This window comes from Miniopterus schreibersii, assembly GCF_964146895.1.
Source record: "Miniopterus schreibersii genome assembly, chromosome: 2".
Classification (NCBI taxonomy): Eukaryota; Metazoa; Chordata; class Mammalia; order Chiroptera; family Miniopteridae; genus Miniopterus; species Miniopterus schreibersii.
Window position 1 is genome coordinate 105,866,787 of NC_138102.1, and position 288,358 is coordinate 106,155,144.

The following is a 288,358-nucleotide window of genomic DNA, read 5'->3' on the forward strand; positions in this document are numbered from 1 at the left end:
GGTAAAAGATAGGGCTAACTTTTCTTAAAAATTTTATGAATATTCCAGTAGAGATCCTTGACTTTTACATACTAAAATTCAGGCCTGGATCTGAGATCTTATACTGTTACATAGGAAGTGTTTAATATAAATACACATTAGAAACAGAATTTAAGAGTTGAAAGGATCTTAGAAATCATCTTTTTTGACAGCTTTGCTTTTCACAAAGAAGAATATGGGATCCAGAGAAGTTCAGTGACTTGCCTAAGAACACACAGTGATTCAGCACACACAGGAACCCAGTTCATCTGGTGTCCACTGTAGGTTTTTCTCACTGTCAGCATTAAGAGATCTCATTGCTGGCTTCCTCAGTACCCTACAACAATTTGTGCCTCCTACATAGTAAGACACCCCTAGGGCCTCATTGTAGTCTCCCATTCCACTATCACTTTCTGAGTGACTCTGAGTGTTTTATAGTTTCAAGCATGTTCTAAAAAATTCTTCCCAAGAGGCAGTTTCCCTAAAATTGTCCCTTGAACATCACACTGTAAAAGTCACCCTTAGTAGTAAAGGGAAATAAGAACCGTTCCCATCTAGATTGAAGAGCCTCCGTGCAGGTATAGTTTCAGTATTGCAGCCAAACGTCAGAAGCACGCTTCACTATAGCTTAACTTTCCAGGTATGTTTCTCACAGGCATGCGTTTTGTGATTTTTATATCCCCATAGTGTTGAACATATTATCCTTGCAGTATGGGCCTCAGCTGTTACCTCTCAAGTGGGAATTAGATTGAAAGACATGATCTAGAAGACTGGACATAGTTGTGATAATTAGAACTCCAGATTCTCTTTCTGCTTATATTCTAGAACAAAAGTCAGCAGACTGTGACCTGTGGGGCCAAATCTGGCCCACTGTTTTTGTAAATAAAGTTTTATTGGACACAGCCACATTCATTTGTTTATGTATTTTCTACAGCTGCTTCACGCTACAATAGCAGAGTTGAGGACAGTAGTTGCGACAGAAATCATATAGCTCATAAAGCTATTTTTTCTGGTCCTTTGCAGAAAAAATTTGCTGATGCCTGGTCCAGAGTCATAGCAGATAAACCACTTTCCAAATCCTGATTGCTATTTACTTCCAAGTGATGCCTATGAGGTGGGAAAAGGTCCAAATCCAGAAAGATCTTGCCAAACCAAAACCATTACCATAGCAAATTACAGCTTTTTCCTTTTAAAACCAATGTGCTTATCAATAGGGAATATATATATGTACATATATATATATATATATATATATATATATATATGTATATGTATACGGATATATATATATGTACGTATAATTATCTAAAGGGTGATCAGGATTGTCACAGCAGGAATGCAAAAAGAAAGAAATAGTTGACATTTGCTTCTGACATCTTGTTTTCTAGCAAGACAATATTTTTCGGTAGTCCTGTTTTGTTGAGAAAGGATTTTCTAAATTTCTTTATTTCTTCTTGAAATTATTATCATAGTGTTCCTCACAAGGCACACCCTAATCAAACAGTAAGAGAAAGAAGACAAAGTCCACCTTTTCTGACCCTAGATTGTGGGGATTATGGGAAGAAGGAAAGCAGGAATCCAAACGTGTCTCAATCCCTCCTTTCTGAGCCAAAATGATGGATAAGAGTGTGGACCCGAGTCGGAGTGCCTGGGCAATGTTAAGCTGTGTTTCTGTTTCCCGATCTGTAAAGCAGAGTAATAGTATTACCTACATTGCAGAATTGTTATGAGAACTAAGTAAGTGAGCTGTACTAAAGTGCTTAGAATAGTGCTTATTACGAAGTGGCACTGTTCTGGGGGATGGGAGTGGTGGGCATTGCTGGTGGATTTTGAAGGAATGCTGAGAGCAGGCTCAACATCTCTCTTCCACTTTGGAGTCTGGAAGATCGACTCAAAGGCTGCCCCTGCACCAACCTGGAACAGCCACATCAAAGAAAACTCTTTACCAGAAGTGGGGCTGAGCTCGACTTTCTCAGCAGTTCTCAGTCCCCATGTACCTTAAGAGAAATAGGAGGATTAGCCGAGGGTCTGATAGGAGAGTTTTCAGAGGGGATTACCTGAGAGGGTGGGCCACTGGGATGGGAGCACATCTCAGGATGGTCCACATCACCATGGGAGCCAACATAGGGCAGAGTCAACAAGGGAGCCCCCTGGGTCCTTAAGAGCAAACAGAGAATGTATATTGAGTTATCCTGGCCACAGACATCAGCCACCAAGGCCAGCAGAAGACCCAGGAGCAGGCTGAGCCTCTCCTTAGCACTCCTCAATTCAGAGGCAGCCCAGCCCTGCCCAGCAGCTCCACAGCAGAAACTTCCAGAGATGGACAGGCCACAGGGTACATCCGAGAGCCATCACCTCTCCATCACCAAGCATACATAAAACACACCCCTCTTCTGGGCACCTAGATGCCATCTTTGGGGGAGATGGGTGGAAATCTGAAAGACTGACCATTCTATTGAAACGGAACTGTTTACCACTTAAGTTAGTTTAGACTGAAATATAGTCCATCCCTCCTCTCACCACTTGTCCGGTAGGGTGGGGATTTATAAAAACATTATATCACTTAATAGATATAAAGAAATTTCCTCTCTTTTTACATTTGAATGTGGTGAGAGTAAATGTGTGACTTCGCTCCTCTTCCGCCCACCTTTAAAGTCTGAATTGGGTGACTCCCCTCCAACACCGCCCCCCTCGTGACCTCAGGGACGTGCCCCTATCCACACAGACACAAGCTGCTGTCTAAAACCAGCTTCAGGAACAAGCCACAAGAATTTGAGGCTCTGAGGTAAACAACCGAAAGAACACCTTTCCAAAACAACCTCACTTCTGGTAACTTTCTTTTAAAAGCAGGGACAATGCAACTACTTGCATGAACAGTTTGAAGGTATAACTTTCCCCTGCTCTCTTTCTGGCTAATCACGGAAGAAAATGAGAGCATCGGCCTCCCTGCCAATAACAATGTGCTGTTTATTTACTTTGTAGAAAAAGGCTTATGCTTTGGGGCCTATTAGGTAAACTACAATTAAAAAAAATTTTTTTTTTTGAGATAGAGGGAACATAAGAAAGAACAACAGAAGTCCCTAGGCCTGAGTCTTGGGAATACGCTGGAGGCCACCCGTACTCAGGAACCCTACTCGGCTCCACCATTGTGAAGTCAGATAGTATCCTCAAGCTGTTTTTCAAGTTCCTAGCTCAAAGCAGGCTGGGTGACCTCGGATGGCTCCCCTGGGACTGGAGGAGCATTGGGGCCACTGGAGAAAATGATGCTGTCACTCCAATTCAAAAGGCCACCTATCCATGTGCCACATGCCACCGTTGGAGTGCTGTGGTCGCTCGCTCTCGCTCTCGCTCTCGCTCTCGCTCTCGCTCTCCCTCTCCCTCTCTTGCACGTGTCTGCGTGCGTACACTTCTCCCAGGGGCTGAGGCCAGGCCAGGCATCCCACATCGGGTGGATGAATAGCAGGTCTGTCCTGCCAGCTGCGTGCTCTCTCCCACCCAAAGGAAGCAGTGGAGACTCAGACAGCAAAGCCTGGAGTAGCCCACGCAGTCTGTCCCGGGCACTGAAAAGACACTTGGGGGAAGCAAGATGGAATCAGAGACAGAAACCATCGACCTTCAAGTAAGTTCTCTCTGAGAGAGAGGAGAGTGGAGACGGGAGCTGGGGTGAAGTTGGGGGAAGAAAGGATTAATATATTGGTCACTTGATATTCTCCCCCCTTTCCCAGTTCTCTTTTTTACTTCCCTTCTCCAAATGCTCTATCTCCGTATTTTCTCTTTCTCTCCGTTTCCCTGCCTGGTTCTTCACTTGTTTTTAAATATGTGAGAAACGGATTGTTTAAATCTCTCTGGGCCTCTGCTTCCTTTTGTCAGTCAAGGAGCTAATTAGATTCATGTTACCAGAAAATGATTTCACATTCTGTGCGGCGCTTTTCCCCAAACCCCGGGACAGCAGAGAGTTATTTGAGAGCTACCAGGCAGTTCTCTGCAGACAAGGAAAGATATGAGTTTTGGGATTAGGAAGAAAGGCAGCTGGCCAGCTTTGCATTTTACAGGTTGGAAAAAAACCGGAGTCATTTCTTGGCTCTCTCCACAAAGCTCTGCTGTGTAGGACAGAGTCTCAATCGGACAGTGCAGGGAAAGAACATCAGTATAGTCTACTAGGAGGAGGCAGAGGCATGTGTCCCTCCCTCCCTGGGATAGGCTTGTGGGGCATCAGAGGTTCCAGTCTATCACCGTAGGGGAGGGAATGGGGTGCTCTGGTGAGAGGAGAGGAGGGTCGCAGGAGTCAGCACTCTCCTACTCTGTTTATGGAATAGATCTGAGCCAACCCTTCTTGAGTGATCAACAGTAGTTGTATGATAAATTCTCATAGTGTCTGACAATTAGAGTGTGGAAAGACAATTGAGATCAAGAATTTTTGGTCACGGAGTATATTCTTTAAGCAAAATCTTAAGCAGCACCCTAGTATATGCTTCAGATTCAGGAGGAGCAGCTGTGTGCTGGGCAGAGTGGGAGCCTGGCAGAGCCTCTGCCCCTGACCTCCCCCCAACCCCTGAGACACAACCAGGGAAGTTCTAGCATTACTTGGAATTCTGTGTCAAAACCATTGATCTAGTGCAACCACATGCCAGTGTCATTTTCCTTGATTGTCATCTAGCCCCAAACGTGGACCCACCTCAGGGCTTGCTGGTCCTTCTGCCTGGAATCCTCTGTTCTTTTTCTCCCAGTACATTCAGGTCTTGGCTCAAATGTTACTGCCTCGAGGAGACTCTCCCCGCACCCTCTCTATAGGAATCCTCCTCTCAATTTGACTTTAGCATTTACTTTATTTCTCCCCCAGCACTGCTCACTTTTTGAAGTTACATTGTTTGATGATTGATTACTTATTATAATCTCACTAGAACAGGAACTCCGCTAGAGCAGGATCTCCTCTGTTTTATTCATTGCTGTATCTCTAGTGCCCAAGGCTAGTGCTTGGTATGCAGTAACTGCTCAGAAAATATTTGTTTAATGAATGAGTTAAGGAAACCCTGAGTTAGCTAGATCACGGGTAGACATAAGGTCACTCAACCGGAACAGGACAGAGTCAGGACTCCAGCCCAGGTCTTCTGATGCTTCATCTAGCTCTTGCTTCCATTGCATCCATAGCAGCTAAGGGAACAGTATTGCTCATTTTCAGTCTCTGAAGAACAAGTTTCTCATGTGCTGATGGACTGAACAATCCTGAGTTACAGGGTAAGGGCTCAGCATTTGAAAGGTTCAGAAAGAAAGAGGAAGGTAGGGCTAAGGACAATGAAATTACTGGCCAGGCCTTGACAAATGTCTTTCTCTCTGGCAGGTAACTAAAGTGTTGGGGTACCTTTCTCCTTTTAATTAGAATTATTCTCTCTGTCCCGACATACTCTTTTCTTCTGGTATCTCAGTCATACTTTCGTTTGACCATTTATATGTTTGGTTGATCAGAGCTTATCCATTGGTTTCTACAACTTCCCCTTCAGTTCTGGATCAAATTAGGTCTTGAATCCTCTTTGAAAAGTGAGTCACTGTGATCTTCTGAGAGGAAGGTGAGCTTTGGTTACAGACAGGTCAAGGTGTCTGTCCCTAGGAGCATGATCCTATCTTCTCCTCATGCAGCAGTTGTTGCATGAAATCCAGAGGAAAGGAATAGAAAAGGCCCTAGAACATTATGTGCTAAATAAAGTTCAGTTCTTTCTCTGTTTGTTTTTTTTTTTAATGGTTTCCCAGGGGTGGTAAGAATCTATTGACTGTAGCTAAGTCATTTCATCCATTCATTCAACTAAGAGTTACCGATTAATGATTATGCCACTCTATGCTAGTTATTGAAAAGTTATCTTAGTTAATGAGGTCATTATAGTGGGTTGAATTTTTGCATAAGCTAAATAATGTTGCTCTGTTTTATAGCCCCAAGACAAATTCTTAAACTTGTAAATGTGTTATCTATTCCTGAACACCTTAAAGCCCAAATCCAAACAATAATGGCACAGTATTTAAACCAGGGAAACTTTCTTTATCATATAATTATAGTTCTCTCCTTTATAATCTTGATCTTAGAGACTTCATTTTGTCAAGTACAATGATTAACCCCTATTGATCACTATTCCATCACTAAAACAAAACAAATATTTACTGAGCTTCAACACTGTACTAAGTAGCAAATAAACCATGATACCTGACCTTTGAAGACTCATCATTAAGTGGAAGAAATATACACAATTATATAAAGAAACCGTGTAGTTAAAATACTGTTTCCCAAAAATATGATTCAATTATCACCAACGGACAATAAAAGCATTACCAATGGCTGACAATTTTTAATTGTAATGGTAATCTTTATAGTTTTCATTTGTATTACAAAACCACAGCTAATCAATCAAACCTGTGATTTCAAAAATTATATTGCTTACAATGAGGCTAAAGGAAGTTGTACGATATGTTTTAACACCTTATACAGACCTAGTGAGAGATGTGGGCACACCCCAAATATTTTAATAATTGTATCTATCTTCACTGTTCAGACCCGTGGCTGGTTTGGATGCTGTGAGTCACAGGTGTATGTGTCTGTGCATATTGCTGCTTTATTCTCACTACATTGAAATCACAAACAGGGCACAACTGAAATCTGAGAAACTCCAATCTAAAAATCATTAATTTAAGCCTCTATAATCAGTGTTCCGGGTGTTTCCCTAGGTCAAAACCTATGATATTGGGATGGTTAGTAGTGGTACATTTGGGTGTAAAAAAGATTGACACACAGTACTCAAAGCAAGTGTTCTCTACCAGGTGAATGCCTGAAACTGCCCCTCTCCTGTGACCTCCAAGCTTCTGTCTTTCCCCTGCCCTGCCAGGGAACTAAGGCTTCTCCTCTTCCAAACTCTAGACTTGAATAGTTTTCCATCTTTTCCCAGCTCCCAGAGTCTGAATGTCTGAAGGGTTGAGGAAAGTCCCTTGCTTCCCCTTCAACTAGTGTTGCAACCCTACCCCTAAGTATGGAGTTCAAGGCCATTCGACTTGCTCCTTCCCAAAAGGGAGCTCCTCTTCTGCTTACTGTTTGCCAAAATAGATCCAGTCCTCTGTCCCCTTTTTCTACCTGTGCTGAATGTTGAGGGAGAGGTGAAGATGGTCAGATATGGTCTCCTAGTGGAGGAACTACAACTTGTACATACTGAATGCAAATTCACTGTAGAAGGGGTTAAGTACAGCAAGAAAGAAATGGAATGCAACTAGAGGTAAACATTATTTATGAATAAAAGAAGAATTGTAGATAAAGTATTCTAGAAGTATTTTCAAATGGAAGTTCCAAAAACCAATTTGGTAGTATGTAACAAGAGACTTCAAAATGACCCAGTATTCCCTCTTCCAGAATCAGCCTAAGAAAATAAGCAGAGATGTATTCAGTTATGCAAGGATGTTTATTGGAATACTATTCATAGCAAAAAAAAAAGTGAAGTGTCCAACATAAAGGAATGGTTAAGTAAGTTTTGGTAATCTGTAAACAGATATCATGAAATAATTTTTTTCAGTGTTTGGGAAGAATATTTAAAGGAATGCCAAAATACTAATTATATGTTAAGTCGAAAAAGTAGGATATATAAATGTATAAACACTTGATCCAAATTTCTTTTAAAAAGCATATACAGTAAATACATGTAAGAAAACTATTCACAAGAAATACAGTAAAATGTTAATACTGGTTATTTCTGGATTATGAATGACTTTTTTTTTCTTATTTTACTTTTATTTTTACTTTTTATTTCCTCTACACATTTTCTACCAGCCCATATATTATATTTAGAATAGAAAAGAAAACCTGTAGTTTAAAAAAGAAAGTTAGAGAAGCAGATGTGCTATATGCAAATGAATATAGTTCTGAAATGAGCCCTAGAGGCATATATACACACATGTATACTTATTCCCTGTCTACGATTGCCATAGAAAATAAACAGCTGATGAATCTTTTTTTTATTATTGATTTTAGAGAAAGGGAGGAGGGGGAGAGAAAGAGAGAGAGGTTGAGAGAGAGAGACATTAATTGGTTGCTTCCAGAACTGGGGATCGAACCCGCCACCTTTTGGTGTACTGGACAGTGCCCCAACCAACTGAGCCACTCCAGCCAGGGCTGATGAATCTTTTTTTAAGTAGGCACTCCTTTTAAGTGGTTGTTTCATATCTGAAATGCTCCAAGAATAAACTTTAGAAATGTGACACCCTGGGACAAAACTGCAGACCACTGAGTTTCTATATAGCCCCTTCAGAGGTACAATATCAGACACAAGTAGAAGGGGGTGAGGTGGTTGCATCCCTGATTTAATTAGATCTTATATGTTACAACTTCAGTAGCATGTCTTACTATCACCTAAAGAAAAATACAAAAAGCATTTGTATTGAATAGATAGATACATAAGATGATAGTTAGCCAGCTAGACAGACAGACAGATGATAGGGGGATTTGGGATAACTTCTTGGAGGAGATAGGCACCGAGTAAACTTGGAAGGATGGAAGGATGAGAAGGACTTGGACTCGCAGAAGTATTTTAGTGGTGAGTATAGTGTGAACAAAGGCTGGAAGCAGGAGGACATGGCATATTTGGGAAAGGACTAATCGTCCAATTTGTTTAGATTATAAGGGGAATGGAGTAGAGACAGTGGGAAATATGATTATAGAGGTAGGTTGGAACCAGATCATGATGGTCCTTGAAGGCCAAGTTACTCTCCCCAGGGTTGAACTGACCAATGACTGCTCTGCAGAAGTGCTTGGGCTTTCAGGTGGAGGTCCTGGAAAGAGGTGGGCAAGTAATAAAACATTTGGCTGTGCCTCCCAAGACCTAACGCCCATCCCAGATTTGGGACCTGGAGCCCTAACCAGTTTGGCTCAGTGGATAGAGCGTCGGCCCGCAGACTGAAAGGTCCTGGGTTCGATTCTGTCCAAGGTCATATACCTCAGTTGTAGGCTCGATACCCAGCCCCAGTCGGAAGCATGTGTGGGAGGCAACCAATCAATATCTCTCTCTCTCTCTCCTCCCTCCCTCTCCCTCCTTCCCTGAAAAGCAATGGAAAAAATATCCTTGGGTGAGGATTTAAAAATAATAATAAAATAAATGGGACCTGGAGGGGTCATTAGTCTCATAGACCAAAGGCCTTTTTGGCCTGGCCGGGCATGGCTCAGCGGCTGAGCATCAACTTAGGATCCAGGAGATCACTGATTCGTATTCTGGGTCAAGGCACGTGCCCAGGTTGCAGGCTGGATCCCCAGTCTGGGGCATGGAGGAGGCAGCGAATCAGTGACTCTCTCATCATTGATGTTTCAACTCTCTCTCTCCCTCTCCCTTCCTCTCTCTGAAATCAATAAAGATATATATATATATATATATACATATTTTTAAAGGCCTATTTGGTAGAGGAGAAAACTGAGGTCCAGAGATGTGTGATGTTTAATTGGGCTTTAGAATCTCATATGAACTGCCCAAAGTCAGTCACAGCATTGAGCAGGGTATCAAATGGGCAACAGACAAGCTACTCAATAAATACTGTATTTGTTGACAAGTTCATATATTTAGTTTGCCATGCACAGTGAAAGTGTCTCTCAAATACAAGATGTAATCTAATCCTCCCAACTACCCAGTGGTCATTACTCCACCTCTAATGGATGAGGAACTGAAGCTCTGAGAGATCAAGTATAAGATCACAGAGCAGAAAAGTGGCAGGGCTAGAACTCAAACCTAGATTTTCTTTCTGCTATACTCTAGCTCAGAGGTTTCCAAATGTGGTCCCTGGAGCATCAGTAGCTCATCACGTGGGAACTTGTTAGAAAAGCAAATTCTCAGTCCCTACTCTAGACCTCCTGAATCAGAAACCCTGGGGGCACGGCCCAGCAACCTGTATTTTAACAAGTCCCCTGGTGATTCTGACACTCACTAAAGTTTCAGAACCACTGCTTAGATACATGGCTGATTGATGCAGGGGGATATGGAGGCTCCAAGACCGGCCTTCTTTCTCCTAGTGAATCCTAGGTAAGCCAAGAAATAGCATTTATACGAGACCTAGAGTAATGTAGACTCCCATACCCCCAGGACCAGGCAGGGATGTTGGCTTTACGGTAGAAATTAGCTGACCACCACATTCTACAACATAGTCCTGGCATAGGCCTCATCCAGAGGAGCTGCCAGGCACTTTTTGAGAGTACAAAGGGTCTAAGCCTCACAAATCTAAACTTGCTTCAAGGTGAGGTACTACCATAGCCCCTGCTACTACATGCGTGTGATTTACACCCACTCTGATGAGAGATGGTTGGGATTACTCCAGCCTGGGAAAGAGGTGTATTAGACAGGCCTACCCCACTGGAGACATTAAGCATAATGAAGGACACAGGTGAAGATGGATGTCTCTCCCCATTCACCCAGCCCTGCCTCTGATGGGAGGGAGGGGAGCACCTACAGGCAAGAGTGGGACTTTGCCACGGGGCACAGGGGCACAGACACCCGGGGTGGGGGGCACTCCCTTTCTGCAGAGGTAGAGAAGACCAGAGGGGTATAGTATTCCCAAAGAGTCTGCCCAGGGCCTTGAGGACAAGAGTCAGGAGGGAAGGGGACAGTGCTGAAACATGAGCCAGTGGGAGAGAGCTGTATCTGTAGTCTGGAGGATCTCTACAAAAGGGCTGCCAGTGTCCTGAAACAGCGAGCCTCTGAGCTGCAAGTTCACCAGGCTCCATGGCAAGAGAATGGAAACACTCCCCACACCCCCCACAACCCCGCCCCGTTCCCCCTCCCAGCCTCTCCAGAGGTGAACTCCCTGTTTCCATAACCCCTCTCCAGGGAACCGGAGTTATTGACCCCCAGGTAGGAGGGTCAGGCTTTGGTCTTTGTTTTTGTGTGTTTGCCTTGTGCCCTGGGCACAGAGTCCAGGGACTGATGTCTGCCCGGATACACATTTTCAGTCCTAATCTGTACACAACCAGGCTGGTCCCATTCACACAGCCAGGACCTTTCCCCTTCAGCTGCACTTTCCTAGAAGTGTGACCGCCCAGTGTTGTGATTCAAACATGGCTCAGTCCCTAGGGATAGATAGCAGGGCTGGGCTGGGTTGGCAGTGTTGTACCTTTAATGCCACGCCCTGTCTCTGTCTCTCTGGTTTTCACAGTAATATACATAATTTAATGCCCATCCATACCTCTTGTTGTGAACTACCTTCAAGAGGGTTAGGGGTGAGGGTGAGGAACAGAAATCTTGAACAACCTGTGACTTGTCCTGGTTGCCACAACAGACTCTCTGTTAACCAGATCCTGGGCTACTCCAGGCAATCACTGGAAGCCAGCACCTTCCTAGCCCCACAGAGCATCCAAGCTACAGGTCTCTGTGCTTTCAGGCCATTGAGGAGCAGTCAACAGAACAGAAGCTCCAAATCCTCTGCTGAGATTCCTCCTCTCCTCGCAGCTGTAGGGGTGGCTTGAAGAAGAGGCAGGATGGGACGGAGGGGAGCAAATGGTAGACAAGCTTTCTGCTCCATAAAATTTCCACTGATGTTACCAACCCCCAAGAGTTCAGTATTGCCTGTGAGTGCTTTTCGTAGTAATAGTAGCCAGCAGGGGGCTATAAGTGTGAGATAGATAGAAAGAAGAGAGAAGAGAGGGGAGAGGAAAGAGGGGAAAGGAGAGAGGGGAGAGGGGAAAGGGGAGAGGGGAGAAGGGAGAGAGGAGAGGAGAGAATATGCATATGAGAAAGAGACAGAGACAGAGAACACCCCTGTTATTTTGGTTTCCATTCTCCATGAGATGGGCAGTAGTTTTCCTCCTCCCTTAAAAAGTCAGCCTCCTTGCCTACCATCCTTATGTGACCTACTTATCTACTCCCTTTAAAGGGAGGTACCTTGGAAGGCATCCCAGTCCAGGGCGGATCTGTCTGAGTCTCAAAGAGACAAGCTCTGTAGTAAGTGAAATCTAGAAGCTGTAAAATTGTGGGGCAAGGTAGTAGGGAAGTTAGGCAAGATTGGTAAAGAAGGGAAATGGAGGTTGGAGCCCCGAGGAGAGTGTTCAGTGGGGTGCTCTTGGACATCAGGACTCTTCATGCTGTGACTACGGGGAACAGGCTTTGGACCCAGCAAACAGTAGTGGAAGCAGCCGATGTTGACTCCTGGAGAGAGTGTACAAACAGAATAAATATCAAATCCCAGTTCTTGCAAGCTTCCTGCTTTCGGCTCCTAGTTCACTAAGCTATCTCATCTCTGAGCCCCAGTTTCCTTGTCTGCATAATGGGGACAATAATTTCTGCCTCAGAGGATTGATGAAAAGATTAAATGATTTACTCCACCCTCTGTTCCCTCCTAAACAAAACTCAGATCAATGGCACATATAACAACTACCATTTATATGTATCTACTTTGTGGGAGGCACTGTATTTAGAGTTTATCTCAATTCTGTGAGGAATGTATTTATGACCGTTTTACCAATAAGGAATCTGAGACTCAAAGAAGTTAAATCACTTACGCAAACTGACACAACTAGCAAGTAGCAGAGCTAAGGTTGGCACTCATGGCTGTCTGACTCAAGGCATGCGCTCTTAAATACCTCCCCTAGACTGTCACATCATTGGCCTTAATGACAAAGGAGTTGGCAAAACCCTCGTTCCCAATTATTAATTTCGAATGCTGAGTCAGATTGGGCTCCTGAGAAATCAAAGAATAATTGGGTTCTTTAATGCTATGATTTTATGTTAATCTTGGCAAGGAGGAGAGATTGTCTTACAGTCTGGAATACTATAAACACCTTACAGTCTGGAATACTATAAACACCTATCTGGTCTCTAGCCTCTGGGCCTTCAGTCTGGCCTCCCTCCAATCCATTCTCCTCACTGTAGCCACAGAGAACATTTTCCTGCTTCTATCACTGGTTCCCAGCTGCCCTCAGGATTACATCCAAACCCAATGTGGCCAGGCCCTGTCCTATCCTTGATAGACCCTAGGCTTGAAAGACCCTACCCTATTTTTTTTTAATCAAATGAATTAAAATATACCTATATCACTCACCAAATGTGAATTTTTTAATGTAAAAATTTTGGAAGTCTTTTTCATTATTTGAAGTTTGGAATGATTAATTCAAATGTTTAGTTTTCATATGTAGGTGCCAATAATTTTTTTCAGGTCTTAAATATTTGGGGCCTTTGGAAAGCTCATAGTCCTAAGGACTATGCATATTGTGCCTAATGAATGAAACAGCTTCTATCAGGCTTTTGTAAATAGTTTCCTCTGCCAAGAATTTTGTTTCTCCTTCTACAGCAGTGCCCTGCTCATACCATTCTCCCCTCCCTCACTGCCCAGAAATTTATTTATTTTGACCTAAGTTCATAGATGACCATCCTCTCAGTTTCTTTGTGTGTAAAAGAGCGATAGCAGTAATCGTAGTACCTACTTCATATTAAGATAAAAAGTTAGTACACCAGTCTTGCTACACAAAGTATGATTCATGCACTATCACCTGGGAGCTTGTCAGGCCCTACCCCAGACACACTGAATCAGAATCTGCAGGTTAACAAGACCCACAGATGATTCAAATGCCCATTTAAGTTTGAAGAGCACAACACTAAAGCATGTAAAACAGCGATTTTCAACATTTTTCCATCTCACGGTACACATACCTAATTACTAAAATTCTGCAGCACACCAAAAAGTATAGTTTTTGCCGATCTGACAAAAAGAATAAGTATAATTTTGATTGATTTACCAAAAAAGGTAATTACCTACATTTTTTGTTCCAAAGTGACTTTTTAAAAAATCAGCTGCCTTTACTAGTAAATAAGGATTTCTGGTACCAAGAATTAACCAATCAGATGCAACCTTATTGTGCCATGTGACCAATAAAATGCAACTCTATTATATGACTTACATATTTATGGTTCAAGACAGGGCATTCACACCAGCTGGTTACTGTTGTGTTGGCTGTTGTCATTTTTTTTATTTGACGATCTAAGGAAAAAGAGGTCAGTGCCCCTAAGTAGTCAGGTATTGCATGTTTTAAAAATTCTTACAGCACACTGGTTTAAAATCTCTGACTTAGAACAATGCCTGTTACATAATAAACACTCAAAAAATGATAGCTGTTGCTACTGTCACAATTGTTAAAGGTCAGGTTTTTAACATTCCCCCGTTTTCCTTCAAAAAAATTTTCTTTTAAATCCTCACCGGAGGATATTTTTTCCATTGCTTTTCAGCGAGTAGAAGGGACACACACACACACACACACGTCGATGTGAGAGGGACACATGGATTGGGTTGCCTCCCATACAGGCCCCCCCCCGAGGCCAGGGATCAATCCTGCAAAGGCAGTACATGCCCTTGACTGTAATCGAACCAGGGACCGACCCTTCAGTCCACAGGCCGAGGCTCTAACCACTGAGCCACCCAGCTAAGGGCTTCCTTCAAACTTCAAAACTCTACTTCAGTGGTTTACACATAGAGTTCCTGGGGAACACTGGCATCCTGGGCTAGTGTCAAGACAGGGTTCCTGCACTCAGGTAGCTCCCTTTCATCTAGACTCTAGACAGATGAGGAAATAGGCAACTGCAAAATGTGGTGTGGCAAGGGCTACCAAAAAAGGATGTATACAAAGTCCTGTAGGAGGCGGCTGACCCAGGCTTGTGGGTCAAAGAAAGTGCTATTTAGTCACCGACCTGAAAGATGTTTTGGTAACTCAAGATTCCCCCCCAAACTGACAGAGTGATCTCTACTTAAGCAGTGGACTTACTGCATCCAGACGGGAGATGGCCTGGGAAGGCCTTTATCTTTGCTCAAGGAAGCATCTACTGCCCTTGCTGCCTGCTCTCAAAGCAAACAAGGGAGCCCTAGGGGGTTGGGTCTAAACACTACTTGGTGTCCAGGTACAAGCCCCCTCACTTGGAGAAAACTTTGGCCTCATTGAAACCAGACCCTCGGTAGCTGTAACATTCTTAATCTCTCAGAGCCTCAGTTTCCTCATTTCCAGAACTAGAACGCCTCTCTACAGGGTTCCTGTGAGGACTGAGGGGACAAAAGTGAAGCTCCAGACACAGAGAAGAGGCAGAATCCCGTGTCCCTTCTCTCCTCCCTTTCCTGGTTCGCGCTGGGTGGATTTAGGCCTGAGGGCTGGAGCTTCTACGCTGCAAAACATTTCTTCTTACAAGTCCCACCCTTCCTTCCCTCCCCCGGCCTGGGCTGGGAGGCTAAGATACGCGACGATCGCATCCGTGAGCAACCTGGAAGGGACGGGGTCAGTTAGGGTAAGAGTGGGGTGGGTTTGGAGGGAAGAAAAGGCCACTGTTTCCCGGAGCCCTAAACGGCACTTGATGGATGTTCGGAAAGCTCCTGAACAGGCCCGGCACAGTGCGGCCGGCACGGAGGGCCGCGGCGGACGTCGGGCAGCCTGCCCGTCCTTAAGCGGTGCGCTCCCCGCCAGAGGCCTCCGCGGATGTGTGAATATTCTTCTCATAAGGCGAAGGCTGTTCTCCGAGGGGATACTCGGGGGAGCTGCCGGCCCTCTTCCCGCCCTGACCCGGGAGAGGCGGGCGGGAGCGCAGGGCTAGAGGCCCAGCGGGGCGGCGGCGGCTGATTGGCTGGGAGGGGGCCGGGACCACCCCGCGGGGCGAGCGGGGGCCCGGGGCGGGGCGAGCGGGGCCCGGGGGCGGGGCGAGCGGGGCAGGGGGCGGGGCGAGCGGGGCCGCGGGCGCGCTGTGGCGGGAGGGCGGGGCCCTGGAGCACTCAGTCAGCTGACCCTGGCGCGCCGGCTGCTGAGGGGGAAGCAGCCCGAGGATACCCTCCCCCACCGGCCCTGGGGCCCGTCCTGCGCTGGGCCTGGAGTTTTTGTAATGTGGCTTTATCTCTTCCTTCCCCCAGCTGAAGATCGTGCGCTGTCTTCACTCTTTCCTAAAACAAAGCACCCCCCTCCCACCTACCAGCTCAGCCCGGCCTTTGTCTCGGGCGGTGCCGGCGGGCGGGCTAGGCCGGGGCTGGGGGAGGGCGCGAGCCTCTTCCTGCCCCCCCCCCGGAGCGGACTTGCTGGCGGGGTGGGTGGAGCCCAGGCGGGACTATTTCGGTTCCTTCTTCGCTGAAGAGCCTTTGGTTTTCTGCATAGTTTCCCCTAGGCTTTCCTTGTCTTATTAATAATAATAGCTACCACTTTCCGAGCACTTGCTTTGTATCAAGTAGGCACTTTACATATATTTTTTTCCCCCGGTATTTCAGGGCACCTGTGTATCATTAACCCCATTTTACAGATGAGAAAACTTGAAGTTCAGAAAAGCCAATTTGCTGAATGTCAGAGCTATTGTAAGGGTTCGGCTGGGATTCAGGGCCGAGGCTGGCTGACTCTGACCGAACACTTTAACCCCGCCATGCTCTGGGTGAGGCCTGTGCCCGGTCTGTGCTGGACAACGTGGCGGTCAGCTCAACTCTACCCTAAAGCCACATTGTTTTCTGTTAAAGAACAAAAATTCAATCGAGTAAACTTGAAGACATAATTGGCTTAATTGAGTGATTCATGAATGGGGTAGCATGCCATCCAGCAAGTAGAGCTGAACATACAATATGTAAGGTTTTTATAGGCAGAAGTTGGGTGGGGACAAGAAAGTTATTTAAAAAAAAAAAAAGAAAGTTATTATGATCAGGGGAATGCACGTTAAGGCCACGGTGATATATCACCTCACACCTGTTAAAATAAATCCAACAGCAAGTGTTGGCGAGGATGTGGAGAAGGGGAAGCCTTGATGCCCTGTTGGTGGGAATGTGGATTAGTGCAGCCACTGTGGAGGGTCCTCAAAAAATTAAAAATAGGACTGCCTTGTGACCCAAGGATTCCACTTCTGGGTATATATATATTTTAAAAACACCCAAAATGCTAATTAAAAAGAATGTGTGCACACCTACATTCGTTGCAGCATTGTTTACAATAGGGAAGATATGGAAGCAGCCCAATTCCCCAAAAGACAAGTGGATAAAAAAGTAGTGGTACATATATACAATGGAATATTACTTGGCCATAAAAAATGAAATCTTACCATTTGTGACAGCATGGATGGACCTAAAGAGCATTATGCTAAGTGAAATAAGTGAGTCAGAGAAAGACAAATACTACATGATTTCCCTTACATGTGGAATCTAAAGAATGAAATAAATGAACAAACAAAATTGAAACAGATTCATAGAGAACAGACTGGTTGCCAGAGGGGAGGGGGTTTGGCTAACTGGGTGAAAAAGGTAAAGAGATTAAGAAGTACAAATTGGTAGTCACAAAATTGTCATTGGGACGTAAAGCACAGCATAGGAAATATAATAAAAAATATTGTAATAATTATTTATGGTGCCAGGTAGGTACTGAAAATATCGGGGGGGGGGGGGGTATTTTGTAAAGTATATGATTGTCTAACCACTATGCTATATACCTGAAATACAAAATAATATTGAATGTAAACTGTAATTGAAAAATAAAATTAAAAAAAGAAGGAGTTGTTTCATTACTCTCCCTTATGGGAAAGGGGCATGTCTCATCTGGCAGATTGTCTCAGTTTCCTTGAGGGGCGGGGTTGAGAGGGACCGTACAACAGATTACACCCTTGGTACTGACCAGAAAGTTCCAGATTGACAGAATAAGATTACATTCCTGGAGAAGGTTAAAACTGCAATTAAGTCAGGTACTACATCTAGGTTGTGTCATAGGCTTTTGCACAAGTGACTTCATTTTGAGCCTGTAGTTTTCTCTTTGAACATATCAAAGACATTTTGGGAGACCAGACTAGGAAACAACCTAACTCTAGGGCAATATTATAAAAGATTTCCCCTAGAGCCTGTGTCTTTAGCACAGAGATCTAAGCAAAGTTAGTGATCTCGAATTCTTTCCTGACTTCTGTGAGGAGCGTCCTAGCTTGGGGCACATTCCTCCTTCCATCCTCCTGACCCTTTGCCATCCTCTAGGTTTATCCATGGTGTTGCAAATGGTAAGATTTCAAATGGTGAACCTTGCAGAGAAAAAACAAGGCATTCTATTTGTGCAAGGCCTCACCAATCAGAATTAGCCTGCAAATCAGTCATAAACATCATCAGTCTAGAGAAGGGGAAAGTAAGACATGGGGAGCAATTCAGTGCAATTACTTTCACGTGTTCAGGGTGCGTGAGCAGGACATCAGTCTCCCAGTTCCTAACTTACGTGCTCCCACAGAATAGACACATCCCATGTCCCCAGAACAACCCCTTGTCAGTGAGTGGGTAGGACTGTTTAAGAAGGTATAAGTGGTAGCTTTGAAAACCAGAGAGCATTATACACATAGAAGACAGGATTTTTGTTTTGATGGGACAATAAGTAAGGCAATGTCTATAATAATTATGGTGCCAGGTAGGTACTGAAAGTATCAGGGTGGGGGGGCATTTTGTAAAGTATATGATTATCTAACCATTATGCTTTATACCTGAAATACAAAATAACATTGAATGTAAACTGTAATTGAAAAATAAAATTAAAAAAAGAAAGGGATCGAGCCCACAACCCAGGCATGTGCCCTGACCGAGAATCGAACCCCAATCGCCTGGATCCTAGGTCGATGCTCAACCACTGAGCCATGCCCAGCTGAGCTAAAAAATTTTTAAATTACTATTAAAAAGGGAAGAGGAATAGAAGTTATGAAGCCCTTGGGATTAGCTAATGACTAGTTGAGCGCTGAAAGTTCTGAAGCCTTTGAAAGAGAGGTCTCAGCAGGTACAGTGCTGTTTGTCCAGGTTATGTTGTATTAGAAGAAATACACTTTAACTTTATGTGTGTGTGTGTGTGTGTGTGTGTGTGTGTGTGTATGTTTTTATTGATTTCAGAGAGAGGAATGGAGAGGGAGAGAAAGACAGAAACATCAATGATGAGAGAGTCATTGATTGGCTGCCTCCTGCAAACCCCCTACTGGGGATTGAGCCCACAACCTGGGATGTGTCCTGACTGGAAATCGAACTGGGATCTCCTGGTTTATGCTCAGCCACTGAGCTGTGTCAGCCAGGCTACACTTTAACTTTTGTCAGGCCAGAAGCCCTGATATTTACCCTGTTTTAAAACTTCACTTTCCACATTTGTAAGGTAAGGAAGTTGGATTTGATGGCTCCTAGGCTGCCCCCAAATTAGGAAACTCCTGATTCTGCAATGCCCAGATATTTTCATTAAGTGATGCTCAACTCTTCCATCTCAATAATGTGTTAATCATCTGACTGACTGCTCAGCTTTCCTGCTTCATGAGATCATCACTGCCAGTTCCAAGTGCATTTGGCTGCCAGAGAGCAAACATTCCATGTGTGAACTAGAGATACATATTCTGTGACAATAGGTCTTGCAAATTTAAAGCATACTGATTTAATCAGGAACAGCACTAAATGTGGTGTAGTTTCCAACACAGTATTGGAGACCCGGGCCTGGGGCAAAGCCTCTGAGTTTTCTTTAGGGCAGCATCAATCTTAATGCCTCAGGGCTTTGAGGAGCCAAGAATCAGAGTCTTAGAAACCTACCAAGGATCCTCAGAAAGTTACCAGGTCCACTCCACCTTCAAGTATGTAAGATTCATTACACCTGGACCATTAAGCTGAGACTCTGCTTGATATGATCCACAGTTGGGGCTAAAACCATTCTCAGGGGGCACTTGGGGAAATCTATGTATATCACATGACTAAATAAAGTCATGGCAAATGGTCATGATCTCAAAGTGACGACCCATACATAGTTTCCAGAAAGCAGCAGTATCTCCTTATAGGTACCTCAAACCTTCAAATCCATAGATGAAGGAATAGGTTAGGGTGAGGAATGGAATTTTTTTTCTTTTTAATTCTTGCACAATTTTTTGAGTGCCATCATTGAGGTATACGAAAGATGTAGAAACACAGAGAAGGGAGGAGAGTGGTAGGGAAAGGGTCACATTTGTTGAACAACATCAGCATAGGGGTTAAGAATACAGTCCTGGGGGATAGGTGAAGGTGGGCAAAGGGAAGGAGAGTGGGGGCTGAAAGAGACTGCTTGGGACAATGGGCGCATGATGTAGTGTGCAGATAATGTTGTGCTGAGTTGTACACTTGAAGCCTGTATGGTTTTGTGAACCAATGTCGCCCCAATAAATTCAATTTTAAAAAAGGAAAGAATACAGGCACTGGAGCTAGATTGCTTCGGCTTGAATCCTGGGTCTTCCACTTCCTAGCTGTACAGTCTAACCAAAGGCAAATTATTTAATCTCTCTGTGCCTCAGTTTCCTATAAGACTATTATGAGGGTGAAACATTAATTTATGTAAAGCACTGAGAACAATGCTTGCCCCCATATAAGTGCTATAAGTGTGATTTATTGTGGCAAGTCTAATGCTAACTGCTTTACATTTATTATTTGTTAAATATTAACAATTCCTTTTGAAAAGAAAAATACAGGAAATTACTGAGTTCTCCTATATTGGTTATAATGATGTCTGTGACCAGGGATATGTATGAGGAAAGAAATATACAGATATATATACATATATATACCAAGCCCTTGTTTCTTCTACTAATCCCTTCTACATAAAGTGTTTCATACTGTGCCTGATTGCTTTTTGTTTTTTGACACCATAATATGAATTGGAAATTCCTCCATGTCAGAATATGTAGCTCCACCTCATTCTTTCAACTGCCACATAGAATTACATAATATGAATTTGCAGTAGATTCTTCACACACCCCTATAGTTATTGTGTACAATACAGGATGTGGGGGGAAATAGAGGTGGCAAAGCAGCATAGAACATGGTTCCCCAAGAAGCTTGTAACTTTGTGGGGAAATTTGGAACTTAGATGAAATAATCAGAGACCAGTACAAGAAAGTATGTAATAAAATAGTCAATTGAATTTAAAACTAAGTGTCAATGCTAGTGATTTAATAGGAAATAATGCATTGTATATAACAATGGAACCGAGGGCCTCCCTCCTAGAAGGCCTGGCTGGGACAGAGAACAAATTTACCCATTAGTTCTTCCAGTCTCTTGAAAAATTACTCAAGACAAGAAGGGCAAGTCTACACTCCCTTAACAAGCTGCAACACAGCAGCACGCTGGTGTCTCAGCTGGAGGTGGAATGCAGCAGGCCTAGGTGTTCCCCTGCATCTTGCTGGGCATGTGGGCAGCACCTTCCTTCTAAAGCAGTGCAGGAGATTGTTCTCACCTCCATCTTCTGGTAAAGGCTCCTGTTGTTCTCTTTAAATCCCAAGTGGTGCAGAAATCTCAAGGCACAGTGACTCTGCTCAAGGAGCCAGAATAGGTACTCCCTTTTTCAAGGTCCGCAGACCATTGTTTGGCCTTGCTTCCTTGGGAAGAATTCACAGGGTTGTGAGAACAGTTGCACCATAGGGCCAAGCTGGGGACATTCTGTGCTTGGGTATTCATAAGCTTTTGCCAAGGCTGTATTTCTTTTACTCCACACCTAAGCCCTAATCATCACCTAAGTCAGTAACACCTGGTTGCCACAGAGAATTAGATTGTGTCAAAGCCCACACTTGACATTCCTTCTGCAAGGCCCTACCCAGCAGCATTTTAATACCTTAGTTAGGGTAAACCTTTTGACCCCATCCTTGACTCCTTATACTTTTATACATGCCTTTCTCTCTAGACTGATGGGATGGTCAATAATAAAAAAATATTTACTGGACGCTTATTATGTACTTAGCACTGTATAAAGCATGGGGTTGGGGATGTTGGGAGAGGGAGGGTTATAAGAAAAGTGACACATGGCCCTGCCTTCGGGGCCTTAAAACCTTGATAAACACAAGAACACAACACAGTAGATCCTGATGTGATCAAGGTAGGTGGCCTAGACAGTACCGTCACCCAAATCACCTCCCAAATAATCACCTCAGCTCCTTCTGGCAACCCTGGGGCATGAGTCCAGTAAAACAGGATGATCCAAGGGGGCCAACAGATCAGCATTTTTCTCAGTCACAGAAAGTCATTGTTTCCCTGACCACTTGGGAACCAAAGTGATGATTCTATTTCCCCCTCTAACTTTTGTTTTCCAGTACAGAAGAGCACAAAGACTAGTACAATGAATGTTTTTAAAGTCTTCGCCTACATTTCTCCATATTGCCCTTTTTACTGTATCTTTTTCTGTATCACACATTCCCACCCCATCCAACTCATTTGAAAGTCAATTGTAGACATCATCCCTAAATACTTGAACATGTCTTCTAAAAGAGTTTGTCTCCTACATAACCCCGATACCAGTATCACTCCAAAGAGATTTAACATTAATGTATAGTTTATATTCACTTTTCCCAATTATCTACACAGCAGTGCTCTCTATAGCTCTTCTCCTTTTTAAAAATTAAAATAAAGTCAAGGATTAGTCACTGTCTTTGGCTGTCCTGTCTCTTAAGTCTCTTTTAATCTATAACAGTACCCTAATCTCCCTTTTTGTCCTTCCCTCATCTTGACACTTTTGAAAGCTGCAGATCAGCCATTTTGGAGAATGACCCACAATTTGGATTTGTCTGATTATTTCCTCATGATTGGATTCAGATTCTCTTTCTTTTTTTTCCTTTTTTAAAATTATTGTGGTAAACTATCTGTACCACAGAATTTACCATTTTAACCATGTTTAAGTATAAAATTTAGTGGCATTAAGTACATCAATAATATTGTGCAATCATCACTACTACCATTATCTATTTCCATCCAGAGTGTTTCCACCATCTCAAACAGAAATCCCATATCCATTAAACACTAACTCCCCATTTCAACCCCCCGCCAGCTCCTGGCAACCATCATTCTACTTTCTGTCTATGAATTTGCCTATTGTAGGCACCTCATAGAAGTAGAATTTGTTGTTTTGTGTCTGGCCTTTTTCAGTCAATATAATGTTTTCAAGTTTCATCCACATTGCAGCATATATCAACATTTTCCTCCTTTTTAAGGCTGAATAATATTTTCTTGCATGTATATACAACATTTTGCTTATCCATTCATGTGTTGATGGACATTTGAGTTGTCTTTAACTTTTGGCTCTTGTGAATACTGTTGCTATGAACACTGGTGTATAAGTATCTGTTTAAGTCCCTGCTTTCAGTTCTCTTAGGTATATACATAGGAGTGGAATTGCTGGATCACATGATAACTCTAATCTTTTTTTACTTTAATGTACACATTTATTATATTAAAAAGAAATTATAATTTATTTATATATATACCCAAATGCTTTTTTTTTTTCCCAAACAAGTAGTCAAAAAAATTATTTGTAAATTCCATGAGGATAATTGGTTGGAAAAAAATTAAAGTCCAGATAGAAAATTTTTCTTTAGATGTTTCAATGTGCATATCTCTCAATAGTGCCTAGATGTTGAGCAGAGAATCCTTTGTTGAATTATAGCTCTTCACCTTGCTGAAATTTCAGAGGGAGAGACCCAGGGGATCTCTCTCCCTGTCATTCCTCTGACGTTACCTAACTCTTACAGCTTCCAATTCTTTTTTTGTTTTCGATCCTCACCGGAGGTAGGATGTGTTTAGAGAGAGGGAGAGAGAGAGGCATCAATGTGAGAGAGAAACATCAATTGGTTGCCTTCCGTATGCGCCCTGACCAGGGACAGAACCTGAAATTTCTGGTGCACAGGGTGATGTTCCAACCAACGGAGCCACCCAACCAGGACCCAGCTTCTAATTCTAATGAGGCTTCCAATTTCTCTACATCTTTGCCAACACTTTTTCTTTCTTTCTTTTTTTTTTTACAATAATCATTCTAATGGGCAAGAGGTGGTATGTCATTGTGGTTTTCATTTGCATTTCCTTAATGACTAATAATGTTGAGTATCCTTTCATGTGCTTATTGACCATATCTTTTTTGGAGAAATGTCTATTCAAGTTGTTTGTCCATTTTTGAATTGGGTTCTTCATTTTTGTTTATTTGTGTGTGTGTTTTTTTAATTATAGCAGTTCTTTTTATGTTCTGGATATTAATCCCTTATCAGATATATGATTTGCATATATTGTCTCCCATTCTGTGGATTGTCTTTTCACTCTCTTATAGTTTCCTTTGATGCACAAAAGTTTTTAATTTTGATGAAGTCCAAATTATCTATTTTTTCTTGTATTGTCTGTGCTTTTGGTGTCATATCCTAGAAATCATTGTCAAATCCAATATCATGAAGATTTTTCTTTGCTTTCTTTCTTTTTTGTTGTTGTTTTGTTAATCTTCATCTGAGGATATTTTTCCCATTGCTTTCCAGAGCAAGTGGAAGGGAGGGAGGGAGGGAGGGAGGGAGGGAGGGAGGGAGGGAGGGAGGGAGGGAGGGAGGGAGGGAGGGAGGGAGAGAGAAACATTGATGGTAGAGAGACATATTGATTGGTTGCCTCCTGCATACACCCCCTACCAGGAGCGGGGAGTAAACTCTCAACCTAGGTACATGCCCTTAACCGGAAATCGAACCCATGACCCTTCGGGCGCCAGCTGATACTGTACCACTGAGCCACACTAGCCAGGGATTTCTTTGTTTTCTTCTAAGAATTTTATAGTTTTAACTCTTAAATATAAGCCTCTGAATCACTCTGAGTTAACTTTTGTATATGGTGTAAGGTAAAGGTCCAATTTCATTGTTTTGTGGGTGGGAATATTTAGTTTTTTTCAGCACCATTTGTTGAAAAGACTGCCTTTTCCCCATTGAATGGTCTTGGCATGCTTGTCAAAAATCAATTATTTATGGCTTATTATTTCTGTTCTCTCTTTTCCTTTGGTCTATTGGCTACTATGTTCCATTGTAAGAAGTATATGGTTTTTTTGAACCTCTTTCTCATATGTTTACCCACTCCTTCAAAGAAAAGGAGAAGGAGGAGAAAAGTCTTAAAGGCAAAAGAATTTAATATTTTGGTGCGAAGAAGAGTGCAATGCGAAGAAGAGTGCAACATCCTGGAGGTGCCCAGTTTTCGGATAAGCATTCAAATCGTCAGTGATGAGCAAGCACTTTATTCTGTCTTGAACCCATTCCCTTACTACCTTAGGCACACCATTCTCTACATCTTCCCTGTGTTACCAAAGTTAAAGGAGCCAAATATGCTTGCAAACCATGTTGTTTTGAAATCTCACATGATGGGAATGAGACTGACTTTGTGTGTTTGTTCAGTCTTTAACTCATAGAAGAAGGACTGCAATTAATCAATAGTTATTTATTGAGCACAATTTATATGAGGCACTGTAACATAAAATCCATATACATGGTGGCTTATGGCATAGTTGGGGAGGCTATATATATATATATATATATATATATATATATACACACAATACATCTATCTATCTATCTATCTATCTATCATCTATCTATCTATCTATCTATCTATCTATCTATGTATGACTTGGTAATTACTTGGAGATGGGAGAGAAGAAAATTGAAATGGTTGGCAAAAAATATTCCAAAGATAGGGCCTTTTGGGGATTGTTAAAGAAGAAGAGTAAATTTAAATTCAGAGTTTCGGATGAAGAATACGGGCATTAAAATGCAAAGACAGGAGTGAGTAAGCTCTCTGGGGACAGTGAGAGGGCCAGCCTGACTACTTCGGGGGTATGTGTGGGAGAGCACTGATATGATATGTGGGGTGGGGCTAAATTATGGAGGCTTTTTAAATAACTAGGCAAAGGAATGTGCACTTGATTTAGCAGACAGTAGGACAGCCTTTAAAGTGCTTAAATGACATGGTTATTTTTTTCTAACAGAGGAGTGGAGCATGTTGTAGGTAGGTTGGTCCAGGAGGGGATGTGGAAAAAATTATTAGAGAACAAGAATTGATTCAGTTTTCATAGGACTCCCCTGGAAAGAAAAGCAGATCTTTGCCCCAAGTCCAATACCAGACTGAGGTGTTTCCCAAAGCTTCTTATTGAAATTCACTGTTAGAAAATGCTCTGGACCTAAGATCTTATGAGATTTCACCCAAGTTCAACTCTCCCCACCCTACCTTTTGTGTTAATGGCATAAAATTCCCACTCTTGGCTCTGCTTTGGCTTGGCACTCTATCTAGATTGCCTCACTGTGGTGTGGTGCTTCCAAAGCGTCCAAGCTACAGGCAGGCTATAATTTTAGTTTCCTTATTTTTGCAAAAGGTCAAGTTTTCTAAAGCTGTTAGTGAATCAAATGGAATTGTCTTTGTTGAAAAGGCACATGAACACTGGGAGACATTGCAGTTGACCTTTAGAGCCTTCTCCCCATTTCTCCCTCTCCTCACCTACATGCTGAGCCTCATCAGGACCTAGTACTATCTCTTCATTCAGTGCTTTTCCACAACAGCTGGAAATTACCTGTGATGCGCACAAGTGGTTCAGGATGCTCAGTCCCAGACAAGTTTGCTGAATCTTGCCAGCTGACATAGGAAAAGAGAGGGTAAGCAGTGTCCTGTGGGCTAGAATCAGGGGAGACACAAGACACCCGTGGGCATTCCAGAGCACAGTTTTGGACAATGATGGCATGTGAGGAGCCATTGGGTTCCTTTCCCCTGTGGTCAGAGCTGCCTGCATTTTTACCCTCCCTTCCTGGCTTCAACACTCCCAACACTGGAATTTCTTCAGATGACTACTGTGTTTGATTTTCAACCAGGACAAACAAAAAAAAGAGATTTGTTTCTGTCTGCTTTTGCTGAATGGAATCTCTGATTCTACCTACCGGTCATGCCTTAGACAGCATGAGGCTGGTTGGGATGTTAAACCCTGAGCGCACAGGACTCCTAGCTTTACTGAATCCTTTCCCGTACCCTGAGCCTGAGGACAAACTTCAATCTCCCCCCAAAAGCCCTTCAATCTATGGGTAATTCTGCAGCCAATTCCCAGCCAATATTCTACCCACAAATTGTTATTTCAGCTGCATTTTCCCAAATTTGAGCATCCTTACCAAATATTTTGGGCTTCTTCACACGCTAGTTACCTTCTCATCTGCATGCCTTTCTGATATAATTTTGAAGTGATGAAAAATCTCTTATTTTAAAGGGTGTACAGTAAGCTCAGCCCCCTAAGGGATGTTGCGGAAATCTGCATACCTAATTCCAGCCATGGAGTTTCAGGTAAAATTTCCGAGAAACCTTTGTGCTTTGGTGGGGTTGTTTTCATTTTTGTTTTATCACCTTCTTTTTCCCCTAACTGAAAATCTGGGAGGAGCAAGAAAAGGGATTGTGAATCACAATGATGAAAAACAACACGCACACACCACGCAGGGAGAGGCTTTGCACTTCCTATTACTGATCCAGGGCTCACGAGGTAGAAGCAACTCCAGGTGAGTAAATTCACAGATGCCCCTGCATGTCCGGGACATTCTCCAAAGGTCATTAGACAGTCAAGTGGGGGCGTGGGGGCTAGTCTTCCGGTTTGGTTTTCTTTCAGAACTTTTGTCCAGGGAGCATCCTGTTCTGTTATATGCATACCCACGGCAGTCTTCAAATTGCTAGGTGGAGGACAATACTCAAGTGCCTGGCACTGGGTTAGAAATAGAAATAGGCCTGATCCCAAGGCTATGACGGGGGTTGCTGAGGCCTCCCCCACAAGTCCTTCTGTATTTTCCTCTCCTCCTCCACCCTGCCCAGACCCCCAAAGCTTAACCCTGTCCTCACTCAACAGTTGAAGGCCTTTTTTAATGTTTTCAAATGTACCCTTGATTCTTGCACATATTTAAGACACAGCTCTTTCCCCTCCAGAACATTAGGCATAAAGCAGACCGTCTCCCTTCTCCCTCATGCACTTGGGTCTGGTCGTCTGGGGGTGCTGCTAAGCGAGGGCCTCTTAGAAGGGAGTTTGCAGCCCAGCCTCTGAGTGAGAGACCCCAATGGGGTGGGAGGGCTGCGCTCCTTGGGGATCTGCATTTTGCAGGCTATGTTTAGAAGCAGCTTTCCTGCTTCTAGAAATCAGTGGCCCATTCTGGCTATAATTATGACTACAGAGTCACTTTCTTTCAAAAACTCTATTTTCAGGTGTTTACTATTTTCTTTAAAATGGAACGGGGGGGGGGGGGGGGTGGCCTTGCACACAGGCAGTCCCCAGTGTATCCTGTCTCCTGAGGAAGGAGCCTGGGGGCTGTTTGATAAAATTTCACTCTTCTATCGTGGAGTTACCTGAGGATAGGAACCGAGGTAAGGCCTTAAGGACAGCAGGGACTGAAGAGTCTTGTTTTCATCACCCAGCCAGTCGGTGGAGTCTTGAGTAGGTTCACTGGCAGACAGGATCCCTGGTTGTGTTCCCACTCTCCCCCTTATCAGGCCTCTGCTAGTGCCAGCCGGGTAGCATCACACAGTGGCCAACGGAGCCAGACTGCCTAGGTTCAAATCCCACCTTGCTAGTTATGTGACCTGCTTGCTCTTCGTGTGAACTTGGGCAAGTTCCTGAATAATGGTACCTACCTTGTAGCATTATTGTGAGGATTAAATGAGTTAATACATGCAAAGTGTGTATTAGAATAGGGACTGGCATATATTATAGAAGCATTACTGTGGTTATGTTTTCTCTTTCCTTGTCTGTAAAATGAGGAAATGCCATGAACTATTATGTTGGTGCTTGTGCACTATGGACAGGAAGAGCATCTACTGTGGGCCGAACACTCACTGTATGTGACATTATGAGGAGAAAAAGAGGAAAAGAAAGACCTGGCTCTTACCCCCTGGGGAGGGAAGGGAGACTTCTTGGGGAGATTCCCAGAGAACACGCGAAAAGGACAAGAATTTCACATGCTGCTTTTCCTTCTGGAAAGTGTCATGACACACAGTCTGTCAGAGGTTTGGGGACCCATGGTCACTTCTCCACCAGAGCAGCATATCAGCTCAGCCTGAGGATCAAAGAGAGCTGTGCAGGGATCGTGTAGGCCTCCGACACACTTGGCCTTGATCTTTGGACTGCAGCTCCTTGCCTTAGTGACTGCGTCCCTGTGGCCAATCTTCACACCCCGAGACCTCCAGTTTAGCACAGGGTGTGGAAGGACTTGACTTTGCAGACTGGGATTTTGGCAAGGGTCTCCTGAGCAGCTGATGGGCTCCTGTTCCTGGGCCCCAAATCTGCCCCAGGGGATTCTGGCTCCACCTCTGGGCCTGGCACAACACTTTGAGCCCAGGCTCTGGGCACAGTGGTGTTATCTTTAGTGTGCCTGTGGCATGCTGTGGCTGTGCTCACCAAGTTGCCTCCACCTCTCTTGAGCCCCCAGCTCATTCTAGGCTTTTATAATCAGAGTCCTCCTTGCGTTGTCTTATGCATCCAAATCCTACCCAAACCTATCAGGTCCACTTCAGTCTTGCTCTCTCCATAAAGCCTTCCCTGACTGTCCAGCTCATACCACCAGCCTCACTATCCTAAGTTTCCTAGTTACCTATTTCATTCATTTGGAAATAAGAAATGTACTTAGTTATAGTTCCCCAAAAATATTTGAGTACCTTTTGGCACAAGGGGTGGATGTTGGGGGAATATATAAAAGTAAAGGACAAATCATCTTTTATCAAGAGTAATAATAATAAACAACAATTTTTGGTCCTTGCTATGTGCCAGTACTATACTAAAAACTTTACATAAACTATCTGACCCTTAATAGTACTCCTATAAGGTAAGGCAATTATTAATCCTACTTTACAGATAAAGCAACCAAGATGGAGAAAGTTTCAATATTGCCCCATGTCAGCTAGTGAGAAAGCCAGTATTTGAGCCAGGCAGTCTGACTCCATTGTTTATATCTTAATCATGTGCCATATTGTTCCTGAGTTTCCCCTTTTCTGTTTGAGAGGAGTGAAGCTCTTTGAAGGCAGGCACCTGTCTCATCCTTCCCTGCAGCCCCTGCAGCACTTAGCACACCCTTGTCTTACAGGGCAGGAGGCGTACATAGGTAGCAAGGATTCAATCAATATTCAGGGATACTGTGGTTAACAGGCCCTGCCGCAGAGAGGAGACAGGATCATCCAAGGTTTCTTAGTTCTGGGGCGACAGAATTAGGAAAAGAGACCAGGAATCCAGGGCCCAAATACTGCTGTGTACTGCTGCTTAGCTCACACTGCCTTCTTGCTAGCACAGTTCTTTCTCCAGGCCTAGACCAACGTTACCATGGAGGCATCCAGCTGCTCAGTAGGAAAGCTTCATATAAATATCTCTCCACACCATGGACATTAAGAACAGGCCCAGAAGTCTTAGTGACTTCAGGTTAATGCTTACCAGGACCAGGGAGTCCCAAACATTGCCTGGAATTGCAAATGTCCTGTCTTGAGGACAGACTCCTCTCGTCCCCCAAATCTACCAGGATTTCTCTCCATATCTGCCAAGTTAGAGTGATTGTACATCTGAGAACAGAGGTACTTCAAGCAAGAAAATATCCATCTTCATTCAAGAGGACAGATTATCTGAAGTTTCATGGAAATCTTGAGTTGTAGTTATCCCTCTATTATGTTATCTATTTCTTTCTTTTGATTGTCTACTTAGTATAAGAAGATATGTCAGCACTGAGGGCACACACAGAAAGATTGGTTTCCTGCCCTCCAGCAGCTTATAACCTAATAAAAGAGATGATTCTCCCTCTCTACACACGTATCTACCATGTGAGTCATATGATAATGATTATCATAGCAACCATTTTTTAATTGCTTACTCTTTGCCTCTGTGCTAATAGGTGTTTGAACAGGCTTTATCTCATTTAATTTTTATAACAAATCACATTTTACATATGATGGATAAAGCTCTGAGAAATTCATTTGTAGCAGAGCTATAATTCAAGCCAAGATTTGTTGGACCTCAAAGTCTGCTCCTAATAACTACACTATTCTGCTCCCCTTGAAAGGTCCAAACAGTAAGCACCAATGCAAACAGAGATCTAGGTCACTTGTTGGCTTAGCTGACCAGAAGGAGCTTGGTAGAAGTTTCCTGTAGAAGTCTCCTCCTCCAAATGAGACAACCTGAACCTCTTTAAAAAATGTTTTCCCCAATCCAGCCTCCACAGAACTACCAAAGTAATCTTTCAAAGATACAGCTATGATCATCCTGAACTCACTGCTCAGAAACTTTCAATGATTCCCCCTAAAAATCCCAACTACTCTTAAGCCTAACCTTCAAGGTCCTCCACTGGCCAAGTCCATCCTGGCTTTCCAGCCTTCTCCCTTTCTACTCCCCTTCCCTGTCTTCTGCCAAATAAACTACAGTTGTCCTTTGAACAATATGGGGGTTAGGAGTATGGGCACCCCCGTGGCAGTCAAAAATCCATGTATAACTTTTGATTCCCCAACAACTTAACTACAAATAGCCTACTGTTGACCTTACCAATAAGATAAGCAGTTTATTCACACATATTTTGTATGTAATATGTATTATATGCTGTGTTCTTACAATAAAGTAAACTAGAAAAAGTTATTAAGAAAATCATAAGGAATAGAAAATACAGTTACAGTCTGTATTTATTGAAAAAAATCTACGTATAAGTGGACCCCTGCAGTTCAAACCCGTGTTGTTCAAGGGTCAACTGTATTTGCTGTTCTGCATGTAGACCCACCATTGCTGCTTCCAAGTCTCTTTTCATATCATTCCTTCCACCTAGAATGTCTTTTCCTCACCTTCGGCTCTCCAGCTCTTAACCCATCCTTCAATGTCCAGCTTAAACATTACTAGCTATGTGATAGTTACTAAGCTAGGGGGAAAAAAATAAAAAAATATATACTCATATATTGTAGTTTATTTTTTTCTTTTTTCAATTTTATTTTTCAATTAGAATTTGCATTCAATATTATTTTGTATTATTCAGATGTACAGCATGTACAGCATAGTGGTTAGCTAATCATATACTCTATAAAGTGATCCCCTGATATTTTCAGTACCCACCATACAAAGTTATTACAATATTATTGACTATATTCTCTGTGCTGTACTTTATATCCCCATGATTATTTTGTGACTACTGATTTGTACTTCTTAATCCCTTCACCTTTTTCACCCAGCCCCCCAAGCTCCCTCCCCTCTGGCAACCATCAGTTTGTTCTCTGTGTTTATGAGTTTGTTTCAATTTTGTTTGTTCATTTATTTTGTCTTTAGATTCCACATATAAGTGAAATTATATGGTATTTTATTGTGGCTTATTTATGCATCTTATTTCCTCCATTATACAGCAAGTTCTTGAAAGCAGAATTCAAATCGTATTTATTCTTATATTTTTCCATATCCTGGTACATCTTTATGTTCCCCTATATCCCAGTATCCTAACACGATGAGAGCTCCATGAATATTTATTGGATAAAATAATTTTTAAAATCAAGCAATAATGTTAGTAACCAATATAACCCCAATAAATTTAATTTAAGTAAATAAATAAAAATTTCAAAAAAGAATGACATTAAACTCACCAAAATAAGTAAATAAATAAATAAAATATAAGAATAAAATAATTAGCCCAGCCCAGTGTGGCTCAGTGGTTGAGCATCGACCTAGGATCCAGGAGATCGCGGTCTGATTTCTGGTCAGGGCACATGCTGGGGTTGTGGGCTCGATCCCCAGCTGGGGGCATGCAGGAGGCATGCAGATCAATGACTCTCTCATCATTGATGTTTCTGTCTTTCTCTCTTCCTCTCCCTTCCTCTCTCTGAAATCAATAAAGATATATATTTTTTTAAAAAGAATAAAATAATTAAATGAAAGAATTTGAGTATGTAGCCCCCCCACCCCCCCTCCAATCTTCCTTTGAACTGCTCATACCCTTACACAACCTGTAAAGCTATCTAGACAACTATAGTTTTAGGGTCCTAGAAAGCCAAGATGGAATTGAACCCAGCAGGGTAAGCTTAGAGAGAACAATGAATCATTTGCATAATACATTGTAGAGGAAAAGAATGGAACATAGAGTTCAGGATGGGGGTAGAGGAAGGGCTGTAATAGCAATGAATTTCATTCTTTGAAATATTGCCCAACATCCTGGTATTTGGGGAATTTACCTCCCTTGCCTGGTACAAACTGCAGCCTCCCTAGCCAAGCTTGGCAGACTCTCACTGGTGGATCTGTTGGTTTCCCCCAGACACTCCTCCCCACCGCCCCAGACCTATTTCCCTCTTACTCATCTCAGGGCACATGTTGGATGCAAACTAAATGTAAGGATGGATGCTCTGGGGTCAACTGAGCTTGGGCTCAAGTTGGTAAATAACCACTGGACTTTTAGATACAGAGCTATGCTTTGCGTGCGTGGGAAAAACCTCCCCTGATTTGGGCTCATTCATTCAGGGACTCACAGCATTGAGCAAGCTGAGCAGGCTGTCTCAACAGGAAGATGAGCCCTAAGAAAAGGTATCTTCACACAGGATCTGAAGGTAAAAGGAAAGCTGCCCCGGTGGGTAGGTGGGAGGATGGTGGGAGGACGGGTGGAGCTGGGAGATCCTTCCCAGAGATGAGAGCAGCTTTCCATTTTAAGGACTACAGGTCTGCAGGCCCGCAGTTCTTACGATAGAAACTTACAAAAATAGCACAGTCAGGAGGGACTCTTCACTCTCCAGGGGACTCTGTTCCTAAGCCCCTTTCTTGGTTCCATTCACCTCACACCAGCTACCCAAAGAAGCTAGCCTTGAGGCGGTCGACCTTTGTGATGCTCCCCCTTAGAGCATGCAGACTTTTCTGATCCAATCTTCCAGAATCTAAGGAGCCTATAATAGCATTTGGGTTAGGGGACACTTAAAGATCCCATTAAAAGTCCTGTGGGACTTTTAGAGCTTATATCTATGGAAAACCAAGAGAAGGTAAATTTAAACTTATTGAAAGCAACCCACACAAGAGCAGGATTTCTTAACCTGGGACCCATAAATCCCTAAGCAGGTTTAGGATGAATTCCGGAGCTGCAAACCCATTGAAATTGTGTGTAAAATTATACATGTATGTGTAGGTGTGGCAGCATTTTTTCTGGGACAAGGGTCCCTAACCTTTATCAGGTTCTATTAGACCTCCTGAAAAGTGAAACAAAACGACAAATTTTCCTAGAGGATAAAGGTGGGAACAGGGTCTCAGGGGAATTTAGAGGACATTCCAGTTCCTCCCACTTCCCATGTGTTGCAAACATGTGCGCAGTGGGAAACAATGGCAAATACAGGGAAGTGACAGGTCACTTTTCAAAAAAACCCTCCAAACCGATAGAATCCTGAGGATTTCCCAGATTTCCTTACAAAAGTTGTCTTCCTCTCCTCAAGTCACACTACTCTTTCTTACCTGTCCCTCTTCCTTCCATTTTGTCTTCACTGCTACAGGAGAATCTGTCCTATTAGCTGCTATTCGTTCGATTCGACGGGATTAAGGTTAGAAGCGGAGGGGTGCTTGTCAGTCTGGAATGAGGGGCCAGGGTCCAGGAAAGGTTGAGTATGTCCTTTATGCGATTCAGTAGTTGCCAAACTTTTCATGCTTGTAAAACTTAAAACCTCAAAAACATCTTTGGATTCCTCCAAGAAATTGTAATTATACTTTTAGTATCTGTGAAGGAAACATTGCACGTTGATAAAAAGCTACTGTGCATTAAATAATCCTTTAATATGTATTTTAAAAACTACATGAGCATGGGGGGGGGTGGTGTTTGAAAACGAGCTCAGCACCTACATGTGAGCTGAATTATTTGTTTGGTTGTAGGCAGTGTCTGGTGTACATCTGGATCCAAGGACCCCATGCTGTAACTGAGGACCCTCTCCCCCTCCCACAAAGTGGAAATCACTGGTCTAATTTAAGCTCTTTGCTTTATAGATGAGGAAACTGTGGTCTAGAAAAATGAAGTTCCTGGTGAGGGAGAATGGAACCCATTGCAGAGCCCAGTTCTCCCAATTATCTCCTGGGCTTTTTGCAGGCATCCAAGGCAGCTGGAGACGGCTCAGGGCACCCAGTCTCCCGCTGGCCCTGGAACGGCCTCCTCTCCCACAGCCACACTTCCCACACTCTCCCCTCACTGAGAGGTCTCCGAAGGCACCTGATGGAAGACATGATTATTTAGGGCTTTCCAGATCTGGGAAACAATCAGACAAGAGAGTCAGCTGCAACACCAGGTCTTGGCCATAAACTGAAACACAAAACTATAACAATGGCTGTCACAGGCTGTGGGTGCCAGCCGTGGGTTCACCCAAACCTCATTTAGTTCTTAGAACAACCCTTTGAGTTAAGTACTATTATTATCATCTTCATTTTACAGATGAGGAGACTGAAGCTTTAAGAAGTGAATGACAATGGCATAGAGTTACTAAAGGCTTCAGAGACAGGATTCAAAGCCATGTCTAAATTCAGAACCTGCGAAGGTCACCACTATGCATACAGTATTATGTTATGCAAGGCTGACTAGGCTCAGGATTCCTGAGTTCTCTCTAGGACTCAATTGTTTTGTTACCCTTTAACTCAAGGAATCATCCTAAACCTAGTGCCAGCTTACCAGTAATGCGGAAGCCTCTCTCTTCCAAGAGACTAAAAGAGTCTTTGCCACAGCTTCCAGGGACCCAGGTGGACCCCATGGACAATACTCAATCCTTGAGGGCAGCACTTATTGAAAATTCTGATTCTAGCTCAGAGCTGATGTACAAAGGAGGTTGGAAAGGGTGAGTTCCTATGCCCATTTCTACCTCTGCCCAGGCTGTTCTCCATCCTAAAATGCTCCCTCCCCAGTTCACCCACTAACTGAAGAGTATAGTCTAATGTAAAGATTCCCCTTCTTTGTGAAGCCCTTTAGGACTGTATGAATCCACCCTGATTTTTCTCATTCCTTCTGGAGCATTTTCTCTTTGGCCTTAAACAAAACTTCTGCCTTTTGACTCTTTTGACTCCTATAAGAGTCTTGTATCCCCACCAAGCTCCTTGAAAGCAGGGGCCAAATGTATTCTGTGTCCCCTACCCCAAGTGCCTAGCTTGGGGCTGGACATACCCTACACTGCTAATAAATACTTTGCTGAATTAAATCTGATGGTCCTTAGGACAAATTTTCTCCCTCCTGGACGTTTATTCTGGCTACAGCTTCCCTCCAAAGAAATTGCTGTTCCCCTTCCCCCACTCCCTACCCAATTCCCCATGAGGCTCATGAGCCTTAAAAGTACTGGGATTTGTTTTTGCTGCCTTGTCAGAAACAAGCCTGACCTTTCTGAGACTCTTTTGTCTGTGGGGCCCACGTGGCTCTGCCTGGAAGACGTGAGTCCAGTTTTTCTGCACCTGAGCAGGGCTCTCATAAAGCTCTAAGAAACCATTCAAGGCTTTGGCAGCTCAGCCTTTTAAAACCACCCTAGTCTAGGCGGTGGGTTAAAGGCAAGACTCAGAGAAAGGTGTGTGCACTGTTCTTCAAGCTCTTGTCACTTCCCCAAGGGCTCTTATTAACCAAGTGTGTTTGCCGTTTGCTCCCCTGGGAGGCTGAGAACCTCTTTATCTCTTCAGACTGAGACAGAACGTCTGGGGTAAGAGGCAATTCGTCTCCTGATCCAACACCACTGTCTCCCCAGAGCCCAGTGCTCTGGCATTGTGACTGAGCAGGCCCTCCGGCCACAGTGCTGTCAGGCGGACATTCACTGGGTCAACCTAGACTGCTAACTGAAGCCTGCTGGGAGTCTTGAGCAAGACATGCACCTCTTTGAACCTCAGTTTCCTCATCTGTAAAATGGAGGGGTGAGCACTGATCCCTAAACTCCTTCTTGCACTAATGTTCTAGAGTCCTAAAATAGCACTGCCTTCCCAGCCCTCCCCCCACCCCACCACTGAATCCCACAGGATTTTTAACCACACTACAGTCAGGGTTGAATCTTGGCATTGTCCAGCTAGAAGCTCCTACAGGTTGGGATAGTTTTATTCACAGAACAGGGCTGCCACCATCTGCACCAGAGAAAACTGCCTAAGGGGACAGAAGGGACTTTTATGACATTTGGCATTAAATCAATTAATCAGATTCCCCTCTAGTTGCCTGTGGAAAATGCTTTACCCCTTTCCAACTACCAGAGTACTATTATTCACTGAGTAATTTTAAAAAAAATATTTATTTACTGATTTGAGAGAGAGAGAGGGAGAGAGAGGGAAACATCAATTTGTTTTTCCACTTATTTATGCATTCATTGGTTGCTTCTTGTATGTGTCCTGACTGGAAATTGAACCCACAATGTTGGCATTCCGGGGTGATGCTCTAATCAACTGAGCTACCCAGCCAGGGCCACTGAGTAATTTTAATAACAATAATAAAATCTGAAATTTTTACCTGTTCTTTACAGTTTATAAAATGGTTTTACATCTGCCATTTCATTTTTATTTTTTTAATCTTTACCCAAGGATATGTTTTTATTGATTTGAGGGGGGGGGAGAGAGAGAGACAGAGAGAGAAACATCAATCAGTTGTCTCCCACACAGGCCCTGAATGAAAATTGAACCCGTAGCCTTTTGGTCTGCAGGATGACGCTCCAAACAACGGAGCCACCCAGCCAGGGTTCCTATCTCATTTTTAAATCCTCATGATAACCCCGTGTAGAAGACAGGGATTATTATTCCCATTTTGCAGACCGGATAAATGGGTAACCTAAGTTACCCAACCAGAATGATTAAGCTGAGAAATGTACTGTGTCCTAAATAGAAACCATAGGGACCTAGAAGCCAGGAGCAAACGCATCCCCTTTTAAGGACACTTACTTTACCATGAGAGAACTCAATGTGAGCATTTGAAGGAACATCTCAGTAATATACACATTATATGCAAATAATATGTATGTAGAGTTGGTTCTGGAGTTTTTGAACCAAGAGATTGTTGGTGTTTTGCAAAGGGACACTGTAGTGCTCATTCTGTTCCTTCCCACAAGCAAGAGCCAGAGAAAGCAGAGGCGACTGTGAGGGAAGAGGATCCTGGGCCATTTCCAGCTGGCTTTATTCTTTCTTCTAATCATTTTTGTGTGGGGGAGAGAGAATTTGGAAAGGGAGGTGGGGATCTTTGGCCGGCTAAGGCCTTGGAAAAGAGGAAAAAGCTCCCTATGCATGGCCCCTTCCCCTTCCTCTCTCACCCCCAGCTTCTCCCTGGAGCTGGGCAGGATAAGAGAACCCCCTTGAGATCTGAGTTTCCTTCATGAAGCCAGGCCTCCCACTCTGGAAGGGTGGTGATGAAAGTCTGCAGTGGGAGGAGAGGCTTGGGCTGCAATCTCTCCCACACTCCACAGGTCTGATTAATGAAGGTCATGCCCTGCCGTGACTCGGGCTCCCTTCTAGAAAGGGGCAGAGTGTAACTCTTCTCTCTAGAAAGGAAAAGACTGAAAATGGGGACCACATTACACTATCTCATCCCCCTTAAGTTGGGCAAAGGAAAATGAAGTGATCCTTAAGGCGGTAAAGCAGGAACTTCATACTCATGTTCCTGCCTGGAGAGGTAAATCAATTGAACTCCAGGTACCTCTTCCGTAGCTTCATATACTGTGCCCTGGGCCCAGTCAGAAAGTACAACTAGTCAGAGGCAGGAAAGGCACTGGGTGAGGCAGGAAGAGCTATTTGTTTTGGCTCTCCAAGGAAGACGGCTGATCTGAATCCATCGGGTGACTACAGGGCTACAGTCAACATTTCTTAGAAAAGAAAACCACTTTGATTGCACTTACCAAAGGCCAGGAACTTCAAACAAATTATCTCGTTAATTCTCACAACGTCTCTGTAACAGAGGAACTATTCTGAACCTCGTTTACAGTGGGGTGAAGGTCAAGGTCACACAGTCAGTAGATGGAAGATCTAGGATTGGTGCTCAGGTCTGGCGACCCCAGAGCCTGTACTCCTGGCCAGGACACAGCACTGCCTCCATGTGGGAGCTGGGTATGGATGGAGGTCTCTGGGCATGAGACCTGTGAACAGCAATGCCCAGAGAAAGAGTGACCAGCCAGGTGCAGGGACAGGCTTCAGGGTGCCTTCTGACCACTTGTGAAGTGTAATACTTTCCTGGGAAGAGGGCCCTGGCCCTGCTGCCCTACGTAGTTGCCCAGCCTCTGTGGCTAAACAAAGAGAGCTGAGGTGAGGAAATCAGAACATTCTGGGGAAAGAACAAACAACAGAAAACAGGACAAGCCGACAGATACCATGGGGCCTAGAGGCCTAGGGGCAAGGGCCACCTGTGAGCCTGGCTGAGGACTGTGGCCAGACCCACCGCACTTGGCACTGTGAGCCTCCACCTGCAATAACCTCCCTGGGAGTTCAGGGAACCCTGAGAAAAAGCATAGGGGCCACAGTGGTCCTTTTATCCCAAGGAGCTTGAGAGCTTTACAGATACCCCTTAATTACAAGCCCAGGAAAAAAAGGGAGGTGAATTGTGTTTTGGCCAGGACAATTACCTCATCAGCTATTGTGAAGACTAGTCTGGGAGGCAGAAGGAAGGCTGGGGGGAGGGGGGGAAGGGTGGTAGAGAGGCAGGGGTTAGAGGGCTTCTCAGCACGGGGCCAGGGCTTTTACAGCAAGGGAAAAAAGTCTTTGCAGTGACACTATGCTTTGCCACATCCCCATTTTCTTTCTTCTGTCATCCTCTTAGCATGTTCCAGCCTTCACTACAACCGTGCTCAGGTTAGAGGACTCAGCATAACAGCAGGGGTAACACACTCTTTTCATGAGATGCAGGCAGTTTTAACATTGCAAGTGCCAGAAACTCCTAGTGTTTATTTTGGAAGATGAGTGCCCAGGGATTTTTAATCCTTTGTTGGCATAACTAGGGGTTCTTATCTCCCGAATTAGGTCACATAAGAGGCTACTGTATGGAAAGGTGTTCCTTTTGGGACAAATTTTAAAAGTATGAGAAAGGGGAGCGCAATGCAGTTTCCTTACACCATTCAGAAGTCTAGCTTCTAATCTGTAAATTTAGGTAGACAGACCCATTTCATGGTCAAAAAGTCCCTGTTCTTGGCATCTTGGCCTCCTTCCTAATTGGAGGGAGTGCAGGGGTGAGTTTCCTGGTGAGTGACACTGTCATTGTCACCTCTGGGACCAGAGCAATCACAGTTTTCACTGTAACGAAGAGAGCTCCTACACAGATCATTTTCTGACAATCCACTCCTGAAAACCATGCTGCCACCACCCAAGGATCAAGCCCTCTTTCTATTATAATAGTCTCTATTATAGAGGTTATATCTCTAATAGAGATTATGTATCTATATTTCTATATTTATATTTCTACTCCACAGTAAAATCAGAGAGGATTTTATTCAGAGACCACGGAAATGCAAAATCTCCCTGGAATCCCTGCTTGGCCTCTGTGGGTAGTGTCAGGGATATGAGCTTGTGAGCTAAATGAAGAGGTCAAGACCTCAGGCTTACATCTTTCAAGCTTAGGACCACAGCCTCCCCATGTCAGGCAGCTTCCTTGTCTTTGCATGACAGCTGTTTGTTTTTCATAGGGCGCTGACAATGCATGCCACCCGGCATGTGAAGACATAGTCCTGCCCTCAGGCCTCTGGGAACCTGAGCTAGAGAGATACTCAGCTCTGGGTGCAAACACAGCTCAAAAAACAGGCAAGCTGAGCTCTGAGATGTGGGGCCTTTGTTTCCTTCTTTGAGAAAAAATGAGCTAACTAGATGACTTCTCTGAAGAATGTAGCACTTAGGAGGAGTAACCAAGATGTTCTTTGTTGAGGATAAGAGAGAGGCAGGAATCTTGGAGGGCCCAGGCATTAAAGAATGCTTAGAGATGGAGGAGGGAAGCATGGCCTGAGGCAAGTGGGAAACAGTGGAGGTAGAGAGGAAGGGAGGACAGGCCACTAGAGGAGGAAATGAGAGGGCATGGCTGGGAGAAGAGTGCCATCTGCTGAGCCTCCCACGGGCACCATGGGCACACCACCCCTCCTCTACCACCAGCCCAGCACTGAACTACCCAAATCAAGCCCTGCTGAGCAGGCACCCACAGAAAGTAAAGGTAAAAAGGATTGAAAAGCTTGGTCTTTGGGAGGCAATATGACATCATGTACAAGACACAGACGGGGTTTCAAGCCAGACCAGCCGGATTCCTTTCCTAGTATCATTCCTGCTAGCTGCAGGTCCTGGGCATGTCATGTTACCTGTATTGTGCGCTTATTTTTCCTCAACCTCACCTCACTACTCTGGAAAATGGGTTCTTAGAGGATTTAAATGTAATAGTAGCTGGAAAGTGCCTAACACACACTAGAGGTGCACTCTTTTCTCTTTCCATGGAAGAAAAGCCATTTATTCTTCAAAATACATGGTGAGATTTAGAATTAGAGAGAATGACACAGAAAAAAGAGACAAGAACAATTTTGCACTTTCCCTAGAAGCCACAGAAATGACAGGTTTGACAAAGCTGTCAAAGGGAGTTTGCTCATCAGCATGTGGGAGCTATTCCTGGTGCGTCAGAGCACCCCCCAAAATCAGGCCAGCCAGGGAGGGCAGGGGAAGAGTGAGCCTGGGGCCCAGGGCTAAGGCTCCAGTCCAGGCTCTGCCACTAAGCTGTGTGGCTTTGGGCACATCACTAAACCTCCTTGGCCACACTTTGCCTGATGCCTTTTGCCCCTTTTATCACAGATTTAGAATTTGTGATTCCATGAGGCTTAGCGGCCCTTGCAAAATCCATGGATTGTTCTGCTAACCAATCAGGCAATCAATCTACCTGTTCACTTAGTTCACCTCAGAATCTTCTATCGTTGCAATGATGGAAGGATCTAGTGTGCCAGGGGCTGGGCAGCACGAGTCCTTGGCTTGCAAGGATGCCCAGATCTTTACAAGGATCAGAAGAGACTTAGGCACTTTTGATTACAGATAACAGAAATGAACCTAAAGCATCTAAGACCAAATGGGGTTTTATAAGGTGTTAGGATCTCCTCCAGGAGTCATGTGCAGAGTGATTATGAAGGCCATGCAAAGGCCTGGAGCCAGAACGTAGGAAGCCCATACCAGCCTGGGCAGCTTCTTTCATTCTGTCTCCCTGGGGGTGCCTGGCCTCTCATTTCTGTTTTTTCTTGTGCATCTTGGTTTATGTTGAGTAGCATATCAGTTGAATAGCAATAGTGAATCTCATTTGCAAGTTCATGAAAGAAAGAATCTGAGTAGCTGGCCTTGCTTGATGGAATATCAACCCCTAGTCCACTTGTCATTCATAGACCACTAAATGATCCCTTAAATATAATCTCTCTAGGCTACCTCCTGGGTGAGTAGAGTTGGGGGAGTCTCAGAGAGGGGGAGGTTGTGACTTCCCTGACACCCCAAATGGGGTTGTGTTAGTTAGGATACAGATTTGGCTGCTATAGCAAAACCCCAAATAATAAAGGCTTAGGATGCAAGTTTACTTCTCTCCTGTGTGTAACAGTCTGAGTGCAAACAGTCCAGGGATATTATGGTGGCTCCACGGTGTTAGGGACCCAGGCTCCTTCTAGCTGGTTGTTCTGCTCTTACGATACTTGACTTATCCACGTGGTTGAAGATGGCTCTCCACAATGTCCAAATTCCAATCAAGGCAAGAGGGGGTAGGGAGGGCATGGCCTTCCTTTTAAGGGCTCAATCATTCTTGCTAACTTCTCATTAACCAGAACCTGGTCATGTGGACATTCTGCAAAAGAGATTGGAAAGAATTAACTTTAGCTAGGTGGTCATGAACCCAGTCAAACAGCCTACCACCCTGCAAGAAGGTCAAATAGATATTGGGGGATGACCTCCTAGAATGAGCAATAGTGGCCTTGGTTGCTGGAAATGCACCAAAGTATTTGTCTCTCCTGACTCTAGCTTTGGGAGGAGGTTATTGCCAAGTAAGAGATGTGGCAAAAGCCTGGGAAGAACATCAACATGGAGAAACTTAGGAAGATATGACCAGGAGGAGTTTAGACTAAATAATTTCTAAAATCCTTCTGTACTCTTAACACCACTTCAAGAAAGGCATGGGGTAGATGTGCCTCTTCCTCTATCCTAGAATACAAAAAGGGAAGTTCTTAGGATAGATTGCAGAAGTGAGATTATAACAGTTTTTTATGGAATAGATTTTCAGTACTGTGGTTCTTGTAGGCCTAGCTCAGCTCTACTCAACAAGAGGGAATTGAAGTCATTTCCTTTAGGTGCTAGACACACATATTATGTTCCTGCCTAGCAACCCCATCCTGCAGCTGTGCTGGGCAGAGTAGTTCGGAGCAGCTAATCTACCAGTAAAGCTGTTTTGAGCACCTATTGCATGCAGGGCACTGTGCTGACTTCTGTAGAGGAGCTTGTGGTAGTACAAGGTGTGACTAACAGAAGGTGGTGCTCACTGACCCCTTCCTCTCAGCCACCAGAGTAACCTTATCTTTAGCTGAGGTCTTCCTGTTCACCAGTAATTACTTGGTGGGGCAAGAGGCTTCGGTTCCGACTCAGCGGATAGGGTAATGAGTCACAGTGCATATGGTAACTGTGGCTTCGCTGACAGTGCATTTGCCATCTCAGTGCTGCACTCAGGGCTTTGCGCAAAAAAGGAGGGTTGCCAGAGGGGGGCTGATTTCCAGTCACTTGACAGCAGTGATTCTGTGTGTATGTGTGTGTGTGTGTGTGTATGCACGTGTGTGTTTGACCTTGTCGAGATTGGCAAGGCAGAAGAGTGATACAAAATGACTGGGAAGTTAAGAACTCAAAGTAGACTTTGTAGCTTTTTATCTCAGTGGTGTAAGTTGAGGTGGGACAATTGTGAACAGAAAGAGCCCCCAGCGAGGAGTCAACCTAGGGCTCACACTGTTTGACTACAATTGAATTGAGTGACCTTCCATGTTCAAACATCATTTCCCCCATTTTAAAAAGCAGGGATAATAATTGACCTGCTCAACTCCAAAGGACTCACAAAATGAAAGAGAACTGGACAGTGAGCCTCACAAGGGCAAGGAGTGTATTTTATCATCTCTGTGCCCCTTTGGCTCCTGGAGTGCACTTGTGCACATAGTAACTTCTCAATGAGTGTTGTCTAGATTGAATCACTGGAACCATCTGTGCACTTTACAGATAAGGTAACTGAAACCCAGTGAGGGACAGAGACTTGCGTAAGGTCACACAGGCTAGCTGGGAAGATGAAACATGAAAATCACCCAGCGTCTGACACGTGCTCTGCATTCGATCAGCATCAGGAGCCTTTCTAAATGGCAGTGCCAGGAGTAGAATTTAGATCTTTAACTCTGACACCTCTGCTCTTGCTCCTCACCATATTGCCTCTGAGTTATTTGGCTAAAATCAGATAGCTTGTTAAGGCTGAAATGGGATTCGCTGGCAAGAGAGCTGTTGCTGACCTTGTCCACCAAGGGCATCTGTGCCCTTGGTTTAAGTACAGTGGTTGAAGAACAGGGGCTCTGGAGTCGTACTGCCATTTACTAACGATGTGACCTCGATCTCTTTATGTGTCAGCTCTCTCATCTGTAAAATGGGGGCTGAAATTGTACTTAACCTCACAAGGTTGTGAAGATGAAGTGAGTTAAAGTATGTAAAATGCTCAGGAAGTGCTTGGTACATAGTAAGCACTTATTATTATTATTTAATCTTCATCTGAGAATATTTTTTCCATTGCTTTTCGGAGAAAGTGGAAGGGAGAGAGAGAAACATCAGTGTGAGAGAGACACATCTACTGGTTGCCCCCCACATGCGCCCCAACTGAGGTCAGGGACAGAGCCTGCAACCGGGGCACGTGCCCTTGGCCATTCGAACCTGGGACCCTTCAGTCTGAGGACTGACACTCTAATCACTGAGCAAAACCAGCTAGGGCACATAGTAAGCACATTATTAAGTATTTGCTGCTATTCAAGGTTAATGTTAAGGTTTTATTGCTGTAGTGGTGGCAACAGAGTTGGCAACTATAATCGGCCTCCCCAGAACAGCCATTTGATAATACTGGAGTTTGCTATTTCTGAATAGGATAAGATTCTGATAGTTGTTTTAAAGGACTGGGGACTCGATTGTATAAATTTTTGGAGGGCTGAGGTGCTTCTCCCGAGAAGACGCTCAAGGATTGAGTACAGTGCCATACAACTGGGGGACAATTAGAAAGTAATGACCAATAACTCCTGGGGAAGTGCAGATCTGGGACAACCATACTCAATCCACAGCACACCGAGGGCTGAGATGGGACACTGACTTTCTGCAAGCACATCTTTTTCCTTTGAAATCTTTAAAATCCCAGCTTCTGTCCAAATTTCCTCAGCATTGGACAGTCAAGGGAACCCCCAAGCACAGAGAAGGTGGCTGAATGCCAAAGGACTTAAGCCAGAAAAACTATGAGAGAGGCAACCTAGCTCCTGCCAAGAATGGGATATGATTTCCTACTCAAGCCCCGTAGTAGAGCCCCCAACCTCCTCTCATTCCCATCCCCCTTTCACCCCCAGTCCTGTGGGCCACAGGTTTCTGCCTGAAAAAGCAATTAGGAGCTGCTCACTCAGGATATTTCCTCCTGACCTACTTCCTAAGTGCTGGGGCAGGATGCTTGCTCTGCTGAGAAAGGTAGTATTAGCTTAGCATTCCCCCAGCCAAGCGTCATCCCGGATGCTGAGTGTCTGTCACTCATTCACAGCCAATTGCCACACCTGAGAGGTGGTTTTTCTTAATGGTTTCCCATGTCAACACATGGACTAACCTGACAGGTTCCTGGAATAGAGCTGAAACCTGTTTCCTGGCATAAATGTGCTCTCTGTTTTTTCTGTTCTGTGCCTGTTTTTGTAATTTGGTTCAGAGCTATCATTTGCCATGGTTCCAGAAACCCTTCCTGAGATTGTCATTCCGAAGCTTTCCTAGTTTCATCATCATCTGCAGAATACCTTACAGAGTACCTATTATGTAGTCAGATATTTCACATATTATCTTTAATATACCTGGTACCCAACTTTGCAAGGTAGGTATATTAGGACAGTGCTTCTCAGAATTTTTTTTTAAAGAATTATGGTGTGTTTTTATTTATTTAGTGATTTATGTGTATATATATATATGTATATATATTTATTTATTTCAAAGAGAGAAAGAGAGATAGAAACATCAATGATGAGAGAGTCATTGATTGGCTGCCTCCTGCATGCCCCTGCTGGGGATCGAGCCTGCAACCCTGGCATGTGCTCTGACCAAGAATTGAACCGTGATCTCCTGGTTCATAGGTCAATGTTCAGCCACTGAGCCACGCTGGCTGGGCTTATTTAATGATTTTAGAGAGAGGAGAAGGGAGAGGAAGAGAGAAACAATGATTTGTTGTTTCAGTTATTTATGAATTCATTGGTTGACCCTTGCGTGTGCCCTGACAGGGGATCGAACCCCCAACCTTGGCATATGAGGACAAAGCTCTAGCCAACTGAGCTACCCCACCAAGGCTACTTCTCAGACTTTAATGTGCTTATAAGTCACCTGGGAATCTTGTTAAAATGCAGATGCTGTTGTGTAGGTCTGGGGGAAGCCTGAGATTCTACATTTCTACAAGCTCCCAGGTGATATTGATGCTGCTGATTTGAACTCCTTGAGTAGCAATGAACTTTTGGTTGCAGGTGACTGAAATCCAGTGTGAACTCATTGAGTAAGAAGAGGAATTTATTACAAGGATATTGGGTGTCTCAGAAAGCAAATATGGGATTGAAAATGGGCCTCAGGAAGAGGTGAAGCCAGAGAGGACTCTCGGTCTGTGGACTCTGCTTTCTTCTTGCACTTATCACATTGCTTCATTCTTCCTCTGCCCCTTCCTTTCTTCCTTTCCCCTCTGTGCTGGTTAATGCTAAGGTGTCTCTACCCACAGTCCTGTGGGTTCCGTATCTTCTTTAATTTACCCCCTTGTTTTCATGGTGCATATCTTCCAGTAACTTCCTAAGAAAGTGAGCAAAGGAAGTAAAATTTTTGCTTATGTAACTGAAAGTGTCTTTACACTTGATCAATAGTTTTCCCACGTATAGAATTCTAACTTCCAGAGTGGCTATGTGATACCAATGCCATTTCAATTCTCTGTCTTTTGTATCTCCTGTCTGAAAGCTTTTAGTCTCCTCTCTGACCTCCAGTATTCTGGAAGTTCACAATGATGTGCCCCGGCATGGGTCTTTGTTCATTCATTCTACTGGACACTTGATGAATTATTTTGACCTGGAAAATTATGCCCTGCTGTAGAAAATAAATTGTTGATTATTTGTTATTTATTTACCCCCCTCTCTTTTCTTTGTTCCGTCTTTCTGGAGCTCCTGTTATTAGCATGTTGGCTCTCCTGGCCTGTCCCTTTAATCTTCTTATATTCTGTACCTAATTTTCCACCTCTTTATCTCTTTGTTTTACTTTTTGTGAGATATTACAAACTTCTTTTCTAACTTTTCAAGTTGATTTTTTTTTTTTAACATATCTTTATTGATTTCAGAGAGAGGAAAGGAGGGGGAGAGAGAGAGAGAGAAACATCAGTGATTGAAGAGTCATTGATCGGCTGCAGCCCGCAACCCGGGCATGTGCCCTGACCAGGAATCGAACCCCGATCGCCTGGATCCTAGGTTGATGCTCAGCCGCTGAGCCATGGCCGGCTGGGCTCAAGTTGAGTTTTAAATATATTTTTATTTTATATTTTTAATTTTCAAGAGTTCTCTCTTTTTATTCTCTGAATATTTCTCTTTTTAAGAGGATACTATCCTTATTTTATTTATGTAATAGCTTCTTTTCTGTCTCCAGGATATTATTATTTCTTCCCTTTAAAAAAAAAAAAGTATGTTTCATTGATTTTAGAGAGAGAGGAAGGAGACAGAGAAAGACAGAGAGAAGGAGAGAGAGAGAGAGAGAGAGAGACATCAGTGTGAGAGAGAAACGTCTATTGGCTGCCTCCTGCATGCCCCCTATTGGGGATCAAGCCCACAACCCGGGCATGTGCCCTGACTGGGAATCGAAACAACTGCTGAGCCAACTCAGCAGCACTAGTGCTCCTTTCCTTTTTGAAATTTTCTTCTCTTTACATTTTTTCTCTGTGTTTCTTATTTCTTTATTTTGGTCTCTGTCTTCCACGTAGTCTTTTCATTTATATTAGTGAGGCACTAAGCAGTTGAATGGATAGGGAATTAGGTAGTGACAGATAGAAGACCTTTTCATTGTACCCTTTTGAATCGTTTGAATTCTGAGCCATTTTAGTATAAAGCCTATTTTAAAAAAACACACCAAACTCTTCAAAGCTTGTTTTAAGTTTTGTGTGCATGGGTATAGTTTGTCAGTTGGAGAACTTCACTATAGAGATATAGAGATGGGATGTCAAGCAGATTTTCCTTTGGGGGCCCTTCTAAATGTCAGTCTGGAAGTTTCTCTCTGGGCCATTAAATATTTTCTGATAAGAAACTTCTAGACTCCTATCTGGGGATAGATGTTGGGGGAGGGTATGACAGTTTTTCTGAATGAGAGTGGGATGAAGGCTGGATATTGTACTCTTCAGAATCCAGATTTTCAGTCAGGTGCTTCAACCCTCTTCCAATTATACAAGTATACCTCGTTTAATTATGTTTTACTTTATTGCACTTTGCAAATACTGTGCTTTTTTACAAATTGAAAGTTTGTGGCAACCCTGCATTGAGCAATTCTATGGATGCCACTTTCCCAACAACATTTGCTCACTTCCTGTCTCTGTGTCACATTTTGATAATTCTCACAAAATTTCAAACTTTTTAATTATATCTGTTATAGTGGTCGGCAGTCAGTGCTTTTTGATGTTACTGTTGTAATTGTTTTGGAGCATCATGAACCACACCTGGATAAGATCGTGAACAAGTATGTTCTGACTGTTCCACCAATCAGCTGTCTCTCTCCCTCCCCTCTGGCATCCCTATTCCCTGAGACACAACAATATTGAAATTAGGCCAATTAATAACCCTACAATGCCTCTAAATGTTCAAGTAAAAGGAGGAGTTGAATGTCTCTCACTTTAACTCAAAAGCTAGTAATAATTAAGCTTAGTGAGGAAAACATGTCAAAAGCCAAGATAGGCCAAAAGCTAGGCCTCTTGCACCAAACATTAGCCAAGTTGTGAATGCAAAGGGAAAGTTCTTGAAGGAAAGTAAAAGTGCTACTCCAATGAACTCGAAAGTGATAAGAAAGCGAAATAGCCCGGCTGGGCATGGCTCAGCTTTTAAGCGTCGACCTAGGATCCAGGCGATCAGGGTTCGATTCCCGGTCAGGGCACATGCCCGGGTTGCGGGCTGCAGCCGATCAATGACTTTCTCACCACTGATGTTTCTGTCTCTCTCTCTCTCCCTCTCCTTTCCTCTCTCTGAAATCAATAGAGATATATTTTTAAAAAAAGAAAAACAAGAAAGTGAAACAGCCTTATTGCTGATATGGAGAAAGTTTTAGTGGTTTGGTAGATGATTAAATAAACCACTACATTCTCTTAGGCCAAAGCCTAATCCAGAGAAAGGCCCTAACGCTCTTCCATTTTCGGAAGGATGAGAGAGATGGGGAAGCTGAAGAAGAAAAGTTTGAAGCTAACACAGGTTGGCTCATAAGGTTTAAGTAAAGACGCTGTCTCTGTAACACAGAAGTGCAAGGTGAAGGAGTAAGTGCTGTTGCAGAAGCTGGAGCAAGTTATCCAGATCTAGCCAAGATAATTAATGAAGGTGGCTACACTAAACAGCTGACTTTCAGTGCAGATGAAATAGCCTTATATTGGAAGAGGATGCCATCTAGGACTTTTATAGCTAGAGAGGATAAGTCAATGCCTGCTTTTAAAGCTTCAAAGGACAGGCTGACTCTCTTGTCAGGGGTTAATGCAGCTTGTGAGTTTAAGTTGAAGGCAATGTTCATTTACCATTTCAAAAATCTTAGGGCTCTTAAGAATTATGCTAAATTTACTCTGCTTGTACTCTGTAAGTTGAACAACAAGGCTAGAATGACAGCACATTTGTTTATAACATGGTTTACTGAATATTTTAGGCCCCCTGTTGAGACTTACTACTCAGAGAAAAAAAATTCTTTCAAAATATTACCACTCATTGACAATGCACCTGGTCACCCAAGTGCTCTGATGGAGATGTACAAGATTAATATTGTTTTCATGCCTGTTAATACAACACCCATTCTGTACCCCGTAAATCAAGAAGCAATTTTGACTTTCATATCTTATTATTTGATAAATATATTTCATAAAGCTGTAGCTTACATAGATAGTCATTCATCTGATAGATCTGGGCAAAGTAAATTGAAAACCTTCTGGGAAGGATCCACCATTCTGGATGCCATTGAGAATACTTGTGATTCATGGGAAGAGATCAATATAGCAACATTAACAGAAGTTTGGAAGATGTTGATTTCAACCCTCATGGATGATTTTGAGGGTTTCAAGACTTCAGTTGAGGAAGTAACTGCAGATGTGCTGGAAATAGAAAGAGAAACAGAATTTGAAGTACAGCCTGAGATGTTACTGAATTGTTGAAACCTCATGATAAAACTTTAATGGATGAGGAATTGCTTCTTACGGATACCCAAAGAAATTGGTTTATTTTGATAAAAACTACTCCTGGTGAATATTCTGTGAAGATTGTTGAAATGACAATTGAGGATGTAAGTTATTACATAAATGTAATTAATAAAGTGGTAGCAGGGTTTGAGAGATTGATTCCAATTTTGAAAGAAGTTCTACTTTGGGTAAAATACTATCAAACAGCATCATGCTACAAAGAAATTGTTCATGAAAGAAAGAGCTGTTGGATGTGGCAAACTTCATTGTTGTCTTATTTTAAGAAATTGCCACAGCCACCGCAACCTTCAGCAACCACCACCCTGGTCAGTCAGCAGACATCAACATCAAGGCAAAACCCTCCACCAGCAAAAACATTAGAATTTGCTAAATGTTCAGATAATGGTTAGTATATTTTAGTAATAAAATATTTTTAAATTAAGGTATGTACATGGGGTTTTTTAAACATACTACAGTATAGTGTAACCATAACTTTTATATACACTGGGAAATTGTTACCTATTTTATTACAGTATTTGCTTTATTGCGGTGATCTGGAACAGAACCAGCAGTACCTTCGAGGTCAGCCTGTACATAAAATCAAGCCTGTAAGTCTCTAGAGAATGCTTCTCAAACTACTCATGAAGGACTAGTTTTTAAATTCTCATTCGGTCAGGGACCCACACATAGTTCTACTGCACATGACTAGTACACATGTCCCACCACATGTGACTCACAGTAGAGTTCATACATCCAAACTACTTTATATTCTGTTCAGCAAGAAAAATCCACTGAGAAAATACTTAAATTTGTTAAGGCAATTTCAAAGTTTTATAAAAATTTTAAATACTATTTCTTACTCTCTGTATTTACCATATTGGGACTATAACAAAGTTTGTGAACCTAAAGCAACTCATGAACAACATTGCAAGGGGGTTGCTCTAGTAGAGAACAAATCTCTAGTCTCTTGCCTTGAGGAAGAGCTGTCACTTTTGAGGGAGTGGTGGAGGAAATCTGGAGGGTTAAATTTCTCTGTAAAAAGACTTTAGGCCCAGCTCCTTCTCAGCTCTGTACTTCACTCCCACATTCCTTGATACCTTCTATTTCTAAATCTAGTGCCTTCTTGAACTGCTCATGTCCCATTATTTGTTCTTTTCTGTAGGCATCAGGCCACAGCTTCCACTGCTGGGCCAACTTAATGCCCCTCTTTGTTCTACTGGTTTCTTCTCCCATTCTCTTTGTCCTTGTAGTTTATACTTTTAAAGATCCCTTTACTGTTATTAGGATTGCAATAGTCCCCAGTTGGTCTACAAATTTAATGCAATCCCTATCAAAATCCCAGCTGACTTCTTTGCAGAGTTGATCCTAAAATTCAGATGGAATTTCATGGGACCCAGAGTAGCCAGGATGATCTTGAAAAAGAACAATTTTGGAAGACTCACTTCTCCCAATTTTAAAACTTACTGTAAAGCTACAGTACATATGTAATCAAGTGTGATACTGGCATAAGGATAGATATATAGATCAATGAAATAGAATTGAGAGTCCAGAAATAAACTCACAGATTTATGATCAGTTGATTTTCAACAAGAGTGCCAAAACAGTTCAATAGGAGAAAGAAAAGTCTTTTCAGAAAGTGGTGCTGGGACAACTGGATATCCAAACATAAAAGAATGAAGTTGAACCTCATACCATACACAAAAATCCACTCAAGATGGATCATAGCCATCAATGTAAGAGCTAAAATTTTAAAAGCCTTAGAAGAAAATGTAAGAGTATATCTAAGCACTATTAACAAAGGAAAAAATAAATTGGATTCATGAAAATTAAAAACTTTTGTTTGGAGCTTCCAGTCAAGATGTCAATGGAGGTAAACAAGGTACTCAGGATCTCCCACAACCACATCAAAATTACAACTAAACTACAGAACAACCGTCATTCATAACCATCTGAAATCAAGCTCAACAGAAGTCCTATAACTAAGGATGTAAAGAAGCCATGGCAAAACTGGTAGGAAGGCCCTATCTTGTTTTGCTCAGTGGTTAGAGCATCTGCCTGCAGACTGAAAGGTCTCAGATTTGATTCGGGTCGGGGCACATGCAGGAGGCAACCAATCGATGTGTCTCGCTCACATCGATGTTTCTCTGTCTCTCCCTGTCCTTTTCACTCTCTAAAAAACCAATGGAAAAAATATCCATGGGTGAAGATTTTTTAAAAAATTGTTTATTTTGCTGTTCTGATTGGATGATTTTTATTATTCTGTCTTCCATATCAATAATCTGTTCTTCTGTATTAACTAATCTGCTGTTTGATTTTTTTCTAATGTATTCTTCATTGTAGGTATTGTATTCTTCATCTCTGATCACATTTTCTAACTTTGTTGAAGTGTCCTCTGAGTTCCTCTATTCTACCCTCAGGAGTGTTTAGCATCCTTATGACCATTTCTTTGAATTCTTTATCAGTCAAATTACTTATCTCCATTCTATTAGAGTTTTTTCTCTGATGTTTTTTTTTCTTGTTCTTTCATTTAGGGGCATATTCTTTTATTTCCCATTTTATTTTATTTTCTGTGTTTGTTTCCATGACTTAGATGAAATAGCTATCTCTCCCAATCTTGAAAAAGTGGCCTCTATGTAAACTGTGTGCTGGATGGTTTTGGCAGGCCAATTGTAGTCAGGGAGGCATGTGGGGTGCCTGTTGTGCTGCCTGGCCAGAAGGAGTGGGTTCCAAGGGGGGCAGTCTGGTGTGTGTGCTCTTCCTTGCCCTTCTGCTCTAGGCAAGTCTGCCTGGTGAGGGCTGAGCTGCCATTGTGCATGCAGCCTCTCTGTTGTTTGGAGGGACTGCTCTGAGTTCAGACATTGCAGTGCTCCACTATCTCTGCACTTTCTCCAGGTGGGCAACCCTGCATGCATGCACTGTCACACCTTGCTAGTTCTATACCCTATCTGGGTGGGACAGCCCTGCATGTGGGCACACATGTGTGCACAGGAGTGCCCTACTATCACCACAGCATTTAGGTACCATGGCATTTTGCTGGCTCTACACTCTCTCCAGGTGGGAGAACCCCTTGTGCACATGCAGCCCAGTGGATACACTTAATAGAGTCTTGCTGCACCCATTGGATCAGTTTCTAGGTAAAACGGCCCCATTTATGCACACTATGGTGGACTCCGATTCTTGCTGCATCTAGCTTCTAGAAGGGTGGCTGGGGATGCACTACAGCAGACCTGCAGATCAGCCAAAGAATCTGGATAAAGTGCCTACCTGCTATCCAAGTCCAGGGAAAATGTAAACAATGGCACTCACTGTTTCCTCCAGTCCTGGATCATTTCCTCAGCTCCCAGGGAGTTCTCATGGTTCCCCCAATCTTCTCCATTCAGTCTCTCTCTCTTGCTTGTGCAGATGTTATTCAATTGGTTCTCACTTGTGTCTCAGGGGAAATTGCTCTAAATATAGGGTGTCCCAAAAAAATATACACACACACTTTGAATAATTATAAAGGCAGTGTTTATTAAAACACATTTCATTTTCAAAATTGAGCTACCAGCTGTTAAAGTGTGTATACATTTTTTGGTGACACCCTGTATAGGTGTAGACTTGATTTTCTTTGCAGGGGGTGACTGCAGCATCCTCTTTTGCCATTTTTTAATGTTTAGAAAACCTTTAATCTTTTTTATTGATTTTTTTTTATAGAGAGCAGAAAGGAAGAAGGGAAGGGGGGAGAGAGAGATTTGTTGTTCTATTTATTTATGCATTCATTGGTTGATTCTTGTATGTGCCCTGACCAGGGGGATCAAACCTGCAACCTTGGCATATTGGGACAACACTCTAACCAACTGAGCCAGGGCAAATTTTTTTCATTTAAAAAAATCTCTTCTCCTATTATATTTATAACATCTTTATCAGTTTTACTTTTGTTTATTCGTATTTTCTTTTTGTTTTTTCTTGATTACAATTTCAGGGAATGGTTATTGCACTTTTTTTTTTCCAGAAAAAATCAATCCCAGAGGTTTATTTTCTAAATCTATCACTATTCTGCTTTGTAACTCACAAATTTCCAGAATCATCTTAATTTTATTCCTTATTTCTATTTTCCTTAGGTATGTTTTATTGTTCTTTTCATAACTTTTCTGCAGTGAATTTTAGTTTGTTTATTTTCATCATTTTTTATACTGGCAGCATTTACCTTTTAAAAAAATTTATATTTAGAGAGAGGAAGGGAGAGAGAGAGAGAGAAACATCGATTGGTTGCCTCCCGCAGGCACCCCAGCTGCTACCACAACCTGGATATGTGCCCTGACCAGGAATCGAACCTGCCACCTTTTGGTGTACAAAACGACTCTCCAATTAACTAAGCCACACTGGCCAGGGCCTGACAGCATTTACCTTTAACAGCTTTGACCACATTCCGTAATATGTTCTGATTCTCATAATTAACTAAACAGTCTAATTGATTCTTAAAAACAGCTTTTTTTGGAATACAATTTATATACCATCAAACTCTCCTGTTTAAAGTTCAATTCATTTTAATATATCTAGAGAGTTGTGCAACCACTATCAAGTTCTAATTTTAGAACAGTTTTATTGCTCCTGTTATCAGTTACTTCCCATTCTTCCCTCTTCCCAGTCTTAGTCAGTCACAACCATACTTTCTATTTCTATCAATTTACCTATTCTAGACATTTCATGTAAATGGAATTATATAATATGTGAACTTTTGTGCCTGGCTTCTTTCCCTTAGCGTAATGTTCTCAAGGTTCATCATGTTATAGCATGTATAAGTATACTCCATTCCTTTTTAGCAGAATAACATTCCATTGTAAGGATATACTATATTTATCTATCTCTTCTTTAGCTGGTGAGCATTTGGGTTTATTCTATTACAGCTACTATGAATACAAGGCTGCTATAAATATTCATGTATAAGTTTTCATGCAGACATGTGTTTTCACTTCTCTTTGGTAGATATCTAGGAGTGGAATACCTGGGTCATATGGTTAGTCTATATTTAACCTTTTGAAGAATTGTCAACCTGTTTTCCAAAGTGGCTGCACCATTTTACACTGCCATCAGCAGTGAGAGTTTCACTTTCTTCATTCGCATCTTCATCAATATTTGGTGTTTTCAGTCATTTTTATTATAGCTGCTCTAGGAAGTGTGAAGTTAATTTGCAATAGCAACTTATGATGACTAATTATGTTGACTATTTTCTTATGTGCTTATTGGATGGTCTTGGGGCTTTTTTAGACAATGGTTATTTTAAACTGGGTTACTTGTCTTTTTATTTATTTGTAAGAGTTCTTTATATATTCTGGATATTAACCCCTTTTCAGATACATGATTTGCAGATATTTTCTCCCACTCTCTGATTTTTCTTTTCACTTTCTTGATGGTGTCATTTGAAACATTTCAATGAAGTTCAAATTTTTTTCTTTTAGCACTTATGTTTTTCTTGTCATAATTAAAATATCATTGCCAAACCTAAGGTCGCAAAGATTTATGTCTATACTTTCTTCTAAGGGTTTTATACTTTTAGTTCTTGAATTTGGTTCTATAACCCATTTTAAGTTAATTTTTGTATATAGTGTGAGATCAGGGTCCAGCTTCATCCTTTGCATATAAATATCCAGTTGTCCCTGTGTCATTTGGTAAAAAGATTAATCTTTCCTTATAGAATTGTTTTTGCCCTCTTGTTAAAAGTCAATTGATCAGAAATGTGAGCACTTATTTCTGAACTCTCAATTCTTTTTTATTGACCTAAATGTCTATCTTTTTTCAGTTTTATTTCATTGTGGTCACTTAAGCCTTAATTTGTAGTTTTATTGCACTATGGTAAAAAAAAAAAAAAAGAAAATTTCATAAGGTACAGAACCTAATGTATACTTATATAAGCTTATGAATTATAATATTTATAACTGCCTTGTCCAATACAGTAACCACTAGCCATGTGTGACTAGAATTAAGCAATTCAAAATGTGGCTAATATGACTAACTAAATTTTTAATTTTATTTAACGTTTTCATCACCCTCAAAATATTCCTCGTGCCCACTTACAATCAATCTCCTTTCCTACCCCTACCCCAGGCAACCACTGACCTGCTTTCTGTCTTGGTAAATTTGCTTATTCTGGACATTTCATATAAATGGAGTTATACAATTTGTAGTTTTTTTCCATCTGGCTTCTTTCACTTAACATAATGTTTTTGAGGTTCATCCACGTTGTAGCATGTGTCAGTACCTCATTCCTTTTCATTGCTGAATAGTATTCCAATGTATGAATATATCACATTGCATTTATGCATTCACCAGTTGATGGGCATTTGGATTGTAACAATTTTATTTAATTATAATTAATTTTAATTAAAATATGAAAGCAGGTAAAATATTTTTTCTTTAAGTACAAACTAAATTTCTCTTTAACCTTTGAAAAGTTTAGATATTAGCATATGAATTGAAATGTGCTGTAGTGTAAAATACACACTGAATTTTAAAGACTTAGAATTATGAATAGGCTTAAAGAAATAAAGTAGGAAATTGAAAGGATGAAGAAGAAACAAAGACTATCAAAATAAACTTAAAAGATTAACAAAACAGCAAGTTTCTAGAAATGGGGCAACGACATTAAAAATCCATTCTGAATACCTCCAGCAATGATAGTAACCCCCATGTATTTTTAGCAGGCACTGCGCTGTTTTTCATGTATTATCTCTTTTCATCCTTCCAGCAACCAGACTGTCATTTGTTACCATTTTGCACTTGAGGAAACTAAGACTCAGAGAACCCAGCTTGTCTAAGATCCCTAGCTAGCAAATTGAAAAGCTGGATTTGACTTCATTAATCAAGTTCACCAAGAATGCAAACAAGATATGTGTTTGGCTACAGCCTGGCATTTAGGTTTAAGGAACAGTTGGAGGGATGAGCAGAGCAGGGAGGTAGCAAGGGGATGACTTGGTAAAAATAAGGGGTCTTTTTTCTCAAAATGACAAGTTATTTCACATACTACACCTGCCCACTAAGCAATTCACTCTCTCAGAAGGCTTTCCTGTGAAAATGAGGCCTAGACTCTGCCCCCTCACCGCTGAGAAATACCTCAGGACAAAACCCTTGGCCTTCAGAGGCAGCTCCCACAAAGCTTGGCAACACCCCCAGCCCAGCTACATGATAAGATAAGACACGCCAAGGGACCTGGGGAAAGAAGCTAGCCTGGTGACGCCCCACTGTTCCCCCAGTGACATCTGTCCACAGCAGACACCAAGAGGCCTCTATTTTAACACCAGTTCTATGGAGCTCTGACAGCACTGCCATTCCAGAGGCTTCTGCAATCAGAACCTCTCCCAGCACTCTGACCAAGGTAGCAGACCAGACAGCCTTCAGTTTTCAGCTGGGGAGTCTTAGCAGTGATAACTGAGGAAAGAAAGGATCTTGTGTCAAAAGAGCCAGCAAGCCCAGGTTGTTGACTAGCGTGGGCCTGGGCACTGTGAGAGTGATAGGGCTATTTTTGCCCCAGCAGAGTGCTGTCAGCAAGTGGGAGGTGAGGGGTGATGCCTTAGGCTGTGCCATTTGAATCTTGCTAAAGGCTGGGCTCCAACAGCCTAAGGACCTAAAACTGCCTTCACTGTTGTTTCACAAGAACCACAGGAAGGTGAGGGGCCCTAATGACTCTGACACCCAGAGACAGGAGCCAGGGAACACAAAGATCACCACACCATTTTGAAAAGACGCATCACCCACCGTAATCTTTTGCCTCTCCCATCTCCCTGTAATCATGATCATAATACATGGCTCGCCACCCGCCTGGAAAGTGATACAGTCCCAGGTTATGCTCAGCAGTGAGCATCAGTCAGACAGGACTTTTACCCCTGATAGGCTTCCAAAGGCCCTGGTGCAATGGCCCCAGAAGGCCACTGTAACTGGCACGAGGCAAATAGACACGTGCAGAAGATTGCCAAAGGTGCCCCTCGCTTTACACAAGAGCTGCGTTCCTGGGAAGTTGTTCATTAACTGAATCCTACTGGGGCTGCAACTCTGAGGGCCAGATTCCAGGCTATGAGTGCGCAGGGGTTGCCACCCAACCCAAAACACAGGGTGTCATCCTTTACCCCTCCCTTTCCCACACCCTCAGCATCCAATCATTCACCAAGTCCTGACTGTTCTACTTCCTTAACCTGTCTTTGGGCTGTCCCATTGCCATACCCACTGTCCCTGCTGCGTGTCAGACCCGTCGTGTCACCCTGGAACTCCTGACTCTCCAATATATATATCTTAGAGAGAGGAAGGGAAAGGGAGAGAGAGAGAGACATCAATGAGGAGAGAGTCATTGATCAGCTGCTTCCTGCACACCCCGAACTGGGGATCGAGCCCGCAACCTGGGCATGTGCCCCGACCGGGAATTGAACCTCGATCTCTTGGATCCTAGGTGAATGCTCAACCTCTGAGCCACGCCGGCCAGGCGAGGAAAACTTTTTTACTGCTCTCCACTGCCCTCATGATAAAGTCTAGGCATCTTATCAGCCCTCCTGGTCTGGCCCATCCCCGCACCTCTCCAGCCTCCTACCTTCCATCTGAGGCCGAGCAGTCCCTGAGCTTTGAGCCCCTGCGTTTCCTGAGATTGCTGACGCCTTATCTGCTCATCTCTCAAAGTTCTGTCCCAGCGGCCCCTCCCCTAGCCCGGGAGAACTGAACCCAGGACACACTTCTCTCCTAGCACCTTCCACCCTTGATGGCTCCCACTAGATTTGCCACCTGTTCCTGCCATTAAAGAAGTTCCTTGAAGGCAAGAGCTGTGTTTATCAGTCTTTGTATCCCCAACATCTAGCATCAGTGCCTGGGACTCAGTAGCTATGTAGACCTAGGACATGCTTGCAGATAAATGAATAAACAGGGAGGGCGTTTTGCTCTTTATTTACTTATTAGATATTTAATATTATCTTTATTATGTTTTTCCAGATTATAAAAGGATGTGTTAGTTATCAATAATTCAAACTGGAAAAACATATAACTTAGAAAGGGAAAGTCCTTATTGTGATATAAATTCCTTCCATATTTTTCCCTATGCTTATACTCAAGCATAGTAATATAAGATAGATACCCTGAATGTTTTGTTTAGTTTTTACCAATATAGGATCATATCATATTCATAATGATATTCCTCCCACTAAATACATTTTATATACCTTCCCATATTTATGCATAAGGATTTACCTCATTTTAAGACATATACAGTATTTCATTATGTGGATAAAACGCACTTTGATGAGTATTTTCAATGGGAAAAACTCCTAAAAGTGAATCTATTATGTAAATTGTTAAGATTATTTTAAATTTTACTAGATAATTGCCATATTGTCCTTCAAAAATACTGTAGTAATTTGGATATCTTTGGCAGTAATTTACATTTACATTACCACTAAGTGTGTGAAAATACTTATTTACATTTTCACCAATACTGATTATCAGGCAATTAAATCTTTGCCAGTCTAATAGGAAACACATGCACACACACACACACAAAATAGCCATTCGTGATATTTCTTCAGTGGCTTGTTTGTTCATATTTTCTATTTTTCTATTGGATTCACTTTAAAGACCTCAACGTATATCAAGGAAATCAGTCCTTTGTCCTATGTGTTGCAATTTTTTTCCTCATTTGTTTTTGTCTTCTGACATTTTATGGTGTGTGGCCATGTAGGGAGTGGCCGGAGCACAGAACCTGAAGGCAGACAACGTGATAATCCTGGTTTCGTCTCTAATTCACTAGCTCAATGACCATGGTTTAGCCACCTCTGGTTCCCCACCTATAAACTGAGGAGTAAGAACAGCAATTAACTCATGGGATTATTATGAGAAAGAAATGAGTTAATGTATATAAAGTGTTTGGCGTAGCACTTGGCATGAAATAAGTCTTATAGGGGTATATGCTATTATTATTATCATCATTATGCATTAAAATAGTTTTAATTTTCATGCAGTCAAATTTATTGATCCTTTATGGCTTCTGGATTTCAGGTCATGCTTCTAAGATTAGAAAAATATTCACCAAGGGTGCTGTTTAAAAGAGTCTGTGGGGAATCCATTTGCAATACGGATCTTCCCTCCATCCCTCATTTTGCTGTCATGTAAATTAATTTGGCTGTTCACACACCAGCATGTTTTTAAAGGGGGAGACCTACCTTTGTTTACACCTGTGCAAAGACTAGGTAAGGTTGCCTTTGTGGGTCACTGGTTTGGGAAACGGAGTGTGCTAGCTGTGGTTTCATGTCTAAAGAGTGGGCCTGGGCCGGTCATCTCCTCTCTTCATAAACTAAACTAAACTAAACAACGTCTACTTGTAAGTGCCAGCCTCTCGCCAACATTCCTACACTGATGGAGTTCACAGTCATGAGATGGAAGGTGTCACTGTAGGCCTCATGGTGAAGAAACATCCTTGATGGAGGGAAGAACTCATTGGGCGGATGGCAAGGAGGAGCACAGAGAACATTCCAAACAGTGGGGACAGGATGTGCAGTCACCACTCTACAAATATGAACCTGCCCACAATGCATCAGACCCTCCCACTCCCTCTGCACGAAGGCACAGGCGGGAGGCCAGGGGGAGTGTTGGAAGGAGGTGGTGAGATGCAGAGTAATCAGAAACCAGATCCCAGAGCTTCAGACTAAGACTCATCTCAGTTCTAGGACTTAACTGGTCAGACAGCCTTAAGAAAGCGACTTCGCTCCTCTAGGGCTCACTTTGCCCATCTTTCATATGCAGCCTCAGCTTATGTCCTTAGGCAGCTGTGCAAATTCTATAAGATTACACACACAGAAACATGGTCTTGTACAACTGAAAGATCTGACAGCCTTTTGCAGCTAACTTATCACTGAAGTTGTTCCTGCCTCAGGGACATTCAGCTCGGACTCATTCCTGGGCCCATCCTGAGCCTGCTTCCTGCAGAAGGTACAGCTTCCTGGTGGATCCCAACCTCCATGCTCGCAGTCGGTGCTCCACTCTCAGTCCTGACTCCCGACTCTCCCTAGATTTTTTGTTGATTCAGGTCAGGACTCACTCCAACACTCTTTAACCCTGACAAAGATACTGAGCCTCCTACCCTGACAGGTTGTTAGTAGCAGGATTAGAAATTGGCCCCTGGTACCTACTGTGCCTCTTTCGCCTTGTTTTCCCCAGACATTGGCATGGGCCTATGTCCATCCCTGGCAATTCCACCGCCTGCTCATAAGAAAAGTTTAAAGGTTTAAAGGTGGGGAGGGTACACCACTCCTCTCACATCACTAGAGCCCAGGCATGGCATCCTCCAGTGAGCAGCAGTGGTTCTCTAGAGCAAGCAGGGTCCTGGAGGTCTGAAGACCACTAGTGAGCACAGCCCCACACCCTGGGCCTACAGTCCAGTGCAGGGGGCACTGAAAAAGGCACCTGGCTGTTAGGGAAAGGGTACTCGATGGAAGTTACAGAAACTTGTGTTCTGGTTTCAGCACAGTCTAGTTATGTGACCTTGGACACGTCCCTTGCCCTCTCTGGTTCTATTTCCCCATTTGTAAAATGAGATGGTTGGCCACAGAACAGAAACTGATGCCCTGGAGCAGACAGAAGTGTGCACAGTTTGAAGCGAGATGCCTTTAGGTGGGGCTGGCACTTCCCAGTGAGAAGCATTTCTCACCCCTCCCACCACTTCCACCTCTGAATGCATCTGAGATTGTATTCTTTGCTGCTCCCCCATTCTGGCCCTTGGAGAGTCTCTGGTGTTTTGGGTACCATTATATAAAAGGCAGAACACTCTAACTGGCCACAAAAGGGAATAGTTAAGTACAAAATCTGGCTAGGTTATCTCAGCTTCTGGAGGCCAACCTTGACCCAAGATGCAAACAATGACGCAGTGACTGGGTTTCCCAAGGCTTGTGGTCCTCTTGGCAACAAGAAATCCTAATACTTTCCCCCTGCACTTACTGGTGGCCTGGGCTGACTTCACAGGGCCTGTTCAGATGGGTCCAGCACTGAGAACGGCACCTGCTGGGTTTAATGCTCTGATGTAGCCATCTCGAAATTCTTAATAACTCTGAACTTGGGGCCTCACCTGTTCATTTTGTACTGGTCCTTACAAATTACTGTGGGTTACATTAATACCCATTTGGGAACCTTGTACCAGTGTGTTTACCAGTCTCTCCTGTTACAGTGTTGGTTCCCAAGGCAGGGACTCTGTGATTACCAGGGGAAGAACATTCTGAAGAATTCTTCTTGTCCTTCAAGATCCCTTTGAGATGGCATTGACACCCACCAGGTCTCCACTAAGCTTCCCAGAGGGATGTCCTCCTGCTTTCCCACTTCATTTGTATATCCCACATGACACCCGTCCCTTCCAGCAGTTCCTCACAACCTCCTGTGCCACGCCCTCTGTGCTCTGGCTTGCCTCAAATAGATAGATGCTCATTAAATGTTTGTTGACTGACTGGAAAGCAAACAGAGCTATCTTCTCAGTACAGAGTACAGGGCACTGCACACAGTGGGTATTCAACCAGTACTGCTGAGTCATCCACAGAGCAGGCTAGGTTGTTACACCATAAGGCCATGCCCTTGCCTCAGCCAAGCCGTCACATGGTCGAACACGCTCTCCTCTTCCTGCAGTGAAGGTAGAACTGGTGAGCTCCAGAGGGGTGCTTCTGAACTACAGGGTTTCCTGGTGTGGAGCTGGAAGGAGACTGTTGCTACCCATCCCTGTGGTTCCAAAATGCACTCAGGAAAATTATATTAAGAACCCCTGACACTTGCAAAGCACTTTAAAGTTTGCAAGCCACTTTCATAAACATTATTCTCAAACTGTCCTGTAAGTCAAGACAAATACTTAAATGCCAATTATGTGGTTAACAGTTTTTCTTTTCCTTTTTTTTTTAAATCCCCACCCAAGGATGTTTCTTATTGGTTTTTAGAGAGAAGGGGAAGGGGAGGAACATTGATGTGAGAGAGAAACATCCATCGGTTGAAACATCCATTTGATCGCCCTGACCAGGGATCAAACTGGAAACCTTTCTGGAGCATGGATAATGCTCCATCCAATGGCCATCGGGCCAGGGCTTAACTTTTTTTTTTTTTTTTACTGCACATGATCATTGAGGAAAAAATTAGAAAATACAGATGAAGCAAAAAGGAAAAGAACACTTCAGATCCTAATGCCTAGAGATGACTTAATACCTTAGTCCACATCATCTCAGATATATCTGTGTACATAAATGTATATCTTTAAAAGTAGGCTATTGCTGTCGCTGCTTTTGTGATATTATTCCGTTTGACGAGGTGGCTAACTGAGGACCCAGGTCACACAGCTACTAGGGGCAGTGCTGAAACTGAGCGTCCATATCCCTGAACCAGGCTGCTGCTCCAGCTCCACAGGGGCTGGAGAGACTGATGCTTCCATTTTACGGCTGTGGGAAGGAAGCCCAGCAAAAAAGTGTTTGCTCTGATTGGGCTTAGGGGTCCCACAGTTCCCCATGGGCGAGGCCGGGCCGGGCTGGGCCTGGCTGCTCAGGAGCTCCCACCTCTGCAGAACTGGACTTTGCCTTGTAGTAAACAGTCACAGGGACATAGGGGTCAACTGTCAGGCAGGGGGCCCAGAGGGAGCAGGTGCCAGGTGGCAGGATTGGGCTGTTCAGGACTGACCCCGGAGAGCAACTGGATATCTGTTTAGTGGCCTTGGAGGGTTCATGCTCTTTGTATTTTTAGAAAGGGAGTAAGAACACAGCGGTGACCAACAAGTGCTTTGTTGCCCCAGGGCATTGCCTTAGGCTCTAGAAAAGGTGCTTCCAGTCTGGTTTGGAGCCAGTGGCTGAGGGCAGGACTAGCCTGCCTGCCTTTCTGGTCAGATATTGTGTTAGGCAAGAGGAAAGATTTCCCCAGGGCCCTGACCTTCCAGGAAGATGGTAACGAACAAGAGCTAAACAGGGGCTTGCAAAACAGCACAGTGGTTAAGAGTGTGTGCTCTGGCCTCAGACGGACCTGGGTTCAAATATTGAGTCCCCTATCTCTAGCTGCGTGACTTCAGCAAAGTTACTTAATCTCTGTGAATTTAAGGTTCCCCTTGTGTTGGTGCATGGTAAATACTGAATAAATGCAGTTATTAAAAGAGGCTGTAAATCTGGAAGAATGCTGGAGTGTGCACTAACATATTCAGCGCTCGCTGTAGATTTCGTTCTGGAGTTTGGCACCCTTTCTGTGTATAGACTAGACCATACATTAGCTCCTAGCAGCGAGGGGGGAGAGGTGGTGTCCTCTCACCTTACTAAAGAGGAACCTGAGAAGCACAGAGGCTGCATGACCTGCCGGAGGCACTGGAGGTCACAGAGAGCAGAAATGGGAGCCAGATTTGGCTCAGACCCCTTGATTCCAAGCACAACCATTCACTCAACCTTTATTTTCCCCAGACCCTGGCCCACAACGTCAGAGTTACTGCTCAGAGTGCAGGAGTTGGGGCTGGGAGAACGTGGGATTTTATATGTCCCTGCTGCTTTCAAGTCCTGAGGAAGGAAGGGAGAGCAGGTGTGAGAACCCAGGTGGGATTTGCTGGGCCAGGATGGGGAGAACAGGGGGCTCCTAGGGCTGGGGCTCCGGGGCAAGCCTGGCAGGCTGCTTCTGAGTCCAGGCCTCACTGGATTGGCTAAAGCCAGCTGGGGACATCTGTCGCAGAGCTGGCTGACCCTTGAGGGCTGTTTCCCCCCTGGCTTTGATCTGGGAACTCCTCTGTATCTTGATTTCTCCTGCCCCTGCAGCTGCAGCTGGGCTTCTTCCAATGAGTGTAGCAGCTTCTCTTCCTCATCTGCAGCCTGTCTGTCTATGCCAGGACCCAGACACTGCCAACCACAAGGACAGTAAACACACACGCACACACGCGCTCATGCTGTGCTGAAGTACTGAAGGGAGTTGGGAGTCCACATAATGTCCATGTAAGACAGCCATTTACTGGCACCCCCAGAGGGCTCCATATAAGAGGGCCATGGAGCACAGCTCACCACAGTCCTGCCTCTTAAGCCCCTTCTGAATAAAAACAGGGGGTGACAAATGCATCATTCATTCATTCATTCATTCAGCATGCCAGGCTAAGTGCCAGGCTCTGGGACATAGCAGCGAACAGGACAGATAAAGTCAATGTTCCTATGAAGTTTATCTACTGGGGTAAGATTAACTACCCTATCTCCTGACTTCCCCCTTTATACACTTTGTTCTCTGCTAAGCCTTGTCATTTTAGGGAGTTAGGGGAACAGGGATATAGGGAAGGCAGGGATCTTTGTTGATCCCAGGTGCCTAGCACATGATAGGCACTGAAAACATGTTTGTTGAACTGAACTGAGTAGGAATCTTGGCAGGCTCTCTGCAGGGCTGGGTGGAGTGGGAAATTCACCACCTTCCTTTTTTCCCATCTCAGTGTCAGATACGATCTATTTCATGAGGTCTCCTCACCTGGACTGTAGCCAGAGGTTGTAGACACAGTTCTTATTGCTTCTTATTCTAATTGTATGAAATTCCAAGGAAATAATTCTTGCCTTTTGGAAATGTACAATCTAGTGGGGACATACGAAACTCAATCACACCATTATGTAGAATGTTGATATTTTGCGTTATGATTAATTGTTCTGAAAGTCATTTTTACTTACCTGTGTTTAGGCCTCCTATCTGGATTTAGGTTTCACCACAAGATCTAAGGTTTTATAAAACCAAAAAAGACTCAGTAAATGCTTCTGAATGAAGACATGAGGAAGATCTAAGATAAATGTATCAGACCCTTAGAAGCAGGCCCGTGATCAGCAGCTGGGCAGCAACAGGTACTGGGAGATGAGCTGCTGGAGCAGGCTGGCTGCTGGTACAAAATACTCAGTACTGTTCAGTGGAAAGATCTAGATAGATTTCCTAAACATACTTTAGACTGATGTCCACCTTTGAGTTTACACAGCCTCTGTTTACAGGGACTGTATGGTGAAGTGGTTAAGAATGCAGGCTCCAGAGCCTGCCTGTGTTCAAACCCCAGCTCTAATACTTAACAGCTGGGTGATTCTGGGCAGAATTACTGAATTGTTCTGAGCCTCGATTTTCTCATCTGTAAAATAGGTGTTGTTAGAAGAATTCAATGACAAAATCCGTATGAATGCATCTAGCACTAAGCTTAGAAAATAGTAAGCAGTTTGGCAGAAAGGTGTAGACCAATGGCCCTCAAACTTGAGCTTGCATCAGAACCATGTGGAGGGCTTGTTAAAACATGAATGGCAGGCTCCACCCGAGTTTCTGAATCAGTAGGTCTAGAGTGGAACCTAAGAATTTGCATTTCTAACAAGTTCCCAAATGATGCTGCTGCTTCCGGGACCACATTTTAAGAACTATTTGGTATACAGAAAAAAGAATCTAGGCTTAGGGTTTTGACACTGGGACCATCCCTTAGTATCTGGTGACTTTGGGCAGGTAATCTCTTTGAGCCTCAGTGTCTTCACTTGTAAAATGGGACTATTAATACCCACTTTCATGGGGCGTGCCTGGAATACAGCATTATCATTATTTAGGTACTATTGTTTACATTTTAGCTCGGTCTGCTGGCTCTTGAAAGATGAGTCAGATTACAACGAGCAGAGATGGTCTGGGTAGGCTTAGGGAATGTTGCTGGGAGCCCCAAAGTGGGGCCTAGAGCAAAAGCACCCAGGAGCAAGGTGCTAATTCGGAAAGTACTTTTGTTTAAGGTGTGTATTGGGAGAGAGCAGAAAAATTCTTTGGAAATTTCTATGTAACAAACCCATGACTAACTTTGGACCCTAACAAATGAGTGTTTCCTGAAAGCCACTGACATGGTGATCTCTTGCAGAGGAGGTGGAAAATGCTTCCTAAGGGAGAGCAAGCAAATCCTAGGGGTTCCTATCGCAACCCCTGAGCCTTCCCATCTCTCCTGCATACTGTTTCCGTTTATATGTAGTCCTCTTTTGTTCGAGAGAAACCCTGTCGACTTCCTTGGTTCAGAAAGGGATTCAAGCACTTGGGTTCCTGGCCCTGGCAGGCTGAGTTCACACAGGGCCCCCAGAGCTGTTTCCTGGGGTTCCCCCTGGTGGACGATGGCGGCACTGCAGGCTTTCCCAGAGGCGGCTCCTCCCACGCGCCTCGTCAGGGCTGCGGTCCCGCGAAGCCCGGGTTTGCAGCCTGGGGCAAGGGCTGGAGCTTCACAGCAAGACTGTGCCCAGGGCTCCAAGGAGATTTCTAGGCCGGTTGGGTGTTATAACCAGAATAGCACGCAAAAGGCACCCCACCCAAGGTGGATTAGAGGCTGTTGATTTTTAAAGGCAAGATTCACTGCTCTTGGCACTGGACGGATGCAGTCAGAGCACTTGCCCCAGACAGAGGCCTCAAGGGTCTGGGCCTTTGCAGGTTTTGGCCTGAAGACCAGTGACAACTTCCAGTCTGAGTCATTCATTCCCTGAGGCAGGATACCAGGGGAGAAAGGGCTATCCCTGGGCCAGGGGCTTTTATTTTAAAGGCAAAGATTCACTGTCCAAATCCAACTCCCTTCACCCAAAAGCCATTATGCCTGAAATCCCATCCTTAAAGACCCTTTCTTTAGCCCTTTTTGAGTAATCTCTTTGAAGCAACTCTTTCAAATAAAAAAGTCAATCTTTTATCATGTATTTAATGTGGCAAGTCACTGAGCTAGGCACCGTGGGGACCTGGGAACACGGAAGATGGAGTCCCTGCAGTAAAGCAGGGAGTGAGAGGCCATCTAGAGAGGTCTAAGCAAAGCCCAGGCCAGCAGGGAGCATGGCAGCCTTTGCACAGGGCCTGGGTGGAGCGCAATGGAGACAGGGTCTAGGAGGTAGGGGAGGCTTCCTTGGGGGCAGGAGTAGCATGGGGAAGAGGAGTCTTAAGTCCTGGAGCGAAGGGTGGGGTGTGTTCAGGGAACAGTGAGTAATCTGGTGTGGCCCAGTACTGCCAAGCATCAGGGAACCTGGCACAGGCGGTGCCCCGAGGAGGGTGAGCTCTCCCCCAGCCCCTGTGGGAGGAGGTGGGTGGAGGCAATTGGGAGCATCTGCACTGCCCACTCACAGCACAGAGCGTGAAGACCCGGTGTAGGCTGGCTTGTCCGGGAATTTCCTCTCTGAAACAAGCCTGGTGCAGCTTGAAGGTGAGATTTATGGGGGCAAGAAGAGAGGGTGCCTAATGGAGTAGAGAAGAGGCATTTCAAAGACCATGGGGGTTGCTGAGAAGACAAAAGGTGACTTCGAAATTTGGGCTCGGACAGGCCTTGAATCAGAACGTATTATTTAAAATGCCTCTAGGCCCACAGGTGGGAGTATAATCCTGAGTGTGATTTAATACTTTAGTTTTCAAAGCACATTCATCCACGTTACCTCATTGATCTCTTTAGCAGAGCTTTGTGCTAAACAGGGCAGATATTATTCCCATTTCACAGATAGAGATGGTAAGGCCTGAGCAAGATGAAGTTATAACTTCTGTTTTATTTTAACCTATTTATTTTCACCATTGGCCTTTTGGGGCGCATATTTGTTTCTGTTTTAAATTTATTTTTTTAAGAGAGTTCAAACATTCACATGGTTCAAAATTCAAGATACAGATAAAAGTCTCTCTTATCTCAACTCTGTATTCCCAGGTTACCTCCTACCAGTTTGAACCCAAGCCTTCTGCCTTTGGGTATAGTGCCCTTCCTGGCACAGCAGTGCAGGGGCTGAAGGGCACTGACCCACTGTAAATTCAGGAAAACCTGATGCAAATTCCACTCAGAGGTATTACACCTCCTCTTAGCAAGTGTATATATGTATCCTTATGGGACTATTTAATTGTCTTCTTTCATCTTTAGATTTTTATCTTTAGATCCTAAACTCCTTGGAGCCAGGTAGTATGTCTTCAGCTTCTGGGAGGTAGCAGAGTAAGGGTTAAAATTACAGGCTTGGCACACAGAGAATTGGGATAAAAACTGTGCTGTGTGAACTTGGCAAGGTACTTAGGCTCTCTGAGCTTTTTCAACTATTACTATCATGGCCTCACCAACTTCACAGGGCTGTTGTGAGGACTAGACAATGGCTCTGGCTCTTGCCCCGTCTTTAACCCTATGCCAGGTACAAGGTATATACTTTGTAATTATGGGCCTACTGTATGTGTGCACAGTAGGACAAACCCAGGTACCCATTCAAACTTAATTCTGACAGAGGACTAGGGATCTCAGGCACCTAATTAAAAGCAAAGTGGCACAGTAGGTCACCCAAATCAATACTCTTCCTGGGCTGGATCTGCCCTTTTCCTTTATGGGAAACCAGCCTTTTCAGGTGAGACCTGGCTTTTCGGGATGCTCAGTCATTTTGAGACCAACAGAGGGCCAACAGGCCATTGCCCCTCTGAGCTTACTTTGTAGCCTTGAGTTTGAACTGATACACAGGCAGACTGCCACATGGCTTTTCTTGAGGCTGACAAGAATGACTCATTGGAGGGTCACCAATGTCTTGAAGCAAAGTGACTCACTGGATCTGCCCCTGGGCCTGGCTCTATAGCAGCCTGACCTTTGCCTCTCTCTGAGAAATATTCTCAGCTCCTGATAATACTCCACTCAGAGGAGGGGCTTCCCCATCCTTACATTACTCTTTGTTAGAATGACCCAAGAAATCACTTATCCCAACCCCCCTTATCTCACAGATAAGAAAAGGAGCCCAGTTTGTAGCAGAACCAGGATTTGAACCTGGGCCCAGGGTGCCTTCTGTGATACTCTCCTGGCTGCCACAAATCCCTGTCTCTTGGCTGGATCCTCTCCACAGGGTACTCACTCACTGTGGCCATGGGCTCCAGGTCCTAAACACTCCAAGCATTGGTTTCCATGTTCTTCTGGTAGGACAGTTACCCCTTTGAAATCTTGTTTCCAAGAAATGCAGAATGATACCTCGGAGCTTGTGGTCCTTATTGACCACAATGTCAATAAACAATGTAAAAATTTGTTCACTTTTCTGTTAAAAGATGCATTCCTTCCCAGCCAACAAGTTTTGTAAAGAAACAAAAATAGTATAGGATTAAGGGGTAAATAATCGTCTGGCAGAATAATGGAGCAATCCATGACTTCAGGAGCTGGAATCCATACCAACCTGGGGAGCTGGGACTTGGCAGGAGAGCTGTTACCCAGGGAAGTCTGAGCTGGAACCAGAGGGAAGGGTGAGGAAGAGGGAGGGAAATGGTGGTGTTGGGACAGGCCTGGGAATGGGGCAAACTGGGAATGGGGTGGAGGGTGCCTGACGTGTCCCTAACCCCCTTGCATCACCCTAACCCCATCACTAAACCCAAGTCCTCTTGTTGCCCGGAACCTCCATGTGCTCCAGGAGGGAACTCTGGATCTACTCCCATCTCCCCACACCCGCCCTTGTTCCAACCTCATATCAACCAAAATCCCCCCTCCCTTAGTATTCAGGTGTCATTCATTGGTTGGCAGGATTTGAATAGGTTGCCTTTCTGCAATAGGGACTCTGGGGTCACCTACTGTCCTCCAGTAACAGTGGAGGGATTGGGTGGGGTGTAATGGAATAAGACAGAATATACTGAGAGACAGAGGGTCGTTGAGAAACATATCTCAGAATGGAAAAAAATGAGGAGAGCTTGGAGTTCTGTCTTTCTTTTGGGGGAAGAACAAAGTCTCATTCAGCTTCTCCATAGCCTCCACCCCTCCAGAGGCAGGATTTTCCTCCTGTTTTATAGATGTGAAAACTGAGGCCCCAAGTGCCAAGCCCAGAGGCAGAGCTGGGCCCAGAAGCCAGAAGTCCTTGTCCCTCCAGCCCCTGCTCTGAGGAACCAGAGGAAAGGGGCCAGGAACTAGGGCAGGACAAGTGGGTTTGAGGGGAGGGAGGCCCCAGGAAGCTCTGGCGGAGAGAGCCTGCAGGCTGCTCCAGGCACCTCGGGCACCTCCAGAGCTGCCCCTCAGCTCTGGGAGGGGGCTGGGGCCAGGGGAGGGAGCTGGCCAGACAGCGGGGCCGAGTCCAATGAAATACCAATGACTCACGCTGGGTGGCTCCTCGGCCGACCCAGCCCACATTCCCGGGCCTTTGTTCCCAGCTGCTAGGGCCCAGCCTTAAAGGGCCAGCTCCTAGAGGCAGGACCGAGGGACACCTGGTCCATCCCTGGGCCTGCCACCCCCACCGTCCTCTCCTCACCCCTTGCTGGGTTGCTCCTAACTTCTGGGCAGTGGGTAAAAAGGGTGGCACCCTGTAGGATTTGGGGGTTCATCCAATTGAATCATCAGGCTATAAGGGAGGACCCTCAGGTCATTTCAGCAAGCCCTCTGCCTCAGGGCAGGGCTCAACCTAAACTGGCCACGAAGGATTAAGAAAACAGTTTTCCTCCCTTTCAAAGCAACTTCTTCCAGGGTCTCACCATCAGGTCCCTTCTAACCACAGTCCCTCTTGCAGCAGGTTGTGCTGGTTTCCCACTTAGTTCTGGCCCCAGCTCAGTACTCGTTTATCCTTTAACTCTCATTTGACACACGTTTGGTAGGTTTTAGGTTGGCCTATCCAAACTTGTGAACTGAGATCCCTGTCTTGGGCCTCCAAGGAGTCCAGCTTTCACACCAAGCCCCGCCTGTCAGTGGATTCCTCTTGGGAGAAACACCATCCTGCCAGCGGGGCAGCCTGGGTGCTCAGGTCACTTCTTTGGATGCTGGGCGCCACCGCGTGGACAATCTGGAAAACTGGTGCCTTCAGGAGCTTGGGCGGAGAGGGGGGAAGGGTCCTGCAGAGCCAACCACCACCAAGTTGGACTCTGAAGCAGCATCCTCAGTTATGAAGCAATCCTGAACTGGCACAAATCGAAATTAGAGAGGCCCTAAGATCAATTTAATAACAAAAGCTTAGAAGTTCTCATAAAACTTATAAATAGTATTTTTTGTTGAGGCTTGGGGACATTTCTGTGTCCCCAAGTACCCACCTCTCACACACTATTTGGGTTTAAGGTTTTGTCCACTGTTAATACACAACATTTTGGAGTAGGGCTTTTCTCCCTGAGAGACCCACCCCATCCAGCCATCCAGTTACCCACCCACTCAACAGATATCCTGCTGCGGTCATCTGCTGGTCGCTTTCCTACCCCAGGCTGTAACGTCTCTCAAAGTCCTTCCTTCTTCCCCTTTCTCATCTCCACTTGGGTTAGTTCCTTGTCACCCTAACCCTAAATCAATACCATACCTTTCAACAGGTCTCCTGCTTTTGGACCCTCCTAGGCCAATCATCCCAAGCACCTCTCCTAAATAAATCTCCCTAAGATGTACCCAAGTTCTCCTGAGTGACTGCACAGTGCCTGCAGCACCCAGTCTGGATTTCCTGGCTCAACCCAGAGGTCCAAGCCATGTGCCTGCATTGTGACTCCATCTTTGGAGTTAGTGACTTCTCAAGGATACGAGCTTTGTTTTCTATTTCAATATCATATCAAATGTAAATTATATGTCAGTCAATCCTAGCCAGAAAATAAATTAAGAGATTTTAACATACGTAAGTGCATACAGATGTGTGCTTTGATTTGGCCTGTGATTGAGGGCCAGCTAGTGTGCCTGAGCAGGGCTGTGGCCAGTGCCGAGGGCTAACTGGGATCTGAACTCAGCTCAGGATCCTTTTGCTAAACCGTGCGCCCCACCTTGGTACCACACCATCCTTGGAGAAGAGGTGCCTTTCCTATTCCACCCAAGCCTCCTGCTATTGTTTTCTGAGAGGCTTTCCTCTAAGAGGAAAACAGAGTGACCCTAGGCCAGGCCTGGCCCAGGTAAAATAGCATAAAATGAGTAAGGTACTGTTTTATAAGGAGCTGAGACTCCTCCTGGCTTTCTTCAGATGCATGTGTGGTGTGAGGGAAGGGTGACCCTACCCATTGTGAAATATAAATTACAACATAACATCATTTCAGAGTTCTTTTAGGCCATAAAACTGAGGAGGGTGTTACCTGCCCTCACCTGGTTAGGGGAAAGCTTTAAAACCTCTCTCTTCTTTCCAGTCCCTCAACTGCTTCCGTTCTAGAGCCTCCCAGGTAAGCCTGTGTCTTCTCCCTTACAGCCTGGGAACCCCAACACCGGGAGCCAGCCCATCAACCTGAATCATTATGCCACCAAGAAGAGCGTGGCGGAGAGCATGCTGGATGTGGCTCTCTTCATGTCCAATGCCATGCGGCTGAAAACGGTGCTGGAGCAAGGGCCGTCGTCTCAATACTATGCCACTCTCATCACTCTCATCAGCATCTCTCTGGTCCTGCAGGTCGTCATCGGAATCCTCCTCATGGTCATTGGTGAGCCCAGACCTGGAGTTGGCCTCCGTGGCCCCTAGTGGGAAGATGAGCCCCAAGTGTCCCCCTGTACCACCCTGCATTTGCACATATCAACTTCTCAGCCATACACTAACCTGGAGTTAGGCCTCTGTACCTACAAATGCCCCAGTAACACCTACACAGTGATGCCCAGCGCCCTGCCCTGGCTCTTGGTGTTTCATATAGTGGCCACTCCACAATGCTGCTGGTGTCCTCACTGACTTGTAGGGGAGTTCCACATCACCTCTGTGTGGGAACGTATCTCCACTCAGAAGGCCCAGTGTAAGTTCCCAAACCCCGATTCTCTGAAGCATGGATCCCACACACTGGTCACGAGGGAAGAGGCTCTAGTGCAACGATACCAGCTCCCTTGATTTCTGTCACATGGATCTCTGAGGTGCCAGACTTTCTCTGAACTCCAGTGGGTTTTGTGAGGAAAGTTCCAGGCTGTGGCCACCACCCTGACTTTTACCTCTCACTCTCCACTTCTCCACAGCACGGCTGAACCTGAATGAGGTAGAAAAGCAGTGGCGACTAAACCAGCTCAACAATGCTGCCACCATCTTGGTCTTCATCACTGTTGTCATCAATATTTTCATCACAGCCTTCGGGGCACATAAGACAGGGTTCCTGGCAGCCAGGACCTCAAGGAATCCTCTCTGAGCTCAGCTGGGGACCCAGGTGAGGGCAGATGGGAGGTCCTCAGGCCCAAAGGCTCCCTAGGTGGCCCTTTTCTCACCTCTGGGGGTTTGGGGTAAGAGAGAAATGCTCTCCAAGCAAAAGGAGTAGATCTGGGGCAAGGAGGGGATCTTGGAGAAGTTTGGATGGGGACTCGGAAAGGTCCCTTGTGCTGTTAATGGTGCTATTCCTTCAGTTTAGGCTCAGATTTTTCCACAGAATGAGATGGGTGGGATGCAATGTAGTTAGTGGTTGGCTCTGCCCCTCTGGCAAGATGGAGATATGGGATTTCCCCTGGGCATTGTCCAGCAGTTCTTGCTACTCAAACTGTGGTCCATGAACCAATAGCAACAAAAGCACCTGGAAGCTTGCTGGAAATGCAGAATCTCAGGCCCACTCTGGCTCTACAGAGTGAGCACCTGCATCTTGTAAAGGCTGCCAGGGGAATCGAGGGCACATTGCAATCTGAGAACACTGCCTCACGCCTCTTCTCTGCTTCCCCCACAGCTGCTGGATCTGGAGCTGCTCCTGCCTCTTTCCTCCCTCACCTGTCAGGCTGATGGGCACTTTCCACAGCCCCTGGGAGCTCCTGAAAGGGCAATGTAGATGCCTGCTTCCTACTACAGCACCCGAGTGAAGATGGGATATTTTACTGGTCTAAGTGAATTCCATCTTAGTCTAGAGTCCTGAGCTCAGACTGGGGTAGTGCCAACCTTTCCTCTTGGCAGCACCTGCACCTGACGCATGTCAACTTAAGGCCAAGTCCACCAGCTTAAGGGCTCTCGTTCTGACTCTACTCCATTCCTTCCCTTTGCCCCATCCATCCCCAGGCCTATTTTCCCAGGTAAAATGGAATGATTTCTATCTATAAAGGGATCTGCAAATCCACTGAAGTCAACCTTTATGTCTTTAGTTGCATCTAAGCTGCCCTCTCCATCTGTGTCCTGGCAAGGGCTCAAAGCAGCAAACTCCAAGCCTGGAAGGAGAAAAGGCTTTTACATCACTCCCTCTCCTCTGGGTTGTTCTCTGAGTCAACTTCTCAGGCCCCACATGCCTTGGGCCAATTACCATCTGCTACACCAATGGCAGATTTGTCAGTTCTAGACTGATGTGTGTCTGCACACTCTTCAAAACCTCCCATAAGCCTGTCTGAGCTTTCATGTTCGCACCTTGTCTTAGGCATGTGTTTGAGAAACATAAACTATTTTGATTTATGTTTATGCCAAATATAATTGGGGGGTCAGTCTGTACCTGTAAAGCATCAACAGGGCATCCCCAGCTGAAGCAGAAAAGGTTTTTAGACTGTCTGCTATTTTAGAATAAGCCACACCTCAGCTCCTCTCTACTGTTCACCGAGACGATTCTGGCCCTATTTCTAGCCTCATTCACCCAGGGCGTCCACCAGCCTCGCTTCAGGGAAACCACCAACTCCATTAATCTGCGGAACAGAAAATGCCTGGTCTAACTCTCAGACTGTGAGCTCCTCATACAGGACCAGTGTTATCCTCTTTCTGAGTAAACCACAGCGCAGAGAAGGCTGCCCCACGGCAGGCACCAAACAAATGGTAATGGGTGGAAGGTGGTGTGGAAGGGTCTTTGGCATGTCCTTCAGATGCCTGATGGCCAAAGGACAGAGATGGGAACCCTGGGGCTCCCAACCCAACCCTCTCCCACCATGATGGGCAACAGGAAAATGCAAGAGCCATTCTGTTTTCTACAAAGATGCTGTATTTAATGCTTCCCCTCCCACCATCCCAGTCCCTCCCCCACCCTAGACATTTCCCTACAGAGTAGGACTCCTTGCCAGGTTCTCCCCCTTAAGGCAGATGGTGTGGAGGTAACAAACACAAGGCACTAGCCAGGGCGAGAGGGGGTGGTGGGCAGGGCAAGGGAGGCTGGGCTGGCTCCTGCTATCAGGAGAAGTGAATAAGGAGGGTCCTTTGGACTGGCTCAGCCTCCCAGTGAATGCCCAGTGATGAGTGGCCCCAGAAAGAAACCTAGCACCGCAGCCGGCCAACTGTGGCTCTTGCCTACTCCCTACAGACCTTTCCCAAAGGCAGTGAGCTAGAGCAGGGACCGTAAAGAGCTACAGCCCAGGGGGTAGATACGGACATGGGCATCCATAGGCCACAGAGTCACTGAAAAGTCCTTGTCTTTTGTGATTTCTTAAGACAGAGGAAAGGATGCTCTTCGAGCTCAAGGGTTCTCAACAGGCTCCATTCTCCCCTATGCCAAGTTTATGCTCTTGGTGAATACAGGGCCCAGTAGGTAGGCCCTTCAAATGCTGTGCCTTGGACTGTCACAGCATGGAGCCTGGGTTGGCTGACTGTCCTCAGGGCCCTGCTGCACCCCCATAAGCCCTTCCTCACAGCAGGGAGCCCCGTGCTCGCCTCCCTAAACAGCCACTGGAGCTCAGGATCCAGTGTCCAATGCACCATCGGTAATTCAGCAGCAGCGGCAGAGGCAGCAGCAGTAGAAAAATCCCCACCACAAAGGCACCCGGGGATCCTTAGTGCAAGATAAGTGCGTGATCATCAGGTGACAGAAAGGGTGGCCGAGACTACAGAGGCCAAGGGCTATTTTCCCTGAACTGGCTTCACTTTTCACTTCCTCCTGGCCCCTGCTCCCTTCCACTCGGGGAAGAGATCTCAGACCCATGTCCTCACCTCCCCAAACCTGTCGCCCTGCCACTTCCTACCCTGGTCCCTGTTTTATGGTTCAGTTTCACCCCCACCCCTTCCTCTTCCACTCAAGGCCACCCGGGGCTCTCCCTGCAGGAGGGCACGTCTGGGGGAGCTGGGCTGCGAGGACTCACCACTTTCCACTTCCCTTTTCATCCCTTCCTGCTAGACTCCAACCCCCTCCTCTCATCTAAGTCATGGGTTACTTACACCCACATCCCCTTTCCTCCCCGCCCCTTCCATCTTGCCTGTCCTGCTTGGCCTACATGCCAAACACCGGGGATGAGCCCACTGCCCACCACTTTGTCTCCCAACCCCCCTGTGGCACCAGGAAGAGGGTGCCAGTTCTGTGCTTCTGATGGGTCTGAAGTTAGCGCCACATGGAGGGTAAGGTTAATGCCCTAACCGGTGGCGAGCTGTTCAGTGACTACCTGGGAGAGATGTGCGTGTCTCTGGAAGGCACGAGCCTGGGGTAGAGCGGAGGAAGTGCTCCCCGTGGGGCCAGCTCCTCTGATTATATCAGCTGCCGGGTCACAGACCGAGGGACACAGCTCTACACAGGAGTGGGTCTGAGGTATGCAAGTGGGGACACGCCCTAAAGGCACTACTCCATCCCCCTCATGTAGGGTCAATGCTGGGTCTGGACAGTTACAGTTTTGCTTTTCTGATTGAAAAAACAAAACAATAAAATATGTCCAATAGAAGAGTTTCCTGGTCACTGCTCCTGTAAGGAACACGGGGTGGATGATGGCACGCACCTTGAGGCTTTAGGATGGTGTCACTCAGGCCGGTGTTCCCCTCCCTGACCTAACTGCGCAGCCTCCCAGGAGCTGTTCCACCTCTGTGACCGTGAGCGAGCAGCCCCTCAGGCCGCCCTTCCCAAAGTCCTCCACCTGGCGGCCCAGAGGATGGAGGGAGGGGCCTTGGCAGCTATCTGTGAGGGGGCAGCTCCTGGTGGAGTGGGGGTGTTAGTGCTGAGGCCTCTGGGGCCCAGCCATGGCTTCTGCTCCCCACCTCGCTTCCCCCAGCAGTCAGCAGGGTGCTGGGGGGAGCAGCCGCAAGCCAAGGAGCAGGAAGTGGTCGGTCCAGTGGGCCACCCCTCGGGGTTACAGCATCTTCATCTGGCGGCGGTTCCACATGCCTCGCTTGGAATGGAAGTGATGGAAGAAATTCCTGAGGGAGAGACGCTCCACTTCCAGGCCTGCTTGGAGGATCCTGAGTGGGGGAGGGCAGGGTCAGCCACAGAGGCACAGGAGGCAGCCGGCTCCGCATACAGCAGACCCGGTGCCTGCTTCCTGCTTGGCCCTCCACAGGGCAGGAGCACGGGGTAGTGCAGAGTGTGGGCTCTGGAGCCAGCCTGAGTCTGAATCCCAGCTCCATTCCCCATGAGTCACGTCACCTCTCAGGGCCTGTCTGCTAATCCAGAAAGAGGACAACGACACACACACTGGAGGGTGGGAGTAAAAGCTACAGCAGGTGGGCGTAGGTGCTCGGCCCAGTTCCTAGCACTCAGCCAGCAGGGCACATGTCACAGTGTTTGACAGGCAGAGGCTGGAGCACACCTCGCCCCTGGCCCTCCCCTGTCTAATGCACAGCGCACTGGGAGTCCCTCCACAGAGGCATGTACTCCGGGCACGCGGGGAAGTTACTGGAATGTGAAGCAGTTTCTTTCTCCTTGGGCCTCCGCAGAGGCAGGAGGGTTGAGAACTGAACCAGAGGGCTGCATCTTCCCAGAAGGGCAGGAAGATGGGGGTGGAGGTGATCACTAGCCCAGGCTTCTGTCCACTTTGGGAATCTACTTGGATCTGGCTTTACGAAAGCTGGGCTATCCCATACAAGCTCCCTCAGCCTCCCTCCTTTGCACCTTAAATTCTCTTAGTAGAACTGTCACTTCCTTTCCTTTCTTCCCTCTAGGGAAAATGCCTAAACACTTCCAGTATTTAAGCCTCTGGCACTTAATAGTTGCAAGATTTGGGGCAAGTTATTAACTTCTTAAGACGCAGTTTTTTCATCTGGAAATGGAGATGATTACACCTGCCTCACAGAGGTGTGGGGAGAATTAAATGAGGGAAGGGATGTGAATCACCTGCCAGTATAGACTCCCAATGACAGGTGGCTGCTTCTTGCCCTGTCTCTCAGGAAGAAGCGTATCTCTTCCTTGCCAAGGTCCCCACTGCCCCGGTGCTCCTGACCTCACCCTGTCCACCTCCCCTGGACACTGTTCCAGCAATTACACCCTTTCTTTCTTGGATTTTTCTCCTCTCTCCTTTGCCCCTACCCCTTAAGCTCAACTCTCCAAGTATCATCCTTTTTCCCTTCCCTTCTGTTGGCAGCAAATTTCTTGAAAGAAGAATCTCATCCTAATACAGCCTCCGCGTCCTCACCATGCAGTCCACAGTCCCTTATGACCTGGGGTCCCAGCCCAGCCAGCTCCCTGCTGTGTCCTTCTCTGAGGCTTTTCATACCAGTGACTCTTTCCTGCTCCCTGAAACTCCCTTCTCCCCAGGGACCCAGACCTCCTGGAGAGCTTGTTGCCCTTTAATGGTCCACACGACCTCTTTTGCTGGCTCCAAAGTCCTCCCTGACCCTTTGGCCTGTCTCTTTTATCTATCCCACAACTTCATCTTCCTTCCCAGACGGCTGGGAGGGAAGGGAAGCCCCAACCTGGAGGATGCAGCCATGTGCTCCCACTGCGACTTACTTGCTGCTCAGAACATTATCATTTACACTGGGACAGATCCGTTTTCTTATCCCCTGACAGTTTACCAAGCACTTTCCATGCCAGCCCTGTGAAAGAGACAGAAGCAGTATCCTCTCTTTTCACAGGCAGAGAAACTGAGTCTCAGCAAGGGAAGTAATTGGAGCCCAGTAAGTGGTGCCGCTTCCTCCAAGTACAGTGCCCTCACCTGCTTGTGGGGAGTCTGCAGCCTAGGGGACGGGTCTAGGATGTTCTCGCCCTGTTCCCTCTCCTGATCAGATCCCTCAGATGCCCCCCTTTCCCAGTCACCTGTCCAGCAGCTCCCAGTCTTCCCCACCCCAGCGGTCTCGGAACTCCTTGGTGTTCATGCCCCCGATCCTGTCTAGGTCTGACTTGAAGATGCCAAGCAGTCCAAATCCATTCACCTCCCAGTAGCCTGTGGACAGACAAGAAGCTCCAGGTGAGGTGAGCCAGGGGCCAGGAGGAAGGAATAAAGCAGGCCTCCAGGTGGCATCCCTAGAGCCTTTTCTGAAAGATGGACAATGGGGTGCCTGCAGCTGAAAACTGTCACATCTGGGCAAGTCCCTTGACTGTTTTGGGGGGGAAGCCCCTGAGCCAAGGTTCAGGGTCCAGTGAAAGCAGCAGTCCTACCAGGGAGTAACCAAGGGCTGGTGATAGCCCTACAGTGGGATCTCAGAACAATAGCTACTAAAGGCATAGAGTGTCAGTTTCCTTGGCCATTTCCCTCTCCAGAGGCAGGGGGCCTATCTTTCCATCTTTGTATCCTCACAGGGTACAGAGTCTGGCACGCAGTAAATGCTTAATAAACGTTTGATGAATGAATAAAGGGGAAGATGGGGTGGGCCATGTTCATCATTGCTGTGGCCGTCAGCACAGCCCTGGGGGCACATCTCTGGAATGTCCAGGTGAGCAGAGGAGCAGGAGGGCAGGGAGGGTGATGCTGCTGTTTCCAGCTCTGGGGTTAAGAAACAAGGCCAGAGAGGTCTTTCCTACCCTCCCTAACCCAGGGCAGGGCTCACCCTCAGGCCACTGGGGGGTGGCCCCGCAATGCAGCCTCATCACCATGGGGGCGAAGGCCATCTTGCCCTCCACACAGTGCTTCCGGATAGTATCGATGACTCCTGCTGGGAAGTGGATGTGGAGGTCACAGAGGAAGATGATGCTGTGCGGGTCCTGGGGACAGATGTGGGAGGATCAGCAGACCCTCTGACCAGGGCTAGGAGACCAAGCCACTCTCTAGGACAATCCCCTGGTTCTTTCCACTTGTATGACTGACAAACTTTCACAAAACAAACTATTGGGCAGATTTCCACGGTCCCGGGCATCAGAGCACAGTTCTTACAATCAGAAAGTAAATTCTGACTCCTCCCCCAACTCTGTACAGACTCCAAGGACTCAGGACAAATACTCCACTGTCATTTGTTTAGTCCTACCCTGGCAGCACCTGTCTCCTTCCTCCTTCCTCCCTGAGGAGCTGACCGCCTTACACATCCCAAATGTCCCTCTACCGCTTAACCAATCCTTAATCTCATCTCCCAAGCCCTTCCCAGTCCACTTACCTTCACCAGGTCTATGCCGGCCTGAAGTCCAGCTGAGCGCTCGAAGTTTCCACTTAGCTTCAGGTACTGGTAGCTGCAGGGGAGGAGAGGAGAGGGCCTGAACATTAGGACTTGGCTTGAAGGCCATTAGCAGACACAGAGGAGAGACGATGTGTGCCTGGAAATGGGATTATGCGCAGAGACAGGGAATCAGCAAAGCTGGATGAGACCTCTGGCTCTGCCCCGGACCCACCAATCCCGAGACTTTAGGAAGAGGGTTCAGGCTGCCCGCCAGCCAGGAAACCTCCTCACCTCCGCAGCTTGGACCTTTTTAGGGCCATCTCGACATCCATGTCCTCACTGCTATAGTCAGTGATGATGATGTTGAAGTGAGAGTCGCCGGTGACCTGGAACAGCTTTTCCATGTCTCTGATGAACTGCTGCACCCAGCGCGCCTGGTTCTTCACTACCCAAGTGGGAGGCAGAGAGAAAGAAGCAGAGGTGACACTAAGAAGGCATGTCCACTCCTGGGTCCCGCGTGACGGAGTCCAGTCAGACCTCTGCTCGGGGGTAACGCAGCTATGAAACCAGGAGCAATGCTGCACAACAGAGGCCAGCTCGCCTGAAGGGGCCTCTCCACCCTGCTCCTGCACAGTCTCCTGGGCAGGCCCCCTGAGAAGGCCTTCGGCTGGGACTTGCCTAGAGTCCTCGCATGGTAACCGTCCAGGCTCTAACGCGTAACCCTGGATTCCGTCCATCTTATTACCATCCCTATTTCCTGTCCTACCCCATTGTTACACTTCTGTCTCTTACACAGTCCCCTTTCTCATTATAAAAACCAGCTAACCCATTCTAATAGGTACCCTCTCTGGTTATCTACCCAGACCACTTGTAAGCCCCAATGCAACCCCAGCAGATTATCACACCCAACCCTGAAACCTGGTACCACAGAAAGAGTGCTGGCCTCAGGTCAGTGTCTATGCCCAGCTCCAGTGCTTTCTAGCCATGTAAACTCAGACTAGTGACTTTTCTCTTGTGAGCCTCAGTTCCTTAACTGTAAAGTGGCCATTTTCATAAGCTCCTGTAAGATCGAGTCAGTGAGCAGGGACCTGATTACTATTAGGGTCCCTGCTCCGCTGACAGTGCCCAGGCTCAGCTGGAGGCTCACCAGGCACGATGAAGTGGACCACGGCTCGGTGATTCCAGGAGAAGCCCTGGGGCCAGCACAGCTTGGGCTCTGGGGTCCGGACATTCAAGACTTGTCTCCGGCGGTTGTGTGGGCCGACCAGGCCCTGCAGGTTCCGGGCCTCAGCCTCTTCCCCTCCAGCTGGCTCGATGCCCTGCCAGCCTCGCGCAGACACATACTCAGAGAGCCGCACCAGGCGCTGGCCTTGCTCCAGCAGCTCAAGCTCCAGGAGGTAGCGACCCCCACGTAGCTGGTCCTGACGCTTCTCCACATTCACGATGCGCCGTAACTGGTATCTCCTATGGCAAAAAGGGTGGGGGCTTGAGTAATTCTCTCCCCCACTGTGGGATAGCATGGTGTGGTAAAGCCTGCAAGGCCAATTGTCAAGAGACTCTGGTTTTTGTCCTAGCTTTACCATTCGCTAAGATGCTTATGCAAGATGTTTTTAACCTCTCTAGTGTTCCCTGCTTCCATCTTTATCTTTTACTTGTTTTTGATTGGGGTGTGCGTGTGTATGTGTGGCTCCATCTTTAAAAATGCACCTATTGAGCTGTGATGATCTCTAAACTCTTTTATAGTTCTGAGATTGTATACAATGAATGAGTTTCCTTTAGAAGTTGACCCTAATTAATAAAATACTTTGTTCAATCAACAGTGCCATAATACACAATTAGATAAATGTTGATTGGTTGGCTCAACATCATTCGTCACTAGGGAAATGCCAATCAAAACCACAATGTGATACCATTTCACACACATAAGGATGGTTATTTAAAAAAGGAAAATAACAAGTGTTGGCAAGGATGTAGAGAAATTAGAACCTTCACACACTGCTAATGGGAATGTAAAAAGGTGAAGCTGATTTGGAAAAGAGATTGGCAGGTCCCCAAAATGTTAAACATAGAGTTACCATATGACCCAGCAATTCTACCCTTAGGTGTATACCCAAGAGAACTGAAAACATGTTCACACAAAAACTTAGTACACGAATGTTCATAGTAGCATTGTATTCAAAATAGCCAAAAAGTGGAAACAACCTAAATGTAAATTAACTGATGAGTGGATAAACAATATGTGGTATATCCATACAATGGAATATTATACAGCAATATAAATGACTGAAATACGTAATACATTCTACAACACGGACAAGCCTTGAAAATACTTTGCTAAGTGTCAGAAGACAGACACAAAAGGCCACATATTACATAATTGCATTTATGTGAAATGTCTAGAATAGGTAAATCTATAGTGAGAGAAAGTAGAGTAATGGTTGCCAGGGACTAGGAGGAGGGAGGAATAGGAATTAACTACTATTAGGGAGCCTTTAAAAAGTGATAGAAATGTACACTCTGAAATGTAAGTTAAATGGTATGGAAATTTCATCTCAATTGAAAAAATGTTGATTGGTCAAATGACTGAAACAACAAAGAACTCAGCCATGTTTTCTGCCCTAGCCCTTCTAGCCCATATCGGGTTCCTATTAGTCTCTTTTAGCCTCAGTTTTGCCTGACTGCTTTTTTAAAAAATATGTTTTTATTGATTTCAGAGGGAGGAAGGGAGAGGGAGAGAGACAGACAGAGACATCAATGATGAGAATCATCGATTGGCTGCCTTCTGCAAGCCCCCAACTGGGAATCAAGCCCACAACCCAGGCATGTGCCCTGACAGGGAATCGAACAGTGACCTCCTGGTTCGTGGATCCATGCTCAACCACTGAGTCATACTGGCCAGGCAACCTGATCTGTCTTTTTATTAGTTCCTTCCCTGAGACAGGGGACCACATTTGCCAGGCTCTCCCAGTGCTCTTGGGTCAGAAACCCAGGCATTTTAGCACCTTTCCTGATGGTGGGACAAAGACCTGACTGGTCCAGGTCACCTCCGAGAGCAGGGGCTCCAGGCACTTGTCCTTGTCCAGGAGTCTGCAACAGGGGAACCTGCTCCAGCCCACAGGTCCCTCCCCCCTGGGCCAGCATACGGCCACATGCCTCAGCCCGGGCGCCAGGAGAGCCCTTTACCTTACCCCCGGCTCCTCTGGTTGAGCTTCTTTAAGAAGACCCGTGTGATCTCGAGAGCCTCCTGCTCTGGAAGCAGCAGGTTGCCAGAGGTGTTACAGCTCAGGTCAATCCAGTCAGTCCGCAGGGCTTGGAAGTCAAGGTTCCGTGCACTGAAGGTCTGCTCCCAGTTTACCACTGGGTCAAACATGGGCACATATTCGAACACCTCACTCACATCCTCCTCCTCCTCCTCTTCCTCACCCTCTTCCTCTCCCTCCACCTGTACTTCCTGGCCCGCAGCTGCTACCACCTCCTCCTCCCCAGGCCAACCCTTCCTCGGGGCCAGAGGCTCCATCCTGTCACCTCTCCTCTGCTCTGCAATGTATGACTCAACTTGATTAAGCCACTGGGACTGCCCTAGAGTCTTCCTGGGGCTGTCACCAGTGGGCCTGGGCCTTTTGATTTGAGGCAGGTTCCCCACCAGGTGGCCAGGGAGCCACTTGTCAGAATGAGGTGGATCTTGGCTGGGCTCAGGTCTGGGTTTTCTCTCCCTCTTCTCTGCCTGCTGGCCTGGGATGTTGCTGCTCTTCACTGGGAAGGGAGCTGTAGAGTTCTGCTTGGAAAAAGGGGCCAGCAGCCCCTCCTGGGGTGGAGCCAGGAGTTTCCGCAGGCTTCGGAGGCGGTAGTCAGTGACATCCTGCCCGGCGGTGGAGGTAGGCACTTGTTTTCCCTCTGGCATCCTGGCATTCTGGTCACTGGAGTCAGGGGTCACCTCTGCTGCCTCTCCATACTGGGACTCTTCCAGAAGGCCTTCCTCAAAACCTGTCATTAATAACAACCGTTCCTCATGTCAGAGTTCTCAACCTTTCCCCAAGAAGACATATAAGATGGTTGATGATTATGTGTGATACTCCAAGGGGTTTCAGATGGGATGGCACCTGGGCACTGTCACTTACTGTGTGACCTAGGGCAAGTCATTCAATCTCAGTAACCCCAGTTTCTTCATTTGCATAAAGGGAATAATGATCCATCTTCCACAGCGTTTTGGTGAAGATGGAGAGATATAAAGTGCACAAAGTGCCTAGCAGGGGCCTGGCATGTGGAGGATCCCAACAAACAGCCCTAGCCTGGCCCTAGTGCCTCAGGAAGATAGGCCACAGGAAGAAAGTGCTTCTCTGTAGCAGAACTTCTCAAATGACATGTTAGGACAGTGTGCCCTTGGACAGCCCAAGTAATCTCCAGGGCTCCGAACCTCCTCCGGCTGACCCAGCGGGCTGTTACCAACAGTCATGTTCTTGTACAACACGTGCCTTTCTATGGAAAAAGCTGGGACTACTGCTCTGAACTTTGGGTGTGGTTTGGATTTTAAGCTCCTCTGGGGAAGGGCTGGAATGGTTTGAACTTCTCCTAGAAACAGACCATGGTCACCCCTCCCAGCCTGACCTGGAGGCCTCAGCTCTCACTCTGTACCTGGCTGCTCCGGCCCCTGCTTCTCAGGCTGGTCAATCTTGATGTACTCCTGAAAGCTGAACCTGCAGGAGGAAGGGAGAGGCAGACTGGCACTGGTGCCCTGCAGGCAAAGCATTAGGCTCTGCTGGAAGTCCCAGCAGCTGTCTAAAGTCATGCTCTGGACAAGAGCAGAGGAGGGAGGCTGAGTGAGAGTGCGTGGGAGTCTGTGAGTATGGGAAGAACCCAAGAAGGGCCAAGGGTCCTTGGGCTGGAAGGGCATGTGCAGCCCCTCTGGTCCAGGCAGCTACCCTAGCTCCTGCAGAGCTCCATCTTCTTGCCTCATTCAGTGTTGCTCACCTGTCCTGGTAGAATGTGCTTTCCTGGTAGAAGCATTTGTTATAGGTTTCCATGTGGCTCAGGCGGGTGTAGTCATTGGGGTAAACAAAGGACAGATGAACCTGGAGGTAGAGAAAGAAGCAGCAGGACAAAGAAGGTGGGATCTTGGTAAGAAATCAGCCAACCAGAGTTGAGTGCCCCCCCCCTCAGCACACACCCAGATCCTAGGGACTTGCCCTGGTGGGGAGAGAAGGGCTGCTCTGAGCTCTGAATGAAACATCTGCTTACGCAGACCAGGATTCCACTCCACTCTCTCTCTCTCTTTTTTTTATTCCTCACCTGAGAATATGCTTATTGATTTTAGAGAGAGGGAATGGGAGAGAAAGGAGGGAGAAGGAGAGGGAGAGGGAGAGGGAGAGGGAGAGGGAGAGGGAGAGGGAGAGGGAGAGGGAGAGGGAGAGGGAGAGGGAGAGGGAGAGGGAGAGGGAGAGGGAGAGGGAGAGGGAGAGGGAGAGGGAGAGGGAGAGGGAGAGGGAGAGGGAGAGGGAGAGGGAGAGGGAGAGGGAGAGGGAGAGGGAGAGGGAGGGAGGGAGGGAGAAACATCTATGTGAGAGAACATCGACTGGTTGCCTTTTATATGTGCCCCAACCGGTGATCAAACCTGCAACCCAGGTATATGCCAACAGATTGGAACCTGCAACCCTGTGGTATATGGGTCGACGCTCCAACAGAGCCACACCAGCCAGGGCCCACTCCACTCTTTCTGCCTCCTCTCCGGGCTCTCTGGACCTAACATAACCGCTGATCCAGCTAGCTCCCCAGTGCACGCGTCCCTCATCTCCCAATCCAGCTCATTCTCCCCAGCTGCAGACCCTTCCCTCCTCCTCCTGCCATCTTATCCTCTCCTACAACCTCTACACCTCTACCTGCAACCGCCCACCACCCTGGAACAGCCCCTTTTGTTATTTACTAAACTGCTTTTTGCCTCCCTTAAACATAGCTCCAGGCAATCACCAACCAAAACCTTCTCAATGCCACCCAGGCATCCTGAGTCCTGGCCATTCCCTCTGCCTCCAGCACTCTCGTAATCATCGCTGGATCTGGGAACGGGGTTCTTCTGCCTCTCCAGGTTCCACAGGCTGGAGATTCTCTTTAGTTCCCCTCCATAGTTCATTTCCCCAGTGCCTTGTCTATGAGTTTAATAGACTGGCTGGCTGGCTGGCCGGACTGACCCAGGCAGGACAGGGGTGTATGGCCCATGAAACAGTGTAAGAAGCCTCACGCCAGCCCACCTCACATCATCACTGTGGCAGAAATGGTGTATGGGGCTTCCTGAGGCAGAACTCCACTCTCAGGCTTTGCAGGGCAGTCTGCCTGGGCCAGAAGCAACTTGGAATGCTAGTTCTCCCAGCCTGGGGACCTGTGAGGCCATCCTGTCTGCCGGTATGGATGTGGGGAGGAGGGGAAGTCAGCCTCAACAAGCCCCCATCTCAGCCATAGGCAGCAAGCCCTCTCTCACTCCTGCCCCCCACTGTCCGGGCCCCAGACTTACAAACCGGAGGCCCTGGTAGCGCTGCAGGGGGAGCCCATCCACCAGGTAGCTGGGCTTGTAGGGACAATCAGGCAGGACATGGCGGAGATGCGACTTGGGGATCAGAGGCACTGAGAACAGCAAGGGAAGAGGGGTGAGGATGGGGGCGAAAGCCTGAAACGGGCTGGCTTAGAGCCACAAAGGCTCCTGGCTGAGGGGTGAGGGCTGAGGTCCTCTGCCCCGAGCAGGCACCTATGTATTCACTCGAAGCAGCTGTGGTCAGCGTCTATGGCCACTGGCTGAGGCTGCCAGACGAAGGTTGGCACCATTCTTCTGGCATTCGTGGAGCACCATGGCGGCAGAGGACTCAGACTGTCCCTAGTTCAAGGCACAGTATTGAGTTGGGATCTCTGTACAGGGCTAGCCTCAATCAAGGTTTAGAGAAGTCTCTAGACTTCCAAGAGGCCCCCTAGGCTTCACCCTAGCGCAGTGCAGTAACTGCATTTTTTTAAGAAGCGGGGGAAGGGGGGGTGCAGGACATGAATTTGTTCTCTTTTAAAATGTACACACTCCCTAGAGTTTAAGACTCTAAATATGTTAGTGGGAATATATTTCTCTCACTGGGTGACAAGAGCCAGAATCCAGTAAGAAACTATGGGATTTGTGACTATAGAGGAACCCAGGGGGAACTTCTGGGTTCTAGTTCTTTCTAGTCCTGGGTGGCAGTTACACAAATATGTGCTCTGTGATGATTTTTATAATGTAAAGTTGTACATACATACTTTTGTACTTTTCTGTATGCATGTTATATTTTACACTACAATCTTCTGGGTTTTGAGACACTGTGGTAGAACTGACAGGTCTCCTGAGTCTCCTCCACCCACACCATGGACCTGGCGGTGCATTGTCTCAAGACTGGATGAGTAGTACGCAACCAAGGCCTCACCTCGATAGAGGGTGTCACGGGGGTCAGGCTGAAGCATGTCGGCGAGGGGCTGCTCATCTGTGGGAAGAGAGTCTGGGGAACCTGCATGGCTGGCTGCTGTCTGTGGGATGTGGCCCACCTCATCCATCTTTAGGAACGTCTCATCTGGACCAGGGAGGAAAGAACAGAGGGCAGCTGTGAGCCCTGGAGCAAACCCCACCCAGAAGCCAGGCTCTGCCTCTCTGAGGGGCCAGGAAGAGGCTCAGTCAAGGGTCCTGCATACCCCAGGAACAGTACAGGATGTGCTCAACCCTCTTCCCTCCAGCCCTGCCCCCCATAACTTGTGGTTTCAGCTCTTTATCTCCCTTTGACCCTTTCCACTGGCCCCATGACTAGCACACACCACAATTTTTGTGTGAATTGGAAAAAAGACACATCTTCAAAATGTTTTACTGCTATCTGCTGGAAATCTGTCATTATAAGTATGTTTAATTTACTGAACACACACATATATAGCACTTACTAAATAATAAGCCAGGCATATTCTAAGCATCTTACAAATAACCCATTTAATCTTTGTAACACCGCATGACTTATGTGCTATTATTATTAGTTATTCCTATTTTACAGACAAGGAACTGTGGCAAAGAGACTCTAAGTTATTTGCCTAAGATCACACAACTAATAAGGGGCAAAGTTTGAACCTATGCAATCTAGCCTCAGCCTGCAGGTTATGCTGCCTCTCTGACAGACAGATCAGCAATGCCTACCACAAGCAGGGCACCCCTAGTATTCCCAGCAGCCCTGCTCCCCATCCCTCTGACTTCTGGGTTCATGTGTCTTCTGCCACAAATAGAGCTCTCCTTCTACACTCAACGCTAATTACCTCTGGTCCACCTTACTAGGTTTTTTTGTTTTTTTTAAATTATCTTTATTGTTGAAAGTTTTATAGGCGTCCCATCCCCCCCCATTGACCCCCTCTACCTCCCTCCCACCCCCTCCCCAGGCCTTCACCCCATTATTGTCTGTGTCCATGGATTATGCATATACGCATAAAACTTCTTTGGTTAATCTCTTCCCTCTGAGATACGACCATCTGTTGCATGCTTCAATGTCTCTGGGTCTATTTTGTTTGTCAGATTATTTTGTTCATTAGCTTATTCTTAAAGAAGACCCTTCAACATTTCATGTAATACTGGTCTGGTGGTGATGAACTCCTTTAGCTTTTTCTTATCTGTGAAGATCTTTATGTGACCTTCAGTTCTAAATGATAGCTTTGCTGGGTAGAGCAATCTTGGTTGTAGTTCCATGTTTTTCATCACTTTGAATATTTCTTGCCACTCCTTTCTGGCCTGCAAAGTTTCTGTTGAGAAATCAGCTGACAGTCATATAGGTGCTCCCTTGTAGGTAACTGCTTTTCTCTTGCTGCTTTTAAGATTCTCTCTTCGTCTTTAACCTTTGGCATTTTAATTATGATGTGTCTTGCTGTGGGCCTCTTTGGGTTCCTCTTGTTTAGGATTCTATGTGCTTCCTGGACTTGTAAGTCTATTTCTTTCATCAGGTAGGGAAAGTTTCCTGTCATTATTTTTTCTAAAATGTTTTCAATTTCTGGGTATCTTTCTTCTCCTTCTTACACCCCCATAATGCGAATGTTGGTATGCTTGAAGTTGTCCCAGAGACTCCTTACACTGTCTTCATATTTCTGGATTCTTTTTCTTTTTGCTCTTCTAGTTGAGTGTTTTTTGCTTCCTCATAATCCAAAGTGCTGATTTGATTCTCAGCATCCTCTACTCTACTGTTGGTTCCCTGTAAATTATTCTTCATTTCAGTTTGTGTAGCCTTGCTTTCTAATTGGTACTTTATTATGTCATTGATGGTCTCACTAGTGTCCTTAATAGTCTTACTAAGATCCTTGAGCATCCTTATAATAACCATAATTCTGAACTCTGTATCTAGTAGCTTGCTTGGCTCCATTTCATTTAGTTCTTTTTCCAGAGATTTCTTCTGTTCTTTCCTTTGTGACATGTTTCTTTGCCTCTACAGTTTGGCTGCTTCCTGGTATTTGTATCTATGTATTAGGAAGAGCTGCTATGTCTCCTGGAATTGGTAGAGTAGCTTTGTGTAGAAGGTGTCCTGTAGGGTCCAGTGGCTCAGCCTCCCCAGTCCCCTGAGCTGGGCCTTCTAGGTGCTCCCCTGTGTGGGCTGTGTGCACTGTCTTGTTGTAGTTGAGCCTTAGTTGCTATTGGCATCACTGGGAAGAATTGACCCCCAGGACAATTGCAAAGACCAGCTGCAGCTACAGCTGAAGAGCTGGTATGCTGGAGCAGGATTTACTTCAGTGGAGCTTTGGTGTTCACTGAGTCCGTCTCTTGAGTGTGTCACTCGTGGATGTGGTAGGGTTGTAATCCAGTGTGGTCGAAGCTGACTGCCGGGTGCACTGTCTCTAGGGCCTCCTGGGAGGTGCAAAGTCCCCCTCTGCCTGTGCCTTGCCCAGGGCCACCCAGCATGAGCTACACAGCAAAGAGTAGATGGCTGCTCCTTGTGCTGGACTTGGAGGTGCCCAGGAGAGGCCAAGCTATGAACCAATGCAGGCTGCTGGTAGTGCCAGGCCTGGGGCCACTTATCAAGAGGTATTGGGCACACTGAGGCCAGCTGCTGCTTGTTTGGGAGATTTTAGGAAAGTCCTAAGCATGAGGCTAGAGAGGCTATTTGCATAGAAAAGCCACTGTAAATGGCTTGGATGAGCTTGCAAGTAGGGAGAGGCAGGGTCTCCGGGAATCACCAAGGTAGGGCAAAAGATGTGAGTCAGGTTGCTGGAGATTCAGATATGATGCCTGCCTGCCAGCTCTGTGAGGGGAGGGCTCATCAAAGGAGCAATGGCCTCTGCCAGCTCTTCTGTCTGTGAGAAAGCTGCCCCTCTAGCTCTTGACCCAATTTCAGGCAAGTTAGTTCCTTCTCAAATGTCCCAGGTTCCCTTCAAGCTATTCCCTAGCACTGGAGCTCAGAGGGAGCACATCTGAGTAAGTCCATGTGTGGGCTCTTTAAGGGGAACGCCTGGGGCTCCCGCAGCCTCCGTGTCCCTCAGCCACAATCCTTGCTGGTTTTTACAGCCTGAAGTTGTGGGACTTCTCTTCCCAGCCCTGAAACCTTGGGCTGGGGGACCTGATGTAGGGCTGGGACCCCTCACTCCTCCGGGAAACCTCCACCACTGAAATATCCCTTCTGGTTTTAAACCATGGCACTGGGTGTGGGACCATGGCCACGTCTCCGCAATTCAGCCCCAATTCACCCCATGTCTCCCCCCACACACCGGTTTCAATGTGCTTCTTTAGTTCCCTTGTTGTAGGACATCTGTTCAGTTAGATTTCAGGAGGTTCTAAGTGATGCTTGTTCTATATTTTAGTTGTAATTTTGATGTGGTTGTGGGAGGCAGTGGGTACCATGGTTACCTACGCCACCATCACCCATTTTACTAGTTTCTTACCTGCACTTTGCTATGGGCCTCTCTCTTCTCAGTTCACATTGAATCTATGGATTCCAATTCTCCCCTCTTCCTCTTCCAGCAACCCAGCAACTCACCACCTACTCCTCTGTCTTGACTTTGTTTGTGGGCCTCTTGCTTTGGTCACCAGCAACCTCCTCCCACTCACTATGCCCATTCCACACTGCCACCCTTTCCTGTGAACCCAACCCTTCCCTTTTCTCCCCTTCTCACACACACTTCCCCCTGCCTTCCCAGTCCCCTCTCAGCACCTCCCTTTCCCTTCCTCCCTTAGGTTCTAGCCCTGTCTGCTCTTCATACATCCAGGGTCCACATGGCCCCACCTGCCAGGTGACAATCACTCAGTGGGACCTCCGAATAAGAGTCTTGTTAGGAAATCATAAGCAATGAATAGTATAATAGGAGTTCATTTACTGCCAGTTTAAAGCAGTTGGGAAAGCTTCCTCTCCTCTGCCATGGATTGGAAAGAGCCATGGTTGCCTCATCTGTGAAAGAGGAGATTAGCCTCACTCAGGGTTTCATCTGGAGTGAGCCTCATGGTCCCTGGATGCCCTTGAAATTATACACAAAATACTGTATGTGGGTACACAAGGCAATTTTTCTGAGACGAGGGCTCAAAGAGCTTCCATCAGGTTCTCAAAGGGGTCCCTGACCCGAGTTAAGGACCTCTGACCTTAGGGTTCCTTTAGGTTCTGTTCCTGTCCCTTCAAACCCATGTTTCAAGCACCTCGAGCTTTAGCCTCCACACCACACCCCTTCCCTGACCCACTTCCCCAGGTGGAGTGAGCCTCCCATGTGGACACGGCTGGCTTCTGACTCAAGCTAGGGGCAGGGCCTACTACTCACTTGTGAAGAGAGACAGGGAAGGGGAGTCGATGATGGTGAACTTGGCTCCAGGGTCATTCCGTCGCCACTGGAAGAGGAGAGAAGGTGGACATAGAAGGTTGGAGGTAGCTAGATTTTGAAAAGGGTTCAAGGGCCGAGGGAAGAGGTGAGGCTAAGAGTTGAGCCAGGAGAGGCAGGAACGGCGGGACACTCACCGCAACTTCCACGTGGTCGGTTCCCTCGTCATTCTGCTTGTGCAGCACCTCAAAGTAGTACCTGCGGGAGGCTGACAGGCTGACGGCAGGAGAGAGCAGAGAAACGGAAGGCTGTCTCCCACCCCGTGGCCATCCCTCCGCCCCCCTCTTCCACTGCGCCCACCTGCTCCCACCTCACCCCACCACCCATACTCTCCCTTTTCCTTTTCTCTGTGCTCTTAAGAGTCCCAGGATCTTGCCATTTAACCCCCTGGGTTACAGTCCCCACTCCACAACTTACTAACAGTGTAACCTTCGTTTTCTCTTCTGGAAGATGGTGATGATAATAGTACTTACTTACAGGACAACAGGGAGCATAACAATTTATAATAATTAACCCTTAGAGTTGTTACTGTGTGCTAGGTGCTGTTCTAAGTGCTTTAGATACACGAAGTCCCTTAATCCTTGCTTGTAGATGAGAACACTGAGGCACAGAAATCTTGGGTAATTTTCCAAAGTTGCTGAGGTAATGTGGTGGAGTTGGGATTTGGACCTGGACAACCTTACTTCAGAGTCCATGTCGTGAGCTGAATTACACCACAGAGGCTGGCACACAGCAGTGGACTGTCTTGTTATCAACACAGATATTACCAGGAAGCCAGTGCATGTTCTTGCTTGCATGTGCCAGCCACCAGGTGGCGCTCTGAAGTTGGGCTAAGTACTCGCTGCAGCGTGCAAAAGTGATTCCAGCCACTGTTAGCCAGGAAAGGCCTTTGTTTCCCTCCAGTCTACCAAGGGACCGCTGTGACTACCCCTTTATACAGCACAGGCAGAGCAGCAGTGTTCAGGCTGTATAGCTGTGGACATTTTTGGATATGGAGAAAATGTGAAAAGTAAGGACTGGTAGAAAGAGCTATTTTTGTTTTCCAGTCCTGAGTGTCACCAAATAGCTGTGAGATGTTCATTAAATCATAGCCTCCTCAGGGCCTCAGTTTCTTGATTTGTAAAATGAGGAACAATGAGCCAGATGTTTCTAAGTCAAAGACTTCATTTACCAAAATGCATGGGTGCCCAGCACACTGAACCTTGGGAATAAGGAAGGCTGGAGAGAGGAGGGGACCTGCTGAAGGATGGCTGGAGAGTGGAGGGGGCAGGCTGAAGGATGGCTGGAGAGTGGAGGGGGCAGGCTGAAGGATGGCTGGAGAGTGGAGGGGGCAGGCTGAAGGATGGCTGGAGGGTGGAGAGTGGAGGGGACAGGCTGAAGGATGGCTGGAGAGTGGAGGGGACAGGCTGAAGGATGGCTGGAGAGTGGAGGGGGCAGGCTGAAGGATGGCTGGAGAGTGGAGGGGGCAGGCTGAAGGATGGCTGGAGAGTGGAGGGGGCAGGCTGAAGGATGGCTGGAGAGTGGAGGGGACAGGCTGAAGGATGGCTGGAGAGTGGAGGGGGCAGGCTGAAGGATGGCTGGAGAGTGGAGGGGGCAGGCTGAAGGATGGCTGGAGAGTGGAGAGTGGAGGGGACAGGCTGAAGGAAGGCTGGAGAGTGGAGGGGACAGGCTGAAGGAAGGCTGGAGAGTGGAGGGGACAGGTTGATGGAAGGCTGGAGAGTAAAGGGGACACACTGGGCTCTGACTCGGATTTGACCTCAGCACTTAGGAGAGGTTGGGGTTTCTTTGCTGCTCTTGAGAATGTCATGACACTGCTTACTCACCTCACTGGCTTGGAAATTTGACTTCGAAATTTCCCAAACTCTCCAGGGGCAGTCCACTCCTTTCCAGTCTGGAAGTGTGAGGAGGGAATGAGTGAAAAGTGGAGGAAAGGAGATAAGAAGGACGGGAGGTGGTGAGTGAAGAAAAAGGAAGGAATGAGGAGAAAAGTTGAGAGGGAGAGGGGAGAGAGGAGGAAGATGATGAGTGATGATGGGAGAGAAAACAGAAGGGAGTTAAGGGAGTGACCGAGTGACCCATGCGAGAAGCACCTCCACCCCTTTCCCAGAAGGGCCCCAGCACTCCGTCTCCTTGGGTGAGTCCTTAGCACTGAGCTAAGGACCCTCGAACCAAAATATATATGTTACCCAGGCCCAGCCCAGAGGTGAATTTTCCTCGGGTCTTTTCCCAGCCTCAGACTAACTCTCTCCTCCTCCCCACACCTCTGTGTATCGCTGTGTAAAATGGGATGGGGAAGTAGGATGCTTCTCGTTCCCACCTTCTTCCCTGGCAATCACACCAGACACCAGTGGTAATGAGATGGAGCCTGGGAGTGGGAGTGAGAGTCTACTGACGGAGCCCTCAATGCCTGGCACCTGGGACCAAGGGGAGAGCTCCTGGGCTGAGCTGACCCTACCTTGCCCACACTGGCCAGCAGCTGAAGGCCTGAAACCTGGTCATCATGGCTCAGCCAGAGTTCCGCATTGTCGTCTGCAGCAATGGCAAACTGGATTGTCCCTGGGTGGTGGGGGAGAATCCAGGTGAGAGCAAGAACATCAGTGTCAGGACTGAAGGCCTGTGTTATGTGTAGCAATTAAATTCTCTCGGGAGCTAGGTATGTGGCTTCCCTCTTGTAGAATGGGGTTTCTCCATCCTGGGAGACACTGTAGGGTGGGAAGACTAGAGAGAGAGCTGAGCTAGCTCCAGACTCCGCAAGTCAAGGAGTGAAGACAGCCTGGTGGGGGGGGTGGGGGGACTGGGTGAGACCTCACCTGGACTCAATTTCCCCTCTCCTCAATGATGCACTAACAGGGTCCCAGTGCAGACTTATTTCACAGCTACAGGCTTATGTTCTCTGGACACCCTAAAGAACTCTGCAGCAGGAAGTGGAAGAGTGGGACATTGGGGTTGGCCTCACCATCAGTGAAGGGGTGCAGATAGCCAAAGATGCGGAGACCGTAGTTGGTCCATTTGGGAGACACGGCCAGCTTCCTCAAAGTTGTTCGGATCTATGCCAAGAAAGGGAGAGAAACAGTTACCCGGAAAAGGGAAGAGGAAAGTTAAGAGACTGGTCTTCTCAGGACTGGTGGGAAGACCAGGAGGGAGTGAGAAAGACGGGCCAGGGCATGGCTTAGTGTGGAGTGCAGGCAAGATTTCCGCTCCCACTGGACTGCTTGTCCAGGTGACCTTGCACAATGCACAACTGGACAAGTGCATGCGGTGGCCCTGGGTAAACTATACCATGGGCCACAATGAGAGTGTAAAGCTGAAATGATGGACAGAACAGATACTGTGCAGAGAGGAAAGAAGGGCCCACAAGATAAAGGAAAGAAAGCGAACCAGAAAAAAAGGAAGGATGAGGAAGACAGAAGATGGGGGGAAGAAACAGAAGGGAGCAGAGGGGGAGAGATGGTGTGGAAGGAGAAAGGAGAGGGGGGCCCACAGCACTCACATGGGGGTACAGTGGGAAGTGGAGGTTCCTCCTGAGCTGCTGGATGGAACTGCCACACCAGTCTTCAAACACATGCAGGTTGGCACGGCCCCGGAACTGTGAGGGCAGAGAAGCAGGTGAGAGTGAGCACCCCCAAACCTGCCCCTGCAGCTCCTGTGGCTTGAAGAGGCTGGGTGGAGAGACAGAGCCACGGGCCACTGCAGCCCCAGCTTGAGTGTTCCTCCCATTGTTGAAGGTCATGGCCCATTTCAGTCCCATTCCCGTCCTTGGCACCCAAGGCTTCTTTCAGGAACTTCATCCCCATGGCCTGGCCCTGAGGCTTGGGTCTGTTTTTCTGGCCATGGATATGTACACATGTACACATGTGTGTACACACACACACACACACACACACACACACTCTCAAGGCTCTTTTCTCTTTTCTTTTTTCTTTTCTTCTTTTCTTTTCTTTTCTTTTCTTCTCTTCTCTTCTCTTTTCTTTTTTTTCTTTTCTTTTTTAAATCCTCACCAGAGGATATTTTTCCCATTGCTTTTCAGAGGGAGTGGAAGGAGGAGAGAGAGAAACATTGATGTGAGAGAGACAGATCTATTGGTTGCCTCTCACACACATCCCAACCAGGGCTGGGGATCGAGCCTGCAACCAAGGTATGTGCCCTTGGCCGGAATTGAGCCCAGGACCCTTCAGTCCGCGGACCGATGCTCTAACTACTGAGCCAAACCTGCTAGGGCATTCCCAGCTCTTTCCATGCAGGAAGGGGCTGGTTTGCATTCCCCAGGTGAGGGGGAGTAACAGCCATGACATAGGTGACAGAGGGAACTGGAAGGAAGTGCCAAGCTGGGGTTTCAGCTGAAGACTTGCTCTCCTCCTCTCCCCTTCCCCTAATGCCTAGTAAGAGGAAAGCTCCACAGCTGTCTGCTGGTGAAACCTTATCTACCCAGTGGCCTTCACGCTTGGGGCTCCCCTTGTGGGGAAGCAGCTGGGAAAGCGCTGCAGGAGGTCTCTGGGGACCCTTCTGCAGACCCGGCCTCACACTGCTCTCAGGAACTCAGAGCCTCACTCGGCCCAGGACGGCCTGAATAATGAACCAGGTGCCTGGGGCTTCTGAAGACCCGGGAAGGTGGGAGCAGAAGATGTATTCTCTCTCTCCTTCTCAGCACAGGGTGTGGAGGCCTGGAGCAGAGGGCCCCCTTCAAAAGAAAGCACTAAGGCAGCAGCGAGTACTCTGAGTGGGTGGAGGCCTGTAGCTCGAGAGGGGAGGGGAAGCATGGGGATACTGTCCCAATTTATCCTGACAAAGAGTTTCAGATTACCCCATCTCAGCTCTTTTCTCCTCCCCTCCCCCAGAGTTTAATCTCCAGGTTGTGGGAGGGGGGACCTCAATTACTCTACACAAACAGACCCTGCCCTCCCTCCCCACTGTGGCCCATCAGTTACCAACATCTAAACTGCCCTTAGGAAAACAGAGGAGGAAGGGCCCCCAGACTGGAAGCCTAGATAGAATAAGTGACAAGGTCTCCAGCAAGAGATATCTGGTGGGAGGGAAGGGAGGGGAGGGGAGAGAACATGGGGGTTGGGGAAAACTCCTCAACAGGAATGCCCAAGATCTGAGCAGGGCTGGTGGGGTGGGTACAGGCCCCAGCTTGGGGAAACACTAGCTCACAGCTGGATCCAGAAAAGAGCAAGGAGAGCCTGTCATTCCCATCCCTTCAGCAGCTTAGCACTTCCTGGGTGTGCTGGCCCGCTCAGCGCTAGGAATGTGGGATCTTGGGAAGTGGCCATCAGTCCAGGGAATATGAGTGGGGGGCTGGGATGGGTGGGAGACAGAATGTGGGCTGGGTAGGTGGGGGCGGGTTAAGGCTTCTTGGAAGGAAAGAATGGGTACATTGTGCTACTTCTGGAGAAATTCCTTAAGTCCTGTTTACAAGACTCAGTGTCTCCTGCCAACGGCCTCCTCACTGCCCCTTTCTGGGACTTCCAGAGCAGTGTGCTCAGAACCACAACAAAATGCAGAAGGACTGGGGCAGGGGCGGGGTAGAAGGGGTCAATGGGGAAAAAACGGGGACATCTGTAATACTTTCAACAATAAAAATAAATTTAAAAGTATATATATTTAAAAACTGATAAAATGTTCATGTTTGGAAATATGATCACCAAAATACTGGAGCAATTAAAATTTGAATAATCTTCTAAAAAAAATGTAGAGGGAGGGGATACCACTGGAGAAGCTGCTGTGTTCAGCCAGGAGGCCAGAGGCCACAGTGGGGAAAGGAGGGAAGCAGGAAAGAACAGGGCTGGCTGCCTCCTACCTCCCTCTCAGAGTCTCACCTGAGATGCTGCAGGAAACCACAGGCAGGGGGAGGCAAGAGTACAGAAAGAGTACTACCCATCTCCTTGAAGATCTAGGCCCTCAAACCATGCTTCATCCACCCTTAGGCTATAGATGGGGAGTCTCTCAGGGACCAGGGGGCACCACCTTCCTCCCCAGGCCCAGAATGGCTACCCCACCAGGATTTGTGTCCCTCCAAGTTTTGGAGACTTTGTATCTGGCAGGGATGTGGGACCCCAGCTCATCAGCACCACCATTTGCCCACTTTCCATTGTCCAGCAGTGGCTAAGACCCCGGGAAGGGCAGTGGGGCTCCCATGGCCACAGCACTGCCACCACCAATGACGGACTTAGAACTTCCAGTTACAAGTAGTGGAGAATGTATCTGTTGGAACCCTCTCATTCTAGAGGTGAGAATATTGATGCCCAGAGAGGTAAACTGACTCCCCAAGGACACACAGCAATTATCCTTGTGGAAGTGGGGAGGGTGTCTTGAAGTATGGGTGGAGGAGGGGGAGGCCAGCCTGATGGGTCCTTACACAGGAAGGTCTACTGTCCTCCACCCCCATGACCTGCCTCTGCCAGGCCTCACTGGGCTTGCCAGGCCTGCAGCAGAGCCTCCAACTGAACGAAGTTTCTTCCTCTCTACTAATTCTTCACACTGCCCGCAGAATTGCTGCTCCAGAGGTTCCCAGAGGCTTCAGAACAAAACCTTATCCCGGCACGACTGACCTACTTTCCCAGCCTCACCTCATACCACTCCCTGTCACACACCTTTACTCCACCCACAGCAAACTCCTTCACCTCTCCAGTACCTTGCAAATACTATTTCCTGGTTAGAGGGCCCTTTCCTTTCCTCCCCACCTGCAAACTCCAGCTCATCCTTAAAGGCTCTTCTCAAATCTTTCTCTCTGAGGCCTTCTCCCTCCTCTGTGTTCCCTGCATATCTTAATTATTTGAATAAACAAATGCTTGGAGAAGTTAAGCCCAGAACCATATGTTCCCCCACTTATTCTACAAGCACTGAGTGACTGCTTTGTACCAGTTAAAGGTAAAAAGAGATGTGGTCCTCAAAAGAGGTATGGGATGCAGACGGCAGGAAGGCAGGGGTGTGGGCTCTGCCTCCAGGAGAGGTCAGAAGCCCGTCAAAGGATGTGAGCCTCACTCACTGGCCCTCACTGTGCCGCCTGCTGCTCAGTCAGATTCATACTCACACAACCAGCACAGCTGGCTGCTGGCTCACCTCATGGGGCAGTGAGGACTCACCCAGGAGAAGCACAGGGACTGGACCGCATGACCCCAACACAGCAGGACAGGGAGGCCACTGGTTCCTGTACACCAGACTGCTGTTCCGAGTCTCTAGATGCTCAAGCTACTCTTGATTCCCTCTTCACACCTGTCCTTTGAGAGAGCTCCACCTTGGAATCAAGAGCTCCAGGCTCTGTGAAGGTAAGAGGCGGCTCTGGACACTTGGTGAAACCCTAATGGGTAAATTCCCCATATGAACAGACGACGATTTGCAAATGAACAGAGATGCCACTTGTATCTCACTGAGGTAACCAAAGTGTACAATGACGGCGTTTCTGGGCTCTAAAAAAAAGGAAAGTCTGATCCACACAAAAAACTGTACACAAACGTTCACAGCAGCATTACTCATGATAACAAAAAGCAGAAACAACCTGAATATCCATCTATCGAGGAATGGATAAATAAAATGTGGTACATCTACACAGTAGAATATTATTCAGCCATAAGAAGAAATGGAAGTACTGACATATGTTACACCGTGGGTGAGGCTTGAAAATGTGATGCTCAGTGGAAACAGCCAGATACAAATGGCCACATATTGTATGATTTGATTTATATGAAATGTCCAGAACAGGCAAATCTAGAGAGACAGAAAGTAGATTAGTGTTTTTAATGGGTGAATTATATGGTATATAAATTATATCTCAATAAAACCATAACCAAAAAAGGGGGGAGGGAAGGAAAGCTTGAGAAGAAATGTATACCCCAGCCCTCTCCTCAAGAGACGGTGCCTCTCCAAAGCCCGCACGGCATGACCCACAAAAATTCTGACTTGCTTTGATCTGATTCTCTGTTCACCAAATTTCTTTCATATAACTCCGTTTTCCAGAGGAAGCATCTTGAACAACAGACAATGTTTTGGTCAAAGGACGCATATACTGATGGGTAAATGAATAAACTGGTGCTGAGGTTTAATTAGTGGGGCTTGCTATTTAGTGTCTTATGATTTGGGTTGATATGAATCAGCTTTTGAGGGCGGTTTCCCCATGAAGGCCAGCCCCCCAGCCATCTACTTTGATGGCCTCTCTCCGAAACACCAAGTAGAATGCTCAAGGCTGTTTTGCTTTCAAGGGTAACTTCTGGCCTCAGAGACTGAGCAGCCAGCCAAAGTCTGGGGCAGGGAGACAGTCAAAGAAGAGACTGGTGTCAGTCGCCTTACATTCCTCCTTGCTCCCCTCAGAGCAGGCTGTGTACCAGCTGTGCCACCTTCAGTGAGTGAGTGAGTGAGTGAGTGAGTGAGTGAGTGAGTTAACCCCTCTTGCGTTACCTGAAAATGAGGGATAATAGTACAACTTAACAGCTCCTGGCCGGTAGTAGAAGTTCAATAAATGACATATCATTAACCTGAGCACTCCTTGCTGAAACTATATGTCAAAAGACAGGAGACAGGTAAGGAGATGGGAACAAAGGTCCCATCGACGGGCTGAGAGTTGGAACCACTGTGCAGCTGTGTGCCTGCCTATGTTATTTAACTTCTCAGGCCCTTGTTTTCCTTATTAGTATAATAAGAAAATTGGATCAATGACTTCCTGAAGATCCCTGAAGACTATAATGGGGATTTTCTAAGCTACTTTCCATATTTAAAAAAAACAAAGTCAGCTTGTATACCAAAAGGTTATGGGTTGGATTCCTGGTCACGGCGCATACCGAGGTTGTGGATTCAATCCCCAGTCGAGTGCGTACGAGAGGCAACCAGTCGATGTTTCTCTCTCTCTAAAATCAATAAAAACATAATCCTTGGGTGAGGATAAAAAAAACAAAAACATAGTCAATGGAAATCAGGTATTTACCACCAAAAAGCCATACACTGAAAGATCAACTATTTCTTTAAAAAGTTATTCCTATATTAACCACTATTTACTATTTGTTCACCATTGTCATTTCATACATATCTCCATTCTTGATGGGCCGAAAGAAGTGGGGAAGTTAATGATTAATAAATGCAGAATGTTAGGTAGTTTTAATCTTTCAAAATAATTGGTTCATCAAGAAAAATAATCCAAAAAGAAAAGAAAAATGATCTGGTCACTAAAAACAAACTGCAAAAACATTTATAGCATGTGACCAATAGTTAATATCACTAATTGATAAATAATTTATGAACATTTGATGTAATTTGTGAACTTATATTGCTAACTTATGGACAGAAAATAACCCAATGAAGAATGGGCAAGAGATGCAAATATGCAACCCAAAGAGAAGAAACACAGTAGTCAATAAACATATGAAAAGGAGAATAAAAAAAGATGATCCAAACTGTGCTCAAAGGAGAGAAGGCTGGATCATTGGGCTAATGGTCTTTAAGGCACCTTCTTTTCAAAATACTACCTCTAGGTGGGGTGGGGCATAATTACCTGATGATGTCACCTAGCACAAGTGTACAGTGTTGTAATCCATCTTCTCTCACTCAGGGCTTACACAGAGGCAGTTTCATCAGGTGAATCACCTCATCCTAATATCACATTTAACATGATATTGCCTCCTTCACTCCTGCCCCACCGCAAATGGGTAGACTGCAAGTGAAATCACCCGGGCTGAAGAGATCAATTTGGGATGAGTACGGATAAAGGCAATGGGCTGGCCAGCACCAACCAGCCCAGAAAAGTAAGCTATGTCCACAGGCCTCATGAATAAGAGACACTGGGTTGTGGGCAAGTCGTAAAATATGAAACCCAAATTTAAAATTTTACCCCAAAGCACCATGGTACTATGGAGTCTCGGCATAAGCATTTACTCAGGGTAATTTTGAGCATGTTAATTAACCTCCCTAAACTTCAGTTTCTTGACCAAAAGAAAAAGACTCTGTCAAATTCTATAGAAATAAAAGATATGATGATTAGGACAACTTTCATTCACAGGTTTAAGTGCTTCCTATAAAAATTTTCTAGCCCAGCCGGGCGTGGCTCAGCAGTTGAGCGTCAACCTAGAATCCAGGCGATCAGGGTTGGATTCCCGGTCAGGGCACATGCCCAGGTCATGGGCTCGATCAATGACTCTCTCATCATTGATGTTTCTATCTCTCTCTCTCCCTCTCCTTTCCTCTCTCTGAAATCAATAAAGATATATATTTTTTTTAAATTTCTAAAACAGCATATATTCCTTCAAACACTGTTTTCATAGTGTATGTTCCTTAAAACACTGGTTTCACAGACTATTAATAGATGTTTCATGGGAAAAAGCAATTCAGTAGGCAAATGAGTTTGGTACATGCTGAGCTAAACCAAGTTAAACAGATTACTGCAAAACTTCTCAGAAACTCCCATGTGCTAATGCATATTTCCAAGAAGTGGATGTAGTATATAGCTTCTAAACCTTTTTAAACAATGCACTCCTTTCTTCCTGGACTATCTTACAGGACTTAATGGTTCAAGAAAGACTGTTTGGAAAGCCTGTCTTTAGGATGGGGGATTGGCATGGACATGGAAGTCGTGGCTTCCTTGAGCTTTGTTTTTCTGGCCTATAAAATGAGGACCTTGATACAGTTTTACAGGGTCATAAAGCTGACATGAGATCATACACACAAAGCCTGGCACATGGTGGGCCCACAGCAAATGTTAGTTCTTCTCTAAAGGAAGAAAATCAAATGAGCCTGGAAACCTTTTCTTTTTTTCGAATTAGGTGAAAATTTTTAACGATAACCATAGGAAAAAAATTCCTGTGGTCTGGAATTATCTGTAAAAGCTATTTTTTAACCCTCTAAAGAACAGGGACAGCAGAGAGTCCCTTACCTCTGAGAGCCAGGGGACAGCCTTATTCCACTTCAGGTAGCTGTTGTTACTGCTCCCACCTCGCTCAAAGTCTTGGTCCTGGCAGAAGAGTGAAGAATGAACTTGGTGGGAATATTAGGGTGAGAACAGGATTCGGGGCCCCAGAAAGTGCTTCTGGGGGAGTAGAGATCGGGAGACACAGCCGTGGCCACAGAAAGCTTATTCACTTAAGAGACACTCTATTTCTCATTCATACTATATCCCTCAAGAATAAGCCTCCTTGCAGTTTCATCAATGTATACTCTTGCAGTTCTTTTACTTTCCTGCATTTTTTCAGTCTTCTCATATGGAAATAAACTTTCTTCTAATTAGATCAGGCTCTCCAGAGGGCAAAGACTTTGCCTCCCCTTCCTCTATATCCCTCCAGAACTCTGCCCAGATTTGTCACTCATTTGTCCTAACAAGTGGGAGTCCCTTGGGGACATACCAATTGTTCCCTACTGTGCAAGTCTACAGGTTCAGCTTGGTTCTGGTCCAGTCTTGGGGATCCATATCTGTTCTAGGCTCAACCTCAGGGCTCTGGGCTAAACTGAACTTCCCTAATCTTCCCCCCACTCCCACCCCTGCCGCTGCTCCTGCCTCATTAGGGACCATTTGCCCAAGAAACACTACAAGAAAAATGCTCCATTACATATGTTCCCCAGCTACTTGTGAGGTGGTGGTGGTGGTCCCGTCTGTCTATGGCATCACCTCTGACTCTTAGAAGCAAGGATCTGGGATTGTAAGTAAAGTACCAGCCCAGTCTTCATGCCGGCAAGAGGCAGGACATGCTGGTCCCACCTCAGGCCCTCTATTTCTGCTAGAGATGGCGGCCACATACCTGGAGGGTGAGACATGGGCATCTTGAACTATGTGATGAAGGCTTTGAGGAGCACAGGATGCACATCTCTACCCACCCAGCTAGGAAATCCTCTGATGCCAGGCTGCCATCCCAGGGATTCTTTCTCCTCTGCCTCTCTTACCACAGAAAAGTAGGTTTCCCTTAAGGCTATAAGGGCAGGGGCAGCGAGTCCCATGTTAACTCACTGGGAGGGAAAATGCGCTGGTCCCACCACATACCTTGAGGCCTAGCCTCTGGGGATAGTAGAACTGGAGATTTGGATCCACAGCTGGAATGTTCCTGCTCGCCAGAGCCTTGGCCAGTTCTCTCCAGCTGCCATACCCTATGAAAAGGAGAGAACAGAGGAACAAGGTCAACATCACCTGAAGATCTCATAAAGCTGTAAGAGCTGGGGAAAATACTAGAAGTAATCATCTTTGCTTCTGCTACTCCTCACCCCTCTTCATATGGTGGGTATGAAGTGTGAGTGGTGATGTTGGGAGAAAATTACCACCTTTTCCAAGGTCAATTGGGCAGAGAGAGAGGAAATGAGCTGATATGCCACTAAAACTTGCTGTCTTCCACAAGTCAGACAAGGAGCCAGGCCATGTGAAAGTGGAGCACTGTCCTTCCACTGGTAACCCAGTACAGGCTGATTCTTCCCCAGTTGCCATTCGAGGCAGATTTCTCCCAGAAGCTGCTGTGGGACAATGGTTGTGAAAGGCAGTGAAACTAAGCTCTCCCCTGCACAAGTTCTCTTTCCAGCTCAGTCTCTTTCCTTCAAGCCCAGGGAAACAGCGTGATATCTAGTTGGGGAGACCCCCTCCCCCATGGCACAACATTAATTGCTGGGTTGCTGGATGGAACCAGAGCTGGGGGAGGCAGGAAAGGGTGGGCCTGGGACTTGGTGTGTGTCAAACAAATTTATAAGCATTGAGGCCTAGATATTCCTGGATTGATCTGGAGGCTGTGTGACTACATCCTGACAGCTCTGGAACTGGTTGGCTTACACACATCTGGGAAGGCTAAAAGCCAAACTATGATGGTGAGGGGGTACAGGAAACTGCTGGGTGGGTGGCATGCACGCATTCACAACCAAGCAGCGAGGCAAGGAGCTGCGCTGAGGGTGAGGGCGGAGGAAATCAGAATTCAGTGGTTGCACTGATAGTCACAGGGGGGTCAGAGCCTACTATGTGTCAAGGAGATGGCTTGGGCATGGCTGTTAGACTTTGACTATGTGGAACCAAGCCACTGTTAGCCATAACCAGAATCATAGACTATCAGGGGCTGGAAGGAGCTTTCAAGATCATCTAGTCATTTCTGCCCTACCGGTTTTGCTCAGTGGTTAGTGCATTGGCCTGCAGACCAAAGGGTCCCGGGTTTGATTCCAGCCAAGGGCACACACCTCAGCTGCAGGCTCAATCTCCAGCCCCAGTTGGGGCAAGTGTGCGAGGCAACCAATCAATGCGTGTCTCTCTCACATCGCTCGCTCTCTCTCTCTCTCCCTCCCTTCCTCCCTCCCTCCTTTCTTCCACTCTCTCTGAAAAGCAGTGGGGGGAAAAATATCCTGGGGTGAGGGTTAAAAATTTTAAAAAGATTACCTAGTCATTTCAGATGAGGAAAATGGGACCCTGGCTGGTCAAATGCCTTACCCAGGCTCACTTAGTAAATAGTGACAAGGCTAAGTCTAGAACCCATTCTTCAGATGGATTTTTAATGAGCTGCTGCTTTGCCTCCAACAGCTCCATCAAGATGCTCCCATGATACTGCACACAGGAGCTTTACGAACATCTCTGATCCCCGGGAGCCAATAGCTGGCCACAAGCAGAAGTGTCGCAGGAACCCCTATGCGGGGACCAGGAGAGACACAGACACAGGAAAGAGTAAATCCCACAAATATGGGCCCACAGAAGGTGAACATTGATGTTTTACATTGAGTGTTTATGTAGCTGACTCCAGGAGGAGACAGAGTATGGGGATAGTTTTCTTACACAGTTTGTGTGGCCCTTTAGTGTTTACTAAGAACCTCATAGGCATGATCTCACTAGAGCCTTATAAGAATCTGAAATAGGCCAGGTCTGATTACTCCCATTTAACAGATGGGGAAAGAGAAGCTCAGAGCTTAAAGTCACAGAGTTAGCTGTTTCAAAGCTGGGATCAGAACAGAGAGCCTCTCTGTCTCACAAGCTAGCATGTTCTCATTCCACCTACATTTGTTCCTGTGGGCACTTTTTGGCACAGACTCTGAGGAGTCCTGGGGGCAGAGGCCTCAGGGGTTCTGCACTTTCAGGTCTCTGCATAGACATCAAGCCTCTGCTCATGTTATGTTTACAGGGACTTCTGCAGTTTATCCCTCTGCCATCAAGGTCTCTCCTGTTTCCATGGCTGGCCAGCTGGCAGTCAGAAACAGCAGGTTAGATTAGTTAAAGCAGGGGATGTTCTGGGGAAGCAGGATTCTGGGGCCAGTGAAGTGAGGTGAGGATATGGGAGTGAGGCAGAAAGAGAACAAATGCTCCCAGATTTACACCCTGCATTTCTGGATGAGCTCAGGGGGAAGCTGGTTGTTCATCTGCTAATCCCAACTCAGCCACATCTCATTTAAGAGCCCCATCACTTCCCAAGTCCAAGGAGCTACTGGCTAGTGGCTGGGGCTTCAGGTGACCAAGTGAAAAATAAGTTGCACTGTGGGAGGGGGAGGGCAGGCCCTGCTTGCTTCTGCCTCTGAATGACTGGGTCATCTCCTCCTGGACTTTGCACTTATGACTAAAAACCATCTACTTCAGACAAAGCTATGAGGAAATAATAATAAAAATGCTTTTTGCCCTCTCAGTGGGAGTTACAGGTCTCAGATGCACATTCTTTCTCATAACTAGTTATAAATTCCAGTCAAGTTCTTTTGACTCTTAAAAGTCACGCCAAAAGTGAGACAACTTACCCCAAGGTCAATGAACTATCACTGTGGGTCTTCAGCATGTCCTCTCTTGGCATTTGCTGGGGATTGACAAAGACTTTCTCCTTGCCCAAACCTTAGGCTCCTCTGAGCCCTCTTGCAGACTAGGCTCATCCTTGGGCCCTGTCCTTGGCCTGCCTATCCCAGTTTTTGGGAAGAATCCTGTTAAATCTTTTTAGTAAGAACCCCATAACCCTGATGTCTCCTCTTAGTAATTTTTCATGCACTGACCCACTCACTCTGCTTCTTGGCTATTAATCCCGTTGACTTTGCTGTATTCAGAACTGAGCCCAATTCTATACTGAAGTCTCTCTCCCAGATTGTGATAGTACTGAACAAAATCTGTCTTTATGACCTTTAACTAATGTACAGCTCTATTTCTCTCTCTTTAAAAAAAAAAAAAATTGATTTCATAGAGAGGAAGGGAGAGGGAGAGAGAGATAGAAACATCAATGATGAGAGTGATTGATCAGCTGCCTCCTGCACAGCCCCTCCTGGGCATCGAGGCCGCAACTCGGGCATGTGCCCTGACCGGGAATGGAACCGAGATCTCCTGGATCATAGGTTGATGCTTAACCACTAACTCATGCCAGCCAGGCTCTATTTCTCTTTAAAAGAAGGTAAGAGGTGGCTCTCTCAGTAAACAAGGACAAACCCACTGTGGGGGAAACAGGGATCAGTGAGGTTAAACCTAACCATGCCCTGCCCCTGGGTCACAGGTGAGTCTGGATGGCTTTGAAATACCCGAAAAGGCAACAGCCCAGCCTTCAGTAATTGAAGGAGTAGGAAATTCCCTTTGCAAACTTCACAACATAGTAGAAAGACAAGCAAGGTTTTGAAGTCAGAAAGGTCAAATTGTACACTCACCGCTTACAAACAGTGACCACTTGAACAAGTAATTTAACAAATCTGGCCTTGGTTTCTTCATCTGGATGGTGGGGATAAAAACACCTGCCTCATAGAACTACTGTGAGGACTAAATTATGCATGTCAGACCTAGTGTGGTGTCTGACATACATAGTAAGTACTCAATAAGAATTCCTTTCCCCTAACAATTTCTGACTTTGGGGTTTTGGACTTGGGAGTCAGAAGATGTGAGTTCCAGCCCATTTAAAATTCTATAAACTGCAGTCCTGACCAGTGTGGCTCAGTTGGTTGGGCACTATCCCATGCACCAAAAGGTAGCCAGTTCAATTCCCAGTCAGGGCACATGCCCGAGCTGCAGGCTCGATCCCAGGTCAGGGTGTGTGTGGGAGGCAGCTGATTGATATTTCACTCTCACATCAATGTTTCTCTCTCTCTCTCTCTCTCTCTCCCTTCCCCTTCCTCTCTCTCTAAAAATGAATAAAAAATCTTACAAAATTCTATAAACTGCAAATGGCCAGTAGCTCTCTCACTCTCTTCTCTCCGTGCTTACTGACCAGAGAAGTAAGTGGACTTCAGGCCAGCAGACTCAGTCACTCAGTAACAGAGCAAGATAACACTTCCTGTGTTTCATGGGTACTGCTTTCTGTTCCCTCATCACACATCCATCTGCCCCCCAGCCCCACCCTCCACACACACACACACTTAATACTCAGCATATTAAGTATGAGGTGCTGGGCTGGGCATTTGGTATTTCCTTTTCCCCTGTCTTTTCTTCTGTATTAATCCAGCCAGTGGATACCCAGGCATTGCTTAGCCCCCTTGGGGAACATGGAGCTAAAGAATGTGCTGATTTAACTACTGACACTCGTTGCTTGCCCTCTACTAAGTAAACTCCTCCTGTTCCTGGCCAGACCTCTCCTCCCAGAGTGCCAGCTGCCAGGGCCTGTTTCTCCTGCAACAGGTGTCACATTTGTGCCAGGAGACAGACACCCCAATCTCAGGTGACAGATAAAGAACCACCATGGGCCTCACGTTCTGCCTTCACAAAGCTGGGCTATCAAATTCACCATCAGCGGGAACTTTGCCAACATCCCTCCTCTGTGTGGTATGGACCCTTCAAAGGCCTGAAGATGATCGTCTTGGGCCTTTGGTGAAAATATGACATACGTATATCTCTTGGTGCTTTTTTTCAAAGATTCTCACACATATTATTTTACTGTATCTTCACAACATCCCTGTGAACAGTTGTCATCTCTGTTTTAGAGATGAAGAAACAGAGAGGAGACGACATCAGCCCAAGGTCACAGAGTAAACATGATAACCCATGTAAAGGATTTAGTGCCTGGAACATAAAAAACACTTAACACCCTGCGATTTATCATTTTATTATCAGTTCCAGTGTTGCAGATCCCAAACCTGCATTAATTTCTACTGACCTCCAGTTTGATTCTCTGGTTGATGTGTCATGTGGTCAGGCAGATTCTGGATTTTGAAAGTATAGCTGATAGGACTTGCTGATGTGTTGGATATGGGAAGAGGAATCGAGACTGATTCAAAGAGTTCTGACCTGGGCAGTTCGAAGGCTGCAGTTGCCATTTACTAAGACAGGGAACCTAGGATGGAGAGTCAAGAGTGATGCCTGAGTCCTGGTCGGTTTGGCTCAGTGGTTAGAGTGTTGCAGGTTTGATCTGTCAAGTGCATATATCTAAGTTGCAGGCTTGATCCCTGGCCCCATTCAGGGCATGTGCAGGAGGCTACTAATCAATGTGTTTCTCTCACATTGATGTTTCTTTCTCTCTGTCTCTCCCCCTCCCTTCCACTCTCTCTAAAAAAAAATAAATAGATCTATGAAAAAAGTATCCTCGGGTGATGATTAACAAAACAAAACAAAAAGAGTAATGCCTGAAAGAGAAATGGAAGCATTAGAGGTGGAGGTGTAACATCCAGGAGACAGAGGCAAAGAAACAGTATTTCTGAAGCTCTATCTCCAGCCTTGGAGCAGGGCTCCTGAGATAAAACATGTTGCAAGAGGGGAAGAACTGACCCTGTCAGGGCCATGGGAACATGGGGTTGAAGGAGTGGCCTAGTAGAGCTGGCCCTACAGGCTCTACTAGGTGTAAAGGACCCAAAGATCCAGGTACCAAGAAGCCCAGTATCTGAACAGAGAAAAGGTGATGAAATCCAGAGACGCTGAACAGAGACAGAGCCCTTGTCCCTCTGGGGAACAGAAGGTTGTGCAGGGAACACCCAGACCATGGTTCCATAATGCCAGGACCCGGCACAGAATCCCAAGATACAAAAAACAGGGACTGTGAGGGCCAGTCACACATCCTCAGCAGAACAAAGCTGCTATGATAGATACCAGCAGGGCCTGGACCCCACCAGAAACCTGAGGTGGCACAGACAGCCAGGGAGGAAACCAGGGACTGTCACCTGGGAGGAAGTCTCTAAGGCAAACCCAAAGCTCCAATGGCTGTGGCTTAACTTTTCCTTTCTGGCCAGTAACACACGGAATTATGATGCAAGAGGAATTATTACTAATGTAACCTCAACAGTTAATGTTTATGTGTCAGGCATATGTACACTTATATTAATATTAAATAAAATATAGGTTATTTTATTTAATACAATAACCCTTCAGGAAAACAAGGCTTAGAGGTTAAAATCTTGCTGAAAGTCACAAAGGTACTAAGTGAGAGAGGCCAGTGTATGTGAACTCAGGACAAAAGCCTGTGACTTTAATTCCATTACTCTCTACTGAATACACTTGAGAATTCTGTCCACCTCTACAATATCTGCCATTACTATCTGTGTCAGGTACTCGTTTAGTCACCAGTCTACGTGCTTCCCAACCCTTCGCAATTACCTCCCACTTACCCACCCACACCTGCCGTGCACACACTCCAGATTGCTCCAGTTTGGCCACTGACAAACACTCTCTGAAAAGCCAAAGAAAAGCAAGAGTGAGTATGAAGACCCAAAACAGCTAGAAAACTGGACATGAAACACCTGAGCACAGGCCTGCTACCCTCTTCCTGGTTTCTGCACCTCTTCCTTCCCAACCTTAGGTAACAATCCAGCTGTGTGTGTGTCTGTGGGCAGGGGTTGGCCCAGAGGATTAGAAATGGTTTGGGCAGCTCCGTCTCACTCTCCCTCGTAGGTGTTGAGAGGCGGGGGAGTGAGGAGCAGGAGAGAGGTGGAATTCGGAGGTCCCTGGAACACCTCTTTGATGAGCAGACAGAAATGCGTAGGGCCCTGATGAACCTCTTCCCTGACAACCTCCCCCTTCCCCAAGCTGCTGCTGCTTGAGCCCAGCTCAGGAACTAGAACAGCCAGCTACTCCCCATCTCCCTGCCAAGTCAGCCCCTGAGCTGCTGTACTGGTTGCGGCTGCCGGCAGGTGGGCAGGTCAAGGCTTGTCAGCGGGAGGCAAGGGACTGTACCTGTTGCCCTGATGAATGCCGCCTAAAGGGGACCCAAAAGAGGGCATCGGAGCTATGCCAGCTATGTGCTCACGTTTCAGCCCTGCTGGCAGTGTTTCCTGCCCACCCAAACATCCAGATTCAAGTATAACACTTTAAGGGGGTAGATGAGGAGAGGAGATAGAGGGCAAATGCCCTTTCTAGTCTGCTGTGGCTATGCTGGGAAATAGGGTCTGTCTGTACACTGCCCAGCTCAGGAACTTTCCATTCCCCAAGCGGTAGATTTGACCAGGAGAGGCCCCAGAAGGTTTGGCCAGGCCCTGAGGTACCTCCAGGATATGTCATCATCACCAACATTATTACAAAAGTCAAACAAACAAACAAACAAAATCCCACAACATCTAAGGCCCCATTTACTAGTCAGTAACAGAACACTTACAGCCGCAAACAGTTCTATCCAAGGGCAATTTGGACTGAAGACCCTTGAAGAAATGGGATGGTTTCAGAAATACCTAGCGATAACAGGTCCAGGATTTCTAAAACAGGCCCAAGCCCACTGAAAAGGTTCTTTAATCCTCTGGCTGACCTAGACAAGACCCACTCTGGTATTGAGGATCCCTCTGAGCCCACTAGGCTTGTCGTTTCCAGTCTTCTTTCCAGACTGGGACACAGACAAGCTTCGGAATGTGGAGAAAGATGAAGGCTGATCCTTTCCCTCCTGGAGTCTTTCAAAGAGGGAATTTAGTGGTGGTCAAGAGTATGCAATCAGCAGGTTGGGAGAGAGTAAATAAATGAATCAACCATGAGGCATTTATTGAGCACCTGTTGTACACTTAGTACTCTGCCAACTGCTGTGATACGTACAAACAGAGATGTTCAGCTCCATTCCTAGGTGCAGTTGGGGTAGATGTCGTGGTAAATCAAAGGACCAACATGACTGTGGACTCGTGTGTGCTGTGGCCCTCACATCTGTGCCCACATGCAGGGCCTACACGAGCCAGTTCTGCTTTATGTAAAAGGCAGGCGCACATTAGACAGCGGAGCCAACTGGATGCTAATGATGTGATGTTGCTAGATGATTTTCCAGACTTGTAGGAACCTCAGGCAAAATGCTTGGCAAACATTTTTCTGGGATAAGAGAACTGGTCCTCAGGGTCCCAAAGAGTTCAGGAGAAGCAACATAGATATAACAATACCCTGATTTTTTTTTAATCCTCACTTGAGGATATTTTTCCCATTGCTTTTCAGAAACAGTGGGAGAGAGAGAAACATCAATGTGAGAAAGACACCTCAATTGGTTGCCTCCTGCACAGGCCCTGACTGGGCCAGGGATTGAGCCTGCAACCGAGATACATGACCGTGGCCAGAATCAAACCCAGGACCCTTCAGTCCACAGGCCCGATGCTCTAACCACTGAGCCAAACTGACTAGGTCAAAAACCCTGATTGCTTAAGATGGCAATGGAGTATTTCAGCAGAAACGTCACCAGGACTAACCTGAAGATTTGACGTTGTGCATGGAAGCTCTGGGGGGCTGGAGCCATAGTGGGACAATAGCCTAGTTGCTAGTCAAAAGCCAATGCTCTTTCTTCTGCTGCTTTCCAAGTGGAAGGAGGGAGCACTGGAGGCCCAAGATCCCTGGAACTCTCCTTTTCAACTAGTGGAGGTGGTTCCACCCCAACCTGAGGGAAAGGGGTGGTTTCCATAGTTATACTTCTTGGAGGACATTTAGAGACAGAAGGTGTTATAGAAAGAAAGAATAGGGACTAGAAGGGAAAAAAACAGACTGGAAAAAAGACCAGAAGGGAAAAAGACAAAGTTCGGTGTGGCTTTGAAAAGGAGAAGAGCATCACTTAGCCAGCTACTGAGACAAGGAGGGGAGAAGTGGGAAATACTTGATAACTATGTTAATTATGAAGGTTGTGGGGTGACTACAGTAAAATGTTAAAAGGGTCTTGGGCAGAGAACAGCACTTTACAAAGCCCTCCTCCTGCATTAACTACTTAACTCACTCACAGGTTAGTACCTTGGACATTTAACAGGGGATAACCACAGCAGCTAACATGTGCATTAGCCCAGGCCAGTCAGCATGCTAAGCACCTTACATGCATTATCAATTTAATCTTCATTAACAATCTTTCAGGTAGATACTGATATTACTCCCATTTTACAGGTGAGAAAACTCAGTCCCTGGGCAGTTAGGAGGATACATATCTGCCCAAGACCTCACTACCTCTAGATAACAGAGCAGAACATTTTCAAACCCAGTTTACTGGACTCATTTTTTAAAAATTTCTTAACTATCTGTCACAGACCCATTTATTTGTTAGGAAAAACAACATCATGAAGGAAATCAGGAAGAACTAGGGACCCTGAGGCCAAGAAAGTTTTCTAGGACAACACAGGGCCAGGTCTGGGACCAGAAGCCAGAAGCCAGAAGCCACAGCCTCCCAGCCCTCTCGCCCCATGAGAACAAAGTATCTTATTGAGTCCTTTCTCTTTTCTGCATCAGGCTTGAAAACAAGTAAGATCCACTGTCTGATCTGAAGGGCTGCCAGCTGCCAGATTTGTGAGGTCTGATAAAGGTAACTTGCCAAAGCTAAGCTGAGGTGGTTGTAACCTGTTCTCGGGAAGGAGACGCAATGAATGGGGCGGGAAAGGCATGCTTTCTTCGTCCCCATAAAAGATCACTTTAATGGAACCTCAAGGGTTAGACCACACCAAGGGCAGAGACCTAAGCTCTATGTGAGCCCCCATCCCTGAGTCAACCATCCCACCATGATCCATCTACCTAAGGTTTTTATATCAGAGCTCTTTCATATTCTTGGCCTCATTCTATTTTTCTTTTCTTTTTTATTGATTTTTTTTTTTGAGAGAGAGAGAGAGAGAGAGAGAGAAGCATTAATCTGTTGTTCCACTTATCTGTGAATTCTATATGTTTTCTGAATGTTTTCTGACCAGGGATTAAACCTGCAACCTTGGCATATCTGGACGATGCTCCAACAAACTGAACTACCCGGCCAGGGCAGTCTCATTCTTATTTTTATCCCAATCCCATGAGTTATTTCCATTTTTCTGATGGGGACACAGAGACCCACGGATAAATTAATGGACTTGTCTAATGTCCAAGGAAGCCAGTGTTAATGCCAGGCTAGATCCTAGGCCTTTGATTCTCAACTCAAGGCTCGGTACATCATAGCACAGTGCTCACCTGTGGCTATGGAGTTAAGTGGGCTATAGGGCTGGGGTGTCAGGGGAGAACTCTAACCCCAATCTAGGAGGAAGATGAAAATTAGCAGGAACTAGGTCTTGTTTGTTAATACATTCCCACTGTATAAATCAATTGAAATGAGCAGTTTCAACACATCCCAGCTACAGGGAAGGGTTAAATTATCTGGGCCTGATTTTATATTCCCATTGTATAAATCAGGCACTTGATGTATGTGGAGTGAATGAATGAATGAATGAATGAATGAATGACAAGGAGGGTTCTGGGAGGGGCCTGACATATCTATCATCATAGAACTGATTAGGTATCTTCTGGCCAGAGACTGAATGAATGACAGGCACCAGCCCTAATATTTTGAAAAGCTGACCAGCCAAAGGCTGTCTTTAACACCCTGTGGGCACTCATAATGGCACAGATGTCAAAGTTGCAACCCAAAGGTGCCTCTAAGGAAGCTCCTTCTTTAGGGGACTCTTGCTCTCTTTTAAAAATCTTATTTTCTAGCCCTGGCCAGGTACCTCAGTTGGTTAGAGCATTGTCCCAATACGCCAAGGTTGCAGGTTTGATCCCTGGTCAGGGCACATTCAATAATCTACCAACGAATGCATAAATAAGTAGAACATCAAATCGATGTTTCTCTCTCTCTACCTTCCTCTCTCTCTCTAAAATCAATTAAAAAATTTAATTTCTAGATAAGTGTGTATGTGTGTGTTAAAATATAATAAACACAAAATTTGCCATCTTTACTATTTTTAAGCTCACTGGCATAAGTATATCCATACTGTTGCACAACCACCACTGCAGTCCCTCTCCATAACAAATTGAAACTATACCCATTAAACACTAACTCCCCATTCCTCTCTCCCCTGAGGCCTTAGCAACTTGTGTGCCTGGTTTGGCTTAAAGAACCTTAGTGAACCATCAAATGAACAAGGTCTGGTAGGAACGAAAGAGGAACTCAAGGATAGCCAGAGACGAGCTGATAGAAACTGCTCTCCAAATTGCACAAAACTACTCTAATTCTTACTAAAAATAAAAAATAAAAATAAAAAATAGGAGAAAGTAAAAGACAGAGTGCTTTGGAGAAGGAACCAGTGTACAAGAAAACTCCAAAGATGAAAAGCAAGAGGGAGACTTGCTACCATTGAGCTGCGTGCTGCTAACAGTTTAATATTTCAACCTTTCTGATCTGTGTGACTCTCATTTTACCAGTGTGATACCTAAATGGTTTCAGGAACTCTCTCCTACCAGGAGTAGTTGTGAAGACAAGTGAGGCACAGAGAACTTAGATTATTTTTTGGCTTCCTGGGCATAAACTTTGATATTTAATGACCTGTGATAGCAGTCAGTATCCTAGTAATACATAAAACCCTTGAGGATCTATTAACTGTTTAGCGATCCCAGGTCTTAGGGGAATATGTTTTCCATCTTTCAAAGAGCCTGTTGTAGGCAGTTTGTAGTAAGATACAAATATTCCCTGGAGTGGGCTGAGGCACTGAGCTAGTTTTCCCTGGAGTTCACCACCACACAAAAACAAGTACAGCTTTCTCACAAAGACTGCACAGTCTGTTATTTATTTTGAATTGGCTTTTTGGATCAGTATATTAGATTTCTGATGGTTGCACTAAATGGCTCATAGTGGGAAGGAAGCTTTAAAAAAGGAATTTTAAAGAGGAAACTGCATGAGCCCTAGCCAGTTTGGCTAAGTGGTTAGAGCATCAGCCGAGGACTAAAGGGTCCTGGGTTTGATTCTAACCAAGGGCACGTACCTTGGTTGCAGGCTTGATGCCCCAGTCAGGGTGCATGGGGGAGGCAACCAATTGATGTGTCTCTCTCATATCGATGTTCCTCTCTCTCTTTCTCCCTTTCACTCTCTCTGAAAAGCAATGGAAATAATATCCTCGGGTAAGGATTTTATTTTTTTTTAAAAAGAGGAAGCTGCATGAGCAGTCAATTAATTGTATTTATTGAGCATCTAATATGTTATACATAGCTGCTTTGCCTGGCTCTGGGATGGTAATTGGTCAAGTATTATGTTCAGAATCAGAATCCATTTTCAGCAAGAAATATATAGTACTGAATCCCAGCCGTGCCAATGTCTATCTGTGTGACCCTCAGCAAGCTCCTTAACCTCTCAGAAGCTCAGTTGTCTCATCTCCCCACATCCCCTCATTCAGTTAGAAAGAGTAATTAGGTTCATGAATGAATTAAACTAACATTTGTTCCATGCAGACCGGCAACAGGCAGTTCCTTTAGTATTCATAGTACTAGCTCTTTACTCTTAGCTGGGCATTTTACATTCATTAATTTCCAGGCCACAATAACTCTCCCCATTCTCCTAATAATAAAAGTTAAAGAGTTTACAGGATTTGCTCAAGATCTTGTAAGTGGCCAAAATGGATTTCAAACTACTTCTGTTTGGTTCCAGAGTCCACTGTCTTCCCACTGCTGCCCAGTTAATCCTCTCTGCAACCCTGTGAAGTCAATATTATGGAGACACATTTATGGTAAAGAAATGGAGGCTGCTCTAGACCATGGAGTAGATGATATATATTATGGATTGTGGTTAATTTTGTTAGGTGTGATCATGGTATTGTGGTATTGTTTTAAAATTCTTTTCATATTAGGTACACAAACAGCAGTATTTACAGATGAACTTATTGGGTGTCAGGCATTTGTTTAAAAATTCTGTAGCGGGAGTGAATGACCAGATGAAGCAAAGCTAGCCAACTGCTGAGAACTGTTGAAGCTGGGTGGTCTGTACATGGGTGTTCTGCATACTGTTCTCCCTATTTTTGTGTACATTTGAAAGTTTCTATAATAAACAGTTTTAAAAAAAAGAAATGGAGGTTGTTCTGGCCAGTGTTGCTCAGTGGTTAGAGCATTGGCCCAAGTACCAAAGGGTTGCAGATTTGATTCCCAGTCAAGGGCACGTACCTGGGTTGCAGGTTCAATCTCTGGCCCCAGTGGGGGCACCTGCTGGAGGCAACCAATTGATATGCCTCTCTCACATCGATATTTCTCTCTCTACCCCTCACTCCCTTCCTTCCACTCTCTAAAAATCAGTGGAAAAAATATCTCAGGTGAGAAAGGAAGGAAGGAGGGAGGTAGGTAGGGAGGGAGGCTAAGGAACCAGCCCAGGTCAGGAGAGAAGTCACAGGTGGCAGCCCTGCCATCTGGCTGGATTTTCACACCTAGGTCTATATCCCTCCTGTGCTTTTTCCACTACACAGCTCTGCTTCACGCATGCAGGGTGGGCTTGGTAACATAACATGTGCACAATGAAACCTTAAAAAAGATCCTGGAATTCAGACAGGAGGATCCTGGTGATCAGTGAAGACTTTGTGGTGAAGCAGGTCTAGAGTAGGTATTTTGGGAAGCAGGTGGAGGTGTTGGGTCTGGGAATGGAAGTAAGTAACTGTCCCTATGGAGACCTAGATTGTACAGGGCAACCTGAATTGTTTCTGCTCCACCTGTCTCCTCTAAGATCCACCCAGGCACCTGCCTTGGTTCCCTGACTGGAACCAAAACATATTATGTATAAAAACTATCTTCTCCCCACACATTTTGTCTGTTATGCCTGGCACATGGTAGGCACCTGTTGAATGAATGATGTCACTGTTAACAGTATCCATCTAGTTTCACACAATGGTTAAGATAAAGAACTCAGAGTCAGTGCCATGGTGTCCAGCCATGTAATCTTAATCTCTAAACCTTGGTTTCTTTCTCTAAAATAGTGATATTAGTAGGATTTACCTTATGGGGTTATTATGAAGGTCAAATGAGAGTGACAAAAAGTAAGTGCTCAATAAATATTGGAGGCGATATTAAAAATAATGAGATAATACATTTAGCATTTACTATGTGCCTGGCAGTATGTTAAACATTTTAAAAATATTACCTCATTTAATTCTCATAAAAACCCTTTGAGGTAGGTACTATTATCATCTCCTTTTTGCAAGTGAGGAAATTGAAATTCAGAGATTAAATAACATGCCCAAAGTCATGTAGCTTGTAAGTGGCTGAGCCGTGATCTGAACCCTGGGACTCTGGTTCCAGCATCCGTTCTTGTCCACTATTCTGCTTTGACCACAAACTCTTCCCTATGCATAGTTCCATTTATTTCCTAAAAATTCCAGGCATTCACCACAGCCAGTGAACTACAGACACATACACGGGGTGAGGCAAAAGTAGGTTTACAGTTTTCATATGAAAAATAATACAATAATTAATAATAATACAAGAATAACTCTTGTTTTGAGTACTTATAACCATAAACCTACTTTTGCCCTTGTATAAAGTATATCCTCTCCATCTACCCCTCCCCACCATAACTAATGTTAATAGTTAAGCAGAGTTCCATCTCTTTCCACTTGCTCGCACACTAACAGAATTTATTAGTTGTTTGTTTTAAAAGATAGGTTCATATTATATATATTACTCTGGAACTTGCTTTTCTCACTCACATTATGAACATTTCTCTAGGTCAAAACACAGTTTTTTCTGTAAATATATCTTTATTGATTTCAGAGAGAGTAAAGGAGAGGGAAAGAGGAAGATAGAAACATCAATGATAAGAGAGTCATCATTGATTGGCTACCTCCTACACACCCCCTGCTGGGAATTGAGCCCGCAACCCAGGCATGTGCCCTGATCAGGAATCAAACCGCAATCTCCTGGATCCTAGGTTGATGCTCAACTGCTCAGCCATACCCAGCCGGGCAAAACATAATTTTTTTTTTATTGTTGCAATAATATTCCAATGGTATATCTACAACATAATGTAGCCAACAATTTTCCTATTAATGGACATTCAACTGTTTCTAAACAATACTTCAAGCATGTGTGGCTGCTCTGATTTCTACAGATCAAGTTCTAAGGTGAGATTATGAGGTAAAGTATATATATTTTTAATTTCAGTAATTAACACTTACTTTCCAAAAAGCTTTGAAAACAATTCACATTGTCACCAGCATTATTTAAAAGTGATTGTTTCCAGGCAACTTCAGTAGCAGCACATAATATTTAAATTTTTGCTAATCTGATTGGAGTATATATTTTTAAAACATAGTTGGACTAGTCCTCTGCCATAGGGGGAAATGGCTCAGCACAGGAATCCAGATGGCTGCCCTGAGCTCCAGCTCCCAAGAGAGCACCTCTGGATTCTCCTCCCACAGCTCTAGTCCACTCTGCCCTCCCTCCACCTGAACCCAAGAATTAATCATGGAATTTAAAAGATAGATAAGATTCATTGTCCTGCACCAGAGATCATCCAAAAGAGTGGGAGTCCTAGCAGATCTAACTAACACACAGATACAAATTCAAACAGACAGCCAAAATGGAGAGACAAAATAACAAGCCCCAAATGAAAGAACAAAAGAATGCTCCAGAAGAAGAGCTAAACGAAATGGATATAAGCAATCTATCAGATATAGAGTTCAGAATACTGATCATAAGGATGCTCAACAGCATGAGAAAAGAAATGGAAACTATAAAGAAAATTAAGAATAACAGTAGAAATAAAATTTAAAATAACATTAGAAGGAATAAACAGCAGATTAGCAGAAACTGAAGATCGGATCAGTGAATTAGAAGACAGGGTAGAAAATATCACTCAATCAGAGAACCAAAAGCAAACAACAATTAAAAAACAGGACAGTTTAAGGGAGCTGTGGGACAACATGAAATGTAACAATATTCATATCATAGGAATGCCAGAAGATGTAGAAAGTCAGCAAGGGTTAGAGAACACAGTGGAAGAAATAACAGCAGAAAACTTCCCTAACCTGGTGAAGGAAAAAGTCACACAAGTTCAAGAGGCACAGAGAATCTCAAGTAAGAAAAATACACAAAGAGGCCCATGCCCAGACACATCATAATTAAAATACTAAAAATTCAAGACAAAGAGGGAATCTTTTTTTTTTTTTACTATGTCTTTATTGATTTCAGAGAGAGGAAGGGAGAGGGAGAGAGATAGAGAGATAGAGACATCAATGATGAGAGAGTCATTGATTGTCTCCTGCATGCCCCCCACTGAAGGTCCAGCCCACAACCCAGGCATGTGCCCTGACTGGGAACTGAACCATGATATCCTGGATCATAGGTCAATGCTCAATCACTGAGCCACGCTGGCTGAACCAAAGAGAGAGTCTTAAAGGCAGCAAGAGAAAAACAATCTGTTACCTACAAAGGAGCTCCCATAAGGCTGTCAGATGATTTCTCATCAGAAACTCTACAGGCCAGAAGGGAATGGCATGAAGTCAAGGTAATGGAAAGCAAGGATCTGAAACCAAGACTACTCTATCCAGCAAGGCTATCATTCAAAATAGATGGTGAAAAAATGAGCTTCCCAGACACAAAAAGACTAAAGGAGTTTATCACCACCAAACTAGCATTACAAGAAATGTTAAAGGGACTGCTGTAATAAGAAGTTGAAATAGAGCCCAGCCAGTGTGACTCAGTGGTTGAGCATCGACCTATGAACCAGGATGTCATGGCTCAATTCCTGGTCAGGGCACATACCTGGATTGCAGGCTCAATCCCCAGTAGGAGGCACGCAGGAGACAGTCGATCAATGACTCTCTCATCATTGATGTTTCTATCTCTCTCTCCCTCTCCCTTCTTTTCTGTCTGAAATCAATAAAAATATATTAAAATAAATAAGTAAATAAATAAAAATCAAAAAGCTGAAATAGAGAGAATAAGAAACATAGGCATTTATTTAAAGAAATAAAATGGCAGTAGACAAGTACCTATCAATAATAACTTTAAATATAAATGGATTAAATGCTCCTATCAAAAGACATACAGTAGCTGAATGGATAAGAAAACAAGACCCAAATATATGCTGTTTAACAGCAATAAAGTCACAGTAGGGGACTTTATTGAATAAAATAAAGTCCACTGACTTCACTGAATAGATCTTCCAGACAAAAAGTCAACACAGAAACAGTGACTCTAAATGGCACACTAGATCAGATGGATTTAATCGACATTTTCAGACATTTCACCCTAAAGCTACAGAATATACATTCTCCTCAAGTGCACATGGGACATTCTCAAAGACAGACCACATATTAGGACACAAAACAAGTTTCTACAAGTTCAAGATTGAAATCATATCAAGCATCTCCTCGGACACTTACACCTTCGAATACTATGCAGCTGTAGAAAAGAAGGATCCCTTACTCTTTGAGACAGCATGGTGGGACCTGGAAAGTATTATGCTAAGCAAAAGAAGCCAGTAAGAGAAAGGCAAGTATCACATGATCTTACTCATATGTGGAATCTAATGAACAAAAAATATCTGGAAACATAGAAGCATGGAACAGGCCAACGAATCTCAGAGGGAAAGCGGAGGTGGGTGGGTGGGTGCCTGGGGAGAGATTAAGTTAAGCACTTATATGCACATATGCATAACCCAATAGTGTGGTGAAGACAATAGTGTGGTGAAGGCCTGGAGGGGGTGGTGCAGGGTGGAGGGGATCAATGGAGGAAAAGGTGACATTTGTAATACTTTCAACAATAAAGATAAATTAAAACATTAAAAAAACAAAGAGAATGAGAAACATAGGCATTTATTTAAAGTTGCACTTACACTATACTCATTACCTACAACTTGCTTTATTCCCTCAACAATAATGTCAAGGACGTCTTTTCAATCGTTTAAAACTTTTTATGTTTATGTCATACAATTTAACTGGGACAGTTGATCTACAAGTAAAATGAAGATGACAGTGGTGACCCACCTTAACTGGCAAGAAAAGGTAGAAAGTATTTAAAAACAAGTACAGAATCACTTCACTTCCACTAGGATAACTATCATCAAAATACAGACAACAACAAGTGTTGGTGAGGAGGTGGAAAAAACTGGAACCCTCACACACTGCTGAGAATATGAAATGGTGTGGCCACTTTGTAAAACAGTCTGGTAGTTTCTCAAAAAGGTAAATATATAGTTACCATAATTCTACTCCTTGGTATATGCCCAAGAGAAATGAAAACATCATAGCAGCAATATTCATAACAGTCAACAAGTGGAAACAACCCAAGACCCATTGATAATGACAGGATAAACAAAATAAAGTATTATCCAGCAATAAAATGAAATGAAGTACTGATGATACACATTACCATGTGGATAAGCCTTGAAAACATTGTGTTAAAGAAAAGGAAGCCAGACACAAAAGGCCACATATTGTATGATCCCATTAATAAAAAATGTTTGTAATAGGTAAATCCATAGAGAAAGAAAGTAGATTACAGGTTGCCAGTGCTGGGGGTGACTGCTAAAAGAGTACTGGGTTTCTTTTGGGAATGATTTAAATGTTCTGGAATTAGATAGCATTGATGGTTGCACAACCTTGTGAATATACTAAAACCACTGAATTATACTTTAATGAACAAATAATGCCCCCTTGGCCTCTACTTCACTTTCCACCCCAACATCTGGGTCTCTATTCTCCCTCCTCCAAGCATCTTTACCCCAATTTAATTATCACAATCCCCAGAGAGCAGGCAACAGGTTTCTTTTCAAAGCTACCTAGGTAGGGTTTGTAGATAGCAAGTGCCCCTCCTTCTCAGACCCAACCCCCAGATCCTTTACCTATAAAACCAATTAGATTAAATGACTCACGTTGCACTCTAGGGCATGAAGTGTCTGACTCACTGAAGAGTTTGACTTGCACTTGAAAGGGCCAGCTTCCCTCTCAGCCCAGCTCTCCTTACCAGTCCCTCCCCCTGCCTACCACCCCCCACAAAGCATTTCTCAGATCACACGAAGAAACCTGACCATGGGGGGGTGGTTTGCTACTCCTGCCACAGTGCTTTCTCACCCCCAAGGAACCCACACGCCAACCCCTCGAAGAGTTGACACAATAGTCGTCCTATTTCCATTGCTTACAAAGCCCACAGATAACCAACTCAGCATCCGGGCAAATAAATGCTTGTAGAATTCTCCGTTTTTCAAAGACTTGTCATGTGCAAAATTGCCAGGAGGGTATCTGAAGCCTGTCCTTTGTTACACATTTCAGTCCCACATGGCGGTACCCCACTGATATTCCCCTGGTGTTCCCAACCCTTTCAAAATTTGCCGGAGTTGGACATGTTGGGGATGACATGCAGCTGACTATAGCTGAAGCAACCTGGGCCCATCACTCATCTTACCTAGAAAATATAGGTAAGGGTATAGATGATTTGTGTGGGCTCTAAGAATGGTGATTGTTCAGATCAATAAACACTGACTGAATTCACTGGGTCCTGGAGGGGAACAAAGGTATGTCGAAGAAGGTCTCCATTTTCAGGGAAGACTCAGTCCCTCTAGCAGGGGAAAGGAGGACTGACACCTAAGTGGATAATTTCAGTATAATGCACCAGGGGTGAAAGAGTACCGAGGCTCTCCAGGAGTGTGCAGAGGAGGCTTCCTGGTCTCCTATCCTCCCGGCGCCCACCACCCACCCATAGCACACTTCTCTGTCCTGTCGCCAGGGCAGTGGTGGGGACACACATCAAGGCTGGCAGGAACTTCTCTAGGCCACAACCCTGCTCTCAGCACTCCTTCCAAACACCACCTCAGAGGCATCCCTCCTGACAGCGTGTAATCCAGAAGGGAGGTGTGATTTGAGTCAGATCCTGTCCTGGAGTGGAACCACATCCTCCTGCCACCCCCACCCAGGCATTTCCGCCTTTGTTTATTTATAAGAGTCTCTTAAAATAGGTCCCAGCAAACAAGAGCTCAGACCTGATTTGGGTCCATGCAATCAGCATTTGGGAGAGTAAAGACTCCCTGAGAGCAAAGCTGCTATTTTTTCTCCAGTTCCATATCTGGGTTTCCGTATAACCCAAATCCCCCAGGAAGCTCCCCTTCCCCCTACTTTGTGTTGCTTCCCAAGTTTCTCGTGCCCTGGAAACCTCCCTCACTGCTGTCCCCTCAGTGCAGTCAGTTTCTAAAGCACAGTAGCCCCAGGCAGCCTTCTGATGCTCATTTATTATTAATCAATTGCATTTTGCAAAGTACTTCTAGGCTGCAGCCCTTTTGCTCAGCAAGCCTATCTACTCACCCCTAAAAGGGTCTGAGTTCTAGAAGGGAGGGGCAGCAAAGGTACAGCAAAAGTCAGTAGGTGCTGTGTCCTCGGCCTCCATCAGCCTCAGGACAAGTTGTCCATCATCTTTGAAGTCTTGGCAAGCAGTGTGGTGGGAGTATGTCTGTCTCGAATGCCTGCTGGGACCTGGCAGAGATTCTGTGCCGAGTGAGAAAAACCAGCTGAGTGTAGGTGGTTGTATCTCCACCTTCCTCACATGGAGCTCCCTACCAAGGGCTGGGAGCCTGGTGCCTCTGCCCAGCCAGTCATACAGTCCTGCCAGCCTCACGAGGCTGAATGGGAGCAAAGGACCTTGGCTCTTGGGGTCCTTTCAGAAAAATGACTTATGCTATTTTACAGTGTGGGAAGTCTGCTGGGGGGCTTTGAGGAATGAGACAAAGAGGGTTTTTTATTTCTTCCCTTACTGTGGTTTAAGTCTCCAGTCCTGAAAGGAGCATGTTTGCGATCCCTGGTTGGGAAAGAACTGCTGGAGCTTGATTATAGGGGCCTGTGAAAGGAGAGGTCAAAGGGAAAAGCCAGGGCTGAGTGGTAAACTTGAAACTGAGGGTGGAGGGTAATGTTTAAGAGAGAGGGTTTAAGGCAGATCAGAGTGGATGATTTTTCCAAGGGACACCTGCAGAGAATCAAACCTGAGTTAAATAGGAAAAATTTAAAAATAAAAAAGTTTCAAAACATGCATTGGCCCTTCAGAGGTCACAGAGACAATGGGAAAGATCTGAAAGCTTTCCCTTCATCAACTAATATTAATGGGATGTCCACCCTAGGTCCAGCTGGAGCTGGAGAAGAAGGAAGACATTCTGCCCCCACTGGCTACGGGACTTGGGCTAGGTCATTTTTCACATCTCTTCCAGTTATAATCGATGATCATCAGAAATTCCTTTCACAGGTTAACTATAACACCAACCCTCTACTCAAGCACTCCGGACAGGTGGCCTCCAAGCCAGGGTTAGAAGTGACATGGAATGTTCTGCACATCAAAGTGGTCGGCCCCACAGCTACTGCGCTCTTATCTTTTGCAAGGCCTCCCAGACAAGCCCAAGCCTTTTATAGGAAAGCACTTCAACCTGAGATGTAAACCCTCATACATATGGAGCCATGTGTGGGGAGAGGGGTGAAAGGTGAGGGGTATGGGTGGTAGTGCCAGTAGTACTACAGGCTACTAGGTTTCTTTTTTTTGAGCTCTGTCAGTTCATTTACATTTTAGTTCTCTGCCTCTGATAAGGAGACAGCAGTAGGCCCAGTGACACTTTCAGACAGGGGCTCTCTGCCAAGGGCAGTGTAAATGATGGGGGTAGAACCATCCAGTGGGACACTGAGGAGATCTGAAAAGGTGTGGAAGGCCTCACTCACTAACCGTGTGAGATGTTCAAAACATAGTTACAGTAAAACCTCGATATAACGGACAAATTTGGGCGAAGGGGCGTCCGTTAAAGCTGAAGGTCCATTATCTAATAAAGTAGATTTTCCAAATGCGTATGTCAAAAAATTGACAAATTAGTTAATGTGGTATGATTACGTGCTAATCATTTGCCAAACATCGTTTACAAACGGTGACCCCCGGATTTAAGTATGTAGACTATAGTTGTAGATATGTAGTATTTATTTATGTCGGATAAATTACTAGTCTTTTTCCAACATATGGCATATTCGCTAAAATTTGTTAAAAATAACAGTGAATTAATAACAAAAAATAACCTGTTAATTATAAGCAAATCTTGGTTTAAAGCATTTTAAAATTTACAGGGTGTTAATTTTCACATATGACATATGGACCAGAAATTATGTCTGTTAAATCCTAAGTCTGTTAAATCAAGGTCTGCAAACTTGAGGGTTTACTGTTTGTAAAAAAAGTTGCCATATATATTACAAAAGTGAAGCTATTAAAACAATTTTTTTTAACTGTCACAGCCAAGAGGAGATTAAGGAGATGTGATGAATAAATGTAATATGATATATGTAACTGGTATTCTGGAACAGAAAAAGGATACCAGACAGGAAATCAGAATTAAGTATGGACTTTAGTTAATAATGTGTCAGTCAATATTATTGTGACAAATGTACCACACTTATTGTAATAGAGGAAACTGGGTGTGAGGTAAATAAGAACTCTCGGTACTATCTTTGCAACTTTTTGTAAGTATAAAACTATCCTAAAATAAAAGGTTTATTTTTAAATGTGATTATGTCTATAAATACGGGGATTTATATGTGTACAAGTATCACATAGGCATAGAAAAGGGGAAGGCATATTAAACTTTTTACAGTTCTTCCTTTGGGGTGTCTTCCTCTGGGAAGACACTATATTATATGATTTTGAACTTTAAAAAAAATGTCTTTAAGTAGCAGAAAAGAGATGGGAATGAAAATATAGGAGAATCAAACTTGGAAAAGTGCCATATTCCCCTGTTCCTGTAATAGGCCGAGTGCTGGGCGAGGTGGCAGGAGGTAGGGATCTTGGTCCTTGTTCTCCCACTAGTTTTATGATCCCAGTAACCTTCTCTGACCCTCCATCATGATGACATTTATGGACTGTTCCAAATGTTACCTTCTATGATCTGATGATAAACACATGCAAATGAAAACTTCACATTGCTTTAAATACTAAAGCTCCCCCAATGCATTTAAATATTTCAGTCCCTAAAAAAAAAAAATTCTGAACTGCATAGAACTGTTCAGCGATGTATCTATAGGTATACTGCACCTATGCAGTTTCAGAAGTTAAAAAAATGAGAAAGACAAATTGAGTTAGTCTGATTTATAAGGAAAGTATTGGCTGATGCTTAACTGGCTCAAATCTATGCAAATGAAAGAAGACAAAAAAAGATGGATGGAGTTGCAAATGGCAATGCTCCCACTTGTCACTGATCTAGGGCTCTTCATGGGAGAGGGTTGGAAATCCTTTGCGGGCTCACAGAGCTTTGTTTCTGGCTCCCCATTCACCGCCCCCAACTCCTATCAACTCCAGATACAGGACAATTTGAGAAGCAGACCTATTCAGACCCCTATCTCTCTAAAGATAGCAATCCTGGACCTGGTAATGTGAAACAAGGGTCTTCAGGACACTCTCCACCATGACAATGAAGTGTGTCAGGGAGACAATATCTCATCCAGTGGGAACATTCTGAAAATGGGACAAGGAAGCGTGAGAAAGGCCAGAAACTGCAAAAGCCAAACCCAAGGATAGGGGCAAATTTCTCCCCCAGGCAAGTTTCAGCAAGAGCCAAGTCTTGATTTGGGGTTTATCCAAAGCAATTCTCCAACCCAAGAAGGATGGGGGTGGGGTGGAGAGGGGGTATAGACTGCCTTACTTTCCCTGGCTAGGCTCTTATGAATCCAAGGTTGGAGGCTGCAGTGGGAACAAACAGGAGAGGAACATGTTTTGAGAGCCACTGGTGCTACTGCAATTTCCCTGGGGGAGATGGGCATGGTGGTCACACATCCCCTCTTTATTCTTTCGTCTGATGTTAATTTATTCCAGAAAGAGAGTCAAATCCCAAAGTGTCTCAAGAAAGAGCTACCAAATGTCTAGCTAAGTCACTGGTTACACAGTGCAGGATAGCTATTAAACCTTATGGTTGCTTCTTCATAAAATATATGGGATGCGTATATGCATGTGGGTTTTGGGGGGGAGGTGTGGGGATTGAGGACAGAAGGCTTAAAAAGTACAAGATTTATGAGTTTATCCTAACTTTAAGGAGTTTAACCTCAAATTTGAGAACACTAGACTAATACAAAAGATAAAAATTAGTTTTTTTACAAAAGCGCCAACACATTAAGCTAATATAGTACAAACTAGTAAGTGAACAGAGGACATAGAATAATGGAGACTTAAACAGAGTTACTCTTAGAAGACTGGTGGGGAGTGATATGCTTTTTTTGCTTTTATTTTTTTTTTTTACTTTAATCTTTTATTTTTTAATTACAGTTGACATGCAATATTATATTAATTTCAGGTGTACAATCCAGTGATTAGACATTATATAACTTACTAAGTGATCATTCCAATAAATCTCATACCCATCTGACACCATACATAGTTATTATAATATTATTGACTATATTCCTATGCTGTACTTTATATCCCTGTGATTACTCTGGAACTGCCAATTTGCACTTCTTAATCCCTTCATCTTTTTCACCCATCCCCCAACCCCACCCTCCCATTCTGGCAACTGTCAAAATGTTCTTTGTATCTATGAGTCTGTTTCTGTTCAGTTTGTTAGTTTATTTTGTTTTTTAAATCCAATTGTTGATAGACATGTATTTATTGTCATTTTATTATTCATATTTTTTATGTTTTATTTTCTTCTTCTTAAAAAAGACCCTTTAACATTTCATGTAGTACTAGTTTGGTGGTGATGAACTCCTTTAGCTTTTTCTTGTCTGGGAAGCTCTTTATATGTCCTTCGATTCTAAATGATGGCCTTGCTGGGTAATCTTGGTTGTAGGTCCTTGCTTTTCATCACTTTGAATATTTCTCTTCTGGCCTGCAAAGTTTCTGTTGAGAAATCAGCTGACAGTCCTATGGGTGCTCCCTTGTAGGTAACTAACTGCTTTCCTCTTTCTGCTTTTAAGATTCTCTTTGTCTTTAACTTTTGGCATTTTAATTATGTCTCGGTGTGGGCCTCCTTGGGTTCATCTTGTTTGGGTCTCTCTGTGCTTCCTGGACTTCTATGTCTATTTTCTTCATGAGGTTAGGGCAGTTTTCTGTCATTATTCTTTTAAATAGGTTTTCAATTCCTTGCTCCCTCTCTTCTCCTCCTGGTACCCCCATGATGCAAATGTTGGTATGCTTAAAGTAGTCCCAGATGCTCCTTGTACTACACTCATTTTTTTAAATTCTTTTTTCTTTTTGCTGTACTGACTGGGTGTTTTCTGCTTCTTTATCTTCCAACTTGCTGATTTGATTCTCTGCCTCATCTATTCCACTGCTGATTCCCTATAATGTATTCTTCATTTCAGTTCATGTATTCTTCATTTCTAACTTGTTCTTTTTAGAGTCCCATTTTTATGTTTCCTATCTCTTTGTTAAAGTTGTAAGTTCATCTACCCTTCCCCTAAGTTCACTGAGCATCCTTACAACCAGTGTTTTTAATTCTGCATCTAGTAGATTGCTTGTCTACTTTTTGTGTGTAGTTTTTTTTTTCTGGAGTTTTGTTCTGTTCTTTCATTTGGACATGTTTCTTTGTCTCCTCATTTTGGCAGCCTCCCTGCATTTGCTTCTATGTATTAGGTAGAACTGCTATGTCTCCCAGGATTGGTAGAGTAGCCTGATGTAGTAGGTGTCCTGTAGGGTCCAGTGGCACAGCCTACCTGTTCCCCAAAGATGGGCAATCCAGGTGCAACCCCCCCCCCGCCCCATGTGGACTGTGTACACCTTCCTATTGAACCTTGATTGCTGTTGGCACGTCAATGGGAGAGTTTTACCCTCAGGTTGTTGAGCTGCAAGGACTGGCTGCAAGCACCATGTAGGATCAGCTGTGCAGCGGCCCACCCCACAGAGCAGGGCTTACTTCATCAAGGCTCTGGTGCTGAGTCCACCTCTTGAGCGTGTTGTTTGTGGCAGTGGTTGGGTGATGCTTCAACGTGGTCTGAAGCTGTCTATGAGGGGCACTGGCTCTGAGTCCTCCTTGGAGGTGCAGGCCAAGGTGCCTGGGGCCCCCCAGCAAGAGCTACAGAGCGATCTGCAAATAGTTGCTACTTGTGCTGGGCTTGGAGGTGCCCAGAACAAGCCAGACTGAGAATCAAGGCTGGCTGCCACTAGTGGCAAGTCTGGAGTCACTTAGCAAGAGGTATGGGGCACACTGAGGCCAGATGGTGCTTGTGTGAGAGATCTTAGTAAAGTCTTATGTATGAGGCAAGAGAGGCTATTCTTAAGGGAAAGCCACTGGAAACAGCTTGGGTGGGCCCACAAGTTGGGCGGGACGGAGTCTCAGGTAATCACCAGGGTGGGGCAAACAGTATGAGCCAGGTTGATAGAGACTCAGATACGACACCCGCCTGCCGGCTCTGTTGAGAGAGGGCTCAGAAAAGGAACAATGGCCTCTGCCAGCACTTCTGTCTGGGTGAAAGCTGCCCCTCCAGCTCTCGCCCTGATGCCAGACAATTCAGTTCCTCCCTGTATGTTCCTGGTGCCTTTTCAGCTACTGTAGCTCTGGAGCTCAGAGTGAGTGAGTCAGAGTAAGTCTGTGCACAGTCCCTTTAAGAGGAATGCCAGGGACTCCAGCCGCCCTCCATCTCACTCAGCTACAATCCCCACTGGGTTTTACAGGCAGAAGTTATGGGGACTTCTCTTCCTGGTACTGGAACCCTCAGTTAGGGGGGCCTGGTGTGGGGCTGGGAGCCCTCACTCCTCAGAAGTGACCTCCGAAGCAGAGACATCCCTCCCAATTTTATCTGCCATATGTGGATGTGGGACCAACCCACTCTCTCTGTGACTCCTATCAGTCTTTATGTGGCTTCTTTATATCCTTAATTACAGAACTTCTGTTCAGCTAGATTTCACGTGGTTCTGCATGATGGTTGTTCTGCAGTTTAGCTGTAGTTTTGATGTGGTTGTGGGAGGACGCAAGGAATACATTTCTGGAGTGGTAAACTCTTTATACATACCCAGCCTAGGTCCTCCCTGAGGTGAATGTGTTAACCCTGGCAGTCAAGGCAGATAGAACTTTAGATCTAGAAATCGGACCTAAATTTTCATTCTGTTTATACCACTCACTCATGCTGTCACCTCCAGTGAGCAGTGAGCCAGTTTCTGTTTTAGTTTTATGTCATAGAATAATCACTGCACTTTTCAGGATGTTGCAAAAATCTCTGAAAAAAAGGGGGGGAAATTATATACATAAAATTTGTGCTTTAAGGTCCATGGATGGAATAAGTACTAAAATCAATTCAAACCAGTTCTGCTTGTTAGTTTCCAATATGAAAACAAACCTAACCTAACAGTGGTCTTTGTTATACAGTCTATACTTCATTCTGGCCTGTGCAGATGTCAGTACGAACAATAATTCTACCAGTGACCTATTCACTGCTTATCACACAGTGGGGGAAAGACCAGCTTGGCAGGACATCAGTTCTGCTCCCTGTCTCAACTTGCTTTCCTTTTTAAAAAAAAAAAAAAAATCAATTTTAGAGAGAGAGAAAAGGAGAGAGAAACATCAATTTGTTGTTCCACTTATTTATGGGTTCACTGGATTCTTTTTTTTTTTTTTTTTTACAATTCAATGCTGTTCTTTTTTTAAATTTATCTTTATTGTTGAAAGTATTACAGGTATCCCATTTTTCCCCCCAACTGACCCCTCCACCTCGCTCCCACCCCTTCCCCAGGCCTTCACCCCATTATCGACTGTGTCTATGGGTTATGATTATATGCATATAACTTCTTTGGTTAATTTCTTCGCACCCTCTGCCCTCCTTCCCTCTTTCCTCTGAAATATGATTGTCTGTTGCATGCGTCAATATCTCTGGATCTATTTAGTTCATCAGATTCTTTTGTTCATTAGCTTCTTCTTAAAGAAGACCCTTCAACATTTCCTGTAGTGCTGGTCTGGTGGTGATGAACTCCTTTAACTTTTCCTTGTCTGAGGAGTTCTTTATCTGACCTTCAATTCTAAATGATAGCTTTCCTGGGTAAGCAATCTTTTTTTTTTTTTTTTTTTAAATATATCTTTATTGATTTCAGAGAGAGGAAAGGAGAGGGAGAGAGAGAGATAGAAACATCAATGATGAGAGATTCATTGATCAAGCCCACAACCTGGGCATGTACCCTGACCAGGAATCGAACCCAAATCGCCTGGATCCCAGGTCGACGCTCAACTACTGAGCCACGTCCGGCTGGGCTAGAGCAATCTTGGTTGTAGTTCCATGTTTTTCATCACTTTGAATATTTCTTGCCACTCCTTTCTGGCCTGCAAAGTTTCTGTTGAGAAATCAGCTGACAGTCCTATGGGTGCTCCCTTGTAGGTAACTAACTGCTTTTCTCTTGCTGCTTTTAAGATTCTCTCTTTGTCTTTAACCTTTGGCATTTTAATTATGATGTGTCTTGCTGTGGGCCCTTTGGGTTCCTCTTGTTTGGGACCCTCTGTGCTTCCTGGACTTGTAAGTCTATTTCTTTCCCCAGGTAGGGGAAGTTTTCTGTCATTATTTTTTCAAATAGGTTTTCAATTTCTTGCTCTCTTTCTTCTCCTTCTGACACCCCAATAATATGAATGTTGGGCTCTTGAAGTTGTCCCAGAGGCCCCTTATACTATCTTCACATGTCTGGATTCTTTTTTCTTTTTGCTCTTCTGGTTGGGTGTTTTTTGTTTCCTCATGTTCCAAATTGCTGATTTAATTCTCAGTGTCCTCTACTCTACTGTTAATTCCTTGTAAATTATTCTTCATTTCAGTTCCTGTAACCTTCATTTCAAATTGGTACTTTATTATGTCATCGATTGTCTCTGTTATTTTCGTAAAACTCTTACTAATATGGTTGAACATCCTTATAAACAAAATTCTGAACTCTGTATCTGTTCGCTAGCTTGGATCTATTTCACTTAGCTCCTCTTCTAGAGATTTCTTCTGTTCTTTCCTTTGTGACAAGTTTCTTTGCCTCCACATTTTGGCTGCTTCCAGGTGTTTGTTTCTATGTATTAGGTAGAGCTGCTATATTTCCTGGAATTTGTAGAGTAGCTTTGTGTAGTAGTTGTCCTGTAAGGTCCAGTGGCTCAGCCTGCCCAGTCACCTGAGCTGGGCCTTCTAGGTGCTCCCCTGTGTGGGCTGTGTGCACTGTCCTGATGTAGTTGAGCCTTGGTTGCTGTTGGCATCACTGGGAGGAATTGACCCCCAGGCCAATCGGCTGTGAGGACCTGCTGCAACTACAGCCAAAGAGCTGCTGTGCTGGAGACACCCCTATGGAGCAGGATTTACTTAGTGGAACTTTGGTGTTCACCAAGTGTGCCCCTTGACTGTCACTCGTGGATGTGGTAGGGTTGTAATCCAGTGTGGTTGAGTCTGACCATCACGTGCACTGTCTCTGGGGCTTCCCGGGAGGTGCAAAATCAGCCTCAGCCAGTGCCTTGCCACTGGATGATTCCTGTATGTGCCTTGACAGAGTATCGAACCTGCAACCTTGGCGTATTGGGAAGCTCTAACCAACTGAGCTATCCAGCCAGGACCAGCTTGCTTCCTTATCTTAACAGGGCACCTAGGCCCCTCTTCCTTCTCCCCTAGCACTGCCCATGATTTTATAATTGTGACTGAACAACCCCTTTAATTGCTTCCTTCTCCTCATAAAGTTCATTCACTTCTGGAAGCTTTTTTATTTCAAAGATATTAGAGGTCCAAGGCTGTATAAACAGCCTTCTCTGGAAATCCTCTTCTGTCTGTACTCCTGGTTTTCCTCAGTTCCTTTCTTTCCAGCTCATCCTTTCTTCTCTGGTTGCATTTCTTAAGGTTTTCTTCTTTCCCTGGGGAGGCACAGGAGACTAAGGGGGGGAGGAGGCAAAGAAGGGAGGGAGAGGTGAGGGCATGGAGACATGGTTTTATCTTGTTATCTTTGGCTGTTGTGCAGCAGATTAATTTTACTACACCTTTTCTCTATAACCAACTCTGCATATTGAGCTAGGGGGAATTAAAATCTCATTGTCTAAGGGCTGCCTGCTCAGCTTTGGGTTATGTAACAGGCTCAATTGTCACCTTGGCCAAATATCCTGCGGTACAAAAAAATAGGTTCTCAGACAAAGTGCCAGAGAAAGGGACATGACTGGAGGAATGGGCTCTGGAGTTATACAGACCTGTGTCTGACCTTGGCTTGGCCTATTTTTAGGTATATATCCCTGGACAAATTCTTACCCTCACTGAGCTTTGGTTTTCTCAACTGAAAATTGGAGCTTATAAGATACAGCAGAATGGAATTGAAAGAAAGTTTCAAGTAGAATCACTGAGCCGGGCAGTACTTTTTGAATTGAGGATCACAACCCATCAGTGGTCCATGAAATCAATTTAGTGGGTCACAAGCAGTTTTTGTGTTTTTTTAATGCAAGAAATGGGGAGTATTTGAGATCTCGCTCCCTGACACATATTATCAGTTTGACTCAAATACACTCTAACAAAATTTTTCTTTAAAAAAAGTAATAAAAATTTTTTTAATAAAAAATGAAAGAAACTTATCACAGTCATCTCACATAGTGTAAGTATTGTATTGTTACAATTTTGTTTCAGTTGTATCTACAATGTGTAAGTGTATAGGCTTGTACTGCCAATGTAAAGTCTTCCTTTTTTATGGATCATGGTAAAAAAGTTTGAGTCCTTGACTTGGAAGGATCAGCTGAGGTCTGGGAGGAGATAGCTGGTGAGGTCACATGTGTATCCCACATGGAATATCCTGTCTGAACCTATAAATGTGGGCCTAAAAATTCATTCATTCATTCATTCATTCATTCATTCATTCTTCTCAAACTAACTACCAAGCTCCCATCACCACACATATTCCCTAAAGCTCCCTTCAAGGTGTCTTCCTCTTGTTCCTCTCCCCAAACACTGCAGCTATACTGGGTGGAGCCTGACCTTGTCTCCCCAGTAAAACCATAAGCATCCCAAGGTCAGGCTGGCAGCTTCTTATCCCTTTCTCAATAGCTAGCAGTGTGCGCTCCACACAGTGGGAGCCATTCATCAGCGGGGAGCAGGCCTGGCTTTGTGGAGAGAGAAGGGCAACTGGGTCCCTTTAGACTTTGATTCAACAAGCGCTTGTTGAAGGCTCACACCATGCCAGATGTCATGTTTAATTTCAAAGGAACCCCACAGGATGGCAAGGAGGACATAAATTATTATCTCAACATTAAGGATAAAGAAACAGGTTCACTCAACAAGTAAGCAGCAGAGATTTGAATGCCAGTCCAATATTCTTACTATTGCCTCATTCTTTCATTTGTTCTTTCAACAGATAATTAATGCCTACTGTTTACTAAGCATTGTGCCCAACAGTGAAGACAAGCAGATGAATAGATCCTGAACTCAAATAAGAGTTCACACACATTAATTTGGTAAATGCTTAGAGAAGGGGATGGAGAGAGGGGGCTGGATTTGAGACATATTTCATCATTACGTGGGAGAGGGGAGAGAGAGGGCTAGTGATTGTTATATTTTACTTAAATTCAAGTCTATAGTGTTGGGTTTCCTTTTTCTTTCTTTTTATTTTTAACAATGAATATGCATTACTTTGAAACTGGAAGTAGGTGGTCAACAGTGCCAGACACTACAGAGGTGAGCAGGATGAAGGCTATTCAGAGGGCAATGGCTATGGAACTGAGGTCTACCGAGGTTCACAGACCTCAGGTGACTTGCTATGGTAATCAAGGGCTTTAACTGCATGGTAAACAGTAAGGAGGGCAAAGCAGGATTTGGCCATCAGGAGTGCAGGCAGTGGGTAGGAGAGGGAAAAGCAGCGACCTTTCGTCTGACAAGCTCCAAGTTCCTTAAAGACATAATTCACTGCTCCACATAGCAAGAAGGAGTTAGCAGCAAGCCTGAGGTTCATCTTACAGGTCAGAAATCTGAGAAACTGACAGGAAAAAATGCTTTGTGCAAGAGCTCATGGAGAATTTGACAACTGAGAGCAGAGAAGTCACGGCTCCCAGGAAGTTGGGCTTTGAGAGAGGTGGCAGTCAGAGGGAAAAGGGTGTGTCACCTGCAGCCCAGCCCAGTGGTGAAGAAGCAGAGTTGAAGACATTGGAGACTCTGGGGTGTGGTCACTCAGTAGGTGGTGGACAGGTGTGTAGGTGAGAAAGAAAAGGGAGGCAAGGTGGGGCTGCAAATCAGGGAAGCCTTGTGGTTGTGTGAGTCACTGCAGACACTCCCTACAATTCCCAGGATCTCACTGCTGAGAAAACATCAGTCAGCGGTGGCAAACTCAACAACATCCTACCTGTTGCCTCTGTTGAGCCATTGCATCTGTCTAGGAGTTTCTACTCAGGAATTTGTTTAAATAAAAAGGAAAAAGTGCTCATGGGTATCACTCCTCCTGAAATAATGGCAAGGATGATCACACTCGGCACAATGAACACCACTCACCTCTTCATTTCCTTCCCAGATTTTAACTTTTCTTTCCTTAGGTCTTTGCTGGCCTCTTCCTGAGTCTTTTTCTATCACTTCCTCTTTTCCTCCCAGTGGTTTCTCCTTTCTCCTTCTGATCCCTTTGCATCTATCTGTCTCTTGGCCCTATAGCCCTATGCCATCTTCCTTGTCTTTACCACTCAGAATTAATGCAACAGTAGGAGCAGAACTCCCAAGGCTATGCTACAGTATTTTACCTCCAAGGGAGCCCCTGAGGGCACAGTTATGAGGCACTGAGTGTAGAAGCCTAGTAGAAGAGGTACTCAACAGTGACAGCTGCTGAAAGTCAGAGACTGAGGACAAGAAGGCAGGAAGGTGCTGGAGGCCCAGCTCAGGACACGGGAAGCCCTGTCAACAGGTGGCTTACGCAAGGTCAGCCAACTAGGTTCATGTCCTAAGGGGATGCAATAAGGAAAACACTCATAAACAAGCTAATCTGCCTAGACCAGATCTCCCCTACTGGGAAGGAAACCCAATCCTTACCCCATGTGTCTGGTTTATCCTGAAGCCCAACAAGGTGCTCAGGTTTATTCTCCCCTTGTTCTTTCCTGCTGGCCTTAAGGGAGAGCTCCCACCCAAACTGGTTAAGGAGATGCGTTGGTTCACATTAGCCCATCAGTCAATCCTGTGTACCAAGGTCCTCATAACTCACACAAAGCGTGTGTTTGCACTTACATATGGCGTGCTTCATTTACTTAAGACACCTGATGGAACCCTAAGTTTTTGACCTTCCTGAGCTAAACAAATGAAAGTCACAATGGCCACAGTCAGATAAGCTCAAAGCTTCCTGAAGGAACATCAGTCTCTAGAGGCCTTCCCCACCCTCTAAAAGAGTCCTGTCCTCAGATTCCACATTGTTGGGATCTCTGAGTTCTGACCCAGAACACTCCCACCAGATTTTGTGTCTTCTCACCACAACAAAGCTCCACTGTCGTGTCCTAGATTCATCAACTTGCCATTTAACTGGATTTCCCAATACCACTATCCAGGTGACACCATCACTGAAATCTTTTCAGGGCAGGGCAATGGCCCACTGAATGTCTAGCTTTCTGGAAGAAGCCTCTTCAAGGATGGTCTTGGGAACATTCAAGAAGACCAAGTTATAAATGCCATCTTATCACTGTAAGTTCTCAACTCTGGTGTTTTGGTTCTTCTAACCTAGCCCCATATATCTGCTTTCCTCAGCTTGTTACTCCAATCTAGAAATTCTCTTTCTCTAGTGGTCCCACCCCAGCCATACCTGCCTCTCCCTCCTGCCCAGAGCCTATGATCTCACACATGCCGGAATCCCTGCTTTCTGAGAGCTAATTGAAAATCAACAATGTGCGTGTGGACAAACATACAAGGAATGTGTCAAAAACAAAATAAAATTGGGAAGTCAACAGTAAATGGGGCCACAGATGTAGCTATTGAAATTCATCATGGGTCAGAAAGCACCATTCTAGTGCATGGTAGAGGGCACTGGTTTAGAGAATCCAAAGCCGGCATTATGTGGCCTTGAAGTGACCTATGTGCAGTCTGAAGTGTCTACTCTTTGGGTGGCAACTGAACTTGGGTGGAAAGGGTGGAGTGGAAGCTAGAGAAGGAAGCACCTCATTCAGCAATAAGAAGCATAAGGCAGCCCGGCTGGGCACGGCTCAGCGGTTGAGCATCGACCTAGGATCCAGGAGATCACAGTTTGATTCCCGGTCAGGGCCCCTGCGTGGGTTGTGGGCTTGATCCCCAGTCAGGGGCATGCAGGAGGCAGCCGATCAATGACGACTCTCTCATCATTGATGTTTCTATCTCTCTCTCTCCCTGTCCCTTCCGCTCTCTGAAATCAATAAAGACATATTACAAAAAAAGAAGAAGAAGCATAAGGCAGCATAAAATGGGAAGAGGGAAAACAATGTCTCTTCTGGCCAACTATGGGGCACTGTTAAGGTAGTTACTAAGCCCAGGAGAAAGCACAGAGCCCTTGGTAAATAACCAGGGCACGGGGGAAGGGGCAATAAAACTAGAAGAGCTGAGGCAGGTCCTTTAATTGTTTAGCAATTACACAGGGACCCTGGGGTAGGTGTGGAAGTGGAGAGGTGGAAGTGGGAAGACACTAGGAAACCCAGTGTACAATGCACTCAGGAGGGGACTTAAGGATCACAGTGACTGGAAACAGACTAGGAAGTACTTAGGGTAAGAAATTAAAACTAGAGGATGGCTGCGCCCGGAATAAGAGATAGGATAAAAAGATAGCACAGCTCCAGGAAAACACTGGGTTTGGGAACACTGGTGATGAAAATAAGAAAGTAAAATGTCTACATCCTGACTTGGAGATGAGGCAAAGGTGTAAGAATGGAGGGGAGGCCCTGCCAGGTAGCTCAGTTGGTTGGAGTGTTGTCCCAAAGCGCCAAGGGCACAGGTTTGATCCCCAGTCAGGGCACATACAAGAAGCAAGCAATAAATGCATTAACGAGTGGAGCAACAAACTGATGTCTCTCCCTCTCTCCTCTCTCCCTCGCTTCTTTCCCTCCCTCCCTCCTCCTCTCCCACATTCTTTCTCTAAAAAACAAACAAACAAAAAAACCCTTTTAAAAAAACAATGAATGGAGGGGAGGTCAACCATGGTAGGGAGAAGCCACCACCTGGTTCAGTTCTCAGCAAGAATGAATGAAGGCAGTTCCTCAGAAAGTTGAACTCCTAGGTATATACCCAAAAGCACAGAAAACAGGTATTCAAACAAGTATTTGTACACCAGTGTTCATAGTAACACTATTCACGAGAGCCAAAGGCAGAAGTGACCCACATGTCCATCAACAGATGACAGGATAAACAAAATGTGATATGCCCATACAATCAGCCCTAGAAAGGAATGAAGTACTTAATAACATGCTACAATATGCATGAATCTTGAAAGCATGCTAAATGAAAGAAGCCAGATACCAAAGGTCACATATTATATGAATCCATTTATACAAAATAGACAAAATAGGTAAATCCATAGAGACAGAAAGCAGATTAGAGACTGTCAGGGGCTGGGGGTGAGAGGAATGAAAAGTGGCTCCTTAATAGCTAGTCGACTTTGGGGTTGGGATATTTTGGAACTAGACCAAGGTGACAGTTGTACCACATTGTGGATATACTAAATGCCATTGAATTGTACACTTTAAAAGGTCAATGTTACATGAATTTTGCTTCAATTTAAAAAACGAATAAAGAATAAATGAAGGCATCAAGGGAGTCTAAGGAACAAAGCTGAGAGATACCAGAATAGAAAAGCAGGGACTAGTGATGGGCACGGAGCTGAGTTACTACCACTTGTTCTCTAGTTCCACAGCGTTCAATCTTTTCTGCCATGATCCTTGACAGGTGACATGGCACAGCACATCTATGGGCATATTTAGGTTTCCTCAGAACTCTCAAGGAGCTAACAAATTCCAACTTTTCTCTATCCCTCAAGAAAACATATTGGAATACAAGTGAGGGAGAAGGGTGTGAAACTTCTTTTACATTAATAGATACATATATAAACATAAAATACATACTATCAGTAAAATATATAAATGTATATTTTTAAAATGTAAGTCATGAACATTGATACTTGCGTAATTCTTAGCAACCCAAGTGGCCCCTGTTCCATTATTTCATGGGGATACAATTCTAAGTAAAGATTAAAAAGCTACCCAAGGGCAAGACTTAACCCTCTAGCACAATCAGGGTCATCATTAGACTGTCTGATGCCTTTCTATCCTTCCTCCAGGAATATAGCTTGGTAAATGGAGCTCATGCTAGATATTGGTCCCCATTCACCCCATGGAGGGGGAGCATCTATATAGTATACAACCTGCTCAACTGTACACACAAAAGCCCTGAGCACTGGCCCTGGAAATACAGTAGGTTCTCCCAAATGCAGAAAATAGGAAGAAGCTCAGAGGTAATCACATCTTACCTACGGCGTGTTTGAGGTCTAGATAACTCCTCAGTTTCTCAATTCAGCTGGTACATTTGGAGAAGGGTGCACTGGTCAATGAATTAAAGTTTATAATGAAAGTCAAGGTGACTAAGGGAAAACAGAAAGTCCCAAGAATTCAGGAGGAAATGAGAAATCTTAATGAGGCAACTGGAAGTCCTCCCCCAGTAAGGTAAACCTCTACCTGGGGTAGGGAAGCTTTTTTCTGCAAAGTGCCATTTGGATATTTATAACATCATTTGCAGGCCATACAAAATTATCAACTTTAAAATTGGCTATGAAAAACATTCCTACAATTATTGAATTTCGAGTTCCACCTGCGATTGCCTTGGCAGGGCCAGGCCAAATGATATTCCCCACCCCTGTGCCTAAACCACTTTAAAAAAGCAGTATATTGAGTATATTGAAGTGATTAGGAACATGGGTTCTGAAGTCAGAGCTGGTTTTATTTTTTTTATTTTTTAAAAGTATATCTTTATTGATTTCAGAGAGAGTAAAGGAGAGGGATAGAGAGACAGAAACATCAATGATGAGAGAGTCATTGATCGGCTGCCTCCTGCACGCCCCCTGCTGGGGATCGAGCCCACAACCCAGGCATGTGCCCTGACCGGGAATCGAACCCCTATTGCCTGGATCCTAGGTCAATGCTCAACCGCTGAGCCACGCCTGGGGGGCTGGTTTTAAATCCTGACTCTCTTACAGTGTGAAAGTGTATAACTTTGGGCAAATTATTTAACCATTCTTAAGACTCAGTTTATTTATCTGTAAAAGAAAAATAGTACCTACTTCACAAGGATGCTTTGAAAATTTAAATGAGCTACTGTATGCAAAGTATTTCACATTGTGCCTCGTACATAGAAAGTGCTTCCCTAATACTAGTTATTACTAATATTCCAGCACCATATTTATGGCAGAGCCTGAAGCTAAGTAACTAAAATGCTAGGTCTCCTTTTACACCCCCAATTTCTTAACTTCTAACCAAAGGGGCTAGGTAGGGGCTTTCACAATAATCCCAATAAAACAAGTGAAATCTGAGTCTAAATCCTGAAAACGCTCTGATTAATGGCTCTTGGTTACCATAGAAGGAACACCACACCACCGCATTAGGCCACAGCCTATCTTTCCAGCTTACTCTCCCATCACTGCTCCCAGGAGCCCTGTGTGCTCCAGGTTTTGGTGTTCGGGCCACTCGCTCATCAACATGGCTAGTGACAAGGGGCCCATCTGTGAATCTTCCTGCATACTTGTCCTAATGCCTCTGCTTCCAATACTACTCATGGATGTCTGGGACAGAGAAAACCATATCCCTCAATCCCTCAGGAAGTTCTCCCCATAGAAATTATACCTGGGTGTCGGCTTCAGTGACTTAAACTATGTTCCCTTCCAACCCTGCATGGCTTCTACGGAGTGGTGGAAAATGGGGGAAAGGGGAGGAGAGACTACAGAGCCCAAGGACTTACACTCCTGACCTCTTGACTCCTAAATTCAGGTTGAGAGCTGGTTAAGCAGAATTCAGTTTAATGTAAGGGGTTGACTTCAAAATGCCAGAGACTGCAATGTGAACTTTACATCTTAAAGAATGGACAATAAGGCCCTTTTCTAAAATGACCTGTGCCCGTGAAGATGAGAACTTCAAGGAGGAGATCTCAGGCTAAGTGACCCATGGAGAAGTGTGGTCTGCCTCTCCAACTAATAGTATTCTACTGCTGTTGGGCCATCAGTGCCAGGACATATATAAAACCCACCACTCACCTCTATGGCTACCGTTACTTTTTATTGTTTTTAAAACTACCGCCATTTCTTGAAGATTTGTGTTTAAATTAGATGGAAAATTTAACAGAGGCTATATATAAAAAGCTAGTAGATAAAGTCAGGAAAGTGACAGATATACTAACATAGTTTTTAAAGTCTTGCCAGATATAATGGTGAATTACTGAATGCTTTCCCTCTAAGATCAAAACAACATTGTATTTCAAAACAGTACTGAAGGTCCTAGCCTTCACAATAAGGCAAGAAAAATAAGTAAAAGGCATAATGACTGGAAAGGAAAGAATAAAACTGCATTAACCCTTAACTTAAAGATTATGTACCTAGAAAACCCCAAAATTGACAAACTATTAGAATTAATAAATTAATTAGCAGGATTGTAAGATACAGGGTCAATATATAAAAATCAATTGTATTTACTATATGCTATCAATAAGCAATTAAAAATGAAATTTAAAATACAGTATCATTTACAATAGTATCATAAAACATTAAATATATTGGAATAAATTTTGTGAATGATGGGCAAGGTCTCCACATTGAAAACTACAAACCACTGCTGAGAGAATTTAAAGAAAACCTCCATAAGTGGAGAAATATTCCATTATGTATTAGAAGACTCAATATTACTAAGATGTCCATTCTCCCCCAATTTTATTCCATTCAAAATCCCAGCAGACTTTTTCTAGAATGTATTAAGCTAATTCTAAAATTTTATGGAAGGCTAAAGGACCATAAATAGCCACAACAATCATAAAGAAAAAGAACAAAGTTGGAGAGCTTACACTACAAAATTTTATAACTTACAATAAAGTGACACCAGTTGATAAAATATGATTACATTGGTGTCAAATTTGGACTGTTCAGATAGCCCACTAGAGAATCCAGAAACAGAAACACACACACACACACACTTCATTTTCAATAAGGACTCCAATGCAATTAAATGGGGAAAAGAACATAGAAAAATCTTTCCAAAAGGGTTGGAACATATAGATATTTGTATGGAAAAAAATTAACTATAATCCATCTCATACCATACACAAAAATTAATTCAAAATGGATCACAGGCTTAAACGCAAAAGACAAAACTAAATTTTCTAGAAGAAATATTTCTATAAGATAATATTTTAATAATCTTAGGAGAGGCAAAGATTTATTAGATAGAACATTAAAATTAATTAGAACATAAAAAGCCTAATGATAAAGAAGAAAATTAATTATTTGGATCTCATCAAAGCTATAAAATTCTCATGAAAAGACAAAGAAAATAAAAAGCCTTGCAAGTGGGAAAAACTGTATAAAACATATCTGACAAAGGACTAATATCCATAATATTTTTTTTAACTCCTGGAAATAAATGAGACAATCCAATAAAAAATGAGCTAAAGATTTAAATATTTCATGAAAGAATTTTTAAAAAAAGGTGAATGGCAAGGTCTTCAACCTCACTGGTCATCTAGGAAATGCAAAGTAAAACCATAATGAGATACCATTTCATTATGGTTTACTAAATTACTGAATTACTAAAATTAAAAAGACTGATAAAGCCAAATGTTGTCAATGATGTGGACCAGCTATAATGCTTATTTCTTGCTAGTGACAGTATAAAACAATACAAATACTATGGAAAACAGTTTGGCAGTTTCTTACAGAAATTAAACATATACCTACCCTACGACCCAGCAATTCTACACTTACAGACCCAAGATAAATAAAAGCATATGTCTACAGTGTCTTGTACAAGGAAGTTTATAGTTTACTTATAATAGCCCAAACTGGAAAAAACTCAAATTTCCATCAAGAGAAGAATGGATAAATAGTGGTTTAACCAATATGGAATACCACTTATCAAATTTTTAAAAAAAAGAACTATTACCCGACCAGCGTAGCTTAGTGGTTGGGCATCAGCCTATGAACCAGGAGATCATGGTTCAATTCCTGGTAAGGGCACATACCCAGGTTGTGGGCTCGATTCCCAGTAGGGGGCATGCAGGTGGTAGCCAATCAATTACTTTCATCATTGATGTTTCTATCTCTCCCTCTCCCTTCCTGAACTCTCTGAAGTCAATAAAAACATATAAAAAAATTTTTTAAAAAGAATTATCAGCATAAGCAACACCACAGACAAATCTCAAAACCATTTCTAGTGAAAATACCATACACAAGAGAGTACATACTGTATGACTCCATTCATATATGAAGTTCAAGAACAGGCGAAGCAAATCTGTTAGGGAAACCAGAACAGCAGCTACCCCTGGGAAGAACTGATTGAAAAGAAGCTTTCAGGAATAGTCTGGGGTGGCTGAAACGTTCCATAGCTTGATTTGGGTAATGGGGACATGGGTGTATATGCTGAACTATGTGTGCAATTAAGATCCATGCATACTGCTATATGTAAAAATTATTCCTCAATAAAGAAAAAATATTACAACATATACAGCAATCTTGGAGACAAACAAGTATTTTAACAGGTATAACTAATTGGGAAAACAAGATACAAACACATACATGGGCTTTGTGGAACCCTTGTGGAGACAATTAGGATGTAAGATACATGTAAATCAGATCAGGGTGCCATGAATCCTCAGATCATTATGGGACTGAGTTCCTTGCCACTTAAACTTGTCCAGTTTGTGTGTGTGTCTGCTGCTGTTGTTTGGTTGTTTTGTTTTGTTTTGTTTTGTTTTCAGAAAGAACTACCATACAGATGGTCCTTGACTTACAATGGTTTGACTTAAGATTTTCAACTTTATGATGGTGTGAAAGTGATAGGGATCCAGTAGAAACTGTACTTCAAATTTGATCTTTTCCCGGGCTAGGGATATGTGGTAGAGTACTGTCATGCTGGGCAGTGTCACTGAGCCACAGCTCCCAGTCAGCCACACGATCAGAAAGTAAGTATAGTATTAAGAGGATTTTCAACTTACAATATTTTGAACAACAGATTTACTATGATGTACCCTGCTGTAAGGAACTTGTGTATTTAGAAAACAGGAGTTAGATGAGGTTAGTCTAGGAGTCTGAGAATGTGGAATGGTACAGTGTAGCAGGCTTATAGAGTATAAGGAGGCAGAGGATAATGGCTTGGAAAAATATTCATGAAATCTGGCCAATGGGAGGCTCCATTTCCAGTTCTGTTTACGTATTTGTAAAATGAGTAGGCTTGACCAGATTATCTTTGAGATTTCTTCTGCTCCAAAATTTTGAACCTGTGGGTTGAAACCCTGGCTGCAGATAAGAATCATCCAGAAAACTTTTGGAAAATGCCAATGCTCGGGCCCTGCCCAAAACCAATTAAATCACAGTATGGGGGTGGGGGTGAGCATCCATTTTTTGTGTTTCTTTATAACTCTGGATTAAACAGGCCAAACAAACCCTTACCATGTCTTTTTCTAAATTAATAAACTATCTTTAAGAGCAGTTTTAGATTCCAGCAAAACTAAGTGGAAAGTAGAGAGTTCTTGTATACCCACTGTCCCCAAATACCCACTACCTCCCCAACTATCAACAACCCCCACCAGAATGGTACATTTGTTACAATTGATGAGCCTACACTGACACATCATTGTCACCCAAAGCCCATAGTTTACATTAAGGTTACTAATGTCACTCTTGGTGTTGTACATTCTATGGGTTTGGACAAATGTATAACATGCATTTACCATTATAGTATCATACAGCATAGTTTCGTGCCCTAAAAATTCTCTGCACTCTGCCTATTCATGCCTCCCTTCCCTCTAAACCCTAGTAATCACTGATTGTTTTTCTATTGTCTCCATAGTTTTGCCTTTTCCAGAATGTCAAATAGTTATAATCACACAGCATGTGGCCTTTTCAGATTGGCTTCTTCCACTTAGCTATGCGTTTTTCATAGCTCATTTCTTTTTAGTATACTGTCTGGGTTTACCAGTTTATTGAACCATCCACCTATTGAAGGGCATGTTGGTTGCTTCCAAGTCTTGTTAATTATGAATAAAGCAGCTATTTTAAGCATCTGTGTGCAGGTGTTTGTATGGACTGGACATAAGTTTTCAACTCCTTCGTGTAAATACCAAGGAGCATGATTGCTGGAGTATATAGTAAGAGTTATGTTTAGTTTTGTAAGAAACTACCAAACTATCTTCCAAAGTGATTGTACCACTTTGCACACTCACCAGCAAAGAATAAGAGTTTCTGTCACTCCACATTCTGACCAGCATTTCATACTGTCAGTGTTTTGACTTTTGGCTATTCTTACAGGTATGTAGTGATATCTCACTGTTGTTTTAATTTGAAGTTCCATAATATCCTATGATACTAAATATATTTTCTCATTTCTTACTTGTCTTCTGGATGCCTTCTTTGCTGGGCTATCTGTTCAGGTCTTTTGCCCATTTTTTAATTTGGCTGTTCTTTTTCTTAGTATTGATTTTAAGATTTCATTGTATATTCTGGATAATAGATGTGTCTTTTGCAAATATTTTCTCCAGTCTGTGGCTTGTCTTCCGAGTCTCTTGACTCTGGTTTTTGTAGAGAATACAACTTTAACTTATCAGTTGTTTTTTCATGGTTTGTGCGTTTGGTGTTATATCTAAAAAGTTATTGCCATGCTTAAGGTCACCTAGCTTTTCTCCTATGTTATCTTCTAGGAGTTTTGTAGTTTCATGTTTACATTTGGGTCTGTGATATATTTTGAGTTGATTTTTTGTGAAGGGTAAAAGGTCTGGTCTGGATTCATTTTTTTGCATGTAGTTGTTCCAGCACCATTTGTTGAAAAGAATATCTTTGCTCCCTTGTATTGCCTTTGCTCCTTTGTGAAAGATCAATTCACTATATTTATGTGGGTGTTTCTGAGCTCTCGGTCATGTTCCACTGATTGATTTGTCCTTTTTTTTTTTTTTTTGGTCAATGCCACACTGCCTTGATTACTATTGTAGCATGAAGTTGGGTAGTGTCAGTCCTCCGACTTTGTTCTTCTTCAACATTGAGCTGGATATTAACAGGTCTTTTGCCTCACCATATAAACTTTAGAATCAGTTTGTTGATATCCATAAGATAACTTGCTAGGGTTTTAATTGAGATTGTATTAAATTTATAGGTTAATTTGGGAAGAACTGACATCTTGACAATATTGAATCTCCCTATCCATGAACATGGAATATCTCTCCATTTATTTAGTTCTTTGATTGTGTTCTTTGGAGTTTTGTAGTTTTCCTCCTTGTAAATGTTTTGTTAGATATCTATTTCATTTTGGACAGTTCTAGTGTAAGTGGTAATGTGTTTTTAATTTCAAATTCCACTTGTTCATTATTGGTATATAGGAAAGAAATGAACTTTTGTATATTTATCTTGTATCCTGCCACCTCACTATAATTGCTTATCAGTCCCAACAGGTTTTTTGTTTTTTTAAGGATAAAATACGTTGTTTTTTCTTTTTTTCTTTTGAGGCTCTGTAATTAGAATGATTTCACTTTAAATCCTTTAACAAGGATCCACTGGAGGGCAAGTCTGGTGCCAGCAGCCATGGTAATTCCAGCTCCAATCAATAAGTTTTTATTTATAGTCTTATAGTAAAGGGGGAAGCCTTAACTTGTAAGACAATTCTTTGGCAGTATGTACAACATATTTTTTATTTCCATGTAATGGGATCAAATACAGACTGAGACTACAGAATATACACTGGAAATGAGCAAATACTGGAATGGAGTAGTTAAAAGACAAAGAAATGACGCCTAAACACACAAAACCCTTCACTTGGATCTGCTGCCCGCAGCCAAAACCAGGGATGGATCACACAATAGGGTTGGGTTCCAGAACAGTTGGAAAGGGAGTGGGGTGAAGGTGGGAAGGGGCTGCACTAGGGTGCGGGTTTAGTACCAGGTAAATTGCTCTTGGTATTTACATACAAAATCAGTTGGCTCTATTTCTTAGAAATACACACGGAAAGAAAGGAAGATTTGTTCATTACTTTATGAGTCTATTGCTTTGCAATACTATCAAATCATCGGAAATAGGGACAATTCACTCAGATTCAAATTTCAGTAGCAGGAAATAAGTATCAAAAAATCATCATTGGCCCTCAATACAAAACTCTTACCCCACCCAAACCTCCCACCTTGCCTCACCCCCTAGCACTCTCTGGCGGCTACCACTTCACTGCTGACGTCCCACACACATACCACAGTAGTGTCACATGGCCCTCCCTAAGACTGGCTGAGAGAAGCAGGAGTAAAACAGGCCAAAGACACCATGCTGCAAATCTGTCCCCACTTCCTTTCATAACACAAACTTCAAGGATCTAGTCTTTCAAGAGGAGCAATAAATAGCTTTTTAGAAAAAAAAAATCCTTAAAAACATGATGGGATAATTCTGACTACTTCTTAAACCAGTCATCTTCTTAAAGTAGAGCAGTCCACAGATTCATAGTCTATCAAACAGAGGTGAGGGTGGCTGGGAGGAGAGGCGTAGGAGAGGCAGGAGTCCTCCAGGCCAGTGCCTGGCAGGGCTGCAGAAGCTGGTGGGTGGTGAGGACACCATGTGTTCAGAGCCTGGCTGTCTATCTGTCCTCCACAAGGAAAGCTGCCAAGTTGGGGCATTTTGGTTTAAAACTTGCTGGTGAGGACAGGGAATCCCTGAAGGAAAGTGTTTAAAAAAAATAGTGGAGCCCTGGTCAGGTGGCTCAGTTGGTTGGAGCGCAGTCCCGTACACAAGAGGTTGTGGGTTTTCCTCCCAGTCAGAGCACATACCTAGGTTATGGGTTTGATCCCAGGTTAGGGCAGGTATGGGATCACATCAAAGTTTCTCTCCCCACCCCATCCTCCTTCCACTCTGGCAAAAAAAAAAAAAAAAAAATCAATAATAAAGCATATCCTCAGGTGAGTACTTTTTTAAAAAAAAGTGGAAATGGGGAAGGGGAAGGAGAAGGAGAGTTGTTACCCAAGAGTTCTCTATAAAATTTTTTTTTTAATTTTTTAAAAAGGGAAAAAAATGTAGTCTCTTAAGTGGTTCTGAGGGTTCTAAGGATGAACTGAAAGGAGAATGAAACACCGGGGAAGACAGACAGTTTTTGTTGCTGGCCTGCCTCTTGGAGCTTAGCTGACCTCCCTTGGAGTTTCTTCCTGCTTTGGGGCTCTTCACGTGTGACTCTGAGCTGGAGTCTGAGTGCTTCCTTTGGTGGTGGTATAGAGGCTGTTGTCTGAGGAGGGGTAGTTGGTCTACAGTTGAGCACTGGAACTCACCTTCTTCAGTGCACAAACTTGCTGCTCTAGAAGAGCCCATTTTCAGCTGCAGATTGAAACTTCAATTGTTCTTCTGTCACTCTCCACCTCTGATGTCAACATTATCACTCATTTCCTACACCCCAGGGAGCAGTCACTTCAGCTGGCAGGAACGGGGAAAAGTGGAAGGGAGGAGGAAGTCACCACCAACAACAAGCAGCCCCCCCCACACACACACACACTCGCTTGCTCTCTCACTCACACATACCCCAACAGGTTTTTTAATTGATTCTTTCAGATTTTCTACAGAGATAATCTTGTCATCTCTGAAGAAAGACAGTTTTGTTTCTTCTTTCCCAACCTGTATATCTTTTATTTTATTTTCTTGTCTTATTGCATTAACTAGGACTTCTAGTACAATGTTGAAAAGCAATGGTGAGAGAGGACATCCTTGTCTTGTTCTGGCAAGAAAGCTTTGAGCTTCTCACCATTATGTAAAATGTGAGCTGTAGGTGCTTTGAAGATGTTCTTTATTGAGTATATTCCTAATGTGCTGGGTTTTTATCTTGAATACATGTTGGATTCCGTCAAATGCTTTTTCTGTATTGACGTGATCATGCGATTTTTCTTCCTTAGCCTATTGATGTGATGGATTACATTAATTGATTTTTGAATGCTGAACCAGCTTTGCATGGGATAAATCCCACTTAGTCACGATATATAAAGATTTTTATACATTGTTGAATTCAATTTGCTAATATTTTGTTCAGTATTTGCAGATATGTTTTTGAGACACAATGGTCTCTAGTGTTCTTACAATTTCTTGGTCTGTTTTAGTATTATGGAAATACTGACCTCATAGAATGAATTAGGAGTATTCCTTCTGCTTCTGTCTTCTGAAAGAGACTATTGAGATTTGGTTTACTTTCTTCCTTAAATGAATTCACCAGTAAATACATCTGGGTCTTGTTCTTACTGCTGTGGAAGGTTATCAATTTTTGATTAAATTTCTTTAATAGATACAGACCTATTCAGATTGCCCCTTTCTTCTTATGAAAGTTTTAGCAGACTGTATATCTCAAAGACTTGGTCCATTTCACCTAGGTTAACAAATCTATAGGCAGAGAGTTGTTCATAATATTCTTGCATTACCCTCTTAATGTCCACAGAATCCATAGTGATTCATTTCTGATACTACTAGTAATTTGTGTCTTCTCTCTTTTTTTCTTAGTTAGCCTGGCCAGAAGCTTTACTGATCTTTTCAAAGAACCACTAGCTTTTGGTTTTGTGGACTTTCTCTGATTTCCTATTTTCAATTTCACTGATTTCTGATGCAATTTTTATTATTTCTTTTCTTGCTTATTTTATAATTAATTTGTTCTTTTTCTAATATCCTAAGATGTAAACTTAGATTATTGATTTTAGATTTTTTTCCTAATATATGCTTTCAATCAATGCTATAAATTTCCCTCTAAGTACTGCTTTCACTGTATCCCACAAATTTTGATTAGTTGTATTTTCATTTTCAATTAGTTCAAAATATTTTTAAATTTCTCTTGAAATTTCTTCTTTGACTCATGAGTTATTTAGCAGTATGTGGTTAATCTCCATGTATTTTGAGATTTTCTAGCTATCTCTCTGTTATTCATTTTTAGTTTAATTCCATTGTGGTCTGAAAGAGCAGACAGTGTATGATTTCTATTCTTTTAAATTTGTTAAAGTGTGCTTTATGGCCCAGGATGTGGTTCTTCCTGATGAGTGTTCCATGTGAGCTTGAGAAGAATGTATAATACCCTATTGTTAGGTGAAGAAGGCTATAAATGTTAATTATATCCAGTTGATTGATGCTGCTGTTGAATTCAACTATGTCTGTACTTATTTTCTGCCTGCTGAATCTGTCTAACTCTGATAGAGGGGTGTTACAGTCTCCAGCTCTAATAGTGGATACATGTTTCTTCTTGCAATTCCATCATTTTTTGCCTCATGTATTTTGATGCTCTGTTGTTAGTCACATACACACTAAGGGTTGTTAGGACTTTCTGTTGTATTTTACCAGTATATAATGCCCTTCTTTATCCCTGATAAATTTATTTGCTCTGAAATATTCTAAAATTAATATAGCTACTCCTGCTTTCTTTTGATTAATGTTAGCATGGTATATCTTTCTCCATTCCTTTTCATTTCTATATACCTTTATATTTAAAGTGGGTTTCCTGTAGACAACATATAGTTGTCTCTTGTTTTTGGATCCATTTGACAATCTGTCTTTTAATTGGTATATTTAGACCATTGCTGTTTAAACATACATAAGTTTATATATAAGCATATGTAATTGAATATACTGTTGCTATTATTATTTTGAACACCTGTTATTTGTTAGGTTTAAGAATAAGAATAAGAATACTTTCACATATTCATTTTCCAATGCTCTTCCTTTCTTTACATAGATCTGAGTTTCTGACCTATACATTTTCCTTCTCTCTGAAGTTCTTTTAACATTTCTTTCAAGGCAGGTCTAATGGCAATAAATTCCCTCCGTTTTTGTTTGTCTGAGGAAGTATTTCTCTTTCACTTTTGAAGGACAATTTCTTTAAGTTGGTGGCTTTTTTTTTTCTTGATATTTTGAATACTTCTCCTCACTCTCTTCTTGCTTGTATGTTTTTAAAGATATCAGATGTAACTCTTATCTTTGCTCCTCTATAGGCGAGGTAGTTTGTCTTTCACCCCCCGCTCCCTGACTTCTTTCATTATATTTTTTTATCTTTGACTTTCTGAACTTTGAATGATGGGGAAGGTGAGCATTTATCCTGCTCGGTGTTTTCTGACCTTCCTGGATCTGTAGTTTGACATCTGACATTAATTTGAGGAAATTCTCAGTCATTATTGCTTCAACTATTTCTTCTGTTCCATTCTCTCATCTTGTCTAGTATTCCCACCATAAATATGCTATACCCTTTGTAACTGTCCCACAGTCCTTGGATAGTGTGTTTTGTTTTGTTTTGTTTTTGCCCCCCAGTCTTTTTTCTCTTTGCTTTTCATTTGGAAAGTTTCTGTTGTCATATCCTCAAGCTCAGAGATTCTTTCCTTGGCCGTGTCGAGTCTACTAATGAGACCATTTAAAAGCATTCTTCATTTCTATTATGGTGTTTTGAGCTGTATAATTTCTTTATTATTCTTTCTTAGAATTTTCATCTCTCTGGTTAAACATTATCCATCTGTTTTTACATGTTCTCTTCTTTTCCATTAAAGCCTTTAGCACATTAATTATAGATTTTAAAATTCCTGGTCTGATAATTCCAATATTTACACCATATCTGACTCTGGTTCTGATGCTTGTTTAGTCTCTTCAAACTGTGTTTTTGCCTTTTTGGATGCCTTGTAATTTTTTCTTGAAAGGTAGACGTGATATACTGGGTAAAAGGAACTGCAGTAAATAGACCTATAGTGATGTGTCAGTAAGGTGTGGGGGGAAGGCAAGTGTTCTATAGTCCCGTCTTTTAGTCTCAATCCCGTGTTCTTAGTCTCAATCTTTTGGTGAGCCTGTGCCCTTGGACTGAGCTTCACCAGGGCTTCTCAGTTACCACTCCCACCCTTAGGTGGAACAGTATGGCTAGAGTGGGCTGGAGTTGGGTATTTCCCTTCCCCCAGGTAGGTTAGGCTCTGGTAAAGTAGTTTTTCCTTAGGACAGGACTTGTTAAGAAGAACAGAGTGCTCTGGTATATTTCAAGGTAGTTCCTTTCACTTCCCTCTGTTGGAAGCAGGAGGGGATTTTTCTTCAGTATTCACTGTGAGGACCTGCTAGAGCTCCTGAAAGTAAAACTCACAAAAGTATGTGGGCTCCATGACTGGGTCTCCCTGAAGTCTTTGTTGTTTTGTTTTATTGAGATATAACTGACACATAACATGGTGTAAATTTAAAGTGTACAATGTGTTCATTTGATACATTTATATAATGCAGTATGATTACTGCCAAAGAGTCAGCTAAAAATAACATCTCATATAATCACCATTTCTTTTTTGTGGTGGAACAATTAAGATCTAGCCTCTTAGCAACTCTGAAGTTTATAAGACAGTATTGTTGACCATAATCACTAGGCTGTACATTAGATCTGCCCCCTGAAGTTTTTAACTCTCAGACTTGCCCATGCCGAGCCTCTAGCAATCTGTCGATTACAGTTTAGGTTTTCCTACTCTGGCACTGGTTCCCCTTGGGGTTTCTGCTCTGCTATATTTTGTTTTAAAATTTATATTTTTAAGTATAATTTAGATACAACAAAATGTACACATTTTAAGTGCAAAGTTCCATGAGTGCTGACAAATGCATATGCTTGAATAGCCTTACCCCTTTGCCTCAATTATTTTTTAAGCTTCCTAGATGATCTCTTATGCAGCCAGGGTTGAGAAACACTATCTGCCGTTCTTAGTTTCCAGCTAAGGCCTTGGAATGATCAATTCTGAGGTTATTTAGTATTTCTTGGTCTTGGTTTCCTAACATCTCTTGTTCCTGGATGGAACATCTGTAAATACCACGGCGAACACCAGCAGCAGCCGGATCCCACCACAGGGATCCCAATTTGCTGATTCCTAATGTTATAAAAGCAGGTTCAAAGTAGAGATAGAAAATTTATTTAAATGGCCAAGTAACTCATCTATCCTTCACTTATCTATTGAGCCTGCACCCATTTTCCAAAGCTGGTTCCTCCCTAACTTTCCCTTAACTCTAGCTGCCTTCAGACGGTAAGGACCTCCCTCCTCTCCCTGCCCTCCCTCCCTCTTGTCTCATCAGACCAGGTTCCTCATCATGTCTTTGGCACATCCTTGCTTATTCCTCTGTCTTCATCCTCTCTCATCTTCGTCTACCTAAGCCCTCTGCAGCATTGAAGTCCAAGTTCAAATCCCACCTCCACCACAAAGCCTTCCTCCCCATCTAGATTATGTCGCACTTGAGCACATAAGCATGCTCCAGGTTCCCTTAGCACTCACCTTGCTCTAGTTGTTTTAAACAATCAGATTCAATTAAACAAATATAGGGTCAGGTGAGGGCTTTCTTTGACGCAAGCATAATGCTAGATTCTGGGCAATAGAGTGGTGACACAAAACAGATATTGTTCCTGCTTTCACATGACAGACTCTAAGCAAGTGTAATAAGCTTTACCCAGAGGTAAAGTTTGCCTGGGTGCTGGGGAAAACATATCAAGGGGATGTATTATTTCCGATGTGCATATTTGTCTGTGCAAGAACATCATAACTCTTGGAATACCAGCTGTAGTTCACACTTCTTTGTATCTCCTGCTGCTCCATTCATCACACGATCAAATGTTTATTGGCTGGTCCTGAACTCACTGAACAGGTACCATTAGAAAGGTATGGGGTCATTATAGGAGACAATTTAGCATGAAGCATTTTTTTTCCCCACTTTCTTCTCTTTCCTTTCTACCCCATTGTCTCCTTCCTTTTCTGTTCCTTGTCTCATTCTCAGTCTTCCCTGGCCTAACCCTGGATCAACCTGGGCCCCAGGGCACTCTGGTCAGGTCAGTGCTTAGCTATGTACTCCCTTATCTCTTCATCGCTGTTTATTTCTTAGTTCATTCCATGTGGAGAGAAAAATAAGAACCTAAGGTTTTCTACTTTGGCTACCTGTTAGAATCACCTAGAAAGCTGATGCTTACCTCTCCCTACCCTCAAATAATTTATTGACTTGAGGTGAGGTCTTGATATGGATAGTTTTTATAGCTCCCCAGGTGATTTAAATGTCAGCCAGACCAAAAACCATCACAATAGATTAATGATTTAAAAGCTTCCATCTTCTCAGCTGAGGGGGATGGCCCCCAGAGATAACCATGAAACCTAGCAGGTGCCAGCAGGATGGCATCACTTGCACCATGAGCAGGGTATGGACAGGTGTTTCATATCTCTAGCATATCAGCCCCAGAACGACTATCACTCACAAAGATGAAGCCAGCATCTTGGCTGGAAAAGGAAGTCAGGAAGGAGAGAGATTTGTTAACAGGAATGCTGAGAGCAAGGAGGCAGTCTGCCCTGTAAATTAAGAATCCTGTGCTCTTGATAGGGCAGAAGGAAGATTAAAGGAGGTAACAGCTGAAAAGTAGCTGGCATAACGTTAGTTCTTAATAAATGACAGCTTTTACACTGATATTTTATATTCAAATTATTTGCACAAGAAGGAGCAGCAAGTAAAATTACTTCCATTTTATAGACTGGGAAAAAGAAGTTTAGAGAGTAACTTTCCATCTCCCACCCCACCCCCATAGTCAACTCACTTGCCCTTCACCATGGTAGTGTAATGGCTGAGATGTGAGTACTCAAACTTGACTGCAAAGATTACTCACCATAAAATCCTGAACTGGTAAGTAACCTTTCTTAATTTCACTTTACTCACCTGTAAAATGGGAGCAATATAAAGGTTCCTAGCCCTCACAAGGCCACTGAGAGGAGTAAATGAGATCGTGTCTCAGTGCACAAGCTTGGGCTATTATTATTCCAGCTGTCAAAGCGCTTACCGCTCTCTCATGTAATCACTGATTTACTTGTCTCTCTCCTTCTTACCTAACTCACCAGGCCACTTATCTCTAGTTTGTAAATGTCCTACATTTTCCAATTCTTAAAAAAATTATATCACATATATAAAGGAATATATATGAATGGTTTAAAGAACTGAAACCTGTGTACCCATCATTCCACTTAAGAAACTGACAATCAATTCCTTGAAGCCCTTTGTGCCTCTCTCCAATTACATCCCCTTTCTCTCCCCCAAAATAACCACCTTTCTGAACATTGTTTCCTTAATTTTTTATCAAAAATAGATGACTCTTAGCAACTATTTTTCATCTTTGTATCCCCAGAGTATTGAACTTTAAAGGCATTAAAGTTCAGCCTGGCTGGGCGTGGCTCAGCGGTTGAGCGTCAAACTGGGATCCAGGCGACTGGGGTTCGATTTCCAGTCGGGGCACATGCCTGGGTTGCGGGCTCGATCAATGACTCTCTCATCATTGATGTTTCTATCTCTCTCTCACCCTCTCCTTTCCTTTTTCTGACATTAATAAAGATTTTTTTTTTTTTTAAAAAAGGCATTAAAGTTCATGCCTAAATGAATAAATGTTGGGTAAATGAATGACTGTCCTTGCAGAACTAGAACCAGAACAAGGTTTTTTACTTCTTAGCTGTTTAACCTTGGCAAACCTCTCTAAGCCTCAGTTTCCTCATCTGTAAAAAGAAGAGGATAGGTTCCATGCTCCTGGGTTCCCTTCCAGCATAAGTCTACAATTCATCTACAGAGGTGTTTCCTGGGGCTGGGACCTGGCATGCATAAAGACTATAGCAAGCTACTGGAGAAAATATCAGAGCATCCCAACTGGTGTGCCAGGGCCCACTAGTGGGCTTCAGATGGATAACAGATGTGCAAAGTATCAACCCCTTGAGTTCCAGGAGTAGCAGAACCCTAAAACTGGCTGCATCCAACCACAAATACCCTTATCTCTTTACCCCCATATGTATGATTTTTAAAAAATATTATCTTTTCCTGTCATTTTCTATGTGTGCCAATAGGGAAAAGGTTGATAGCATGTATTAGATTATGTTGTGTGGGAGGATAGATTCAACCTGCAAATCCAGGACATTTGGTGGATACTCTCTTTCCCCTTTTCAAAGGCCACTGGCCCACTATAAAGGTTTTGTACCAGTAGTTTCTGGCCTACAGAGCCACCTGGGAAGAGATGGAGGAGAGAAATATCTTAACACAAGAAGGCGTAAGGAAGCCTTGAGGAAAGGGGTGGCTTCAAGGTCCTACCCTCTGTGCAGAGAAACTTTGTCCCAGGCTTTCCCTGCAGCTGAGGTAGAGAGGCAAGAGTGTGCCCGCGAGAGCAGACCTGCAAGGCTGTGTCTGGGCTCCCGGCAAGGAGACTCAGAACTCCCCACCGGCAGCCCAGCCCAGCTGCTGCCCAGCCACAACTGTTGGCAGGGAGTCTCCAGGTCTAAAATTAGCCGCCAACTCTCCACCCAGGCAGTTCCACCACTCACTCTGGCAGACGGGGGCCCTGCGGTGAGGTAATGACTGAGAGCCTGTCTGTCTCACGTCTGTCTCACGACAACAAGGGGTTAGGGGAAGGCAGCACAGAGCAAAGTCCAGCTCTCCCATCATGGTCAGCCCCAGGCTGGAAAGTGGGGAAGCACATGAAAAGTGGGAGCATTTGTGTGTGTATGGAACTTGACTTTTGCTTTGCTTCTGCCTTTCCTCCATGTCTGCACCTAAAAGGTACACCCTGTCCTGTTCTTAACTCAAGGAACACAAAAAAAGGGAAAGCAAACTTTTACTGAGAGTTTTAAGATGCGCCAGGTTTTCAATTTTCCCACCACAACCTTGTGAGGTCAAGATCATTATTCCCACTATCCAGAACACCAGGGAATGCTTATCAAATTAGTTGACCTAAGTCAGTGACCCTGTGAGGAAGACTCCAGAACTGCTCACCGCCTTCTTTTGGAAGGGAAGTTGGCTTTCTGGAGGGACATCTTTAGGGCAAACTCCCTCCCAGAGGCAGAGCCTGAGCCCCTGACTCACTGACCCCCACCTCTAGATCCCTCAGCTTCTGATGGTCTGGTCAGGAAGCCTGTGGCTGGAGCTGCCAAAATAAGCAGGCAACCCAAAAGCCAATCACTGGGCAGATGTCCCTCCCACCCCTGGGCTCAGCACACAGCGGTGTTTATGTGATGGCTGCCCAGGAAGCAGGGAGGGGGTGGCAAGGCTCTGAGTGGGGACTGATCCATGGTCCATAGCTCAAGAGGAGTAGGAGGGCTATGAGAAAGCTGACCATGGTCACCAGGGCCTGTGGAAATGCCCTCCAAAGTCAGTGAGTCTCCAGCCAAAAGCTTCCCAAAGATCCTTTCCCTAAGGACCATTAGCTAAAGCGCACCCAACCTCAGCCCCTCCCTCACCGCCCACACCTATGGAGCCTGTCGTTCTATTTCCAGGTGAATAGGAGAGGAGACAATGTGATAGGGAGAAGGTGGAGGATGGTGACTGTCTCAGGGATAAGAGCTGGACCCAGGGACCAACTCCCAGTCCTGACTAAATAAGAATGCAGGGTCACACAGCTCCATGATCTGAGCCAGATTTGAATCAGGCATCTTCTCTGAGTCTCTGTTTCCAGTCTTTCTATAGCCACTTCAGCTGGGGATCCTCAGGGCTGGTGCAGGTACCACTTTCTCTGGGAGTAATGTCAGATCAGAGGGAACCAAGGACCCAATAGCCAAGCCTTCTCATTTACAAATAAGAAAACTGAGGCCCAGAAGGCAGGACTGACTTGCTCAAAGTCACAGAGCCAGTTCATATTAGAACCAAGTCTAGAACACAGATCCCATGACTCCTAGCCCAAGGTTTTTAGCCCTAACCATGTATTTAAGAGAAAAAAAGAAGTCTGAGTTCCCTTCTAGCCCAAATGCACTATGATTCTATAACAGGTTTCTACTTTCCTCCTCTGCAACAACAGACCTCAACTAGTCATACAATTCACCAGTGACTCTTCCTGCTCCTTGGCCAAATATGCTGGTTAATCTTCGACCTTCTGGAACTTTCCTCTGTACCTGACACTGTTGCTCACTGTTTTTCTTACCAGGACTCCTTAGAAGTATGATTCCCTCCTCCATATTTCTCTAACAGTTCATTTTGTCTCTCTCATCAGCTAGTTGCAGGTAGCCCAAAGTGTCCCCAGGTGTATCCCCTTTCACTGCTGAAGATTCCAAGTCCTGTCCCCCTACCGCAGCTTCAGCAGTCCAAGGAACATCAGCTCACTGGTCTAGTGGAGGGCTCTGAGCAGGATAAGACAGTGACACCATCAGAGCCAGACCATGAAACAAAGTACCCTCAGCAAGATTTAAGTTACTCAAGAGAGATTCTAAACTACATACTATGATGGCCTGCTGAACTTCTGAACCATCCCATGTATCTTACCTAGTGCTGAGAGTCAGCACACTGGAGAGTGAGCCTCCCAACTCCTTCAAGTAGGTTTGACAGTTATGTCTGCGCCAGCCTCCTCTTGCCTCTTAGTTTCTCCTCTGTATAAGGGAGGTAGCAGACTGTACCTTCAGTCTCCTAGTGAACAGGATTCATTCTGCCACATGGGTGTAATTTCCCAACCCCACTGCTTCATATGCACCCATACATGGGCTGTGGCAAAAGGTACCTTCCCCAACAGATGGAAAGGACCAATCTTCCTTCAGGAGAAGTAGCAACCTCTGATCCTAAAATGTGACTGCAGCCTAAGCTGCCCCAAGTTCCCAGGAGAAAGGATCCATGTGAGAACAAGGTTGTATTGTTCTCCCTCCCCTTCCACTCCTTCCCTCACATGATTGGCTCACAGAAACCCTGCCAGCTAGGGAATGTTTACCACCTTGGAACTTTCCAACCTTCCCGGAGATATAAAGGTGCAGAAAAATATAGAAAAACAACTCTCTCTTGGGGATTTTTTCCCCTTAGTTTTAGAAGAAAAACAACTATGCTTTTTTTTTTTTCCTGCCTCTCAGGCCTTCCAATTTCTAAATATATTGAGTATAATCATTTTGAGCAAACCAAGTTATATACAATATATGTTTATCTTGATAAACAGAAAATGACTTTAGATTTATATGGAGTGCTTAAAGTATTTCATAACTTTTCCTTAAAAATATTATACTTCCATTTCCCAGAAATTGAACCTCCCTGATCTTTGTATCAACAAATACCTTAGACAGTTTGTACCCATGCTTTTTTCTCAAAGTGGCAAATAGAAATTTTCAATTTAATAGTTTCTGCTTCCATAACAGACAGGAGGTATTTCCTGAGAAATACAATTAAAATGTCACCATTGTAGAATGTTCCTTATGCAAACATTTTTCCAATTTTTACGCATCGGAGCAAAGTCAAATTCTTATTCGACACGCTAAATCAAGCTTGAATATTTTTTCCCCTCCTCTCTGTACTCTTCCAAACATGTTCTGAACCAGCTTATTGTTACCTCTCTGCGATTTGTCTTCAGCTTGTCACCCATTCCACCTGCTACCCCCACAGAGAATTGCCAGTAATGGACTTCCACTTGCCGAATAGGACCAGGATTATGAAATACTGGCTCTCATTAGCTCGTATCTTTCTACAGAGATGAGAATAAGGGAGAAGACAACAATTTTTTGAAATATGTACTTTTCTACCAAAGGGCTTCATGATTCCTGTGTTCCAAGACTCTTTTGGTTTAAGATCAACTTTATTTATTTCTACTCCCCATCCTTCCTCAACTCAAAGAGGTGACAGAGGAAATCATAACCCCACTTCTGTTTTGTTTTTTGAAAGAAGCTTTAGAGACAGAGGGACAACCAAATGTAGACACGGGCCATCTACATGCCAAAGAGAGAGGCCTAGAGAAGAAACAAAACTTGCCAACACCTTGATCTTAGACTTCAGCCTCCTGAATTGGGAGAGAATAGATTTCTGTTGTTTAAGCCAAGTCCTCCTCCCAAATAAAAAGAAGCTCTACACTTCTTTAGTAGTATGACCTCTGTTCTGAGGATGGGAGAGAGAAAGGAACAAAGGACCTGTTAGATGAGAAATGTCAAGTCTTGCCCTGCCCTTGCAATGTGAGAATTTAATATCAACAAGTTCTTTTACAGGTTACCCTCAATGATCCATATCAATACAGGGTGTCATGGAGAAATTTCAGAAAACCCATAGATCACTCCCAACAGTAGTTGAGTCGGATACATAATCCACCCCCAGCTAGGTGGCAATAACTTCAGCTAGTTAAATAAACTTGAGAACAGGTTTATATGCATGTTAAATTGCTTGAACAGGTAGGAAATAAGGTGCCTCATGAAACTCAGACATTAAAAGGAGCATTCTTAGCAAACGAAAAGGGAATGAGCAATAGGATAATGGTAATTGGTACAGTGTGCTGTAAAGAGCACTACCAAAGCATCGGGAGTGCTGAGCCCAGCACTCTCTAGGAAGGTAGCTTAAAACTCTCTAGGCCTTACATTCTTCACTGGTAAAATCAGGAGGTTGGGCAAAGAGATATACTTGAATGTATTTTCAGAGGCAACTCAAATCAATTTGTAGTGACTGCATGGCGAGGTATTTGAGAAAGACTGAGATTATATCTGGGCTCAGTTTTATTGGAGATGCCTGCCATTGGCCTGGAATAAGAAACGCAGGTATTTTCTATCTTAGATTTTAAAAATCTCTGAGATCCATTCCCATTCTAAGATTCTTTGTGAAAGGTAATATCTAAAAACCAATCAAAGAGAGAAAAAGGGCTCTAAAAGCTGGTTAAATTATAATAAACAATAATAGCTGCTAATATTTATTAAACATGTTTTGGGAATTGTTCTAAGTCCTATATATGCATTCTTTCACTTAATCATTGCAACAAAAACCCAATTAAGGTAGGTACTATTAATAGTCCCATTTTACAGATAAGGAACTTAGGTATACTGAGGCTCAGACTCTGCTGATGGAGGCACAGCTTAAGCATTGGAGTTGGGATTCAAACTCAAGTCTGACTTTAGAGACTTCCTCTTGACCACTGTTATGATGAAGGAAGAAAAGGCAGTGTAAAGGCACTAGCAGGTGCAATGGAGGCTACAACAGCAACCTCAGATGTTAAGGCAGAAAGGATGGCTGTTCCTCTTAAGGAGGAAACGTGAGCACAGTAAAGGCTGTGTGGACTCAATTCTAAGTTAAATACCTGCCTCTTCCAAGCACTCCTTCAATGATTGTGGGGAGCAAACAGCCATGACCAATACTTTTGGCTTGTCTAAACAGCCTAGTTGGAGTACACAAGACCAACCCAGATGAAGTAGAAATAAAATAAACTATCTAAAAGATAATAATAAAAGAAAATATCAACTGTGAGTTTCAGACCACTTAAGTGCAACAAAACTTCCAAAAAGAGTGAAGTCAGCTGGAACTGAAATAACTGAAGAAAGCTTCAGGGAAGAGATGCGATGATGGGCAGAGTTTTGAAAGGCAAGCAGGAGTATCATGACACTGGAGAGCAGCAGTCAAGAATCTGAGAAAAGACCAGCCCAAGATAGGTAGACCCCAATTCAGGTTCTCCATGGACAAGAAGTGAGGGTGAAACTATTGCTCTCTGGATGGTTACTTCCAGAGTTTATACACACTCTTCGGCATCTCCTAGCAGAGGGACTGCTTCCTGGCTCTCTTTCTCCCACCTAACATCTGTACCCTGCAACTAGAGTAAAGGGATTTATTTGGAAGGATGTCCCCAAGTCCATCAAACTCTGAGAACCTACCATGTACTAGATATTGGGCAAAGCACTTAGGCAGAGTTCTTATGAGGGATCCATGAATAGGTGTCAGGGGCCTGTGAACCTCCCGAAAAGAGCATGCAAAATATATGAGGGGGAAGGCAAATTTCTGGGGAGAGAGTCCACAGTTTCTTCATCAGACTCTGTAAGTGCATGTAAGCCACAAAGGTTAAAAACTCCCTGCCCCAGGATGACAAAAGGGGAAAGAATTCCGAGGTCCAGCACTGTAGAAATTCACAATCTCATGGGGGAAGACAAACACAGACATAAATAACTCTGATGTAAGGCTGTCTTTGATAAGTGCACTAATGGAAGCACCAAAAAAAGATGCTGTGAGGGAAGGGAGAGCAGAGTTAATTCCAATAGGGCTGTCAATAGGCCACCCTCTCCCCGAATCCTGGTTTTGAGATCTAATTTTGTAATGAGGAAAATAACCAGCCTTACTTCTCCCCAGGCCTAGGCAGAGCCTCTGGCCAGTACCCTTCTCTGGTACTCTCTGTAGAGTTGAGGCTGACTCCATTCCTGCCGGAAAGGTAAAGGAGGACATTGTTTTCAGGACAACGGGAGGTGGCAGGAAAGAGATGCTCATCCTGATATGAGCAATGACCCGGTTCTACATTTTTTTCCTCTTCTACCCAGTTCCCATTCTCTGAATTCCTGGGGTATTTGTAATCCTGACACTCAGTTAGTGTTTAATCCTTAATTGTGTCCATTATCCCTAAATTACCTATTTTAGGGAAGTCCTGTCTCAGAGAGAACCCTCACTCTCCAAGCTAGCCTTTTCTCTTACCTCTCCGTCCAGAAACTATGTCATTACCATATTTCATTTCCTTCCAAAAACTCATCACCATCTGAAATTCTTATCTATTTTTATGTGTTTATTGTGTCTTCCTCATGAAATGTAAGCTCCATGAAATTAAAGCCTTTAAATTTCTGGTTCCCTTCTATGTTCCTAATTCCTACAACATTGCCTGGCACATCCAAGTGCCTGATAAGTTTGTATTGAAAGAATGAGTGGCTGTCTCCTAGTCCCTTTGTATCCAAGTCCCAGAGAGAAAAGTATAAGAAGAAATTAAAGCACATTTTTTCTCCTGAGGACATTTTTGAGATGCTGGGTGTGCAAAATAGCCCTTAATTAAAATGATCATGGCAGAGTGTAGCCAGGGAACCATGTGTAAAACCCACAATTTAAGTATTCTTTAGCCTTCTACATAAACTCTACAGCCAAATTCTGTCACTTCTGTCTTTAACAGCTTTCAGCTTTCTTCTGTCACACTCCTCAACTAGGCCCTCATCAACCACACTTTAAGTCACCGCAATAACCATCTGAGTGGCCTCTCTATCTCCAAGCCATCCTGCAAACTTCTACCTACAATCACAATTCCTAGGACATAAAAGGTGTTCAATAAATGTCTGAAAATTAAAATATGAATCAGTGGATCGGTATAAGAAAATACTGCCTTCTATCATATCGAATACCTGCTTTAAAAAGTTGGTGTTGCTCTCCATCAAGTTCGCACGCAGCAATTTGGCATTCAACACTCCAATCAACCTCATCTACTTCATACCCTGTGAGTTTAGGGTTTTGTTCCCTAAACTTTTACTTAAGTTATGCTATATTCCTCCAATGGAAATATTCACCTTTAATTACACACACACACACACACACACACACACACACACACACACACACAAATAATCACAGACTATAGGAGCTGGAGGAGGCCTTAAAAATTCAAGCAAAAGGACTTCCTTTGGGGAAATGCAGCAAAATACTAAGAAATGATGGACAAATATGACAAATTTCTCTTTATTTACATAATGAACCTCTTCATAATGTAAGGGAAATCTTCAGGGCCAAATAAATGAAGTTGTAAATGTCAGAACAGCAAGCAGATGCTAACACTTTGGCAGCCTCTTAGTCTGGGGCAACTAACAACTTTAGGTAATAGATTAAATAAATTGTTTTAAATGATTAAAAACAAAAGAATAATACAATATTTCAAAAAGAACCTAATTTGAAATAGAGTAAAATAAAACTTATATTTGAAAAACAGTCATTGCCCTGGTCAGTGTGCTTTAGCATTTAGAACATCAGTCCGCGCACCAAAGAGTCACCGGCTCGATTCCTGGTCAAGGGCACGTACTTGGGTTGCAGGTTCGATCCCAGGCCTCAGTCAGGGCTCATGCAGGAGGCAACCAATCGATGTGTCTCTCACATTGATGTCTATCTCCACCCCCCGCCCATTCTTCCTTCCACTCTATTTAAAAAATAAATGGAAAAAAATAAAGAAGTTTAAAAAAAAAAGAAAAATAGTCACTGAATCAAATGAAAAAATGGGGTAGATGTCTCTCCCTCAATTTCTTTTCCTAATTTCTTCCCATTTCTTTATGCCTGTGCAGTTTCCCCTGCCTCTGCTGCTGGAGGTTTACCTGTAATGTGCTCCCCATCCTCCTGTCCCTTTCCTGAGGCCCTCAACTCAGCTGAAATAATAAAAGAAAACCAAGAACTGAGAGTATATATTAAGATTTTGGCCTGGCCAGCGAGGCTTACTGGTTGAGCATCGACCTATGATGCAGGAGATTGCAGTTCAATTCCCAGTCAGGGCACATGCTTGGGTTGTGGGCTCGATCCCCAGTGAGGAGCATGCAGGAGGCAGCTGATCAATGATTCTCATCATTGATGTTTCTATCTCTCTCTCTCCCTCTCCCTTCCTCTCTCTGAAATCAATAAGGACATATTTTTTAAAAAATAAAAAAGATTTTGTCCCTGGTTCATGAGGAAATCCTCAATGTCCTCCTTCCCCTAGGCAATCTTTGACTCAGAAGTGGTGGTGAGCAGAGTAAGGAAATCAGCTGGTTGAGGGAGGGTGTGTATGTGCACATGCCTGCATGCATCCATTTGAACCCTCGGTTGGCAGGCAGGGTGGAAAGGAGTGGATCAGAGGATTTGTAAGAAGATCTCAGCAGAGAGCCCTTTAATCTTTGAGGCAACTGCTTGTATGGAGACCATGTTGTGAGAGATGACCTTGGAGACCAAGTAGCCAGAAGCACTGGGATTGCTGCCACCTCTCAGTTTAGGCAACTGAGTCTTGAAAGATCAGGGTCAGAATGTCCCCTTGGCCCCATAGTGACACTGGAGAGGTTCCAGGCCTACCCCTGAGAGAGGCATCCCATTCCAATGATTAGAAAACTGAAGCCCTCCAAAGAAAAAGGGCTTGCCCAAGGATCCTCCATAAGTCAGTTGCAAAGGTAGGACTGAAACTGAGATACCTGCCCAATGTTCCTGCCTTCCAGTCCCAGAAATCTTCAGAGTGCCCAGAGGCATGCAGCAGAGGGACAGGCTAGCTTTTCCCAACTGCTGAGCTTCTGTAACCTGGAACATCCCCCAACATCTCTCATTCTCAGCAAAATCCTTGCCTTCTAACATACCCCTCACCACCACCCCCAATGCAAATATTTGCCTGGGTCAGATAGGAAGGATGGAGGCAGTGCTGAACATTAAGGAGAAAGAGTGGTTAAAGAATGTGTATTAGGTGGCAGGTGCTGGCCATGGATGGCCTGGAGACTGCTGAGGAACTGGGCACAGCTGTGTCTTGAACTGAGAAACTGAAGAAGCATTGGCAAAAGGGCTAGCTGAAAAATATATCTATCCACTCCTGCCTGCCCAGCCATTCTCTAACTCCTACCAGCATTCACCGAGCTCCTAATATGTGCTACTCTTATGTTAAATCCAACTGGCCACTTAATATGTGGTAGGCTCACTAAATCTTATTTAGTTATAAGAAAGACTCTATAGAGAGGGCATTATAGTCCTGTTACTCAGATGAAGCACCTGAGGCTTGAAAAGGAGGAAGTACACTATACAAGGTTCTGCAACTGGTGAGTAATAGACCTTGGATTTGAACTCTGCCGTCTTCAAATTTCTTAATTTTTTCCAGGAATCATCAATGCTTTTTATCCCACTTAGTCCCCCATAAAAGAGTAAATGCTCCATAAACATTTTACTTCGTTTAAAATGAATCATCTCTGCAGTCATTCAAGATTTGCAAAGGAAATAAAATTTGAAAAATACACATCACTCAGTTTCTTGGGCATTTATATATAAAATCCTTGGTCTGCCTGGTATGTCATTTCTCCATTCCCACCAATCTTTCTTTCTCTTTTTCCCATCTTTGGGCCCTCCTCCCAGGTCCTGATACAATAAAACACAGTTCTACCTGCAGTGGAGTGGGACGCAAGCACAGCCTCTGCTCCACATCACAGAACAGTTTAAAAGAAATGGGTAGAGGAGGCAGGTAATGTCTCTTCCTTGGGCTTTTTTCTCATCTGTTAGTAAAGGGGCTGGATCTCTGATGTTTGTGATTTTGTGCATCTATAAGCCACAGGCTGGGCAGTGGCCACAGATCTTCACGTTCAGTGTCCCCAGGAGTCTGGAGGGGTAGCAGCCCACATGACAAACTTGAGCTTCCTGGCTTTCCTGGCCAGTTGCCTGGGTTGTTTCATCAGTAATGTCAGGAGTCACCCAAGGTTTATTGAATTTTCCTTGAATTTATGTCATTGTTTAAAATAAAGGTGGCTCAGGCCCCAACATCTGCCAGTAAATTCCAAGCTTTTGATATTCTTTTCATACATAAGAAGGTGGGGATTTATTTTTGAATGTCATTCAATTTTTCAATACCTAAATAAACTAAAGACACACGCACACAAACACAAAAATAATTTTGAGCTTTTTTGTTTTTTAATGGAGAATTCTTGTTTAAGATATTCCAGAATCCAGCATCTGGTTATCACCACTTATTATACTTTTTTTCCCCCCCAACAACCTCTGATCAGAGTAGTGGGATTATAGGTGAGTGTTAATTTCTCCTTCATATTTTTATGTACCATAGCAATTTTATTGATCTATTGTATGCCTTGGTTTGGTCCAAAAAAAATTAAAAGTGGCGCACAAGGACCGTATAATATAAAATGACATAAACTAGAAGTAGTTGTGGAGGAAAAAAATTTAAAATAAAGGTATAGACATAAAATTGATACCAAAATGCAGATCATAAAATCTTTTACACTTTTCCCCAGATGGACCATAAATTGAATTTGAAGCTTTCTAATGATCAACACAAAGGGAGAAGCCTCACCCTGGCCATTGTGGCTCAGTGGTTAGCACGTTGGCTTGAGCACCAAAGGGATGCCAGTTCAATTCCCAGTCAAGGGCACATACCTGGGTTGCAAGTTCTATCCCCGACCCTGGTTGAGGTGTGTGCAGGAGGCAACCAATCGATGTGTCTCTCTCATATCAATGTTTCCCCCCCACTCTCTCTCCCCCTCTTCCTCCCTTTCACTCTCTCTAAAAATCAATGGGAAAAATATCCTCAGGTGAGGTTTAACAAAAAAACAAAACAAAAACAAAAAAAAGGGAGAAGCCTGAGTGGTTTTACAACTTACATGGCCAATAAAAATGTAAACGAATTGATTGCTCAAGAGAAGCTATTTCTAATATTTTTGGGAGGACTCTCATACACAGGATAAGCAATCTTCCTCAATCCCATCTTTGCAGCAGCTCTAATGGAGAATTTCACAGGGCTGTATCTCACAGCATGTAGGTCCTTGGTCGTCCTTGAATACTCCTGAGTTAGTATATCTAGGCTATGGTGGCTGAAAGGAAGCCCAAGGGGAGCTGGTAATGTTCTGTTTTTTCACCAGCGTTCTCATTACACAGGTATGTTCAGTTTGTGCAAATTTATCAAGCTGTACACTTATATGTGCACTTTTCTGTACATAAAAAAATACTTCAGTGAAAAGTTAAAAAACAAAAAACCACACATGCAACCAGGGACCCCAAGGACAATTTGCATCCTTTACTAAACGTTGGTTTAGTTAAGAAACAAAAAAAACCCTTCAGCGTAAAAAATTAATTACATACTAAAAATCACAAGGTAAAAATAACATTCATTCTTGCTTGCTTTATGGATACTTCTAACATTGAAGGCAGCACTTGTTAGAACCTAAGAGTCTATAAAAATTTAAAGATCTATCTGCCATGCTTTGCTCAGAACATATATTTAGGCCAACGCCCTTTATATACACCATCCAAATTATTCTCACCTCTTCCCGTCGTGTTTTTATAAATCACATAACATATAAATCTATTAATTATGGATCACGGGGTCAAAGGAGGATTGTCTGAAAGCACAAAATGTATGGTTGACTTCATTTATACCCTTGGATATAAGGAAAAGTGCGAGTGGAAAATAAAAGGGTAGATTTTGAGACTGGTGGAACTTGGTAGAGAACTGGACAGTGAGCAGCCAGCTCCAAGAACAGCCTCTAGGCCCCATTCCAAAGCAAACTCTGCTATGGCGGCTGCGCTGCTCTGCTCCATAAAGCTTAGCACTGGGGGGCAAGACCAGGCTCCGTGGCCTGGAAAATTACTGCAGTGCAACTACCAGCCGCTCCTAAAACCAGCACAGAAGTGGTTGCTTCAGAAGACCTTGTGCTGCAAAGCAATTATAACCACACAGGGCGCCTGAACAACTCCCGCCACGGGGAGCAGTAAGCAGCCCAGCGCCACCCAGCAGGTGAATGGGGCCTCTACTCAGACTGGGGGGCCCTGGGTGGTGGGCAGGATACAGAGAGTGGCTGTGTGGCCACAATTCTGCTGGCCACATGGAAACCGACACTGAAGAGACCAGGGAAAGAAGACACCATGTCTAAGTAAGGTCTCCCGTTGTCACATACTGCATCCCTGGTACAGTGGTAGGTCCAAAGAAAACACATTTATAATAAAAAAGCATTGATGGCTTAATTCTTATCCTTGCATTTGTGTTTAAAGGCTATTGTTTATATGTATTATGGTACCACGAACAATTGCTAGGTTCTATTCTTAGATTGGTTACTGATAAAGTATCTGCCAGTGGAAACTGAACTGTCAGGTGCTCAGAAATTCTGAGCTTACCATCCATAACCAGAAGGTGTTTATTTGAGTGCCTGGTATGTGACCAGATTTGAATATTGATTTGAAGTTACAGGCAGCATCTGGGTGACCAGAATGGCAGCAAAACGACAGCTAAGTAGGACACAGGAACAGAAGCCAGAGGTTCCACGCATTGCAAAGAGGACCAGCCCAGCCAGGGCAGCGAGAGACAGAGTCCTAGGCAGCAAGGAACACATGAAGCAGTTGTGCTTCCTTTCTCCACTCGCCTGTGCTCTGCGTTTCAACTCTAAGCCACACCATCCCCGCTCTGCCCACACATCTGTCTCATTTGTTTCTCCCTCTCTCCCTGCCTGCATCTCAGATTACTGTTCTGCCCCAAGTTACCTCTGTTAAGGGAGGGTTTGTATCCTTTCCAAATCGGAGTGGCTGTGGTGACCCCAGGAGCTGAAGTGTCTGCCTGACATCTGGGGCTGTGGCTCCCCAGCCCACTCAAAGTCAACTAGAAATCACAAGAGCCAACCAGAGAGATGTGCTATAGATTTAAGGCAGTGAAAGCTGATTAGATTAATTGAGCCAATTAATTGAGCTTAAGAACACTTTGGGGTTTAGCAGGTAAACCTGGCACTTAAATGGGGACACACCGGACCCAGCCTTGGGAGATCTAGAAAGAAGCTGGTGCACAGGGTCATTCAGCCCTGGCTTTGTGCCCAAATGTGATCTCTTGGCTCCAGCACCAAGTTGGTCCCAGCAGGTCAATTATAGAGCAAAGAACCTAGAAACCATTTTAGTCCAGACCTCTCCCCTCAGGCAGAACTTAGCTAACTCAGTCTGAACAAATGGGTATAACTTGTTAAAACCTGCCAGAATGCAGAGTCTTTAACTTCCAAAAATAGTCTGTTCCTAAAGCTGCTTTTCAGCCGGTAACCACTGTTACAGCTGTACCAGTTATTAAAATACTTAGAAACATGCTGGGATACAGTGACTACCTCAGGCCCTCTGAATGCCCCACTACCACCTTGACCTGTCCCCAGGAGAGCTTTATGACCCATAAGCTAACAGGCTAACGCCAGCCACAGCAAAGGTCCTTCAGTACCCTGTTCAGGCACCACCATCCCTACCAAAGTATTGTTAAGTTATTTTACTACTACCCGGGCGTGTTCCATTCTATTTGGCTACCCTATTCTAAAACCTTCAACTGCTCTTATCTATAAGTGCCATTCTTTAAGGTTGTTATTCAAAGTCTTTCATAATATAGCACCATTCCATAATCTCCTTCATACCCTTGCTGCACCAAACCAGGGGCTCGACACTACTCTTGCCCCTGCCTCTTGGTCTTTGTTTACACTGCTCTTTCTGACTGGAATTGCCTTCTCTTTCTGTATCCATTAAAACCTTACCAACTCCTTAAGATCTCCTGAAATGTCACCATTTCCATGAAATTAGTTGAAAAAGCTGTGTCCCATAACCAGAAGTGTCACAGCAACATCTAGATTCCACACTTGTAAAACTTAATGACTGTTTCATATTACAATTATTTTATATGTGCACCAACCGAACTCCTCTCCTAGGGAGAAAGCTGTTAAGAGCGCAGAAACCATAACCTTCATCATCATTATATCTAACTGACATAGCACAATGCCTTGCTCAATAAATATTTGTTTAAATGAGTGAACAGTTCCAATTACTTTGTCCAAGGGACCCATTTTCTATCCGTTAATGATTTTGGTTGCTTTTCTCTGAAGTTACTCCAATTGTGGTTGTATCTTTTTTTACATATGGAGCCCAAATTTCACTTCACCCACATCTTAAACTACTGAGCTATTTCTATAAAGATGAAGCAGGAAGGCTGCTCTCCTGTCATTACTTTACCACCCTAGAGTTTGTGACTGCCATCTCTCCATATACTTCTTCCAGCACCAGATTGATGTACCAGTCACACAGGGACAGGCAAATGAAAGGTTCTTTAATGAAGGGTGGCCTTACAGATGACAGGAAAGCTGGTGGTGGAGTGAGCTGGCAGGAACTGCTAGAGGGAGGAGGCTGGGTGGCTTGCTGGGGAGCAAAGCCAAGATGGGACTCCAGCTGCTGTGGTCAAGGCCACGGGTACAGTCCTGGGAGGGGACGTTTTTACTACCCTGGTGGCCGTGGATTGGCCAAGATGTAGAAGAGGGAATGCTAGCTACTCCCTTCCTACCTCTCTACTTCCTAATTCCTCCTGCCCTGCTCTCCCTCCAGAGGAACAGCTCTGAGCTGGGAGTAAGACCTACAAGGAAAAGAGGACTTGGATATAAGATGTCTGGGCTTCTTACAAACAAAGAAGGGTGGAAGACAAGGAGCCAGAAACCGCAGCCACTGTCTAAATCTCATTCCAAAAAGAAAAAGTAGAACACAATGGGATGGCCAGGGTGAAAGGCCACCCTGTAGGGCAGATGCGTTTCAGGGTTCGAAGTGATCCATCAGTGTCCAGGCTTGGACTGTTGTTAAAAATGATAGTTAAGGAAACAGAAAGCCAATTCTGGAATAGGAAACTGGGAACATTTTTCTGAAGAGTCAGTTTGGAAAAGGAAACCAAGAATAAGCAAATCCAGTCAGAGTTAAAGACTCAACTAGAAGGGAAACCAAACAGACCCAAGAATTGATGGCTACGGATGAGACAGCCCACAGGAGACAGAGTGGGAGATTCTGATTATGGCAACTGCTTCTTGTCTCTGAAGAAAAAGAACATTTGAGGTAAAGGTGAGGGTGAGGGGAGGTCACTGATTTCTGGGTCACAAAACAAATGCGGAGGATCCCATTGGCCACCACATGAATAAAACTGAGAAGAGGTATCCCAAGTAGAAAAGAAGGAAGTTCCTTCCCAGGGACTCCCACCTGCACACACTCCAGCTGGGCTCATCCACTTGGCACTATGAAGGGTATAGAAGGGTAGATTCACCGTCTTTCAGAGGGAAAAACAAGGCTCAGGGGAGGGCAGAACTAGCTATGGGAAGGCAGATTTGGGTCATCAGAAGGAAGAACTCTCCTACTTAGAGCTGTGGAACTGCCTTCTTCATGATGTGCTGAGCTCTCTGACCCTGGAAATGATCAAGAAGGGGAGGTCACATAACCTCAACCCTGAACCAGCCCAATTACTGACCCTAGTGATTCCTTCTATGGCTATAGAAGACAAAGCACCACACCCAACTCGCTACAAAGCAGCTGATGCCAGGACATGTCAGAGGCTCTTCTCACCAGTAATTTCATCAGGCATTCCTTCCGTTCCTGAGAGCGGAAAGTGCAGTAATGGGAGTAGATGTGCCGAAACTATGAACCTCTCTGCCCCTTGGGCTTGGGAAGGGAACCTGGTAGTTCTGGGAGTCTCTCCACTCCTTCAGCTATTACATGGACCTTTTACAGTCCCTGATACTTTCAGAGTTTTACTTGTTAGTTGCTCCAATAGAAAACTGAAAATCACCTCGGAATGCCACGCCTATTGAAGTAAAAAGAGAGAGCCCATTATCTCCCCATTTTCATAGGAGGAAACTGAGGCCCAGGAAAAGTAGCTTTGGCTAAGTTAAAAGGCATTAAGTGATCCATTGTGCTGTCCGTTGTTTCCTTGAGCAGGGTCTGGGAATTGGGTAAATTCCCTGAACCAGCCCAATTACTGGGCAGAGTTCCCAAGGAGGGCTTCATTTCAAATAACTAGGCGCAAGGGATGGCCAGGACTAGGAGAGGGGACGGCTCAAGGAGAAGGTGGGAGACTTGGAGGAAGAGGAAGGAGCTGGGGCATGGCGTGTGGGAAGGGGAAGGAGAGGTGGCTCCAAGAGGTATTGTTAAACTGAAGAACCGCAGAAAACGCACCAGGAGAAGAAAAGGAGCGAGCCCTAGAAAGGCGGTGAGCAAAGTTTGGGCCGCGCAGACTAGAGCGCGCGGCCTCGGGAGGACGGCGAGGGCATCCCAGACACAAATCTACAGCCCGCGCGTGGACCGCGCGTGTCTCCTCCTGGGCGCTGCAAGCCTGGCGCCGCTGGAACTACCCCACGTCTCGGCCAGCATTTCCACGGGGCGGGGGGGACCCTCTCTCCCCGTTGCCCTCCTAGGGAAGAGCAAGCAGCCCCGAGGATGCCCCGACCCCAAGCAGCCCCGCGGCCAGGCCAGGGCTCGGCCCTTCCTCCCCGAGTAGGCGGCGGACGGCGCCGAGCACCTGGAGACAAAAACGAGTTCAAAATCGGGTCTGAGGATGCGAGGCGGGTCTCCCCAGCGCTGGAGCCGGCAGTGCTACCCCTCCCCACCTCCGCGCCCTCTCCCGCCCCCTGCCCGGTGCTACTTACTTCGGTTCAGGGGGTTCCCGCCGACCTGGGCCGACGCCACCAGTTCCAAATAGAGAGTCCAGAGCCCCACGGACACCACGGCGAGCGCCAGCAGCAGCCGGAAGCGCCGCCGCAGCAGCTTGACCGGGCGCAGGAGCAGCAGGAGCAGCGCGGCGCGGGGACTCCCCATGCCGCTGCGCCCCGGCGCCAGCCGCCAGCCCCAGCCCTCCGGCCGGGCCCAGCGCCCCGGGCGCGGGGGGTCCCAGCCCCAGCCCAGCGTCTCAGGGCTGAGCCGAGGCCGCCTCCCCCGGCCGCGCTCCAGCAGGGCGCGGGCTCATGCTCCGCGCGCCAGGGGTCGGTCAGCTGCGCGGCCGCCGCGCGCCGGCCCCAGGTCTCCCCGGGAGCGGCTCCTCCTCCCGAGTGCCTTCCTCGCGCCGCTCTCCTCTCCACGCCTCTGCCGGTCCAAGCGCGTAACCTCCCTCCCTCCCCGCTCGCGGGCTGGCTGGCTCGCACACGGCGCCCACCCGCGGGTTCCCCAGGTGCGCGCCAGCCCGCCTCTCCGCTCTCCCCCTCCCGCCCCGGCTTTCTCCCGGCCCTGCAGCCGAGGCTCACCCACCTGTCCCGCCCCCTCAGGCCCCGCCCCCAGGGCACAGGTGGGCCCCGCCTCCGAGGCGCCCTGGGAAGGGGAAAGAGCCCCTCTGGCCTTCCTGGGACAGCAGGGGGGGCGGGGGGGGGGCGGGGACTAGTAACTGGCGCCCCCGCCCACTAGAGTTTGGTGGGGTGCAGGTGAGGGCGAGGGACGATCTGGCCTCTGCAGGACTGAGGGAAACTGAAGTACCTCCCTGGCACTGGATGGTGTTGCTCCCCAAGCAAGAGTGAAGCTGGGTAGATGCTGGGCTCTGGTGGGGGCTCAGGATGGGGTGAAGCCTGAGATTTTGGCTTCAGGGCCTTTCCTGGCCTACACCTACCCTACTCCCTACTTTACCTAACAAGGGTGGACGTGATATTAGCTGGGAGGCAGTGGCCACTTAATTCAGCCACAGTTTCCTCTTCCAGGTCAGATTTGAAGACACTTCCTTCCCAGCCTCAACCACATCTCCAGGAGGCACCGGGAAGTTATATGGCCCCCAGAGTGAACCCCAAGTAACTTTTCCAAGACTATGATGAAATAGCTGTTGGGGAAGAATAGATGATGGAGAACTCTGAAAAATAATTAAAAATCAAAAAAGATAGAAACTCAAGTCGAAAAGATGAAGACATTCAGTAGTATTCCAGTTCTCTGCCTTCAGGCAGGTAAAACATTATCTAATTTAAATGAGATAATTAAGGTCCAGAGGAACAGAGTGAAGTGCCTCAGTCACTCAGCAGGTAATAATGCAGTTTTTTTCCCCACTGTTACTCCTGGGGAAAATGGTCAGCAGACTGTGGAGAAAGTGGAGGTACCAAAGTGTTCCAGATATTTTAAAAGCAAACGAATTACATGCACATACTGTTCCAAGACAAGCTCAGAGAATGGAGTGCTATGCGTTCCCTTCTCTCTGCTACCACCTTAGTTGGATGTTCAAATAGTCCAATTGTCTCTATTGGGTTATTGTAACTTTTATTTTTTTATTTTTTATTAAATATATTTTTATTGATTTCTGAGAGAGGAAGGGAGAGGGAGAGAGAAACATCAGTGATGAGCAACACCTGACCAAGTATCAAACCCACAACCTAGGTATATGCCCTGACTGGAATCTAACCTGCAATCTTTTGGTGCATGGGATGGCTTTCCAACCAACTGAGCCACTTACCAGATAGTCTTTATAAAATTCTCTTACACATCCATACACCTGGTCAGAAATATTTAGTAGCTTCCCATTGTTTCCTGATTAAAATGCAAACTGTAATCTGAATTCAAGATCTTCCAAAACCTTTTCCAACTTTGTGACCATCTGAAACCTGCTCCAGCTATAATGAGTTTATTCACTGCCCTTCAACACATTTCCTTTCTAGTTGGTCATGTTTGACCCTTTCTTCCAGGTCCTTTTCGGATTCTATGAAGCTTTGGTGGACCACCCCAATCCTGAGCAACCCCACCCTCCCTGAAGCTTTAGTAGAATTTACAGCGGCCCCACCAACTGATATGTACAGATTCACTTTTGAGTGTGAGTCTTGTTCCCCCCAACTTCACTGTGAGGCTTCAAAAGTGGGAACTTCGCATCCTCAGTATGTAGCATGTTGGGGAGAAAAAATTATCCTCTGCCCTTCAAGTTCTTCTGGCTGAATTAATAACCAAATTAACACAAGACAGATTAGCAGGAGCAAACACATTAAAGTTTAATAACATGTACATTTTCTGTATACATGGGAGAGACCCAGGAAAGCTGAGTAACCAAAATGGTGAAGGCCATCACCTTTTAAATGTCACTTTCAGCTAAAGACAAGGATGTTGCGGGTGAAGAGTCAGTTATAGGAGGTTTCCAGGACAACCACAGTAAGCAAGGGTAAGACTGTTAAGCAGATGTAAGATCATGCCTTCTCCCATAATAATGAAGGCAGGCCTGGTACAGTGAAGGGGACACCGTTACAAATGGAGATTTCCCTTATAAATGTAAATGTTCTGTTACAAAGGGTAACTTTTACTTGGTTTTCAGACTTCTCCCAGGTCTGCTGTTTCATAAAATCAACCAGCTTAAAATAATCAGTATCCCAAAGTGGCATATTTTGGGGTTCCTCTTCATAGCACCATGCCCATTTGGCATTCAGTAATATTTGAGAATGAAGGTAGCACTTGGAGTGAACACCCACCAGAGCTTTCAGTATAATTGTTTAGCAAAAGGTGAACCTGAAGAACAAATCTCTATTAATAAATGGCCCCAGGGAAATGTCTCTGTGACAGTCCCAAACCCAGCTGTGTGCACTTCCCATGCTCTTTCTCTCCAAAAGACTGAGACAGGAACAGCCAGCATGCATAAGCTTGGCTGAGAGATGACCAGGGTCCATGTAAATAGAGTCTCTCTCTCATTGGGGACAACCAATCTGCAGGACTGGATTTATGGCTGAGTCACTTTCAGGACTTGGCAATGAAACAGGCCTCAAAACTGGCCCTCCTGAGAGAACATATGCAATCACTTCAATCAACCAAACCCTTGAAGTATCTATTATGTGAGAATGGGGAGAGATGTAAAACAGAGCATGCAGTTAGTTGAGGAGAAAAGATATCCCACAGAAAAGCAAATCTCACACTTTAAAGGCTGGTCCAAAAAGTGAACTCCAAAGAAATTCAGAAAAGGAAGAGATCAGGTTAGAGCTTCCAATTCTGTGCCCTCCTGTCACTTGTTAAAGCTTTTTTTATTTATTTAATATATCTTTATTGATTTCAGAGAGAGGAAAGGAGAGGGAGAGAGAGAGATAGAAACATCAATGATGAGAGAGTCATTGATCTAGCCCACAACCTCGGGCATGTGCCCTGACCAGGAATCGAACCCCGATCGCCTGGATCCCAGGTCGAGGCTCAACTGCTGAGCCACACCCGGCTGGGCTAATTTTTTTAGTTTAAATGCATTTTCTTTTTAGACAAACTATATGGCATTTTTTTCTTAAAAACAATGCCTCTGCTCCAAATAAATCAAGGTCAAAATAAATGAAGTGCTCAAGATACCATCAGCCCCATTTGTCCCAGTCCTGGTGTGTGAATGAAAAGCAGCAGCCAGATATGATGACAGGGATCCAAACTGCCAAATTTGTTAACTTTTTTCCCTCTTTCTTTCTTTCTTTCTTTCTTTCTTTCTTTCTTTCTTTCTTTCTTTCTTTCTTTCTTTCTTTCTTTCATATATCTTTATTGATTTCAGAGACAGTAAGGGAGAGGGAGAGAGAGAGATATAGAAACATTAATGATGAGAGAGTCGTCATTGATCGGCTGCCTCCTGCATGCCCCTGACTGGGGATCGAGCCTGCAACCCAGGCATGTGCCCTGACCGTGAATCGAACCTGGATCTCCTGGATACTAGTCGATGCTCAATTGCTGAGCCACGCTGGCTGGGCAACATTTTTCCATTTCTAAACCATCTGTAAAGAAAATCACATATGGGGTCACACCATCCTCACAGTGGTCCAGCGGAGCAACCATGCCATGTGGATTTGTATTTTCACCAATAAAGCATTGGTAGTTTTTTAAATTAAAAAGGATGTGCTTGATTTGTTCTGCAGCCCCTGTCATAAAAGGCTTTACTCTTTCTGGTCTCCGTTCTTAAGGTTTCCCTTTGATTGGTTTCATGTGATCTTTGATATAGGTTGGTCTTTTGTGAAGCTGGTTTCCTGCAAATGATGGTTCATGACAATATCAACACCAGCGATGACTGTGCTTTCAGTACCTTCACCCTTGAGGCCTTCAGTGGAGGCATTTCCACCAGTGAGTGAGTCAACCATGTTACCCTCTGTCCTACCCACCATCTTCCTCTCCACCTTCAGGCACACCCCATCTGCGATCCCCCAGATCTTGTAGGTGTCAGAGAAATCTCATCAAGGCTGATGAGGTCCCAGTAGATGATGAAGATGGAGACACTAGCTTAACAGGGGTCTGGAGCTCAAAGCAAGCGCAGGGCAGCCGAAACAGCACTCTGGAGGAGCCTTGAACAGATCATCCTTTGTGGTGTCTAGTGACCATTAGGTATGGTAGCAGAAGTCTCGTATCCAGAGCACTTTTTATTCTAGTCTATATGGATATCAGAATATAAGTAACTCATGAGCCCAGTACCGCCCTTCCCATTTCCCAAAACCTGACACCTATGTATAATGTGGCACCTTTGACCTTACAGAGCATTTTTTACATCTATATCACCTGTTTTCTTTCTCACAACCAAATGAGAATTAGCAAATGAACTTCATAAGTTCAGTTTCTTAAGATAACCTGCCCCAAGTTCACACGACCAGTAAGTGATGAAATCAAAACTAGAACCAGATCTTTAGCCTCTGTTCTTCTCTCCACTGTACCCAGACTTCTCCTTCTCTGGCCTGACCTTCCATAATCCCTTATGCCCATACAGACCTTCACTCTCCTCTGGTTTTTTGTTGTTGTTGTTGTTGTTGTTTTTACTTCAGGAGCCTCTCTGCTATCCAAATGTATCTAATGGAGATATCTTGGTAGTGGAAATTCTGATGATAAGTCAATGTGGATCTCTGGGCCATCATGAAGCCAATGTTTTAGACTGAGACACTGGAGGTTTGAATTCCATTGAGAGAATTTCTAAGAGAGAAAGGACAGTGCTAAAGCTATTCCCAAGTGCCATGGTCATGGTCATCTTGACAAACACTTATTTGTTTTATCTCTTTCTTTCTTTATTTTTGTTGTTGTTGTTAACCCTCACCCAAGGATATTTTTTTCCCATTGATTTTTTTTTTTTTTTTTTTAGAGCGAGAAGGGAGAGAGAGGAAAAAAACATCAATGTGAAAGAGACACACTGATTGGCTGCCTCCCACGTGTGCCCTGACTGGGACCGTCGAACATGTAACCGAGGCACATGTCCTTCACCCTTGACTGGGGATCAACCCTTTGATGCATGATCTGACACTCTGACCACTGAGGCACACCAGCCAGGGCTGTTTTGTCTCTTTCAACACATTTAAATCATTCATACCCAAAGCTGTAGGTTTCACTGATTTCATTTTACAGATAAGAAAATGGGCTTAGAGATTTAAAATAACTTGTTCAAATGCCTGGCCAGTGTGGCTCAGTTAGTTGAGTGCGTTCCCATGCACTGAAAGGTCGCCGGTTTGATTCCCGGTCAGGGCACATACCCAGGTTGAGGTTCGATCCCCAGTTGGAGTGTGTGCAGGAGGCAGCCAATGGCTGTTGCACTCTTATGTCATAATTCTCTCTCCCTCTCCCTTCCTTTCTCTAAAAATCAATGAAAAATAAAGTGATGTAGGTGACTTGTATCTTAGATGGGACTCAAACTCAGGCTTCCTAACTTTAGAACCAGTGCTTTTTTTTTCTCCCTCTTTACACATGTTGTTTCCCTGGAAGTTCCCCTGAAGAACTATATTCACCCTGGAAACTCTGAGCTCACTCTCAGCACATCTATAGCTCATCCAGCCACATGACAATTCTTCTCTTCCCCCCCCATCCCCACCCTCATCAATGCTGCCTGCTTTGCTCTTTACTGAAGAGATCTTTTTCCTATCCCCTCCTTCCATGAGTTCATCTTGTACGAATATTTCAGTAGAGTTTCTACTATGGAGGCCAATCCCTGGAGAAGGTGGAAACTCTCACTGAATACTTCTTACTGGCTGATTTTCTTGATTTCCAGTATAGTTGGGCCCTTCTGTCTGGATGATGGAAAGAATTTTATTTCTAACCAAGCCTTAGTTTCTCCATTGTTACCAAACTAAAGGGGTTCATTCACCTGTGTGCATCAAAGCCCAATCAAATGCAAGCAGGAGTTTTCAGCCAAGAAAGTAAAGGTTTAGTTTTAAGGAAATGGTGTCAAACCTGGAGTCACATGTGAGCTTATGCAAGGAAAAGGGAGGTGGGTGAGTCAGGGAGCTGAATGAAGCCACTTGAATCAACAGGAAAGAAAGAGAAAGGTCATATTAAAGAAATGAAGTTTCTGCATGGTTACACCATCTGTGGTCCTAAATAAATATTTGCATACTAGATAGGGAAACAGATAAATATTTACCATTCCTATAGAAGATGATGTGAATCATGGAGAGTCAGAAAAAAGATGAAGGGGGCGCAGAGAAGATATGCTGAAGGGTCAGAACAAAGCACATTGGCTAAAAAAGATCCCTGGCAATTCACCTATCGAGAGCGTAGGACTTCATCTTCCTCCCATACAAACAAGTTGTTGATACAGTCCTCAAGCATGATGACCTAGACCAGAACTATATGCTTTGAAGCTTAAGTTTGGCATCTATAGCTGGGTCTTGCTTCGCTTTCCAGTCTGCAGTGTGAGTGCCTCTAATTATTACAACCTATCTTCCTGCTGGCCTCCCCCAGGGTAAAGGATTCCCCAGCAAGTCAGCAGACAATTATTCAAGTCAAAAATTAACTTTGACTTGTGGTTTTTCAACTGAGTAATACCAATTATTTCCCTCCACTCAGATTTGCTTTGTTGCTGGGAAACCTACAAAGAGAAAGGGTGAATAGTACTCTTGGTCGCTCATTAGCTGGTGCTGAAAAAGAGGCTAAATGAGCCTTCCCTGAAGCCCCACCTCTCTCTGACCAGTAAACCCCACTAGAAAAAATCCTCACCCTTCTCAGTGATCCTAAAGGCCAGTACATGTGCAGAGTGCCACAAAACAGCTCAAGTGCTCAAGCCCAAGAAAGACATTCTCCTGCCTGCATCCAGCAGTCTGCTACTACAAATAATAGTGAAGGGCTCACAGCTGAAGCTAAAGCATAAGGACCCACAACTCTGAGTAGCTTCCCAAGTCTTGGCACATGTTTGATGTTAGAAGCTGTGTGGCTCCACGTGGCTCCAGGCCCATGCTCCTTAGTGCCCATACCTCTGAGTGAACTTTTGGTACCTCTTTCTTTTCTCCAGAGGATACATCCCACAGGCTTGGTCCCCACAAGGACAAACACACACAGGTGTGTACATACTCCCCTTTGTGAGGCTGCACAGATGGTAACTCAGGGGCAGCTTGCTTGCATGCCTTAGCTCTCTGGCACCACCTTCTGCAGCACTGAGGGTGTTCTCAGTATTTTCAGGATAAGCGGCAGGTCTCTAGGCCTCTGACTTCACAACTTCTCCAGTCACTAAAAGAGCTTTTTGGTTCTACATTCTATAATCTGTAATCATGAAAAATGTTTTTTTTTAAGTTTTTTTATTTTTATTTTTTGATATTAGAGAGAGAGGGAGGGAGAGGGAGAGAGAGAGAGAACCATCAATGAGAGATAGAGACATCAATCAGCTGCCTCCTGCACAGCCCCTTACTGGGGATCGAGCCTGCAACCCAGGCATGTGCCCTGACAGGGAATCGAACCATGACCTCCTGGTTCTTAGGTCGATGTTCAACCCACTGAGCCACACCGGCCGGGCATGGAAAATGTTCTCATTCTCCATTCATATGAGGCTCTACCTCTTCTAGAGCCTATTCATTTAAGGATGGCTTCCCCTAATAAAGCAGAAATGGAGTTTGGATGCTCTTTCCTTTGCCTCAAGCACAACTGAATGCACTCACCTGCTGGAATGGCTGCAGGCAGCCCGCCCAGTGGATGGCAGGACTGGATTAACCTACCTTATGGCTTTGCTAGGGGAGAACAATGATCCTAAAGGCCGGTACATGTGCAGAGTGCCACAGAGCAGCTCAAGTGCTCAAGCCCAAGACAGACTTTCTGAAAACCTTCATTGTCTAAGTTCATAGGTTCAAGCTATAAACCCCAGTGAGAGAACCCCAGCCATGCCACTTAACACTCAATCACTGTGGCATCTCAGCAACATGTCTCGGTTTCCAGACGGTGATGCTGGGCACTGATGAGAGTCAGAGCTGTTGGTTTCGGGTTTCTCAGCCTTGTTATCTAAGGACCGGCTGCTTGGGATTTGATCAGGGCTGGTTTGGGAGAGAGGCAGACGCCGTCTTTTCCCCAGAACAGACTACTCTTTGAGCTCTGCCGCCACCCGGACTGGAGATGGAAGAAAGAAAACAAAAATCCCCACTGTATGTAGTTGTCCGGAATTTAACTTGGCCCTGGAGAGGGAAAATGAAAGAGCAACATTGCTCTTCTAGTCTTAACGCCCTCTGCAGGCAGCAAACCTCATTAATGCTGAGGTTGTCAGGACTGAGAAGGGGTTAGGGTCTGGACAAGAATGATTTCTGAACCTCTCAGCAGTGAAGGAGCCTCTCATCTCCTTCCTTGGTCAACACTAAGTTCCAAGTGGGAGTGTCTGATTTAAAGTCAGTTTGCAAAACTTAATTGAAACAGAACATTCTCATCTAGCTAAGCTATGAAGAAAGGAGATGAACCCAGTTTAGTGATTTGAAACAAGGACAGTCAGTGAAACTAGTAATGTCGAGGAAGATTTTGTTTTGTTTTCCTGTTCCCTCATGCATTAGCCACATACACAGTGTGTGTGTGTGTGTGTGTGTGTGTGTGTGTGTGTGTGTGTGTGTGTGTGTGTGGTGGTGGTGGAAGGTGGTCAGGGCAGGTGTTTGGCATGAAGAACAGTTTTTTGGAAAAAGTGAAGTGCTGAGTTCTTCCCAAACATTCCTCTTGTCCTGGCGCTTCTCAGTCTTCTGCTTGACAAAGATTCTGCTCTTCAGCCAGCATCTTGCCCTCCAAAGAGAACTGTCAGTGTAGGTCAGGGAGAGATGTGCATAGAAAACCTTGTATTCTGTCACCTCAGGCCTTTCTAATTGACTTCAGAGAGAGGAAGAGAGAGAGAAAAACATCAATGACAAGAAAGAATCATCGATCTGCTGCCTCCTGCATGCCCCCTACTGGGGACCAAGCCCCCAACTTGGTCATGCGCCCTGACTGGGAATTGAAGCGTGACCTCCTGGTTCATGGGTAGAAACTCAATTATTGAGCCACACTGGCCAGGCACCACAGCCCTTTTCAGGAAACAGTTCACACTCTCAGTTTTCCTTTAGAGTATTTAGAAAGTGAACTCAGATACTTCAAAGCAGTCTCTGAATTGTTTTTCTCATCTAGGTCATCTGCCCTTTGCTATGCAATGTCCAATCCCTGTATTATGCTGGGTTTCTAGGTTGAATATCTTGCTTTTAGGTAAGTTTCCCCTAAAATTTCATAGTATTCTCAAGGGAGATTACTCCTGATTTTAGAGACCTGTAGTAGAAAAAACAAACAAACATTCTCAACATTAGTAGCTGGAGTCATGGAAAAAAGCATGAGATCATGTAGGGAGAGGACATGGGTGACTGCTGGAGAGCCCAAGTCAGAATCCTGGGAACAGCAACACTGAGGGGACAAGAGGAAGAGGGGTCAGAGATAAGGAATGGGCATGCCAAGCAGACACAGGAGTCGGATGAGCAAAGTGAGCTAAGAAGCAGGAGAGCAGGGGCAATGTCAGTGCAGATGTGGACAGGGAAACACCCCCAATTGCCAGTGCCCAGGAGGTAAGGCTGGGAGACCAGCTGTGATGCACCAGGAGATGGGGAGGGATGAACTTGAGAGGGGTCTAGTCGGACTGAGTTGACGTAAAATACAGAATCCCAAAGGTGTTAGGAGGACTTAAGCAGAGAACATGTAGAGAAAAAAGAGCTTATAAGGTCTTTTTTGGGAGAAAGGAGTTCATTGCTTTGGAATGAAACAAGAAAGAGAACAGAGCCTTTTGCAAATAGAGAACATAGCTATTTTCTGCAGAAGCTTATCAGGTACAGGAGGTGTAGGGCTGGAGTGGAGAAATCACTCTAATTTAAGTAAAAGAAAAAAGAACTCCAGGACGACCAGTTCAATCTTGACTCATTTTTGAGCTTGGGGCCAAATAAAATTTTATACAAGTCTTCATGACAATATATTAGTTTCATTCAGGTTCTAGAGCCCTTTATTTAATTTTTTAAAAAAATATATCTTTATTGATTTCAGAGAGAGGAAGGGAGAGGGAGAGAGAGATGGGAACATCAATGATGAGAGAGTCATTGATTGGTTGCCTCCTGCCCCCCACTGGGGATTGAGCCTACAACCCAAGCATATGCCCTGACCAGGAATCAAACCTCATCTCTTGGATCCTAGGTCGATGCTCAACCACTGAGCCATGCCAGCCAGGTCCTTTATTTAATATTTAACTATCCCTTTCCAAAAGTCAAGGCAAGGTTGCCAATTAACATGTGCTGAGCCACACATGTTGTCCTTCTACCTAGAATGCCCAAACTCTTGTCTGATTCCGAATTCACTTTTACAATTCAGCTCAAATATGACCTCATTTAAGTCGCCTCTGCTGGTTTGTTGTTGTTGTTTTCGTTGTTAATTCTCACAGGAGGACATTTTTTCCATTGATTTTTAGAGAGAGTGAAAGGGAGGGAGGAAGGAGAGAGAGAGAAACATCAATGTGAAAGTAACACATCGATTGGTTGCCTCCTGCAAGTGCCCCGGCCAAAGTCTATTTCCATGTTCTCTACAAACTTAAGATCCAGCACAATTTCTAGTACATACAAAGCACCTCAGAATAAGATGCTGAATGAAGAAATGAATGGTATTAAATACATGTTGGAATCTGAATAACAATACTGGACACTTGATAGGAAGTCAATTGAAGCCAAAATATAGATAATAGTTAACCATGATTGAATGCCCAATGTATGCTAGGCACAGAACTAAGCTATTTCATGGGCTTTCAAAAAATATACAACCCATAAAATTCACCCTTTTTGAAGTATACAATTCAGTGGCTTTTAGTTTATTGTTTTGCAACCATCGCTATTAATTCTAGAACATTTTCATGACCCCAAAATGAAACCCTACACTTATTAGCAGTCACTACTCATTCCAAACCTCTCTCCTCAGCCTCTGGCAACCGCTAACCTATTTTATTGCTATGGATTCGCCTATTGTGACATTTCATGTATACGGACTTACACAATGTGTGGCCTTTTGTGTCTGGTTTCTTTAACTTAGCACAATGTTCTTAAGTTTCACTCATGTTGCAGGATATGTCAGTACTTCATTCCTTACTATGTCTGAATAATATTTTCTTTACCTACCTATTCACCTGTTGATAGACATTTGGGTTGTTTCCACTTTATGGCTATTATGAATAATGCTGCTATGAACATCTATGTACAAGTTTTTGTGGGGATGTGTATTTTCTTTTTTTTAATCCTCACCCAAGGATATTTTTTTCTATTGCTTTTCAGAGAGTGGGAGGGAGGAGAGAGAGAGAGAGAGAGAGAGAAAGAGAGAGAGAGAGAGAGAGAGAGAGAGAGAGAGAGAGAGAGAGAGAGAGAGAGATGTGAGAGAGACCCATCAACTGGTTGTCTCCTACACGCTCCCCAACCAGGGCTGGGGATTGAGCCTGCAACCAAGGTATGTGCTCTTGGCTGGAATAGAACCCAGGACCCTTCAGTTGGCAGGCTGACGCTCTAAACACTGAGCAAAAAAGGCTAGGGGTGGGATGTATATTTTCATTTTTCTTGGGTATATACCTAAGGAGTGGAATTACTGAATCATATGGTAACTGTTTAACTTTTTGAGCAAATGTCAGACTGTTTTCCTAAGCTGCAATACCATTTTACATCCCATTAGCAATATTTCAGGCTTCTCATTTCCCCACACCCTCAGTAGCACCTACTATCTTTTGTATTACAGCCATCCTAGTGGGTGTGAAGTGGTACCTCATTATTGATTTCCATTTTCCTAATAACTAATGATGCTGAGCATCTCTTTTTAAAGAATAGTTTTTATTGATTTTGAGAGAAAGGGTGAGGGAGAAACATCAGTGTGAGAGCACATCATCAATTAGCTGCCTTCTGCCTATTGGGGATCAAGCCTGGCATTTGCCGACTAGGATCTGAGCCAGCAACCTTCTGGTGCATGGGATGACACCCAAACAACTGAGCTACACTGGCCAGGGTAAGCATCTTTTAATGTGCTTGTTGGCCATTTATATATATTCTATGGAGAAATGTCTATCCAGATACCTTGGCCATTTTTTTTGTGTTGTCCTTTTATTGAGTTGTAAGAGTTCTTTATATATTCTGGATACTAGGTTTTCTCTTAATCCTCACAATCACCCTGCTAAAGCACATAGATTCATCTCTAATTTACAGATTAAGAGTAGAGCCTTGAGAGATTTAGGAAGAGACATGATTGAACCTATACCTGTGGTTCTCCAAAGCCCAGGCAGGCTCTTTCCACTACTCTGTACTGCTACTGAAGACGGTGTAGTTTTAACTGATGGTGTTTAGAGACTGACTACACTAATGGGTAGTTAATATGAAAATGAATGTTATTGGAATTGAGGCCAGGGTGTTAGTAACTATCAACTGATAGCTGAAGTCAGTGGTGGTAGGTCTCAGTCGTATATAAAATTAAAAAGTTGGATCATATGGTCTATAATTGCTTCTTACTCTGAAATTCTGATTCAACAGGGCTTTGTGTTTTGCCTAGCATCAAAACAGCAAGTCATGAAGAGCCAATTCCTAAAGCATTAGGACAAAAGGAAGAACCATCTGCTATGTACATCCCTCTAAAGTTTAGGGCTGGTCCTTCTGGGAATTTCTGTCTCAACTTATTAGTGAAAAAAGCCTGATTTGCTATCGTAAGCTTTTTTTTTTTTTTTTTTTTTAAGTAGCATCTCCTACGGACCATATAATTACCACTTTCCTTAACACAAGCATAAAAACCTGAGTAATTTCCATTTCTTTTTCCTGGGTAAATCATAAAATGCCATACTAAGCTAAGACCAACTAATTTCCCAGAGGTTGTCCAGGTACACACACAATTATTTTGCATCAAATGCACAGCAATTTGCCTAAAAGAGGATATAGGTGGAAAAAATGAATAATCTTAGTGCCATCATCTTTAGTACTATCTTTGCTATCTCCAACAGCAGATGACTTCAAGGGATACATTTAGGAAAACTTTAATACTTGTACAGGATTGTAGAGACCATGGGCCAAGTAAGTAAACAGAGTCATTAACAAAATATAAACGTGATTTTACCACAAAATTATAGAAAACTCAGAGAGAATATTTTCAATTATATATTTTATTGAAAAATAGTTAATTTAAAATATATACATTATTTTAAAAAAACATGTTATTGGTACAATACTGAACTTTTCTTACAAGGATCATTTAAGTTTTACTCATACTAACCACAGTGGCACCTTTATTTTCCTAGATAAACATTGTGCTTAAGAGCAGGGTCTTATCGCCCTCTGGTGAAACTTCATGAGTTTGAGTGTCCATAAAAGTAATTTAGACCTCAGAGCTCTTGACTGAAGAAAGTTAAGTAGCAGAATTACCGCCTATTCACATTCCACAGTTGTCTCTCTGCCTAGGAGAAAGGCAATCTGGGTGGATGCCTTTCTCTCCTCAAGGGAAGTGTTCCTCCTAATGACACTCAGCAAGGTCACAGCAAATATCCTCTCTTCCTAAGTTTTCATGGTCACTGTCTTAGAAAACAAAACTCTCCCATTATAAATGGGGAAAAAAAACGTGAGAACATCTCTAAGTAATTCAGGTTATAATTCAGACACCCCCCCCAAACAAAACAAAACAAAACAAAACAAAAAAGGTTAATAGGACAGAAAAAAATAGAAAGTTTAGCATTCAAGAATGGCTTTTTTAGTGGTCCCTGATTCTTCACCCTGTCTTTATAATAATGGATACTGCCACTCTAGTCAACTCTGCCCGCAGTTTCTGGGAGATCACATTTTTCTCAGATTTCAGAAAATAGACTCATTACAGACAAGGGCCATTTCTAAAAGTAAACATCAACAGAGTCTAAGTTCATGCTCCAGACCAAATACTTTGGACTTCAGGCTCTTCAGTTCTCCTTGAATCTTATGTGCCCGTCTATTGCTGTCACGAACCTCACACAAAATGGCAAGATCCTGGTTTCCCCGGGCATTAAATGTTGCCTAGAGATTTGAAAAAAACAAAACCAAACCGAATAAATGATTACAGCATATGCCAGAGGAAAGAAATCAGTCACAAAGACCAGGCTATGCTGGCTCCTTTTTATGAGACATTTGGTACATAAGGTAAATCCAATCCTTAGTTTTAGTGACTAAAAGATAGTAATGTAGAGTCAAATTAAAGCAGAAAAGGCATGAGACTCTCTGCTTTCCCATAGAACAGTAAAGGAGCCTCAAGATAGAGATTAAGAAACAACAATGAGCAAAGAGAACAACAAAAACATCACTGGTAAATTTGCCAAAGAAATTACCTCTTCTTTTTTTTTTTTTTAATCCTTAAGGGAGGATATTTTTTTCCATTGCTTTTGAGAGAGAGTGGAAGGGAGAAGAGAGAGAAACATTGATGTGAAAGAGACACATCAATTGGTGGCCTCCCACACGTGCCCCAACCAGGGCGTTGGACGGACCCTGTAACTGAGGTACGTGCCCATGGCTGGAATTGAACCCGGGATGCTTCAGTCCACAGGCTAATGCTCTCGCCACTGAGCCAAACCGGCTAGCACGTACCTCTTCTTTTTTACAATCAACTTTGGAACATAGTGATCGTTTAGGGTATGTAGACAACTGGTTAAATCTCTGTAAGTAGGCTTTTGAGGCAACTTTGTTTCTACAAAAAGCTATGTCTGGTAGGGAAAAATTACTTTGTTACTCAATTATTTACTTTCCCTATTTGTAAAAAAAACAGTTCTTTTAATCTACTAAATTGGGAGGGATGAAAATTTCTGTTAAATTTAGTTTAGAGAAAAGTATAATGATGCAGTCATTCAATTATTTCAACCTATTTTTGTCTTCCCTCTAGCATGTACTTGTTAAATCAGTTTTAGTGAGACTTAAAGGGTGCTGATCCATTAGTACCTACCTCAGGGAAACAGCACATCTTCCTTCTGAGGAGCCCTCACAACCATGTGTTCTCATCTGTATCCCTTTCCTCCCTTTTAGTAATTCAGGATCAGCAATTACCTTATAGAGCATTTGTTCCAAGTCTTTCAGTTTCTGCCGGAGAACCTTAATATCTGTCTTAAAGCCTTCTACTTCCAAGATACGCCGATTCTCCAAGGCCTCATAGCGTTTTCTCATTACCTGTAAACGCTTCCCCATCTTGTTAGAGCGATCCTAAATACAGGGAAAGGGGAGGCATATGAAAATGAGGGAAGCATTTCCTGAGCCATCTGACTTTCCACATAAGTGGCAGAGAACTTTGTACCTTGAAGATCTCTCTCCTCATTCCCTCTTCCTCACGAATTCGGGCAAGTTCTTCTTCCAGGGAAATGCACTGCTCTTGGTACATGTTGGACAGCTTTTTCTCTTGTATTAACTTATCTTTTAGGGACTGCAGGGAAAAACAACAGCACTCAGTTCTATAACTTACGTAATTCAAATAGCACTTAGGTAAAGAAAGGAAGGAATGAAAGGATTTCCAGTACAAATGTGTTCAGTAACAAGACAGTAAGGAACTTTGGAGAACGTCTGAAAGAGGATTGTCTTAGCCTTTTTCTAAAGTGCACACAGTAGAAATCCTTTAAAATAAAACAAATATTTTTGGCTCTGTGAAGAGTAGATAATGAAGTTCAGAACTGTCCCAAGTAAAGCAGAGTAATATAGCCGGGCCCTAGCCAGTTTTGCTCAGTGGTTAGAGTGTCGGCCCTCAGACTGAAGGGTCGTGGGTTTGATTCCAGTCAAGGGCATATACCTGGGTTGCAGGTTCAATCCCTGCCCTAGTCACGGCCCATATGGGAGGCAACCAATCAATGTGTCGCTCTCAAATCGATATTTCTCTCTTTTCTTCCTTCCCTCCCTCCCTCCCTCCCTCCCTCCTTCCCTCCCTCAAGTCAATGGAGCCTGGCGGGCGTGGCTCAGAGGTTGAGCATTGACCTAGGATCCAGGAGATCACGGTTAGATTCCTGGTCAGAGCACATGCCCAGGTTGCAGGCTCGATCCCCAGTAGGGGGCGTGCAGTAGGCAGCTAATCAATGACTCATCATTGATGTTTCTATCTCTCTCTCTCCCTCCCTTCCTCTCTCTGAAATCAATAAAGACTACACAAATAAATACATAAATAAATAAATAACAATGGAAAGGTATTCTCTGGTGAGGATTACAAAAAAAAAAATAAAAATAACAAAGAACAACTGTTGCTGTGCCAGCTTGGCTCAGCAGTTGGGCATTGACTTTGATCCAGGAGATGGAGATTTGATTTCCAGTCAGGGCACATGCTCGGGTTTCAGGCTCAGTCCCCAGCAGGGGGCATGCAGGAGGCAGCTGATAAATGACTCTCATCATTGATGTTTCTATCTCTTTCCCCCTCTCCCTTCCTCTCTCTGAAATCAATAAAAGAATATTTAAAAAAACAAAAACAAAAAATTATTGAATGAAATGAATCAACTGATTGATTGATCGATTAATCAATTGATAAATGAATCAATCAATCGTTTCATTTTCTAAATCTACAAACATTGTAAAGATGAGCTATTCTTTGAAACCTGTTTCTTGAGGTTGTTGCTACATCAGCTTCCTGGATGAATGGATCTTGTATGATAATTCTTAGGTTCTTTGGAATTCTCTGAGTTCTTTCAAATTCTTGCAGAAAAAACAAGAAAGAATTTCTGTAAATACACAGAAATTACCTTAATATATTCATTTTGTTTACGATGACTCTCATGAACAACTGGCCAAACTTTTCCAATTTTATCTTCTTTCTTCTTACACTGTACCCTGTATTGCTTAATCTTTGACATCAACTGATCCTTTTCAAGCATCCACGACTTCTCCTTATTTTGGTTTTCAAATCTGAGTTGCAAAAAGTCTTTGGTGCTCTCATAGAGCAATTCTTGGGTGTGATGGAGACTATGAAAGAAAGTACAAATGTGGACATGAAGATGCTTATGCAGCACACACGACAGTTATGTCAAACAAAAGAAAGACATAGGTTCTTTAAAAATTGTACAATATAAAAATTCTGTAAAATATTATTAGCAGTTTTTTAAAAATGCTTAATCTGATCACTGGCAACCCAATGTGTTTTACTGGATAAAATGTAATGTACCTACCCATGCTCACTGTTTCACAGGCTGGTCTTTACAGATATTTTGCCAAGTGCTAATTTCATATTATACAATTATTAGGACTACAGAAATATTTACAGATAGCCTGCATAAGTATGGACTATTCCCAGGCACTAGACTTTACAATAAAGAAGTAACTCATGGTGTTCTGAGGGTTAACACAAACTCTAAAATGTCAAGAACAGCTTTATATTTGTTTATGTAAACTGCCCAATATCAAATCTTGTCTTGTTTTCAAGATCAGTTAACTTCCTCTATGCAGTCATCTCGACAGCTTCAGGCCATTTAATTTCTCCATTGTCTGACATTCCTTATCAGTTTAAGTTTAGTGTCTTGTGTTATAATTCAACTTGTTTATAAACTCTCATGTTTTAACTCTCATGTCAATATGCATGTTTTCCAACCTGAATGAAAGCATATACTATTTATCATATATATTTTTGCCCTGCTACCACCAAACTGTCTAGAACAGTTGCAACTAATAGACATACACAAGGTACTAAATAGATTCCTGCTGACTCCTGAGATTTAGAAATAGAAAAATGATGTTTGTATCTTTAACAAAGAATATTCCTAGAAGTAAGCAACCCATCAATTTAATACCAACACCTAGAAAAATACTGTATCAAATAATCAAACTATTTGCAAAGAGTATTAAATATTGTGAGGTAGTCACTATAAATTTCCGCTGAACAATAATGTCAGATCCACTTAGCTCTTTTCATGAGAAAAATGATAGCATAATGCCAGTCACAAAGTAGAGGAACTGTCAGCAAATTGAAAAATGTGTGTGTGCGTGTGCGTGTGTGTGTGTAAAGGGAGACTGATTCAGTTACCACAAGCTTACCTCTTGCTTTCAATGAGTTATTTTATTCTATCTTACATTATGTTCTCAATTACAAACTGGGAAAGTATGGTCTTGTTAATGTACAAATGGTTTGAAAGTGACACCCAAAGGGCAGTCATCAATGGCCTTGGATTTCATGACATTTAATATCCTTAGGATGACATAATGGAAGGAACTGATCATGTGCTCAGATATGCAGATGATGCTAAACTAGGATGGTTATTAATATTCTGGAAGACAGATATAAAATTACAAATTACTATGACAAGTAAAAATACTGTTCCCTTAAAAACAATTAAAATCCAGTGAAAAGCAAAGGTGCTATTATGCATAGGCACAAAATACCTAAAATAAGGCATTTTCTAGCCTGCATTGGTCAGAAATCTTAATTTGAGTATCACATCCAACTTTAATCACATTTTAAAATGGAGGAAGAGACACTAGAAAAGTTTGAGAAGACAATAAAAAAACAATGAAGGGATAAAGAATATAACATGAAAAAATATTTTAAAATGTAGGATGTTTAACACAGAAAAGAGATAGTTAGAAGCAACTTGATAAGCATCACCAAATATTCAACAGATGTTTATTGTGTGCCTATTATGCACACAGGGCAAGACCCTGCAGGAACAAAGGCATAATTACAATAGGTGATAAGTGTCATCACAGAGGCATGCTAATCATTAAGGGAATGTGGAGGAGGAAAATTTTAATTCTGCCTGGGGAAGTCTTCAGAGGAGTAACACTGCATAGCAAGATACCTGCCACATAGCAAGTGTTCCATAAACAATAGATATTATTAGTTAGGCTGAAGAACAAAGTGAACTACAGCAATAGAAAAGGAAGTGAGACTGAAAGGTTAATTTAGTGCCAGATGAAGTTCCTAATAATTTATGCTAAGGTATCAGGGTTTTATCGTAAGATAAACAGGGAACTATCAAATGTTTTTAAGCACTTGATAAGGCCTAATGGAGGAGCTACTAGTAACAGTGAGGAAGACGATAGAATGAATACAAAGGAATCAGTGATAGGAAGAACACTCAGGCTACTGCAACAACTTAATCAAGAACATAACTTACAAAAGCAGTGAGTACAGAGAGTATGGAAAGCCATATCTTCCCAGATTCATGAAGGGCCAAACAGAAGAAAAGGGTCCTACTGTATTGAGTCAGTTAACCTATCAGTGGATAAAAGAACATTTCTTAATCGCTAAGATCAAGCAGGAGCACTCAAATGGGTTAAACGAAGCATGTCAAATACCTATCAGCTCTTCAAGAAAAGAATCAACAGCATTCCTGGAAAAGTCTGGATACCTACCTACCTAGAGGCAGGGGTGTCTGATACTTTTAGCAGCATAGTGTCAGTTCCATGACACTATGCTGCTAAAAGTACAGGACTTAATTTTAAGCCACTCAAAAAAATTTTAAATCTGTTAGGTACAACTTTTTTGAACACTCACTTTTTCATAAGTTCTTTGATTTTGTCCTGATTTCTTTGGTGATGAACTTGTATTTCTTCAATGCGGATCCGTCTATCCTCCATGAGCCCTTCAACTTGCTCTTTAGAAAGCTTCGTCTGTTCTTCCAGCTGAGCCTGCAGGGCTTCCACCTAGACAGGCAGAAAGGGTGAGGTATCCACTCCTGCCCTGCTTCCTCTTTTTCCTTATCTCTAAAAGTTAGCCTTTCTCCAGAAAAATTAAAAAACAAAAAACAAAGAACACACAAAAAACACAAAAAGCCCTGGCTGGTGTCTCAGTGGTTCGAGCATCCGCCTATGCACTCAAGGGTCAAGGGTTCGATTCCCGGTCAAGGACACATACCTGGGTTGCAGGTTTCATCTCTGGTCGGGTAAGGGTGCATGCAGGAGGCAACCAATCTACATGTCTCTCCCACAGTGATGTTTCTCTGTCTCCCCCTCCCTCCCTTCCACTCTCTCTAAAAAAAAAAAATCAATGGAAAAAATATCCTCTGGTGAGGATTCACACACAAAAAAACAAAAACCACAAACAAACAAAAAAAACAAAAGCAGGGAACCAAGATAAAAGAAGAGGAGCCTCAATGAACGCTCCTCTTCTTTAGTGACTTATAAATGCGGTTAGGCTACACACAGAGCAAAGCATCTGTATTGTACAGAGAAAGTGAGAAAACCCAGTTTCCCCTACCCTGATTCTCACCTCTTCACTATCTCCCTTCTTAAACTTTTAGCACTGTCTCCTTTTAAACTCCCTAGTTGCACAGAAATAGAATGATTCTTTTCTTCGTTTTTTTCATTTAAAAAGTGAAGCAAAATGAATACAATGTAATTTCCTTCTCTGAGTCTGGCTGTCATGACTACAAATGGAGATACAGTACTGGCCAAAGACAAAAACGTCATTTAAATCAACAGAGTCCCCCTGATAATGACGGAAGCTTGAGTGAATCTAGATGAAAAATCATGGTTACAAATGACAGACTATTACCAGGTGATAAGAGGATAATCCATTACTTTCCTAGACTTAGAAAACATGCACTAAATAAACTGATGTTCCCCCAAAGGCTGATCTACCAGCACAGACAACTGCAACTCTTTGTGTATCCCCCAGGCAACCACAAAAGGAATTCTTATTGTAAGATGGTTTTGTTGAGTAGAGCTTAGCATATAAGCTGAGTGAAATGAAGGTTCAGAATAGCATCTCTAGAATGGTTAACACAGAATAATGGTTTTAAAATAAAAGCTTTTGTAAAGTAGAAATAACCTCAATTTCATTAATCACATGATGCCTAAATGTAACATGTATACAGGGAGATACTTGCATGGCACGCAGAGCTAAGCTCATGGGCAGAAACTGTTCTGGTCTGCCAAAGTAAGTTCTTTACCTGCAGGATAAGTGTTTGTATGTCTCTTTGGTACTGCTCAGAACTTTCTTCCTTCTCTCTCATTGCTGGTTTTCTTTTGCTTACTTTAGAATCTAAAATAGAGAACAAAAGTAATAAGGACCTTTATTTAGCTTTTTGCTATTCAAGCATCAGCATTACCTTTGCATAGGAGTTCAGTTTCATTTACCTAAAAGAGAAGGAAATGGAGAAAAAGCAAAACATACAATAACTTTAGTGCTTAATTTTTCAAATAGGAATCAAGGGAACTCTGCTAGGATGTCACCTGAATAATAATATCCATCTTTCTGAAGAATAAACTACTAAATTTTCCTTCGACATGTCTATTTTCTTTGTAAAATCTTATTTAATCAGAAAGGGTAAGGAATAAAAAAAAAATCTGAACATTTTGATTATGATGTATCACCCAGCTTGTAAAAGACAAAAATTACTGTTAAAATAAGCAACACTAAAATTAAAGAAGCTTATGCTCAGAGAGTAGATCTTAAAAGTCCTCAGAATAATAATAAAAATTAGTAACTGTGTGTGGTAATGAATGTTAACTACTTACTGTGGTGATCATTTTGTAATATATACAAATATCAAACCATTATGTTGTACACTTGAAACTAATATAATGTTATATTGTCAGTTATATATCAATAAAAAAAGAAAGAAAATTAAGATTTCCATTAAAAAAGAAAAAGATTAGATGACTGAAGCTTAGAGAGGCTAAGTAATATTCTGTGCTTTTAGGAGTTGTCTAAGTCTGTTTTACGACTTATCACAGTAAGCATGCTAATTACATATTCTTTATTTCTACTCTATTAAAACATCATGGAGCCCTGGCTGGGTAGCTCAGTTGGAGTGTCATCCCGATACACCAAGGTTGGAGGTTCAATCCCCAGTCAGAGCACATACAAGAAGCAACCAATGAATGCATGAATAAGTGGACCAGCAAATCAATGTTTCTTTCTCTCTCTTTCTCTCTCTCTTTCTCCCCCTTGTCTCCCCAAAATCAATCAATAAAACAAACAAAATAACTAACTAACTAAATAAACAAACACCATGGAAAGGTAAAAAAACTACAAACCAAAACACAACCTCAGTAAGATCTCGGCTTACCAGGGGCATCATTATGAACACTATCATTGTATAGTAGGAAAAAATTCCTATTTGCACTGTTTTTTTTAGTTTTGCACCAATGAGAACTTATAATATGGTTGGTACCTGCTCTGAAAGCTGATGACTCATTCTGTTCACATATATCTACAGCCTGGATAGTCTTTTGGAGAATGCTGACCTGAAAAAGCAAAAAGAAGGTATAGAAATAGCCTTCCTATATATGTAATGTTTCACTTTTGAGCTTTAGTGCCACAGATCAACACTATTCATAAATTAAATTGGTCAAAATTGATATATTCATATAAGAATGTCAAACATATGACCAAAGTAGACAAAGTAACAAACTGGATAAAACCCAGTGTTGGTGATATAAACTAAAAACAGACAAACAAAATCTTCAGGGTAATTTAGTAATATCTGCTTTTAAAAAAAGTGGTCTTGCCCTGTCAGTTTGGTTCGGTGGCTAGAGTGTCAGCCCTAGGACTGAAGGGACTCAGGTTTGATTCTGGTCAAGGGCATGTACCTTGGTTACAGGCTCGATTCCCCAGCCCCGTTCAGGGCATGTGTGGGAGGCAACCAATTGGTGTTTCTCTCTCTCTCCGCTTCCACTCTCTCTGAAAAAGCAATGGGAAAAAAAAATCCTCAGGTGAGGAAAATAAATAAATAAATAAATAAATAAATAAATAGGTCTTTGACAAGGGCCTTTAGGAAAGTAATAGAAACACAGAAGTATACATATATAGATATGTATAAAGATGCTCACTGGGGTACTGTTTTGAGAAGTAAAAAAATGTAAATAATATATACTCATATATTCCTATATGAATGGAAAAACAGCTTTATCTCTGGGATATATATCATGTGAAACTGCCACTTTTATGAGATACAGATGTCTGTGTGTTTGTTTTTAATAAAGACTATGCATTATTTTTGTAATCAGTATAAACAAAGATTAATAAAGAAACTTGAGTATTGAAACTTAAGTCTGATCCCAACTTTCCTCTCTAATCTCATTCAAAACATTTATTCCTCTGTGCTTTAGATTTCCAAGTAGTGAAATGGGTAAACAATGCTACTTCCCAAGAATTTTGAAGAAAAAGAATAAAATCATAAAGCATTTTATAATTATAGAAAATGCTCTGAGAACTTAGGTAGATATGGGAGTATGATAACTAATTCTCATTCTAAATTCTTTAGCAAGCACCAAAATGGCTCTGATTATGGACCTGAGACTGTACTTTGTAAAAGCCACATTTACCATGCTCTCTATACCAAAGATTACTTACTTTGTTGGGAGGCTCCTTATAAAAATAGGTCACTTCTCCAGTGTCTGTTCCCACAAGAGCCAAGAGATTCTGAATCTTTTTCTTGTCTTCTAGTTCCCTGTAATTCTCATAGAGAGTAAGCACACATTATGTCCAGAGTAAGTAAATTTTTGTTTAAAGGATCTCCCTCTTACTTTTTAAAAAAATGGTAACCTCAAATTAAAATTGAATAGGATTTATCTAGACCTCAGCACTAATTTTGAAAACATCAGGTACATATATTTAGGAATTCAGAGAGAAGGGGTCTGAAACTAATTTCTTACTTGGTTCTGGAAAAACACTGTAGTGGGTGGTAGGGTACACTGCTCAGGTTCTCCTCATCCGAAATGATAGGTTCATTCTCTCAACTATCAGTAGCATTGCAGGCTGATGGCTCACAGCTGAATCTCTCTCCAGAACTGACATCAGTCAAGGGGAACTGCCTTAGCCAAGGGACAGCCTGTACCAAGTGTCTGGTTATGGAGGGTTACAAAAGCCCAATCCTCTTGTCGCAACTTTATGGCACCTTGTGGCATTGGCTGAGTCTGGCTGTAAATGAATCACAGTTCAACTTCTGCCTAATCAGACTTTCCTTATTCCCTCATAAGTAGTTATTCCTGAAAACACTCCCCAATAAACCTCCTGCAAGTACATTTCATTGCAGTTTGTTTTCCAGGGAACCCAACCTAAGACAGTTTATATCAGATATGGACCAAGGAAGCAAACTCTAAAATGAGATTTCAGAGCCAGTGATATGGAGATGATTTATAGAACATAATATTAGCAGTAAGACAGATGGGGTTAACAGGGTATAGCTTAAACAATTAAAATAAATCAAAGAGGGAGGAAGGCCCCTATGTAAAATCACAATCTCTGACTCAATTTTCCACACCTCAGCCAGTTTTGAAACCTAGAGATTATTACCTGAAGGAAGAACTGGGTCTCCCAGGAGGCAGGACCTGGTGACACCACAGCAAGTGTACATGGTAATGATACCCCTGGTCCTTCCCCAAAGGGTCTATGGCCATTTATTCAAGTAACTGTACAATGGGGAAAAAGAAATACCCAAGCATTTCAAAGACTGCTAGATATATGGTCTGAGCTGACATTGATACCTGGTGACTTGAAGCATTATCATGGCACTGGGGCATATGGGAATCATGTAATAAATGGAATTTTGGTCCAGGTCCAGCATATTTCTGTCTTTCTCTATGACCATGTTAACTTTTCTGCTCTCTATCAAATCAGTCTGAAGCGACCAGGGTCTGGCCATTCTACAGATTACATTAGTTCACTATTGGTGATATGATATTAAATCAAACTGGACAAGAAATGGCAAGAGCATTAGGACCCGTGGTAAGATATATGGGGTCCAGAGAGTTTGAGGTAAACCTTACAAAGCACATCAGTGAAGTTTTAGGGGTCTGTTCTAGGCATGCCAGAAAATTCCCTTCAAAGTAAAGGACAAATTATTGCACCTCACACCTACCATCACCAAGAAGGAAGCATAATGCTGGGAAGGACTCTTCAGGTTCTGGAGACAACATATTCTATACTTTCAAATACTGCTCTGACCCATATATCAAGTGATATGGAAGATGAGCTTTCAGTTGAAAAGAAGTTCTGCATTAGGTCAAAGCTAAAACTATTAAGGAGATTGAATGAGTAATCAAAACCCTGACAAACAAAAACCCTAGAACTGATGGCTTCACTGGCGAATTATGCCAAACATTTAAAGGTCTAACACCAATCATTCTCAAACTTTTCTAAAGACTGAAAAAGAGACATTTCCTAACTCATTCTATGAGGGCAGCATACAATGTAAAAAAAGAAAACTACTACTGACCAACATCCCTTATGAACATCAATGTAAAAATTCTCAACAAAATACTGGCAAACCATATTCAGCAGCATACTAAAATAATCATATACCACGATTAAGTGCAATTTATTCCTGGAATGAAAGCACAGTTCAACATAAATATTAATCAATGCAATACACCACATTAACAGAATGAAAGGGGAAAAATATACAATCATCAATTGATACAAAAAGTACATTTGACAACATTCAACACCCTTAAACAAGCTAGAAAACAATCTCTGTAAAATAAAAGCCCTGTATGAAAAACCCACAGCAAACATCATACTCAATGGTGAAACACTGAAAGTTTCCTCTAAGATCAAGAACAAGACAAGGATGCCCACTTTTGCAACTTCTATTTAACATAGTATTGGAAGTGCCAGCCAGAGGAAGTAAGCAAGAAAAAGAAAAGATACGCAAATTGAAAAAGGAGACGTACGATTATCTTTGTTCACAGATGACATGATCAAAAATGTAGAAAACCCTAAGATATCTAGAAAACCCTAAGGGTTCCACCAAAAAAATCAAACAAAACAAAACCCAAAACACAACTCTTAGAACTGGTAAGTGAATTCAGCAAAGTAGGAAAACACAAATTCAACATACAGAAATCATTGCATTTCTATATACTAACAATAAAGAATTCAATTTATAATAGCATCAAAAAGAACAAAATACTCAGGAATTAACTTAAGTGAAAGTCTTCTATACCAAAAACACTGCTGAAAGGAATTGAAGAACACAAATAAATAGAGAGACATCAATGTCCATGGATAGGAAGATTTAATATTAAGATGTCAATATCACCCAAAGCAACCTACAGACTCAATGCAATTCCTATCAATATCCCAATGACACTTTTTGCAAAAATAAAAAAATCCACACTAAAATTCATATTAAATCTCAGGAGACTCCAAATAGTCAAAATAATCTTGAAAAAAGAACAAAGTTAGAAAACTCACACTTCTTGATTTCAAAACTTACTATAAAGCTACAATAATCAAAACAGTGTGGTACCGGCATAATGACAGACATATAGACCAATAAAACAGAGAGCTCAGAAATAAGTCCCACATATATGGCCAAATGATTTTCAACTTAGATGGGGAAAAGAATATTTTCAACAAATGGTGCTGGGAAAACTGGATATCCATATGCAAAAGAATGAAGTTGCACTCTTATCAAACAACACATACACAAAGTAATTCAAAATTGATCACAGACTGAAATGTAAGAGCTAAAATTGCAAAACTCTTAGAAGAAAAAATAGTGACACTGGAGGCAATGATTCCTTGAATATGATACCAAAAGCAACAAAAGGAAAAATATACAAATTGAACTAGTGCATCAAAGAACACTATCAACAGAGTAAAATGACAACTCTCAGAATGGGAGAAAACATTTGCAAATCACTCATCTCATAAGGGATTAATATCCAAAATGTATTTAAAAACTCTTAAAATTAAACAACAATAAAACAAACAATCCAATTCAAAAATAGTCAAAGGACTTAAATAGACATTTCTCTAAAGAAGATATATGAATGACAAGCATATGAAAAATGTTCAATATCACTAATTAGGGCAATGCAAATCAAAATCACATGAGATACTGCTTCACACCCACTATGATGGCTATTATTTTAAAAAATAGAAAACAAGTGTTGATGTGCATATGAAGGAAGTGAAACCCTTGTGTATTGCTGGTAGGAATATAAAATGGCACAGCCAGTATGGAAAACAGTATTGTGGTGCCTCAAAAAAATTAAACACAGAAATAGCATTTGATCCAGCAATTCCACTTCTGGGTATTTATCCAAAGAAACCCAAAACACTAAATGGAAAAGACATATACATCGGTATATTCATTGCAGCATTATTTATGATAGCCAAGATATGGAAGCAACCCAAGTGTCCATCAATAGATGAATGGATAAAGAAGTGGTACAGATATACAATGGAATATGACTCAGCCATAAAAAACAATGAAATCTTGCCATCTGCAACAACATGGATGGACCTAGAGGGTACTGTGCTTAGTGAAATAAATCATACAGAGAAAGAGAAATCCATATGATTTCACTTATATGTGGAATCTAAAGAATAAAATAAACAAGCAGAACAGAAACAGACTCATAGATTAGAGAATATTTTGATGGTTGCCAGATAGGAGGGAGTTTGAAAGGTGGATGAAAAACGTAAAGGGATTAAGTAGTACAAATTGGTAGTTACAGATCAGTGATGAGATGTGTATATAGTACAGGGAATATAGTCAATAATATTGTAAAAAGTGTGTAGGGTGCCAGGTAGGGAATAGTTTTATTGGGGTGATCACTTCATAAGTTATATGAATGTCTAATCACTGGGTTGTACACATGAAACTAATATGACAGTGTACATCAACTGTAATTAACAAATAAAAAATTATTTTAAAAAAAAAGTGTACTATAGTAGATGATGTGGAACACAGCTGTCCCTTAGCTGTTGAGTCCTTCTCCAGGAACTGCCTTTGGCTGAAGAGGGCTGCCTCTCTCAAGGTTATACCCCCTCCCTGGCGGCAGCCTACATCAACTGACCGATCACTGTGTAGGTACAAAAGTCTGACTACTTTGCCTCTGAAAGGTTGTACCAGCCTCAGAGCTCCCTACAGGGATGGCTAAAGCTTCTGTTACCACTGTGTCACAGTCCAAATTCTTTCCTGCTCAAGTCTCCTCATAGATGTTATTGAGAGCCTCCCTACTAACCATCCTGCAGGCAAAATCTCCATCTCAGCCTTTTTCCTGGGAAATACAACCTAAGAGAATTACCACAGAGAATCTTATCTTAATTTAGATATATAACTCCCACATTTCCCTTCTCCTACTTGGTACCTGATTCTCAGCCGGTCATTTTCTGAGTAGAGACGCAAAACATGTTCCCGTTCCTGGAAGAGGCAGACTTGCATATCACTTAGAGCTTTCTGCAATTCAGCAATCTCTTCCTCCCTCTGCTGCAAATCCCATTCTAGTTTGTGCTAAAAAAAGAAAAACTAGCTGAAAAGATCTCTCTTATTGGGTATGGAAAGTGAGTTTTTGTAGAAATATTACAATGTGAATGGTTACTCCAATACAGACTTCAAATGACAATAAGTTGTATATAGACTTGAGTTTAAAAGCTACAGGGTGTGTATGATGTTTGCATATAATGTTAAAGCTCTTATATCTTCCTTTTACAGATTACAGAATCCAGAATGCCAGATGATTCATCTGTTCTATTCACAATTTTTAAAAAATGCTTTCTATTCAATAAGCATTATGAAATTTTAGAACACAAAGAAGAAAAGGTATTTTTCCTGCCTAGAGCAGAGGAATTTTGTGGAGAGACAGACATGTAAACAATTAAAATAAAATAATTATTTAAAGGAGAAATGTGTCTGGTAAAATAGTAGAGGGGGAAAGTATAGCAAGAATAAAATCTCTCAAGTCTATTTGGGAAGTCAGAGACCACCATCAAAAAGTTGAAACTTGGCCCTGGCTGGATGGCCAAGTTGGTTGGAGTGTCGCTCCGTACACCAAAAGGTTGCGGGTTCAATTCCCAGTCAGGGCACACACCTTGGTTGTGGGTTCAATGTCTGGTCAGGACTCATACTAGACGCAATGGATCAATGTTTCTCTCTCTCCCTTCCTGTCTCTTTAAAATCAATAAAAATCATGTCCTTGGGTGAGGATTAAAAAATAAAATTGAAACTTGAAAGATGAAGACAGCTAGAAACAAGATGGGGGTGGGTACTCTCAGGAAAGAGAACAGTAAATACAGAACCATCAAAAAGTCTTAAATGTTTGGACGACTACAAGTATTTCAGTATTAATGGAGTGAAAAGCAAGAGGCAGACTGAAGAGGTATAAGATTGGAGGCTGGGATACTGGTTAAGGAGGATATTGCAATAATGCAGGTAAGCTATAATGAGAGTTTGAACTAGTGGTGAGGCAATATGATGAAGATGTTTGAATGGACTAAGGGATATTTAGGAAGCAGAATCAACAGAACTTACTAAATAATTGAATATAAGAGCTGGGCAGAATTATAGGCAATCATACCATTTAGTAAGATGCAGGGGGCATGCAAGAGGCAGGTGACCCATGACTCTCTCTTATCACTGATGTTTCTATCTCCCTTGCCCTTCCTCTCTCTGAAATTAATAAAAATATATTTAAAAAAAAGAATTACCAAGGCCAAAATGTTGATAGGCCAAGGTTGGCAAACCCTGCTCCAGGAGAGTAGGATTCAGTTATAGCTAGGGTTTTAGCTATGCAAGTAGAGCAAAAGAATAAGCGAGGAGTCATGTGCAGGCAGTACAGTTATTACCGAAGTGAAGCCTGACGGGGTTCAGGTTAGAAGGGAAGGACATAATGTCAGAAACTGACATGCAACATTTGGAAAACTGAAAAGTCAAGGAGCCATGGAGGTAATAATAAAGTCAGTTGCACAGGGCTGAAAGAACTAGAAGTATAAGAGGGACCGAGATGTAAGAGTTTAAGATTTTAGAGGTAGAGCAGTTTGGGGGGATTATGGTCCAATGAGGGACTCAAAGGGTAGGTAGCCAGGCTGGGGTAGAAGGGAACTGAAAAATATCGGCTTGTGATACAAGCTGGCACTTCTAGATCTTCTCTCAGTCATGACAACACTTCACCAGGGTCCTAAAAGGGCATGCATCATCTCTTTTTTACCTGGCCTTCACAAACTTCTTTGTATAGCTCCAGTTTCTTCAACAGGTCCTCATTTTCTGACTCACACTCAGCCATCTTCTTTTGATAATATTCCAGAAGCTCCTGAGAAGGGCAGAGAACAGCCAGACGATCTTCAATGGAAGGCAAAGGAGTTGACTCCACTGAATCTGAGAAAGATACTCCCTTCCACCTGGTAGAACCACTGAGGCTACACGCAGCATCATGTTTGGAAAAAGTTGTCGGCCTATGTGAAATTAGAAAGGACATACTCATTAAACTTTCTAAACATTTATAAAACATAATTTCTTAAATAAAAAAGGTTTATGTTCTTAAAGTGCGTATAATTAATGAATTTTTAAAATTCATTTAAAAAAATGGAATATAAAGTAAGACCAGACAGTAACAGTTAGAAAACTTAATACCACAAGACATACACAAATAGGAACAATTATACACTGCTGGTGAACTGTAACTTAGTGAAACTACAGGTAATGAATTGGCAGAATCCAGTAAAATTGCAATTCCTTTTGTTCTAGAGAAACTCATGCACATATGCACAAGGTGACACATAAGAAAATGTTGATAGTAACATTACGTAAGAGTAAGCATTAGAAAATATAGCCAAGTTACTAACTACACAACCACATCAGATCCTAATCTCTACCATTGGAGACATTTAAATTACACAGAACAAGACCCAACAAGATCTAAGGGTAATCAAAGTTTGGACAAGAAGTGTTTTTAAGCTAAAACAATCAAAGTTAGAAAATAAATGATGCAGAAGTGAAGAAACCCTCATCTGAAAACTAATCCATTTTAGCAAACTGATTGCAATGTACAAGGTAACAAAACAGACAGCAGAGTGGAGAAACACGATACCAGAAGCCCAGAGTTGTAGTTAATGAAGATTATGGTCAGCACTTTTAATAAGTTAGCATGTATAGGAGAGGTATTAGAATGTACTTTCAGCCCTGGCCAGTTTGGTTCAGTGGTTAGAGCATCTATCTGCAGACTGAAGGGTCTCAGGTTCAATTCTGGCCAAAGGAACCTATCTCGGTTGCAGGCTCATTCCCAGCCCTAGTCAGGGTGAATGCGAGAGGCAACCAATCAATGTGTCTCTCTCACATCGATGTTTCTGTTTCTGTTTCTGTTTCTCTCTCTCTCCCCCCCCCCCCCACTGTCTCTGCAAAGCAATGGAAAAAATATCCTCAGGTGACAATTTAAAAAAATAAAGTATTTTCAGCTACCATGAAGGAAAAAAAATCTAGTACTGTCTCAATCATTAAAAGCTTGTGAGAACCCTGGCCTGTGTGGCTCAGTTGGTTGGGTGTTACCCCGTGTACTGAAAGGTTGCTGGTTTTATTCCCAGTCAGGGAACATGCCCAAGTTGTGGGCTTGATCCCCGGTAGGGGGCATGCAGGAGACTGATAATTCACTCACATCGACATTCTCCTCTCTCTCTCCCTCCCTCTCTTCCTAAAAATCAATTTAAAAAATCTAAAAAAAAAAAAGCTTGTGACAGAAATAGTATCTTACTCGATGTTTCATGTTTTCCAAGGCAGTTGCCTTATAACAATTCTAGGGAATAGGTTAGTAGATGAACTAAGAGGTATATCTGCAATTTTGCAGATGAGAGTTGTGGCAGTGAGGATGAGGAAGATGTGTCATGCAGCAAGGTGACAGTAGAATCGGAATTTGAAGTCGCCTGTATATGTTGGTTGTCTCCTCTGAAATCTGGGATGCACCCAACAATGCCCACTCAAACTGTCTGGATTCTGTTATTACCATTTACTATGTCATACTTTTTAATCTGAATTGCATTTAATAGGAATAGAGAAATGAGTCTAATATAGTTCAAATCCAGAGTTTGGAAGTATGCTTCCCAAACCCTTCTAGTTCCTAAGTTAACTTGCACTAAGGCTCCAGAAGTATTGATTTTTTTTTCAAATTAAATTAATTGGGGTGATGTTGGTTCGTCGAAGTCCTGATTCTTTAACAACTCAAAAAATAAGCAAATGTCTTACTTTCTGCAGACAGGGGTACACATCGGGGTAAAGTTCATGCTGTCTTTTTCACACCTGTCAAACACACAAAAATTCAGAATGAGAGGGCAGGACGACAAACCAATACAGAACATACAGACTGGTTCCCTCTCCAACATTTCGTGTGCCAGCTGGTGAGAAGGTGATGTTTTAATATGTAGTACTATTCTTTAAAGTCGTTCTGAATCCTGAAGTTCTATGACTTTTGAATTTTCATAAGGTATTCTCTGTCATTATTTCCAAATAAAATCAGAATGGCATTTAATATTTGGATGGTTAAACACAAAAAGAAAAGGCTCCTTACTATGACGGTTATCTGCAACAATGCAAAAGAAACTTAAAATCTTTTTGCTGAAATTATAGGAGAGGGAGATGCAGAAAATTTCTAATAAGCAAGAGATAGTAAGTGGAAGTTAAGGCAGAGGACCCATTACGCTAAATTTAAGATGAATACAAAGCCATTGATATTATCTTTATTTGGTGTGCTGTATCTACTGTTTTATCTTAGAGAAAGAAAAATATCACTTGTAAGTTTTAAAAGGTTCATTCACAATCTCCATTTATTTAGAAAGCTACAGAGGTAGCAGAAGTGAGCCAGCTGGGCTGCATACGCTCAGGAAACAAGTTACAGAAGAAGAAAAAAAAAGCCCTTGGAGTTTAGGAAAGAGAAAGACAAAGGTAACATGACTGGGATGAAGAAGAGGGGGAAGAGAAGACACTGCCTGACCCTGAAAGGGAGAACTGCTGCTTAGATCTTAAATTCCTGTAAGCAATCTCATCACAGAGATTTAGGGGAAGAAAAACCTCAGGGAAGGAATACCAAGGTAAAGGAGGGAGAAGAGAAAGAAGAGAGTGGGAGAGGAAGTTTTTTAAAATTAGTTTTGGGGAAAGCTTTCATATCAAGCACACTTCGTTAATTCATTCTGATTTTGAACCAGTCAAAAGACGATGGAGCCCTGGCCAATGTGCCTCAGTTGGTTGAGTGTCATCCTGTGCACCAAAAGGCCTCTGGTTTGATTCCTGATCAGGATACATACCCAGGTTGCAGGTTCGATCCCCAGTCGGGGTGTGGGAGGCAACTGATTGATGTTTCTCTGTCACATTGATGTTTCTCTCCCTCTCTCTAAAAATCAATAAAAATATATTATTTAAAAGAGACAATGTAATGTTCTATTCTTGTGTTCTATCTGGCATATATCTGCTTACAATCTTTAGTCCTTTAGGGAAGATTTTTGTGAAAAAGTGTGAAGAGATAACCACTATTGTTAATTCTATAACCATTTTCCTGCTAGGAACTCTAGCGTGCCTCCTCCCCTAGTCCTTGAAACCTTTTTTTCATTTGGCTTACAGGACACCTCATGCTCCTGGTTCTCCCCCTCCTCACAGGTCATTAATTTTTAGTCACTGCCAGTTCTTCCTTGTCTTTATCTATACTTACTGCCTTGGTGACCCCTTGAAGTCTCATGGTTTTCAAGTGTACACCTACTTCCAGTCCTTCCTCTGCCCTCCACTTACTCATACATATCTGACCACCTACTTCATATCTCCACTTGGATGTCTAACAGGTCTCACAAGCTTAACAGGTCCAAAACCGAGCTCCTGATATATAGCTCCTACCACCAAATCTGACCTTTTCTCAGAACTCTACATCCCAGTAAAGACTAACACTATTCCATCAGTTGTTTAGGACAACAATCTTAGAAAAATTTATTCGTCTTACATGCTATACTAAATCCATTAGCAAATCCTACTGGCTCTACCACCAACATATCTAAAATCTGACAACCACTCATGTCAATAATGCCCTGGTCCAACCTACTATAATCTCTTGCCCAGACGCTTCCCCTCCATCCCCTGCAGTCTCTTCTCAACAAAGCAGTTAAAGTGATTACTTAAAATATATCAAAACACAAACCCCCTCTGCTCAAAGGCCTCCAATAACTTTTCGTTTTATTCAGAGAGCTAAGGTCTTTAAGGCATGTAAGATCTTACATGGGTCCAGCTATCCCATTTCTTCTGTGACCTCATCTATTACTCTCTCCCTTGTTTGTGGTTCCAACAACACTGGCCTTTTTGCTGTTCTTCAGACATGCCAGGTGAACTACATGAGAGCTCCTGCACTTGCAGTTCTCTTCTATGATGCGTTTTTCCCATTTATATATGGCCTGCTCCCTCTCCTTCAGGGTTTGCACGTCGCCTTCTTGGTGAAGTCCTCCTTGACATTCTGGCATTCCCTCACCCACCTTCTGTTTTCATTTCTCCACAACACTTATTACCACCTGACATATTTTATTTATTGACTCCCTACACTGGTATGTGGAAACTCATTAAGGGCAGGCATTTTTATCTATTGTGTTCACTGCTGCACTCCCACTAACTAAAATAGTGCCTGGTTCATAGTAGGAGCTCAGTACATTTATTTTTTTAAATATGTTTTTATTGATTTTTAGAGAGAGAAAGGAAATGGATAGAGACAACCTGGGCATGTGCCCTGAAAGGGAATCAAACCATGACCTCTTGGTTCCTGGGCAGGCGCTCAACCACTGAGCCACATCAGCTGGGCAATACTTTTTGTTTTTATCGGGTTTTTTTGTTTTTAGAGAGAGGGAGAGAAAGAAACATCCATGTAAGAGAGAAACATCAATCAGTTGTATCTCTTATATAGCTTGACCAGGGATCGAACCTGCAATCTAGGTGTGTGCTCTAACTGGGAATCAAACCCACAACTTTTTGGTGTACAGGATGACATTCCAACCGAGCTACCCGGTAAGGACTCTATACATTTTTTAAAATAAATAAATAATTTTAATCCTTAATATGAATTTGACTCTATTCAACATCTTTTTCTTCTACTAGCCAATCTAGCTAAAAAATGTTCCTGCTTTTGTCATTCTATCTGCTTTCTTCTACCAGCCAACCCTTCAAATATGCCATCTCTCTTTTTATTCTCTTCTTTAAAAGATTACTTTCCTTCTTCAAACTCACGTGCTTCTACAAAACTCCAAATTGGGCCAATTTGCCTCTTGTAGAAAACAACCTAGAAAATAAAAATGGTAATTGGGTTGGTATGATAGGATTACAGGCAACATTTTTTATAACAGCTTTATTGAGATATAATTCACATTCCATACAATTCAGTTATTTAAAGTGTATGATTCAATGATTAGTATATTCACAGGTAGATCCAATCATCACCAGAGTCAATTGTACAACATTTTTATCACTTCAAGAAGAAATCCTATATTCTTTAGCCATCACCCTTGTGTTCCATCCCACCCCTGCCTTAAGCAACCACTAATCTACTTTCTGTTTCTATAGGCCTTCCTATTATGGACTTACATATGAATGGGATCATACAGTATGTGGTCTTTTGTGACTGGCTTCTTGTACTCAGTATAATGTTTTCAAGATTCATCCATGCTGTAGCATGTGTCAGTACTTCATTCTTTCTATGGCAAAATAACATTCCATTTTATGAATATGGGTGACATTTTAAAGATAAATATCACTGTTCTAAAACTATTTAAGAGTAATTTATAACTTTAAAACAGCCTTCTAACAACCTGCAATCTCTTCTCCCTCAAAGATAGTCTCACTCCTTCTCCTTCCAGACTATTGCACATCTACAAAAAGTTGTCTACACTCACATTTATTTTGTTTTATAATCTCTAACAATCTAACTTCTACTACAACATCTGAACTAAAGTTGCTGTTCTTGGTCAGCGGACATACAAATTAATAAATTCAATTACTCTTTTAGGTTCCCATCTACCATCCAACAAGTCACTCCATGATTTGGATGTTTGTCAATGTTGACCACCCTCTTAAAAAATATTGCTTTGTAGTTGAGAGTGTAGGCTCTGAAATCAAACAGACTTGAGCTTGAGTCAAAGCTTTGTCCCTTATTAGCTGTGTGACTTCAGGCAAGTTATTTAACCTCCCTAAATTTCAGTTACTTCTTAAAGAATAGGGAAAATAGCATATATGTTAAAGGTTAATGTAAGGATTAAATGAACTAATGAATTAAAGGGCTGAGCACAGAGTCTGACACATAATAGGTACTCAGTAACTGCAGACTATTATTTTTACTGAAAATGTTCTTCCCTTGGTTCAAAAGGTTCTGTCCTCAACTTACTTTCTTTTTTTTTTTTTTTTTTTTAATATATCTTTATTGATTTCAGAGAGAGGAAAGGAGAGGGAGAGAGGTAGATAGAAACATCAATGATGAGAGAGTCATTGATCTGCTGCAGCCCACAACATTAGCATATGCCCTGACGGGGAATCAAACCCCGATCTCCTGGATCCTAGGTCAACGCTCAACCACTGAGTCACGCCCGGCCAGGCTCTCAATTTTCTTTACTATTTCCTCTATCCATTTCTTTGGAAATGTCACTATTTTCACTGCTTTTATGATTACCTCTATCACCAAAACACTACCTGACATAGAGTAACAACTACTTGTTGAATGAACAAATAGATCTCTTTCAGTCTCCTGGCTTGAATTTCCAACTACATAATGGACATTTTCACCTATATGTTCCATTGAAGTTTGACATGTTTAACAAAAAGAAAAAAAATCACTCAAGTCACGTATTTTTTTTAGCACCTCAAAACTAACACTTTCTACACCTAATACATCAACTTTTTCATCCAAACATGCTCCTTCTGACTTTCCTATTTTAGATACTAATTCAGCATCTTCCAAGCAACCTGGACTTGAAAATTTAAATTCATTAATTACTACTTCTCTTGACCCTCTCATCCAACCATATAAAAATCATCTATATTTTACCTCGACAATAACCATGCTAATTCAGGATCTCGCTATCCTCTTACCCACTCTACTACAATGACTTCAGTATCTACTCACCCCTGGTTTCCCCTGGACTACCTTCTTAAACCTAATAAAATTCATCAGTAGCTCCTCATAGCCAAATGCATTAAATCAAACTCAGCCTAGAGGTCACTGCTTTCTATCTAAGGACAAACCTATCTCTCCTGCCTTATTTCCCTGTACTCCCCTAACCATACCCTCGGTTTCCAGAAAACTTTCTCACCTCCATGCCTTTGTTTCTCCAACTGGAACATAGCTCCCTCCACTCTCATAACTTACTTAATGAAACCCAGTCTGTATATAAAAACTCAAATACTACCTCCTTCACCTCTTTCCTGAGTCTCTCCACCCAAAATGATCTTACTGCAAAAGAACTGCACTTGTAATTCTCTAAAAGTTAACATATTGGAGTTCTTTGTTGCTATCATTTCTCCTATGATGGTGCATGTTCCTTGCAGGTAGAAACTGTGCCTTACTCACTATTGCATCGCCCTCCGCCCCTCCCCCCAAAAGACACAACACCCTTGCTTATAAATGACTGCGTTCCACCTAGCTTCTCCTTCTCCTTCTCTGCGATACCCTTGTTTAGGTATATTTTTTTATAGCCGGCCTACCTACAATCAACATTTGTTTAGCACTCTGACATTTATTTTATCTACGCCCACAACTCTGTGAAGTATTTTTTATTATCCCTCAATTTAACAAATGAGATTGAAGCTTAACTAGATTAGCGCGGGGCGAGGGAATACCGCAATCCATCTGCAGGACGAGCTAATTTCCTACTCCTTTTTCAATTCCACCCCGTTCTCGACTCTCTCGGCGCTACAGCTCCCCAAGGCTCCAGCACCCCGAAATCTTTCCCTTTGCATATTTTAACTTTCCTCTTCCGGTCCCCAGCCTTCCTGATGACCACCACCCCCCCCCCCCCACACACACACACACGCACACTTCAGGCTCACATCCCTCGCTCCCGCACAGCTGCCACAGTGACTTCCCCTCCCCAGGGCTTCCCTCCCCGAGACCCCTAGCCTAGCTCCCTCCCCCGAAACCCGAAACTATACTCACGCGACACTAACGCCGCCGAGTCACGGAACCCAACGGAAAAACAGAAGTTAAATCAGGGAGCGTCGCGGCGCCACTGAGCGTGCACGAATCCGTCCAATAGCCCGCAAGTTTACAAGGACTGCGCACCAATAGCAAGGAGGCACGCCCATTGCCACCCGCCCCCGCTAGCGCCTTACCGGGCAGAGATCGCTGGGAAATGTAGTTTCATTTCTGCACACAGCTCTGGGGGCAGGGCGTAAGGAGTCTGCAACCCAGCTCCACCAGTGTGATGATTGGGGTCAGAACGAACTAGTTCTGGGCACTCCAAGTTGGTTCTTGCTCAACTACTTTGTTTTCATGAAAAATGATGCAGAAACGCATAGTCGTGGAAAGGATCACAGGATTATTATGTGTTGTACAAACTTATCTCAAGAGGGTGAAGACAAGAAAATTGTTTCTCCTTCAATGCCCAGGTGTCTTAAACCAAGATAGGGTCCCTGGTTCAGTTTGGACAGTCAGGAGATTATGTATATAAATGCTGTTGTTTTTGTTAGATAGCAGACTCTATTTTCTTGAGCGGTGTGAGAAATTGGCTTTAATAATATAAGCTAGTTCAAAACCCAATTGTGGTCTCACCTTTCCAGAAGAGCAAGGTGTCCCAGGAGTAGGGGAAAAGAAACTTTCTTTTCTTTTTAAATTTTTTAAAAAATTAACCTGAGAGCCCTAGCCCGTTTGGCTCAGTGGTTAGGTCATCAACCTGCAGACTGAAGGGACCCAGGTTCCATTCAGGCCAAGGGCGTGTACCTTGGTTGCAGGCTCAATGCCCAGCCCTGGTCAGGCGCCTATGGGAGGGAACCAATTGATGCGCCTCTCTCACATCGAAGTCTCTCCGCACCCCCCACTCTCTCTGAAAAGCAATGGAAAAAAATATCCTCAGGTGAGGATAAAAAAAAATGCTGAGAGAGAGAATCATAGATTTGTTGTTTCATTTATTTATGGATTCATTGAGTGATTCCTGTACGTGCCTTGACTGGGAATTGAACCTTCAGCCTTGGTATACCAGGATGATGCTCTAACCAACTGAGATACCTGGTCAGGGGAAAGAAACTTTGGTCTCAGAGCTGCACCTACTGCTGTGGAAAAGTTGAGACTCTTCATTGATATAAGACCTAAGGTTGTCTAAAAGAAACTTGCCATCTTCTCCTAAAACTGCCTTTTTTTCCTTTTGTGATTTTCTCTATTACATCAAGATCTTCCCAGACACCTTGGTTCAATATTTTTGTCTCTCTTTTGGCCCCTACATTTTTTAAAAACCAAATCATGGCGATCTTATCTTCATACTGGTTCTCGAATATATATCTTCCTATTTATTTCCACTACAGGTCTCATTACCTTTCACTTGAACAACTACAATAAAAAAATTTTTCTCATTAAACTTTGTTTTAATGAGTCTCAAAATTCAGTGACAGGTTTTTGGTCAAGTTGTTGCTGTTAAAAAGCACTGATTTTAGAAACTAATAACTTTAAAACTGCCACACCAAAAAAACCCAAATGGTCCACAAAATATTCTCCTTTCCTTCTGAAGGTTTTACGATGTATTGTTATCATTAATTTGTCTTTTACTATTAAACTTAAATGGCCAACTCAGACAAACAGTTCTGATACTGTTCTTTTGCTACTGACTGTGACTGAAATGATTGATATTGGGGATAATATTCATTTAGCCTTCTGAGCTTTCTGAGCAGATTTGGTGACATTGCCAGCTCCAGTTGTGTTCTTGTCCACTGCTTTGATGACACCTATAGCAACTGTCTCATATCACGGACAGCAAAATGGCCCAGAGGAGGATACTCAGAGAAGCTCTCAACACACGTGTGCTTGCCAGGAACCATATCAACGATGGCAGCATCACCAGATTTCAAAAACTTTGAGCCACTCTCTGGATTCTGACCTAGTTTGGGGTGACGTGGCTAAACGCACCAAGAAGGTTGGAATCGTCGGTAAATACAGAACCAGTTGCAGCACCTCCCTAAGGATAATGGTGAAGAAAATTGAAATCAGCCAGCACTCCAAGTACACTTGCTCCTCCTGTGGCAAAACCAAGATGAAGAGACTAGCTGTGGGAACTGGCGCTATGGTTCCTGCATGAAAACTGTAGCTGGTGGGGCCTGGACCTACACCACCACCTCTGTCGACCCAGTAAAGTATGCCATTAGAGGACTGGAGGAATTGAAAGACCAGTAGAAGCTCCACAATTTGAAACATTGCTAGCCTATAATAAATGGGTTAATTTATGTAACAAAAAATAAAAATAAAAATAAACTTTGGGGCACTTTCCAGCTTTCCCCCAGAACAATAATCAATCTCCTTCAGATCAGCAAATTTGCAGGCAATATGATCTATGTGACAATCGAACACAGGGGCATATCCGGCACTGATTTGGCTCAGGATAATCACTTGAGCTGTGGTGCCAGCTGCTTCCATTGGGGGGTCATTTTGCTGTCATCAGCCACATTGCCACTATGAACATCTTTAATAGATGTGTGTGGGGTTTTAAAAAATTTATTTATTTTAGAGCTCAGGGGAGGGGGAGAAAGAGAGAGAGAAACATTGATGTGAGAGAGAAACATCTATCAGTTGCCTACCATACGCACCCCAACCAGGGATTGAACCTGAAACCTGGGTATGTGCCCTCACTGGGAATCAAACCAGCAACCTCTCAGCGCATGGGAGGACACTCAACCAACTGAGCCACACTGGCCAGGGCATCAGCTCATTCTTGACATTGAAACCACATTACGCCCAGGAAGAGCTTCACGCAAAGCTTCATTGTACATTTCAATAGACTTTACTTCATTTGTAATGTTGACTGGAGCAAAGGTTAATAAATTAACCATACCAGGTTTGAGAACACCAGTCTCTACTCGGCCCACAGGGACAGTATCAATACCACCAATTTTGCAGACATCCTAAAGAGGCAGACACAGGGGCTTGCCAGTTGAATGAGTTGGTGGCAGGATGCAATCCAGAGCTTCAAGCAGCGTGGTTCCACTTGCATTGTCATTCCTTGAACCAAGGTATGTTAGCACTTTGCTCCAGCATGTTGTCACCATTCTAAACAGAAATTGGCATAAATGCTACTTATGTCAGGATTGTTAACAGTTTTCTTAATGTAGGTGCTGACTTCTTTAACAACTTTCTCCTGTCTCTTCTGACCATAGGGTGGCTCAGAAAAGTCCATTTGTTAACACCAACAATTAGTTGTTTCACACCCAGTATAAGCCCAAAGGACATGCTCACAGGTCTGCCCATTTTTGGAGATACCTGCTTCAAATTCACCAACACCAGCAACAACAATCAGGACAGCACAGTCAGCCCAAGATGTGCCTGTGATCATGTTTTTGATGAAGTCTCTGTGTCCTGGGACATCAGTGATGGTTACTTAATACTTGCTGATCTCAAATTTCCACAGAGAGATATGAATGATGATACCATGCTCATTTTCAGTTTTTAGTTTATCTAAGATCCAGGCATACTTGAAGGAGCCCTTCCCCACCTCAGCAGCCTCCTTCTCATATTTTTTGATGGTTCTTTTGTCTGTCCGACATTTATAGATCAGATGGCCTGTAGTAGTAGGCTTGCCAGAATCTATGTATTCAATGAAAATGATGTTGGTATAAGTCTTTTTCTTTCACATTTTGGCTTGGATTTAGTGGTGGTTTTCACACCTGTGTTCTGGCAACAAATTCATTACAGGGGCGAAAAAAGCTAAAGTAAGTTTCTAATTAGTGTTTTTGCCTCAAGTCTTTCCCTACTCCAATCCATTCTATAGAAGATGATTGTTTCAAAATAAAATAAAAGATGATTATTTTTAAAGCACATTTCTAGACATGTCACGCTCCTGGTCATAAACTTTTGGTGATTCCACACAAAATAGAAAATAGTAAGTCCAGATAGTAATATGGTATTCAAACACTGCCACAGTCAGAACCTATCATTTCTATTATTATAGATAACTGGTTAATTTCTGAATGTAGCATGCACTTTTAAGCTTTGCCTCATATTCTTCCTTTTATCTGGATTGACCCTTTCCACACCCATAAAATTCTGACCAAGGCCAACACAAATACTGTCTCTTTAATTGGAAGTAATCCTTTCTGCTTTGATATTTATCTAGCAAACTTTCATTGTAGTCATTGTATTTTTATAGCATAGCTTCTATTCAAATGTCATCAATCTGATTAATTTTTATTTATTGATTTTAAAGAAAGAGAGGAAGAGAGAGAGAGAGAAAGAGAGAAGCATTGATCTGTTGTTCCACTTATCCATGCATCCATTCCTGTATGTGCCTTGACCAGGGATCAAACCTACAACCTTGAGATATCGGGACATTGCTCTAACCAGCTGACCTACCCAGCTAGGGCAAATGTCATCAATCTTGAGTCCTTCTCTGACTACCCTAGCCTCCCTTACTACCCTCCACTCTCTCTACTCCCTCCCTTATCTACTTTTAAAAAGACCTTATCAGCACCTAAAATAGCATATACTTATTTGCTTGTACTTTTTATTTTATCTCCCCTCACCAATAGAATGTAAGCTCTATGAGGGGAGGTAATTTATCTTTTTGTTGTTGTTGTCATATATTCGTCATCTAGAAGAGTGCCTGGCACATAGCAGATGCTTGATAATTGTTTTTGAATGCATGTATAACATTTCTCCCTACATGTGTGTTGCCTCTCTTGTTAGGTTGCTCTTCTTTCATTCTATATCTAGGTAATGTGTCATCATTCACTCAAATGCCAAAAGGTGATTCTCAACCCATCTGTCTCTTGCAACCACCTAACACAGATTGATAATTAAAAAAAAAAAAAAAAAAATCATTCCAGTGGCAGAGGATGAATTAAGAACAATGTTGAAAAAAAAAAAGAATAATGCAGGCCCTGGCCAGGTAGTTCAGTTGGTCAGAGCACTGTCCTGATACATCAAGGTTATGGGTTTGACCCCTGGTCAGGGCACATATGAGAATCAACCAATGAATGCATAAATAAATAGAACAATAGAACAACAAACCAATGTTTCTCTTTCTTCTTTGTCTTTTTTTCTCCCTCTCTCCTTCCCTTCCATTCTCTCTCTCTAAAAAAAGTCAAGCCAGTGTGGCTCAGTGGTTGAGGGTGGATCGGTGAGCCAGGAGGCCCTGGTTTTATTCCCAGTCAGGGCACATGCCTGGGTTTCAGGCTTGATCTCCAGTAGGGAGCATGCAGGAGGCAGCCGATCGACAATTCTCTCTCATCAATGATGTTTCTATCTCTCTATCCCTCTTCCCTCCTCTCTCTGAAATCAATAAAAACATATTTTTTCAAAAACCACAATGCTGTAAGATTTGGGAGGTTACAGTAATAATTCATATGAAGGCAAAGGCCTAAACAAGAGTGTCAATGATGCTAATATGATGAAGGAAATGGGAGATATTTGAAAGTTCCAATTAACTGGACCCAGAACAGGGAAGGTAGCTAAAGTAGCTGACATTAATCAGAATGGGAAATACGAGAGGAAGAACATATATGGAGGCTGTGAGAAGAGCAGCCTGGGGGACAATAACTTGATATATTATCTAACTCCAGGACTTTACTTTTCTACTCAGCTTAGTTCTGGGGTACATAACATTGACTGTTCTTGCCAATAATCTCACCTCTTTTTGTCTTCCTGTTGCAATTATGCTGATAATACCTGCACTTGAGATTATTCTTACCATCTGCCTTCTATGTATGCTGCTGGAGAATGGCTCACATTTATGGGAAATGATACTGTTACTGTAGAAAGTCAGTCAGAGTGCTGAGGAGTCTCCTCTATTGGCCAGGATAGCAGCAATGGTAGGTTCTTACACTGAGGGCAAAAAGCTAGAAAGATGAATGGATAGGACCCCAGTATGCTAAGGCTAGAAATATAAATGGATAGGGCCTCCAAGCACGTCAAAATCTAGCAAGATAATTGGATAGAAAAAAAAAAAGCCCTCTCCTTCGTATCCCTATAAGAATGGCGGGCTTGAGCTGGAAAAGACATGATCTTTGAGATGGGAGCTCACTATTCCCCTATGTCATGGCACCTGAATAAACCTCTTTCCTTTTGCACCAGCACCTGCCTCAGAGTTTGGCTTTCACTGTAGCAGGTAGCAGAACCTCCATTTTTTTGTTCGGTTACAATACCGCTATAAATTTACAGTGTCTGACTTTAGTTAAGACCTCAGAAGTGAAGAACAACACTTCATAGGAAATGTTTGCTCCTCCTCTTAATTTCCACAGTTGCCATTTTGGACACTCACCATTTGCTTCAAGCCCCTAATGCTGCCCTCCCAGTACCTCCGTCTTTATATCTCAAAGGCATCAACTGCCTCAACTTCTTGTCTTCACACCCACTTACTTACCATCTCTGTACTTATACTTCCTTCCTTCTTTCCCCTGCTTTACAGACAGATGTGTTCTTCTTCTCATCATGCTCTCTTTTATCTTTTCAGGGACTTTGAGTTTTCTCTTATATACTCAACTTCCACTTCTCCATTAGTTCTTCCTTCTCAGTACTTAGAAATATTCATCTCTCCTAGCTTGTAAAAGCTTTCTTTGATTCTCCTTTATAATTTCCATCTTTCCATACCCCACCTTTTCCTCTACAACCAAAGAATCTTGAGTCTATGCTTGGCTCCTTTTCTTCACCTTCCGTTCACTTCACAACTCACTAGGAACGGCATTTTGACTCCATAACTTTATTTAAATTGCTCTATGACCTACTAATTTCTAAATTTAATGATTATTTATTATCTGTCTTATCTCACATGATTTCTTTCTGGCATTTTGTACTGTTGCCAATTTTTACCTTTCTCCAAGTTTTACTCGATGACTATGAAAATACTCTCAAATCTCTCCCTTTATTCATTCTTAGAACCATGTGCTGATTTTTTTTTTTCTGGTGAAAGAACCATTGCCTTTCTGGAAAAATTAACTTTTAATTAGCTCAATACAAATAACTAAAGAGTAAATTTCTGGCTTCTCTTAGTTGTGCAGGAGAAATCATAGGCTTCACAGCAATAATATACCTCAGTGTAAGAATCAATATAATTGAAGTAGCATGTATTTAGTGTGCTCCTTCACTTAATGGTATGTTTAAGAAATAACAGCTCTTGTCCTCTGAGAGAGAACAGAAAAACAGACACTACACATACAAACACATTAAAGAAAATGTGAGTACACGTCTGTCCAGGGTGTCTACACCAAGGAAACAAAGAATTAGTAACCATTATTAAAAAATTTATTTTTATTTATTTCAGAGAGAGAGGAAGGGAGATGGAGAGATAGAAACATCAATGATGAGTCATTGATTGGCTGCCTCCTGCACACCCCGTTGGAGAGCAAGCCCAAAACCCAGGCATGTGCCCTGACTAGAACCGAACAGTGATCTCCTGGATCATAGGTCAGTGCTCAACCACTGAGACAAGCCAGCCAGGCAGCAACAATTTTTAAATTTTGAAAAACCACGAGCAGACAGAAGGTAGAAGATTGATATTTATAATTTCCTCTCCATTATTATTATTTATATTTTTACTCTCATATCTAGGTTGGTACAGTAGAGAAAAAGGTCTGTGTTATCTGTCCTCTATAAAGTCATGAGTGGTATAGAAAATTATTGATAAAGTCCTTGGAATATATTTGGGCTAATCTAAACCAATTATGAGAGAATATTTCACCCAGTTTTTAAATTTAGAAGCTCTTGGTACATTACTTTACAAATTACACAAATATTTTGGTAAACACAGATTTAGAGGTTCAAATGACATGTTTTACCTAGCTAAATTATTTTTTTTACAGTACGCTTTGAAAGTTTCACTAGTTATTCTATGTAATAAGTTCAAATTGTCACTTATCCCCACTTGCAGTAGGGGATATCATATTAAAATCCAAAATGAAACCCTAATCCAAAAAGATAGCAAAAGACCTTATAAACTGAAAAATACAGAATATTTTCCTCAAATCAGTAATAAGATATTCTTTCTTTTTTTTTTAAATCCTTACCTGAGGATATTTTTTCCATTGCTTTTCAGAGAGTGGAGGGGAGAGAGAAACATTGAGACACATTAATTGGTTGCCTCTGTAGCCTGCAGCCCAGGTACCTCCCCTTGACCAGAATCCAACCGGAGACCCTTCAGTCTGAAAGCTGATGCTCTAACCACTGAGCAAAAACGGTTAAGGCAGTAATAAGATGTTCTTTGATACATGTCCATGGTCTTACTGCTGAATGGAACAACTCATAATGCACCTAAATTCGTTGGTAATCTTGTTCTTAGCCTTATAACAGCCCTTTAATTCCTCAGTTGAATAGTTGATTAGGAAATTATTAAAGGCCTACAAATGTAAATAAAATTCAAGTAAATAATACCGATAGTTGGGTAGACATAAGCTGTGGGCACTTTGAGGGAAGGCAGACATAGACTACCTTCTATGAGTTTCGGATGGTCTGGTTGGAAAGCAGTTGTTGATAAGTAAGGGAGGACAACAGACAGTGATAATTCACAAATAGTTTTTGTAGACCTTAATTATAGGTACAAATATATTTACTCATTATCTCTTTCCCGCTCCCCCCAACGGGAAGCTTTAACCGTGGGAAGTGGGACGAGCCCAAGGTGCACCGGGGAGAGGCCGGCACAGGAGTCAACTGGCGCCAGAAAAAACGCTGGTAACCGCGGGTCATCGCCGAGGCCTCTGGGCTGCTGATGCTCCGCCAGCCGCGCGCCCCTTGGGGCCCAGGCTCTCACTCCAGTTTCCTAAGTCGCCCCAGGCCCGGCCCGGCCGCTCCAGCTCCCGGCCGTCGGAGCAGCGGAAATGCAGGTGGTTGGAGGCAGTGCTGTCCCCAGGGGTCATGGGTGCCTCCGCTCGAAGCCAGAAAGCCAGGAGGAAGCGCCATGGGGACACCACGGAGGCTCGCTCGGCGCCCCCCTTCCTGACGGCTCCACCGCGCGAGCGCCGCGCTCGGCTGTCCCGGGGGCGGTGCAGGCGAATCCGTTCACTGCCCTGTCTCCAGGAAGGCGTTGCGGGGGTGGGGGTGGGGGTGGGGGTGGGGGTGGGGTGGGGTGGGGGTGGGGGTGGGGTGGGGTGGGGTGGGGTGGGGTGGGGGTGGGTCCACCTTGACTGAGGACCCGCTGGTGAAAAATTCGTCAGGACACGCGTGGGGCCAGGCCCAGTAGCCCCAGGGGCCTCCTGGGTTCCCTCATGACTTTAGCGCGGCCGCCGGAACCACCTCCTCAGGCACGCCCGTGGCGCCGCACTCATTATCTTGAAGAAGAGATAAACTAACCTATCAGTTACATATGAGGAATATACAAAGCTCTAAAATTTTTTCAAAAGTTGTGGAACTTGCCGGGCCAGCATGGCTCAGAGGGTGAGCGTGACCTATGACCCCTGAGATCGTGGTGGGATTCAGGTGAGGGCACCTGCGGGCTGGAGTCCGGCGGGAGGGCGCAGGAGGTGGCCAGTGACTCGTCATAGATGGTTCTCTCTTTCTCTCCCTCTCCTTTCCTCTTGCTGAAATCAATGAAGACATATTTAAAGAAAAAAAAGTTGTGGAACTTCAAGGTGATAGTGAAGGCAATGATACCAAACGATAGGATCATTCTAATGAGTATGAGATTGTATTCCAGGAGAGAAAGAATGCATATACAGAAAAGCTGTGGTTAAGAGCCTACCTTTAGGAGGGCTGGGTGAAAAAGTTGAAGGGATTAAGCAGTAGAAATTGGTGATTACAGAGTAGTCACAGAGATGTAGCTTACAGCATAGGGCACATAGGCAATAATATCATGATAAATATGCCTGGGGTCAGTTGGGAACTCAAAGAAGCAGGGGGCACCACTCTGTAAAGTACATGATTTTCCAACCACTTTTCTGTAAATCTGAAACTGTTCTGGCCACCATGGCCAGAAGAATATACCTAAGGAACTAACAGTAAAGGTAGAAAAAGATCCCTATTGTACAGGACAAGGCCCAACAAGCCAGCCCAATAATTACCACTCCCCCTGAGTTCCTATAGAAAAAATAAACCAGTCACTCTCCAGCCAAGCATAACCCCATTCCTCATTGTAAGACATTGCGTTTAAATCGTCCCTTTTATGTTGCTAAGGGTACCCCTCCTTGTTTCCTGTAACAAAAGCTGACAACCTAACAAATTATTGGAAACCCCTTTACCGCAGTGCCTTTGTAGTTACTGAGTATAAAATGAGGGAAGAACTAAGGGTCGGGGCTGCAGTTTGGCTCTTACATGGGTGAGACGCTGCAACTGTAGCCGCTGGCCAGCTAATAAAGGCTCCAAAAATTCAAACACAAACTCTGGTGGTCGTCTGTCATGGGTCACCCCAGAACAAAACTAATATAGAATAGTATTAAATGTAAACAGTAATTGAAAAATTTTTTTAAAAATAAAAGAGAGACTACATTTATGCCAGAATTTTTTTTTAAATATATTTTTAATGTATTTAAATACAGAGAGAAGAAGGGAGAGGGAGAGAGAGATAGAAACATCAACAATGAGAGAGTCATTGATCAGCCACCTCCTGTATGCCCCCAACTGGGGCTCGAGCCCACAACCCAGGCATGTGCCCTGACCGGAATCGAACCATGATCTCCTGGATCATAGGTTGCTGCTCAACCACTGAGCCATGCCAGCTGGGCATATGCCAGAATTTTGAACATAATGACTAACAGGTCTTTCATTTAAACATTAAAATATATAAAAGGAAGTTATAAAGGAAGGGATTAGTTTGATAATGCATGGTGGCATTCCATAAGAATTTGCAGATAATATACATCTCAGGCCTACATTATGTTTAATGACTCAGTAGATAAAGTCATTTAACATTTTTAAATGCCATATTTCAAATGATGATTGTTTATTAATGTCATGATAAAGGAAAAAGGAATATTTTAAATCATAGCTTTCCAATCTTTATAGTTCATAAAAATTGAATCTCTCTCTCCTATTCTGATTTGTCCCCTATGAAGTAAAGTCTGTTTTCCAAATCCCACTCAAAAATGATTATTAAGTATGTCATATATGTATTCCTAATAATCGAGTCTGTTGAATTTTACTTTCTGTAGTTTGTAATAGAGATAACATTTTTTGTCTGTTTTCTAAATACTAAATCTGGTTTTTCTAGCTATAAGGCCTTTTCCAAACCTTATTCTGACACACATTAAGAAATACTGATTTAAAGTGATGTTCAGACATAGCACTGGGTGGGAACTAAACAGAACTGTTTACTGAATTCAACTGTTGAACTTAATTAAATTCCAATCGCAGATCACCAAATGCAGAATAAACTGTCATTATTTTGGCTTAAATGAATTTAAAGCTTTGTTAATGATATTTTATTTTTTGCAAAGTTAAAGAATGTAGAGAGTCCATTTCATTGTATTTTAGAAGAATACAGTGTAAAAAATTTTTATATTTATTTTAAAGTTATAAAAATCTTAACTAGATAAAAAAACCATTCAAGGACAATGTTGATTACCATTTTAATGTAAGAGTAAAAAAAGTTTATATATAAAACTTTAGATTCCACATTGTCAACTTTTAAGAAATTACAATTATCTGAAAAGGTGAAACATTTATTTTATTTTATATTTTTACAGAATCTTAGCATTTTTATTTGTAGAAAAAATAAATTTCTGTCCCCATCAAGGTGTCGCAAGAAATTAGGATATAAAAGCAAAAATGCAAATCCTAAAGTCATCTAATGCTTTTTTCCTAATTATAAGTAGAAAACAACAATGCAAAAATGTTCTCAGATTTTGAAATCTCTCTAAATAATACCGAGGTGCAAGAAAGCTGTTTCTCTCAGCTCATTTATAAGTTTAATATTCTAAAAAAGTCTTTCCCCCAGGGAAAATGGAACTGATCAATTGAGGAATTTAATAATACAATTCAACTTCACTTAGTCTAAATTCAGTGTGCTTAGTCTAAAACCGTCCTTGTGAGACAGAATTACTCATTTATACAGTACGGTAGTAGCTAGTCTAGTATTTTAGGAACATCACTGTCCTTTACATTAGCATGACTTCCCTAGTAGTCTCCTCTGTAATAGTCTGAAATAATGTTGTTTATCATAAACTATATACTTTAGTAGATAAATACTATATGAAGGCTAATAAAAAGTCTCTTTAAAAATAAAATATACAGCCCTTTGTATGTCAAATTAGAACCTGACTCACTGCTAGTGTGAGTGACCGCTACAGACTTCTCAGGAGTATCAAGGCAGATTAAAATGACTGAGAATCATTACTCTATAATGTTATATTCTACTAGAGAGATAGTTTAAATAATAAGTAAAGCCCGGTCAGGTGTGGCTCAGAGGTTGAGGATCAACCTAGGATCCAGGAGATCGCGGTTTGATTCCCGGTCAGGGCACATGCCCGAGTTGCGGGCTCCATCCCCAATTGTGGGCATGCAGGAGGCAGCCGATCAATGACTCTCTCATCATTGATGTTTCTCTCTCTCCCTCTCCCTTCCTCTCTCTGAAATCAATAAAGGTATATTAAAAAAGAAAAAAATAATAATAAGTATAGCCCGGCCGGGCGTGGCTCAGCGGTTGAGCATTGACCTAGGATCCAGGTGATCGGGGTTCGATTCCCAGTCAGAGCACATGCCCAGGTTGTGGGCTCGATCAATGACTCTCTCATCATTGATGTTTCTATCTCTCTCTCTCCCTCTCCTTTCCTCTCTCTGAAATCAATAAAGATATATTTTAAAAAAAATAATAATAATATAACTTGAAAGAATAATAGGAAATAAACAGGAACAATAAAAACTTTTGGGAGTTTGTGCTTATACTAAAGGTCTATCAGGTCCTTGCTGCTCTAATAATGTTAAAGCAGAACCATTGTATTTTAATTCAATGTTTAATTAAATGAATTATTTCAATGTTACTTGTATTTAGAATTCCATTAGTTTTCCTTTTTTGTGTGAATAATATGGTTGTCCAGATTTAAGTAGTAAAAACCCTTAAATTTTGTTGTAAATCATCCTAATTGTATGCAATGAATCACACCTTTCTTTCTCTATACCTCTTTGCAAGCTAATATTGTTGCTGTTCCTGTCAAGAAATGGAGTTTACCACTCTCTTGAATCAGAGCTTTTCTTATGACTTGCTTTCACTAATAGAACGTCATAGAAGTGACTTGTACATTTTGGAGTCTAGACTTTAGGCCTAGGAGTCTACTCTCATACTCCTGGAACACTAAGAACACCATGCTGTGAAAAAGCCCCACTTACCCTACCAAGAATGAGAAGTCATGTGAACTGAGGCTTCACAGCCAACAGCCAGCACCAACTGCCAGACATGTGAGTGAGGTCACCTTGGATCCTCCAACTCCAGTCAAACTGTCAGACGACTGTAGCTGCATGAGTGATTCCAGGTCAAGCCATGAGAATACCAGATTCCCAACCCACAGAATTGTAATAATAAAGTTCCCATGTTCAGACATGAACTTTTGAGGTGGTTTGTCACACAACAAAGGCTAACTGAAATAGAACTATCCCCTCAAAGTGTTTGTGTATGAAGTTTAGACGGGTGGGTATAACTAACTGGGGATCAACTTTTGTGGATGTTGTAATCAAATGGAGGGAGATTATGTATGTCGCATCCTAGTTGAGTCTCAAATAAAATTTATTATATGTAAATGTAAGATGAGACAATAAAACAAAAGACAAATTCATTGGGTGAATGTATTAATTCATTAATTAATTCATTTAACAGATATTTACTGCACACATTCTAAACACCAAGCACTATTCTAGGAGCTGGGACAGACACTGTCCCTGCCTTCCTATAGCTTATAGTCTGAGGAATAAAGCAATTAAACAATTTCAAAAAACTTGATAAGAAAACACAGGTTGCTGCTGACTAAACAAACTTAGAGCATTAGGGAAGGCACTCCAGAGGAAGTGATCTTTAAGCTGACAGGTGAAGGATGAGTAGAAATTTAGTCAGAGGGGGGTATAGGAAAGTGTAGGGTGGGGTCAGGAGAGTACAAATCCATTCCAACAAAGGAAACACCCGTGAGAGCTCAGAGGCGAGGGACAGCACGGGGCACTCAAACCACCACAGCAGTTTCTGCGTAGTACATGGAAAAGCGTAAGAGATTAAGTTTGGGAGTCGGAGAGTAAACAGTAAAGAAGTTTGGAGGTGTTGCGTTTGGAGATGAAAAACGACAAGATTGCTTTTAGACAAAGCAATATGACAACTGAGGAGAGAGGAATCTGACAGGGGCAAGACCTGAGCGGTTACCACAGTTCAGGCGAGAAAGAACTTAAATTGGGACAGTGATCAAAGGTATGGAGAGACATAGGCGGACTGAAGATTTTTAGGCGATGGAATCTCCAGACTTGACACACGATTACATGTGGATAGCGAAAAAGCAGGAGTTAAGGATTATTTTTAGGTTTCTGGCTCAGGCAACTGAGTCAATGGGTGAAGTCATTCATAGAAATTGGAAGCACTGAAAAAAAAAAAAAAAAAAAACAGTGGAAAACTAAATATGAGTTCAAGGTACTTTAAGTTTACCAAGTGGAGTTGTCCAGCAGGTATCTGGACATAGCTCAGGAGAGAAGCCTCGGCTGGAAATACGGATTTGGGAGTCGTCAGCCATAGCGGGGGGAAGCCGAGCGCCGGGAGGATGACAAGAAGCCGGGAAGTTAAGTCAGCCTTCCAACAAGTATTTAATCCTAACAACTACCCTCTCACGGTTTCTTTGGTCATTTCTACATTATTCTCCACAATTTGGAGCAAGTGGAGGTGGATATAGGCATAGAGATTTTTGACGAGCAGGTTCTGAACAGTCGCCACAGCTTTTAGAGCAAACTGAGAAAGGATTAGGGAGGAAGTGATGCCAGAGGAAAGTGGCTGCAGTGGAGATAGATGACTTGGGGCACGGCAGCCGGTGGAGAAGCAACGTCAAAAGCCGTTATGTGGACAAAAAGCAATTCTGCCAGCCGTTAGGATTTGGGGCATGGGTTCCGGCAGAACTTGCCATGGAGATGGAGCGATATAAAGTGGCCGAGATTAGACGCTAAGAGTCAAAGGGCTAAAAACAAAAGAATCTTAAAACATTCGTTACATGGAAATAGACACGTTAGAAAAAGACCACCATGAACTAGAAGCGAGGTGGGGTCGCTGAAGCGAGCGAGGCGAGGCTCGTTTTTCCGTCCATGTATATACAGGGGGGAATCCGGGTTACTCCCCGGCCCCGGATCCTCCACACGCCGGAAGCAGAACCTTTGCACTCTGGGGCTTTACACACATTCCTCCGCGCCGGAAGAGCGCGTCCCGTCTCATTTCCGAGGGCTGCCCCCACCTCCCCAAAGGAGAGATCGTGGAACCTCCTAGGTGTGCCGGTTGAAGTCGTCGGACAGCGCGGAACTTTCACGGACAAGGAGACAAGGAACAACACTGAGTTACCGGGAAAGGGAGGAAGAAGGAGGGTTGTAGGACCAGGCGTCGTGTTGCTGCGGAGGGATTCTGTTCCTGGGGTGGCGGAGGGATCTGACTGTACGTTAACTTCCGGAAAAGTCCTAGCCCAGTGAGGAAAAGCCCCGAAGGAAACAATAACAAACGAAGGAGGAAGCGATTCTGGGGTTCCAGTGTTGAGCTTGTCTTGTCCAAGAAGATGAGCTTCGGCCCCTGTCAGGGGACGTGAGAGAGTTCGGTGGGCTTCAACCAGCCTTTGTCCACCTGTTTCCCTCACGGGGGCCCCCTGAGTTTTGCCATGGCGGGCGTGGGGTCGGGGGGCTACGCGGCAGAGTTTGTGCCACCGCCGGAGTGCCCAGTCTTTGAGCCCAGCTGGGAAGAGTTCACAGACCCGCTCAGCTTTATCGGCCGCATCCGGCCTCTGGCGGAGAAAACCGGCATCTGCAAAATTCGACCGCCCAAGGTACCCGCGTCTGAGGAGAGGGGAGAAGAGACAGGGGGGAAGTCGATGCACTTCGTTTAGGTTTACTCTTCCGGTCTTTCTGTTTTTTCATATTTACCATCCTTTATTTCTCAACAACTAGAAGCTAAGTTTCTGGACTTTTTTGCCTTGGTTACTTTTGCGCTTATGTTCGCTTGTCTGAATACTATAGAGTGGTGTCCCTGGGGCCTTTCCGCTTAGAATTTGGGAACTGATACTTTTCTTCCTGAATTGTGGGCAAGGGTAACAAAAGGCTTTAGGCCTTTCGTTAGCCGATGAGAGGTTTGAAGTATTATGGCATGATATGTCCTACACTCCTGTACAGTCCTTATTACGGCAGGATAGTAAAAACTGTCCTCTGTCGGCTGTTTATTTATCCAAGCCCTATTGATGCTTTGTTAAATATTTGCAGGCCTCATCTCAGAGCTAAGGTTTCTTAAACAGTAATCTGAGCTCTAGTCCCCATAGGATGGTATCACCAAACAACAACCCCAGACTAATTACTGCTGCAACGAAAAAACCTTCCCTGGGGAAGAGGAGCAGCATTTATTTTTAAAATGTAGAGGTTTAGGAAGAATTGTCAGTGATAGACATGGAAGAAAACGTTCAAATCTTGTGATAGAAGCAACGGTGGATCAGAAATTTACAAATAGCAATTATTTCAAATAACCGGGTTTTTTTGTGTGTGTGTGTGTGTGTAGGTTAATTACCTCAATATTTAAGGCAAAGAAAGTAGATACCCCCCCCCCCCCTTGTTTGGGGAAATTAGTGCCCCAAGACGCTGAGTGATTTGTTCAAGGTCAAAAGATTCTTTACCCAGTAGACCAGTGCTTTTCAAATGATGTTCTTGGTGCACCTGCACCAAGGTCAGTTGGATGCTTGTTAAAATTTAGATCCCTAGGCCTCATTCCCAGATCAGAATTAGTTTCTGTATGTGGAAGATCTAATGCTTTTCTAGCGAGTACTCGCAGATGATCTTTAATGCACATGAAAGTTTGTGAACCATTCCCTTAGTGTTTCTTAAAGGGACACCTTGCTTTATGTTTTATCTACTGATAATACAACTAAAATGTTAAGTACGGTTACTTGTTTTGCATTTAAAAAAGCTTCTACTTTCATTACCAGTTATGTGCAGTGAATAAAAAGAGTTAAGATAGGAGGGAGGAGAGAGGAGCTAATTTAGCACCTATAGATAATTTCAGTGAATATTCTTTGAAGCCCTAGCAGATAAAGTCTCATTTTACAGATGAGGGGAGTCTGGATAAGTTAAATAACTTATCAAATGTGTGATCTTGGGCAAGTGTCAAAGTAGATTTTGAACCTAGATCCATCTGTTTGCTACTAAAACCCAGACATGCTACTCCCATTATGCTAAATGAATTTGGTTAACATTATAGACTGTCAGTGCAAGTAAAGCATTAACAGATAATTGCTATGGTGAGTGATGATATAGGTAGGCATTGCCATCCTCCAAAAGCTTTATTTAAATTTTTTTCTATCAAAATTACCTAATATTGACAAAACCTTAAGCACTGCAGTTTTTCCTAAACCATATTTTTACTTACTCTGTTGTCTTTATGACTTAGAAATTCTGTTTAAGGTCCCTTTTGGTAAAACAAAACAAAACATGTTTTTTATTATTTCAAAAAAGGTTGAAATAATATACCTTCTCTTTGTATGTCACTTAATGAAAATTTAATTTCAATTAATTTGATTTCAATACTGGTGGATTTCTTTAGTTTCCAAGGTAAGATAAATATTTTTGATTAGTCAGGTTTTTAAGTAATTTACTATTATTTAGGCCAAATCAAACTGTGTTCTCTAGAACCCTACTTGCATTGTGCTAATCTCATTTAGTTATACTGCATTTCCAATCTGGAAATTGTCCTTGTTCTGTGGGTTTGCTTAGTTTTTTTTTGTTGTTGTTTGTTTTTTAATATTTGGATGCCCATAAGTGGAGCTTTGAACAAGACATTTATATAACATAGACTGTAAAGTGCTGTGTCACATTATACATGAATGAAAAAACATGTCCAATTATATAAGTACTTAAATTACTTTTTAACCTTTAATTGTACCCTTTTTTGTTTCTTTTAAATTCTGTTTTCTTTTGAATTTGTAAGCTTAGATGTTTATTAGACATTGCTTTGAGATACATGAGCTCACTGCATTCTACTTGAGTAATTGAGGAAAGCATAATTGTGGGATGTAAATAATGGTACTTGAGAGATTTAAGGATTTATAGGTAAAATTTTAATACTAAGAAGATTAGAGATAAGTAATTGGAGATAAGTAATATTTTATCTAAAGATACTACTCTGTCTCTTTATAATAAAGACGACTTTTTAGTAGTTCTCTTGTCATCATAGTTTGTGACAACTCACCCCTTAAATTAAGGGAAGGAATAATGCATTCCTTGCTTATGTACCAATATGCTTTCTATTTAGGATTGGCAACCTCCATTTGCCTGTGAAGTAAAAAGCTTTCGTTTCACACCCAGAGTCCAGCGCCTGAATGAACTTGAAGTGAGTATTATATCACCATTGCTGCCTGCTGAATCATTTTTTATGTTAGGGCTCTTGGCAGAGAACTTTGAGAAGTTCATGTACCAGGTCTCAGAGTTAATGTTAATTGGGATTGAATGGAAGGAAGTTTCTGATTTTAAAAAAATTGTCTCAAGTAGTTATTACTGTTTTTCCACTTAACTGGGATTAGGGGAAACTTACCGTTAGCCATATTTTTCATAGTTGAAATATCCAGCTTAGTTATTTTCAGAAACCTGAAATTCTTAGGTTGTACTTTCTTCACTCATTTTTCTTTTTTGACTTTTCCAGGAGAGCAAATTTTTAATTAATTTTTAATTTTTAAAATTAAAATCTTCAAATTAATCTGATTTATTAAGATCTCCCTTTAAATATTACTAATCTCTCTATTTAAAAATTGTTGTTCTTGTCTGCCAGATTTTCAGAAGATTCTTTAGTGTGGTAAAAAACTGTTTTGGCATACAAAAGAGAAATCTTAGCTAAGGCTTAATATATCATGCTGAGGTTTTTTTTCCCTTGGTGATCCTAAAACATTTTCTGAGATTTTAATATATATCTTTTCCTTTAGTCTCTTATAATTAGATTCTTGATGAAGGATCTTAATATCAGTGAGGTAGAGAGTTGCTGTACCTTAAATAAGCATGTTACCTACAGATACAGTGGCAGAATGCTTAGAAACAGAATAATTCGATCTACTAAATTTTCTGATAGCTTGAAGATAAGCCACCTTCATCCAGAAAATTGTTTTGGTTGATAATATGAGAACTGTTCACATATACTAGAGTAACTTTTTAGCTTTAATGAATAAAGTTTATTAGAAATATTTTGCTTCTTTATTATTAGCTTACTTTACAAGGTTGGAGTAAGCAATAATGAAAATCTGAATTTCTTTAGAGAACTCAGTACCTTTGTTAAGTGAAACACATTTATTTTCAACCATAATGTAGTTCTTATTTCTGATTTCTGTGTTTTAATAATCTTAGGCAATGACGAGAGTGAGACTGGACTTCTTGGATCAACTAGCAAAATTTTGGGAACTTCAAGGATCTACTTTGAAGATCCCTGTGGTGGAGAGAAAAATCCTGGATCTGTATGCTTTGAGCAAGGTGAGGGTTTTACTGGGTTTAGAAATTGGAGCAGAGGCTAATGAATTTATAAAATTAGAAATTTCAAATAAACTTGATGGAAAACATCACTTCTTATGTAGGATTTGTTTAATAATGAAGTGCAAACATGAATAGAAATGAGAGATCTCAAAGTTATCTTTAAAGTCTGTTTTATACTTTGTTATGAGATTAATATTTAATGACTCAGATTAGTAGGCTCTGTTGTACACAATAATGGCAAAGAAATGACACCAACCTAATATTATCTTGTGTTGAGTATATAATGTACTGTGTTGAGCTTGTCACTTTTTCTACTTAATGTAAATTTGGTACATTAAAGAGAGATGTTATTCAACATTCTTCTGTGTGGTGTATATCGGTTGTATTAATACCTGTAAGTAGTGTTAAATGGTTAACTGAAGCCAGCATTATCCAGTAGAACGAATAATAGCTCACAAACTTAAGGTTAAAGTGTTTAGACTAATATTTGCCTAAACTTAGGTTAACTTTGTAACATTACATTCTCTAATGTGAAGAAAACTAACTGACCTACAAGGTAATTATAACAATTACCTTGAAGACATACTTGTTAATACAATAATAGAAATTAATGAGTGCTCTTACTTGTGAGTGAAGACAGCTTGATTATCTGAGGAATTTTGCAAATCAACTTATTTTTTAAACAATTTTTAAAAAATCCTCACCTGAGGACATGCTTACTGATTTTAGAGAAAGGGGAAGGAGGAAGGACAGAGACATTGATGTGAGAGAGAAACATTGATCAGTTGCCTTCCTGTTCTTGGACAGATCAAACCTAGGTATGTCCTCTTAACCGGGAACAGGAACGCTCAACTTTTCGCTGTATAGGACGATGCTACAACCAACTGAGCCACACTGGCTGGGGCTCAACTTATTTCTGTGGTCTTTTATGTCCTATGATCAATACACTATTTTGAAATTTTTTCTTATTTAAATTACAAAGTTAATTTTGGAAGATTTCACTTTCAAGGAAAAAAGTGAAAATAATTATATTTAAATTATTTTTCATGATATGTTTGAAAATTAATGTCAGGTCAGAAATCTCTAAAATTTTTATTTCATACCAAAAATTCTGTGAAGTGTAATCTTATGCTAAAATATAGTTCTAGGTTTGTTTTATCAGTCCTTAATGATGTTAGTAATTAAGCACTGTGCTAAGAATTATCTAGTGTAGTTATATGAAAACCTATGATACCAAAGGGCAAATTATAGTGAATTTGAGGGATTGGGTTTGTATCTTATAGGGAACCATTGGGATAAATATTTGTTTTAAGAATTCTCTCTTTTAGCAATTAAGGGTAAACATTAGGTTGAATTAGATGGCAAATTAGGTTGCATTCTTGGTTTTATAGAGTTGTAGAATTTCAGAATTAGGAAGGGACTTTGGAGCTAACCTAATCTATAATTCTTCACAATTTCTTTTTAACATTTATCATCTGAACTGTTTAACTCTATCTTGAAAAAATTCAGTTCCTTTTTGTGCAAAGGGAGAATACTAATAAAATGTTTAAGTACTTAGAGAATGTATTGAAAATATGTTGATTAAAGGTTAAGTTTGATTGTTCTGGGGTTTACTGGAGTCTTGTCTTTACGTCCACATGGACATCTATTTCCCCTAACCTTTGAGAATGCTTATAAAACTAAGATTTAAAGATAAAAGGCAGACAGGTTTTGATCTGTAGTTATTTTGTTTATAATATTTTGGTTCCTTAAATGTCAGTGAGATTGCTGCCTCTTACCACATGAAAATTAACTTAGTACAAATCTTAAATGTCAGTGGGATAGATCTTTTTATATGTGTACACTCGTGGAACCACCACCCAGATCAAGATATAGAACATTTACAACACTCTTGTGGGCTCTTTTATCTCCCTCCCAGTCAGTATTTCTCCCCCAAAGTAACCACTATTCTGATCTCTATCATTGGGTGACTATTTCATTAGCATGACGTTTTACTTTCTAGCAAGAGGTTCAGGCTGTACAAAAAATACTGAGATTTCTCATATATATATGTGTTTGTTAGTTTTTTTTCCTTTTTTTAATCCTCACCGGAGGATATGCTTACTGATTGTAGAGAGAGAGAGGAAAAGTGGGAGAGAGAAACAGAGAAACATCGATGTGAGAGAGAAACACTGACTTGTTGCCTGTCCATATGCACCCCAACTGGGGGATCAAATCCGCAACCCAGGTATGTGCCCTGACCAGGAATTGAACCCACAACTTTCTGTGTACAGGACAGTGCTCCAACCAACTGAGCCACACTGGACAGGCTGGAGTTCTGATATTTTTATGTCGTTAGGTATGCCCTTTAAAAAATATATATCATTTTTGGCTGACAGTTGATAGGCATCTTTGAGCTAATTGTCAGTGTGATAGTTTCCTGTTCTGATTAAATCACTTTATTTTTCTCCCTTATTTTTGATAATAAAAAGTGTTACTTGGAATGTCTATGATTTAATGGAGTTTCACATTAACAATTACTGTTTATAATCAGTGCATCAAGGAACATTTATTCTAGCACTTAAAAATTTTTTTTTGGAAAACCAATGTTCTCTCTTCTCCACCTTTTCATTCCCATTCCCACTCTTTAGAGCTAATCACTTTCAATTCTTTTAGCTCTTTCTGATTTTGATCTTTATATTTCCAAATAATATGTTCATTATGCTACTTCTTCATTGTTTAGTTTTAAATATTATATACTGATTTTCTACTATTAGAAATGGGGAACGGGTGTAAGAATTCTCACAAATTCCAGGTCTATTGTCCCCTTCTAGTGTAGTTAAATCAAATTTTTATTAATAAATTAGTACTGTGACTGTATAAAATACAAGTATTATTTGTACTTGAGCCTTATAGGATGCTAAGATTGTTTCCTTATATTAATTTTTATTTTCCTTGGAGTTAATAATCCCCCTTTTTTATGTTTTGTATGTTTTGTTTATAACTATCTATTTTCAGATTTTTCAGCAGAAGTATAATTCTCTCAGCATGATTTTACCCATCAGATAATCTGTTTCATTTTTGTGGAGCCATTCCTCTGGAGTTTTCTTTCATGCTCCAATGCAGACTGGTTTGTTTTTTAAGGTCAGCTGTCAGCCTGGAACTTCATTTCACTATTATTCTGGGAATTCCCTTTGCTTCTCCATGTTTCAAGTCTTTCTTCTACTTGGTTTACTCCTATTTTGGTGAAACATTTCTCTTCTGGTTTAGTAAGCAAGAAGGTAAATGGGACGTAAATTTTTTGCTTGTCTAAAAAAGTTTCAAAACTTTATTGGTAGTTTGGGTGAGGTTTAGAAGTCTAAATTGTAAATCATTGTACTTCAGGATTTTGAAAGCATTATTCATTAATCTTCTGGCTTCCAGTATTTCTGTTGGAAAGAACAATGCTGTATTAATTCTTGTTCCTTTCTATGTGATTTTCTTTTTCTTGAAGACATTAGGATCTAATCTTTATTCCCAGTGGTTTGAGATTTCACAGTGATATTCATTGGTATGTGTTTATTTTTATTCAATATTTTTATTGCACATGATAAACTCTCTAAACTCACATCTTTGAGTTCTTGTGACTTTTCTTGTATTTGTTTTTTGACAGTTTCTTCCACTTAAACTCTCTTATTGGATGTTAGACTGTTAGGCTGATTAGACTATTAGACTGATCCTATAGTTTACTTACTGCTTTCATAGGGTAGAGTCCCTTAATTTCAAAATCTCTGGTCTTCTGCTGGGGTTGCAGAGGGATAGTTGCCTGGTTGTGCTTAGCGGTGGTGGTCTAATTGCTTTTATACAGGTTTTCAGCCAATCATTTTCTTTGTTCATTGCCATCCCTAATTTTAAAGGTACTTCTGCTTCCATTTCATAAGCCTTTTCAGGTTCTGTGTTGCAAAAGCTTCTCCTTGGCTTCTGTTTTATTGCAGGTGTTTGTTTTTTTGTTTGTTTTTTCTTCAATATATCTTTATTGATTTCAGAGAGAGGAAGGGAGATGGGGAGAGAGAGAGAGAAACATCAGTGATGAGAAGGTCATTGATTGGCTGCCTCCTGCACGTCCCCGACTGGGGATTGAGCCCGCAACCTGGGTATGTGCCCTGACCAGGAATTGAACCGCAGTCTCCTGGATCCTAGGTCAATGCTCAACCACTGAGCCACACCTGGCCAGGCTTGGTTTTTATTTTTTGTTTGTTTGTTTTTTGCCAGTTGGGTTATCACTTGTACACCTGCTTTCTCTTGGCCTGTTTGTCCTCTTGGGATTATGTCTTTGTGTTCCTTTACTGTCTTTAGTGGAGTTCTGAGAGGGAGCTTTTAAGTATAATACAGTGCTATTACTACTTTATTTCTGTTATAATTATCTCTTGCTAGCCAGACTTCATTTGTCATTGGACTGAAATTTTGGCCTTGATTGACATTACTCTTTGGTCACGTTTTGATTAAGGTCTTCTCTTCATTGTTTTCAATTTAAATGTATGCCATGTTTCTTTTTATAGGGCATGATTCTTAAGTGATGTTTTTATAGTGACCATTGTAATATATTGCATTGTGTATGTTTGGAATGAATGGTTTATATTTTGAAATTGTGCATGCTAATCCTTGAACCTGTCAGCTGAATAAAAACAAGTGTAAGGTTTTGTGTTTTTACAGTATTAGGGCTTGTTAGATTGTTAGAGTATTATATGCATGAAGCCACACTCATGGTTTTTATTTATTTGTGAGAGAGCTTTGTTTTATTCCTTGGCCATACTCTAATTCTGCTGGCTATCATTTTCACAGCTGTGTGCCAGTAATAAGAACTGGTTGGGAAAGCATGACTGGATCCATGCAGATGTATCATTACTAATGGAAATTTAGCTTCAAGTGCTTTGAATACAAAGAAGATTATTATGCAATGGTGATTGTTGTATTGGATAGTAAAGATTATTGAGAGGGCTTCTATTTTCTTTCCAACTTCCTTTACCAGTCTTCTCCACTTGCTTTAGCCACATTGGCTTCCTTATTGTACCTCAAACACTTTAGGCTTGCTTCTTAACTTAGGGACCTTGCTCTGGCTACTTCCTCTATGTCTGTTTGGGTAACTGCTTTATTTCCTTCACATCTTTGCTCAGATTTCAACTTTGTCAGGCTTTTTATGACTAATACTTCAATTTACCCTCCTTTTGCTACTTGTGAGGCCTTTTAACTGCTTTTTAAAATTTCTTCCACAGGATTTATCACTTCAGAATTTGCATATTATGTTTATTGTGTGTCTTCTCCCACTAGAATGTAAGCCCATGAAGGCAAATATTTTTGTTTTATTCACAGACATATCTCAAGCATCTAGAACAGTAGCTGACAGTATAGAAGCACTGGAAAGATAAGAAAGAAAGGCAAAGAATTAGAGATGTGTTCAACTCTGTGCATGTGAACTTACGTGTGTTTCTACCAAGCTTTCAGATATTTCACTATTGGAAAATTTTAGGTCCATCTTTGACTATAATAGTATCGTAGATCACAAAAGTTGAAAATATTTCCTTCATTTTTATAACATGTGCACCCCCCACCCAATACACACACACTTGCCCACACACATAGACATTTTTTAAGCACTTTAAAATTGATTTGAGAGACAGGGAGGGGAAGGGGGGAGAGAGAAACATTGATCTGATATTCCACCCATTCACTCACCTGTTGGTTGATTCCTGTATGTGCGCCAACCTTGGATCGAACCCACAACCCTGGGGCATTGGGATGATGCTCCAACCAACTGAGCCACCTGGCCAGGGCCACATAAACATTTCTAATATAGCTAACATTGATATAGCACTTACCGTGTATATCCCCCCTACATTTGCCCCCACACAAACACATAATACAGCTCACTTTTTTTTAATATATCTTTATTGATTTCAGAGAGAGGAAGGGGGAATGAGAGAGAAAGACAGAAACATCAATGATGAGAGAGTCGTCATTCATCAGCTGCTTCCTGCATGCCCCCAATTAGGGTTCAAGCCCACAACCCAAGCATATGCCCTGACCGGGAATCAAACCGTGATCTCCTGGATTCTAGGTGGATGCTTAACTGCTGAGCCATGCCCGGCCAGGCAATACAGCTCACTTTGATATAACACTTACTGTGTCCTGATGCTTTTCATGTTTTATTTACTTCATTTGTCTTCACAACATCTTCATAAAGAGGTGTAGTAGGTACTGTTGTTATAACTTTTTAAAGTGAGGAATCTGAGATGCAAATTATGTAACTTACCCAAGGTCATACAATTATTAAGTAGCAGAGCTGGGATTTGAACTCTTGTCTGTCTGGCTCCAGAGCACATGCTCTTAGCCTTTAAAAAAGTTGTGATAAAATATATATAACATAAAATTCATCATTTTTAAGTGGCATTAAGTACATTCAGAATGTTATACTACTATCCATTTCCAGAACTTCACCCCTCCCCCCATGTCCCCTGGTAAAATCTCTATTCTACTTTCTCTCTCTCTGAATTTGCTTATTCTAGGTATGTCATGTAAGTGGAATCATATTCATCTTTTTGTGTTTGATTTATTTCACTTAGCATGTTTTCAAGGTTCATCCATGTTGTCACATGTATCAGAATTTTATTCCTTTTTAGGGCTGAATAGTATTCATTGTATGTGTATATCACATTTTGTTTATCCATTAATTTTTTAAAATATTTTTTTTATTGATTTTAGAGAGAGGAAGGGAGAGGGAGAGAGAGAAACATCAGTGATGAGAGGGAGTCATTGATTGGCTGCCTCCTGCACGCCCCCCACCATGGATCAAACCCCCAACCCGGGCATGTGCCCTGACCAGGAATCGAACCACAATCTCCTGGATCATAGATCGATGCTCAACCTCTGACCCACGTCGGCTGCGCGATCCGTTAATCTTTTGATGGACATTTGGATTGTTTCCACCTTTTGGTTATTGTGAATAATGTTGCTGTGAACATTCCTATGCAAGTATCTATCTGAATCCGAGCTTTCAGTTCTTTTGGGTATATACCTAGAGGTGGAATTGCTGGATCATGTGGTAATTCTGTGTTTAATTTTTCTAACTCTTTTGATATGGTAAATACAGTAATGTATATTCAAAGAGGAAAATTACTTTGAGTTCAAATAACTATTCCACGGTCCTTTTTATTATGTTGTCAGTGAAACTGGAAACTGCCTGTATTTTATCTTTAAAATTTTTTTGAGTGTGTTTAGTTTTGTTTAAAATATTACAGATGTCCCTTTTTCTCCTCAGTGACCCATTCCACCCCTTCCCACCCCTCTCCCCCGTCCCTCTCCACACCATTGTCCATGTCCTTGGGTTGTGCATATATGCATATGAACTCTTTGGTAAATCTTTCCCCTTCCACCCACCCACCCACCCACCCTCCTCCATCCCTCTGAGATTTGTCAGTCTGATCCATACTTCCATGTCATTGAATCTATTCTGTTCATCAGTTTATTAAGTTCGTTAGATTTCACATACAAGTGAGATCATGTGATGTTTATCTTTCTCTTCCTGGTTTATTTTGCTTAGCATAATATTCTCCAGGTCCTTCCATACTGTCCCAAAGGATACAAGGTCCTTCTTCTTTACAACTCTGTAGTATTCCTTGGTGTATATGTCCCACAGCTTTTTTATCGCTGCCTGTGTTTTAGAGTATGAAAGATGCACAATGTTAGCTTCTGGAAGATAGGGGCCTTGATACATGTATATTTTATACAGTGCCAGGTTTGATGTGAGTATTCAGCCAAATCGGCCAGTTTATCTCATTACTTCCTACGTTAATACATTCTGTGCTACATTTCAGTAAATCTAATATTATAATCTGATCTTTCCATATTATTCCTTTATAATCTTCCATGTAAAACTTTTCTCCTTTAGAAAAATTATAGCCTCTTTTTCAGAATATCCTCCGAATCCTTTGTTTGCTTGACATTTTTATTAAAGTTTAAAGTTATTTGGTGTATTTTCTAATTTCAGGAATTATGTTTCTTTTGTACTATATAACCCCATGTCTCTCTTTGGTCTGGATTTAATTCTTATTTTATATTTTGAGGTCCTTGAGGATATGGAGAACATATATGTGTTTAGTTTTCTCTAGGCATATAATGTACAAAGTGTAAATTCATTAAATGTTTTTGAATGCCTGGTTCATTTAAGGTAGGCACAATAACATTAAGTAATAAAGTTTAAAACTTTCAAAAATCATCATCTCGTTCCATATTTTAAAATGTTGACTGGTTTCAGGTTTGTCAGGTATTTATTGAAAGGGAATTTGAAATCTAGGCCCAGAATAATTTTTGTATTTAGCAAGCAAGATTTAGAGTCAGAGTACATGAATTTACCCTCTTTCCCTAAATAATTTTTACTTTCTTTTCAGATTGTTGCCAGCAAAGGAGGTTTTGAAATGGTCACCAAAGAAAAGAAATGGTCTAAAGTGGGTAGCCGCTTGGGATATCTGCCAGGAAAAGGAACTGGGTCTCTTTTGAAGTCACACTATGAAAGAATTCTCTACCCATATGAGCTTTTCCAGTCTGGTGTCAGCCTTATGGTGAGATGCATCATTTTTTAAAGAGTGGATAAATCCAGTCTGCCATGTATAAACCTTAGACTGTGTTCACCATAACAAGTTAGCAGTTGACTGTGCGTAGCAAGTTGAAAAGGATTTCTTCAGGTACCAGAATTTGGGGGAGCAAGGTGTAGTTTAAAAATCAGTTATTTTTGGTGGTTTACAAGATAAAGGCTAATGGGAATGAAGGCTGTTTTCTTATTTATTTAAAATAAGTCCTTCTGTTTACACTTTTTGAAAAATTCCTCCTCTTTGTTTTATGTATTTTTAATAGCTTTATTGAGGTATAATTTACATACTATAGAATTCACTCATTGTAGATACACAGTAAATAAGCTTTAGTAAATTATATACCATAATCTAGTTTTAGAATACTTTCATTAGCCCAAAAAGTTCCTTTGTGTTCATTTGTAGTTGGTTCCTGCTCCTACCTTCAAACCTAGACAATTCCTGATCTACCTTCTGGTTTTGTGGTTTTGCCTTTTCTAGAAATTTCACATAGATGTAATCATACAATATGATGTTGTGTCTGGCTTCTTTCACTTAGCCTAATGTTTTTAAGGCTCATCCATGTTTTAGCATGTATTAGTGCTTCATTCCTTTTTATGGCTGAATGCTATTTCATCATATGGATATACCACATTTGTTTATCCATGTACTACTAGTTGATGGACAGTTGGATTATTTCCAGTTTATGGCTATCATGAATAATGCTGTGAATATTCAAATACAAGTCTTTGTGTGGACATATGTTTTCATTTCTCTTGGGTAGATACCTAGGAGTGGAATTGCTGGGTTATATGGTAAGTTTATGTTTAACTTTTTAAGAAACTGCCAAACTGTTTTTCCAAAGTGACTGAACCATTTTACATTCGCACCAGTAATGTAGAGGCTTCCAGTTTCTCCACATCTTTGCAGCAGTTGGTATTGTCAGTGTTTTTGCTTATAGCCATTTTAGTGAGTGTATAATGACTAATGGTGTTCTGCATCTTTTCATGTGCATATTAGCCATTTGTATATCTTCCTTTATGAAGTGTCTGTTCAAATCTTTTTTATTGGGTTGTTTCTCATCTTACACTTGTTCTAACTTCACTGTATATTCTAGATACAAGTTCTTTATCAGAAAATGATTTTACAAATATTTTCTTCTAGTCTATAGTTTATCTTTTTATTTTATAATGGTGTCTATTTGAAGAGTAATTTATCAAACTTTTTTCCTCCCCATTTGTGGGATTGTGTTTCTGTTGTTAGAGCTAAGAAATCTTTTCCTAACCCTAGACCACAAAGATTTCTTTCTTTGTTTTCATCTAGAACTTTTATAGTTTTAGCCTTTTTGTTTAAGTCTTTTATCCATTTTGAGTTATTTTTTGTGTACAGAACAAGGTAAAGGTATATAAGTTTGTTTGATGGACAGAGGGGTGTATGAATATCCAATTGTACCAGCACCGTTTGTTTAAACGACTACCCTTTTCCCATTGATTTGATTTGGCATCTTTGTTGAAAATCAGTTGACTTTAAATATGTGGGTTTATTTCTGGTCTCTGTTATGTTCTTTGATCTATATATTTACCCTAACACCAATATTGTGCTGTCTTTAGTATTAAAGCTTTTTAGTACATTTTTGAAAACATTTTATTTTACTTATTTTTTCTTTCTTACTGAATTTATTGGGATGACGTTGGTTAATAAAATTTGTAGTAAGTTTTGATATCCAGTAGTTTAAGTCTTCAAACTTTGTTCTTCTCTTTTCCAGAATTTCTAAACAATTTGCATTTCCACATAAATTTTAGGATCAGCTTCTCAATTTCTACAAAAGCCTGCTAGAATTTTAATAGGAATTGTCTTGAATCTATATAGATCAATTTGGTGAGAGAATTGTCATCTGGTTTCATGTAGTATTAGGGATTTATTGGATATTTATTACTTCCCGCCTGAGTCTCAAATCTGATCTCTTATCAGTGAATCTGCTTTCTTTCTGTGCTCTAATTCTTTAGGGTGTACAAATGCCTAATTTAGATCTTAAGGAAAAAGTGGAGCCTGAGGTTCTTGGCACTGAAGTCCAAACTTCCCCAGAGCCGGGCACAAGAATGAATATTCTGCCAAAGAGAACAAGACGTGTCAAGTCTCAGGTATCCATTTCCATGTGCATCTGGTTATGGGAGGTCATTCACATACTCTTATTCATTAAAACTTAAAAGAGACCTATCTTTCAATTACTTTTGAAATGAATGGGGAAGAAATTATAAAATTCAGTTTGGTTTGATTTAGAAAGCTTTTTGATAATCTTGAACAGTTTTTGACAGGAATGGCTAGTCAGAGGGTGACTCTGGATATTGTAGGGTCAGTTTCACAGACATGCTGATGAAATGATTAGCAGAAATGAGAGGAGTAGGAAAGAGTGGTTTTATATTTCACTTGTCATTCCTTTAAAAACCAGAGTATAAGTTTCTTAGTGTCTGGATCATTCCATTGTAACATCTATAGTGTTCTTGTAACCTAAAATAATTTCAAAGCTTAATGAATATAGCAGAAGAAAAGTGCCCTAATCTCTTTTTGTCTGCTCTCCCTTAGTATTCCCATTTCTTTGTGATACCAAAAGTTTTTTTGTTTTTTTAAAAATCCTCACCCAAGGATATGTTTTCATTGATTTTTAGAGAGTATCATTAATGTGAAAGAGATACATTGATCCACTGTCTCCTGTACATGCCCCGATCAGGAATTGAACCCGAAATCTTTTTTGTGTGTGGGACAATGCTTCAACCAACTGAGCCACCTGGCCAGGGCCCCAAAGTTGTATTTTCTAAGATTTTTGTTAAAGACAAGTCTGTAACCTGGGACAGTGAGATGCCCTTAGAACTCTGAGATGTGATCCATTTAAGTTAAACATAAGAGTAGATCAAAATACAGCTTAACTGGATGCTAATCATTGACTAACATATCTAAAAAACAATGTGTTAAACGAATGGAAATGGTTTACACTGAAAGTAGGAATCAGAGAAGGAAGATAGTCCAAGACACGAGATACTGTATCTGGGTGGTAAGGAGTCTTGTCATTGGAGAGGCAGGCTAGTGATACTTTATCCTGCTTTTTTAGAGCTCAGGGGACATCTCTCTTTCATACCATGTCTTCTTCCCTTGTCCTGAGTTTATGCTTATTAAGTAACCTCCTGATGTAATCATTTCGCTTCTTAGGTACTTTGATAGCAGAAAGATAGGTGTCTTGGATGGGGAATATGAACTTATGGAAATTCGTTGGAAGGTGATAGCCCTACTATAAATTAGTTAATTCTGGTTTAGTCATTAAGTGATTTTTATTACTATGATTGGTATGAGAAGCTCTGATCACTTTTGGGTCAGGATTTATTTTAAGACCTGAAACACTTGACATGATGTCTCTTTGACCTGATGATTCAATTCTGAAGAGTTGCCCTGGGTGGCCTTGCCCATCTAATCAATTGCCAGCTTGTGATGAAATCCCTTTTGATGTTTCTTCTAAAACTATAAAAAAGTTCTACTTATTTTTATTTGTCTTTCTTAGTATGAGAGTAGGGACTACATAAAATACTTTTACCCATTGTAATAATTGTCACTGGAATCAGATTGGTTGATATCAGGAAGAAACTAGAACCATTTCAGGATTTGCAATTAAGAATTTCTTAAACTCATATTTATTATTACTATATTGCCAGTATGACTTATCTCTAGTTTTCTATTTCAGTAAGAAAGAAAAAGGCGTTCTGATAGAACTCAATTTCTTGCTCATACACAAAACCGTAGGTGTTCATTCTTAATCTCTGCCTATCTCTGTGGGCAGAGTGTCCCTTTCTCTCTAAGGATAATCAACTTCCATCCTTTTTGGCTTCTTTAGTGATTTCAGTATATCAGTTGTGAAATCTTTCTCTTCTGTCTCCTCTCTCTGCTAAGCCCCCATGTATGTGTTCAAGTCTCTATCATCTTAAAAACAAAATCCCTCTTCCTAGATACTGCCTTAATTCTTGCCTCTTTTCATGGACAAGTATCTTTAAAAAAATAGTCTATATTTTCTGAGTTTTCTCAATGTCTGTTTAGTTTTTATATTTTGTAATCTGACTTTGAGCCAAATAAGTTTGTTGAAACTGCACTATCCAAGTTACCACTGAGTTAGTAATTGTCAAATGTGGAGGCCCCTTTTCATTTTGTATTCTTCATCTCTGGTCATGTTTACATTTAATATGGTGGTTGATTCCTCTCCTTGAAATTTGATTAACTTTATTTTTCTTTGGCTTCTGTGACACTTTTTGGTTTTCCCCTTCACTCTGACCACTCTTCAGTCATCTTTGTTATCTCGTCTTTCTGCTCTTTACATGCTATTTTTAATCCTTTCTTATCTTTATTCTCTCATGTGATCTCATCTACCGTGTGATTTCAATTAATACCTATACACTGAGGAATCCTAAATATGTTTTGACATTCATGTTTTTCTGTTCATGAGGGTATATGTGCACATGTACATGTGTACATGTGCTCCTTGGTGGCCACAGTTCAGGTGTGCTAAATTCATTATGTCTCAAACATTATTATCTTTCCTAAGTCTGTTTTTTCTTTAATATTTTCTATCCTGGTGACTGTGATAAGCAAAGCCATCCAGTAGTCTCTCAAACAAGAAAGTTATGAAAGTTATCCTACTCTTCTTTCTTACCTCTATTGCATCACTTGCCATACTCTAATTGTTTTTTCATCTGCGACCTCACTAGAGTGAGTTCCTTGAAAGTTGGGATCACTGTTTGTCTTACCAAGAATTAGCAAATCTTTAACACATTTATACATTAGAATGACACCAATAATGCCAATATGTCCCATTATTGGTGACACTAAGTTTGAACCAGATTTCTCCATTGTAAAGTACTTATTCTCTTTGTAATAAAAGTAATCAGAGCAATGAGAGGGTATGAATAATCTCTTTCCTAGTTTGTTTTATCCAATAGCCTTTATTCATTGATGATCTTTGCCTGAATTAGTTACTATACTGGTAGTTGTAAACTGGGTGGTTTTTTAGTTCTGTCATTCCTTCTATATTCATTAGTTAGCCTTTTTCTTTAAAGATCAAACCATACTTTTTCTTGAGCTGTATTTTTCATACAGTAAAATGTGTACATCTTAAGTCTACATTTTGATGGATGTTTATACTTTTGGAACCATGACTGACCGACCCTCTTTTAATCACTGTAGGTCATGATTTTTTTTGATACATCTCTTAAAGTCTATTAGAACCTTTTATTCTTTTTTGATAGTCAAATTGTTCCAAATTTGACTAATTGGGAGCACCTTCAAGCTGATTCATGAATTTCTTTCAACATCTTTCCACCCATTTTTGAGCACTTATTTAAGTACAAAAAAGGCTGGTTGTCTTGTCCAGCTTTAGACCTGTAATCAGCCATTTATCCAGAGAATCCTGGTTAATTTGAGTGGGAAATGGTATTTAGAAACCAAGATCTGAGCACAAAGTATGCTTGTTCCTACTGGGATAAAATTGTTTATAGGTCCTTTTAGTGGTCAGGGCTGGGAAATAAATTTTAAAAACATTGTGACTCGATATTTTCAGTTCATACTAATAATTCCACTTCTAATCCAGTATCACAAAATTCTTTTGGTTTTTGTTGTAGTTCTTTTCCTAGCATTTTTAGTTGGTAACTTAATTCTTTTGTTTTGATTGTTATGTTTAAGACTATAAAATTTCCTGTGATCACTGCTTTAATTTGTTCCAGAGATTCTGATATATAGTCTTTTCATTATCATTTTTGAAAATATCATTTTTTAATAGAAAGTTAAAAAATTCTGGTGGAAGGGCCTTTTGATTTTTGATTTTGTTATTTCTAGCTTTTTTAAAATAAGATCAGAAAATGTTGTTTTACTTGCTTTTTGGAGCTGTATTGCCTGTCTATAAAGATTTTTGTTAGGATTAACTGATTAAAATACTTTGGATATGGCACATACTTTATACTCAGCATGTTGGCTTTTATTATTATGTACTTTGTTTTAGTAGAGGTAAAGAATGTGTAGTGTTGTATTAACATTGGATTATTTGTAGAGATTGATAAGTATAGCCAAATCAGTTTACTGAAGTTTAAAGATAAATTTTGAAATGCCTTTTGGTTGGTTTGATTCTTATATGATCTTTTATTAGTCTAGTCTGCATACATCAGCTATTGTGTAGCCATAGATTTATAAAGTAGTCTGTATTTTATCCTGGTTTATTCTTATTCTTCCTAAGTATATTTTAAATAAATTTTGATTCTTAGAGTCCATTCAGAGATTATGGTTCATATAAATTCAAGGTGTAACAGCGGTGTCTGTCAGGATGTTCTCATCTTGAAGTACTAGAATACCAAATGACAGTAGCTTAAACATTAAAAACACAGTTTTCACATAAGGACATATTTTTCACGTAAGATTTTCAGAGCCAAACCAGCTAGAGCTTGCATAGTGTTTTTATTTTTATTTTATTTTTTAAAAATATATCTTTACTGATTTTAGAGAGAGGAAGGGAGAAGAGGGGGAGAGGAGAGACAGAGAAACATCAGTGATGAGAGAGTCATTGATCTGTTGCCGCCTGCATTTCCCCAACTGGGGATCGAGCCTGCAACCCAGGCATGTGCCCTGACCAGGAATTGAACCTGAATCTCCTGGATCATAGGTCAATGTTCAACCGCTGAGCCAAGCCAACTGCTCTTGTATAGTGTTTTGATGATGAGTGCTCAACTGTTGTAATGAGGCAGCAAGTGGAATTAGAGAAGAAATCAAGTAATTTTTTTCTTCATTTTGAAGAGGACCTTAAAACTTTTCCTTGGTAAGAAATAAATATATGAATCAGAATAATTAGACTAATGTGTTTTATTTTTTATTTTTAGTCAGAATCTGGAGACATGAATAGAAATACAGAACTGAAGAAACTTCGAATTTTTGGGGCTGGGCCTAAGGTTGTGGGCCTCGCGATGGGAACAAAAGATAAAGAAGGTAAAATCTTTTATTCGGTCATGAAAAGAAATAAGGTATAACAGTGTGGTTATAGCAAGATTCAAATGATATTTGAATTGCAGTCTGCCTTAGGATTTTCCTAAGACTTGTAAACTTGCAACATGGTTCCTAAACACATCACCTTTTTTACGTCAGATAATCTAAATTTAAGGTGTGAGGAGCCATATGAGGTTGAATTTTTATAATATTTTGAAGAGAGAAATCTTCCTCTTCCATGTCTAATAAGTGACAAATTTATTATAGTTTCTAAAGGTTAATTTATGAGAGTAGTAAAATTAATGGTTTTCTCCTGGTGATCTAAGGCTTGTAACTTTTAAATTCAAAGAGAAATAGGATTATCTGGCCTTTAGTATCAAAAGATAGTAGTGGGGAGAACTTGTGACTTAAATTCTAACCATAATTTTGATATTTTCTATAAGCCGTGATATATTATTATACTTCATTTAAACCCTTTGTTTGAGGAAAGCCTGTTACTCTCAGCATGTTTGGAACTTTCTGTGAGTACAATTACTAATGAAAAGATCAAGTTCCACCTTTATCTGTATGTCCATGTCAGTTTTAAAATTCAGTTTAACGAAGATTGTGTTGGATATTTTTTTACTGTGTAAAACTTTAATGAAATGCTATAATCATAAGTTATATTAACTATACATTTTATATCAGTAATTAACTCATAATTCAGATTGTGGACTGAACTCTGGAGGATCAGATAATATTGTTCCATCAGTCTCAAAATGTTCAGTATGATAGGACTTACGAAATACATTATAATGTTTATTATTACCCTTTTAAGAATTAAGCACTTTGATTATCTTTTCCATTCTTGTAATTATTGTATTGGCTGGCAGTAATCATAAAACTAGTCTCAAATTAGTCCTTCATAAGTACTATGTACAACCAGTATAGAATTAGTAGGTAAGCTCTCTGGAGCTTGAAATCCTGGATTAGAAACCTAGTCTGCCATTGACTGGCTTTGTGATTTTGGGCAAATATCTAACTTCTCTATACTTCAAATTCTTTATCTTCAAGGGGGGAGATAATAGTTTTTTTTACCTCATAGTGTTGTGAGATTTTAATTAATTTTAAATAGTGTCGTCCAGAGTAAGCTCTCAACATTAGTTTTTACTATTTTTATATTATATAACTATTTTTATTTTAAGATGAGGTCTCCCGAAGACGAAAAGTTACCAACAGGTCAGACGCATTTAACATGCAAATGAGACAACGGAAAGGAACTCTCTCTGTTAACTTTGTAAGTGTTCTGAGATGTGTCAGGAGGGAAAGGATTTATTTTTATTTAGTTTTGCATTTTTTTATCTTGCTCTACTATCTTAGTATGCCATTTAGTTAATTCATTTGGTTAGAAGACTTAATGGTGAATCTGAAGTAGCAGCTTTGGTTATGTAACGTTAACTTTGCTTTGTCCTGTATACTTACTGTTCCCCTAAGTCGTAGACCTTGTGAGTAACTAAGTAACTAAGTAAGAGAATGAATATGAATCTGTAAATCCTTGAGCTGAGCTTATTATAGACAGTGCTCAGTATGCATTCTCTAACAGTTTTGTATATAGGAAAGATTACATGGTCATTTTATCTCTATACATTGACTTCCAAGTACCATAGATTTGTAGTCTTTCTTTATTCAAGATAAAGGCAAGAGCATAACTTGATATGCTCTTATTAACTTGTCTGTAGAAACTCTGAAGAAATTTAGGAAGTTTTATGAAAAGCTCTTTAAGTACAATTATTTAAATATTCAGGATTTAAGTTGTATTTACTTTTTAGTTTACATTATTTTGTTTCAATTAAGGAGTCACTGGTAAAAATTTAGTATTATAGAAAATGGACTTTTATTTTACTTCATTTTTTAACAGGTTGATCTCTATGTTTGTATGTTTTGTGGTCGGGGAAATAATGAAGATAAGTTGCTTTTGTGTGATGGATGTGATGACAGCTATCATACATTTTGTTTAATTCCCCCACTACCTGATGTGCCCAAAGGAGATTGGAGATGTCCTAAATGTGTTGCTGAGGTACAATTTATAGATTTTTTTTTTAAACTAAGAATAATACCACACACATACACACATATAGTAAACACATTCCTTAAAGCACCTTCCACTCTGTCTTTGTTCTTCAGTGTTTAAAATCTCCAGAATTTTTAAAGAGAGATACTGAATGGAACTGTAAAAATTGTATTGTGACACCTTGCCTTTCAAAGTTTTTTTTCCTGACTATGGTTCGACAATTCTGTTTATTGCTGCAGATAAATGAGACTTTTGCTCAGAATGTTCGTATTCCTGGAAAACAATAAAAATGAAGAAAGGCTGTGGGTTATTTTTCTTTATCAGTTAAGAAAAGTAAAAAATCAGACACGACACTCTAAAACTTAGGAATTATGCATTCATTTTTTTGTGCTACCGAATAAACTGATGGTATCTGTTAATTTGTTTAAATTTTGATTTGATTGTATAAATTATTCTTGTGAAAGATGATATGATGTCATTGTCATGAAATGCCTAGTCTGTTTACTTATTTTAACAAAATGTGATTGGATATTGAGGGAACAGCGTTATCTGGGTGTATCTAGGCATATTTAGAGGTCTTTTATGGCTTTGAATTATTACTTATTCTGAAGGTTAGATGATTCAGAAGCAGATCTACGATAAGTGAATATTTGTGTTAAGATATTTGTTATGAATATCTAGCTAGATATTCTAGCAATCCATTGGGTATACCTTTATCCATTATTTCTCTGTCCTCCGTGAACATTTGTGTTCTCCATAGCTAGATGCACTAATATACTGAGAGTGATAGACATCCCTAGGCTTGATTGCAAGTGAGTAGTCCTATAGGTGTTTGTCATAGTGCCAGAGCTTAATGCCAACTCCAAAGTTTAAATGTGTTTTATTACCACCTGCCTATTGGAAGACTGTGAAAAATGCAGTTGAGGTTGTAGAACATTATTTCATAATTCCATATTATAAGTAATTGATACTTGTTTTGGTTGATTGGATTAGCTTCACTTAGGGAAATGATCAAAGAAGGGAGTACCTGAGAGTCAAAATACTTTGTTGAGTTCTATTTCAGTCCGTTAATCTTAGATATTCTTTCTTCCCAGGAATGTAATAAACCTCGAGAAGCTTTTGGATTTGAACAGGCTGTACGAGAGTATACACTTCAGAGCTTTGGAGAGATGGCAGATAATTTTAAGTCTGACTATTTCAATATGCCAGTCCATGTGAGTATCCTATCTTTAGGTCAGTTTGGGAAGGTATGAAAGCTTTTGGTTTGCTTTCTACTTACATTATTTTGTAGAAAACAGGGACAGCATGTAAAAGATGACAGACCACTACATCTAAAGACTTAGGGGCCTGGCATCTGCTTCTGTTTCTTTCACTTTCTAATGTGGCAATGTGCACTCTTCTGTTGAGAGATATACTTTGATCTTTGAATTGTTTATTAGCCCTCTGGGAGTAATCTTTTACAGAAAAGCATGAATATGTGGTGGTTGTTGCTTTTGTTTAGTTATTTGTAATATGAGGTTTGCTTCTTTTCCTAGGCATCTTTTTTAAGTCCCTATCAAAAAAATTTGTCAAAGCTATTAAAATTAAGCCTTGATTTTTGTGTTTCCTTTTTCCTCTTTTATGTCCTAGGTCAAAGATCTTTATCTGTCTTAGTCAGTAAGCAGCTTGCAAAAAAAGGCAGTTCAAGTTCATTATGTTTTTCTGGACATCTAAGTTGTCTTTAGTTTTTCCCTGTCCTCAGTGGGAAAGGCTAGAACCCCAGTCTTTTCAGCTCTGGGACAAGATAAGGTTTTCTATTTTATCATGGATTTGTGTTCCCTTGACCAAGTACGTATTAATGTTATAGTGGATTCTGGTTATAATGAGTTAGTAATATATAATCTTTGTTTTCCTTGTGTAGATGGTTCCCACAGAACTAGTAGAAAAGGAATTCTGGCGGCTGGTGAGCAGCATTGAAGAAGATGTTATTGTAGAGTATGGAGCTGATATTTCTTCAAAAGACTTTGGAAGTGGGTTTCCTGTAAAGGATGGTCGGAGAAAGATGCTGCCAGAAGAAGAGGTGCATAGCAGATAGTAGTATTTAAACTTTCGCTCACCCCTACCTGATTTAGTCTTTGCATATAGAAAACTACCTTTCTAATTAATCATAAGAGACCAGGTTTGTTAAAAATATTAAATACGTAAGATTTGGACAATGTACTCTTCAGTTTAAAAAAAAAAATTCAAAGTACTTTTAAAAATTATTTAAATTTGCATTTCAAAACCAATTTAGCCCAGCCGGAGTGGCTCAGTGATTGAGCATTGACCTATGATCCAGGAGATTGAGGTTTGATTCCCAATCAGGGCACATGCCCAGGTTGTGGGCTCTATCTCTGGTGAGGGGCATTCAGGAGGTAGCCAATCAATGACTCTCTCATCCATATTTCTCTCTCTCTCTCCCTCTCCCTCTCTGAAATCAATGAAGACATATTTAAAAACAAAAAACCAAAAAACCCCCAAAGTACGAAAAAAACACGAAACAAAACACAACCAATTTAAATGCATAGTTTTGGATTTATGGCAGGCATGTCCCCCTGGATCTCTCATAGTGCCCATGCCAGAGCAAACTGTGGCCTTGAACCATTGCCAGGCCTGGCCTCTACAAGCACTAAAGTGTGTGATACAGTGCAAGAAAAATAAATACAATAAATGAAAATCAATTTAACTAGTTTAAAACTTCAATCTCATTTAAATAATTTTACCTAGTTCTTTCTGTTTGAAAATCTAGAAGGTGACTTAAGATTTTTAAAAAAATTATATTTCATTGATAGGTCTGTGATTTAGTTTCCTGCAATACCTGAGGAAATAGGTTTTCAAATATGCATTTAAATTATAATGTATAGGGGAGGAAACAAGATGGCGGCATAGGTAGCAGCAGTCCAGTCGCCTCCTGCAACCACATCAAAAGTACAACTAAAATACAGAACAACCATCACTCAGAACCTCCTGAAATCTGGCTGAACAGAGCCCTATAACCAGGGAACAGAAGGAGCACCGAGACCGGTAGGAGGAGCGGAGACACGGCCGCCGGCCCACACCTGGTACCGCAGTTTAACCTGGGAGGGACATCTTGGCGTTGGAGGTTTCCCAGAGGAGGGAGGTGTCTCAGCCCAGGGCTCCAGGGCCGAGAAGAGAAGTCCGCACAACTTCGGGCTGTGAAAACCAGCGGGGACGGTCGCTGAGGGACGCAGAGGGTGTGAGAGCCCCAGGCTTTCCTCTTAAAGGGCCCACGCACAGACTAACTCCCTCTGAGTTCCAGCGCTGGGCAGCAGCTTGAAAGGAACGTAGGACACTTGGGGAGGAGCTAACCTGCCTGAAATTGGGGCGCTAGGTGGAGGGACAGCTTTCTCCCAGACAGAAGAGCTGGAAGAGGCCATTGCTCCTTTGGCGAGTCCTCCACACACACATCTGGCAGGCAGGTGCCATAATTGAATCTTCGGCACCTGACTCACACCTTTGTCCCTGCCCTGGTGATTGCTGGAGGCCCCACCCCTCCCTACCTGGAAGCTCATCCAAGCCATTTTCAGTGGCTTTTCTATGCAAGTGGCCTGTTGAGCCTTATACTTAGGACTTTCCTAAAATCTCTCAACCAAGCAGCAGCAGGCCCCATACAGCTTGATAAGTGGCCCAGGGCTGGCACTAATGACAGCCTGCATTGGTTCATAGCTTGGCCTCTCCTGGATACCTCCAAGCTTAGCATAAGTAGCAGCCAACTACAGTTTGCTGAGTAGCTCTTGCTGGGTGGCCCTGGGCAAGGCACTGGCAGAGGCTGACTTTGCACCTCCCGGGAGGCCCCAGAGACAGTACACATGGTGGTCAGACTCCACCACGCTGGATTACAACCCTACCACATCCACGAGTGACACACTCAAGGGGCTCACTTGGTGAACACCAAAGCTCCACTGAAGTAAATCTTGCTCCATAGGGGTGTCTCCAGCACAGCAGCTCTTTGGCTGTAGTTGCCCCAGGTCCTCACAGCTGATTGGCTGGGGAGTCAATTTCTCCCAGTGATGCCAACAGCAACCAAGGCTCAGCTACAACAGGACAGTGCACACAGCCCACATGGGAGTATCTAGAAGGCTCAGCTCAGGTGATTGGGGATGCTGAGCCACTGGACCTTACAGGACACCTACTATAGAAAGCCACTCTACAAATTCCACAAGGCATAGCAGCTCTACCTAATACATAGAAAAAAACACCCGAAAGCAGCCAAAATGAGGAGGCAAAGAAACATGTCACAAAGGAAAGAAAGAAGAAATCTCTAGAAAAGGAACTAAATGAAACAGAGCCAAGGAAGCTAACAGATACAGAGTTTAGAATTATGGTTATAAGGATGCTCAACCATATTAGTAAGAGTTTTATGAAAATAACTGAGAAAATCGATGACATAATAAAGTACCAATTTGAAATGAAGGCTGTGCAAACTGAAATGAAGAATAACTTACAGGGAATCAACAGAGTAGAGGATGCTGAAAATCAAATCAGCAATTTGGAACATGAGGAAACAAAAAACACCCAACCGGAAGAGCAAAAAGAAAAAAGAATCCAGAAATATGAAGATAGTATAAGGGGCCTCTAGGACAACTTCAAGAGTCCCAACATTCATATTGTTGGGGTGCCAGAAGGAGAAGAAAGAGATTAAGAAATTGAAAACCTATTTGAAAACTTAATTACAGAAAACTTCCCCTACCTGGAGAAAGAAATAGACTTACAAGTCCAGGAAGCACAGAGGGTCCCAAACAAGAGGAGCCCAAAGAGGCCCACACCAAGACACATCATAATTAAAATGCCAAAGGTTAAAGACAAAAAGAGAATCTTAAAAGCAGCAAGAGAAAAGCAGTTAGTTACCTACAAGGGAGCACCCATATGACTGTCAGCTGATTTCTCAACAGAAACCTTGCAGGCCAGAAGGGAATGGCAAGAAATATTCAAAGTGATGGAAAACATGGAACTACAACCAAGATTGCTCTACCCAGCTAAGCTGTCATTTAGAACTGAAGGTCAAATAAAGAGCTTCACAGATAAGAAAAAGCTAAAGGCGTTCATCACCACCAGACCAGCACTACAGGAAATGTTGAAGGGTCTTCTTTAAAAAGAAGCTAATGAACAAAAGAATCTGACGAACTAAATAGATCCAGAGACACTGACGTGTACAACAGACGCTCATATTTCAGAGGAAAGAGGGAAGGGGGGTGGAGGGTGGGAAGGGATTAACAGAAGAAGTTATAGGCATATATGTATAACCCATGGACACAGTCAATAATGGGATCAAGGCCTGAGGAAGGGGTGGGAGTGAGGAGGAGGGGGTCAGTTGGGGGGAAAAATGGGACACCTATAGTAGTTTCAACAATAAAGAAACATGAAAAATAATTAAATAAATTATAATGTATAATAAAGACCCATCACATTGGAGATTACCTCTGTGCATAAAGTTGAATTAAGATAATCATTTATTTTTCTCTTTATTTTGGTCCTTGTCACTTTTCCTTTCCCTCTATAATTGGCAGTGATTAAAAGTTCTATCTCTTATTAAAAGTTACACAGTTTATAAAAAAAAAAGTTACATAATGTAGAAGGATTTATGATGAAAATTAAAGCCACTCAGATCTCTTAAGATTATTTATTGGTATATCTTCTTCATTTCTTTCTCTCTTTTTTTTAATCCTCATTCGAGGATATTTTTTCCCTGCTTTTCAGAGGGAATAGAAGGGGAGATTGAGCAGGGGGAGAGAGAGGGAAATATTGATGTGAGAGAGACACATCAGTTGGTTGCCTCTCTCACACACCCTGACCAGGGCCAGGGAATGAGCCTGCAACCGAGGTAGGTGCCCTTGGCTGGAATTGAACCCGGGATCCTTCATTCTGAGGGTCAGTGTGCTAACCATTGAGCAAAACCGGCTAGGGGTCTTTTTCATTTCTTCTACTTTGAAGCTGTCTTTTTATAGACAGCATGTGATTGGATCTTGCTTTTTAAATCTAGTCTGTCTTTTGATTTGAGTGTTTAGTCCATTTACATTTAATGTAATTATTGATATGGTTGATTTATGTCAGCCATCTTGCTATTTTCTATGTCTGTCGTCTTTTTGCTCCTCCTCTATGACTTTTGGTGTTGAGCAGATATTTTTCTTTTTTTAAAATAAAAACAGTTTTTATTGATTTTTAGAGAGGAAGGGAGAGAGAGAGAGAGAAGCATCGTTCAGCTTCCTCCTGCACACCCCTTACCGGGGATCAATCTATCAACCTAGGCATGTGCCCTGACTGGGAATTGAACTAGCAACCTTTCCATGCATGGGACGATGCACAACTAACTGACCCACACTGGCCAGGGCTCTTCATTCATTCTTGTGGATCAAAGTTACCATTTGGGATCATTTACTTTTGGCCTGGAGGACTGCATTTATTTATAGTGTGGGTCTGTTATCAATGAATCCTTTCAGTCTTTGCTTATCTGGGAATGTCTTTATTTAGCCTTCTTTTAGTTCTTCAAGAGTAAATGCTTCTCAGTTTGTTTTTGCCTTTGGTCAGTTTCTAGTGCCTTGAAATGGTTATTTTGATAATTTTGTTTAAACCTGTCCCTGTTTTCTGTGAAGAGAAATCACCCAACCTCTTCACATTATCATTGCTGAAAGTCCTTTACAATGAAAAGTTTCCTCCTACCCAAATTTACAATCTAACAGGAAGATTGTTTCATCTTCTAGTATATCCTTCCAGATATAGTGTATCCATACAAGCAGTTGTATAGCACTTATACAGAATTACATATTCCTTTAAAACAGAATTGGGAGTATACTGCTTACAGGGTTCTCTACCTGGCTTTTTTTTTTTGAGTCCTTGCATGCTCTGTCCAGTCCATTTTAATTGCTTACAGCATTACCTACCCAGTTTATTCATGGTACCATCTCATTTTTTGTTATGCTAGCCGTCCATTTAGAAATATCTGAGCACTCAATATGTGCTGAATGAAGTTTTCATTTTCCCCCCCTATATGATCAAAAGTTGTATATTCTGGCTTTCTCATTATTTTAGCATTATTGATTTTTTTCTTCCTGTAATGGTAGAACACAGGTAAAGATAGTCAGATTAGGGTAATACTTATTCAGGAATAGACACTGGGTTTTACTTAGGGGGAGAGAGAATGATTACAGTGGATGGAGAACATAGATTTATATATGAATGGTTTTTGTATGAAGAGTTTCAGTGTTGGAATGTGTATGTGTTCAGTATCACTGAATTAAACCTGGTTTGTATAACTAAAGGATTGCATCAATCTGAGTTTCTTCATACCTTTCTATTGGCAAATGGTAGACAATTACCTCATTATTGGGAGGAAGCTTCATTTTACAGCTCTTTTTCTGAAATTTTTTCTGTTTAAGTTGTTCTTGAATAGATGTTTATACCTAATCTTAGAGATAAGGTCACAGAGTTTTTAAAGATTATTTTAAGCGTCAACCCCAAGTAACTAATATTAATAATGTAAATATTAGCTTTTTCATGTTTGAATTTTGTATGATTATCCATGTATCTATTTCTACTTTTGTACCATTCACCTTCATGTAAGAATGTGGAGGAATGCTGGCCTTTAAAGACACCACCCATAGCCTGGCCGGTGTAGCTCAGCGGTTGAGAATCGACCAATGATCTAGGAGATCACGATTAGATCCCTAGTCAGGGCACATACCCTGATTTCTGGCTCGATCCCCAGTAGGGGGCGTGCAGGAGGCAACCGATCAATGACTCTCATCATTGATGTTTCTATCTGTCTCTCCCTTCCTCTCTGAAATCAATAAAGATATTTAAAAATAATAAAATAAAATAAAGACACCACTCATAGTATGACTAGATAGGTGGTACAGCCTTTTTTTTTCCTTCCCTCCATACTTGATCATGGATTTGCTATTTATTTTCTAAGCAGTAATGTTTAACTCAGAATTTGTTTTCTTTTTTTTTTAATCCTCACCTGAGGATATTTTTCCCATTGCTTTTCAGAGTGGAAGAGAGAGAGAGAGAGACATCGATGTGAGAGAGAGACATCGATTGGATGCCTCCCACATGCACCCCAGGGTCGGGGCTGGGGATTGAGTCTGCAGCCGAGGTACGTTCCCTTGGCTGGAATCGAACCTGGAACCCTTCAGTCTGTAGGTTGACGCTCTAACTACTGAGAAAAACTGGCTAGGGCAGAATTCTGTTTTCGTGTTGAAGGTTGGAATGAGAGAACCCATTTATCACAAAAGGATTGTAAGGACTAATTAGAAAATGTGTATAAAATCTTTAGACTTTTTATACTTATATTTTATGTCACTTTGTTACCTCTGAAAGTGACTCTTAGAATAATCGATAACTACAAATTTTTCACCAGGAATTGTACATTTGTGTTGAACTTCTGTATGGGTTAGCCTTTTGATACCTGATTGCGTGCTTCTTTGGTATCATAGCTTAGTGGAAAACTACATTTGAAGTTAACACATTTGTCTTAGGAATACATGTGTTCTACAAACGGCTTTTGAGGAATAAAGATAGCATAGAACTTGAAACTTTGGGAACACTGTTTTCTTCTTATCCTCATTCCATATTAAATCATTGAACCCTGTTAATTCATTTTTCATTATTTTTTTATAGGATTGGCCTCTTTTCATTCCCACTACTACCATCCTTGTCTTGGTCCTATCACATCATGTTGGGATGATTGCCATGGTCTTACATAATGACCACTCATGTTGGGGGTTCCCAAGACCATCTCCAGGTTCAGTGATTTTTCTAGGTGGACTCATGGCTATGATTTATTACAGTGAAAGGGTACAAAGCAAAATCAGCAAAGGGAAAAGATGCGTGGTCAAAGTCCAGAGAAAACCAGGTATAAGCTTTCAAGAGTCCTTGCCCAGTGGAGTCACACAGGATGCACTTAGTTACTTCATTATCAGATTGACAAAGAGTGAAGTGTTGCCTACCAGGAAGCTCATTAGAGAGTCTGTGTTCAAGGTTTTTATTAGGGGCTGGCAACATAGGCACCCTCTGCCTAACACCAAAATTCCAGTCTACTGGAAGGAAAGCAAGTGTGCATAAATCACATTGTACAGTCTTAGGGCCTGTGAGTCACTTGATCAGTCTAGGGAATTATTTAATACCATGCAAGTTTCCAGGTGCAAACCAAGGGCCAAATCTTAAGCAAGTCTTTTGAAACATAGCAGTCTAAGGCCTGCTATGGTAATGATTTTTTGCTTACTGCTTCTGTCTACAATCTTTCTCATGTTTTTATTTCACTTAAAATTTTAAGATTGATAGGTCTTTGGGAGTTCATTATCTAAATTTGTCTGCTTTTACTTATATTGAAGTTTTCTATAATCAAAAGTTTAAAAATATTTAAGATGCATTTTTCCCCTTTTGAATTTAAGATTAAATTCAAGCTTCTTAATTTGAAATTTAAGACTAAAGGCCCAATCTTTTTTCTAGTCTTATTTCCTGTATTACTGAGTATGACTATTCTACTCTGCCCCTTTATCAACCTGACCAGTATATTGTCTCTCTGTCTACCTTCAAATCTTATCTATCTTTTCAAGTTCTGCTCAGGTTCTTCATTTTCCATGAATTTTTCTTAACAGTCCAAACCCATGATGATGAGTATTTTGTTGTCCTCTGAAGGAACTATAGAATTTACTCTTTTATCTGTATTTGGAGTTTAATATATATTGCTTTGTCTTGGAACTTTTTTATGTAGGCCTTGTCTCTTCAACTAGATTCATTATTTTTCAGCCAACCAGGTAATCAACCAGCTAAAAACATATTGAATAGTGTTCTTTGAAAGCCTCTTATTTTTTAAGCCTTTTGCATATCTATTATTTTTTATTGGAATTCCTAGTTAAACCTATGTTGAGCTTTCTTATCCTCTGTGACTCTTTTTTAAAAAATATGTTTTTATTGATTTCAGAGAGAGAAGAAGGGAGAAGGAGAGAGAGAAAGAGAAACATCGATGTGACAGAGAAATGTCTTACCAGCTGCCTCCTGCATGCCTCTTAATGGGGCTTGAGCCCACCACCTGGGCATATACCCTGACTCAGAATCAAACTGGTGACCTTTTGGTGCATGGGACAATGCTCATCCAACTGAGCCACACTGGCCAGGGCTTCTCTGTGACTCTTAATTACACTTTTATAGTTTTCATTTCTATTTGCTGCATTATGGATGATATCTTCAAATCTGTCTGGTTTACAGATTCTCTCTTCAGCTTTGTCATTGGCTATTTAACCTCTTACATTGAGGGTTTTATTTATTTTTAAACATATCTTTATTGATTTGAGAGAAGAAGGGAGACAAAAACATCAATGATGAAAGTCATTGATTGGCTGCCTCCTGCAGGCCCCTGGCTGGGGATCGAGCCCCCAACCCGGGCATGTGCCCTGACTAGGAATTGAACCACAATCTCCAGGATCCTAGATGGATGCTCAACCACTGAGCCACACCCGGCCGGGCGAGGGTTTTATTTTTAAGCCCTGTATTATAGAAAGTCTCAAAAGTATAAAAGTAAACATCTTAACAATGCACTTCCCTCCCTCCCTCAGTACCTGGCATCTAGGTTCAATAGTTATCAACCTTCCAGTGGAAGGCAATCGGATTCTGTTATCTGTTTCTGTATTAAGTAGTTGCGATGTCACTTATCACATATCCTCTGGAAAACTCACACTACATTCCTACAAGGATGATAGTGAAAAAGGCAAATAACGTCTTAGAATTATTATGAAAATAGTTTGACTGTGGATCCCCTGAAATAGTTCTGGGCTCCCTAGACTCTGCTTTGAGAACTGCTCTCCACAAGCATACGAACTTCTAAGTCTCTACCTCATATGGCTTTAGGGTGAGTGTTTGAAACTCAGTGTCCAGTGCTTTTATATTCAGTTAGAAACCTCTAAGAAAACTCAGACAACTGCTGTCTTTTTTCATTCTGGCTTTGCTTTCTTACTTTGTTTCTGGAAACTGGGAATTCTTTTTTCTTTCGAGTTCATCTATGAAATGTCTTTGTTATTATTATAATTTATCTAATATTGCCAGATGAGTTTGTAGTGGGGGTAGTGGTGGTGACTTTCTGCATCTCCTCAGTCTTCAATATTGCCACAAATTCAGGATTATGTATCTTATTATGTCCTCAGTATCTGGCATCATTCTTAAAATACAGTGATAGACATTTTGGGAAGTTATGCAACTGGGGATAAAGTAGAACTGTAATAAGGACCTATTAAAATGAGTCTCACACTATTTTATATTCTTCAGAATAAACCAGAGGTATCTGAACTAATTAAAGGGAAATCTATATACCACCTAGACAGGAGATTAAATATTTTGGTATATCAGTTATATGTATTAGAGAGCAAAGAGTACAGATTCTATGGACTAGCTTACTGTAAATATAAAATACTTTTTTTGTATACTCCCTTGAGATTTCTGTTGGGCACCGGTCATTTCTGATCTCTCATTTACATTTTTTTTTCTTTATAGGAATATGCACTTTCTGGTTGGAACTTGAATAACATGCCTGTTCTAGAGCAGTCTGTTCTTGCACATATTAATGTAGACATCTCAGGTATGAAAGTGCCATGGCTCTATGTGGGAATGTGTTTCTCCTCTTTTTGCTGGCACATTGAAGATCACTGGAGTTATTCCATCAATTACTTGCACTGGTATGTATAATCTTTGTTAACAGCATACACAGAAACCTTTTTAAAGGTTTAATAACCTTAGGTGATACTGTCATGGAGAGCTGAATTTAAAAATATTTTCTGTCAAAAAGGAGGATAATATATTAAAGAGAAAAGTATACTGGTGTAAGGGTACATCTCAGACACTTTCCCTTTTTAAAAAAATATTTTTATTGATTTTAGAGAGGAAAGGAGAAAGGGAAAGAAAGAAACATCTTTGTGAGAGAGAAACATCCCTTGGCTGCCTTTCATACGCACCCTGACGGGATAGAGCCCAAAACCCAGGCATATACCCTTACTGAGAATTGAACAGGCCACCTGTTGGTGCATGGGAGGATGCTCAGCCACCTGAGCCATACCGGCCAGGGCCAGACACCTTCCCTTTTAAAGTATGTGCATGCCCAGGAGCTTTAGAGTTTTAGACCAAATGATACTTATTTGGTATACATGAAAATTACTTTGGCATATCTTTTGATATGCAAGGGAGGATGTTTAAAGTTTTGTTGTTGTTTTTGGTCCTCACCTGAGGATATTTTCCCATTACTTTTCGGGGGGGGGAACATTGATGTGACAGAGAGAGAGACATTGATTGGTTGCTTCCCGCACGTGCCCTATCCAAGGCCAATGGTTGAGCCTGCAAATGAGGTAGGTGCCCTTGGCTGGAATCGTACCTGGGGCCTTTCAGTCCAAGGGCCGACACTCTAACCACTGAGTAAAACTGGCTAGGGCTGTTTGAAGTTTATATACTTAAGGTCTGACTAAACCTTCCATATTTGAAATTTTCAGGTGCTTTTTTCCTTTTTATATAACATTTTCCCTAACTGCCTGTTAGATGTATATTCATTAAATTATTTTGTTAAATTTTTTTGTATCTCACCCACAGCTTACCAAGTTCCTTGTCCAGTATTATGATATTAACTAAATGATATTTTCCTGTCCATTTTGAAACTACTGCTTAGATCACACTTGCAGTGGAAAACTCTAGTGGTTTTCATTCTCTATCACTATGCTATGTAATGTGATAACCACTAGCCACATGTGACTGTTTAAATTAGTTAAGATTAAGTAAAAGAAAAATTTGCTTTCTTAATTGCACTAACCACATTTCTAGTGCTTTATAGTCACATGTGAATAGGGGCCCCTGTATTGGCCTGTACAGATATAGAACATTTTCATCATCATAGTAAGGTCTGTTAGCTGTGGCACTGTGAATTGTATTGGGATTAAGAATTTAGCTATTCTTTAAATAGCATGAGTAATTAAATCCATTTCCTGAGAGTACAACTTGGTATTGTAAATGAACTCTAGTGTACTAAAGTTTAGCACATTAACAGTGCCAAGTTTTTGGCCCTTAAGATTTATAGATAGAACTCTATTCAGGGTTTCAACAATTTCTAGCCTTGTTTTATTTCCTTGGATAGTAAAACTGAACTCAGTTAAATTATTTAAAGGTATTTTAGAGAGCATTGACCTTTCCTTTGATCATTGTGGGAATAATTAGAATGTTCAGTGGACCTGTGAATCAAGGAAGTATTTAGTATCCTTTGGAACAGTGTGTTCTTTTCATATAGCTTCTTTCCTTTTTGAAGATACTATTTACTGATGCACCTTAAAGAGTTCATGTGTTTTGAATCACTTTTTTAATAGTTATGTGTATGTTTCTGTAACGAACAGTAGCACGGATTTAAGAGATGGTTGCCAGGATTCATGGCTTCAGTCTGCGGCCATGAAACAAGACAGTTTATTATAATTTAACGGATTTGAATCAGAGACCCTGACCTCATTGACACCATGTTCTACCTGACTAAACAGTTACTGCTTTTGCTAGGGGGGAGCCAAAGACGTGGTATGGTGTGCCATCTCATGCTGCAGAACAACTGGAGGAGGTCATGAGGGAGCTGGCTCCTGAGTTATTTGAATCCCAGCCTGATCTTCTACATCAGTTAGTCACCATCATGAACCCCAACGTGCTAATGGAGCATGGTGTGCCTGTGAGTCTTTTTTGTGTCTCCCTTCGATATTTTAAATTTAAAGTTATTTTAGCTTTTGATTACAACAGATACCTTGTTTTGTAACTGGAAGTAAAAGATCATGTCATCTTCTAGCCAAGTTAGAATTTATATTCTGAAGGGAACATCTATTCGAATAAGGAAGGGGTGTTTTAAAGTATTAATTATACTTTATGTATAGCTATCTATAAAAATAGCCTTCTGTTCTCAGTAAACCATTGTGTCCTGGTTTTAGCAAAAATCTTATAATTTTTGTTATCCCTATTTAACCAAAGTTTAAGTATTTTAAGTGGTAGTTTTAGTAACTAATGCTTATTATTTTGGAGATCATATTTCATATAAAGGTTTCACAGCTTTGTTTTCCACATGAGATGAAGTAAACACATAGGAATACTCTTTCTACTTTTCAACTTAGTTTTGAAAATAATTATTAAATTTAAGCTACTAATGCCTGATTAAGTATAAATTTGATAATTTTGTTACATACAGTCAAATATTCATCATAACCTTAATGAGACTAGATTAGTGGGAATGTTACTTTGTCTTTATAGAATGAATTTATACTAGAATCTTGAACTTTTCAAAACATGCATAGTATAAAATGAAGTGAGATTTAGAAAAACTCATTTTGGGGATATCTCCATATTTATATGAGCTAATCAATTAGTCCCTTTCCAAAAACTTATCCAACAGTAGGAGGAAGTTCCATCCTTTACCTCTGTTTACAACACAAGAATAAAAAATTAAATTCTCTTAATTGTAAAATTTTATCAAGTTACTAGAACCTAGCAGCTTAGTGAGAGTAACATTTTCTCTTTGAGAATTTCTTTTGGCTGCTAATTTTTGTCATGAGTTATAACTTGTTATCAGTGACTATTTTAAGAAGGTGGAATTTTGGCTGCTTCTTAAACTTGATATTTTCTGGTGTGTGTAGGTTAATGCTTTATTGTTTTCGATGTTAGAAAATGCTTTTGAAACTGACTGATCAAATCTGTCTCCCTTTTTTGTTGTTTTTATTTTGTTTTGTATCACTGTTTTGAATTTGCATTTAGGTGTACAGGACCAATCAGTGTGCTGGCGAGTTTGTTGTGACATTTCCTCGTGCCTATCATTCTGGATTTAATCAGGGCTACAACTTTGCTGAAGCTGTGAACTTCTGTACTGCTGACTGGGTCTGTTCTATAGCAAGTAGCTGTTGTACGTCTACTAACATCCCTGGAAAATGCATCTTATTAGTTGCCATAGTTTTTTAGGTGGGGAGGGGAGGGTTCATGACTATTTCAGTAGAGAGTGGAGTGGCTGTGGTAATTTAGAAAGTTCAGTTAGGGTTCCCATTATGGGTTTTTTTTGTTGTCTTTGATTTCAGAGAGAGGAAGGGAGAAAGAGAGAGAAACATTGTTGATGAGAGAGAGTCATTGATTGGCTTCCTGCACACCCCCACTGGGGATCGAGGCCACAACCTGGGCATGTGCCCCAACTGGGAATTGAACCTCGATCTCCTGGATCATAAGTCTGTGCTCAACCTCAGAGCCACACTGGCCGGGCCCATTACGGTTTTTATTTGGAAGATTTCATAGTTCATATTCATCCCCCCCCCCATTTTGTTTGAATTTTATTTTATTTTATTATTTTATTTTATTATTTTATTTATTACTATTATTTTTAAATATATCTTTATGATTTCAGAGAGAGGAAGGTAGAGGGAGGAGAGAGACAGAAACATCAATGATGAGAGAGTCGTTGTTGATGGGCTGCCTATTGTATGCACCCAACTGGGGATTGAGCCCACAACCCAGGCAAGTGCCCTGACCTGGAATTGAACTGCAATCTCCTGGATCCTAGGTCGATGCTCAACCACTGAGCCACACCAGTTGGTCCCCCATTTTGTTTGAATTTTAAATTGTCAGTTTATATTTTCTGAATCTTTCTTTTATGAGAGAGTATGATTCCTTAAGTCTTTGCTTTCTCTGAGCACTTTGGGATTTTTTAAAGATTACCAGAGCTTTTCAAAATTAATTCACCATATTTTCAAATATCTAGCTCTATGCTTTTATTTTAAAACATTCCTTTGTTACTTTCTTCTAGTGGACAATTTGGTGTTTTTATTCTCCCTGACATTTAATGTTTTCTATAGTCCCTTTTTAAAAAATTTATTTTAAAGAGTAACTGTAATATTGACATCTCTATGGGCTATACTGTGCACATGACAGTGCCGGTAATTGCTATTTTGTTTTTGTGTGAGGTAGATTATAAAAATTCAATTATAATTATGTCATGTTGGTTGGGGAAAGACTGCAAATTTGTAATACACTCTGACTTTAATTTTCTTTTAGTGATGTTATTTTTCTGTCACCTCTCAACATTTTGGGGGATATTCGTTAGTAATATTGGATCTTATGTTTTCTGTGGGTACCTTAATTTATTAAAATTCATGATTAACCATTTTTGTTTCCTTGGCCAATGAATGAAATGATAGAATGAATAATGTTATTTGATTTAGTAATTTTAAACTTCTTTCTTATTAGGCTTAGGAAGCAGCAAGAACAAGACCAAATTTAGGACTTTGCCTTGGGTTTGAGCTGTATTTAAAAAATTCAGCTAACATTTATTTAGTGTTTATGATTTATTTGCTTCTTGGTTATGTGTAGGGTGGGCAATGGAGATGATTCAGAGATTAGTTAGAGATGGTTTCTGCCTTTAATTTGCTCACTGTTATTGATATTTCATCTTGGGCAGCTTTTTAAATTTCACTAGACCTATGTTTTTTTACCTGGTATGTAATGATGCTAAGATCGCCCAGGCGGGCATGGCTCAGTTGTTGAGCATCGACCTAGGATCCAGGAGATGGAGGTTCGATTTCCGGTCAGGGCACATGCCCAGGTTGTTGGCTTAATCCCCAGTCAGGGGTGTGCAGGAGGCAGCCGATGAATGACGAGTTTCATCATTGATGTTTCTCTCTCTCTCTGTCTCTCTCTCTCCCTCCCTGTCTCCCCCCCTTTCCCTTTCCCTTCCTCTCTCTGAAATCAATAAAGATATTAAAATAAAAAGATGCTAAGATTTACTTAACCTCAAACAAGTGAAATGATGTAAGTGAAAGCTCTTGATACTCTTTAGAAGAAGGCTGTGATTTAAATGTTCAAATGGAGTTTGTTATTCTGTCTTCTTTATAATAAAAGAGAGGATCTGGAGGGCAAATAGTGATTCTGTTCTGGAATATGCTATAAGCAAGTAATTTAATTTGAGAATCTTGTTTTCAGTTGCCCATTGGACGTCAGTGTGTCAATCATTACCGACGGCTAAGGCGTCATTGTGTCTTTTCACATGAGGAACTCATTTTCAAAATGGCAGCAGATCCAGAATGCTTAGATGTGGGGCTAGCTGCCATGGTGTGCAAAGAATTGACTCTGATGACTGAAGAAGAGACACGATTAAGGGAGTCAGTTGTACAAATGGTGAGTTTGCTGAACACATTTCCTTTATTTCATATTGCTTATGGAATATAAAAAAATTGAACCTATAAAAAAGTTCATTTATCTTTGATCTTTTTGGAAGTTGACCACAAAAATCACTAGTTTGGAAAAGGTTTCATATTTTTATACTTTCCATTTTGGTTTCTTCAAGTTGATAAAGTTTAAGAATCTTTATGTCATCATCTCTACATTTTAAGAAATGGAATCCTGTCAGATAGAATCTCTTAGGTGTGTATTTATTTTAAAAAATCGCCTACATAGCCCTGGCCGGTGTGGCTCAGTCAGTTGGAGCATTGTCCTGTATACCAAAAAGTTGCAGGATTGATTCCCGGTCAGGGCACATACCTAGGTTGTGGGTATGTAGGCAACCAGTTGATGTATCTCTCTCACATCAGTGTCCCCCCACCTACCCTTCTCAAATCAATAAGCATATCCTTGGGTGAGGATTAAAAATAAAAATTTAAAAATCTCCTACATTAGAAAAAGAAATCTACATATAGTATTATTTTTTTAAACAAGAAAATTCAAATCTTTCTTTTCTTTCCGAGTTTTGTAATTGACTGAAAGTTACGATTTTGGTGATTGCAGACTGTCAGTTACTAGAAATATAACTTATAAATTCGTAGGTATAGTATTCCTTTATTATCCTTTTAATGTCCATGGGATCTATAGTGATGTCCCCTTTTTCATTTCTGTTCTTAGTTATTTGTGTTCTCTTTCTTTTTTCCTTAGTTGGCCTGTCTAGAGGCTTAATGATTTTATTGAATTTTTCAGAGAACCAGCTTTTTGTTTCATTGAATGCATAAATATATGGAACAACAAATTGATATTTCTCTCTCTGTCCCCCCTTCCTCTTTCTCTAAAATCAATCAGTCAATCAATAAATAATTTTTAAAAGTACTATCATTAAAAATGCATGTGTGCATGTGTGTGTGTATGTGTGTGTATATATATTTATCTGGATTGTGCTTGACAGTGAATAAATGATCATATTAAATGGAAGTCTTTGAAAAATGTCACTTCAGATGTTCTTATTTTCTTAAGCTGGCATATTGATTAACTTTATTTTATTTTTTATAATTTTTATTTTTTATTGATTTTAGAGAGGAAGGGGAAGAGAGAGAAACATTGCTCAGTGATCAGTTGCCTCCTGTACATGCCCCAACTGGGGACTGAACTGCAACACAGGTATGTGCCCTGACTAGGAATTGAACCCACAACCCTCCAGTGCATGGGATGACACACTCCAACCAGCTGAGCCACACCGGCCAGGGCAATTAACTTTTTTTTCTGATACCTTGCTTAAGTAGATTATGTTGTGATTTGCAGTTTAAGTAATTTTATACTTCTTTATCCTTGCATATGTTTGTACATATCAGTGTTATTTTTAGATCATAGATTACTAATGTATCTGTTTCAAAGGTATATTGTCCCTGGGGACAGTAATTTTTTTTCTTCTTTTAAAGCGAAGTTAAAACCACATAAAACAAATATATGACTTTATGAGTTTGTTATGTGGTAAATTTTGTTGTCATCACAATTCTGGTCATGAATAGAACTTTGTCAGCCACTTAAAAGTACCTCCCAATTACAACTTCCCTGACTGCTTTGACCTTTGTAGTAATAACTTCCTTGCATTTTTAAAATACTTTTTCAGTCAAATCTGTATTCTTGGATATCAAGGTTAAGCCTTGCCCGTTTAAAAAAAATTACTAATGATTATTTTAAAAAATATATTGATGAAGTGCCATTGTACCCCCATGTTCATATCTTAAGTCAGATTTGCCCATAGAAAAAAAAAATTTAGGCCCTGGCCAGTTGGCTCAGCTGGTTAGAGTGTTGTCCTGATATGCCAAGGTTGTGAGTTTGATCCCCAGTCAGGGCACATACAAGAATCAACCAATGAATGCATAAAGTGGAACAGCAAATTGATGTTCCTCTCTCTCTCTTTCTAAGCTCAATAAAAATAAAAATTACATTAAAACATTTAATAAGTTCTTTGATGCTTGAAAAACTGGAAAGACTTGATCTAATGATGTTAATTATATTTCAGGGTGTCCTAATGTCAGAAGAAGAAGTGTTTGAACTTGTTCCTGATGATGAGCGCCAGTGTTCAGCATGCAGAACCACATGTTTTCTCTCTGCTCTCACATGCTCCTGTAATCCTGAGCGGCTTGTGTGTCTCTATCATCCAACTGATCTGTGCTCCTGCCCCATGCAGAAGAAATGTCTTAGGTATCCATAACTTTCTTGTTAAACTTCCACTACCCTCTTCTTTTGTTTTTTGAAAATGTTTTTATTGATTTTTAGGGAGGGAGGGGGAGATAGAAACATCAGTGATGAGAGTCATTGGTCAACTGCCTCCTGCATGCCCCTTACTGGGGATCCAGCCCACAACCCGGGCATGTACCCTGACCGGGAATTGAACCGTGATCTCTTGGTTCCTGGGTTGACACTCAACCACTGAGCCACACTGACCAGGTTCCATTACCCTCTTTTAAGGCCACGTGTTAATGTTGTTCTTTGTAATTCCTTTGCCTGTGTCTGGACTGGTAACTTCTTGTTTATCTACCTTCCTGCTTAAGAACTAGTACTTTAAGTTTGTTCCTAAACTTGGCAGCTAAAATTAGTTTCTTTATCAGTTGATTTCACATGTTCCGTATCTGGGGGTTTCTTTGATTTTCTCTTTATGTGTACCATTGTGGTTTCCTTAAAGTGATTGTACTTAAAACTTATTTTACTTTCAAGTTGGTTTTTGAAGTTTTTATTTCCATGTTTTTTGTTTTGTTTTTAGATATCGCTACCCATTAGAGGACCTCCCTTCTCTGCTATATGGTGTGAAAGTCAGGGCACAGTCCTATGACACTTGGGTCAGTCGTGTTACAGAAGCATTATCTGCCAACTTCAACCACAAGAAAGGTTACACTGAAATTGTTGTCATTTTCAAAGAGGCCTTTTTTTTTTTTGATGTGTTTTTCCTCCATCAAGCAAAAATCCTAGGCTTCATACGAGATTTGAGACTAATGGGTTGGTTGGTTATAGTCTTACTTTTCTGTTTGAGGACCTTTAGGTGAAAAAGTTGATATAAAATGGGACAGATAACTAACTTGCAGTAGATATATGTTTTGGGGAGCCATTGTTACCAGTGGACTAACATTAAAGGCTTATTGAGAAAGAAAAATTGCCTTATCTGAGAGACACTGTCTGTAAGAATTAGGAATAAGCTTTTATTGCATTGGTGAGGTTTTTTCACAGCTTCAGTATGTTTTTGCTAATAGATTGATGATTCCCTTAAAAGAAGTTAGTGAAGATTTATAAATGACTTTTTATGTCTGTGGTCATAGTATATGGCTTTTTTATTTATTTTTATAGATTTAATTGAATTACGAGTAATGCTGGAAGATGCTGAGGATAGGAAATACCCAGAGAATGATCTCTTTAGAAAACTCAGGGATGCTGTAAAAGAAGCTGAGACCTGTGCTTCTGTGGCTCAACTGCTTCTGAGCAAAAAGCAGAAACACAGGTAAAACTAAGAAGAGCTGAATTCTTTAATGGTTTCCTTTTTTTTATTTTGCACAGTAAAAGCCAGAATTTTAACTTGCCTCTGAGGCCCTTCATCATCTTTGACCTCTTATGTTCCTGTCCCTCCCTTTTCCAATAATGCCCTAATCTTATCTCCTACTACTTCCTTTCTTGTTTGCGTCACTTTGCAACCCTCTTCCTTTTTACTGTTCATACACACCAGAAATGTTTCTGCTTAGTGCCTTCACACTGTTCTTCACTCTGCTTTTAGTTCTCTTTCCCTGATACATAGGTGTCTTGTTCCCTCACTTCTTTCAAGTCTTTTTCATGTGTCATATTCTTGTAGAGGCCTTCTCTGACAGTCCTTTATAAAATTGCAACCTTCTTACGCTTCTCCTTTGTTTTTTTCTTAGCCCAGTCACCTCCAGATATTCTAATTTACTTACTTTATTGTCTATCTCCTTTTCCAACCCCATTAGAATGTATGCTAGTCTATAATGCCAGGGATTTTTTTCATTGCTATATTTCTTGTGCTTAGAACAATTCCCAACCCATAGTAGGTATGCAATAAATACTTGTAAGTAAGTATATAATATGATAGGCTGAAGGCAGATGGCAGCAAAGAGTAACCTTGATGGATGCAGGGGAAGCTGTTCTTAAGGAGCACAAAAGAATTTGCCCTTGATTTAATGTAATTCGTATGTGTTACATTTTCTGTAGTGTTTCATATTCATTCCAACACATTCCTTGTATCTGAATGGCTTTTTCTATAGCAATTTACTTTGGGTTTTAAATTATTGTACATTTTTTATCTACCATTTTATCAGAAACATTTCTTAGAGACATTGATCAGTGAATCTTCACCTGTCATTGGGTCACTGACACCCATAAAAAATTTGGTAAAAGCTTAGGGATCCTTTTTTAAAAAAAGAAAAACATACACAAAATTTTGAATCAGTTTCAAAGGGTTTATTGTCTCCTAAGCCAGGTTAAATGCCCTTGTTCCTTATCTTAAGCTTTTTGAGATAGAGGATTCTGTTTTATCAGTGAACTTAATATTTTAGTGTGAGGAACTTACTGAATGTTTAAAATATTTAATACTTGTAAGACTGGAGGAATTACAACTTGGGGAGTTGAATCTTTGGGCCATTAACCATAGAGCTAAAAACCTAATTTGGAGGTGATCACCATTGCAGGTGGAATCCGTCAAACATAGTATTCTGGGATTGCTTGGGTGAGACTTATAAAGAGATTAGAAGCCCCTTTGATATCAGAATAACTTAATTTTTCTTATATCTCAATATTATTTTACATCAGGCAGAGCCCTGATTGTGGGAGGACTCGGACCAAACTGACAGTGGAAGAATTGAAAGCCTTTGTCCAACAACTTTTTAGTCTTCCATGTGTCATCAGCCAAGCTCGACAAGTAAAGGTGGAGTATTACATTCTTTAATTGGGTAATAATATCCTTTGTAGTATGGGCTACAATTTTGGGTAAACAGAATAGTGTGTCTAAACTAGTTTTTTGTTCTGTTTCTTTCCTTTCTCATGTAAGTGCTGTTATTTAAAGGTTTTTTAGTAGGCAGTAAGGATCTCTTGGTTTCATTTTTAGCCTGTAATTCCCACTTTACAATTCTGGAATTAAGGCTAGTTTAGATTTTTTTTCTGTATTAATTTTAGGCCAGAAGCCCTGTTTAACTTAGATGTAACTAAAATGCAAGGAATTAGTTAAAATAATTGGCATGTATCAGTGAGTTATTAGTTCATGAGGTTTTAAAAATACAGAGCTCTGACATTACTAGGACCTGTTGGTTTAATGAATATGTAAAATCAAATAGTATATATCAAATATATTAACCTGCACAGTTAGTAATCTTTTGGTAGTTTGTGATGTGGTTTTTTTGTGTATTTTTTGTTAATCTTCACCTGAGGATATTTTTTCCATTGTTCTTTTAGAGAGAGTGGAAGAGAGAGAGAGGGGGATAGAGAGAGAGAGAGAGAGAGAGAAGCCTCAATGTGAGAGAGACACATCGATTGGTTGCCTCTTGCATGCTCTCCCACCTGCAACCCAGGTACATGCCCTTGACCGGGAATTGAACCTCAGACCCTTTGGTGCATGGGCTAATGCTCTAAGCACTGAGCCACACTGGCCAGGGTTCAGCCCTTTTTTACTCTTGGTCCTGATATCTTCTTATTTGTCCAGTGACATTAGATATCACGTATATTCAGTTGAGTCCCAAATCTTCAACTCTTAACTGCTGTTCTTCTTTTCTGTAGACTTGAATATCCAGTTGTATATTCTTCTTTCCTTTTGGAAGACTAAAATTCATCTTAAAATTTTTTTAATAAATCAAAATTCTTGATTCCTTTATTTCCCTTATACCCCACATTCAATCTCTAAATAAGTGCTACTATTATCTCCAAAATGTATCCCAAAGTAAATCATTTGTCATCAACTCCATTGCTTAAACTACTCTCTAAACCACTAGAATCTGTCCTTTAGATTACTGCAACAGCCTCTTAACTGATTTACCTTCTAGTCTTGTCCCTGACAGTTTATTTTTCATTTAGTGGCCGTAGTGATCATGTAAAATATAAATCAAATCATATCACTTCCTTGTGATTAAAGTCCTCCAATGATTCCCCAAAGCCATTAGAATGAAATCCAAACTCATAATCTACAAGGCACTATGTAATCTCACTTCTGCTTATTATTTAGCTGCGTTTATTCTTCATCCACTTTGGAGCAGGACTCCAAGCTCATTTCTCTTTAAAAGCTTTTGCAATTATTATTTGCCCTGCCTGAACTGCTCTTTTCCCGGCTCTTCATAAGGTTCCCATACCTACCTTCTCGTTTTTGTTATGGTTCATCTGTCTTTCAGATGACCATTGCAAAGTAATATGCTGCTCACCTGTGTTGCCCTGTTTTATTTTCATAGCACTTTAAAAAATTCTAGCATTTTATTCATGTATTCAGTGACTGGCCACTTATATTGAAATGCATGTTCTTGGAAGACAAGGATTTTATATGTTTTGTTAATGCTGTATGCCTAGAACAGTGCCTGCATTTAGGTCAGAAGTCATTACATATGTTTTAATCATATTTTGAAAGTAGGACTATGTAAGTAATTAAAGAGAAGCATATTTGTGCCCTTAACTATCATGTCTATTTGGTGCTATTGTGGTGAGATTACTAGATGGTCTAGAATTTGATAATTTTGTCTATCAAAACTGTGTCTATTCTATTGCCTATTAGATATGTATATTACATACTCATTTTTTATCTTTTAAATTAATTTTTAATTTTTATTCTTTTTACCTTTTCAGAATCTGCTGGATGATGTGGAAGAGTTTCATGAACGTGCTCAAGAGGCCATGATGGATGAAACCCCAGATTCTTCTAAACTCCAGATGTTGATAGACATGGGCTGTAGTCTGTATGTGGAGCTACCTGAATTAGCCCGACTAAAGCAAGAGCTACAGCAGGCTCGATGGTTGGATGAAGTAAGACTGACTCTATCAGATCCACAACAAGTCACTTTGGATGTCATGAAGAAATTGATAGACTCTGGAGTGGGGTTGGCTCCCCACCATGCTGTGGAGAAAGCAATGGCTGAACTACAGGAACTCCTTACAGTCTCTGAGCGATGGGAAGAAAAGGCTAAGGCCTGCCTACAGGCAAGGTGAACAAATATATTGGTGATTGTTGCCTCTTTAATAACTAAGCCAGATAGTAGAGTGGGAGGAGGTCTATTTCATTAAACATCTTGTGCCTTCCTTGACCAGTCACTAAGTTATCAAATGAGTCTACATATATACAGTTTGAAATACTGTGTGCATATTATATGCAGAGTACTTTGTTAGGTACTTTAAATGATACAAAGTAGTATTTTGTTTATAGTCTTCCATTACTGACATAGTTAGGAGCTAAGAAATATAAAGCTCATTGCAGTGTGTTATTAACTGAGGGTACAGAAAAGGAATTCAAAATAGGAGAGATCAGTGTTAGCTTGTATGGCCAGAAGAGAATCTTGAGAGAAATATAAGAATTTGGGTATAGCCTTGAAAAATGAGTAGGATTGAAGTGGAAGAGGAGGCAAGAGAAATGTCATAAGCTAAGTTAAAGATATGTGACAAAAGTTAAATGGGCTTTTTTGGAGTGATGGGTTTATGCAGGAAGGTAGTGGGAGATAAAAATCAGACATAAGAATGTTAAGCAGATGCAATAGCGTCGGCACTCCATTGGATTTGTGAGATCTAAGTAAAGCATATTTGACTGTATGTCAGCTAATTTGACTGTAATGTTCTTTATGAAAGTCTTTTTTCAGTAGCTAGGATTAATATTTATATAATTCCTGTTGTGAGGATGAGAAAATGGGGATGCTTAGAGAGATCACAGTTATTAAATAACACAGCTCAAATTAAAAAAAATACATGTTTTTATTGATTTTAGAGAGAGAAGAAGGGAGAGGGAGGGAGAGAGAAACATCAGTGTGAGAGCAAGACATCAAGCAGCTGCCTCTTGCACAGCCCCTACTGGGGATTGAGCCTGCAACTTGGGCATGCGCCCTGACCGAGAATTGAACCAGTGACCTCTTGGTGCATGGGTCAATGCTTAACCACTGAGCAACACTGGCCACGCAAGACAGCTCAAATTTAAAGCCTTTTCCACTTTACTCCAAAGTCTCCATGAGCTTAACTACTATGCCAGCCCACTTATTTTGAATGGATTTGATAGAAAAGTTCTTTGATGATTTAATTAACATAGTTCTGCTCAGCCAAAAAAGGTTCCATGTATATTGGATATTTTGCTCTCCCGGTGCTATGGAGAATGCAAACTATATTTATTTATAGCTTTTCCTGTCTAAAATATTCCTGTGCCTTTAGAGTCATGACACTTCAGGAGGTGGGAGCATATTAAATGGGAAAAACTAACTTTGGAATTCAAAACTATGATTTGGTACGTCTGATGCAACTGACCATAGTCAAGTGAATGAAATTTGTTTGTAGTAATGTTTGAAAACTTTTCCCCCCATTTTTCTGCATTTAGTCACCAAGTTTTGGTGATTTTGCCTCCAAAATGTCTTCCATATCTTTTTTCTTCAACTCCGTTGTCATTGACCTAGTTATAGTACTCTTATATTTTCTCTTGATCTTCACAATTCAATAAGTATTTAAAGAGTACCTACTACACTCCAGGCACTAATTTGAAGTGCTTTGGAGACAGTAGAATAAAAGACACACAGGGTCCCTGCTCTAAAACAGAACCAACATTCTAGTGTGGAGAGACAGTTGAGTAGTGAAGGGGTGAATGAATTTCAAATATATAGTGTCATGAAGAAAATAAAATTGGTAAAGAAGTAGGGGGTGATGGGGTTGGTGAGAATGGTGGGAACTAGAGTCTTCCCTTTTCTAATTACTGTCAAAGTTACTTTTCTGAAACACGTTCTTAATATTCTTCATTTCTTAGTATTGGTTAAGTACTGATCTTTTTTTTCTTAATTTTTAAAAAAAGTTTATTAATTTTTAGAGAGAAGGGAAAGGAGAGAGAAAGAAACATCGATTTGTTGTTCCACTTATTTATGCATTCATTGGTTGATTCTTGTATGTGCCTTGACTACAACCTTGGCATATCAGGACGACACTCTGACCAACTGAGCTACCTGGCCAGGGCCTGACCATATTTTTCTTAATATCCTTCTTTGCCTTTTGGCTTCTGGTTCTGCCTCTTAAATAATGACTTTCCTCGATATCCTGCCTAGACCTCTTCTTCTTATCTATAACATAGATTTTTTTAATAGATATCATTTGCCTGTTAGACAATTCCATTGAATGTTCCTCAAATTCTCATATCCAAAATTGGACACATTAATTCCTTCCCATAATCTCTTCCTTGGTTCCTTTTTTCTTTGAATTGTACCATCTTTCACTCATTTGAACAAGCCTGTACTTTGGATATTAACTTTGATTCCTCCTTTCTGTTTTCTTACTATCAAACTCAGTGAACTACCAAGTCATGCTGATTCAATTTCCTCAATTTCTCACTTTCATTCTTTTTCATTGGGTTGCTATCATAGTTGATCTGGATCATAGCAACATGTCCTGTCTATGAGCCCACCCTTCTCTAATCCATTTTCCAGACGGCAGCTTGTATTTTTCTAAAATACAGGTGTGACTGTTTGACTCCCTTCCTTAAAGCCCTTCACTGTTTCCCATTCCCCTCGGGATGAAGTTCAGATCCCTTAACCTGATTTATAAGGCCAGCTGTAATGTAATCTAGCCCCTTACTTTAATATCTCACCTCATACCTTGCCATTTTTCCACTTGCATTCTAACATAGTGATCACCCCTGCCCCCCCCCCCAGTTCCTCAAACTTGCTATATTCTTTCTTATCTCTGGACCTTTGCACCTTTTGTTCTCCTATGGAACTGCCTTCCTCTATGCTCATCTCCTGTGGTACACCTCCACCACCCCTACCCTCCCTCTGGCCCCAGCTTCTCTGACTAACTCCTAGTCAGAAAGGATAAGAAAGCTTAGGAATTCTTTCTTCACCTACCAAGTCAATTAGGCCCTCCTAGTATATATCTTGATGCATCTTTATTTTCCTCTATCATTGCACTTAATAGAGCATCTAACTCCTTATTTATAATCCCCTCCTCCACAAGATTAATAAGTTTCATAAGGCAAGGACACTGTCACTCTTATGCATTAATAATCTCCAGTATCACCCGGCCGACACGGCTCAGCAGTTGAGCATCAACCTATGATCCAAGAGATCTTGATACGATTCCTGATCAGGGCACATGCCTGATTGTGGGCTTGGTCCCCAGTAGGGGGCATGCAGGAGGCAGCTGATCAGTGACTCTCATCATTGATGTTTCTCTCTCTCTCTCTCTCCCTCTCCCTTCCTCTTTGAAATCAATAGAGATATATTTAAAAATAATAATAATCTCCAGGACATAGCACAATGCCTAACATATAGGATTCATGGATGGTGATAAAACTTTTCCCATCCTCAGTAGCTTCCCATTGCTTACATAGTTAAATTCATGGCTTTTAAGATCTCTTAATCTGTATACATCTTTCTTTTCTGCCAAATCCCCCTACTTCTTGCTCTTACTCCCTCCCCCAGTCTTCACACCATCCCTGATCTTAAACTAGACTACCAACTCATTTTTTAAATGTTTCTCTATGTTCATTATATTCCTATTTGTTTTTTTCTTTAACCTTTCACTTGACAAAAATCACACTTCTTTAAGGCCTAGCTCAAAGCCCTTCTCAACGCCCCTAGGCAGAACTAATCACTACCTCGTGAATTATTCTTAATTCCCAGTACATGCTTATTTTGTATTCTGATTAGTTGAGGATAAAGGTCTGTTTTATTCATCTTTGTATAACTAAATGCTAATGAATTTAGTTGACTTGGTGTAACTAGGTGTTAAAGAATGTAGTTGAATTAAATGTACATGGTCAATATGAATGGATTTCTAGACTGTTGCTTTCTATGTTGCTGTCTAATATGCATCTCCGACAATTTCAGATATTGTGGAGAACTCAAGTAGAGGCAATTTAGTGTAGTGAAAAGAGCATGGGATTGAGCATGGAATTGAGACAGTATTTCAGGTATACCATTTACTACGTGACTTTAGGGAAAATAAATGATCTTTAAATTAAAGTTATTTGTAAAATGGAAGAAAAGATAATAGCTGTTTTGGCTCCCTTATAGGATTGTGGTAAGAATTAAATGAAATCATGTATATGAAAATTCTCTACACATTCTAAAATGTTATGTAAATGTTGGTAGTTTGATTTTCCCTCATGCATGTCGTATTTTTTGTGTTTTCTTAGACCTCGGCACAGCGTGGCTAGTTTAGAAAGCATTGTAAACGAAGCTAAGAACATTCCAGCCTTTCTACCCAATGTACTGTCCCTGAAAGAAGCCATACAGAAGGCTCGAGAATGGACAACTAAAGTGGAAGCTATTCAGGTAAGGAGCCTTTTGAATTCTCACCATTTGGATAATGCTGTTTCACAGATGAATCCTTTAAGCCTTTAATTTTTTAGAATAGAATAAGCATAATAAAAAACTACAGTACTGCCCTGGCTGGTTTGGCTCAGTGATTGGAGCATCGGCCCTTGGACTGAAGGGTCCCGGGTTTGATTCCAGCCAGGGGTATGTACCTCTGTTGCAAGCTCAGTCCCCAGCCTTGGTCAGGGCATGGGCAGGAGGCAACCAATTGGTGTGTGTCTCTCACATTGATGTTTCTTTCTCTCTCTCTCTCCCTCTCCCCCCTCCCCCCCCCACTCTCTCTGAAAAAGCAATGGAAAAATATCGTCTGGTGAGGATTAGAAAAAAAAAATTACAGTACTTAAAATTCACTTGTTCTTTCATATGATTTTATAATTCAAAATAGATATTACCTATTTAAACATTACTTGTTTCTATTGACTCCCTGCTGTAAAAGATTACCTAATGAATTAAGTCCCAGAAATAAAAGTATGCTTGAATACATATTTCTTCTGAATTATACAAACCATTAGCAGCATTCACAGTACTTAGTATATAAGTCCTCTTTATTACAGAGGTATACTCAAAGGAAAAGGAAACCAACTTTCTTCTACTGAACTGCTGCACTAAGAGAGAACATATTCTAGGTGTCAAGTTCTAATGACTTTTTTACTTACTTTTCGGTAGACTCTTTTCTGGGACCTTCTTAGCTGGCTTTCTCTCTATGCTGTATGCTGTTTTTAAAATTATCTCTTTCATCAGGACACCTTCCTTGTTTCATCTTTGACCTATTTCAGGCAATTTGTTGTCCTCAAGTACCGGATAATCTTTAGTTGGCTGTTTATGATTGAAGGACTTAGTCAGCAAGTACAGGTAGTTGTCTTGTGTTCCCTCTAATTTTGAAGAACTTTTCCTCCACCAAGCCCTTCAGTTCAGCAGGTTGACTGACTTGTAGACACTTAAGTAAGTGGGCAGCTTCTGTTCACATGCATGCTCTTTTTTAGGATACATAGTTTGGAAATAGGCTCTGCCTAGGTTTAGCCAGAAGGTATTCTGTAGTCCAGTGGCTATAGTTGAGTACAGAGGGATTAGTAGTAAATGCAGTATTTCTTGACCCTTTCTGTATCTAGGCTTGCTTTTCTCTTTCAATTAGCTGTCAATTCTTATTCTAACACCATAGTGATTTAATTATACCATTATAATATCTCAGGATGAGAACCTTATTACTCTTTCCAAAAGTTTCTTGCGAGTTTATTTTTCCACATTTCAGTATAACTTTCAAAATGAATTTGTAGGCAAATGAGTCAGTTAATACATGGGAAATAACCTTTTAATGAAATTTAGTATTTAGCACATATTACTATGCCTTTCCTTCATAGCCTCTGAATAGCAGTCAATGTTATGGAGATATGTACAGTTTCTTACAGGAATACTAATGTGTTTATCTGTTAGATTCATCCAATCTAAGATAACACTCTGAATTAATGTCTACAGGCTGCCAGCTCACTTCAGGTGTTCTTACCAAGACCTTGGAATGAATTACTTGTTAACTCTCTCACCTGTAATGATTTAATTATTTAGTGAATTTAAAACCGTATATAAGTTCTAAAAACAATGACTTCATTACATGGAAATGTTGAAACGTGTCTAAACACACATCATATGTGTTTGTATAACATAAAATGGAGGTGGTTATCAGAATGAAAACATTGTTTTGTAGTTGTTCAAAAAGTTGTGAAAGACTTTGAAACAGGCAAAAGAAATTACTGGATATCCTTTCAGTGGAATACCGGATGTTGTCTAGTGGACCCCCTCCACAGTTATCTAATTCTAGGACTATATGCCTTAGATTTTCTTTGATGAAGCTATTTAACAACTCTGTCAATTATTTAAAAATGATAGTGATAGAAATGAATTATGTTCATAGAGAAGCAATTAAATTTGTCTTCACATTTGGAACAGTTGATTTCCACACTGTAGAAAAGGTAATTCCATTGTCCTGTATTCTATTAACATTTGTTTCCATCCATTAGCAAATTCCTTTTCTCATTTCTAATTGCATATATATGTCTATTCTTACATTGTCCTTTGAACTGATTTTTACATCTTATTGGTTCCCTCATTAACTAATAAAATTAAAATCTTTTGACAGCATGAATTTACACAGACTTAAAATTAAATTTATTGAGGTGACACTAGCTAATAACATCATTTTCAAGTGTACAATTCTATATATCATCTGTATTTTATATTTGCACAAACTTTTTAAAAAGAACATTAGTAACTCTTATTAATTCAAGAGATATAATTAGGGTTAAAGAATAATATTTAGTAAAAAAATTCACTTTAAACTCTTCATAAGGTATTCTGATAATATATTGCCAGACTCTAAAAGTGAATGCAAATTGTGTAAGGATGTACTTTTGTTTTTTAGAGTGGCAGCAACTATGCTTACTTGGAGCAGCTGGAGAGCTTATCTGCTAAAGGGCGCCCTATCCCTGTGCGTCTTGATGCATTGCCCCAAGTAGAATCACAGGTAGCAGCAGCACGGGCATGGAGAGAACGGACGGGGCGGACCTTTCTTAAGAAGAATTCTAGCCATACATTGTTACAGGTAAAGAGTAGTTTACATTATGAATACATATTTCAACACCCTCATCAGAAGTAGGTAGTAGTATTATTGGTGAGGGTCCTTTTCACTTTATCTGGTCATGATTATACAAGTGATTGCTATTAGGTAATATTAAATGTTGACCAGAAATCTAGAGTCTCTGGCAAACTTATTTCTTTTTCATCCTGTGCTATGTCCAGAAAAAGCAATCAGCTTGGATTTTGTCTCTGTTGTTAATGGACTCTCACTGAAAGAGCTCCTTTCTCAGAAGCACAAATTTAAATACTTATTACCCTTTCATTTTGAGCATTTAAACATAGTAGTTGGTAAAGCTGGCAGCTTGGTTCCATCTAAAGATGGTACTAGCTTCCTCCTACAACCACATTAAATCACAGCTAAACTACAGAACAGTCATCATTCAGAACCGTGTGAAATCCAGTTGAATGGAAGTCCTACAATTAGGGAATAAAAGCAGCAGCCACATCAAGATTGTTAGTGGGGCGGAGATGTGGAACAGGCTGGTCCCACACCCATGTATGGCAGATAAAAATCAGGAGGGATATCTCGACTGTGGAGGTTCCCCCTAAGGGACAAGAGGTCCCAGCACACACTAGGCTCCCCAGCCCAAGTTCCAATGCCAGGAAGAGAAACCCCCATAACTTTTTGCTATAAAAACCAGCGGGGATTGAGGCTGAGGGAGATAGAGACTGCAGGAGTCCCAGGCATTTCCTCTTAAAGGGCCCCATGTAAGGACTAACTCAGACTCACTGCCTCTGGCCTTCAGCCTGAGGACAATTGCTTAAAAGTACCAGAAACATATGGGGAGGAACTGAACTGTCCAGCATCAGAGCAAGAGCTGGGGCAGGGTAGCTTTCTTTCAGACTGAAGTGCTGGCAGAGGCCACTGTTCCTTTGATAAGCCCTCCCCTCACAGCCTCTAGGTTGGTACCATATCTGAGACTACATCAACCTGGCTCACACTGTTTGCCCCACCCTGGTGATTCCTTGAGACCCTGCCCACCCAACTTTTGGGCTCACCCAAGCGATTTCTTTCTCCTTTTTAAAAAATGTTTTTATTCATTTTTAGAGAGAGAAGAAGGGAAAGGGATAGAGAGAAACATCGATTGGCTGCCTCCTGCATGCCCCCTACTAGGGATTGAGCCCTCAACCCGGGCATGTGCCCTGAACCTGACTGGGAATCAAACCATGACCTCTTGGTTCCTGGGCTGATGCTTAACCACTGAGCCACACAGGCTGGGCTGTTTCTCTTTTTAAAAAATAAATTGATTGCTTGATTGATTTTAGAGAGAGAAACATTGATTTGTTGTTCCACTTGTTTATGCATTTATTGGTTGATTCTTGTATGTACCCTGACCACGAATCTAACCTGCAACTTTGGCGTACCAGGATCATGCTCGAACCAACTGAGCTACCCAGCCAGGGCCCAAGCTGTTTCCAGTGGCCTTTCCATATAAATGGCCTGTTTTGGCTCATGCTTCAGATTTTCCTAAAATCTCTCAAAACAAGCATCATCTGGCCTCAGGTAGCCTGGCCCTAGGCCTGACACTAGTAGCAGCTGGTCTTGGGTCACAGCTTGGTCTTACAGGGGCACCTCCAAACTCAGCATAAGTAGCAGCCATCTGCAGATTGCTTTGTAGCTCATGCCTGGTGGCCCTGGGAAGAGCACAGGTGGTGGCTGACCTTGGCCTGCATCTCCCTGGAGGTCCCAGAGGCAGTGCACCCAGTGGACAGCTTCAGACCATGTCAAAGTACTACCCAAACACCTCCACAAGTGACACACTCAAGGAGGGGCACTCAGCGTGTACCAGAGCCCTACTGAAGTAAGTCCTGCTCCCTGGAGTTGACCCCTGCACGGCTGATCCTCCATGGTGGTCGGAGGTTGGTGGCCAGTGATTACAGCCTGTCCTTGTAGTTGATCAGCCTAGGGGTAAATCCTTCCCATTGATGTGCCAGTAGCAATCAAAGTTCAACTACTACAGAGAGTGTACATAGTCTACATGAAGGTGCACCTCAAGTGCCCAGCTTGGGTGATAGGGTGGCTGTGTCACTTGACCCTAGAGGACACCTACTATATTAGGCAACTCTACCAAGCCTGGGAGATATGAGCAGCTCTACCTAAAACAGAAACAAAATAGGGAGGATGCCAAAATAAGGAGAGAATGAAACGTCCTAAATGAAAGAACAGAACAAAACTCCAGATAAAGAACTAAACCAAACAGAGACTAGCATTCTACTAAATGCATATTTCAAAACCCTGGTTATACAGATACTCATTAAACTTAGTGAAAACCTCCATGGCATATAAAAGGAACAGTCAGAAATGAAGGATACACTAACTGAAATGAATAATTTATAAGCAATCAACAATAGAGTAAATGAAGCCGAGAATCAAACCAGCGATTTAGAATATAAGGAAATTAAAAACACCCAATCAGAACAGCAACAAAAAAAAGTCCACAAAATGAGGATAGTGTAAGGAGCCTCTGGGACAACTTCAAGCATACCAACGTTACCATCATTGGTTTGTCAGAAGGAGAAGAGAGAGAGCAAAAAATGGAAAACCTATTTAAAAACATGACAGAAAACTTTTGTAATTTGGTGAAGTAAGTAGGTAGATACAAGTCTAAGAAGCACAGAGAGTCCCAAACAAAATGAACCCAAAGAGGCCTATACCAGGACACATCACAATTTAAATGGAAAAGCTTAAAGACAAAGAATACTAAAATTAGCAAGAGAATAGCAGTTGGTTATCTACAAGGGAGTCGATTTCTCAACAGAAACTTTGCAGGCCAGGAGGGATTGGCAAGAAATACTCCAAGTGATGGAAAGCAAGAACCTACAACCAAGTTTACTGTACCCAGCAAAGCTAACATTTTAATCAAAGGACTGATAAAGAGCATCTCACAAGAAAAAGCTAAATGAGTTCATCAACACCAAACCAGGATTATATGAAATGTTAAAGGGTCTTCTTTAAGAAAAAGGAAAAAAAGATAAAAAATATGAACAATAAAATGGCAATAAATATATTTCTATCAACATTTGAATCTAAAAAACAAAATGAATGAGCTGAACAGAAACAGACTCAGACACAGAGAACATTTTGATAGTTGCTAGATGGGAGGGATGTTGGGAGAATGGGTTGAAAAGGTGAAGGCATTAAGAAGTACAAATTGGTGGTTACAGAATAGTGAAGGGGATATAAAGTACAGCATAGGGAATATAGTCAATAATATTCCAATAACTGTATGGTGTCAGATGTGTACGAGATTTATTGGAATAATCACTTAGTTATATCTAACTACTGGGGTGTACACCTGAAACTAATATAATGTATGTCAATTGTAATTGAAAATAAAATAAAAATAAATAAGTGATTTATTTATTGGGATTACTGGGTTAGAATTTAATAGCATTTTGTGATGCTTAATACTATTGTGCTTTTCAAAGGTATTATATCAGCTTACTGATAACAGCTGCAGTTTAAAATATCTCCCTTCCCTTATTAGCATTCAATAGTATAGTGAGTGCTCAATAAAATGCTTTAGCTAATAGGGCATAGGCTTTGGAATATGATAGTTTCATGTTTGAGAACTGGCTTCCTAATTGACTGACCCTGTGTACTTGGGCAAGTTGTTTCCTTTCTGAGCCTGTTTCCCTTGTTTATAAAATACAGATAATACCTACTTCAGAGAGTTGAGTTAGATAATGTGTGTTAAGTCCTTAAGAAGGTGCCTAGGAGACTTGGTGAGTAATCAATAAATGGTTCCTGTTAATATTTTCAGTTTTAAGATTTTTTTTTAAACCAGAGCTCAGTATTTGGTTTTATTTTTGTAGGTGCTAAGTCCCCGAACTGACATTGGTATATATGGGAGTGGTAAAAACAGAAGGAAAAAAGTAAAAGAACTAATAGAAAAAGAAAAAGAAAAGGATTTGGACCTTGAGCCTCTGAGTGATCTGGAGGAAGGATTGGAGGAAACCAGAGATACAGCCATGGTGGTAAGAAATTATGATATATATCTTGACTTTGCATGAATACAAAATTCTATGAAGCACATTCACTGTTTCATCCTTAATTATTTTAATTTTTCTGTATTTTCTTTGACTTTATTTCAGATATTTTTTAATATTTATAATCAAAGTATATAAAAAGTTTACTATTCTGTTCTCTTCCTGAAATCGTCTTTTTCATGTCTCTGTTCTATATTGTTGTTTTAATAGTTGTCTAATATTCTATCAAATTTTTTATAATTTGCTGAACATTTTTCTGATATTGAACATTTGGTTGTTACTACTTAGTGTTTGCTATTATGGATACTAATAAAGTGAACTTCTTTGTATAGCCTTTTCCTTTTTCAAGTTATTTTCCAACACTTGACTCTTGGGAATGGGATTACTGGGTTAGAATTTAATAGCATTTTGTGATGCTTAATACTATTGTGCTTTTCAAAGGTATTATATTAGCTTACTGATACCAGCTGCAGTTTAAAATATCTCCCTTCCCTTATTAGCATTCAATAGTATAGTGAGTGCTCAATAAAATGCTTTAACTAATTGGAATTATGGTGTTTTTGTTTTTGTTTTTTGAAAGTAGGAAGAATGTGTTAAGATTACTAGGAGTCTGAGGAAATAGAGGAAAAAATAAAAATGAATTTGGGCATTGTGTAATAGTAAGCCAAGTTACGTATGGCTGTTTCTGCCTACAAATGATCCTGTTTTTTTGTTTTTTAGTTTTATTTTTCAATTACACTTTACATTCAACATTATTTTATACTAGTTTCCGGTGTACAGCATAGTGGTTGCATAATCATATACTTTACCAAGTGTTCCCCCAGTATTTCAGGTACCCACCTGGCACCGTACATAGTTATTATAATATTGTTGACAAATGACCCTGTTTCAAGGGCATTGAAATGATTTCTCATTAGGGAACCTGCCTAAAAGGTCAGTTTTGCCAGGCAAAGTATTCTACTGATGAAATTATCAAATATAGTAACACTTTGCCCATTTCACAGACAAGGAATGTTTGCATGGAAGCTCTCAGCCTGCCCCACATTTTAGGAAATGATTGACAACTGATTTTTTTTAAAGGACAATGTTTTGTCACCATGAAGCCACAACTTGGAGATGATCCTTTAAAGGCCTTGAGGATTTGGTATTTTTGGAGTATTTTGCAGTGACTCCTTTCTATTAAATGTTTTTTGTGTACAGGTGGCAGTTTTCAAAGAACGGGAGCAAAAAGAGATTGAAGCCATGCATTCCCTCAGAGCAGCCAATCTAGCCAAGATGACAATGGTGGACCGCATAGAAGAAGTAAAATTTTGCATTTGCCGCAAGACAGCCAGCGGATTTATGCTGCAGTGTGAGCTCTGTAAAGACTGGTTCCATAACAGCTGTGTTCCGCTGCCTAAGTCAAGTTCCCAGAAAAAAGGATCTAGCTGGCAGGCTAAAGAAGTAAAATTCCTGTGCCCTCTTTGTATGCGGTCTCGAAGGCCGAGGCTAGAGACTATTCTGTCACTCCTAGTATCCCTTCAGAAGTTGCCTGTACGGTTGCCTGAAGGAGAAGCCCTTCAGTGTTTGACAGAACGTGCTATGAGTTGGCAGGATAGAGCCCGGCAGGCCCTAGCCACAGATGAACTGTCTTCTGCCCTGGCCAAACTGTCTGTCTTGAGCCAGCGTATGGTGGAGCAGGCAGCTCGAGAAAAAACTGAAAAGATCATCAGTGCAGAACTCCAAAAAGCAGCTGCCAATCCAGACTTACAGGCAAGTTTAGGATTTTCTAAGATTTCATGAGATAATATTTGTGAATGTATAAATAGTAAATCAACTCTATCTTATCAGTTGATTAGAAAGGCAATAGTAAGTTGTCAGCAGTTATATTATCCATAAAGTCTTCTTTCTATATACACCCATAGGATTTTCTTTGGATATATACCTTGGTCATTTTAGTGAAAAATTACCTGGAAATATCATTCAGGTGGACCCTGTTATCATAGGCAGGTAATTTGCTCTTGTACTAACTGGTGAACTCTGTTAGCCACTTTGCAAGTTCATTACATCTTGGTAGTCATAATCGCATATTACCCATATTTATTTAATGTGTATCTGTTCATCCTGGAATTATTTGTTGTTTAGGGACATTTACCTAGTTTCCAGCAGTCTGCTTTTAACCGGGTGGTGAGCAGCGTATCTTCTTCCCCTCGACAAACAATGGATTATGATGACGAAGAAACAGATTCTGATGAAGACATTCGGGAGACATATGGCTATGACATGAAGGTAATTACATGGCCAGGTCTGTGGGTACATACCTGATCACTTGGTTTGTTTAAGAAGTTGTTTAATACTGATATTTGAGGCCTGAGAGTGGAAGAGAAAGCTAGTAATCTATTTATCTTGAGTTTATGGTGATAGCATTTTTTTTCAAAGCTCCAAAAATATAGATTGATGAAATAATTTTTATTAAAGGGTAGAATTTTTAAACTTTCTTTTTCTCACCTTGTAACTCCCTATGGCTTAGAGGGACCGGCAAAATTATGCAGTTAGTTACTGAAAGCTGTCATGACTGATTGCGTATTTTTTTTAGTTGTTAGTCTTGATTTCAGATCCTTGCTTTTCATTTCTTTGAATACTTGATGCCATTCCC

The 288,358-nt window shown here is 42.1% G+C and overlaps 4 protein-coding genes and 3 pseudogenes across 11 annotated transcripts in view; 3 read left to right on the forward strand and 4 right to left on the reverse strand.

Moving 5' to 3' along the window:
• The first annotated feature begins 3,459 nt into the window (after nt 1-3,459).
• NINJ2 (ninjurin 2) lies at nt 3,460-75,467 on the forward strand. Of its 3 annotated transcripts, none has more exons than XM_081128180.1 (4): nt 3,460-3,637; nt 73,328-73,556; nt 74,071-74,255; nt 74,760-75,465. In XM_081128180.1, exons 1-3 carry the CDS (start codon nt 3,605-3,607, stop codon nt 74,235-74,237), a joined length of 429 nt encoding a protein of 142 aa, XP_080984306.1. In that variant the 5' UTR covers nt 3,460-3,604; the 3' UTR covers nt 74,238-74,255; nt 74,760-75,465. The 3 variants fall into 3 exon arrangements, with proteins under 3 accessions (XP_080984306.1, XP_080984307.1, XP_080984308.1); XM_081128181.1 differs by lacking the exon at nt 3,460-3,637 and adding an exon at nt 33,051-33,291 and having other exon boundaries at nt 74,760-75,215; XM_081128182.1 differs by lacking the exon at nt 3,460-3,637 and adding an exon at nt 68,350-68,424 and having other exon boundaries at nt 74,760-75,467.
• Nucleotides 75,468-77,074: 1,607 nt separating this feature from the next.
• B4GALNT3 (beta-1,4-N-acetyl-galactosaminyltransferase 3) lies at nt 77,075-175,275 on the reverse strand. The gene is made up of 20 exons (XM_081129567.1): nt 174,845-175,275; nt 104,970-105,073; nt 103,872-103,949; nt 96,510-96,605; nt 95,976-96,066; nt 95,475-95,575; nt 94,843-94,910; nt 93,157-93,235; nt 92,963-93,029; nt 88,636-88,779; nt 87,711-87,820; nt 86,180-86,280; nt 85,844-85,905; nt 84,400-85,195; nt 82,359-82,675; nt 81,503-81,656; nt 81,212-81,284; nt 80,672-80,825; nt 79,941-80,067; nt 77,075-78,148 (listed from the first exon to the last, which is right to left on the reverse strand). The coding sequence occupies exons 1-20, from the start codon at nt 175,011-175,013 to the stop codon at nt 78,040-78,042; spliced, it is 3,000 nt and encodes a 999-aa protein (XP_080985693.1). The 5' UTR covers nt 175,014-175,275; the 3' UTR covers nt 77,075-78,039.
• A 3,536-nt stretch (nt 175,276-178,811) lies between these two features.
• Nucleotides 178,812-179,272, reverse strand: LOC308552497 (translationally-controlled tumor protein pseudogene; annotated as a pseudogene). Its single transcript has one exon. The product of its transcript is annotated as a translationally-controlled tumor protein pseudogene (transcript).
• Nucleotides 179,273-188,483: 9,211 nt separating this feature from the next.
• On the reverse strand, nt 188,484-213,197 carry CCDC77 (coiled-coil domain containing 77). 2 transcript variants are annotated; one of them, XM_081128155.1, is made up of 13 exons: nt 213,113-213,197; nt 210,199-210,250; nt 207,196-207,249; nt 205,172-205,415; nt 203,336-203,478; nt 198,585-198,681; nt 197,404-197,476; nt 196,177-196,268; nt 194,781-194,929; nt 192,037-192,256; nt 190,617-190,742; nt 190,373-190,525; nt 188,484-189,355 (listed from the first exon to the last, which is right to left on the reverse strand). In XM_081128155.1, exons 3-13 carry the CDS (start codon nt 207,231-207,233, stop codon nt 189,209-189,211), a joined length of 1,482 nt encoding a protein of 493 aa, XP_080984281.1. In that variant the 5' UTR covers nt 207,234-207,249; nt 210,199-210,250; nt 213,113-213,197; the 3' UTR covers nt 188,484-189,208. The 2 variants fall into 2 exon arrangements, with proteins under 2 accessions (XP_080984281.1, XP_080984280.1); XM_081128154.1 differs by lacking the exon at nt 213,113-213,197 and adding an exon at nt 212,271-212,302 and having other exon boundaries at nt 189,123-189,355.
• Nucleotides 213,198-214,807: 1,610 nt separating this feature from the next.
• LOC308552498 (putative elongation factor 1-alpha-like 3) lies at nt 214,808-221,997 on the reverse strand (annotated as a pseudogene). The gene is made up of 4 exons: nt 221,892-221,997; nt 215,892-216,739; nt 215,425-215,660; nt 214,808-215,030 (listed from the first exon to the last, which is right to left on the reverse strand). The product of its transcript is annotated as a putative elongation factor 1-alpha-like 3 (transcript).
• Nucleotides 215,052-215,335, forward strand: LOC308553566 (large ribosomal subunit protein eL43 pseudogene; annotated as a pseudogene). The gene has a single exon. The product of its transcript is annotated as a large ribosomal subunit protein eL43 pseudogene (transcript).
• A 6,434-nt stretch (nt 221,998-228,431) lies between the features above and the next one.
• Nucleotides 228,432-288,358, forward strand: part of KDM5A (lysine demethylase 5A) — an 82,032-nt gene continuing 22,105 nt past the window's right edge. The window contains exons 1-24 of one of the 2 annotated variants that reach the window (XM_081129371.1): nt 228,432-229,053; nt 231,519-231,596; nt 232,598-232,720; nt 241,123-241,293; nt 243,306-243,440; nt 248,199-248,304; nt 249,486-249,577; nt 250,199-250,357; nt 251,446-251,565; nt 252,252-252,410; nt 261,875-262,056; nt 263,903-264,065; nt 265,136-265,255; nt 267,341-267,535; nt 269,607-269,788; nt 270,348-270,472; nt 270,926-271,076; nt 272,393-272,507; nt 274,403-274,758; nt 278,925-279,063; nt 281,519-281,698; nt 285,550-285,711; nt 286,924-287,475; nt 287,848-287,991. In XM_081129371.1, the coding sequence (XP_080985497.1) occupies nt 228,889-229,053; nt 231,519-231,596; nt 232,598-232,720; nt 241,123-241,293; nt 243,306-243,440; nt 248,199-248,304; nt 249,486-249,577; nt 250,199-250,357; nt 251,446-251,565; nt 252,252-252,410; nt 261,875-262,056; nt 263,903-264,065; nt 265,136-265,255; nt 267,341-267,535; nt 269,607-269,788; nt 270,348-270,472; nt 270,926-271,076; nt 272,393-272,507; nt 274,403-274,758; nt 278,925-279,063; nt 281,519-281,698; nt 285,550-285,711; nt 286,924-287,475; nt 287,848-287,991 (4,074 nt within the window). In that variant the 5' untranslated portion in view covers nt 228,432-228,888. The remainder of the gene's footprint in view (nt 229,054-231,518; nt 231,597-232,597; nt 232,721-241,122; nt 241,294-243,305; nt 243,441-248,198; nt 248,305-249,485; nt 249,578-250,198; nt 250,358-251,445; nt 251,566-252,251; nt 252,411-261,874; nt 262,057-263,902; nt 264,066-265,135; nt 265,256-267,340; nt 267,536-269,606; nt 269,789-270,347; nt 270,473-270,925; nt 271,077-272,392; nt 272,508-274,402; nt 274,759-278,924; nt 279,064-281,518; nt 281,699-285,549; nt 285,712-286,923; nt 287,476-287,847; nt 287,992-288,358) is intronic. The other variant, XM_081129372.1, reaches the window with a different exon arrangement.

Bases quoted from the DNA above. Each gene is read 5' to 3' on its own strand.
- NINJ2 (XM_081128180.1), top strand. From the start codon at position 3,605: ATGGAATCAGAGACAGAAACCATCGACCTTCAA. The intron at 3,638-73,327 runs GTAAGTTCTCTC...TCTCCCTTACAG, and splicing joins CAGAAACCATCGACCTTCAA to CCTGGGAACCCCAACACCGG. The intron at 73,557-74,070 runs GTGAGCCCAGAC...ACTTCTCCACAG, and splicing joins AATCCTCCTCATGGTCATTG to CACGGCTGAACCTGAATGAG.
- CCDC77 (XM_081128154.1), bottom strand. From the start codon at position 212,301: ATGTTCCAGTTGGAGAAACAAAGGCATGGAG. The intron at 203,479-205,171 runs GTAAAAAAGAGA...TTCTTTTTTTAG, and splicing joins AAGAAGTTTGTGAAGGCCAG to CACAAACTAGAATGGGATTT. The intron at 192,257-194,780 runs GTGAGTGTTCAA...TTTCTTTCATAG, and splicing joins ATCAAAGAACTTATGAAAAA to TCTCCATCACACCCAAGAAT.
- B4GALNT3 (XM_081129567.1), bottom strand. From the start codon at position 175,013: ATGGGGAGTCCCCGCGCCGCGCTGCTCCTGCTGCTCCTGCGCCCGGTC. The intron at 87,821-88,635 runs GTGAGGCCTTGG...TGCTGTTCTCAG, and splicing joins CCGTGACACCCTCTATCGAG to TGCCTCTGATCCCCAAGTCG. The intron at 81,285-81,502 runs GTGAGGAGGTTT...CCTCCCCTGCAG, and splicing joins AAAAGGTCCAAGCTGCGGAG to CTACCAGTACCTGAAGCTAA.